Source organism: Excalfactoria chinensis, chromosome 3 (genome assembly GCF_039878825.1).
Source record: "Excalfactoria chinensis isolate bCotChi1 chromosome 3, bCotChi1.hap2, whole genome shotgun sequence".
Taxonomy (NCBI): Eukaryota; Metazoa; Chordata; class Aves; order Galliformes; family Phasianidae; genus Excalfactoria; species Excalfactoria chinensis.
The window spans coordinates 32,610,320-32,898,677 of record NC_092827.1 but is presented as its reverse complement, the minus strand read 5'-3'; the positions used below and the strand labels follow the sequence as shown (position 1 = coordinate 32,898,677).

Sequence of the window (288,358 nt, the reverse complement as noted above, 5' to 3'; positions counted from 1 at the left end):
GTCAGGCCCATTGGCAGCCTCCTTTGTTTAGGAAGTTTACACATGAGCAGCCTTTTATTGGTATGAAATTGAGAAGTGCTGCAATTAAATAAACACATTGTCGGTGGGCTCACCTGCCAGGTGCCATCCCACAGCCAGCACTGTGCACAGAGAATTTGGTGATTCTCTTTGGGTTTGGGACTCTGATTTTCTCCTGAATAAGCAAAAATGTGTTTATTCCTAGACAAAATCCTGCAGGTAACCACTAAAACCACTTGTAATCCAAAAGGAGAAGAGAGAAGGCCAACCGTGAGCCACATCTGTGTCCAGCAAAGTGGGTATGAGAGGAATGGAGGGAGCTGCTGTGGACCAGTGAAGTGATGGTTGTGCATTACAGAACATCACAGCCTGGTTTTCCTGCAGCCTGGGAGGGATGTCTGCGCTGTCACACAGATCTGGGGATGACAGTGAGCAGGGATATCACTTCCTGGTGCTCTAGGGCCATGAGCAATGCTCTGCAAAAGCATCTTGTGGAAATACATCAATAAAAGCCATTTTTCTCACACAGGTGCTTCCAAGCATCATAAACTTTCTCTCAGACAGAAAGGGCACAGCTGATGCTGTAATTATTGCAAAATAAAAAGATTAAAATTGACTAATGCATTCAGGCACCAGCATCCAGTCACATATCTACCCAGCTTTATCGGCACTTTCTCGGTCAGTGCTGGGGGAGGCAAAGCAGGCAGTCCTCCTCATTAAGTGAAATATTCCCTGACTTATAGTATTATTTCTTCTCATTTTTCCATTTTGTCTTTAAGGACAGAATGTCCTGGACTACCCGATCTCAGGCAAACAATGAAATTGGCAAGGGGAGGTATCCATTATCCTGGAAGGAATCAAGAAGAAAAGCCAGAAGTAATGATCTCCTTCTCTACTGCCTGCAGGGCGTGCAGCTCTGTCACCTCAGCAGCATGCTGGAGGGTTTCTCTGCTACATGCTCAGCAATATGGAGACACTGGGATGGCAGGGCTGCCCCAGTCTCTATTCTACCATGGTCTTCCTCTGCAGTGGGTGAGAACTGATTCAGTTTTGTTCCCTGCCTCAGTTTCCCAATAGCAGGATGGGGAAGACCTTTATGCCTCCAAGGGAAAAGTGCTGCAGTGCAGATGCCTTCATAACCTCCTTCCCAGGGGTGCAGGATTTCCCTGTTGTGATTGGAGTGTTGCTCTTCCACCACTGCAGGCACATTAGGCCACTGCTCTGGAAGGGCAGAGACCAGCTGGTCGTGCAGCCCCTTCCAAGACTTCAATGTGAAAAGTGACTTCAGTGTCAGCTTCCACCAAGACCCCTGAATACCAAAGCCCCATCCTCTCATGGGGCTCAAACCCACACACAGGCACTGAGGTTTTCAGCTCTTCGGAGCAACAATCATCCTTGGACAGAAGGCACACTGGAGGCAGGAGGGACTGCTCCAAGACCAGGCAGAAAACTTTTGCCATTACTTCCATGGTTTTGCTGCAGGGCAGAAGGGACCCATAAGGATCACTGAATCCAACTCCCAGCTCCACAGTGTACCACTCAAAATTCATACTCTGTGTCTGAGAGCGTTATCCAAACACTCTTTGAACTCCAGCAATTCAGGGCTGCCTGTTCCAGGACCTGACCATGCTCTGGTGCAGACTCTGTCCCTAATGTCCAGCTGCCCATTCACCATGCAGCCTCCCCTCAAGTCCTCTGCTCTGGGCTGAGCAAACCCTGGGACCTCAGCCACTTCTCATATGACTTGCCTGCAGACCCTTCACAATTGTCAACAGTTTACAAACAATCTTCACCTCCACTTTCCTTGTTTCCCCCAGGCTGTGTTAAAAACAGTTCCTTCAGCAGAATCACAGGACCCCAGCATGAGGTAGGCAGGGACCTCTGGGTCAATCTGGACCTGCTTCTACCCAAGCAGGGACACCCACAGCAGGGTGCCCAGGGCCGTGTCCAAACGGCTTCTGCACAGCACAGTGGTGCTTCCCAGTGTACAGAATGAACTTCTTGAGAAGAGTGGGTATGCTTCCAGGTGATCACCATCCTTCTCTACCTGCCCACTCCTCTCTTCCCCTGCTTTCCTGGCTCCTCCCTTGCACTGACTGCACACATGGACAGAGATTTGGTGGCCAGTGGTGAGCAGTGAATGGCTGGTGACGGAGAGCAGAGCTACCCAGTGATTACGCATCATGCAACAGAATGAAGGTAGAGGATGGAGGGCACCTGGCACATGAACAAATGGCCCCATCCCAGTTGCTGGCTCCACTTCCCACCCCTTGCTACTTGCAAGGTTCTCCTGCTGTTGCCTGCACACCATGAAGGCATGCTGGTGTCTTGTAACAGTCGTGGGAGCTCTCAGAGATGCTAAAGGGCATTCATAGCGATGATGCTGTGCTTGGAATAAATGTTTATCTGAACTAGCTGGAAACAATATCATTTATCCTAGCACTATTCTTTTGTGTCCCAACCCCCGTGTCATATAAAAGAAACATCTTCAAAGCAAGCTGCCTGTTTGTTTGTATTGACAGCTGATAAAAAGAGATGAGAACATTTATCAGGGCACTGGTCACATCAGGGCAGTCTCTCCTCATCTCTACTGCTCCAGGGCTTTTCCTTGCCAGGGGATGAGAAATTTCTCCAAGTGGCTCCTGCTGCAGGGTGGGCAAGCCCAGCTGCAGAGAGCTTTGTGAGCTGTCTATCCTTCAGGGAGAGCTGCAGGCAGCGAGCACCACTGAGATGAAGACATTACAAATATTTTCCTAATCACATTAAATAATCAGAGGGAAACGAGCCTGTGAAACACAACAGGGGTTATGCATCAGGCAGGGACAAACCAGACCAGGGAGGAAAATGTGACATGTCCAGAGCGTGTCAAGATAAAACCTTTCTGGCTCCTTTCTTGCACTGACATCTCCCTCCTGGTTTTCTGCAGTGTGGGCTAGCTGTGGGTGAGCCAGCTGTGCCCATCCCTATGGGACAGGTGATGCTATCCCTGTAGCTATGGACAGCTTTGGAAATCAGAGCAGATCTGTATCTGTGGGACCCTCAGTCCATGGCAGCCCCCAGCCCAAACTACTGTCACAGCTTGACCACTGTCCAGCAGAGCAGGGCACAGACCAAAGGGACTCCCAGTGGTTGAGGGCACACCAGGAGGGATGTGAGGTAGCTGTTAGCCCAAGGGACCTGTGGCCATCCGCTCTCTGCACCCTGCCCAGCAAAGGCGAGGCCATGCTGTGATTTGTTATTAGCTGATTGCTTTTACAGCCTCTGAACTCCGCTCCTGGATACTTGATCATTAGGACTTTTATTTGCTAAAGGAGGCATGGCACATAACCACTTCCCTAATCTGGTTTCACATGCTCTCCCCTGCTCCGAAGAAAGGCCCCGTAAATAATCTCTATCCATTTCTGCCTGTGTTTTTCCACCAGCCGGCTCGGTGCCTACCGAAGTGTCGCCACGCCACCCAGTGGCTCCCGAGGCGCGGGGTGCCGCTGCCTCCAGCCGTCCTGAGGCGCCCCAACCTGCGCACAGAGCGGCACCCCACTGAAGGGCCCACAGCCGTCCTCCGGAGCTCTTTGCAGTCCTCAGCTCTGCCACGTCGGTCCCTTGCTACCTTCTCTGCTCTTGGGCTGAGCTGTGGAGAGAGCAGAGGAGAGAGAAAGTACTGGCATACAGCTCCAGCTCCTCTCCCAGCCCACCCCCCCACCTTCCCCACCAGCACCTCCCTTCTCTCACTTGGAAGTCAGCGAAGCCCTTGGAGCTGAACACCAGACCCAAAAGGGACCTGGCAGGAATTCAGGCCCACCTGAGCTGCCATTCCTGCCTTTCTGTTGATTTCGCCTCTTTGTGGTTTTCCAATAAAACAAAGTCTTACACTAATTACTTCTCCTTTCAAAAGCCAACAACAGTCACAGAGAGCTCTCCAGCAACATTTACATAACATACAGTCCTGCACAGCAGTAAATTCCCCCGCTGACTCCCTGCTTTTTGCCTTCACCAAATGCTGCTAGCACTACCCTCCAAGAGAATGCTCTTTGATTCGACGTGTACTTATTAGACATTATACATTCATCTCATTCATTTCTCCTTTCCCCGAGGATGCATTCTTCACCATTTGTTGCCATAATGCTTGAGGACAAGAAGCCATTTTTCTTATTTAGCCTCTGCTCGCCTATTTTGCCCTGCTGCTTGCTGCCGGATGCCAGAGATTAGATGCTCCTTTGGGCAGACAAGCACAACTGGCCATGTTTGCAAAGTGAACTGTTTTCTTAATCACTCTGATTGAGGCAGCTGTGATGGCTGAATTCATAGAATCCCAGGATGGCTGGGCCTGAAAGGGCCCTCTCGGTCCACCTGGCCCAACTCATGCCCAAAAAGAGACACTCTGAGCAGGGTAATCAGATGGCTTCTGAAGATCTCCAAGGAGGAGACTCCACAACCTCTGAACAGCCAGTGCTCAGCCATCTGCATAGCACAGCAGTGTCTTGAGGTGTTCAGAGGGAAGCTCTTGTGCTCCAGTTTGTGCCCATCACCTCTGTGCTCCAGTTTGTGCCCATCGCCTCTGCTCCTAGCACTGGGCACCACTGGAACGAGCCTGGCTTCATAGCATTTGATCCCAAGCAGATCAGACATGAGTGAGTACCCATACTCCAGCTGAGACTGTACAGGCTGTGAACATCTTTGCACTTTCAGGGTCTCACCACAGTTCCAAAGCACCCGTTCATGGATTTTCAGTCTTCAAGTGCTGGCTTCTGTAACCCTGTGGGCTCCAACTGAAGTGCAAAGCACTTTAAATGATGTCTCCCATCTACAGAGGAGCTCATGGCAAAGCTTCATGTCAAACCCCAACCAATTTCAGCTAACGTTTGCTCTTTTGTGTAGGTATCACATTCCCTTCCCAAGCATTTCTGCATTGCCATGTCAATCTGCAAAAGCTAAACATAATAAAAGGTCACTGCAGGCTCCACGCAGCCTTGGCTGTAATTAAATATATAGACTGATGAATTGAGTATAGTTATACCTCTCCATCTGGTCTTAGCAGAGAACCACTGACATTTTGTTCAAATGCTCTCGTCCTTTCTTCTCTTTTAGAACAAGATTTGCATCATAGCTTTTTAATGAGCTAATAGTTAAAATAGCCCCCTATAATTACGCTAGAATAATCCAGTATTATTTCGGCTTAATTATAGGGGGATATCTTAACTATACATCATTTGCAGTTCTCAGTCACTCTAATGCACAGATGTCTGAAGAAATGACATAAAACATGAGTAAGTTATAAAATATCTAGAGTGTTACTTTCTGCGGCTGTGGAAAATGATCACATCTATTTTCCGTACCTCTGCTATGCAGCCTCCCTGCTCAGATTATTTCCCAACAACCAAGTGGGAATACTGACTGCAATGGAAATAAAATGCTTCACTATCTTGTGTCATGCTTTCATATTGTTGGCTCTTTCGTTTTCATACCTCCTCGTTTCTCTCATAAATCTTTTCATCAACGTATTACAGTAAATTTCTCCAAATCTTCAGCAGCTCTGGAAGGAAAACACTTCATAAGCCTATCATCTTCAGAGCTGTGACCAGACAGAGCAGCATGTAACTTTGCCATGGGGGTTGTTATTTTCATCCAGTAACCTGTGAGGCTTGCTCTGGGAGCACACCGCAGTGCTGTTCCTGGTTTGTTGATCTCCTCTCTCCCCCTGTGACTGCTGCATGATGATATGACAGCATCATTGGGAGCGTCAGATATGGGGAACCCACATCCCTGCTGCACCATCTGCTGGAGTCCCTCCTGCTGTGAGATTCAAACCCCTGGCCTTGCAGCCATCACTTCTCTTCCCTAGCCTGGTCAGCCCTACTCATGCTGCAGTGAGAAGGGAAATTTCAAGCCTAAGACCATCACAGTGCAGGCAGCCCTTCCTTCACTCCTTCTGAGCAACCAGCTTACCCTCTGATTTTCCCACTGTATGGGCCTCAAATTAGTTGCTTACTTGGAAGTCAACACATTTTCCATCACCCCCTCATTAGGGGTAGAGTAAAACTGGGGTGTTCAGATGCAGATAGGGATTTTAGGTACTGCACAAGAGTCTTAGGACATTTCCAAACAATATAGCATCTTTAATGCAGTTTTAATTAATTAATTTATTTATTTTAAATCAAGATTTTGGAATACTTAACGTTTTTCTAGAGGAAAACATAGCAAACTAGCAAATGGATCAATCAAAAGCCTATGCAAAGAATGCAGGAAGAAACAATGTCTATCTCTGGATATAGACTTCTATGTTCACAGTTTTGTGCAGTCCAGAGAAGAAAAATTCACTTCAAAGTTTCTTTCCAAAGGGGAAGTTTCCTCTGGACACCCTGAAGCACTTATGTGCTGTGTGGGTAAGTGAACGCTGGCACCAGCTGCCCAGAGGCTGTGGAGCCTTCTCCTTGGAGATCTTCAGAAGCTGCCTGGAGGTGGCCCAGAGATCCCTGCTGTGGGTGTCCCTGCTTGGGCTATACTGGAATTCTGGGATTCTGTTTCTGGAAGGACATGGAAAAAAACATTTGAGACAGGCTGCAAGTATATAGTAACTACTGCAAGGCTACTTAGGAGAATGAAATAGGTTGCAAGGTAGTGAGGGATAGTTCATTTTTGAATAGACTGGGGAGATGAGTAACACTGCTACTTCCAGGGGGAGTGTTGAGTGCTACAAGACAGCACCAGGAGAGGGTTTCTGGCTCCAAGGCAGCTGTAAGCAGAGCTGTATTTCTGTGCAATTCGTGACCCAAGTACTATTCCTAGCTTTACTTCTCTTTTCTAACACCTGTGCATCAGCTTCATAGGCAGAGAGATAGCACATAATAAATGTCACAGCCTCTCTGGAAAAGATCTCGCTGCTTTCAAACTAATCCCTTGATACTTTGAAGAGAACTGCTGCATGATACTGATTATGCCTAAGAGGCTGGTCACGTTGACGTAATGCTTAGAGCTTGTAGGACGCTGTTCCCTTGCCAGGTTGCCTCTGCTCCTCCATGCAATGAGGTCTCCAGAGCTCCTCAAACAGTGATCCTGATGTTTAGGAAGAAGCTTCTCTGAGTTGGCATCAGAGTTGTGCCTCCTTTGAATACTAACACAGCTTCCTCTCCAAGTGGTAACACAAGCTGCAGTATCCTTGTTTTTATCCAACCAGTTTTGTAACTCTATCAGCATCCTCTTCTTCTACAGAAGCCATGGATTTGGCTTTGGGTAGGTATCATGTCTCTGAAATTTATTCTCCCTGTTAATTTGCTGGTAGATCTGCTCATGACTGTGACTCCTTTCCAAATGTGCTTGGACACTTTCTTCTGCTTGGTGACTCACAAAATCAATGACCTTCAATTGCAACTGTGCATAAATATGAGACAAGTTTGCTTCATATTTGATTGGTTCGTTTTAATGTTCTGGATTGTACTTCTGGTTTTGATTAAAAAAGAAAAAATAAATCTTAAAAATTACTTTTGGATCTCACTAGGTAGAGAACTGCCCTTGAGCATAGGCAGAAAAATGACACTAAGCCAAGATAACACCAAAACAATAGGGGCTGTACAGACAAACAGAGTGACCTATATAATAGACAAAATACTGTGAGGTACCACCAAGACCACTAACCATCGATGAGTAGTTTTAGGATAGGGAATGCATACAAGTCATCCCATATCTTAGCAGATCTCTTTCCAAAGTATGGCAACAGCCTGAAACAAAACTGCAGAGGATTAAAAGCTAGAATTTTTATGTGTGGAGGGTAGCCAGTAAAAAATCTCAGCTCATACTGCATGGCCTTCGGGCTTAAACAAGCCCTGCGTTCTGCTGGCTGCAAGGCATGAGCCCACAGAGCATGACACAGTTTTGGCTGAAGAGGGAAGACTATTCCTTGAGCATTTCCTACTCATGGAGCACATGCTCACCCAGGGGGTCTAAGAGAAAGATGCTGATTGCAGACATGGCTGCAGCCATTTATCCTGTTCTTGCACCATCCCTGAAGAAGCCCAAGACCCAATGCCAACACACAGCACCCAGTCTGAGTTCGTGCTCTTCTTGCTTGCCAGCTAAGAAAGGCTCTTTGCACAAATGTGTAAAGAAAGCATGGGTTAGGACTAGCCTGAGAGGTCAGTAGAGGTCCTCTTGGAGATTAAGTCTTCTTTAGATGTACATATGGAATAAAGTTATTTTCTGGAAACTCCAGACCTTCCCATGATCTTCTCTATCTGTAATGCTGTATACCACTACTTGTGTATATTAGAGAAAAGTAGAGGAAATTGGAATGTTTACTCAGCATCATCTTGCAAGAACAGTAGAGAGAAGCCTCATTATAGTCCTGAGTATTAGGAACCACTTCAATATGCATTTTTTTAAACTTATCTACAGTTTAAGAAATATTACCAGAGAGTACAGGATGAAAGCCTAAAGAAAACCACCTTTTGTGACCTAAGAAACCCATTAGAATCAATTATATTGAGCAATGTCAATCTGAAAGCTGACCCCATCAGCAACTTTCCATGACCCACTTGTGAATATGGTAAGGATGAAATTCTCATTACACAAGCCTCTGATACCTGGAGGTCTGTTTGCTCTTCTCGCTTATTCATGTATGTATGCTTTCCTGTTACAGCTCTTCATTAGCCTCCTTCATCTTGCGCATGACCCAAAATATTCTCCTCATTGCTCTTACTGATGCTGAAAAGGCCTTCATATAGGTGAACTAGAAATTTGTGTTTTTCACTCAAGTAGTTCTCACTTCCTGGAGTCGTCTACAGAACAAGTAATTGCATTAAGAAAGGGAATCTAAATCCTTCTCCCTGACATTTGCTTAGACCTCAGCCAGTCTCCTCAAAATTCCTCCAAGGATTCTCCTGCACCATGTCTGTAAAGTCTCCTACATCACAGCAGACATCTTGGCCCCTGAGTGACCAAGATTTTCACACGAGTGAAGGCCCCATTCCTTCACCCTACCTATAAGTGGCACTTCAAATAGTGTCTATGCAACACAGAAAGCTCATTTTTTTTGCATAGAATCTTCTCAGCTAATTGCAGCCACAGAACAGAGGCCCCTGGGTGAGGAGACAGCTTCTCAGAGTCCTTTCAAGCAACATAAAGGAGAAAAAAGAGGGCATCACTTGCAACAGGGAAAAGTGAGCAGTGGGCCGCCCAGTGGGCAGCAAGGCCATGATCTCAGCTGAGGTCCTTTAGCTGAAGTCCTTCAGTCTGGTCCCTCAAACTGCTTCTGATGGGGCTTTAAGTCTATGCTGCATTGCCAAGGTTCACCGAACTGTTAAACAGCAATAAAAAAAAATCACCATCATTTCCTCCACATCTAATGGCAGTTCTGGAAGGATTAACAAGTTTGAGTGCTAGAGATGCGCTGCCAGGATGTTCCTTACATAGTCACTCACAGATTTTAATGAATTTGGCCAGCAACCTCCCTTTGTGATTGCTTTCTCGCATATTCATATGAAGGGATTTTATCTGCACAGACTTGTGAACAGAGTGTTTCCAGGCTGCACGCATGAGTACACTCTGGAAACAGAGTTTGAAGCTGGACCACTCTCTCCTTCTCCAGAGCTCTTTGTGAGGAAGCCATCAATTTGGGGAAGGCTGGGGGGATGGGGAGGGAGCAGGAATTCAAACCAAAACAAACCAAACCAAAACAAAAACCTGGAAATGGGCCTGATGAACCATCCTGGGTTAGCAAGGAATTGCTGTTGACAGCACTGACTGTGGATGAGTTTTCTCCAGTATTGCTGACCTACCTCAATGTGCGAGGCTCAGGGCATGTCCAACTCATAGGCTCAGCACAAGGCAGTGAAAGTCTGAGTTATTTGATCCATTGGAACTTGTGAAGAAAGAGCTGAAGATCAGGTTTTGGCACATGGCATGTTACACTGAGCAAACAATGGCCTAATTAAGGCTCCCTGATGGACTTTCCCTGAATCTTGTGTTTGTTCATTATTACCACCCCTCTTCATAGAACTAGTCCAAATACTAACCCAACAATGCTAATTGCCTCAGCCCTGTGACTTTCCTGGTAATGCATAACCATGGCAATCAGATTTCCTCTCAATTTAAAGTCTTATCAAATCCTTAATTTTGGGTGAGCCTATGAAGTTGCTCTGAATCAACAAGTACTGAGTCCATTGCAGAAAAGAGGCAAGCTTCCCATCTTTCCCCTGTTTACCCTACCAGCTGGTGGCATCAAGAGGCCAGCAGAGAGCCCTGGGTTCCAGCAAGCTTTACAAAACTTTGTGCACCCTCTGCAAGTTCTGGCACCCCCAGCCCAGGTGGGATGCACGGAATGCTTTTATCAAGGGAAGGAGGACCTTCTGTTGGAGGGGATATGGGATGTGTTAATCTCCTCAGTGCTGACTGAGAAGTCAGATGTGGTTAAAATGCATTGGGTGCACAGCCCAGCAAGGCCAGATGCTCGCTAAGTGGATGCACTTCAGCGAGTGCCTGCACATTAAAACACTAACGGGAAGGGAAGAAGCCAACACAACCGAAGCATTAAACAAACGCTGACAGGACATGCGTGAGCACACACAAATCGTTGTGTTTACAGCACAGGATGCACAGAGCTCCCATTTGCAGCCGGAGTCATCTAATTGTTCAGATACAGATACGCTCTCAGATGTTCAGATAAAAAATACAGTTTCACCTACCCAGCCTCAGCCTGATACTTACCTTGCCTCTCTGGGCAAGCAGCTGCATAAATAAGAGGCAGGCAGCTACACAAAAAGCCAGTTCACCTGGCATCATCCTCTTGCACCCCAGCAGCTCTCAGCCCCACATCTGCTGCAGCTACAGGAGGTCACCTCTCCAGGAGCATCCATTGGGATGTTCAAACACCTGTCCATGCATTGAGGCCCACAGCATCCCATGTAGCCCTGAAACCCCAGTGCTGTTCCTGCTTTTCCAGTGCATCTGGATACATTTTTCACCTGACACCTCTTGAAAATGGGAGGAAAAACCCAATAATCTTGGTGAGGGCTCTAGCCACACTATTCAAGCTGCAGAAAGCAGAGGTAAAAACTGGGAGAAGGGAGATCTGCCTGCTGTAAGTGAAGATCTGTTCTGAGGCCATCTAAAGAACCTGAAGGTGCACAAGTCCATAGGACTCGATGAGATCCATCCATGGGTTCTGAGGGAACCAGAGGATGAAGTTGTCAGACTGCTAACCAGCATATTTGGAAGGTCATGGGAGTCAAGTGAAATTCTCATGGAGTGGAAAAGGGGAAAAATAACCTCCATTTTCAAGAAGGGAAGAAAAGAAGATCCAGGGAACTACAGTTCAGCCAGTTTGAGAGCAGCTCTAAGGAGAAAAAATTGGCAGTCTTAGTTGATGAAAGACTCGATATGATCCAGCAGTGTGTGTCTGCACCTTGCAGTCCAGAAGACCAACCATGGGTAGCATCAAGAAAAGCATGACCAGAAGGTCAACAGAGGTGATACCGCCCCTCTACTCTGCACTTGAGAGACCCCACCTGAAGTACTGCATCCAGTTTTGGGGCCCCCAAAACAAGAAGAACACTGAGCTGTTCTGTGGATCCTGAAGAGGATGACAAAGATAATCAGAGGGCTGGAGTACCTCCCCTGTGAGGACAGGCTGAAAGCGCTGAGGCTCTTCAGCCTAGAGAAGAGAAGGCTCCAGAAGGACCCTATAGCAACCTTCCAGTACCTGAAGGGGGCCTGCAGGAAAGCTGGGGTGGAACTTTTTCTAAGGATGTGTAATGACAAGAGAAGGGGAAATAATGGTTTTAAACTGGAAGAGGGTAGATTTAAACTAGATGCTAGGAAGAAATTCTTTACTTTGAGGGTGGTGAGACACTGGAACAGGTTGCCCAGCAAGGCTGTGGATGCCTCTTCCCTGGAAGCATTCAAGGCCAGGCTGTATGGGGCTTTGAGCAATCTGGTCTAGAGGAAAGGTGTCCCTGCCTATAGCAGGGGATTTGGAACTAGATGATCTTAAAGGTCCCTTCCAACCCAAACTATTCTATGATTCTATGATGGTCTTCTTTTAAAGACAATAATTCAGTTTTTATGCCACAGCTGACAGGACACAAGGCTACAACAGATGCTGCAGCAGTGCTCCTAGTCCAGCGGCCAAAAAGGGATGCAGTGTCTGCTCTGTTTGCACTCTGACCATGCAAAAGCTGACAACTGATGTGTGTGCATCCTGCTGGTCTATGAGGCAGAAACTCCATCATGATTCTGAATAAGTCAGCAGGACGGTCCACATGGCCCCAGAGCAGTTAATGTTCCTGTACCACAGAGGGGTTTTTAGTAGACTCAGTTCATACAACGTGCCATTACCCCCTTGCTTTTGCTCATCGATCTGAAGAGCATATCGCCTCCGAGATTTACAGAGAAATTCTGTCTGCAAAGCTGCTGAAAAGGCCACTTTGGTTGATTTTTTCTTTCTTTTCTCATATTGCTTTGTGTTTCTGCCTTGCAGAACAGAAGGACAATAAAAATTAATTTCATGATGTAATAAAATGTTTGCCTCAGAGGTTTCTGGAATCCAAAGCACCAGTATTTTATTTGCGTGCAAAAATTCATTATGGATATAAAAATGTGAAGAAATGGCACAATTGTTAAACCTTAGAATACTGCCGACTTAGAACGACGTAATCAACCCAATGAAACAACGCTTTGAAACCAACAAGGTTATGAACATCATCATTAAAAATGCTGGCAAATAAATACACTGCTACTGATCCATATTTGTATTAATCTTCGTGGATTGGGCATATAACAAAGCATTGTTACCAGCCCCAAATAACTCAGGATATGGTTCCTAATTTGGAAGGTTTGCCTTTCCTGAGGTGACCAGATGCTCAGAGATAGTTTCCTGTCATTGCAGGTTATCTTTGCTTCCCAAAGTTTTATTTCCTCTTCTCCCAGATTACTAATGCTCAGTCTACAAACTAGTCCTTTCACCTCTGCTAGTGCCTGGGTTTGTAGCAGGATGGAGCAGCAATTGCAGAGATAAGAAACGCAATGCAGTCAGATGACCCTCCTCTGAGGGTCAGAGCACTTTGCTGGAGGATGGGAAGGGAAAATAGACAGAGTGATTATTTAGTGTTACTCATTTTTTCTCCATTTCCCCTGACACCACTCCGCTGTGCTCAGGTCAGGTTTGGGGCATGCAGGAGGAGGCTGTGACACAAGGCGCTCAGTGCTGTCGGGGAGTTAGGGAGGCTCTAACAAAGAGGTTTTCCTTAAAGATTGCTTTCGCTGGCAATGGATGATGCTGCAGAACAAAACATTAAATGGCTGGAAGACGCTGTTCTGTGTTTACTGAAGACACAACAGAAGACGAACAACCCACTATAAGCACTCTGAAGTACGGGGAGCTATTGTCCAGTGCCTCACTTGGGGTTTAAACACATACTCACAGCTAAGGCCTACATTTGCTTTCAAGGAGGCCAGTAAAAACAAACTGCAAAGCAAATACATGGCTTTGCCATGGGTTAGGTAAAGCTCTGCTCTGCTGGTGGAGTTGAGATCTCAAAACACCTGGCGCAGTGGGATTGGGAATACAAACACCTGGGAATAATGTCTGTGTTGGAGAGGGCAAAGCCCAAGGGCCTGTTCTGCACCAAGGTGGGGAAAGCAGGTGGAGGAGGCTGCAGAAATCTGAGCAGATGCGGGGGATGGCTTGCAGCAGGACCCCAGGTACCTAATGTGGGTGCCTTACCACTCTGTTCATTGTCTCCAAGCAAACCCTGTCCTAACAGCCCCAGATAGGACAGGAATACACATTAAGTATGGGAACATCACCAAAGCAAGGACCCAACAGGAAGTGGCTTACAAAATCACCAAAGCCTCTACCCTTTTGGGCAGATGGAGGATGAAGTCCAGGAGCTATCAGCAAAGAGATGCTCTTCCCAACTTCACCCCTACTGGCAACATTCAGAGGAATGGGGCTTTGTGTATGGCTTGTAATTAATCAGCCCAGGTCCATTCAGAGCAGCGACTGCCAAGCTGAAAATTTAGGGAAGCTCTCAGTCCAAGGACAAGGTCTAATTTTACCTGTGTTAGCTTCATTCCTGAATCCTGTGGCCATCTACACTGGGAAGGCTCACCAAGTTCTGAAACGCATTTGGATTTTGTAGTAAATACGCCTTTCATACCATAGCTAGTCAAAAGATTTTTTTTAAACATCACTGTCTTTATCTACACCATGAGCAATAGTGGTTTTATAGCATTACCATTTATTTTCCTGGGGTTAGATTTCCTTATTTACTGAAGTCAGTGGCAAGGCCACAGCACAGGTACCAGATAAATAATTTGTGAGCTGCAGTGAGTCTGCAGTATGTTGATACCAACAGTCCCTATGTCCCATAGGACCTCCAGTGACCTACTGTTGATGCAGAGTGTTTTGTTAAGGATTAATACATAGGTTGCTGTTTGGTACATCTTTTTTCCCTTCACCCTGAAGGAGAGTGTTTTGGGATCAGCATGGCTGTTCCACACTATTTTTGCCGTAGTGTCTGACACTGCCTTTTTAATAGCTACACTGACAGCCTTGTGAGTTTGAGATTAAAAATTCCTTTTCCAAGGAACTGGAGGGGGTTTGGAAGACAAGCATGGGAATCACAAGCTCCTGTTCTGGGCCCCTTTGGTACTCTAATTCTAGGGCGCAATTGCCTGGAACTGCAAAGGATTGCATTCGGTGACCTACACGGTCCTTTCCAGTCCATGTTCCTCACTAATCAAGAAGAGCAGAGGCACAGGCAGAATGCAATTATGCAGGGAGGTTCTGCTATGCATAACAAAAGTGCCCTATCAGAAGCAGCAGTTTGTGAAGCAGCAGCAATACCAAGAGACCAAGCAGTGGTAATGCTCAGGGGATGTTAACCTACGGTGAGCTTTAGAGACAAATAAAGATTAATGCCAGGGATGTTACACTGGAAGCCACGATATTTTCTCTCTTTCACAGTAATGGGCTCATTCACTCTCATACCTCCTCACACAGAAAATTACCATGTATAATTGCACTAGCAGAATTACGTTCTTAATGCAATCATTCTTTAGGTAAGATCATTCCCTATCTGAAAAATATGTTGATGGGTAGTCAGAATGTTCAAAGAAAACCTATGATACCAGTGCAAAATCCAGCAAAACCAGGCCAATTTTTTTACTTCCTGGCTTAGGTGTGGTTACACCAAAGTATATGAGGCACATCCTGACTCCTGTTAAGGAGTCAAGGTTAGTGATGTTAGATGGGCAATTGCTAAATTACAAAGACTGAAGAGGGATGAAGTATGCAATAGATATTACCTAAGAAGGAGACATCATATCTGTCAACTGCTCTATGTAAAGAGCAGACCACCACAGTCTATGGAACAATTTCCCACCCAGAGGAATTCACTGGAAACATCATTATAAAAAAAATATTGTACTGACCCTGGAAAAAATGTTAATAAATAGATAACCCTGTAGAGGCAGAAAGACAAACAATATTACATAAAAGGTCTTTCTTTTTTATAAACCTGAAGAGCTGGAGTGACTCAAGGTATTTCTGCTTTCAGTTAAAAGGTTTGCTTAAGTAAGACTTTTTTCTTTTTCCAAAGGAATTTCTTCTGACAATATACTGCAAATGAAGACTTTTCTTCAATAGCAGCAAGCCACATCAATAATTCACTGGAGAGAAAAAAATATTAAAGTCAAGGTGATGGAGACACTAAGTGAATGTCAGGGGGAAGAGGCACTGCAGAGAGTGGGTAAACAAGCTTCCATCTCTGGTACATGGCAGCTTGTGGATTAGCACCTGCAAGTCCGACTTTCAAATGTGTTTAATCAGGTCTCCACCACTGCAAGTGCTGATAAGAAACTGTGCCTTCATTATTGTACCACAAATAAATTTTGAGTGGAAATGTCAATGACAAGATAACTTAAAGCCCAGTCTGTGGGTAGAATCAGAGAGATAATTAAGTGAAGGTTCAAAATGATCCTTTTAATGGTGGTGTAGACTAACTATAGAGTTTCTCTTCTATTTAAACTGGTTCCAGATTCTAAACAGTTGGCAAAGAAACCTGTCTGATCTCAAGGTGGAGTTTGGCATATTAAGGGATGTGATTGATTGATTGATTGATTGATTGATTGATTGTTGATAGTAAATGAAGATACTTTCTGTATTGTATGGCTTAAATCCTCTGAAAATAGATATATGCAGTTCACTGATTTCCATGAGGACAGCGTGACATAAAGACAGAAAGTCTCTAAGAAAGATGCAGCATGTGCTTCCATGGTCCATTTATGGCACAAAGACAGCACTCGGGAAACTCTAGCATTGACAGATTGGATAAAATTCAGTGTGTTTACTGTTGAGCTCTTCCCACAAGCATGAAGCAGTGAGAGTTGGTGGTGGGACAGGCACTCAGCTCAGTGCCAGGAGGTCACCACTCACAAGGGTAGATGCTCCTTTTACCTTCCCTAGAAGAATGGCACCAGGAGGTTTCCCACTGTGCATATTGCAGCTACATCAATTTCCTGTTTTCTGGGCTCTTCAAGGTTCTCCACCAAAATTTATTCCTGGCTTTTTTTTCTGCATTCGCAGATGTTTCAGGGGTGCACATGGAGAAGGATCCAAGTGGCACACAAAAGTTGAATCTTAGAATGGCTGGTGTTGGACTTCAAAGACCATCTACCTCCAATCCCCAGCCAGGCATGGGCAACATTGCCATCCACTTGATCAATCTGCCCAGGGCCCCATCTAACCTGGCCTTGAACCCCTCCAGGGATGGGGCATTCACAGCTTCTCTGGGCAGCCTGTGACAGTGTCTCAACAGTCTCTCAGCTTTCTTGAATGACTGGCCTGGACACAGTAGACAGGAAAGAGATGGCAGTCATTTGTGCACTTGTGATTGTAAACACTTTAGCCTTTCATTACTGCTTTCAGGCTTGCATGCATCGCTATCTGTTCCCATTTATGTTTTGGCTATGATCAGGTTCCAAGTTGGTTGCAATCCCTGAATCTAATAAGCTTTTAATGTCCATAATGGCTGGAAGTGAAGGCCTGGATCCTATCATTGTACCCTCCCATCTAGCCCTCTATTACACTACAAAATGAAGTAAAAGTGCTATCAGATCAGAGTAACAGAATGGCTTAGGTTGGAAGCAACCTTAAAGATCATCCAGTTACATCCCCTCCCTGCCATGGGCAGGGCTGCCCCCCACCAGCTCAGCTGCTCAGGGCCCCACCCAACCTGGTCTTAAGCACCTCCATAAATAGGGCACCCACAGCTCTCTGGGCAGCTGTGCCAGTGCCTCACTGGCCTGAGTAAAGAATCTAACATCACATCTAACCAAAATCTCCCCTCTTTTAGTTTAAAACCTTTCCCCCTTGTCCTATCACTATCTGCCCACATTAAAAATAATAATAATTTAAAAAAAATAAATTAAAAATTAAAAAATCTGTCTTCTTCCTTTTACAAACTCCCTTCAGGTAATGGAAGGCTACAGTGAAGTCTCCCTGGAGACTTCCCTCCTCTAGGCTGAAAAAGCCCAGCTCCCTCAGCCTTACTTCATAGAAGAGGTGCTCCAGACCTCTGATCATCTTCATGGCCCTCCTCTGGGCAGTTCCACATCCTTCTTGTGTTGTGAGCTTTAGATGCAGTACTACAAATGAGTCCTCACAAGGTCAGAACAGAGGGAGCGAATCCCCTCCCTTGCCCTGCTGGCCATCCCTCTTTTGATGCAGCCCAGTATAGTTGCCTTTCTGGGTTGCAAAAGCACACTGCTGACTCATGTCCAGCTTTTTGTCCACCAGAACCCCCAAGTCTTTCTACACAGGGCTGTTTTCAATGAGTTCTTCTACCAGTCTGTATATCTGGGATTGCCTTGACCCAAGTGCAGCACTTTGCACTTAGCTTTGTTGAATCTCATTGGATTCTCATGGGCCCACATTTCAAACTTGTCCAGACCCATTTGGATGGACAGCTGTCAGCTCTAAAGGGTTCTGTGCAACCAGGCATTGGTCTTTGGGTGTAGCTGCAACAACTCTTAAGCATTTCAAGCTTAGATATCCACCCTATACTAGCTTGGTTGTGACTTCTTGTATCCTCTGGCCCAGTTATTTGCAAGCCCACTGTTGTCGTGTGCAAAAAACCCCCCTTGCGTCCATATCTCCCCCCCTCCAAATACTACAAGGTTCAGCCTCGTTAGCATCTACAACAGCCCACAGAAAATGGAGATAGTCCTCTACTCTTTTGTTTTGTCTCTTCTTTTAGCCAGGTCTGTATTTGTGCCTGTTTCACCGGTGTTTCTGCTGATAGATGAAGCAACAGAAGGGGCAAGGAGCTCTCAGAAATCCCTGGCTCAGTGGAGACAGTAGCTGCTAACATCAGTCCAACCACTGAAAGATACACATCTCTATTTTGAGCAGTTTCCTATTACATTCATACCAAAAGGCATTTCCTTTACCTTTTTAACATTCAGAGAGGAGAAGAGAAACTAATTGTCTTTTCATGGTCAAGATGAAACTGGCTGGTTTTGGAGGCAATGAATGAAGATGATTAATTGTCACTCAATTTTTCTCTCCATCAGAATAACAAGGGACATATCTGTCATGCCAACAGTCTTCCTATTCAAGTCCATGTACACCCAGCTAGAGTTGTATGATTCAGTCTCACACATCGTCTCCTAAGGGGAAGAGACAGAGTGGTGAGTCACTAGGACATGGCTCCAGTGTCCTTAATGTAGTAATGTCAGCCTTATCTATCAAGCAGTGCTGAAATATTTATCAAATACAAACACAGAAGTGATTGTTCTTTCCTAATTTGGCAGTGTTATCCGAAGAGTTAGAAGCACAGTGTAGATCAGCTTAATTAAAATTTTTCATTTCAGAAGCTAATGATCCTCGTCTGGCTGCAAGAAAATCAATGAAGAAAACAACAAAAAAATATGAACAAACTACAACATTATAATGAACTGTGAAATATAACAATAAGCATGAATTCCCTTTTGAGATGACCCATTTTTGTGCATACTAGCAAGGAACCATGCTTTAGATCAAAGAGATGACAGGTATGCCAAGGAATTCTGGGATCTTCAGTTGGGCTACTGGCCCAGCAAGCGTTAAAGCCCCGTTAGGAGCTACCATGGAAATGAATAATAACTACAATAAATAACAAAAACTTGGCCCTCGGATAAGATGCATTATATTTCCCATTGTGTATGCCAGTAGTTGAGTGTATTTATAAGCTAACAGTCACGAATGACTGGCTTGTGCTAAATGTAGCTTGGAGTAGGCAGACACAATTTTCTTGGAAGTCTCTGGGCCAAATTCAGCAGGGGCGACAGCAATACTTTCAGTGGTAGCATTTGCTCCCATCTGCAGGAGCAATTCCATGCTCAGTGCATTTGAAGGAAACAGCTACAAGTTTTGCACAGTATCCCCGCTCTGAAGGCATCTTCCTGTCCCCAGGCAATGCTCCTCCTGCCTGTGCTCCCCAGAGAATGTGTGACCACTGCTGGTACTTGGGACTGCTGTAGGCAGTGTAGGCAGGAGTCACTGGAGTTTGCTCCCTGAAGTTGACATAAGTCAACTGCTGGTGGTAGTTTTCTTGGCTGTTTTCTTTATACCTTTTCTTTATACCTCTGGAAGTCCACTGTCCCCCAGCACTACATGACCATAGGCTAAAAGTCACTGTGACAGCAGCACGAATATGAAGGGAGATGACAAACCTCACTAGAGTGGCTCTCACAGCACTGAAGCTATAGGGAGCTGTTTCAGAAGCACAGAGAATGCAGCAGTGATCTGGTTTTCAATGCTTATGGATACTGAGGCTGTCTACTACCCTAGTGCCCCATTACTAAAGGGTTGGATGCTTGGCTAGCACAAATCACTGCATTTTGTCCTGTCATGGTTTTGTGCTGTTGCTGTCAATATTTTACATCATGACATCATGTGCAGTATGAATCATTAACTGAGGGTACAAATAGTGGCAAACTGTTTCGGTGGTATAAGAAAGTGTAGTTGTTAATGGCATACAGAAGTATAACAGAGGGTATGTGGAAGTGTAACAGAGGGTATGCGGAAGTGTAACAGAGGGTATGTGGAAGTGTGGAAGGTTCATGCTCCAGTTCTGTGGAATGGCAGCATCCCAAGTACTCAGCTCTTGGAGGAGAACTACATATCCCAGGGGACAACGCGGCCAGAGACGAATCACTGGAGAAGGACACATATATAATCTCGCTCCCAGGCTGGAACGTTCCTTCTTTCGCTCTATCTCTCAGAGCGCTCCAGCCCTGTCGTCTCTCTCTTACAACGTTCCAGCCCATCGCCTAGAGATCACAGTAGGCCTCCCGGTTCTCGGGGACTCTTTTTCTCTCTTTCTATCTCTCTCTCTCTGTCTTGTTCGATTTAGTAGTCACAATTATATTGTATCATATTGTGTCATCTTGTATTCCAATATCGTATTTAGTAAAATAAGTTTTCTCCTTAGACTGCTGCCACTGTTTTTGTCCATTACCCTCCTTCCAGGGGCAGCAGCCTCTATCACAGGCAAATCTAGATAACCCAATTACATGTCCAGAGACTCTGGACCTTGCAGCGCATCTAGTTAGCTATTAAAGGCACTGCTGATGCTATCAATAAGCAAAACATTTTCACAGAAATATGGAGGCTTTCAGCAAGCAGTGCTGCAGCTTCTAAAAACTACACCTGTGAAGAAACCTCTTAGGAAACAGGAAAAAGCAGGTCTCTTTGACTAATAGCTGCAACAACATCCATTTCTAGCAACGCCTAGAGGGGGAGTTACTCCACCCCAGGCAACATTTGCTCTATTGGCACAACTTGCTTTAAATCTGTTATGGTGAACAAAATGTGAACATAGACCAATTCAAATGGTAGCAGAAAGACCCACAGGCAGTCAAGAGTGCAGTTACCAAGAGAAGAAGAGCAAGGTTTTCTTGAAAGCCAATTTCTTTTCTTTATACCTCTGTTCTCCTCAGAGTTAAGCATTTTGGTCACAACAACCCCAGGCAATCTTAGTCACAGAAACCCCAGGCAACCCTACAGGCCTGGGCAATGGTGGCTGTAAAGCTGCCTGATGGAAAGGGGCCTTTGTGTACTGATGGACAGTCAGCTGAATATGAGCCAGCAGTGTGCCCAGGTGGCCAAGAAGACCAATGGCATCCTGGCTTGTATCAGGAATGGTGTGGTGAGCAGGACTAGGGAAGAAATCCTGCCCCTGGACTTGGCATTGGTGAGGCCTCACCTCAAGTACTGTGTTCAGTTTTGGGCAACTCATTACTGAAAAGATTCTGAGGTGCTGGAACAGGTCCAAAGAAGGCTTGTGAAGGGCTTGGAGAATGTGCCCTATGAGGAGAGACTGAAGGAACTGGGTCTCTTTAGTTTGGGGAAAAGGAGGCTGAGGGGAGACCTGATTGCTCTCTTCCAGTATCTGAAAGGTGCTTACAGTGAGAGCAGAGTTGGCCTCTTCTCACTGGTGACAGGTGACAGAATGAGGGGAAATGGCCTGAAGCTGCGCCCAGGTAAGTGTAGGCTGGATATCAGGAAACACTTCTTTACAGAAAGGGTTGTTAAGCACTGGAATAGGCTCCCGGGGTGGTGGTTGAGTCACCATCCCTGGATGTGCTTAAAAACCATTTGGATGTGGTATTCAGGGACATGATTTAGCAGAGGGCTGTTAGAAATAGGATAGTATGGATAGGTCATGGTTGGAGTTGATGATCTTTAAGATCTTTTCCAATCTGAGCTATTCTGTGATTCTGCAGTTCTCTCTGTGTCAAATACACGTGGTCATCGTACTCAGCAGGACAGACATGGAAGTGAATAAGCATGAGTAATAAACATAGTTGGACAGAACATGAACATAAACTCAAGCGAGACCTTCTTAGACATCTTATTTTTAATGCCCACAAAGTACAAAGGCATTTCTCTTATGAGCAACTGTTACAGAGAGATGAGGCAGCTGGGATGGGCTATGAAAGAGTCTGAAGATGACAACTCCTAAAGGAAACGACACTATGACATTTCTTAAGGCTGCTGAAGTCATTCAAAATGTTAAACTGAATTTCTATCATCAGGCATTATACTAAGTGGAATCTCTGCAAGTAAAATCACATCATTGCGTGACTGACCTTTCTGCTGATAAGGATTTAAAATATGTAACTTTAATCAGTCAAAAGTCATTAGGTTTACGATAGAAAAATCTGCTTTTGAGACAAAATGATTTACATGAGCAATATGGTTTCTGGCAGGCCAGAGTCATCAGCAAGTGTACTTTCCAAGGCTGAAATCCAGCAAAATCCACAAGCACTGCTTTTGTTTTTCAGAACAATGACTATTTTCTAAAGGAAAAGAAAAATAATTAAAATGTAATCCATGTATCTCTGTATTCTCATTAATTTCTATAGTTCTTTCTTTAATAAAAGGAAGATATACATCAACTATCCATTTCTTCTGAAGAGCTCATTTTCCAAGACAAAAGAGTTTATTAATGTATCCCACAAGAAATCCAAACAACCTGCCAAGCTTTGTTTTATTTTGTATGTCTCAAAGTCAGAAATGTCTGCAGTGAATTTTTATTGAATTCATTCTCTGCAAGAAATCCTCTGAGCGAGACTTCAGCTCTGAAGAAATTGTTTTTCCTGAGGAGAATGAGGAAACCAGTGAAAACAGAGGATGATGGTGGCCTGCTCTACTGAAGACTGGGTTTACCTGTGGTGGGCACTACTCTCGTACACTTTATTGAAGGATTCAAAGGACGCTTCAGTAACCATGAGAACAAAGCTCGGGGGTTTTGTGTGGAAACTTGAGGTGTAACAACTCTAACATGAAATATACATTAGCCATGAAATCAGGTCATTATGCTGTATATCTCTGTGAGGCTCTTCATGAAAATTCATGTCTGTTTTGAGGCAAGCCTGGATTTTAGAAAGACAGAGTTGCTGTACATGAGCAATCCCAGCTAGGCAATCAATGACAGAGAGACAGTGTGCTAGTTGCCACATTTCCTCACTAACTGGTCCAGTCCCAGTGGCGATGGGATGCCAGCAACCCTTCCTGCTGGCATTGGGGAAGAGGCGCAGAGCAGACATGTGGCTGGGATCCTACCCCAGCACTCACCAATAGTGTATGTAACCTGTGGTCTGGTTTCTGAGCAGGTACAGATGGGTCTTCTTGTGACTGGGGGTACTTTTGGTGACCCCTGTTAATAACAAAAGTAGGTCACTGTGGAGGCCATCAGACACATGAACATGGCAATGGCTAATATCCTGGAAGAATTAAACATGGCCTGTGACTCCATTTGGAAGAAGTGGATTAATGAAAGGGAACGACCATGACTTCAGCTCTAGTTAAGCAAGGTTTGAACAGCATGGAGGTAGTAGGATCACACTTAGCCCATGCTCAGGGAACAGTGCAGAAGAATTGGGAAGACAGGAGGCAAAGGGGGGACCACGGGGAGCACACCGAGGATTCTGTCCAGTGCAGACTGCAGGGAGAACCCTGAAAAAGTGATGGGCTGCAGTCCCAGGGTCCCCAGCAGGGGAGAACAGGTGGATACTGTTTCCCCAGCCTTCAGCCACTGCTTGGCTACCCCATCCTGTGGGACAAGCGTAGGACAGGCTGGAGATGACAAAAGCAAAATATTTTGGAAATATTGGCTTCTGAGTCCTAGAGGCTGAGCAAAGCCCTCCATTACACCAATAAGCATTTTATATCAATGTGAGATGCATGGAGTCTTAACTCTAAAAAACGAAACTGCTATAGATATCACACACCCTCTTGTTCTCTATTTCTTGACAGCAGGATTTCTCCCCTAAACTAAACTGGTTTTGCTCACGGTAAAGCATGGCTTAGGCCCAGTTTCAATAAAGTAGAAGATTTTTCTGTGTGTTCTAAACAAATTACTCTGTCAAGAAAATGCTCCATTTCAAGATTGCATCTCTCAAAGTCCAATAATGGCAAAACCACTGATGATGCACCAGCACCCACTGAAGTTGTAACCACTTTTAAGAGCAATGAGGAAATCTAAGTTAACATTGCTTAATAATGATTTTATGTTTATTGGAGCCTTTCCACTAGAAAAGGACTATACCCCAGTGCAATGCAACTGTCCCACAGGCCCAGAAGCCACAAGGGTCCTTAAGGAGAATAAAACAGGTTCAAAAGCCAGACCAGTTGAGGTCTGATTTATGTCACCTGACATCACTCATCTACTAATTCAGCTCCTCCTTAAGATAAGCACTTTCAATTATTCCCTCCTAAAACAGATGAGAACAGCAGCTCTCTGCTTGCCTGGAAAGATGAGAACAGATCTGCTCATCTCTGCTTGCCTGGAAAGGAGACTTAGGTATTTACTTCAGATGAAGTGCTCAGTGTTTCACAAGTAACACTTAGATGAGAGGAAACCAGGAGCTGATGCCATTGGAGAACTGGCAAGGCTGTGATTTTTAAATGCCTCATGCAAAACACTCCAGTGAGGAGTAAGAGAAAAGAGAAAAGAGGCTGAACAAGCACAGCTGGATTCAGTTCTGTATCATGAAGTAATGGGAATGGAAAGTCGTCATGCAAGGAACTCTGTCCTCCAACAGCACACAGCAGAATGAGGAACCAGGGAGACGTGAGCAATTAGTGAATGCATTCCCTCACTCATTTAAGATACCAAGATTTGCTCTGGGCTGAAATAAAATCAATTCTCTGATGAAAAAAATAAGAAAACATTTGAGTTAAATTTCTATTAAAACTGGTGTCTGATTTCCACGGAGATTTTAACTTAGTGTTGCAAAAATTCACGAGCAGGTACAACTAAAGTATTTAGGTTCTACAATGCTGTTATAGTGCTGTACAAAGCCTGGTTTCCTCACGCTCCCACACTCCAGCATCAGCAAAGCCTCTGGCTTGAGCATCCTTTTCATGAGATGTCCCAGGCTTGATGACACCCTCATGGGAACATGATGATCCATCTAAGCAGAGATCTGGAGTGCTTCAAGATTTTGTCAAAAACAGGCATTGTCTGCTGAACAGTTTTGCCCACCTTCCATTCACTTACTTTGAAAAATGTCATAAGAAAACACCCATTTGTTAGCTAGGTCTAATTTGTGCATAGGACAGATCTCCCTCTGATTATAAATGTGCATATGGAAATCTGGCAGAGCCTTTCACTAGATCCAGCCACCAAAGCACTTTGTTCCTCCAGTTCCAATTAATGTTGGCAGGAACTGCCAATGTGTGGCACTAACAGGGCTCAGTGCTTTCCAGGCCAGCAAAGGCCCAGTTAATTGCAAGATTTACTGGGAAATGGTGGAGATGAGGAGAGGTGGATGTTCATCCATTGCACTGCCAGAGCAGACTCTGTGCTGGGTGTTTATAGGCCTATCCATTTCATATATATGTATGTGCAATAGATACAATGGAGTTTCCATTATGCAGTTCTTTGGGGTTGATGTGGAAGTCATATGGCCTGATTCTAGGTAAGGTGCTAAAAATACCATCCCTCAACCTCTTGGTAGCAGCTTTAACACTGTGCTTTGCAAAAGCCTATAGAATCCCATGAAGAGCCAGTGTTAAAAATCTCTTCCACAGACAACCACAGCTCAAGGGGAAAAACAATCATGAGTTTTATGTCTTTTTCAGTTTTCTTTCTTCCAAAAATGTAATGTTTTTTGCTAGATTGAGAAAGCTTTTTTGCATCAAAAACTAATTTTGGAGGAAAAACATTTTTTTTTTTTTTTAAAGGACAATAAGTCCACTTGAGGTTTAAGAGCCATTTGAAGACAGAGATAAAGACACACACAAAAAAAATTAGATGTTCTCAGAAATACTTCTGTTCCTGGCTCTGGAGTGGCACCATTCACTTGGAAATTAAGTGGAAGAGAATTCTTGAAAAGCAAAAAGCAAAAAAGAAGAAGAAAGAAAAAGAAAAGAGAAGGAAGAATGTGGAGTGTGAAAACTGTCCATAGCCTGAAGGTAAGACTCAAGCAAAAATCCTCTCTATGGATCCATTTTAAGATCTGCTACAGGACTGGTCCTTTTCCTTCCTGGATGAAAGGATTTTGGCATAGAAGCAAGCCCTAAATGTTCAGCAGGGTCAGGGCAGCTGTGACAGACCTCTCTAATTAATGGGTGGTTTTGCAGGTCAGGCTGCCCCCTAGTATTGTTTTCCTATGCCAAGGAGGAGCCCCATCACTTCACTGTGGCATCTAAAAAGCTATTTGGTCCCCAAAGCCTCCTAACAGCTACAACTCACATGAATTTTTTGATCCCCAGCATCTCCATAGTCCAAAGAGACTTGGATGCCTTGGCACTTACCAAGATACCAAAAGCACGTGGTTGTTAACAGCTGTTAACAGTCAATTGGTTTAAGCACACAACTACTAGTTGTAGTGAATTGCCTGACATCTGAAAAATTGGGCCCTATTTCTGAGTTGAGCTTCCTCAGCAGCAAAAGGAGTGAAGGGTCTGCCCATTCCAGGGCTGCTAGTGAAGCTATTTGGATTCAAAGAAAATGTGGGAGCACTGAAGAGCAATTGTCCTTGAGAGGACAAACGGCTAAAATCCACAATCCATGGGGGTGACCAAACCATACCTTACTTGTCAGTTCTTGGGGTTGCCTCAGGAGGGTGCAGATCTCAGGGATGCTGCCTGGACACAAGAGAAACTTAATCCAGACAGTAACAGGAGGGGAAATAGCATAAGGAAGGGTGTAAACCTAAGGCTGTGAATGGGCAGAGAAGGAAAATGTAGGCCATGCTGAGACCACAGCCCAGTAAGAAGAAGCAGTGGGCTTAGAGATAAGCCAAGAGCTATGGAGGCAGTGGCGGGTATTTAGGCTCCTGTTTGGTGGGTATATTGTCCATGCATGGACATGGGACATGTTGGGATGAGATCAGATTTATCAGGGCTGCTGGAGGTGGAGGTATGACTGTGAGCTTGGTCAAGGCTGTGAAACGAGGTTGGTGGGGTCAGGGTGCATGCCTGCACACAGCAAGCTCAGAAACAGTTGGATGAGTAGATGCATGAGTCTGCATGTATTTCCCATGTGAACAGACATTATACAGTCATTGCTCAGCCCATGGCATGACTAGCAGAGCCTTTAAAAAGAAGCTACACACGCAAAAATATTTTATGTGCACGCCTTATACATAAGGTATGGGCCAAACAACTTGCCCACACAGTTCTGAAATGTACCCTTTTAATCCCTTTGGTGCCAAGGAAACATGGTTGACTACAAATGGTGACAAGGAGAACTGCGCAATCCAGTCCATTGGTACAAAAAACATCAGGCTGAGTGTAAATGCCTATTCGAAGGCATACAGATGAATCAGTAATGATATTAGAGTGATTAGCCAACTGCCCTAATTGATATGTACAAAACCATATGTGCTTATAAGATTACAAATGCTAACTCACACTTATCACCATCTGTACAGAAATCCTCAATAAATATCCTTTTCCTAAATACAGGTTTGTCATTTTAAGAATTGGGCTTAGGGGAAGCGAAAGGCTGTGCCATGAAATGTCCATCATGACTGGCACATCTCTCTGAGACCAGATTCGTTTTAGTGACTATAATAGAGGTTGGTTGTTGTCCAGGCCAGAACAAAGACGTGAGAGAAATATTATCACCAGCTTTTCAAGCAGAAAAATGAGAACAAGTTCTTGTGACAAATAAGGAGGAAGGCCAGTTCTACATTCACTTCCCTTCCTCTGCAGCTTTCTCCCTGTTCTTTCCTGGTGTCTTAAATGAAACTGCATAGAAGGCAAAGGAAGACCAATCCAGAAGTACCAAAATGACTTACAACTCCACTGGCAGGTCACAGGTCAACAAAACTTCTGCTGGAAAAGCAGCGATGGTGGGAAATGGTCAAACCTTTTTTTTCCCAAATTTATCATTGTGAGAGAAAAAGTCTTTGCTGCCCTCACCAGCACAACTAACTAGAGTTTGAAGCCCCACCATATTGCTGCAGAATGGTTCATATCTATGGTTCCTCATCAGCTTCAAGCCAAATCAGTGCCTTTGTTCAAAATCAGGTGGGTGGCAGTTAAGCAGTCTGCAAGAACTAACATGGAAGAACAGCCCCATTGCCAGTGCAAGGATTTGGTCTGACTGGAGCACTTTTATGTCCATAAACCATCTCTGCTGTAGAACTATTGTGCAGGAAAAGACCAGTTTAAGAAAGGACCAATTACATTGCCAACATTATTTGCTGGGTGAGTCCAGAGGCAAGGAGAATGAAAGGTGCTTCTCACCTAATTTCAACAGCAGAAATATGTATGTTCCCACTCGAGTCTGGTTTCCTCCTGATTGCTGCAGAGCAAGCTTTTCCAAGCTCTAAGTTCTATGGCCTGCTCCAGTTTTTGCATTACAGTGAATGGAAATTTAATCAGTTCTCATCCCACTACAGAGGGCCTCCAAAGGGCCGGGCTCTGGTGCATTTAGTGTGTCCCAGGTGGAATGTATTCTCTACTAGAATTTGTTCTGCTCTCTGAGGCAGTTCAAGAAACAGTAGTGAAATAAAGTATTTTTGCTGGCTTATCTTCACTGGCCATACAATCAACTTGTACATATGGTTATAAACGCAATTTTTTTGTGTTTGCAAGGTCGGTCATATTGCAAAAGTGGTTGGAACTGAAGGTTGAAGTGCCATACTCATTCATGCTCTGTGTTTTTCCATCCCTTGGCAGCATAAATAGGCTCCAGATCATTCCTGGTCAAGGACAATCAGACATATTTCTGCTAATATAACCAAAGCACACAATTGCAGTGCTGATGCCAACTACATGACTGGCCCTGGGGAGATATCTGACATCCAACACAGCGTAGGTCTCTCAATATCATTTGCTCCTTTTGATTCAGCAGAGTGAGTTTGGCATTGTTTTTGTCAAATACCAGGTGTCCTGTGATGTTATGGGACAAGTCCAGGAAGATATTTAGAAGCTTAAATTCTGCTTAAAATTGGGAGATAAAAGGGAAAAAAAAAAGTGCTTCATTGTGACCTGAAGGCTAATTTACTTTCTTAAGCTGCACAGCAAAAAGTTTTATCCTGACTGTCTTCACAGAAAGATCCATCAAGTTTTCCTACACTGGAGTCTGCCATTTTTGACTCAGGTTTCATGGCAGAAGACTATTAAGAGAGAAAAAATGATAAGGATTCTCCTGACACTTCTGAAACACAGAGGACACGCTTGTGTGACAGGGACAGGTGAGTTACTCTCCTTTTAAAAATCCTGACAGCGCTGTGCATTAATAGTGCCATAAATATTGTATCTGTGCTGCAAAGGAAGCTGAGAAATTGTTATAATTTAGTTGTCACCATTGTGCTGGCACTGTGTTGTGGCTGGGTGACCTGCAGGCACAGAATAATAACGAGGGCGATTCATCAGACCCCACAAGCAACAGAGTGAAGAGCGAGTATGTGAGGGGTAAACGCTTTGATCATATTAGACAATACCAGCTGAAAGGAGGGTTGGATAGGAAGGTGTGTGTGAAAAATATGATTTTTAGACAGGTCCCAGTGGCTCTCAAATGACAGGAAATCCCTGAGTGCCAGCAATAAATGTCAGTCACTGCCAATTTAACAGGCACACCTGAAACAACTCACTCATGGCGAGCTGGCAAACACAACAGGGGAGCAAATAAGTAAAACGGATCCAGGGGCCCCAGAATGCTCTTATCATTCTGGGTGTTTCTGGTTGGTGCACCTCAGGACCAACAACATCTGTTCAAGCAAAGCTGGTACATGAATCAGCTTCTCTGTGGGCAAGCTGTGCTATGGGAGTAGAGGAACCAGGTCACAATTGGTGGTCATCAACACCTTGTGCACAGAGCCAGACCAACACAGTTTTGTGTCTCCTGAGTCAGAGCCAAGAAACCATCTCAGGTCTGAGCCTGCACGTGTGCTTTGTCTAGCTGGGGTATCCTGCTTTTCTCATCTCCCTTTCCTCTACTGTCTCCAAATACAGAAATGTGAACTAAGGATTTCATAAGACCCAGACTAAGGTAATAGGAACAAGTTAGGAGTGATGACTACTGTGAGAAGGAAGCAAATGCACAGGTGCCAAAAAGAAGTGAACTTGGCCTCTGTCCCATAAGTCAAGGGCGTTTGCCCTGATACAAAGGTGTTCATTTTGCAGAAGGTGTTTAGCGTTGCAGGCATACAACAACACCATGTGAAGGAGTGAGGCGAAAACATGGCTTCTTCCCTCCTCTCCAGCCTAGGACCATGCCTACCCAACCTGGTAGCTGGTGACACATGAGAGGGAGAGAAGATATGCAAGGAGAGAGATAAGAAAAGATTCCATGAGAAAAAATAAGACTGCAGCGCTCGGGTGCAGAGCTAAGCCAGACAAGCTTACCAACCACTTTACATTCCTTTGCCCACTTCCTTTTATACCCTTTTTGACCTGTTTTCCCCTTTGTTCCTCCTGCTTCTCACTCCCCTGTACACCCCTTGGGCCTGCAGAGCTCTGCAGTTCCTATACCCTCCCACTTGGACCCAGCTGGTTCCCAGTGCTGCCAGATGCAAAATCCAGGTTGATCTTTCTGGCAGTGACACTCGTAGCTTGATAGCCCATCAACTGTTGTGAATAGGAGGTTTGTTTCTTATCATCTTCTCCATTTTTTGCTTTGCCAGGTCTGCATCACAGCATTTTGTTTATTTCTCCTCCTCCTTTTTCTTCTTGTTATTCTGATTTATCAGTCCCTATTCAGATAACCTCGCTGGAATAAACATTCCCACATTTCATCTCTTATTGATCCGCACAACCGTATCTGGCACTGTCTTTGTTTCCAGCAATTGATCAGCTTCTGTCTGTAAATGTTTGTTCCCCCCCCCCCACACACACACTTTGTTTTCCTGATTTTTATTTCTTTTTTTGTTTGTTTGTTTGTTTTGTGAATCCTTTAGTCAGACAATTTTTCTTCAAGGAATAAATAGACTCTCACTCCATTTATCTTTCCACCAGAATCTGATGGCAGTTCTTAAAGGCATTTAGCAAAGCTTGTTTGTGATCCTAAAGCTCAGTACAAGCAGTAAATACAGCAAATAAATCAACAGCAGGAATATAAGCCGATAGTCGTGCCGTAGAAAAGGACAACCATAAGGAACATGAGAGGTCATCCAAATCACCCTCATCCCAAGGATGGATCGATGACACTTTTATCAACCCAACAAATATTTTTTTAACCTGATTTTTAAACCCTCCAGTAGCTCCAATTTAAGCTCTGTACTTTTTATCCTAAGGACAGGACAAGAGGTTATTCTCTTTCTCCTTAGGGAAACCTTTTTCATATTTGAAGACTGTTATTAGTCCTTCGTTCTTTAGGCTCTGCTGACTGAGTTAGTCTCATCTTTCTGTGGAGCCCAAACTGGTGAGATCTATGAAGATTGTTCTTCTCTTCACTCCCTCCAGCTGATCCTCATCTATTTTTGAAGTGTAGCATCTGAAACTGAATGTAGAGTTGCAGCAGAAGCCAGGCCAGCACCGACCAGAGCAAGGGGAATTTTCTTTTAAGCTACAAGCTGAACAACTCTCTGTATTCCCCTCTGTAAAATTTAGCTCTTGGTATAGATAATGTTGACTCGTACTGAACCTGCAGTCTATTGAAAACAGAATCTTTTCTGCAGATTTGCTGAAAATCAAACATTCACTACTAGATATTTCTACAGATGTTTATCCCTATCCATGAATGCCACCTTACACTTTCCTTTGTTGAAACCTCTCCCTTTATTTACAGATCATGCCTCTCACTTGGGAGGACTGTTTTGAATTTCCAGTCCTATCAATATGTTAGCGGTTCCTCCCAGGTTCATATCACATACAAATTTAGCAAGCATACATATTCTAGTCCATCACTCAAGTCATCAAGTAAATACAGAACAGAGCCATGGCACCATCATAGCATCTCTTCAAATAGCTAACATTTTAATCTAAAAGAAAATTTGAAGTCATGACTGCTGATGTTTACAGGAGGTACAAATAGTTCCATACTAAATAATAACAAAGCAACTATACAAAGGGATCTGGATCATTTTGTAAATTGGATTCTGAGAAGCATGAATTTTAATTGCCAAAATGCAAATCACAAACGTCCTTAGAAACAAAGAATGAGGGTCACACCTGTGGGATGAGGAACTGTCTTTTGGAAATTGTGACAAACTGATTAACTCACTGAAAGGGGATCTTGAAGCAATAGAGCAGCAGGGTATGACAACCCTTGCCTAAGCAAGCGGTGAATCATGGAGAAGAAAAATCCTCCAAGGAAGAATCAGTCAGAATCTCTCCTACATATAAATTTCCCAAGTTAAACTTACACTGGCAATTTGTCTTTTGAAAGTCCAGCAAATGCACATTTCACACGCTTTCCTACCTGAAAAATATTATGTGATATCTAATGTATATCAGTGCATAGGATCTGGTTGATTGTTTACTCAACGAACAGAGAGAGGAGATACTTGTGCTGTCGTTAGGGCTGAACTCAGATTTGTGTATTCAAGGCACCAGATGGATGTGTGGGACAATGAATAAAAAGCTGTTGTCCCCAGAGAAGTGTGCAATGGTCTACTTCAAATGATCAGTGATCCAAGGGATAGAACACCTCTCCTACGAAGACAGGCTGTGAGCTGGGGCTGTTCAGCCTGGAGAAGAGAAGGCTCTGGGGAGACCTGGCAGCAGTTTATTGGTATCTGGAGGAGAGCTGCAAGAAAGAAGGGGACAGACGTCTTAGCAGGGCATGTTGCGATAGGACATGCGGAAATGGTTTCAAGCATTAAGAGAGTAGATTTATGTTGGATAGGAAGAAGCCTTTTACAGTGAAGGTGGTGAGGCACTGGAACAGGTTTTCCAGAGATGTGGTGGATGCCCCACTCATGAAGACTTTCAAGGTGAGGCTGGATCAGGACTAGATGAACTTTAAAGGTCACTTCCAACTCTAAGGATTCCATGATTCTATGAAATGTCCAAACCACTGGTCTCCATTTCTGAAAGAGACCTTCTTCTGTAGACCAGCCTACACACATATCACAAATATCACTCACCTAATACAGTTTCCCAGCTGCAGAGCTGTGGGTGAGAACTGTTCTGCTGTCATTAATATTGCAGAGTTGAACAGAGTGACTCAGTGACTTGCCTAGAGAAAAAAACAAAAGAACTGGATGAAGTTTTTCAGGGCCTGAACGAAGAAGATTCAGGATGATATTCTGATATTGCCGAAGGTTTAACATTGTTCTACTGATGGAGCAGTCAAATAATAATAAAAAAAAGAACACTAGCAAAACAAGTCTTCTGAGGGTTTGTGAAAGCAGAACTCTTCTCAATTCCTTGCTAACAACTTTTCACAAACAGGAAGGAAGGTTGCAGGGAATAGATGCAGTAGACCTCCATAGCATCATTCCCCACAAAAAGAAAGAGCAGCAGGATGCTTCCACTGGTGCTGGCTTCCACCATAGCTGAGCAGAAAGGCAATGTCAATCCCAGGAGTAGCCTCACTAGATCAGAAGTGCCACCCAGCCCATGAGCTCCAAGGAAGGCTGCCTTGGAATACTTAAGAGACTGGTATAAGACTCTTCCTACGCCAATGTGTGTGATTTTGCAGGGTTATGCAAAGTTGTACTCAGAAACACGGTATATTTTGGAGAGAGTGTTGCAGAGGAGCTCATCTTTTGAAAGCCCACAAGCAGTTTTATTTATAAAGGCTTTAGGACTCAGGACCCTTGGGGAACTCTGGAGAATTTCAAAAAGCCAGGAGATTTCTCTTCACTGTTCAGTGACACTGAGATCTACAGAGCCATTCTTGCTTAGCTGAGGGAAGCTCTTTGTTTCCACATTTTTAATGCCTAATTGCCCGAACTGGCCCTATACAGTACAGTACAGCTCTAACTACTTTCTAATGTATTTAAATGTATGCAATAAAAGTGTGGCTACATTGCAATTAAAGTGCCATTTCTGTTCATTTTAAATGTCAGTGTAATTTAAGTTCACGGATAATAATATTCATAAATCTGTAAAATTTCCTACAGATTTGCTTAGGCTCCCCATTTAATATTTTTGGAGATTTCCATATGTGAAAATTTCAACTTCTGTTATCACTAGTGCTCGATTAGATAGAAGTACTATCTTTGACCCAAGGCCTGCCTATGCTGAATATCTGTTGCAAGCTGATATGTGCTCTATCTTGTTAGACTTCTTGTTAATAATTTTTTTGGTAAAAAGTCACGTAACACTTTACAGTACTTTAACCTGAAAGCAACTTTACTGAGATGTGGAGATAATGCATCTTCTCTGTATGCTGGAAATGGATGAGTATCCTTGAAAAACAGCTGCCAGAAGTGGAAATGGAAAGGCAGCATCTGTATCTTCCAGAGAAAGATGCTGAAGATGTAAAGTGTTCTGGTTGGGTTGTAAGGAGTTTCTGATTATGTCTGTGAACAATAATAGGACTTGGGGAGTTTCCTCAAGATCTGAAGCTGAAAGGTGTGTAAGAACCTCAGGCCATCAGACAGTCCTGGTTCTGTCACTTCCCTTTTTGAACAGCTCTTTGCTCTGTTTCTTAGGGGCAAAGCTCAGAAAAATGCCTTCAGGGCAAGTTCAGCCTGGAGAGAAGCTTGTACAACAACTAACCTACAGAATAAAAAATAACATTTTGCTGTGCCTCTCCCCATCCTGCTTCCTCATCCTGAAGTCACAGCTTTACTGGCATTTTCCAAGATACACCAGCACTTAGTAATTTGCCTCTGCTATGTTATTTGTAGAGTTCCCTCACATGCCCAAATTCTATGTGGCATGCATTGATTCCTCCTTTAAGTTTGCATACCCATCATGAGTTACGAAGCCCTTCTTGAAAGGAAAAACTAAAGAAAAGGTATTTTTTTTACTGCTGCTGAGATGATGATGAGGACGTCTGGCTTAGGTAGTGGTCCTTTACTGTTTATCAAGTAGATTTCTTTAGTAGCCTGAGGAAAGAGCAACCTGTCTAATCTCCATCTCAGAAACAAGTGGAGGATCTCTGCAGAGAAATCCTTCCCCAGGAAGAACAGGAAAGTTTCTCAGAACATACTAAAGGGCACGGTCAAAAAAAAGGAAAGGGGAAAATGAGAAACACTTCTTGGAAGGAGGAACAGACAATTTCTTGTGGAGGAAGTGGCAGTTCCCTCATGGTCATCCCACAGCCTACAAGTGAACCTCTTTGCTTCTGGTACTGTTACAATTCTGGATATATTCACCATAAAGAAAGCCAAGTTCAAGGGCTATTATGAACAATAAATGCTATGCAAGAACAAAATGAACAAGCAAACAAGCAAACAAACAAAATCACAAGAGGAAACTGCATTAACTCAGCCAACAGCATGGAACATGCAGGTCTAGATTTACTCTCATTCTGCTGGGACACTACTGACAAGCATGACAGAAAAGCAGCAGTTTTGGCTTCATATTTGAGAATCCAAACTCAGTCCCTACACGGGCTGCTGCAGAAACAAGCCTGGGAGAAGTGTCTGCTTGGTTTAGTCACATCCCACTCAGGAGCTTGACTCTGAAGTCTCTGTGTGAATATAAATGTGGTTGCAGCGCCAGTATACTTCCTCAGTGCTGCTGAACTCACTTGGGAAATGGCTGTCACTTACTTGAAAAAAAGAAAGAAAAAAAAAAAAAAGAAAAGAAAAAAAAACTGAAGAAAATGGGATAAAACAAGGTAAATAATTCGGATTATTTCACTGGCCCATGAACTCTTTAATCCTGTTGCTTCCATGTGCATAAACACCCCAGAATTCCAAAGGTTTTATTTTAAAACACCAGTGTGATTCACATCAAAAGGGTTTAATCACCAGGGCAGGATTCATTTCTCCTATGCCTGGCTGTTCAGAATTTGGGCATATAGTTGTCTCTATCTTCCTCGCAAACAGTAGACAGGTGGGTACTTCAAGACATCTGTGACAGTAATTAGAGCCTAGACACCCAGGCAATGCTACAGGCTTGAGGCAGAGTGTTTAGAAGACTGTGTAGAAGAAACAGACCCGGGGCTATTGGTCAGTGCTTGACTGAACATGAGCCAGCAGTGTGCCCAGGTGGCTAAGAAGTCTAATGGCACCCTGGCCTGCATAAGAAATAGTTTGTCCAGCAGGAGTAGGGAAGTGATCATTCCTCTGTATTCAGCACTGGTGAGGCTGTAACTCGAGTACTGTATTCAGTTTTGGACCCCTCACTGCAAGACAGATATCGAGGGTCGGGAGAAAGTCCAGAGAAGAACAGTGAAGCTGTGAGGGCTTTGGAGTGCAAGTCTTATGGGGAGTGACTGAAGAAACTGAGATTGTTCAGAGAAGAGGAGGCTCAGGGGTGACCTTATCACTCTCTACAACTGCCTGAAGGGTGGGAATTGGCCACTTCTCCCATGCAACTAGCAATAGGACTAGAGGGAATGGCCTCAAGATGTGCTAGGGGAGATTCAGGCTGGATGTTAGGAAATACTTCTCCTCCAAGAGAGTGGTCAGGCATTGGAATGGACTGCCCAGGGAGATGGTGGAGTCACTGTCCCTGGAGGTGTTCAAGAAACATGTAGATGTCGTACTGAGGGACATGGTTTAGTGGGAAATACTGGTGATAGGTGGATGGTTGGACTGGATGATCTTAGAGAACCTTTTAAACCTTGGTGATTCTATGATGCTATGGATTTAGGAAACTGGGTCAATATCATGGGAAAGTAAATGTAGGGTTTTATGGACTAAAGACAAATCCTTTGGGTAGACAGTTCTATGGATCATAAATAATGAATAAACAACCTGCTACCAAAGCAGACAACCATGGAACAGTTTACACAGCCTTATAAAACAAGACATTTTTTCTCAGCCTGTTTTGCCTTATAGTAATGCCAATGGGAAAGAAAACCTGTAGACAAACAAAAATGACTCAGACATATTTTCCCTGAAGACTTCTGGATCCCAAGGGAATTTTTCTTTTCAATTTAATAAAGAAGGTCTGAATTCATACAGAGCTCCTGAACTGAAATTTCTACTTTGCTGAACCTGCATTCAGTCTTACTACCTGCGCCTCTGATCTTGGTTTAGGATGGCGGTTAATTCAGATAAGTCCAAAAAGAGATAGCTTGGTAATTACTTATGCAAAGAAAACCTTATCTGTTTCAAACATAAAGTCTGACAGAAGAGAAAACTTACAGCTACAGAGGGCAAAATACATGTTGTCCTTATTTATACTAGTTAAAGCTGGGGCAGGGGGAGATGTAATGCAGGATGTTTGTTTTGCTCTGGGAATGCAGCTCTTAAAAGAATTAGTCATCTCAGAGAAACAGAGAAAATAAATATGACTCTGAAAAGGGAATTATTTGTGCCCACGTAAAACAAAACATTCCTCAATTAAGAAAAGAAAAGAGAAGAAAAATGAGGAGCTATTATTTGATTCTAAAGCTTACTGGGGCTAAGTAATGCAAACAGCTCAAGGATTTCCAGAGCTAACATGTCCTTCATGAGTAGAGAAAGACAGGGTACAAACCCAGGCAGGGGAACTGCCCACTTCACATGTAAGCAATGCCACCAGAAAATGTAGTATTTGCAGTGGGAAATGGCTCTGCTATGGCACTGGAGTGGCACTGTTTCAGTGTGTTCATCATGAACTGCAGCACCTACGCAGCTGGCAATACTAACATTCTGACCTTAATTCTTACATTCAATATTCTGAACTGACCCAACTGAATGAGTTTAGGATAATCATCCTCTAGGAGCTCCACAGCAGGACTGGGAGAAACGTGACTGGGAGAAACGAGGACTCTAGACACTGCTGACAGTCTCCATACATTGATGGATACCATAAGGAAAATCACTTTTTTATTAGCTATTTGCATTTGCAGGGATCGTTTAAGGGTTGCACTGAAAAAGCACCAGTCAGAAACAAGTGAAAATAGACACAGAATGAAACAAGACCCTATTGTACTAGAGGATGTACAAGAATGAAAAAGACAGCCATTATCCTAAAAGCATAGATAATAAAATATTTATGGCCTATCTTTGGATTCTTTGTCAGTGATCTTTTGGTCCATGGTGGCCCGTGAATCCTCATTAAATGCTCTGTCTATCACTGGAGCTTGTATTCAAAAGGATGGTACTTAAAATACAGATAGGCTCTAACCACTGCTGCAGAAAACACCAACTGTTCTCTTCAAATCACCTGATACTCAGGGCACACTTGGGGAACACTGGGCCCTTCTGACAGACAGAAGTTTCTGTACTTTATGAGTTACAGAACTTTCCCTTAAAATGAAATGTCTTGCTACTTTTGATCAGCTTTAACTTCAGCAATTGAGTTCCATCTTTTTTCTTAAATTTCTTACTTTGATAAGGAAAGAATGTCTGTATTTGAGAGAAATGCAACAAGCTCGACCTTTTCCTCCTGCATTTGAAGTTTAGAGAGGAAGAAAGGAAAATGCTTACCCCATGTCGAGGGGCTCTTCAGGAGATGGCAATTTGCCTCATCTGTCTTTTTGGTGCTGTAAGCAAACTTTTGGCAAGACTACTTACATTTGAGATGCAACAGCACTGAAATAGCAAAGCAGCCATGAACACAGTACAGTGCAATTTGTTTCCATAAAACACTGTTCACATGAAGCAATCCTAGTCCAAAAGCAGGACATCATACAGTGATTTGAGGTTATTGTTCATACACCTAGCTTGAAGTTATAGGATGACATTTTGGTGTAAGCACACAACAGGGAATGCTGCCTCCTTTCCCAGCTCCATGGCTGCTAGGGGTAAGCAGCAGAGCACAAGTTTGCACCTTGGATGACAAGGGCAGATTCACGCCAGCCTCAGTCTGCCATTACCTAGAGATATATTCAGCGATGGCATCAGCAGACTCCCAGCTAGTCTTTGCACCAAGGGCCATCTCCCACCTGGCAAGGTCACTGGGCAGCCTAATTCTGCACCATGCCCCAGATGTGGGTATGGCCAAGGCCAAATGAACATAAAGCATACTGTAGGTAACTTGCTCCTACAAAATGTCTAAATTAACTTGTCAGCTTTGAGCAGCAAAGCAGTGAAGCAGCTGCTGCTGGGTGCAGCAAGGCAGGCACATACTGCATCAAAAATAGTTGGATGAAATTCTCTCTCCATCAAAATCCCCTCTTGGAGACATTTTCCTCTACTGCAAATGCAACTTTGTACTCAGCCTGCTGCCCCCTGGGGAGACTACACCTGAGGATAGCTAGGATATGCTGTTACTCTCACCCTTTCTTTGAGCAGATGGCATGGCTCAGGTAGTAGCATATTGACCCCTCAACACATGGGTAGGCCCCATGGTAGTCCACGTGTTTATGGCTTGATGCCATCAGAATGAGTAGTGTTCTGTAAGAAATAGCTGATAACTTCAAAATCTGGTCCATGTTTGTGAGCAGAATAAAGGGCAAAATATGTCATTCAGAAAGCGAGCATAACTAACTTATTCCTGTGGCTACCTGAATGGGTTGTTAGTATTAAAAGTGTTACAAATTGATATGCCAAGCAGAGGCTAGGTCAGTGTCTGGAGATCCCAGGCAACAGCAGTGGCTGGAAACACAGCAAGAGGATGGCTGGGCTGTTGATGAAAAATAGTTTGTTTCTCCAGTAGCTTAATATACAGTATGTGTCACCTGCAGCTGCTTATAGTCAAGTGCCAAGTTAAAAGAAGTGGTTCAGGGAGCTGGCTCTGGGCTTCTCCTGGCCACCAAGAGGGAAGCCCAGTGTTGAGGAGGTCCCAGCCTAAGCTGGGTAGGCTCTGAAGCCCCAGCTCTGTCCTGACAAAGCTGCCCATATTTCTTCTAGTATACAGGACAGGGAGTATGAGATGACCCATTTCAATGGCTTGGCACCAACCTGTGCCTCTGTGGCCCTGAGATCTGTCACTCGCATCAGCGAGGGATTAGGGACAGGCCTGTACTGGTCACCAGTACTGGAGGGATAATTACCATCCTTTATCAAGGTTGCAGAAGAGTGGTTGTGTGGCAGCAGCATCTGGGGTCTAAAGGCACTTGAATTGCAAATGGCATTTGTTCCGCTCTCTTTCAGCAGCCCTCTGGTGTGTGTGCAGCCACTGCAACAGCTACCTTTGTTAGCAAAAACGAGTGAATTCAGCATTCATTTTAGAGCATCAAAACTTCAGATGGCTTCCCCAGGGTGGCCGTTATGTGACGCAATTACACTGTTACCCAATCTTCACTTTTTTTATTCTCGCATGGTTTTCCTTGGGGAAAGCCAGGCTGAAAGCAACAGCTATTTACAAACATTACAGCCCTGGCTCTGGCTCTTTGCCAGGGATTTCCATTAAGCGAAGGCTATGTTGAATAAAAAGACTGTGTCAAGGCCAATATAAACCAGGTGGGGTTTCATTACGCATCTTGGCTTTTATTGCCCTCATTTGACTGAAAACAAATAACATTAGCGCTCCTTAACAGAAGATTTAACTCACATACAAGCCTGCTTTGATTTTTATTGCTTTTCCTTTTAGAATAAAGTGTTTAAGTTATGCAGAGGTGTAAGCACCAGCAGACGCACCTGGGAGGTGTGCAGGTCTGATGGAAGCAGCTTGACTGCACTTCAGCCAGGATGCTCATACACGGATAGAAAGCTGTACTGGCTTTGGGAGGGTTGCAGTGTTCACTTTCTTTTTCTTGTTATCTTCCCTCCCAGTTCTCTTTATTTTGGTTCTAATTCTTGCTTTCCTGTGAAATCTTCAAAATGGTCCCCTGCCCTTCTTAGAACTATTCTTTAACCAGCTGTGCTTGAGTTTTCTGCTTTAAACACCAGCCACACAACACTGATGCCACCAAATGCACCCTTCCTGAGCACCACAAGTATGGCATGACCCTACGGAGATAGAAGCGCCTCCTGTATGTCCTACTGGTAACGCACAGGGTCCAGGCTGCATAGCAATTTTAAGGTTTCCTTCTTGCGCGTGGCAGTACGTATTTAATGGTCACCTTTGAATATGGTAGATAGAACCAGGGCATGCTCCCAAACTGCAGAGAGGGATTTCTCCCATGCAGCTGAACGATAAATGCAAGGCTACTGTGAGGGTGAGGAAAGAAGACGGGAGGAAAGTTTGGCCCAAGATGTCCTTGTGCCTGATCTCCTCCTTCCAAAACATCACGATCTCCTGAGTGATGCTCTAGCTCACCTTATACAACTCAACTTATACACCTCAGGGACCAGCACTGTTTTTAATTTTTAGGAAATTCATGTTAGTAGTGAGCATGTACCACTTCTGCACGTCAGTCGGTGGGACTCTTCTGTAGCCTGTTTTGGGCAGCCACAAGAGGGCAATAGGACCAAACTTACCTTCTCCGGAATGAGGTGTCCCGCTCAGCCGACGGCTGGTGCATGCAAGGATCTTCCTGCAAGCCGCTGCACTCAGCAAAGGGCAAGTGCAGAAAGCTGCCTGGAGCACAGGAGAGGCACCGGCAGGAGGGAGGCACTGAAAGTTTTGATGGATAAGGTTAGTAGGAGCTGCTTGCTTCTCTCCGAGTTTCACCAAGGTTTTCAGGAGGTATCTTCCAGCTCTGCCAGCTAGAACTAGCAACACATGGATTGATAAATGCCATCAACATGCTAAAATAATTGTGTCCTTTCCCTTACTGATAGCTGAAGTAGTGTGTTCTCACCATAACAAACCCCAGTGGGAGCCAGATGAACATTCACTTTGTGTAAGTACCCATCATAGCAGGGTTCAGCAATTTGCTGGATGGGAATAACAAAGAAACCTGCTATTTGCATAGAACATTGCTGTATTTTACTTCTGAACCTTCTATTTAGCAACCTCTAAACAATTTCTAAAGAGAGAAGTAAAGGTAAGGAAAAGAGGGAATGCTGTACTTCTGTACACGTTACGCACAGCATGCTGTGAATATAGCAAAAAGCATGGCTGTTGAGTCCACGTCAGCTCTGTGTGAACAGTCATTCTAATAGTCCTCATTACCAAAGGGAAAATTAGTTCATGCTGTTGGAATTGTTATAAACGAGGATTGTTAAAAGCTGAGTTTATTATTCTGAAGCTGGGCTGCGTTTAAAAACGTTACTGAAGATTTTCCAGTCGCCTAATAATTTTATTAGGAACCACTTAAAAGATCAGCTGAAAATGTGGTAATTCCTGCACAACACAAACAAGGCTTGCCCTTCAGCAAGCAAAGCTATTGTGGTTTTATACTAAAGATTTATGTAAAGCAGTCATGGAGGTTAGTGATGCTGCTGACCTCCATGTGAAAGCAGTGCTACTAACAGAGGTCAGCCCCACCAGTTCGCTGCTGATTTCTGTAAAGATAAAAAGCCCATAGGGTGAATATTCAGCAGATTAAAGGAGACTGGAGTGCACCAAGGGCTGTCTATCCAGCACCAGACAGTTGCCTCAACCCAGAGCAGCAGTACAGGAGGTGTTACCACCAAGTGGTCTGTTTGCAGAAACACGATGTTCTGAGTTTCTGCCCTCATGGATGTGAGCTGGAGGTCCCAGCAGAAGATGGAGGTTGAGGTTTCTTCACAGTAAGGGCGATGGAACACTGGAACAGGCTGTCCAGAGAGACTGTGGAGTCACCTTCCCTGGAGACACTACCTGGATGCCCACATGTGCGGCCTGCTGTAGAGAGCCTGCTTTGGCAGGGGGGTTGGACTCGATGATGTCTAGAGGTCCCTTTCAACCTCTGTATTTCTGTGACACTGTGATTCTGTTAAGCATTCACCTTGGCTGACTTGGATAAGAGCTCCCCACTGCTTTGGTTTGAGGTGTTGCATCAATGAGGAAGAGTGCCAAGCTTCCCAGCTCCTTGCAGAACTCTTTCTTTGGAGGTGGATTGCAAAGCAATACAGAGGAGCTCACACCAGCACGGTATTTTGGCTGCAACATGGTAACTTATGCAAAGAAATAGAACATGACACAACAGCTGCTCATTCTCCACAGAAAGCCCCTCCAGAGCCAAGAGGGGTGCAACACCAGTTTTCCTCTTTTCCTGATGATGGAATTAAGGATAATCCACTTACTGAAGAAAATAATTATTGTTATAATAATAAATAGGAGCCCCAGAATGTGCTTGGAATTGCCAAGAGCCACACTGGCATGGGCACCAGCAGTACCAGAGTCCCTGCATGGAGTGGCACCAGCTCTGAGCATAGACACCAGCCCCATGTGGGGACACCAGCTTGGCACCCATCAGCTCAGGTGACTGCAGCAAAGGCATTGCCTGATGTAAGGGATACGGCAGGGACAGCTGAGGAGGATTTCATTCCTTCAGCTGGGTGATGGGAGGTCAAGACAGGCCACTGACCTCGTCAGCTGATCTCAGCAGGGAGAGCCTCGCATTGCTGACCGACAGACACCGAGCTGCCCCCTCACATCGGTGTCTAGGATTTCCTTGAGCACCGAATTATGCAAAAGGTTTTGCTCCATTTCCCTCTGTGGCTATCGCATCAGCTCATGGGTAAATTGCTGTGACAATTAGGGAGAATAATGTGAAGACGTGACACATTTCTTCTACTCCAGTGCTGTCTACTGAAAACTGGAACTAAAAGATACTAGGCAGCCTCTTTCCTGCTTTTGGAATCTCATACAGGGTGACACTAGAGCATTAAACAGGCAGAAATAATTATACTTGCACAGACTAAATTAAAAACAATGGGAGAAAGTGTACTATTTTCTTTGTAGCAGCCCCTGCCTGCAGCAGTTCTGTATGTTTCAGATAAATAGAGTAGACACTGCGAAACCTTTTGGAAGCTAATCAAAACCTCTAACACGACAATAAAATCTTCTCACAGCTGGAGCCAGAGAGCAGCATTAATATTTACTAACCACTGAGCATATTTACATGAAAGAGAGGATTCTCAGAGTATCTTTGATATGCAATTAAGGTATACACACGGACTGGCAAGAAGATAAATATTTTTTTTATCATGTCTGTTTTAATGTTTCTGGTAACAAACTAATAATTATAAATGTACTTGCAAGATTCTTGCTTTAGAGAGTTTTGTTGCAAACTTTATTCTCATCTGAGTACATCTTGGACTCAGCTGTGGCTTCTAAATCGTAGGAGTTAGAGGACTGAAACCCAATGGTTTAATTTTGTATCAACAATGTCAATACACAGCTTGTCAGCTAAGATACAGTGTGTGAACTATGAATGTATTTCACACTCAAGTAGCAGTAGCACTCAGCTGATGTGCAAGGACAGAGAAAAACAGTTTTGTGAGCAAAATACGTACATTCCAACTGGGAAATATGAAGTTATATTCCCTTTGGTTCACACTTGCCTTTGTTGTCAGAATCCAGTCTAAGATCTGCAGTGACAATGATCAAGAGCTGTGTGATCTTGTAGCCCACCAGAACAACATGGGCTGGTGAAGCCCCATGACTTTGCATCATCGCGCACCAGAGTACATCAGTGCCACTCCTGCCTTTCAAAGGCAGTGTGTTCTACTACACTGTCTTTTACTGGTAGGAAAGGACAAGTCTGGGTCAACCCAGAAGAATCAGAGGTTTTTGATACATTAACCACATAATTAAACAGTAGATGTAAGCATTAATGAAGGAGGAGAGAGGTACATTTTGTCATCACAACTCTATCCACACCATCTACATAGCTGTAAGGGTTTTGCCAAAGAGAACTACATGCTAGGAATGTTACATGCTAGGAATGCTGGAGAGACAGTTGCGTTTGTATTGTGTTTTTATCATCTGGTCTAACATATGTTAGTGGGCTTGTTTATACACACAGATTCTATTGATTTACCTGAAGGTATGAGGTTGGCCTAAACTAGTGATGTTTTGCATAGAGAAACCTCCCTATGGAGATGAAAACTTAGCTTGCAACCAGTGGCATCAGTTCATAAACGTTTCCATATGAAGTGACACGTTTGATTAAAACAGCACGGTACTGCATGTAGCTTAGGTTCAGTGTATCACAGTGAAATGCTCTGGATACTCATTCCTACTTCTGCCAAGAAGCATCCAACTTTAGGGCTGTTCTGATAATAACCAAGAAAGGCTTTGGTGCTTTACAATCTCAGGTTAATCCTATCATTCTATGCGTGCTGGTTTTCAATATTACGTATTTGTTATTCATTTGAAGTTGTGCTACAAATAGGATTATCAATACAATATTCTGCATATCCCAGACCCCAGAAATGCTGAAAGATGGGAGAATAAAATCACAGCATCACAAAACATTGCTGACATTCAAAGAATAAAGGATTATCTATGTCATCGTGCCTTGTAATGGTATGGATCTTTAAAGAGCACTGGTAATGGCTCTGCTGGTCATGAGTGGTTCCTTCAGCATTATTCAAGGCTTTGTTAGCAAAATGCTGTCAAACATACTGCTAGCAAAGTCTTGGGCTTTATCACTAGGAAAGGAATTACTACAAGGGAAAATGAAAGAAATTCAAACAACCAATTTACTTATCTTTTTTGATTCTTTCTCTCAGCTAAGCTAATGCAAAGCCACTAGTATCAGAATCATGTTACTGGAATGAGTTTCACTTTCAAGTTGTCAGAGCTGCCATATTACAGCTGCCAGCACTGCAGGAAGATATTTATTGCATGAAAAACAACAGTTCCCACTGGATTTGGAAAACAATATAATTGCAGTATATAAAAGAGCATAAGTTTCATAAATGCTGGAGGTGACTGGCCTCTCTCCCACTCTGACTCCATTTCCTTCTCCCCCTTCCACTCCCCCAGGCTAGGTCTGGGACCACTCCAAGTCAGCAATGTTCTCTGCATGACAAACATGCTGACGGATTGGAAAGATAACAGCATTAATTGCCAGCTTAAGCCTAAAACTGCAGAAGGGAATTGCTAGGCAGAGCTTGGAGTCGGGTGCAGCCAGCTTTACCCCTTGGAAGCTAGGAATGACACATCATCAGGCTACCAGTGTGCAGGACAGGGCACCTGGTGCAGACCCCAGACTGATGTGACCACCCCAGAAGACAGCATCACGTTTTTTCATCTCCCCACATCAAAGATACCAATTTTTATTCAGGGGTAAGAAATGAAGGTAAGGCCTTGGAAGAGATTCACGGGTTTGGCTGAAGGACAAATAAATGACCATCCCCGAAAAGAAAGCAAGTCTGAGTCCAGTTTGTACTTCGTCTTATCTTCTTTTCCGGCATTAGCCAGCAGTCACTGCAAGCCATGTTTTCCAGAAATAAATCACAGAGAAATAGAGAAAAAATAATAATAATAATAATAATGGGGAAAAAAAAATGGTAAAGTATAGCACCACTGAGCTGGTCAGAGATAAGGAAAGCGACAGTCTAATTTTAGGCAAAGAGAAATGTTAAGGAAATTAGTACATTCCTTGGGGGAAAAGAAGGAAAGTAACAAGGATTGTTTAGACTGAAGGCAAGCCAAGAATGAAATCCTGGCCCCTAGGAACAGCCCAAGGCTTGGCAGAATGTTTTCCAAAGGTTTTGGAAGCACAGAGAGAATTCCCAAGCCTGAAAAGTCAAGAGAAATACAAAGAAGTGTTTTAGCTCTGAGGCTAAATCCAGAGGGTCCACAGGAGGGTGCAGTCCCGGCCACAGCTCAGCAGTGCAGTCCTTCCCCTGAAGTGCCAGCCAAGTATCTCCTTCCCATTCCTGCACACAGGGACTTACATGTGACGGGCACAGAAATGGAGGTGCTGGGATGGTTCAGCACCAACATATAGGGACCTCAGCAACTACAGTGTGGTGATAGCAATGAAGTCTGTCCCAAAGAGAAGAAAGAAACCAGATACAACAAAACAGAGGACATTTCTGGGGAAAAGTGTTCATGGGAACAGGGAGGTTTAGAAAAGTTGGCTGTGAAAAATGTGTAAGAGCCTTCCTATTCAGGCCTCACTCACTCTAATTTCAGAGGCATGAATTTTTGCATAAGAAGATAGGTTTTACAGACACAAAAGTCATCAAGACTCTAATTATATTTTTTTAGAAGAGAGAACTTTGTTCTTACAGAGAAGCAGCAGAAAGCACTCTCAAATGTGCTCAAAAGAAGTAGGTGATTATTGCCTGAAGACTGAGCAGTCTCTATCTGCCAGCCTCTTCTAGACAAAGCTCTAAGTGCCAGTTTTGTTCCTTCTTGTGGCTAGCATTTACAGCCAAAGAGAAGAGGCAGCCATACTTAAGCTGCTAATCAGCTTTTGCTACTGACACACTTCTAAAAGCTGTATGGGCAGGTAGGAGTGCACAAGAGGTCTGAGTGTGCCTAGGGATGAATTTATGCTGACACTAGACTGTGCTGTCATGCACGCAGCAAAGACAAGCTCTGCAGCTGCTGACAATGAGCCCTGTGAGCTGTTTGCTTTGTCCAATGGCTGTTTTGTTTCATCTATGCACCAGCTAAGAGCTTCTCTGGTAAAGGGAGTATGCCCAAAGCCACACTTCACAGTTATCAGTTCTGTTCTGTGGAGGCATTAGTAAGAGGGTCAGAGGAGCTGTCATGCAAGCTCTGACCAATACTCAAACCTTTGTAGCGTTAGGGGTGTCTAGTGGTGTGGAACAGCCCAAAGTCTGATACGTGTATCAATATCCTCACCCTTCAGAGTTTGTATCTCTGTGACTCTAGAGTAAGGTCATTCATATCCAAGCCCCAGGAGGCATGGCTCTTTGACATCACATCTCTAGCTACATTGCATCAAAAATAGGAAGGGTGGTCCCCCACCATCTCCCCAGCACCCTGATATTCCCAGAGCAGAACAGAAACCATTTTATTATTTGCTGCCTGCATCTGAATACAATTTCCCTATGCTGCATTTGGCCTCAAAATCATTGGCCTCATAGCAAAATAATTTTAAAAATTACATTGCAACATATTGACCTGGTGAGATTTGCCAGTCATGACTTTCATAGCTGATCTGACTGGGCCCAAAATCCTAAGGTCCCTCTTTGCTCACAAAACATCTGGTTTGGAGAGCTTGTCACAGCATGCTGCAAGGATGCAGCTAATTCATTTCTTAGCTACATGATCGTGCCTAATGCAGCACAGAGATAATAAAGCAGTTTCGCTCTGAAGCACTAGTTCCCAGGTTGGTACAATGGATAAAACTGATTAAATCTGGGCCACATCACTCCATGGGGCAATTCATGCTGTCAATGGGACATTAAGCAGGAGGACTTGTCAAAGCTCATACCACCCACAGCCCATTGGAATGTCTTTCTGTAAAGGTCTGTGTCAGGCCATAGGCCTTGCAAGTCAACATAAAGAGCCACCTCATAGAAAACTGGGCAACATATGTGTTATCTAGAGCTGTACCCTTGCCCAGTACATAGAGAAAGGCAAGAAGATAATCCACTGTGTACACAATGCTGATACCACCATGTGTTTCACAAAATCCTCTATCATCTTCCCAGAATGACTACTGATAGGAGTTTCTAAATCTTGACTGAACCAGCATTTGCTTCACTTGTTCACTGGGACATTTGGGCATGGTTTCCAGGAAGACCAGCTCCTTGCTGCTGCTGCTGCTACTCAGGCTGGTCTCATTAAAAAATGGATGTTCCAGCCTGCCCCCACCAGCTCTGAGCTGTGCCACCGTCATGTTAGAAAGCTTCTTTGTGCACCTCAGCACCTCTCTAGAGTTCACTGCTTTCAGAACCGGCTTCAAGGAGGTTTGCAGGCAGTCTTGATATGAACTATTGCCTCATTGAGGACATATAACTGTAGTGCAGCAATTAGAGAATACAACACAGCCTGGCCACACTACCCTTGCAGCCCAAAAGCACCTTGTGTGTTTCTTCTGAAGCAATGAAGCAAGGTAATGAAATAGCATCACCCCTTCTATTATTGCGTTTAGAATTTTCACCATTATTCCTACCTACGCATACAACCTTTGCTCACCGAAAGAATAGGCAAGATTTCTCTCCTTCTCTTCTCCCCTGATCCTGAGCCTACAGCTCAGCCATGTAGGAACTGTCAGAGCAGGGCATTTCCAAGTGTGAGAGACCAAGGGGATATGGAAAGCCCATGGCTGGAGGCGATTAGGAAGATGTGATTTCTCTAACCTGTTTGCATTAAAGTCTCATAGGCGTTCAAGCCATGTGGTCTAAGTAGCACAGCTGCTGCTGTGCTACTCCAAGTAGAGGCAGACTCCAATATTAATGGGTATAATCCTGCCAATTTGCAGATTTCTTCATTTCTAAGTGTTGCTTGATTGCATGCACAGTGCTGTAGCTCCTATTACCAGCCCAAGGCCTCCTTTTGAGATGCTCCTCACACAGCATGCCATGCATTGGGATGGACTATTGCCTCTGATGACTGACTTGAAGGAAGAGAGCTTAGATAGTCATTAGCAAAGGCCTTCACTTCAACAAAACACACTTGTCTATTCTTCCTTCCTAAGATACAGCTTGTGAAGAGTGAGAGAAACTGAGAGAGAAGGAAAGCAGAGGAGGAGGAGGAAGAAGAAAGCAAGCTTCTTTTCCCCTCTGTAAACTGAAAACTGTTTTCAATTTTTATGGTTTTTTGGCCTGAAGTACAGTTCTTTCTGAAATAAATGTATAGTCTGCTGTTTGATAAAAAGAAGAAGCTTGCTCTCTAGTGGCTGAATTTAAATAGCTCAGAAAACACAGCCCGCAAAAGAAAGGGGGTTTATCCAAAATGTTTCTAGACTTTGTGCCCCTAAACATTTGCTCTTTGCCAATATTCACTACAAAATAACCAAAATAACTACCTATAATCAATGTGATTGTACTAAGGGAAAACAAGGTGCGTGGTATTAAGACCTAATCCCATGAGGTTCCTCATTGGAAAAGGAAATTACTTCAGCCTGTAAATGCTTCCTGACCCTTCCTGGTCTGAAGGATAAGCTGGTATGGGCTCCATGCTAATGACACAAGGGCTTTGGTCATATCAGAAGCCAACCCTGCACTATGGCTGTTTCATCCACTACACTGTTTTCAAGCTGGGACTGGCTTACACCATCAGGTATCACAGAATGGGAGGGCAAAGGCCTGGAGGCCACTGATATCTGAAAAGGGCTTTGACTTTCCCCAGGCTCCTGCATCCATCCCCAGCTGGATGTCACCTTGCAAAGCAAAGTCAGGATGCAGACAAAAAAGCACAGTCTGCATTTCTATCTCTATCCCCAGTCTTTCACATCACAAAGATCCAGCCTGCTCCCCAGCTCTCCTATTTCCTATTGCAGAGATCTTCAGACTGCACATAAACCTCAGCATCTGGGGCAAGGTCAGTTTCTGAGAAGTGCTTCTCCCAGCAGTCCCACTGCCTTGCAGGGGTCAGCAGCAGGTTGTCTGTTTGCCATCGCTTTGTCACATCTCTGCTTGCAGCTCGTCTGGCAGAAGGAGTGGAGTGGTGCTGTCTGAGTGATGGGATTAAGCAAGCAACAGTAATGAATCAGAGGTTTCCTATTAGCAACGAGGGGGGAAAGGGAAAAACAAAGAAACAAGCTGAAACCATAGCCTGAGTCCTATCCCATTCATTTCTTAATGTTTTAGAGTGCATGGAGGGGAGGCTTTATTTTCAGCTGCCAGATGGAGAAGAGGTTGAGGCAGATGAAAACGACAGCCGGGTCTCGAAGGCCTACCCACTTGCGAGGCCCATTCCCAGGCAGAGTAATTGCCAATCAGAAGCAAACTGCTTTATAATTAAAGCATTGTATGAGCAAGGGGATGTCTGGGGCTTGTGTTTAATTGCTGTACATTGCAAGGAAGCACAGAAGCACGGAGAGAGGGGCTGAAGTCAGTTAGGGTTTTGCACTGAGGTAATCCACAGCAGGGGAAGAGCAACCTACCTGACAAACCTTGCTCTACCCTACCTCAAGAAAGCATCTACATCATCTCCTCTCTGCAGTCCTTCCCCTTCCACAAACCTGGGGCAGGTTGGGGCACAACCAGGCCCTTAGGGGTCTCATTCCCAAAAGAAGAGCCCTGCTTGTTTTGTCACTATGGACTGTGCAAGTTTGGGCCATGCCCCATCACTTCTTGCAGCTCCTGCTCTTGGGCTGCTGCCCAGTTCTCATGCCATGCTGAGCAGCTCTCAGCAGCGCACAAGCCCCGTGAGGTTCTCATGTGGGTATCCTTCCCCTTTCTTCCCAACATTGTTCTCAGAAGGTGGGCCTAGGAGTTTGGCCAATATGCTGAAAATCCAGAGCCACATGATATGGAAAACCTTTTTTGCACCTTAAACCCAGTAAGAAGCCACCATTATTTGATCTGGTCTCTAATACCTCTCTCATCAAGCAATCCAGGACTGATCTCTTCTTGACTTAGAGCTGTGCTTGGGAGTATTCCACCTCAAAGAGAAGAAGCTCTATTATTGGATACGACAGTTGGATTTTCATATTGAAAGAAACCATGCATATTTCCCACAGAATAAAAGCATTCATGCAACAGTCATATTTCACCATTATGGCATTGCAGCATTTGGGATTTTTTTTTTTTTTTAAGTCTGAGGTAAACGGTTCTGTAAATGAGGAATAGAGAACCAGCTTTAGAAATCATTTCTGAGTTTAACCAGAGATGAGGAAGTGACTAAGTTTGTTACTAGGGCTGTCTTTAGCTGCAGCACTGTTTCCTATTATGAGCTAGTTCAGGAAGGCAGAGTATCAGTGGGAACCAGACCCAGGTTTTGGAGCTCTTGGAAAATACATAGCCTCCCCAATGACCACCATCCTCTTCCAGTTTCCTCCAACACCAGCTGCCATGCCATACTCTGCACATACTATCATCTGGACCACACAGAGCAACATTGAGGATAGAAAGTATAAATCCATCCTGGGGAGAACACTAATCCATCCCTCAGATGCAAAGTAGCAGTAATATTGCTGAACACAGTGTCAATCTGATGTTGAGACTCAGCAAACCAGAGTTACACTTTTGGGACTGGTAAAACAAGACATTCTTCTTGGAAGCCTTTACTTCAAACAGGCCTGAAGGACAAAAATATGTATCAGTGCCTTCATGCAGATATCAGAGTCCTTCCAAGGTGTGACAGCACCATATATCCCCCTACTCCCCATCGTGCTTTACCAGTGGCTAATCATACTGCTTGTCTGTGACTTTGGACTGCATTCTCCAGCTGCTCTACTCACCTTGCATGGAACAGGATAGAGTGCAAAGACAGAAATTTATCACTATGACTCTTCTGATCTTATGCACAGTCTCAGGCTCAGTAGGTCTCCTGAAAGTGATAAAAGTTCCACCTTTAAGAAAAACACCACAAAACATAAAGTTACCTGTGAAAAAGAAACCACCTCAGCCTTGGATGATTGTTCCAGGGGCTATTGAACTCACTGTAAGAAAACAGAGCCATGAGCCAGACAGAGGAAGGCCTTGGAGCCTTCCCATTGCACTGCTACCACTGTTTGTCAGACACATGTTGGAGCACATGTTTGCACCCAACTGAACAATCAATCTCCCTACAACCTGACCTCTTTGTTATCTGCCCCTTAGCCATTCTCCGATACTGGCTGTAGATGTCATCAGCAATGTGCCTTTGTTCCACAACGTCAATAATGTTCAATAGAAGTACTGTTTCTGGACAATTATTTGGTTCTGGTTTGATTTCAGGCAGTCACTGGAGACAAATTTATTGCTGTTTAGGAAACAAAGAAAGTAAGTCTTTCATGCAGGAAGGAAGACAGCACCTTGGAAGCAGCGATACTAGAAGGGACATGAGACAAAGAAGCAGCTTCTTGGGATACTGTGACCATTGCTAACCAATCTGATCCCTTTTAGAAGATGAGAAAGAGTACATATTATCTACTCTGGAGGTAGAAATCTGGCAGGGTTAGCCTGAAACTGGGCTCACATACTGGCTTCTCAGGGCCAACCCCTCCTGCCTACGAGCTGTAGAGAAAATTGGATGAGGAGGATGTGCCCAGTGAAGTTTCCCCTAGGCTCTGAGGCTGGACACACTGTTCCAGGTGAAAACTAAAGCCCTGTCAGCTGCTGAAATGCCTCTCATGCACCTCATAGTGCATTCAGAATCTGGCCGGCACAGCAAGTGGATCAGGAGCGAGGGGGCTGTGTTAGTGCAACGTGACAGGAGTAGGAATTACGCAGCACCACGCTTTGATGTCTCCCCCAATAAACTCTCAGAAACAAGTTTTCTGATTTCCTTTCTCTCACTGTTACACAACTAGATTAGATTTTACCCATAGACAGCTCAACCCAGACTTTACCAAACCCCGAGGCTCTTCAAACAGTGCATGCTGGAAGTTTGTTAATGTAAGTTACATTTCAGCAAAGCTGAATGTTGCATAAAGCAGCTTTCTTTCGAGCAGTGCTGAATCTGAATGAACTCCTCTTTTGACTCGGCTTTCTTTCCTTGGAATCTAAGACCTTATGTCTCCCCCCCCCCCCCCCCCTTTTTTTTTTTAAAGGGACTTAGTTCCCTTCTCACTGAAAGTGAAATCAGGGCTGATTAATTCTGTTGACTTGGGTGTTGTACTGTGAACAGGAGATGTCTTTTAGGGTAGCTCAAACTTCTTTTAAAAGTGTATCTAAGGAAGAAAAGTGAATGATGAGGTTGTTCTTATGTATTCTTAGTGTTGCTAAGGAAACCATTTCCTGCCTGTATTTATCCCAATTCATCTCTGTTTTTTCAAGGAGGGGAGGAAAACCTTCCAAAATAAACAGACAATACTCTGGAATGAAGGTGCTTATTAATGAGACAGGGTACCCTCGAGATACACAGCATGGGATCTGGTACTTTTCCAGTCGAGGCCACTAAGTGAAATGCATCCCAAATTAATAGCTACTGAAAAAAGAAAAAGAAAAAAGATATAATGAATGGTCTGTATTGCTGGAGGTCTGTGTCTAGCTCCTCTTGGACTGGGGTGTATCTGGGGGAAAAAAAAGGCATTAATCAGTATTGATGTGTGCAGCTGCTCCTTGAAATCTCTTTCTACCTCAAGTTGGTTCTTCCAGACCAGACTTGGCCCACATCTGGAAATCACTGCCAGGGTTAGTCAGTGCTTCAAGAAGAGAGGCGCTTCGCAGGGAGGGCCTTTGCCATTGCACCTTGTGGGGGACCTAAATCCCAGGCAGGACGCACAATGCAACTGCCTACCACAAGCTGACTTAACATGTCCAGGATCCTTGCTCCTTGGAGGTAAACTCAATATATCCTTAGAAAAACAGTAGAGATGGAAAGAAATCTGTGTCGCTGTCATTGGATCAGTGGGAATGGCCATATTAGAGAAAGGACTCTTTCCCTCTTCCCAAGGAAGAGTTAGTTCAGTGCTGAAGGGGGTGGTCAGCCTCATGTTTATGATATTAACCTAGGGCTCAGTTTCTCACTTTTCACATGCTCTATGATCTCAGTCAGTCCATGCATGAAAAGTGGGTAATAGCACTTCTTTTTCTCAAAGAGTGGTAAATATAGACAAGACTGAGGCACAGAAATATCTTCTTGACAACTAAAACCATACTTAGAGAGACATCTTACCCCGTGCTGTCAAAAATGACAGCACTGTAATTATCCTCCTGCATTCTGTCCTCAACAGACAATACACCACTCTGTGCTCTGTTAGTCTATGGCAGAAAGAAGCTCATTCAAACAGGGTCCCACTTTCTGGAAATATGGAGGTCCACCTTGTCCCAGAGAAAAAGTAGCTCTGGGGCCCTTCACTGGAGATGCGCATGCAAGCCCCATGCAAACCTGATTTACTTTGCAAAATAAACAGACAAGCACTAGTGTGAGGACCAGGCTACCACCACAAGCTTATCACCAGCATTTCCTTTGGAGCTACCATGGAGTAACTCTGAAGGCAAAAGTCATTGCTGACAGGGCCAGAAGGAGGGAAAGCAGAGCGGAGAAAAAGCTAAAGAGGTTTGCCTTTTTTCATCTTTGTTTGGGTGTTCATCTCCCTCTTCTGTGTTTTCCATTTTGCCGCCTTAAACATTCCTTGTCATGTCAGAGCAGGAGTTCAGTGGGAAAACTCTCATCAAGAAGATTATATGCAAATACATTAAAATCAAGACAGATTGCTGGAGATGTATGTTTTGGATCCTGTGGGTGTGTTTGGCCTGTAGCTTTTCAACTACAGCACACTTGTTAGGATGAAACACCAGCCCTGTGTAAGCCAGGGGCATTTTTCCAGTGGCTGTGGTGGATTCAGGAGGCAGCTATCTATGTTCAGTACCCAGAGAGGTGGTGGATGCTCCATCCTTGAAGACATCAAAGGTCAGGCTGAACACGGCTCTGAGCAACCTGATCTAGCTGTTGGTGTCCCTGTTCATAGCAGAGGAGTTGGACTTTAAGGGTCCAACCTTTAAGGGCTCCTTCCAACCTGAATGAAGCTATGATTCTATTATTCAACCCGAGTGTTGCTGCTGATCTGGGAAGTAGGTGGCTTGCCTTGCAGGCAGTCAGGGTTTGCAGAACCTCGAGATGGGAAATGGTGATGGGATGATGAAAGTTTGGAGAAGAACACCCAGAACATGATGCAATTTCTTCTTATTTCCTAGAAGTGTGATCTAGTGCGCAACCAAATCCCTCTGAGACCTATGCCCAACCTGTGAAAGACATGTTATCAAAACAGTGCAGACTTCTGCAAAGACCTTTTCTTTTTCTGGGGAGGTCTTACTTGATTTGTCTTGATTGCCAGCAAACACAGACTCAGTCTCATTAAACCAGAAGAAGAGTGGCGACAGTCTTTAAACGATCAACTTGTAAACAAATTTAAATTAATAAGATAAAGTGGTTTTATGGAGATGGGGCATTCATTTGAAGATGTCCCAGGTTGGGTTAAATTGGCAGTTTCACCACACCCGTTCATGTGAGATAGCTCTGAGAGATAGCTGAGCACTTATTTAAACCCAAAACAAAAGCAAACACAGAGCTGCTCTGAATTCTGGGCAGATCAGATCGGTCAAGGGTGGAGTTGCTACATATTTTCTTGGAGGATGAGATTACCTGCCCATGCCCTGGGCTGGTGGTTGTTGCCCTGGAGGCAGTGACCCAATGCTCAGCAGGGAGAATGAGCAGCCAGGGGCAGGGGCGGCAGGGAGTTTCTCCATCTGGCTTGGTAAAAGGGAAGACATGAGGAGCTGCGTCCCAAGCATCATGTTGAGGTTGGGCTGGGTGAGGGGAAGGAGCAGTGAGGCCATGAGCAGGAGATGACCTGTTGGACTTGGATCAGAAAACATAACTGCCTTGTTGCTCTGCTGGCTCTGGGTGAGAAAAAACTCCTGCTTGCTAACCCAGGCAAATCTGGGTATGCACACAGCAATTACAGCTTCAGAGGCCTTTTGTCAGTGTATTTCTCAGTAGAATGTAGCTGATCACTGTGCCCCAGAAACCACTTTTGGAGACCTTGTCTGCAGTGCCAACATGCCAACCTGGCTCAACGTCAGGTGCTCAAGAGCATACCCAGCGTATCTGGCTCTTGGGACCTACAAAGGAAGCCTGGCATGTCCTGATGCCTGGCTGTGTCTTAGGAAAAAAACATGTATGCTCTTGTAAGTAAATGCTATTGACCTATCCATATTGTACTTTGCACCTCCTGCTTACAATAGCCTGCACAATGTCCAGGTCTCAAAGATATCTGGATCAAAAAAACATTTGATCCTGTTATGGCACAGATTTTGGTCCCAACTATTTATTCTAATGCAATATTACAAATACTTGAGCATATAGTATGTAGCTATTTAAAGGTTTCTGTTCTGTAGTATTTAGAGTCTGTCTCTTGACAGCATTATCACTGCAACTTTCTGCTGATTGATCAGAGGAAGAATAAAGTGCCATTACAGTTTCTTGCCAACATGCAGAATGATGTGGTTAATTAAAGAAATATAAAACTAATGTGTGATGCTAAAGATCACCTCTGCGACTCTTAAAGCACACCAGCCTTAAATCAGCTACGTAATGATGGGATAATTTTGTTGGCCTCTTGAAACTGAGGCTTATACAGTCCATTATAAGAAGGAAATGTCATCTTATGATTTAGCTGAAGGCGATGTCAGACAGTATGGTCTGTAATTTAGGTCAGATTTCCAATAATATTTTGATGTGATGTCTCCAACTGTATGGAATTGAATGGTCTTTATCTCCTGAGCACCCTTAAGCACAGGGGCTAAAATAGCTGAAGATGCCATAGGAGCAGCTCACAGTCTCTCTGCCCCATGCATCAACTCTGGCTGTCAAAACAACAGGTGGCATTCCCCGTATTTGCATGGTTAACAGCTGTGCACACAGCACCCTGACCAGATCTGAGCAACAGAGAATAGGAAGCGTGCCCTGCTCACACCCACATCTCCGAGGGGAAAACATCAGGAAAACTGAGACTTCTGAACATGCAAAAGCAGTAGGGTAGAGTTACCCAGGGTAAACACACACCTGCAGAGAGACAGGCTGCTATATCCAGAGCATCAGAGGTTTAATGCAAAATATTGCAGGAAACAAAAAAAATTTTGCATCGCTTAAGTAGTGGAAATTTAAAGCTTCCTTTGAATGAAAGTAGAGGCAATAAAACTTTAAATTTCACGTTCCGCTTTTGCTGGCTGTGCATAATATTAGCACATAATAGAGGCATAATTTGTTTTTGAAAGAAGTAAAGATACACAAACCGTGTGCCAGCCACAAGATCTCAGAGGACATTTCACTTGCCCTCTGCCTCCGTGACCTCTGCTGGGAAGCCCATTTCACCAGTGCCGTAAATGCAACTGGCCCATGCTGCGTGCCTGGGAAGTCACTGATAGGACCATACTCCAGCCCCTGTGTCATAAGCAGGGACACCACCCACCTTCTCAGACTGCCCAGGGCCCCATCTGACCTGGCCTTGAATGCCTCCAGGGATGGGGCACCCACAGCTTCTCAGGGCAGCCTGTTGCTGTGCTTCACCACCCTCAAAGTAGATATTTTCTTCCTAATATCTAATCTAAATCTCCCTTCTCTTAGCTTAAAGTCATCACCCCATTCTTGTCACTATACTTCCTGATAGAGAATCTCCCCACCTTTCCTGTAGGCCTCCTCTAGGTACTGGAAGGCTGTTATAAGGCCTCCCTGAGTCCAGAGTGTAAGTGAATCTCTGTGGCGAGGAGATGCTTGCACAAGATCTGGGGAGGAGGAAAGGCAAAAGCCCACAGAGAGGCACACCAGGCCACTGCTGGATGCAATGTCAGAGCAAAGATCACAGAAAATGGGAGCATTTCCAGAAAGGGCACGGGCTGCGTCATTCGTCTCTGATACGGTCATGGAGCTGCTGCTGAAGCCAGTCCTTGTCATGCCATGGTTCCCTGATAGTATCAGGAACTACATGCACATTTGTCAAAACAGGATGACATCTAAAGATAGCATTCAACCTAAGGGGAAGGAATTTAAAAGAAAACAAGTCACCATGGTTACAGGGTAGGGTAAAAAATGTGTTCCCTGTGTGTGGAAATCTAACTTTGGCCACCTTTGCCAACATGGACTCCCAAAACAGCATTCATCTGTGCCCAGACAGTGAAAGGAATGTGAAGGAGTCCCAGCAACAAAAGTGGATACTTTAATAGTCAAGGCTGCATAAGGCAGCTGCTGAAGATCCAGTACTGCTGCAGAGGCCCAGGACTTGGCCCCAGGGTCAGGGGCTTTCGGTTACAGCGTCACGAATGCAGGTGAGCACAGCAAAACCTCCACCCCAAGGCCAGGCAGCTCTAGCAACCCTCCAGGCAGCCTGGCCTAGCCTTTGCCACAGCTCAGTGATGTGCCAAGTTAAATGCCACACAGTGCAAAGCTGGGATAAACCTGCTCTGGCTATTCACGTGAGCTTAGAATAACTGCTGGGTTACCCTGGCATGAGCATAGGCATGCTCTGGATGAGGCTCCACTTGACTCACCACCACTCAAGGCATGGAGAAAAAGTGGCAGAGATGTTCCACCTCTCCCACTGCTCTGGTGTGTGGCCTCCATGGCACATGAGTGTGCCCAGGTCTGACCTGGAGAAGGGTGTCTCCTGCACCATGCAGTCTGAGAAGTTACCTAGTGTCCCTCCACAGCACTTTGACATCACTGGTACTACTGTGGCTCTCATGCATAGAGCTTCTGATGCTGATGCAAACTGGCTCTGCTACAAAAGGAAAAACACCATAGGAAAATCTGTCTGCTCAGGCAAATTTAAAGCAAGTCCTTGAGAACTTTTTTTCCTGTGATGATGGCTGAGCATTGGCATAGACTGCCCAGGGACTGCGAAGTCTCCTTGAAGCTCTTTGGAAGCTGCCTGAATGTGGTCTCAGGCAACCTGCAGTGGGTGTCCCTGCTTGGACAGGCGTTGGGTCAGGTGGAGACAGAGGTCAGCCATTCTGGGATTCTATCTTCTTTTCATTTGGTGTTTTGGGTGGTGTGATGGTCTCTCCCACAGCAGCTCGTGTCAGGCTATGACTGGATGGGGTTTCCTACACTGCTTGCAACACTCTGGAGGTGGCAAATTGATATAAGAGCATCATTTCCACACTGAGCTCAAAATAGTGTCATACAGCCAAACTGTGATGAACTGATGAAAGTTTGTTCTGATGATGTAATCCTGATTGTGTTAGGTAACACCGAAGGGTGGCATTGCCATGGAAACAGATTTTGCAATCCTCCCTTTCCTAGCTTACTCATGCATTTAAAGTTAAATTTGGCTGTGTAGATCCTTTTATTTTCAGTAAAGCCCATCTTTGTGTTTCTGACTGTTCTCTGTCCCCTTACTGCTAAGGAATGGTATATCCTGCAAGTTTTATTCTTACTGCACACAGGGAACAGACAAAAGCAACTGGGTTGATAAACAGCAGTAGTGATAGAATTGCTACACAGAGTGGAGGGTTATGACTCACTCTCCAACCAGTGGTGGGTTTCTCCGTGTATACGTGGAAGGACACTAATGGTGCTTTAGAACTCTAAAATGTATGTCTATTAATTCCAGTCAGTTCCGGGACTGCTCTGCTGTCCCACATCCTTTCTCCCAAACAATAAATCATCATTTCTGCTATCTAGACATTAACCAATCATTTTTCAAAGTTCAACTTCAGCTTCTACTTCAGAAACCCCTTCAGCTTTCACTTTCCACTCTTCAGACATCATCCCTTCATTATCTTTCCATCCATCGCAGAGCTCAGCCAGAGGAAGTCCTAACAAATGAAAAAACAGACAATGAACTTTCCCAGGATATCTTTATCTGTTGCAAATAAGTCAGCCTGCAAAATGCAATGGAAAAGGATGACATTTGTGCTATGTTTTTAATTTGCTAAACACCTTCAAAACATGAGTTAAAACTACAAGTGGTTGTACTGTGTATAATAGAAGTGAAGGGATAATTGAGGGTATAAACAGCTTTTATTGCTTACATGTGGTCACTGTGTAATGTGAAACGCCCAGCCATTTATTTCCTCAAACCAGTTATATCAATACATCAGAAAGCAATGGGTATTTTGCATTTTTTTCAGAACTATGTTGCAGCACACTTTTTAGCCAGGAAATTTATCAGAACTATTTACAGTTGGTTGAAAGTTCAAAGGGGCAAGATAGGAATTCAGATTAACTGGAAATCTAAACAAATGTAAAGGAAAATAAGGATCAGATTCCAAAAACCTTCCAGTCTACACTGCAAGCGTAACAAATGTTCCTGATTTGTGCTGGTTGTTAAAGAAGTGTAAATTCCATGATAAATTGATGTAGCTCCTGGGATGAATAAAATCAATAATGTAATAACATTGAGTTAATACCAAGCTGACATTGATTGAGAATGAGTGCATAGAATTTGAGGTCTCCTTCCATGCACAAGGAGATACCAGTAAATCAGAGCCAGATCGCCAATTAAACTTTGTTATTTCAGGGCAGAGTAGAATAGAATAATGCATGATGAAGAGAGTATGTTGAGAATAAAATTATTCAGGTGGAAGCTGAGTACTTAGTGAGTCTGTGACTCCTGCACAGGAGCATGTGAAGAAGTCAATAACACTCTCAGAAGGCTTGAGGAATATTATATTTATGATATCTTTTCCCGTAACTATTTGTATACAAAAGCAGCGGGGCTGGACTAGAAGCAAAAGAACTTTACCTCAAAGAATGGGGCTCCTGTTCACTAATGAGACTTTGCAGTTTATCTCTGATTTAGATATATATTATTGCATTCACTTAGCATGCACACAAATGGGAAATAAACTGTAAACTGGGTTTAAAGAATATTTCTTTTATTATGATAAATGAAAAGCATTTGCTTTGAGGTGGAGGATCATAGAATGGCTTAGATTGGAAGGTACCCTAAAAATAACTGAGCTCCAACTCTCTGTCATGGGCAGGGCTGCCACCAACCAGATCAGGGTGCCCACCAAACATGACCTTGAATGCCTCCAGAGAAGGGAGAATGTCTGAGAGCTCAGGGTGCTGTGTCTCTGCACCCAACTTTCGGAGTAATCATGAGGAGGCTGCTGGAGCAGTGCAAAGACAGGAGTGACTTGCCTAGAACCAAACCTTGGCTTTCTCACTTCTAGCCTTCTGCTTCAAGAAAACACAAACAAAACTCTTTTCCTACAGCTGTAAGACTCACACATCAGCTGGATGACTTCTCTGATAAAATATTTAGACATCTGTTTGGAGAGATCACAACCTCACCTTCCAAAGAAAATGTCTCCCAGGCAAAGAAATGCTCACTGCCTGTGACTGTGAGGGGATACTTCATGCCCAGTGTTTGTGGCAGCCCCAGCCTCTCTGTGATGGCTGTGTTGGGATCTGCACTTCATGGACCACTGTGATAAATCATTATGTGACCAAACTTGTCAAATTGGCTTCTGCACTTACACCTAGATGTACCGGAGTGGAGGTTTTCACAGGATGACCATCTAACCTTGCTTCTATCTGATCCCCAACAAACTTGGTCACCAGCTTCAGTATCAATAGGAGATGAGCCCTACATGCTCCTCCAGGTTTCATGTCAGATATCAACGTCCTCTTATTGCAGTTCATTGCTGTGTGTACTTCAGAGGCTGACAAGTAATGGGGGAGAGGAGATGTCTGACACGAATGCCCTTGAAATAAGCTATTCTAACAATATCATGTTGGGATCAAGAAAAGCACATTATCCTCAAGTCTATGTGAATGAACTGGAGTTATTTGGCAGCTCTGTAACTCATTCAGCTTTTTTATCCTCAGAGTGAAACACCAAACCCATTCATTATAGTTGGCTCCAGGGCTCCTGGGAGCCACCCTGAAAGCTCTCCATCTTCAGCACAGACAGCTAATCTGGACAAATCATTTCAAACAGTTTAAGAAACCATCTGACCACCCCTCCCCCCAAGGAAAATAACTGAAGGTCAGAGGGACATCTTGGTGTGTATCTGTGGAGAATATAAATTGAGTTGTTTATTCCTTCTCTCTGGAGCCTGTGCAAGGTTCAAATTCAGTTTATAAGCTTATCACCAACATTCATTTTATACAGTACCTTAAACATAAACTCCCACTCAGTCCGATCAAAGCTTTTCCAGTGTGAAGCAGTTGAGCCACAATCGGTTCCCTTGTTCAGTTAGCCAAGTCAATGTTCTTAATCAGTATGAAAACATGAGGAGTCAAATGGTGGTTTTTAATAAAATGGGTTTGATCTGCTTCCAAGGAGGTGGCAGAGGTCTGTGGAAAGAAACATTCCTGCCAGTTCCTACAAAATGTATGCGAGCCAGGCTGAGAGGGACCCTGTGGCTCAGTGATGCCTATGCTGATATGAAGGGCGCACCCCCAAACCCTTTGTCCTAATGCACCTCCAGCTTGAACTCTTTGAGTTTCCTACTCCCCGAAACTCAATTATCTCAGCTCCTTCCATTGGAAAATAATCAAGCCCCCGGGCTTTGCCAGAAATCAAAGAACGATTGCTCCAGTTGTCTTAGTTTCAAAGCCTATTGATTCTTTACATTCTGTTGCTACTTATTCAGACAAAGCAACTCTATGCTGAAAGGAAGGTCCACAGCAGCTGTGGATTAGAGACAAGGCGATGTATAGGAAATGATGCACGCAGGACATCCTGGACATTCACTCAGCTGGTTTAGTGACTGCCAAGGTAACCAAGGAGCATTGCCCCACTGATAGCACACCTGGTCGCAAGCTAATTCCCTCTTTTGAACTCAGTGACACAGAGTTGATTCTTTCAGAGTGTGAGATATGCCTACAGCCTCACAAAGCACAGACAAAGGAAAGAACATGTCCTGGACTGTTTGAGCCAGACTGCTGGTCATTCTGAGCGTACTGGGAAATAACTCCCACCAGGGGTCAAGACTTCAGTGTAATTTGGAGTTGTCACACAGCTGGATCTCTCAGCATCACACAATAGAAGAATGCTGTCCTGTAATTAGGGCCCTGATAGTCTCCCAATCGTTTTAAATTTTCTGTGCTACAAATTACATTGTTCCCCAAAATTTCAAACACTGACTGCCAGAAACCATTTTACTGCCATGAGACTAGCTCAGATGTCTGTATCTAAATGGCTAACATAAAGATCATCCAGAAATATTCATGGCACAGAGAGTGAGATCCAGTGGGGAAAACGAGGCTGTAATGAAATAAAATGATTCTTTGATTTTGCTCTGGACTTAAACACCTAGGGCCCAAAAACTAATGTGAATTAAATTCCAATCCATGCAATTAAGTTACAGTAAGAGGGCAGCAGGGCCATTTTAGATTCATGTGCTGGGAAAAAGAAAAAGAAATAATTAACGGAGATGCACTTTTGCATTCATGACATCTTCTTCTCAATCCTAAAGGCTATCAGCAGAAATCAGCATTAAAACCAATGCAACTGTGATGGTTTGAGCAAGATAGCATACTGACATAACCTATTCACACAGAAAAGTCATCAGCAAACATTTCAGCTTTGAGAACCACTCAGATTTGACAGGTGGAGCTTTTCCCCTGGAACTCTGCTTAAAACTAAGCATCCCTTGCAGGCATCAGTTCTGTTGGATACATCACTGTCCCAAGGAGTTTAATTGCTAAAGCCGTAATCTCTTCTTATGGAGGTTCAGGTTGGGTAACAGGAAAAATTTCTCCTCAGAAGGAGTGGTGAAGCAGTGGCACAGGCTGCCCAGGGAGATGGCGGAGTCACCGTCCCTGGAGGTGTTCAAGAACCATATGGATGTGGCACTGAGGGAGGTGGTTAGTTGGCACGGTGGGGATAGGCTAACAGCTAGACTTGGTGATCTTAGAGGTCTTTTCCAACCTTAATGATTCTGTCATAACTTGAGCAGATTCTTCTCTTGCTGAGAAGCCAATGGAAGGCAGGAGGGAGATGCCCACACACAGGTTAGTGCAGGGAGCGGACTGATAGGAAGGAACTTCCAACCAGATAGTTGGAGTGGGGAGAAAGACAGCTTGTAACAGAAAATCTACGTTTCCATTTACTTATATTTTATAACATATGCGGTTTATGCATGTGAAAAGATGTGATCATTTTAAAGAACTTATAATAAAAGACAGGGGAAGTAGCTGAGCCATCCTAACCATTTACTGTGCATTCTAACAATAATTCAGGCAAGCAGGATGACTCCCAAAAAGCCACTATGCCGAGCGCTACCCCATTCACAAAATGAAAGCAGGAAGGAGAAAGCAGCTGAAACTGTCAGATATTCCACCCTTTTGAAAATAGGAACAGTTTCTTTGGTTCCTAGAGACAGACTTTTGATCAAATTTTTACGCCCACTTGTCAGAGCCTTAATTTATTAGCCTAGCAATATCCTGTGAGAAATCTCTAGTTCCAGTAACTACATGGATCATCTCCATTTTTGAGATCATCTCTGTATTCTATTTCTGTCTTTATATCACTATCGCTTTCATAAATAGAGCTCAGTACCGGTTTCTGGTTGATTTTCTTTTTTTTTTTCCCCTCCAAATCTCCAGCAGAGAAAGTGGGATTGGGTAGATACACATGGAAGCAGACAAATCTCAAACATCTCCCCAGGATGCTGGCTGTCTGCTGGCAATTTGTTCTGTTTTCAACCATGCCATGCCATATGTGTATGTCTACAGAAGTTTACATGAAATGTCTACAGAAGTTTACATGCAATGTCTACAGTGTTTTAAGGAAAAGGTAAGCACATCACAAGTGCAAGAAATAGAAATGAAGCAACATTACCTCTCTTTTCTGCCTTGCTAACTGACTGTCAAACATGCTGGTTTACACCCTCCTCTCTTATCGCCACACAGTGACAGACAACTCAGATTTTCACTCCACAAGCCTGACAGCCTTCCCCATACCACTGGACTCCCATCTTGGCACAGTCCATTTCCGTCTTGTTGATCCCAACCAGATTCTTCCTGTTTGCTAACAGATGTATTTTTTGTGTTCAATTATAACAGCCATGCTATGGATTCACTGACAGATATAGGAAAAGAATTGAATCAGGAGGTAGTACAATCTAGGAATAGTACATTTTTCTTGTGCTGCTGAACTGTCTCCCACTGGAATGCTTATGAACAAGGATCTGAAGAACCCATTTGCTATCGCATTTACCAAGCAAGGTGCATCCTGATTCTGGGTAATGAAATCTCCTCATTTACATTACAAAAAATAAAAAAACAAATGCTTTGTTTGCTCTGTTCCTTGTAATATAAGCAGTTTCATATCCATGTATATGAAGTATTGCTCATCTGCAAAGATGTTTTTACGAAGTAGTTGTCTCACTGTTATTGAAGAAGACAGCTGACAACAAGGTTCCAGCCTTGCCAACAAGACTTTAAAACAATCAATTTTGACTCACTGCTAAATCTTAGTCACGATATTAGTTGTGCTCCAACTAATGTGATCCAGCATCTTTGAGAACAATGAGGGGTTTGTCATCAGCTTCTGAAGGAATAGGATGGAGGATTCATTTTGTTTCATCCAAGTGAAAAGAACCATGTAGGACAGCGACTGAAATATTTCAGCGCAAAGCCCTGTTTCTTCCCAAACCTTACTGGTCAGTAGTTGGTGACACAGTTAACTAGTGACTTAGTTATCAGTAGGATGATGAGAAAAGTACACAGTGAATGATTTCACTTCTGTTTTACTTCAGCATTTCTTGCATGTCCTTTAGCAGCCACTGCCCATTGCTGTCTGAAGCAGGATACCAGACTACATCACTCTGGACTAGCACAGCAGCCTCTGGCTTTTTGTTTCTGTGTCTCCCAGGCTGGATGCAGTATCCATGAGAATACTCACTAGACTGCTCCTTGTTGGCAGCCTCCACAGAACTAAGCCCATGCTTCACCCACACTGGTCAAACATGGGAGCGGGCTGCTCAGGGAGATGGTGGAGTCCCCATCCCTGTAGGTATCCAAGAGATGTGTGAAGGTGTCACTAGGGAAAATGATAAAGTAGCAGGATTTTGTAGATCAGGTTGATGGTTGGACTTGATGATCTTGAAGGTCTTTTTCAACCTAGATAACTCCACGATCCATATATTTGCAGCACTGTACCCTAGCCTGCCTTCAGCTGTGCAACTCCAGGCAGTCTTGGGTTTGCCAAGCAACTGAATCTCGGAGAATGCAGCAATGGGATGACACAAAGAAGACAGGGAGGTATAGGAAGTGTCACAACCACCACAGGATCAGCTGTGGAGTTAGTGCCTACCCAGGCTCTGTCTGTGGGGCTGATTGTTGTTTTCCTCACATTCTGCATGAAGAACAATCTGACTCATGTGTCACAGCCAGAGAAACTTGTGCGCCTGCATTTAAATGTGAACAGAGTGACTTCTCAGTACCAGCTAGAGAATTTGAACACAGCCACATTCCATCATGCACAAATAATTATGCAAGAAGCGAGGGTCACAGGACCTCTGGTGAAAGAAGGCAAAGGAGGCATAGTCTGAGAGAACATAAGGTTCACATCCTAAGAAGAGGATTAGGCTGTGTTTATGTAGTTAGGTGGGTAGTGTGAAATGTGATTCAGATGTTTCCATGAGCATGATCCATATAACTACAAACTGAATAAAGCTGCCAGATTTCTATGCAGCTCAGTTGTGCTTTAGGGAACTGTCCCAAGCCTGATGCTGTGCTGGAGAGGAAGAAGGTGCTGTTCACCCCCCAAGGGAAACTTAGATTGTCATGCAACAGCACCCATATTTTCCCAACCAAAGGCTGCACCAGCCACTTTGCTAGGAATGGGAGAACCACACCCCATCTACAGAAAATAGGGAGGATTGCAACAAACATCCCTTAAAAAATGCACAGCTCGTAATGGCTGCAGGCCACAGCAGGCCATTTTCTATCCTTCAATTAGCGATCATCCACATGACTCACCAGTGAGCACTGCAGCAAAGGGACCTGCAATCTGCAAGGGCCATATCTAAGTATTCATTGACAGGACTGGTAGCTCCACTTTTTGGAAGATTACTCAACTTCTCTTTATAAGATCCCATTTTAAGTTTGCTTACAGCTCTGCCAACCTTTTATCAGTTCCAGCTCACGTTTCAAGCCTCATGACTGCATACTGTGCGTAGCTTGTTTGTTGGGTTTGGTGGTTTATTTAGGTTGAGTTTGAGGAAGATATCTTCCTTCCTTTCTTTCTTTCTTCCTTTCTTTTTTTTTTCAACTGGTTCAGCTGTTTCTAAGAGTGAGCTTTGTTTAAAAAAAAAAAATTGTAAAAAAATATGGATTTTTTCCTGTGTTTTCTTTGTAAGGTGGAGAACTGAAATTTGTCAGGTTAATGGTCCTAGAGCAGTAAATTTGACATGAAGTCCGCACCAAAGGGACTCCTGGTGGCATCCATATTGCAAGTGAGACCCATTCCAGCCTGCAGTAGGTGAGCAGGTGAGGCTGGTCCTTCCTTACAGTATCTACTCCCAGTGTGCACTAGCAGCATGGAAGCATCATCTTCTTGCCACTAAGAAAGCCCGGGAGTAAAGCTCTTTCAAAAGAGCCAAATGAGAGAAGGCTGAGGAATCTGAGGTGAGCACTGAAGCAGAAGAGCAGGGCTTGATGATCTGGGGCTTCATGAAGAAGCTGGGGGCACAAGAATGTCAACTCAGAAAGCACACCATGAAAGAGTGACAGAGACCAGACAGCCTCAACCTTTTACAGTGATCCCCATTCACACGTGGCACCTGTAAACTCTTGGTGTGGTATTACAACAACATCATCATGAACAGGGTCTGGCCATCTCAGAGAGTGAGCATTAACTGAAGAGAGCATAGGCATCAGACTGGGAAGGCAATCTACTGTGGTCACAGAGTGGTCCTGGCAAGGACGAGAGAATGACCCATGAGCCTATCATTGCTATTTGCCTCTGTCATCAGCTTTCTTATATTTCAGAGAAGCGAGTCCTGACAGTTCATACAAACTAATCTAGAAAAGGCTCTAACTAATTATGTAAGGTTAATATTTTCCACATGCTCTGGGCAGATACATGAGAATGAGAGGCATGTGGTTGCTCCTCAGACCTGGGAGATTGCTATGCCAGAAAGCCACCATCAATCAATCAATTAGGATTGATTAATTAGAGGAGAGATGAAGGACAGCATAGATACTATAATCTTGTTTTCTGAACAATGGGTCTGAGTATGCATAAAGTCCAGGCATTCCTGAGCCATGGTCCTGCAATAGGATGAGGTGCTCGGAGCACGATCAGAGACTGCGTGCAGTGGGAATAGCAAAGAATCATAGCATGCTTTGGGTTGGAAGAGACCTTTAAGATAACCTAGTTCCACCCCCCTACTGTAGACCAGGACGCTCAAAGCCCCATCCAGCCTGGCCTTGAATGCCTCCAGGGAGGGGGCATCCACTACCTCACTGGGCAACCTGTTTCAGCATCTTGCCATCCTCACAGTAAAGAATTTCTTCATGATATCTAGCCTAAACCTACTCTCTTCCAGTTTAAAGTCATTTCTTTTTGTCCTGTCACTACATGCCCTTATAAAAGAGCATCCCACTGCACAGACCATTATCCATATATGGTTGGACTAGATGATCTTGGAGGTCTTTTCCAACCTTGATGATTCGATGATTCTAGAGGAAGAGAAGGAAAAAAGGATGAGGGTTTCTTCAGTGAAACCAGGCAACTATAAAGAAGGAGTAGTAATAAAAGGGAAGATGTAGTAGAAAAGAGGGAGAGAACTAGAGGGCTAAAACTCGAGGAGAGGAGAGAATGAAGCAAAAAAAAAAGAGATATTTAGATGGTGGTGTTATGTTAAGCAGAGTGAGGATGAGCGAGAACCCGTCATGTTCTCACCCGCCATCACAACTGACTAAAGCAGGCTACAGATGCACAAACCAGCTTGTCCTGCCTCCCAGACCCAGTCTCACCTGCGCTGTGTCACAGCGGAGGATTATCCTAAAGTCAGGCTGCAACTGGAAAAAAGCAGATAAATGTTCTCAAGTCCCTCATTGGGATACACGCCGGTCCCCAAACCTGTACAGGGATCAGCCTGGGCAGGTGTTTACAGCACCAGAGGGCACCAGATAGCAAGGAGCAAGTGGTAACTAAGTCCTTGGGGCTACAGAGCTGTTGGGGTAAGAGAAGGAGGGCAGAAAGCAAGACGGGCTGGGTGTCATTGGATGGACACATCAAGAAGCAAACAGATTTTTTCATTTGCTCTTTCTAACCAATTGGAATAAATCTCAGGATATATGGCTCCTGGGATTTCTCCCTCTGCCCTGTCATATCAAAGAAATGAGGCTACAATGTAAGTAAATTTATCTCTACCTCTTCTGAACTGGGTGTGCCCATAGAGCCCTTACCCCAAATGTAGCCTTGCACAAAGTGTAAAGTACTTTGAAGAAAAGGAAACCACCAGAACTACTTCACTTTGCAAGCAGGGTGTAGAAGCCATAGGAGCCATCAGATGTCAAAGAAAAACTTTCTGCATTGTGCTGCCTCTTGCAGACCCCTCAGCCTTTGCAAAAGACACTTTCTGTATACCAGGGATGTTTGCCCCTGAAGCCACTGGCCTCTGTTGTCCTCCTGCCCTCTGTTAGCAATTGCGGTGGCCAGAAGGCCCAGAGGCACTGCTGGTGACATACATCTCTGCACCAGTGCCATCACTTCAACCCTGGAAAAATCAGGCTTCCTTTTTCCCCTCCGTGTCCTTGTGCTTCTGAAATTAGATTTCTTTAGATGTAGGGCAATTAACATGAGTCCTCTCCTCAAAAAAGGCACTTTAGTCAGGCTATAGACCTAATTCTTCAGCTGCGTGACAGAGACAAGCATTACATCTTTCATACACAGCTCAAAAACAAGTCTTGTGGCTGTAATGGGCTTTTGAAGAGAAGCAGCTGTAGCTCAAGCAGACTCCCAGCCTGCAAAGCACTTGGGGGAAGAGAAAATACCCTACCTGGCATAATGATTTATGTATGTGTTCAGAGCGAGACTTTCAACTCTTCCCCAACTACACAGCTATCTTCTCTATCTCCTCCACAAAATGTATCATCTAAATCCCCATTTAGCCTCTCTTGCATGAAGCTTTTTGGTGAGGTCACTTCATTTTTAGCCTTGCGTTTTGTCACAGTAACTGTTCAGAGCAGGGGAAGCCTGCTTTGCAGAGGTCACCTCAGCGTCTGCCAAATTATCTGCTGTAGCTCTGACAGCTCCTTGTTTAAACTCACTTTCTTTTTGCTCTGCTTCACGGTAAGCTGGGCCACCAAGGGGGAGAGGATGTGGTTTACCAATCACACCAGAGATTAGAAACACCTTGTTTTGGAACGAAAACTAAGAAACACATGAGGATGCTGCTGAATAGCAATAAGCATTCAGGAAACCTTGATGTGTCATCTTAATCATTTTCCTATTCATGAACACACTTGAAAGATCTCACAAGGTTATGATAAGGAGTCACTCACCAGCGTTACAAAAAGACAAAGAGTTCTGTTTTGTCAAAGCAGCAAGCCACAACACGCAAACAAGCGCAGTGTGCAGAACACTTTTCACCTCCATGTTCCCATCCAGAACTGTATTTACCCTTGATAAATGATGAACTATGTCCTACAGCTGCACTGCAGATTTCAGTCTAACAAGGGCAGGAGGAAGGTCACTGTGATTCTAGAGCTCTGTCTATGGGGACAGCAGGACTTTAAGCTGGATCGTGAGCCCTGTGCTTCATGCAGCTCAGCCTTGGGCTGTTTCCCTAGGCCCTTGTTTTCCTGAGGACATAGCAGCAGCTTATGTATGCTGCCCTGCAGTTAGACTTGGCTAGGTCATGTGTTTCTCCCTTCTTTTACCAAACACTGTTCCTTTACACCCTGCTTAACCTTACTTCAGTTCCTGTTTCTGTGCAGGGTCCATACACCAACACAGAAGTGAAAGCAGCTATTTCTGTTTCTTTCCACTGCTCTGAGCACTGTCTGAGTGCCTGAAAAATGAATAAAGGCCATAGACTGGGCCTTTGGTTCCAGTACAGATCAAAATAGGCCCTTACTGACCCCCTGGTGCAAAAGTTGGAAGGCTCCTCAATCATGGGTGCTTGCTCTGCTGCCAGCAACGTGTGGCCAGGTCCCAGAGGAGCTGTAGGCTCAGCTGGGGATTAACCTCATCAAGCATGGGCTGTCTAGTGAGTTCAGACCATCATCAAGGCCTCCTCAGCACATAACTTGAAAAGAAGAAAAAGAAGTCCTCTTCACAGCCACTTTATTCCTATTCTGGGCTGGAACAAATTGCTCCTGGAAGGTGCCTATTTGTCTCCATGGGGAGTGGAGTCCAGCTCTGGCTCACTGGTGAGCGATCAGATGGCTGGGGTTGGGTGAAAGGAATCCAAACCATCTTGAACAGCTATGTTTGTCTGGGTCTTCTGCCAGTCTGTGTGTTGTATCTAGGATTTCCTGGTGCTGTTACTTCCAAGGCATCCAGAGGGGTGTTAGGTGGTGTCTCCCCTACAATTAAAGGGTATCTAAAGAATTAAGCCCCAAAAGTTCCTTAAACAAGTAGCTCTGTGTGCACTGCATCTGGCAACTCCTAACCATTTCCTATGGATTTGTTTACAGCTAAATTCTCTGATGCCTAGTAACGTACAAATGCCAATTACAACTTCTCCCACACTCGGGGATCTCATAATGATCCACTCCCATGTAAACTGCCTGATGTCAACCAAGAGTTTTGCTGGGGCCTTTCTGCCAGTGGAGGCATATGCAGTGTTTCTCTTCCAGAGAGCCAGCTCTTTGCCTGATGGGAATTGATCCTAAGAGTTCAGAGATCTGGGTGGGATGGCAGAAATATCCAGTTAGACTTCCAGCAAATGCAGCAACCCTCTTAAAAGCACAGGAAGCGCCCATTCGCCCATTTATACTGTGAAAAATTAAACTAAGAATGCAAATGTTTCTTCTTCGTCACAGCTTCCAAAGAAAAATGTTTCTCACCTCTACCTTTTTTTGCCGTTACATTATGCCTTTGGTGGCATGGGCTTGGCGTACGGTAGGAAGAAGCAGTTGTTTTTGTTATTTAGATACAGAGCACCTTACAGCATGCAGGTAACTGCAGAGTTGGGTGGAGGTTTCCTAGTGGAAAATTGTGCCTCCCTTCCCAAAGGAAAAAAAGGAGGTACTTGGAAAGATAAAGGGTAATTCAATCCTTTGTATATTCATATCATAAAACTGAATAAGAAGTAATTACCATATGTGAGGCAACTAGTTCCTACACCCTCTGCAACCTGGATGACATCCTTCTGTGTCATCAAAATGAGAGTTACTTGCATGAAACACCTTATCTCAGTCACCTGAGCTCATACATACAAAAGGAGAAGACTAAAGTCTTCTAAATCACGTATATCTGCAAAGAAATGAATTACAAGGGCTGGAGCTCCATTTCTTTCTCCAGAACTATTGGCACAAGGACAGGCATGTGATTTTATCCCTAAACAGGGTGTTCCTTAGGCTCTTTGCCAATTTAATGGGCTTATTCATATCCTTCCCTTCCAGATTACCTCAGGGTGATTTACATGTTGGAGGCCTATAAACACTGATGATTCAGTGCATGAAAACCAAAAACATTGTTCAGTGTCTGACAGGGTCCTCACCAGCTTTTGCCCCCAAATTAATTGCTCTTACTGGAACAACCTAACCTATAATCAAACTCTGACATCATCCTAATGCTATATAGATAGAATACAATGAGACTAATGTCATTTCTTTATGTTTTGGAGTTTTCTGTTTTGTTTTTGGTGGTGTTTGCTTGTTTTGCTGATGTTTCCATGTATTCTGTAGAAGCAACCAACAAGAAAAAGTACCAAATGGGGAGATATAGATGCTCCCAATCACCTTCTTCAATCTACTGGACGTTTGGAAGAAAGTCTTCTTTCGGTTTGCCACGAATAAGCCTGTTATGCTAAGCTTGAAAGAGATGCAAACACGAAGGTAAGTTCATTTCCTCTCCTTACAAAACATAATTTTTCTTACAGCAGTTCAATAGCTACTTCAAATAGCATTATTTTGAATGAGCGCAGGGGCTCCCATTGAATGGAGAACCAGTTTCCTTCAGGTGTTGAGCCTGAACTCTGTGTCTAGAAAATGTTCTGCAGGACAATTCAGGCCAACTTTACTTCCAGCAAAAATAAATAAATAAAAATAAAAAAGCAAAACATGCAAAGGTTGTATTCAGAAACAAAGAAGAAGAGGCTGAGAAATGTTTGTTTTGTCATTCTGTTGACTAAAGCCCTGAACTTCCATGTATTTTTTCTTCATGTAACATGAACAACTTCGATAAAATGCACCAGAAAACTTTACAGAGCTTACTTCTCTACATTTTTAATATATGCTATGCTTGTTTTAGTGCTCTCCCAAGAAATAGACACTTGGTCTCCCTTCCAGGGAAGATTATTTCACATAATCCATATAGAGCCCATGAGCAAACAGCCCCCATTTCCTCCTTACTCTGTGTATTCCTGCAGTGTCTTTTTGTAAGAAAACTCCTTACTTCTGAACCAACCTTACTACCAGCTACACTGCCACAAAAGCAAATCCACCACCCTTCCTGTACATTTCCATTTCTACTTCTAAAAGTTCTCCGCACTTAATGCTCATCTCCCAAAGACCATCAAAGACCATCAATGAGCACTTTTAAATCCATTTCTCATGAAGATCTACATAATATTTTTAAAAGACACCTCTTGCCTCACAAGGGATTCTCATTATTTGGGTACCTGTTTTCCCAACATCTTTGGAATATCAACTGCTAATAAAGTTTGTATACTTTAATAACAGTATATGCACTTAAATACCTGCCGGAGGATGAACACATCTGCACCACGCCAGCTGAAGTATTTCAAAGTCCAGCACTTTTAAATCAGCACAAATGCCTTAAAACAAGTTTCCCTGTTTGCACTGACAGTTGTGGTTGCAGGTGTTACGCATTTACAAGCTCTGCCTAGATATTAAAGCTTGCACACAAACTCATTCATATTTGCATTCACTGACTGTGTTTATCTATGAAAAATCTGCAATACATTTGTCATGCCCACACTGACTTTATATAACATGTTCATGCAGAAGTTCCAAAGCAACATCACAGAATTATTACCATCCACATATGTAAATGCAAGCAAACCACTCCATGAAGCTTTTAATATACAGCATAGGAAGAGCAGGCAGGTAATGAAATGGTGGGAAGAATGAGGGGTGAACACCCTCGAATTAAAGCATATATGTATATAATTTTTCTAAATGGCAGGAATGCTTCACTCCTACTGAATACCTTTAAAACAATTATACCATATGCAAGCTAGTAAATAAGATTCAGATCTCATAAGAGGTCCATTACAAGACTAGAGTATTTGAGAAGTTGCTTAACAGAGAAATAAGCCCTGCACTCCAGATTCACTGCAGGAAACTGGCAACCCTGAGAACGCCGCCTCTTTGATCCACCACGAGAAAAGATAATAAGGGTGCATGTACTCACCCTCCTCTGGTTTTCACTTTCTTCAAGGAAAAGAGTTCTGCTGATTCAGGGCTCCGGCCATGGCCTGAGAGAATTTTGTTCTTACACTCCCTACACATCAAATATCTATTTTTTAAAAAGTTCTCAAGATTTTCTGGCTCTTTATTTAAAGCGGGCAATTATAGTAGCAGGAGTTTCTTTGTTGCTTGTCACTGAAGTAATTTAAGCACTTTGAGTCCTGCATTTTATATATCTGTCTGAAGGAGTCAGCTCTGGCCTTCAGCTCTTTGTTTTCTTTCGAAGCCTTATTGAACACGGTGTGCTACTCTAAGATCCCCTCAAGGACAGAATGTTTTCTTTTGCCACGATAACTCCTCTTCTGAAGGTCTGCAACATTCAACCAAATGCAAAAACAAAGTTCTCTCTTTCATTTATTCTCACTAGGATTATCCTCGTGGCCCTTCAGATGGCCATGGACACATTTTCCTTGGGAATGCCCAGGTGGCAGCTACTTACTCACAGCTTATATTGCAACAGGAGATGACTGCTGCAATAGGTCTGTTCCCTTCCAATGCCTTCCCTAAAACCCTACAGGTGAGCATGAGCCACGCAAGCACAGGTATTGCGTAGAGAACCTGCTCCTGCTTCCACTGGAGTCAACAGCAAAACAAAACAGCCTAGGAGTCAGAGCTTCCCTTTCTTTACTCTTATTTAAATGTCAAGCAGCGTTTTATGTGGTTGTTTATTAAATAATAATAACACAATCATGCCCAAAGGCTCCAATTAGGACTGGAAGTAAGTCACTGCAGCCAGGTTGTGCCAAAGCCAGGGAAGGGGCGGCAGGCTGGGAACAAGCTACTCCTAGCATGGTGAGCAGCTCTCCTTGGCTGCGTGTGGGAGTTCAGTGAGACCTGGGCTTCCAGAGTCATTTTTTTAATGTCAAGATACAGGGTAACCGAGAAGGCATGCAAAGAGGTTTTCTTCAAAGTAGTTGAGCCCACAAAGGGAAAAAAGAGAGTATGGAGATGCATATGCTAATTCTGACTAATTAAAGAAAAGTGCTGTACTGGAGCTGTGTAGTCTTTATGAGCTAGTATTAAAACAAAGGGTGATTTGCCTTCCTTTCACAGCAGCGTAGCCTTGACAAAACTCTGCTTGCCACAGTGATGTCCTTACAACAGTGAGAGCACAGGATCAGGCCCAGACCGCTCAGGAAGGACTGGGAAGCTGATAATAAAACAAAAGGACAAACGGAGGCATGTGGGGGAGGCAACTGAAGGGGGGCATGTTGCTCTTGGCAGAAAGCAACTGGCAAAAATTGTGTACTCGGTCTTGCTCAGCTTTACTTTGTTATGAAATGGGATTTGTTTTTATTATAGAGGAATATATTTCAGCAGATGAATCTGAGCTTGATATTCTTTGTGGCAGGAGCATGTTTTATAGGAAGATCTGCATGTAGACAGTGGGTTTGTTTCACCAGAACAGACTTAAAATAGAGTGGTGTGAGCTACAGCCATCAGAAGAAAATAGGAAGAGGTAAGGCAGGAAGTGATCAGAGGAAAGTTGGGATCAGCCACAGTGTATGGGAGCACACATCCCAAATGAAAGCCATGGCAGAATGATGCAGGACCTCCAAATGGGGGCTGAAATCAAAGGGAAAATCAGCAGGCACCTGAGGGGCATAGTGGTGATGAAATGCTGCTGCTTAGTGAGGAGATACTACAGGAGAAGTTCATTACAGAACCATGGAATGGCTTGGGTTGGAAGGGACCTTAAGCCCAACCCCTTACTTTGGACCGGGCTGCCGTCCATCAGATCAGGATGCCCAGGGTTCCAGCCAACCTGGCCTTGATTGAACACCTCCAGGGACGGGGTATCCAGAGCTTTTCTGGGCAACCAAAGATTAAAGATTCCTTGGGAGAAACAGGTCCTAGAAGTACATGGAAAAAGAAATAACAGCCCAAAAGCAACTTGCACATGAGGGGGAAAGAGGAACAAAGAGTTTGGAAGATGTCACCTTCTCCAGGGTGGTAGAGAAACAATAAGGGATTTCCAGCACAAGAAGTCCTCCACTTGCATTTTGTGAATGGAAAAGATGCACTTAGTTGAGGGGTATTGCATGCAATTGGAAGAGGAGGAAAGAGGTAGAAGTGCAAGAGTGGATTGATGAGAAGCAGAGATGTGGATGAAGAAGCAGATGTGGAGAGATGACATGGTGCACATCATCTGCCAAACCATCTGATGCAGAAGGGAAGCTGCAGAGGGAGAGGAGTTTGTTTGTTTGTTTGTTTTTTAAATAAAATGAAGCCAAATAATAACTACAAAAAAAAAAAAAAAAAAAAAAAAAAAAAAAAAAGGAAAAAAAAAAAGAAGAGATGAGACCGAGAGAGAGAAGAATGGAAAATACAGTTAAGATACTGAAAGAGAAATGTATCTTAGTAAATGATCTGAGGAAATCAGAGTTTAAAGCAAAGTCATCAGTTCTTCATTGTTCTCTGTAGAAAAATCAGTTTTTAAATGTAAAATTTTCAGCCAGCTTCCATGTAAAATTCCCAGAGAAGTGACAAGTTTGCAAGTACAAGGCAGGCATCCATTTCTTTAATGTGCAATCCAAACTAGAGCAGTAGGTCTTGAAAGTGGACAGAAATCTGAAGAAACACCTGCACAGAAGCCTTAAGTTTGAACACATTTCTGAGTGATATCAAAGAGATATTGCTCCTGTACCTGGCCTGAGTTGTTAATAGGAAATTGTTAGTAAGCCTCAGTTGTCACTTTGTCTAGTTTGCTCACTAGCACACTGGCGTGGGAGAAAAGCCTGGTTGTCACATCTCAGCCCTGAAAAGTTGCATAAGGTCATGGAAGATCTGGGCTCCAGTCCACCCAACAGTTGAGAAGTTGACAACTCTAACCGAGCTTAACTTCAATGGCGCTTAATTCATGGGTTCAGTATTACTCATGTGATTAACATTTGGCCTGTAATTTCTTTCACCATTCCAGTTCAACATATTTTTAGTAGACTTGGCTCTGCTCTCCAGCTAATATGCAGTACCTTGCTACTCCTTTACCAGCATAATCACTGAGGAATGGTCGTGTCACACAGATGTAATAAAAACTTTAGGAAAAAGTCTTTGTAGAAGAAAAGCACTGTTTTCCTTTCTGCTAAAACACCATGGCAGTTTTCTAAGGTCAAGAGCAAAGCAGAGCTCAGTTTGATGCAGTGTGTCTGTAAAAACCATCAGGGAACCTATTATAAGACGTTCAATACTCTTTACAAAGGAAAAAGGAAGGAAAATAACAAAAAGACACAGTGCAGGTGTTGCTTGGTTTTTAAATGTTTGACAGTGAAGTGTAAGGGTGTGCAGCACACAAGGATGTCGCATTGGTTCTTCAGGTTGCAGTAACATTTCTAGCACCTCATGGAAGTGCCTCCTCAAACCCAAGCATCCCAGTGAACTATAATGTAATGGTGTAATTCACAAGAGATGGAAAAGCGCATTGTTCCACCCTTTGACGGCGTTGACACCTTCCTGAAATTGCAGAGGCAATTGCAGTAGTCAGAGCTGTAAAGTTTCACTCGCTGTTTCCTAATTATTCTATATCCAGGTCCACACCGTTCGTGCTTATACACCAGTGAGTTATTTTCCTTTTATAGCCTCAATGCATTGTCCCAAATATAGGTGAACTAACTCAAATGGGTTATTATTACTTCTCCTCCTTGCAAGTAAAAAGTTGAGTTTCACTGTGACTTTACTGTTGCCAGTTTTTATCACAAATCAACGGCAAGGACTGGCTGGGTCATTCAAAGTAACCATACCCTACATCCCTCTTCCTTTAAATGTTAAGCCTTAGGTAAAGAACATCTGAAGATTTGGGGTTTATTTTATTTTCACCCACACTGTTGTTAGAATGGAAGAATGCACTGGAATCTCACGGTTTGGACAGTTGCAAGCCAGTTTAGGTGAGATAACTGCTAGCTCCTAGATCATCCTTGTCCCTACTGCTAACAAAGACCTTAAAATGCTCCTAAATTTACCTCCTCCTTGTGCTTCAGAGAGAAATCAGAAACTTCAACAGTGATTTGGTGGGGCCAGCCATTCACAGTCCTTTAGCTTCTTGCAATAAATAAGTTTTCCATTTTCCCAGGCAGTTCAGTCACCTTTTCTGGACAAGTTCTGGTTTTAATTAATCTTTCCTGAATGCGTACGAGCAGCATGTACAGTATTTCAGATGAAATATGTGTTTTTAATGCCTCAAATATTGGCAAAGATCATTTTACACTTATGCTAGAAAAACCCTAAATCTAAGAAACATCTCTGCCCTATTGAGGTTACTCCAAGCTGCAGGTTCAGTTCATAATTTTTGATACACTTCAGCCATGATAAGTCAGTAACTAAATAAGCACAGGTGACCTTCACCGACTCCAGCTTTCGCTTCAGATCCTTTTTATCCTACTCTTTGTCTTGCCATGCGCTTGTACAGCAAAGCAGATTGAGAAACTGGTTCAATTTTTCTCTCGGCTGTTTTCCCCATCTTACAACACCCACTCTAATCCCCATTTTCTCATCCTAACCAACCATTTTTTCCACTTGGCACCACAGAAACACTCCACTCAAGTCCTGACAGAACAACTTTTCTGCATTCTGTTTACACAATCAGCAAACACAGTGACTGTCTGATACATCAGCAAGAGATCTTTGATACATACGGCCAAACTGGATTGGAATGGCAGACTACATACACTTTAGGTGGCTTTTCCTCACTCAGGGCAAGATAGAACAAGGCCTAGAGAAGAGCTCAGCTAACTGGAGTTCACGTGCTTGTGAACAAAACCTGTTAATGAGAAATGAGAGACTGTTAAATGGGAGAAATATGATTAACACAAAAGAAAATAAAAGGACTGCGATGCGAACCCTGCATCACATGAATAGGATGTCTCAAGGAAAAGGAAGGGGAAGCAGAGTCAAGGTGGAATTAAAGAGAATGAGAGGAAGACAGGGAAAAAGCAGTAGAGGAACGAAGCAATAGCAGAAGGAAGGGGAAGAAAAGATAAAGACTAACATTCACGCAACTATATTTTCCCCGCAGTCCCAAAGCAGTACACAAAAGGGTTGCTTCTCTCCCCCAGTTCAGAAATGCAGAGGTCAAAACGTTGTCCTACATCTGGACCTGTTCTTTTAGCAGGTGTCATGCTTGAAGTGCAGATCCAATAAAATCTAGCACAGCACTAGCTATAAACATGCTCTCTCATTCCCAGCATTAATAAAAATTGTGGATGGTATTTATTTTTAAAACATGCCTATAACATATAGTTTAATTTTAAAAGCACCCTATGCAGCACATAATGGGACACTGCAAATTGGTTATATAATAAGTAAGTAGAAGAAAGAACAATATAAACAGTGGTTTGCAGCCTTGACCCTATGGTGTTTCCTGCCACAATGAAAGTAAAAACACATGTTCTCTGACAACCATCAAACACTCTGTCACTGCTGTTGGACATTTTGCTGCCTTAGGGCTTGTCTACATGCAAAGCTACATTGGTTTAGCTGGGTTTAATTTACTGCAAAGGGCTGTGTGAATTCTTATTTTGACTTAAATCAGACTTATTTCAGTTTAGTTGAACAAATTAAAGGTCAGATAAAGCCTGAGCAACTGCTGATTAGGACAATCATGGTTCTAATCAATTGCTTACAATTATAGTTGCTGCCTGTGCTGGCAAAAGCTTGCTTTCTAGTAGCTTATCTTGATGAAGTTTTGCCTGATTCCCCAGACTGTCTTAATTGACTGCAATTGCACCTAAGTGGTTCTCAGGATCTGGTGTCACGTGAATTAATGTAAATGAATCTTTCCTCCTGCAGAAGGCAGGAATCATATGTGTATGTACACATGAAGTACGTACACAAAAGAGCCCAAATATTAACTGGTAAAACGCTGGTTATTCTAAAAATTAATGGAACTTTTTCAGTACAGGTCAACCAGGCTGGTGGTGGATGCCTCACCCCCAGAGACACTTGGGGTCAGGTCAGAGGGATGTTGAGTGACCTGATCTAGCTGGAGGTGTCCCTGATCACAGAATGTCAGGGATTGAAAGATCATCTAGTCCAGTCCCCCTAGCAGAGCAGGAACACCAAGATTAGGTCACACAAGAATGCACCCATCCAGGTTTTGAATGTTTCCAGAGGAGACCCGGAAAGCTCTGGGCAGCACATTCCAGTGTTCTGTTACCTTTACCATGAAGTTTTTCTCCTATTTATGTGGAATCTCCTATGTTCCAGCTTGCCCCTTGTCCTATCATTAGATGTCACTGAGAAGAGTCTGGCTCCATCCTCCTGACATTCGCCCTTTTCATATTTATAAACATTAATAAGGTCACTCTTCAGTCTCCTACAAGCTAAAGAGCCCCAGCTCCCTCAGCCTTTCCTCATAGGGGAGATCCTTCACTCCCATATCACTGCTTATGGCTCTGTGCTGGATTTTCTCAAGCAGTTTCCTCTCCTTCTTGAACTGAGGGGGCCAGAACTAGACACATTATTCCAGATGCAGCCTCACCAGGGCAGAGCAGAGGGGGAGGTCAGCCTCTCTGGACCTACTAACCACAGCCCTTCTGATACACCCCAGGATGCCATTGGCCTTCTTGGCCACCAGGGCACAATGCTCGTTCATGATCATTGCAGGGGGTTGGACCTGAGAACCCTAAAGGGACCATTCCAACTCAGATGATTCTATGAGCACTGTGCCCAACACAGACGTTTCTCAGTACACGATGATGACAGTAGTGGCAGTCTCAGCCCTGTATGGGCTCAGAGCACTCCAGACTAAGGAACTGCCTCATGCACACGCTGAGTGACGTACAAGTTCCTCAATTTGGCCTCAGCCTTGCTTGGTGAGGCACTCAATAAGTATACTTGAAACTGCTGCATGAATACAGGGAAACTTATCTGCTTAGGGAAATGTAATGGAAATTACAAATTAAATGAATGGAAAACCAGCCAACATTATTCCTAAGAAGAACATGCACAGAAGGAGTTATACCGGTAGAGTAATAGTTGGTCAATTACAACACTAACAACATCAGTATACTTCCTCAGCCTCGTTCTGTTTTAGGAAGGCTTGTCAGCATTTTCCTTACTAAGGAAACATTCTGAGTATCTCTGCACAGAGGAAAAGATAACAGCAGAGGAATCACTTTGCTATTTTCTGGCTTTTAGGCCAAGGCAATCTAGGTAGACCTAAGGAGATCATCACGAGCTACCTGTCACAAAGAACACACATCATTATTAATTACTGTTTCTCTCTTTGCAGGGCAGAAGGGCTCTGCCAGGCCAACCCACCACCTAAAGCCTCAGTGATGCTAAGAGCCATGCTGCCACACTGCCGGCAGATCGGTGTTTAGGCTTTGGGTGCTGTTGGGCTTCATGATATACCTACCACAAATGGAACACACAAAGCAAGTTCTTGCTTCCAAGCAATACTTTTATTTTTCAAACACTACTTCTTTTTAGAATAAAAAGGTCCCTTTTTTTTTTTTAAGGTCCCTTCCAACTCGCACAATACTATGATACTATGATGATACTATGATAATAATAATCACCCCAAAGCATTAAAATGCTCCCTGTTTAGTCCTCTAAGGACAGCACCTTGATGTTAATCCTTAGATCAAGGCACATAAAAGCTGAGGTTATACGCATTTTAAGGCCTAGCAACTCCTGTTCGCATTTCCCCTGTGCTGAACTGTGACACAGTTTACTTCAATTAGAAACAGGAAGGAGCTCGGCTGTTGCCACATAAGGCTGGAGCTACAAGCGCTCCGTCGGTAAGGGATCCTGAAGCTGGGAGGCTGCACAGCACGGCCGCGTCTAACCGAGCCCTCAGCTGCCATCCCAGCCGCTCTGCCCCCGCTCTCCCCTCAAACGGCGGCCGCAGAGCGCACTTTGCCCTTACTTCAGCCACAGACGCGCCCTGCGGCCACACCGGCGCTGCCGGACCTGAACAGCCGACACGAGTAACAGCAGCCCCACAGCCGGCCCGCAGGGCCTGGCACACACGGCGGGTCTTCCTCTCCCTCGCCATGCCCCTGAGCCACCCCCCCGCCCCTCCCCCAGGGGCCCCGAACCCCGCAGGCGCCACCATCTCGCTACCACCCACAACCGCCCTCCAACACACCCTACCGCCGCCGAGGGGGGATTTAAACCAGAACCCGGAAGCCGGACATGGCGGCGCGGGGCACGCCGGGATTTGTAGTTCCGCCTCCCGCAGCCGTCAGCCCGCCGCCCATCGACGAGGAAGGGGCGGAGAAACCACAATTCCCCTGAGCCTCCGCGGCCGCCTCCGCAGCTGGTGCGCAGGCGCAGTGCGGGGGGCTGGTTTTTGAATCCGCGGCGTTGTTATTGACGCCATATTGCTGGTGTGGGAGTCACAGAGGGGAGCGCCGCCACCGCCGCCGCTCGGGCCCCGCCGCCATCGCTCGTCATCGACGGCCGCGGGCCGGATAACCGGGCCCGGCTCCTCACCCCTCGGCCCAGCGCCCGCTCCGCGACCCTCCGCGGGCGGAATCGGCGCCGCCGGAGCGCGGGGTACGGCAGGACGGGCGGCGAGAGGGGATCCGGCCGGCCGAGCCGCCGGGGGCAGGGGCCGCTCCCCTGAGAGAGGCCGATAGGGAGGCGACGGAGGCCCTGACGCAGCGGCCCCCTCCTTCCCCCGTCTCCCTCGCTCCCCTCCCTCCCGCCCCAGACAGCGAGGAAGGCGCCTCCGGGTAGGGCCGCTCTCCTCCGTCTGCCCGTCCCCTCTCTCTCTCTCCGAGCCCCGCTCCCCGGCCCGGCCGCCGCCCGGCGCCATGGCGTGCGGCGCCACTTTGAAAAGGACTCTGGATTTCGACCCGCTGCTCAGCCCGGCGTCCCCGAAGCGGAGGCGATGTGCGCCATTGTCAGCCCCGGCCTCGGCCGCCGCCTCCTCCTCCTCCTTCGCCTCCCCGCAGAAATACCTGCGCATGGAGCCCTCGCCCTTCGGAGAGGTGTCCTCCCGGCTCACCACAGGTGAGGGGGGAAACCCGGGGGGGCTGCGGGCAGGGCGTGGGGGAAAGAAGAAGGGGGGGGTCCCGCGGCCCCCCCCGGCCGTTTTACGTCGGATCGGCGGTTGGCGGGGGCCGGGGCCGGCCCCGCTCGGCTTTGGCAGCATCGCGGCGGAGACACAATGGAAATGGCCGTTTGCGGCAGGAGAGGGGGAGGAGGGACGGGGAGGAAGGGGGGCGGGTAGCGCCGCTGCGGGCGGCCGGCCCCGGGGAGAGAGAGGGGTCGGGGCGGGGGGGCTGCGGAGAAGGTCCGAGCGAGGGGAGGGGGAGCGGGGGGAGTGCGGGGCGGTGGGGTCGGGCGGCGGGCACGGAGGAGGTTCGTTCTTTTTTTATTTTATTTTATTTTTTCTCCTTCTTTTTTCTTTTTTTTTTTTTTTTTTTTTTTTTGGGTTTTTTTTGTTTTTTTTTGTTTGTTTTTTTTTTCTCCTTCCCACCCCCTTCCCTCCCCCCGGTGCTGGGAGAGCCGCAGGGCCGAGCCCGGTTGCGGAAATGCCCGGCGGGGCGGGGACCCGCTCGGAGCCCCCCCTGCCCTCCGGGGTGGGAGCGTCGGTCCCGGGGGGCCGCCGCCCCTCGCCCAGACGTTGTGGGGGGGCGGCCGGGGAGGAGGAGGGGAGGGGGGCGGGGAGCGCGGCTGGTCATCAATCACCCGCAAAACGCCGCCGGGAAAGGCCCGAGCGGATAAAACAAAGGGGCGATCCCGTATGCAGGCCTTCAATGCGCGTCGCCGCTCCGAATGTGACCCATTCTGCGGCATCCTTCAAGTTTCGGGTGGAAAAAAGCGTGCGATGAAAGCGGTTATGTGCGAGTGTGCGCTGCCCCTAGGGCAGATAAAATGAGAACGAGCCGTCTCGCCTCGGAGACGTTGGGCGAGAAGGGTGCCCGTGCTCTTCAAGTGCGAGGAGGGGGTGGTTCAGCCGGTGGCCCTGAGCGCCGCGGCTCTGCCTGTGTCACGGTGCAGGGGAGGGATCGGCTGAGCTCGTGGTGCCGTTGGGCACGAGGAGAAGAAAGGAGCAAATGTTGGCTGGGCCTGTGGGATTGCAGGGGAGTTGGACTGGATGGCCTTCAGAAGTCCATTCCAACTGTAAGGATTCTATGATTTGATGACCGATTGTCCCTTTCTATGGTTACTCCTTGGGCAGCTTCCAGTAATGCACTCACTTTGTGCTTGCAGCCAGCAGTCGTGGCGGCGATGAGGTATTAGATCTTTGTCCTTTGTGTGCAGAAAGGAGCCCTCTGTAATTGTCGCAGCTCAGCTCTTTGCACCGCTGCTTTCTGTGCGGAAGTTTGCCTCAGAATACTGCCGGTGTTGACCAGGCGGATGGCCATTTTACTTTCAGATTGCCATCCACGTAGGGGACATTCTTTTTTCCAGTATTCCCGCTTCATGAAACTACAGTATATGCAGTAGGACACTTCTGGGTGGGTTTTATTTTTGCAGATTTTATTCAGATATTAAAAAAAGGGAAAAACTCTGAGGGAGGGAAGTGTATGGAGGGCATACAAAGTACTTGCACTTGGCATGGATGCCTTGCTGTTTTTTTGAACCTCTAGGAAAAGATCTCGAATGAGTCAGCGGTCTGCGATGAGCGCTGTGCACTCCCCAGTACAGTAAGGCTTTATGTACATGCTGAGATAGGGCTTCAGAACTGGAATTGATTTGATTCTTTCTAGAAGATGCGTGGCTTCGTGGCAATGATTTATTCTGGTTTGTTTCTCTGGGATTTGGAGAGCTGAGATTATGAATATTGAAGTGTCATCTGGCCAGTGTGTGTGTATTGCTGGAAGGAGTTGAATCAGGAAAATGACCTGCAGAGATGATTCCTATGGCAATATTTGAGGTTATACCTGAATTCCTGTCATACTGTTAGTGATTGTGGACCTCAAGAACTGAGACGTCACTGAAGTTGAGCAGATCCAAGCCTCATCTCTTGATAAAATCAGATGCGGGCTGTAATCCTTGTGGGAACCTGGTTCTGTACCAGTGAGGGTGTTTTGTGTGAGCCGTGGTACAAGAAAAAGAAGAGTGGTTCCAAATGTCTGTGAGCCATTGAGTGCTTCTGAGCAAAGCTCAGTGTGTCTGTAAGTTGTGTTCATTTACATGGCCGTTGTGTAAAAGCTCCCTCTGTTTTCTGTTCCAAGCAAAAGAAATCACACAGGAGAGTGCAAATGTCAGTGTGAAGGAGCTTGCTTACTTTTTCCTTTCAGTTGAATTTAGGGGTATCGTGGCATGCTGAAATAAAATGAAATGAAATATACCCAGTGGACAAAACAGGGCTTTTAAAGGGGTCATTTGAAACATTCTGTGGGATTTACTTCATCTAATTCTGTAAATGCACATCTGACCTAATAATTTGTGGGATTCTCGATAGTCGTGCAGAAGAAATGGACGGCTTATTCTACAGCTCTGCCTGGGGATGAGGCAAAGGGTGCTTGGAGAGTATTCGCTGCTCTCCATTGGCCGTAAGATTAATTGAGGTAACCATTCCTGATGCCGACGTGTACATCTGGGTCGGATAAATCTTGCCCTCTCTCTAAGGAGAATTCCAGTCAGATTTTACAAGTCTTCCCAGCTGAGTCACTGTTTGGTTCTTCTTTTTTTTCCTGTATTGAGAAATTCATAACAATAGCCAGAGTTCACTCCAGTTAGGGCTTTTTCTCAGGCTCTTCCTGTAATGCTCACATTTCCAACACTTATAAAGTATCTGAATTTGATTTAATGAAATAACTTTGATATAAAACCTAATGCCTCTACTTCATTTTAACTCCACGCAAAAGGTTTTTTTCCTACCTGGTGCTGTTATAACTTTACCCAGCGGGGAATATATCAGCAGCAGAACTTAGCACATGGTTAATCATTTCAAGCGAGAATTATCTGGAAGCGGAATCTGAACTGCTGGAGGGAGGTGCAGGGAGCGAAGAACACAGTGTGGCAGTCAGATGAGAAAACAGCTGTCTCTACAGAGCGGTCATAGACAAATAAACGACGAGTCTGTTTGAGAGGCAAGGCTTATTCAAGATGAAACGTATATCTCACAAGAGTGCTTTAATATTCTGTGGTTATTTGAACAGCTGTTAGGTCACTTCCAGTTTCTCAATGAATTTGGCAGCCAAACTGTAATTGTGGCTTCGCCGTCTATATTTTCTGTGGAGTTGACCTTCCAATTACTTGAGCGTACTCTGGGAGTGCGTTTGGTAATTCTGGATCCCATTGTTTGCATCTGGAATGATCTGCTTCAAAGCACACTCACGTAGGACACAGCCGCCTGATGTAAGATGGCTCTGGCTCTGAGAAGTTTCCTACTGCCAGGATGGTACCTAAGAGTTCTACTTGGATATCAGTTCTTGCTTGCGGTGAGGCCATTGTGTGTGTTCCAAATAGCTCTGTTGGTAAGAGCCCTTCAACTGATGCTGGCTGGAATGGTGAAGATGGGAAGGTAGATCTGCAAGTCACCTGGCACACACTGTGCTATGCCTGAGTTATGGCCCGGCGGGTGGACTGCGTGAGAAGGGACTGGAGAGCTGCATGGCTGGGTCATGTGCTATGTGTGTTCCCTTTCCACAGCGGTCCTGAGGGTGCTGTCTTGTTTTTAAGCTGTTACATACATTTTTGAGTCTGGAAGGAGGAAGCGGCAATATTTCTTGTATTCTCTGCTGGATGAATTTTGCATTCTCTGCCAGAGAACCATTGCTCACGGTTTTACTTTGATGAAAGGTCATGTTTTGGGCAAGAGAATGTGGAATGTATTGCACTCAAGTAGTTTGCTGAATTCAAGGGCGCGTCAGTGCAAGAAAGCCCACATGTCTGAATGCTTGGGGCTGAGGTCCCAGCGGGAGGTGCAGTCCGACAAACCAACTGGCGGAGGGCGAAGAGGGCTGGTGTTGGCAGGGTCCTTGGCTGTGGCATAGTAACTGAGAAAACAAACCCGGATGGGTAGCTTTCTTCCACACTGCTATTTCAGAATCAGAGGGTAAGCTGCAGCTAGAACTTAGCAGAATTCTAAAGAAAGTTGTATTTAAAAATAGCTTGTGAAATCCCTTAAAAATCCCCAAGCAAGCAGTGCAGTTGTTCACTCTATCAGAAGCATTCGTGCGCTCAGACATTCCCCAGTAACACAGTGGTGTCGCAAACCAGAAATTGGAGGGGGCGGGGTTATGGAGAACGGCTTCACCTCGGGTCACTGGTTGGGATCCAAGCAGGGATAATGTCAGAAATCGGACGGCGTATGGAAACTATTGGATTGATGTGCTCTTTAGTAATGGGTGTGCACAATTGGTATTTGCTGCTTCAGTGGCAGTCTGATGGCAAATGGCTGTAGACAGAGATGGCAAACGGAGTTGTGAGATGCTATCTTCTGAGAGATGAATAAATAGAAATCAGTTTCTTTAATATACGCGCTTTCCTTTCACAGTCATCTGAAAAATTGGGTCCGATTACCAAAAATGTTGAAAGTTACGCAAGAAAATGACTTTGACCTTTCCGAGTAGGAAGAGCCACGAGCCTTCCCCATAGGCTGTCCTCCTGTGACCTTTCGGTTGTCCTCTTGAGCAAACGGAGAGCCGCGTCTCTCCGCAAGCTTTGCTCAGGCTGCAGCCAAGGCCAGCTCTGCATTTCCAGTGCACAAATGCAGTGGGTTTGGAATGCGTTGGTACCATCACATCTCCTGCCTAATTTCGGTTTTGTTAACTCTTATTGGTGTGTGTGTTTATTGCTGAATTACTCCGGCACGATGCCAGGCTTCTTCTTGTGCTCCAGTATGGCAGAAATCATTAGGATTTTAAAAACAAAACATTCCCGCCCCTTAAAAAAATAGAACAAAAAATAGAAAAAGCGCGTAATGACGGCATCTGGATGCAATAATTTAATCGGTGTGAGAAGTTTCTCTATAGATTCCTGTGGTGACTGTAAATGTTAAACGCCTTTGGTCTTAGATGTCATAAAATGTCAAAGCAAATTCTTTGTTTCGGTGGCAAGTCTGATAGATGCGCTGTGACTTTTTTGTGTGTGTGTGAAGAGAAAGATCTAATTGCTGTATCTAATACATTTTGCATTGCTTGATTTATTTTTCATTACTCAACCCCTTGATGGGGAGCGCTGGGATTTCCTGAAATAACACATTTGCAGAATGAGCTGCTGCATGTGTGAGCATTGGGCATGTCGCGGGAGAAGCAGAACCTTCATCGGGCTGAGGCGTCAAGTAATTGGATCTCCTGAGGTAGCCAGTTCTGGGCTGCACGATCTGTGACGAGCTGCTTCTGGAGCTGCAGGCACTGCTGCCAAGTGTCAGTGCCGTACCCATCCTGCTTTCTGTCCTGAGAGTGGTTTCCAAAAGTATACATTCTGTTATTGAAGTCTAATGCAGCATGCCTAATTAAGAAACTTAACTGGAGCGATTGATGGCTTTGACCAAAGCAAGAAGAGGAATATCTGGACCGTTTTAATTTGTCTTGTGTCTATGGAGTCCCTGTTTATGTAGATTAAAAAAAAAAAAAAGCCAAATGGGGAATAATGTTAATCCATTGCTTTGCTGCAGTGCTGTCCTGTCCGGAGGAGATGCTGGCATCCTAACATTGATTTTGTGTCTGTAGTTTGCTGGAGAGATCCAAATTGGGACTGTGGTAACATCAACCAAATGTCGAGTAAGGGTGAAAGGCCTGAACTAGGACAGTGGAACAGATTGGCCTCAGAAGGAGCTGGGAGCTGCTGGGCTGTGTGCTGCTGGCATCAGAATTGCTCTCCATTGATTCACTGAGACAAAATCTCAGGCGTGGCTGAGGTTTGAATGCATATATTGGATGGTGACATTGCAAATTGAAACCTGAGCTGTGGCTTCCATTTCAGGCCAGGAAAAGTGCTACTCTGATTTCAGCCTATTGAGTCACCTTCCTACTTGTTTTGCCAGAGTTTCCTTCAGCTAAGTGGGGGAAGTCGGCAACTGGGATGTCAAATTGCTGGTTTGAAAATCAAGCCAAAAAGAAAAATCCTTCAGGGGAAACAATCGGCATCTTTGTGGTTGATAAGAGGTTATTAAAATGGAGAAAATAATTGCTTGCCTTGTTACCTTTTCAGATGGAACGACTGTTGCCCTTGTACATAATTTCTAGGCAATTACAGGTCAGGATGGAGTAATTAGATGACAGAATGATGAAAAAGAAAGAATAATTTTGTGTCTCTTATCGTGAGTTGAAGGAAGTAGACATCGCTCCTTGGAAGTAAATATTTGGCTTTGTAACGCATTAGTGTGACATAACATATTTCAGATGCCAAGCCTGAATTCTGGTTTGCCCCTTTGCGTTTCGCTCTCTTCGTTGGTTGTGAAAGCAACATGAAGTGTGTAATTCTGCTTCCCTCGTCATCTTGAATTCGGAAGGAGAACTGGGGTGAATGCTGTCCTTGCTTGATTGCAGTGTTAAGCCAACAAATATATTTAACATTATGATCTTAATATACAGCACTCTAGATGAAAAACCATCTCTGCATGTCGTTCTATTCGGGTCTGTTCATCTGACTCAGCCCCCTTTTTTATTATTTATGCTGGCCTGGAACCTGGCCCTTATAAAGAAGGATGGAGATAGGGACACGTGGCATGTAGTCTGCCCAGCACCCACAGTCATTCCAAATCAGAAATGTCACCTGAGAAGTCCTTCATTGCAGTGTGGTGGCAGTGTGGGTTTTTCTTGCTACTGCCCCCAGATGGAGCAGGCCCGGTTCTCATGTTCAGCACCTCAGCCCGGTGTTTCCTGCTAGCCAGCTGGGAGCCTCTAGATGTATCTACAGCCAATGGGGAAGTGAAGTTAAAATGGAATGGAAGGTAGGCAGCACAGAGGGGTGTTTGATTGGATGGAACACGCACCTTTTACCATCATACATAAGATTGCTGCCTGAAGTACAGTGTCTGGCTTGAACTTAGCAGCACTGAAGATGGCAGCGAGTCCTATTTAAAATAGCTAGCAAATTCTGATGTACGTGATTCATGTTCTCACTTCAGCTTTATGGTCTTAGCGAGGCTTAGTTAATTGGGGTTTTCTTTAATGAGTACACCTCCAGATTCTAGATTTTAATATATGAAGTTATTCATTAAATGAATAATTGTCACTATTGAAAACGACAGTTTGGGCCTCCTTATTTAAGGAACACAAAAGGAACGTGTCCTGTGTTTGACACCAGATAAGCACCCGTTTTAATTCAGTCCTCAGCTGCAGAGAGAACAGAGTTAATTGGAAGTGAAGGAAATGAAGAAACAACTGGAAAAGCCAAGAAGGCTTTCTGGAAGCAGAGGCATTAGTTAAAATAAGGAATGTGAATAATTGTGCGTTGCCTGTATTCTTTCAGTGAGTTTGGATGCATTCCAGCCGTTCTGTGCTTTCCTGAAAATAATGCACTAAGTGCGTCCCTTAATGGTTGGCTGAAATGTTCTTACAAAGAGGTGCAGTTCAAATCAGATCCAGATCGCTGTTAATCCAGCGTTGGTTCAGTGACTTCATATTATCATTCAGGCTTGCATTTAAAACCAATCAGAAGCAAAACGACTTCCCTTTAAAGTGGTACATTTTATGTCTCTGTGTGTCAGCTAAAATGGACCTACTCAGTCTTGGCTGCTGCCTGCTTAATTCCAAATATTCCAAGTCCAGTTACTCACATGCAAAGTCATGGAACAGTTTGGTGCTGTGTTAAATGAGTGGGTTTCACTTCCTAACCTTCATTTTACAAGTGGAGGGCACTAGGAAGTGAATCATTGGCACTGGCACAGCCAGTTTGCGGCTGCTGGTAGCGCAGTGCCGAGCACCCACCTGTGGGCCAGTTGTGTGCGCTCACCAGTGATGCTGCTCCACATCTCCTGAATCAGTCCGAATGCAGGAGTTCTGTTAGCCAGCACAGGCTAACTGCATGCCCAAGTCTTCTGGCACCACTTCAGGTTCCAGGCTTTTTTCTGTCTTTTTTTTTCCTTACCTGGTGGCTGTTTGAAATGTAGACAGTGTATTAGTGTTGGTTCTGCTCCCTGCTGTATTTGTTCAGTTGCAGAGCTTTCCCTGAAGGTAGTGTTGCTGTGCAAGCTGTCAAAGCAGCCTTTGCTGGGAGGTGTTATTGCAGTTGATCTGTCCATGGCTTTTTTTCTTTCAGAGCACTACTAGAAGATAGCAAATTAGATGAAGTTACTGTAATACAGGATTTTTTTTGTCCACAGTTCATGTAATTTAGAATAGATTTGTGTATTCCTTAGTGCACAGATCTTTACTTTCTGTTCCAGTTGTACTGTTTGTCCCCAGAGTCGGTACGTGTTTATTTTTTCCCCTTCTATCTCCCTTCTGTTCTAGTTGGGTTTTATACATTCTCTCTTAAGTATTCTCAGTGTAATTAGCAGATGTTGTTAGGGCTGGAAGAAAGTCCGTTCAGATCTTTTATTAACATTTTTGGTGGTTAATCTGGTTTGAAACTATTTCTACGTATAGGTAATATTAAAGAGAAGACTTAGCAAAGTTGTTACACCCCAAATTTGGCTGATGTTTTTGCAGTTCATACAGAATTGTAAAGCAAAACATGACTAAGACCACATAGTTACAGCAGAGGATCCACACGCATGGTTGTGTTCACTAGTTAACATAAAAACAGCATGTATCCTTGCAGTCAGGTTTCTTGGAGCATAGGTGGTGTTTCTTGGAGCTTTAGGAGAGGTGTGATTTGATCAGCTGACTGGGTTCCCACTCAGCAGTGAGCAGTGTCCTTGGAGCTTGAACAGCACTTGATTCTGAGGAAGAGGATTGTTTTGCCACCCTAATGCCGTTGAGTTTAAATGTTGCAACTTCACCTCCCAATGTCTGATGCCCCACCTATGTGACAAGTTCTACCTGGGATTCATTTTGGAAGCCTTGAGTCTGTGTGTAATCTGATTGGTGTATTTCAGTACCTCAGTGGAGTATAGTATATAGTTTGTCCTACAACAATAAGGAATCCTCCAGCTGGCCTTGAATACGGCTCTCTCACTGTCCTCAGTTTCCTTCATTTCCCTGTTGTGCTGCTTATATTTTCTGCAGTTGCAGCTTTGAACCAAGTTACCATAAGGGTCAGAACTGCACAAGCACTGTGGGCGTAGGATTGAAAAGGTAGAAATTGCAGGGCGCTCTTTGTTCAAGAGCAACATCCAAACAAGCTCCTTGGAGAAGGTGCTGATACTTGTGTTGGCTGGAAGTGATTTCCTTGCCCACCAGTGGGAGCCCCCTAGATTGACTTGTGCTATTAAAGAGCAGCCACCACTGAGCCTCTGAACTAGGAACTGACAAATGTTTGCTTCTGCTTGATCTGGCACGGGCTTCAGCCATTTACTGAAACAGCTTTTTGCTGAAGTTAACTTGCTTCATATGGGTGTGTATTAGGAAATGTTCAAATGTAGTACCTTGTTGGTTCACAAGCACTGAAAACTGGTGGAAGAAGGTTTCGTGGTGTTGCACTGAACTGAAACAGGAAGGAACTGAGTTAGAGCTTTTTGCAACCCTGAATAATCACGGTGATGAATGTGTATGTGAGCCTTGAAAGGCCATCTCTGCCTCAAGTCTAGAAGCTTAGTCTGGGGGAAGCAGACTGTTTAGGGAAATGCGGTTTTGTTTGTTTTATAAATAGGTTTGAGCATTTAAAAGGACTGTGGTATGAAGGGAGTCTTTGGAGTTCTCTTTGTTTGAAGGTCTCCTGGAGGAGTAGGGGGGAAGGCATTATTTCCCAATGGGTGTCCATTTGGGGGCTCTGATGTTCCTGAGAGCTTTTTGTGACGAGACATTTCAGAGAGGAAGCACCACAGGGTTGATAATTTTGTTGCATGGCTTGCTGTTTTCCTTGGAATTTCTTATCTCAGCAGAGATGAGATTATTAGAAGCACCTGCTGTATTTACCCAGTGCGGGTCAAATGCTGACTTACATATTGCTGTACTCTCTTAAAAGAGGCTATCGATCCATCCACAGGGTTTATTTGGATAGATCTGGGGCTGTGAAGTGTTGTGGAAGGCATTTGGTATTGTCTGTTGGTTTCCACTTCTTGGAGGGTTTAAGCAGTAGCTGCTTTATGAATATTTGGTCAGAATTGTTTCCTTCTCTGCTTTGCTGCTTGTCTGTCAAATACCGAATAAAGAGGAGCGGCACATCACGGACACTTAATTTTCATCTGTGTGTATCATCCAGTTTTTGGTTCCTACATTTCAAAATCAGACAGTTCTTGTTAGCTGTACCCCAGCACTGGCACTTGACCTTAATAAATAATCTATTCTGCTCATGTGTTTTCATGTGAAAATGCTCTGGACTTAACACTTCTCTGTTAGTTTCCTTATTTGCTTTTTGTCCTGGCTAAAATGTCACCATTTTTGGAGGCTTAAGAGTTTAGTTGTTAGCATCTGTTGGTCATCTACATTAGACATTCTAGTGGAAATAAAGTGAGATGCTGAAATGTAATTACTTTAGGTTTAATTCTTTGACTGTTTTTCTTCTAGAACAAATTCTGTACAACATAAAACAGGAGTACAAACGCATGCAGAAGAGGAGACACTTAGAAAATAGCTTCCAGCAGACAGATCCTTGTTGTTCTACTGATGCACAGCCACCCGCGTTTCTTCTTACTGGACCAGCTTTGCCAGGTAGCCGGAGCATTCTGTGTCGTTTTGATCTGTGTTCTCTGATTCCGAGGAAATAATCTGCCTTTGTTGCTTCCTGTATTGTTGCACTTTCTCATCAGTTACAGTTTCTTTTTGGGGGGGAGGCAATAATAGCATTAATCTGGAAGCTTACCAGGTTTTCTTCTTTCCCTGCCACTGATCCTGCAATAAGCTGATGCAAAGCATCAAAGTTTGTTCAGCCTGGAGAAGAGAAGGTTGCAGGGTGACCTCATTGCAGCCTTTCAATACCTGAAGGGAACTTACTCCCAGGAGGGGAGTAAACTCTTCGAAAGGGCTGATAATAGCAGGACTAGGGGAAATGGTTTTAAGTTAAAAGAGGGAAGATTTAGGTTGGATGTTAGGGGGATGTTCTTTACTAGGAGAGTGGTTAGGTCCTGGAACAGGCTGCCCAGGGAGGTTGTGGATGCCCCGTCCTTGGAGGTGTTCAAGACCAGGTTGGACAGGGCTCTGGGCAACCTGATCTAGTAAGGGTGTATGTTTGGTGGCCCTGCTAGGCAGGGGGGTTGGAACTACATGATCCTTGAGGTCCCTTCCAACCCGGGTCATTCTGTGATTCTGTCTTTGCAAAAATACATTGTAGTTTTAATGTAGAATAGAAGCTTGAGTTTGTCAATGGCAACTGCCATTTGTGCCTCACTGTGTGATGCTCCTGGCTTTTTCATACATATCCATTAACAGTTAAGATTCACCTTAATTTGAAGTATTCAGTGGTCTAGGAACTCATCTCCAAATAATTTGTAAAATTCCTTTAATATAAAAGGCGTGAGGAGAACTGATCATAATACTGGTTCTGAACTCCTTGCAAGCGGGACATGGGTTATAGCCCAATATTTTTGTCTTAGGTACTTCATCTGCAGCATCATCACCATTGAAAAAAGAACAGCCCCTGTTTACTCTCAGACAAGTTGGAATGATCTGTGAACGTTTGCTGAAAGAACGTGAAGAGAAAATCCGTGAAGAGTATGAAGAAATTTTGACCACAAAACTTGCAGGTATATTAATGGTTCAAAATAATGTGCTGCTATGAATTCAAAAGCTTTTATTTTTTTTAACTTCTTTGTATTATGCTGTTTGTTTTCTTTTCTGAGCTGATTAAGAATGAGATTGCATACAGTGCAGATAAAACTGTAGACTCTTTGATAGGATTTTCTGTTCTGCGCTGTCTTGGATAGAAACTGTGACTCCTGGGTATTACTAATCAATGGAAACAGAGGTTTTATTTCACATAGAACTTTCTCTCGCTGCCGTGTTGGAATTGATCATTTCCTCTTCGTTTTTTTTTTTTGCCAGAAAGACTTTCTATTTTACTTCTTTAAGAGCTCTTTGTGAAGGATTTTTTTTCCCTGCTTGGAAACTGACTTCCTTTTTCTGGAATTTGGCAAGAAGACACACAGTACCTAAGACTTCCCTTTCTCTTCCCAGTAATTACATTACTCTGCTGCCAGCGGTGTTGGGTAGCTGCTTCAGTGTCAGTAATTTAGCTGCGTTTCTGTTCCTCTTGTGTTGAATCCTTGCATTTCCTACCAGTCAGCTGGTGTTTTTGGCGCCTCGTGTCAGCTTACCTTTTGATAAGGATCGTGTTAATGCCAGCAGTGTGAAAAGGACTTTCCTTCAGTTGTCAGTGTCCTCTACTTCTAAGTGCTTCACTAAGGTCCGAGGATCTAATTTTGGTGCGTTCAGAGGTAGATGCCTTCACAATATGATGTGGTGTTTATAATGAGCATTTCAGGACACGCTTTGGCAGTGAGCTTACTTTTTGAATACCTGTTGCCATTGTGTCCCACCTGAAAACACATCAAATTAAAGTCAGCAAATCTCTGGATTCAGGAGCCAGCCCTCCTGTGGGCACTGCCCATGCAGAAGGTCACCAGGCTTGTCAGACTGCTGGGTTGCCCATGACAGTGTTTGTTGTCTCTGCACCTGAGTCTGTGTTCACGTTCTGTGCTCTCTGGTCTGCCACCCTGAAGTCTGTGTTTTTTTAATACATAACTAGCCCTGCATACTTAGTTTTCTTTGGATCTAATGTTTCATTTCTAGATTCTTCTTTCTTAACTCAAATCAGACTGATTAACTGAAACAAGAGTCTTTTTTTTCCTTCTAATTTATGTATGTTAGGAATGGAGTCCTTTCTTACATTCTTAAACGCATTTCAGTTAGCAGTGATGATAACAACCAATTGAAGGCCAGATTTGCTCATGGATTTGTCTCAGTCTTTGAGTCCAACTTGCAGTTCTTTACAGCAGGAACCTCTGGCACAATGTGCTCTTGTGTCACTCTGAAAGGGAACCTCAGGGAAGGGGAACAGTGCCTTCTCCTAGGGCCTGAGGGCAGCGCACAGAGAGATAAGGTTTATTTCCCAGTAGGGTGATGCCAGTAGTGAATTCTTAGTATTACACAGGAGTTTAGAAATAGACTGCTGGAAGAATTGGGCATAATTCCCTTCACAGAAGACCACTTGCATCTTTCTGCTGGCAGAGCGACTATATCCTTTCCTTTGCTTTGTACAGTGAAGTGATAACTCATTTTTACAGACCAATGAAATGAATGGAAATGCAACTGGAAATTGTGTAACAAATATTGATTAGCTTCTTTCAAGTGACTGAACGGAATGTTTGGAACTTGGATCCATTTTCTTCATTCCTTTCCTGAATCATGCTTTTCTTGGAGGTAGTTAGCCAGATGCTGCCTCTTTTGTTTTCCTCTGCCATGTTCTTTGTGAGCAGAATTGCCTTTCATGTAGAGTGAGTGATGGAGTGACGAATGGAAAACTGAGGTTGCTGTAATGCCCCGGATTTCCCCTCCTGTTGTTATTTGAAACCACCGTGTTAGCATAAACTTAGCCTTCCAGATTTGAAACCCAGAAGGGAAGACTGCAAGGGGCTAAGTGAAACTTCAGCTTGAAAGCAGTTGTAGAACCTGCTTGTGAAAAACAGCTCTATTACTGCAGTTCAAGTTATGAATTCATCCTAACAGTGCTTGTGTTCATGGCATTTAGCCATCTTTTGACTTGAAATAGCTAAAACCTGCCCTAGGGGATTCCAGTTGTCCAGGTATCTTTACATGTTCTCATTGGTTCATGGTAGATGATTTTACCTTTGGATTGCTTAAATGTCTTACACTGAATGCCACAAGAAGGGGTTTTTCACTAAAAGTGGATTCTTAAAATTACCAAAACCAGATTTTTAACAGAGACGGTGCTCCAAAGTGGCTGCATATGTTGACATAAACCTTAAAAGAAGGAAGCTGGTAGGTTTCTTTCTGGCCTTTGGTACGTTCTTTCAGGAAAAGTTCTAGTTGCTGTTTTTGGAAATGGTTTCTGGGCAACAAATCCTTCAATCTGCTCTTTGTGTTATTTAGTTGTTTGGCTAAGATCCTCACGTGGCTGCTGAAAAGCCATCAATCAGAACTGCAGTGAGACAGAGGTTCTGCTTGTGGGCAGAGGGGAAGTGGCCGCCACGGTGCTGGGCCCGCTCGCTTAAGGATGAATGTCCTTAGATGGCTGGGCCAGGTCCATGCTTTGGCTGCCGCTGCACTGCTCGCTGATTACTGATACGCTGTTTACTTCAAAGGTGAAGCTCCTCCCTGCAAGATGACGGGGACTTTAATGGGGCAAACCTGTGGGCCTAGGAACTACTACAAATCTAACTGCATTTTGGGTTGAAGATTGCCTTCTTTGACCTTGCCCTTTTCTCAGAACACTCCACATTGCTGCACATGTATTTTCCCACAAGGGAGGAAGGGGAATGGAGAGGAGCGGCATCTGGTAGATATTACTCTCCTTGTTCAATTTCCTAGTTCTGAAAGGTGATATCCTGCTGATGAGTGCACTACTAATACTGAGCAAAATATGGCGAATGTATGGGTGTGTGCATAGAAATGATAGTATTTCTGGGAAGTAATGCTTAGTTCAAAGCCAAATAAATACGTTTGATATCTAAATTCCATTTCACATCACTCAGTGGCTCTTTTCATGAAGTTCAGAGCCAGCTGCACCTCGCCTGTTGTGGCTGCTTCTGTGACTAGAATGAGTCAAGCGTTAGCCACTTCACATCTCATGCCTTTAGTTTGTTCTTGCTTTTGATTTCCTGGCAGAAAGTGTTTCTAACTCTGCAGCACATCCTTTTTCCCGTGCTTCTTTGTTTCCATTTCATTCAATTAATTTTCTTACATCTGGTAGCGATAGGAGCAGTGAGAAGTTACACTTCCAATGCTAGCACTGACCGTAATGCCATGTTTGCTTAACTGCTTCGCCCCTGATAGGCATCTGTGCAATGGGCACGTTACTTCAAAACGTTCTGATGCTTAGCAGGTACTGGGTATATTGAGATCTTTGTGTATACGTGATGCAGTTCTCTGGGAGCATGTTACTGCTTTCTGTCCCCTTTTAATTAAGGGGGTGTGCTGCAGTGTTGTTCTTTGGGCATGGAAAAGAATGGCAGCTGTGAGCTGTGTGAAGGCACTTGAAAATACTCTTAGAGGATGTGTGTTTAATTGCTGTGATCTGTATGGTATGAAAAGTAGCCTTAAATATTTTTCAGCTTGAGTTAATCTTAATAGACTCACACTTGTAATGCTTCGTGCTTGCAGAACAATACGACGCGTTTGTGAAGTTCACGCATGATCAGATCATGCGACGATATGGAGAACAGCCTGCCAGTTGTGAGTATCTCTTTCTTCCGGTTCCTGCAGCAGCATTAGGATACTGACCTTGCAGTAAGCTTAAATGGCCGTTGTTTAGTGCTAGGCTTCAGCTGGGCCCCGAGGTAAAAAATAATGGACGTTGACAGCATGGAGAACCGAGGTGGAGAGGAAGACATGCAATAAAACGCAGCTCTCGCTTAAAACACAGAGCTGTCTCCCGTTACGTGCTGATTTTTGAAACAAGCTTGGGTGTTGCCGTAGCAGATTTGCGTAGACCTGGCTTTTGTGAACATCGTTATTAATTGCTGTTCTCTTTCTCTCCGCAGACGTTTCATGAATCACATTTTCTGCATATGTGGGCTGCCCTATCCACCCCGTTTTATTGTTGCAAGCTGTCCCAGTAATGACTTGCAGCAATGCCATATTTTCTCCCCCCTGTGAACAAAGGTTATTTCAAGCTTTTGTCAGTGGCAACCACTCTTATGCAGCAACTGGTTTTGGAGTGCTCCCTGATGTCAGTACCACCTGGATGTGGACCTTTGCTACCTGTAATAATACCAGTGGCCTCATTTGCTGTATCATTACAATTTGGCTTCTTATGTTAATAAGTTTGACAAAGTAAAGGATTAAAGCTGATGTTCTAGAAGTTGCCCTTCACTGGTTGTGTAAATAAAAACGTAGAATGACACTTCTGACTGAAGTTAGTGTGGTTTTCATAACTGTGCACTACAACAAAGCTGTAATCACAGTTAAATTAGAATGTAATCCCAGGACAATTTTAAGCAAATAGCCCACAGTACTGCCTGTGAAATAGTGAAGGAGGGCATTTCTGTATTCCATGACTTTTTTGGGGGTTAAGAATGGGTTTATATGATTTCTCATTTTTGTAGTTTTTATTTATTCTCTCAGTCTTTAACAAATGTTTATTGCTGCAATTTTTCAGTGTATCATTGTTTTACTGCCCTTGTAGTACTGGAATTTAGTTGGAAGAATAAAACATTTACTTCTAATCTGTTTGTTTTTAATATGCAGGTGGAACTTTTGCCGTGTATGAATAAACTTCAATCTGAGTGTTTAAATGGAAACTTGATTTACTAGCAGCAGCGGGTGGGCCCGAATACTTAGATGAGGAAAAAGGTGGCTAGAAATGTTATGTAACTCTTCGGAGGCTGCAAAATGTGTTAGGTTGGATGCGGTCTGTAGTTACGGAGGCATGTTTGTTATACAACTGACCGTGCTGCTTTAACTGACTGCCGCTGACTCAACAGCCGCGCTCATCTTCCTTCAGTGTAGAATGACACATCAAAGGAGATGTGCTCACGAGATAGAGCAGCTGCTTGCACCACAAGCTGCAACTGCCCGGGTGCTGGAGGAGCTGGAGGTGTGCAATCTCCAAGTGCTGGTCCAGGAGTTTGTTCTTAGATACGCTCAGCTGTTTCCAAACTGCTGTATCAGGGGTGGCTGCTGTTGTCTGTGCAGGTCTGAGTCACTTGTAAATGACTGAAATGCTGTTGCTACACGGTGGTGATTCCAGATCTCAGTGCTGTGGGTACGAGTATTGCTCATCACATTACTTGGATTATCTGTTGCTGGGACTCGGAAGCTTTTTTGAAGCAATCCCTTGGTTAAACTGCTCTCTGCGTTAATTTGCTGTCAGTCTCTGCTGAAGTGGAAGTCTGTATGTCTCCGCTTCAAATTAATGGGGATAAGTTGTAGTTGAATTGTACTTGCGACTTCAGCTGGTAGACATACATGGTCATGGGGTTCTAAAAAGGCCGTGTGGGTTCTGGCTCTTCATGAATTTTATTTCCTTTAGTAGCAACATCGGTGCAGAACTGTGCGCAAAGCTGCAGTGTCTATTTTCTGCATGCTTTCCCAAAGCCTGTTTGACTTTACCTGGCCTCTAAAAAGAGTATCTTCTTTTTAACTGCATTTCAGAACAGTAGAGGTAAGAACTCTGTTACTTTTGGCTCTTGCATTGCTGAATGTAATGACAAAACTACCAGGGGCTGTCGCTTCTGTTTTCTGCCTTGGGGTTCTCAGCCTCCTCCTTGATCCTTCTCAGCTCCCCACGTGTTCACCTTATCCAGGTGAGGAAAGCGCTGGCTCCCAGATGGACCACTGCGCAATTGCATCATCCTCATGCACCTCCTTTATCCCCCGTGTCCCAAAGGTCCTTGTTCAGGCTTGACAGAAAACATTATGTGCCTGAGAACTGGCGGTAGAGTTAAAATAACAGCTGTTGTGATTGTGTCTCAGCTTATCTGAACCTTCAGGATATTAAGAGCCTTTAGCAACAAGAAGTGATGTCATGCTGGCACCCAGTTACTCCTGTGCTGCCCCACACTCTTGCATAGTGAACAGCCTGCTGGCAGATGAACGCCACACGGGTGCCTGTGCATCACAGGTGCGGTACGCTGTACCTGCGCCTGTTTGGAAAGAAGGGTGCATTCTTTGAAGTCTTTCTTTTCCACCTGCTGTTTGGATGGGCTCCTTTCTCTAAGCCCAGTGACTGATAGGACAGGCTTGCAACAGGCATGCTCCTCAGTGGGGAAATGGTCGGCTGCTTTGTTACTGCTGTTGTGTGATGGAGATGGGTGGCGCTTAAAGGACACGTCTGCTTTGGAGGCTTTTCAGAGCTGTTCTGGGGGCTTAGAGATACTCTAGAAAGGGGTAACTTTTTTCTTCCCTACTTGTATGTATCTGCAGTCCAAAAGCAAAGCAAACAGCAGACAGTTCATTGCAGCTTTGCAGTGTTAAAGATCTTGGTTAACCTGTTTTTAAGATAGCGATGCTTAAACTCTTTCCAAGCAGACCTTGGTTACTGTAAAGCGAGAAAGCAGCACGTTCGTTCTGTGTGTTGATTTCTGTCTAGATAAGGAAGCGCTTAACCATAAAGATTCTTCAGTGTTTTTCAAGGCTGGAAAGGAAGGATATGCGTGCGGTGGGTACCACAGTGTGGGTAGGAGCTGTGTTGTGAAGGCTCGCTCATGCTGGTGAGCTGGTCAGTGGGAAGGATTTATGGTTGATTCCACAGCTGGTCATGTCTTAAGAGATTGTGCTCTCATTGTGAAGCAGTGCTTGGGACTTTGCAGACAAGTAATTCTCAGATGAAAGACGTGAGAATGAATGTTTGGCTTTAGCAATGGCTTGTTCTTCTGTTTTACACTTAGAACCATAGAATAACCCAGGTTGGAAAAGACCTTGAAGATCAAGCCCAACCACAGCCTAACCATAGTACCCTAACTCTAACAACCATATATATGTAGTTTTTGTTGAGACGTTTCCCACGTTGCAGGATTAGGCATTACAAAGGCTGATAACTCTTCTTGCTCAGCCTCTTAGTTGGCTTGACACCACTCAGAACTGTGTACCGCAGGAAGCATTACTTGTGTCGCTGCAGTTAGACAAACTGGAAAATACACAGCTCCTGTTCTCTCTGGATACTTTAATGTGACTTCTATCTGCTCCTGGGAAATAGCTTGTTAAATGAGTTCCAAGTTTTTGTGATAGGGCTTACCCTGTTCTTGCACAGCTGTTTTACTCACGTGATTCAAACTAAAGAGCTCTATGCTATCGTTCCCAGCTGCTGCGAGGATGAAGGCTGGAGGACAGTGCAGCCAATGGGGTGTGGAGCATCAGGATTCCAGTGCCAGCTGAATGTCTGCTCCCAGTGCAGCACTTGCTTACATGCCTCAAACCTAAGGAAAGCAGAGGCACTCAGCTGGGAGCCGGGAAGGTGTTCTTTGGTGAAACAGGCTTTTGCAATAAACTGGGTAATTACCATTCAGTTCTAAACGTTCTAACAGTGCAGCCCTTCGCTAGGTGATAAGGCTGAGCTGAAGGCTCCTCCCATACAGCTGAACTGCTGCAGCCTGGGGACCAGTTTATCATACATAGCAGGCGTTCACTCTGCTCTGGAGGGAAAAGCAACTTTTCCTTGCTGGTCTGGAATGGCTTTTCCATGATTGGAAGATGGGACAATGACATCAGCATGAACACATTTGCTGCCCAAATCTGAGTGAGTAAAGTTAAAGCTTGACATGTAAGGTGTGCAGCATAGCTTGTGCGTGGCAAAGAAAACAGGGGTCACTTGAGCAGTCAGTGCTCCAGCTCATGGTCACGGCTTTCTCACTGCAGGGCCCTCACAGGGTCTGTCCCCAAGGCAGTTACTGGCTGAAGCTGCCCGAGGAGCAGAGCTTTAGTGCTGTCAGCCAGTAGCTGACACAGATTCCCAACAGCAAATCAGCTGGTGCTGGGCAGCATCACTGGAACAACGTGCAGCCTGCTTCTGCTTGCAGAGTCCCTTTCACTTCCTCCTGATGAAGATTTTCAAGGTACTACGACTCCTACTTCTGTTTTAATGGATGAGGAGCAGCTGCTGAGGGTGGGAACTTGGTGTCTTTTTTACTGCACTGAGTTTAAGTTTGTAGTTCAAGGATCTGGAATGCACTTTATAACGATGATTCAGTTACTATCAGATCATGAGCAAGTTAGGGATGCTGCTTCATCACTGCTGCAGCTGACACATCCAGTGTTCTCATTTTGGCTTGGTGGCCTGAATTATATCAGTATAGCGTTAACTATCATACATCAAAGAAGATTAAAATGGGTGCAGCACTGTAGTATTTGGAACATGAGCAGTACATTACAGTATGGAGGCAGACGATTAAGAACAACGTTGTTACTGAAGTCCCTCTGAGCGCTCAGAACACAGCATTCAGTCATCCCCAACACTGACTCAGTTACGCAAAGACTGGTTGAGTGGGAGCACAGCCGTTGCACCAGGTTACAAAGAACAGCTTTATTAAGGTTGTGGTGGCACATTAACAGCCTCCCCAGGTCAGCCGTGCCACATGATCAGTTTTCTGCTTGCTGGGCTTTATGAAGCCCAGGAGTTCCAGTTCAGAAACAGCTCGAATAAAACGAGCGCTGGAAGCGTCTGTAAAGGAAATTCTTCATGGCAGTAATTGACAGAGAAAGCATTATGTGACAGAGGGTTCTTAAGGTACGGCATGAGTACACGACACAAAATATTGTATTGCTCACTAGAAGTGTTAGAAATGAGGGCAGAGTATGGCCAGCCTATGGAAACACAAATACCCATCCAGTATTTGTTCCTGCCACCTGAATACAATGTGGTAACAAAGGAAGAGTTCCTTTTCACGCTGCTATGAAAAGCACAAAACCTACAAGGATGGTAACTCCGTGTTTCTCAGAAGAACGTCCCGTGACAAGAAAATGGGAGGATAAGTAATTATTGATTTTGTGTGTGTGGTTTCATAAAAGAGCATCGGCTTTTCATTGTATCCTCACTGCATCGTTCCTGACTGCTACGTGAGACGAACAGAACTTAGCTTGGTGTTAACTACCTAACGAAGGACGAGTGTAGCACTACAGCCTACGTAATGTTGTCCCTGTCCCCTCCTTTTATACAGCTGTTCATCCCTGTGGCAGCACTACTTGCAGCCCTTCCCTGCAGGCCACAGATCTCCTACCCTCTTGTCCCCAGTAGTGCTCTCTCCGCACACATGCAGATGTACCGACTGATTTAACTCAACAGCAGCTTCGTCTTGTAAGGTCTGTTGCTTCCCTTTCAGATCCTAAATGCTGCTTTGGTCAAAAGCTGCCCTTACGCCTCCAGCCCGAGCACTTCACGTGTTCCATTCCTGTGACATTTTCATTACATTCAGACTGCTGGAATTAGTTGCCTTATTCTTTTCCTGAAGTTGTTTATCAGTGCACGGGAAGCTGCGGTTCAAAAATCTTACACTGATCCTGTAAGCGGTCGAATGCCAAACATGAGACAGAAATGAGAAAGGATACTGTATAACATCATCCACCTGGTCTAAAGAAGCTGCGTCTGCAGTCGGTCCCTCAGCTGCCGTCACCACAGTGGAGAAAGCCTAGAAAGGGAAAAGCAGCACAGAGCTAACCGTCTCATAAACAGACAGAGCTCCATTGAAAAGAACGAGCTTTGAGCCAATCGCTGCCACTTGGGAGGAATGAGATCTCGGAATGGCAGCTCCGTGAGGATGTCATTTGCACAGCGCTCTGAAGAGCAAGCGAGGTTACGTGCCACCATCACAGAAATACAGAAGGATGTCACCCCGTGAACTCACATGCTTACATTTTAAATCCTAGTTCCCAACCAGCCCTGAGAAGGAAAAAATATAGAAGGCAGTTTAAACTAGCTGGAAAAATGATCTTGGCTGTAGAGAGATCTATCAAAGTCAGTGACATGAGGAGGTTTGATAGGGAGCTGATGTCCGCATTCTCTTCCAATACGCAAGCAAGGCAGCAGTAAATGAAGCTCAGAACAAGGAGAGCTCTCTGCACTGCAGGTGCCCACAAGATGCGGTTGCTAAAATGGAATCCAGCTGGACTTCCAGAATACAGAGAAACATTGGAAATAAGGTTGTAAGGGAGTAATAGAGAATATATCATTTATGCACGTTCTCTTTTTATATTCTCTGGTTTTGGTATGAAACACGAGTTTCAAGCTGGAAGCTTTGGTCTTCCCTCGCATAAACATTCTGCCCTCAGAGCACACACCTCAATGGCAGCACTTGCTCATTTCCTGCACAGGGGAAAACTGAGGCATTCAATGAGCTCAGCTGTCAAAACAGGCACTAAACGAGAGCAGATAAGCAGCAGAAAGGTAAATCAGCAGAATCCTGCGAGCCGGCACAGGCACGGTTTGCACTGTTACATACCTCTAACCAATCAGCGAGGTTAATCAATCTGCCACACTCCAAATGAAGCTTATAGGCAATGCATATGTCAGGGGCTTTGTTAGAAATGCTTCCTCCATCACTTTTCAGTGCTTCACTCTGATGAAAACCAACAACAGCGATTCTGGTCAGTCTTTAAGCTTCAACAATCTCTGGTGCTAAATAGAACATTATTCAGGAAATGCACGTGGGGGGTATTTTAACCAAATGTTTGTTTGCTGCTTATGCGTTCAGTGGGAAGTTGACGGTGCGAAGAAGAAAACAAAACAGAAAGAAAACACACTATTAAAACACAAGCCCCCTCCCCGCTACTCCTTCATGCTCTATTTGAACGCTTATCTGATCTGGCTTTTTTCCTTTCTAGTTGTTCATGAATCCCAGAGACGCGGCCTGCTCTGTGCATTCAGGGAGAGAAACGTGTCGCTTTCATCTCAGACTGTTACCATGCAGTAATTAAAAAGGTGCCACATCTCCCCCCACGCCCACTCCAGAAAGGACAGAGAAAGCCGGAACTCAGATCACACGGCCTAAAAAGCAAAATTGCTCCCCTCACCGCAGAGCTTTACCTTTGAAATGTCACAGTCATTTCTCTCCGGCTTTAAACCCAAGACCTATAAAAGCAGAAGTCTGATGCCCCACAAACTGTTCTGTATGTCAGGAAATCCAGGTCATCAGCTCCGAACCATTTAGGAGTAAAAAAGCCACTTGAGCGAGAAGAAAATGTCTGTGCACGGCTGCAGGATATTTCATTTCAGATGGAAGCTTCTGTTCAGTTTTCAGTTTCACACGCACTAAGAAGCCAACTCCTTCAGTCAAACAACTACTGATTATTCCTTCTGGCTCCCAGAAGTTGTTGTTAAAATGCCTTTATGTGCTTATTAAATATGGCAGCAAATATGGCAGAGTTGGGAAGTCTGCAAAGCCCCAGCCAGGATACCTTCATAAATTAAAGCTTTTCAAGACAGGAAATGCAGCTGGGCAAGAACCATCAGCTTTGCTCCAGTTTACATTTCACACATCACAGTTCTGCAGTTTTTGAGACTCAGACTGCATATGGATTGCAATGCTTCGGAGCCATTTCACAATGACCACAATATGCAACGATTTCCAAGTCTATTTTGTGCAGAGAACACAAAAGCTGCGGACATTAGCTTAGATGGCCTCCAAATAAATCCAACACCGCAGCTAAAACCTCTAAATGTGATGGTGCAGCTGCAGTTCAGAAGCATGCTGTCCTACAACAGTGCTGTGTTACCAGCTGGCACAGCCAAGCTCCACTTTGGGTTGACCTTTAGGTTCAGCAGCGCCCAGAGGGGCAGCCCTGCGCCTCCTCCTTTCCCCTCTGCTACCTCTCAAGGTCAGGAACAAAACTTCCAAGATCATCTAAACCCCAGAAATATCCAAAAAAATGACATTTTCTTGTGCTGATGCAATTTTAAGCAGCGAGCTGCTGATACTCCCAAGTTATGACTTGCTGGATTTTCAAGGGGTCAATGAACACAGAATGACGCTCGGTTTTATGCACATTTCTTTTCAGGATAAGCATGACCCCTGCTTCACATTTAGCTAAATAAATCACTGGGCAGGTCTCTGTAAGAAATGCATCACGTCATTAATCATTTGCTGGTACTCCAGCAAAGCAGATCCTTTCACGCTCTGGCCTTCTGGTAGGAACAGCTCTCAAGAACTTTGCTCTGGTCACATCCCAGGAAAGTACGAGCCATGTGGAAGTTGTGGATACCATTCAGAAAGACAGTTCCCGTGACTCACATGGATTGAAATGCTAAAGGAGGCACTTGGTGAACACTGCTGCTACTAGAAACTGCACCAAAACCTTCACAGCTTCCTCCAACGTCCAAAACATGTTAAAGTATGTCATAAAGGGAAGTGCAGGATGATAGAGGACTTTACGTCCTATCAGTTCATCAAAGAGAATACTTATTAAATGTATGAGTAGCCAGATTTTGCCAGCTCTCCTAATCATCACGTGTACTCTAAGAGCATTACTGATGTTCATATTCAAGGCTTCCTTAATGGCAGCCCCACCAGACCCAAAGCAAATTGTGCTGTAAAAATATATACATATATAATAAAGACCAATCTTTATCAAGTATGATTTCTGATAATTAAGCATTGACTTCGACTCAAGTAACAAATAAGCACCCACATGCAGATATAACCAGTGCCTTCAAGCGTTAGGACGTGAGGATAACTGTGTATCGCCTCTAATCAAGGATAGAACAGATAAATAAACATTTACTCCTTCTCCAAATCCTGTGCTATTCCTTTCCTTCCTTTATGTGAATTTCCTTCCATCACGTGAATTTGATGTAAGAAAGAAGAGGGGAAAAGGGCTTTTTTTTCTTCTCTAGATAAAGGTCAGCTTAACTAGCAAAATCTGTAACAATCCCTTTCTTGGGCTCAGAGTAGACAGGATATCAATTCACAACAGATATTAAAGTGAATGTAAAACAAAACAGACTCAAATCTGCTTTGTAACCTTCACCACATCTATTGTAAATCTCCTTACTGCACCGAGCAGAGCCTGTACCTTACAGCATGTCTGCAAGTCTATGCGGTGAGGACTAAGACCAGCCCTGCAAAAGATGTCTCTGGAAAAAGCCATACACTATTATTCCCCCCATGGACACAGTCCTCCCATTCAAAACAATTATAGAAGAGAAAATCTTGACTAGAACAAGCTCTGGAAAACAGCTTTCCCATATAAAACTCTTGCCATGATCAGCTTCTTTATTTCAGTCGGACAGATTCCCTAGCTCGTAGCACAGTTCCCAGCTGCTTATCACTGCTGACATGTTGGCTCTCTACAACACAGCTGGCCGTGTGCCAAACTACATGAAACAGCAAAACTAAGTCTTTAACATCATCCTCATGTACAGCCTTGAGAAACAACTCCAGCACTGCAAACAACCCCCTTGTTTCTTACCTTCAGGTAGGAGTATGGGTTATTCAAAGCTGTGTGCAGTGCAATCCTTGGGGCAGCATTCAAGTGCTCGCGGAGAACGCTGGCTGTGTTGAAATACACAATCTCATGCAGAGTCTTGTGGTCTGCTGGAACAAGGTAACGTCTGAAAAAATAACACGAGGTTTGGGATGAGGGGGTGAGAAATAAGCTTTACCTTAAGGGAAAACATGAATTCTACTGCAGTCAGAGACTACAATGATGTATTCAGACCAATACTGACAGATCTCAAAAAGCAAGATGAACGGGGCCTAAATCAATTTTGAAGCAAAGAAGTTAATAATTAACACCTCTACACCATATAATCAAAGAATCACCAAGGTTGGAACAGACCTCTAAGATCCTCCAAGTCCAGCCATCCCCCTACCACCAATACTTCCTTGCTACACCATGTCCCTCAGTACAACACCTAGAGGTTTCTTGACCTAATGGATTTAGTCTAACGGATTTAATTTATCTCTGGCCCAGCTAGAATTCTAAAGTCAAAAATGAGGGCATAAATGCCAACACCAGTCATGTAGCTCTACTTCACAGATCTTACTCATCCATCTTGAGGTGCCCTGATGAGTCTTTGCTCAACTCCGTCTTCAGATATGAAGCTTTTTTGTTCTTTTTTGGCTCAGCCATACTTCTATCAGCTTCTCTACTCCCACCCATGCTGCCACCACACACTTTCAGCCCGCGACTTCCCTTTACTAAAGCTGTACAGTAATAAGTGCCTTCGTCTCTTAGCCCACACACCCCAGGTCTTTCAAATTTTGTTACATTACTGCCTCCAAGCCTCTATTTGCTACGCCTTCCTTACTTCCACTAATCTACTGAAAATAAATGGTTGGAAGAGTGCTCATGAAAGAAAGAAGGTGGGGGGGAGAAGCATGCTTTGTACCATGGGGACCAAGAGACAATTTTGACAAGACTTATTCCCATGCCAACTTGTTAGCACAATCTCTGTTTTAGTGTATAGTGCAAACTGATGCAGAAGTATCAAACGGGAAAGCTCACCTTACAAGGCTGTCTATATAGTCAACAACTTCAAAACGAAGCATTTCAAACTTTGTCAGCTTCTTAGACCGCCTTGATTCCTTCAACTCCAACAAAGTCTGTAAAAAAAAAAACAGTGCCTAAAACTACATGGGAGGTAGTTACTCTCTGGAGAACACAATCGACATGTTGAACATGTATAAGTAATTTTTGCTGGCTTGTCTTCATCGATGATGTTAAGAAATGTGTTACGTTTATTTAGGCCAGTGTATCCAGTTCTCAAACTGGTAGGAGTTACGAAAATTCTTCAGGCCTGAAGCTTGAAGAAACGTGGGTTAGGCAGAAGCATAATTTACAAGTCAAATACAAAGAAATCTCCTAATTTGCATGTTAAAATCCTAGTTAATGACAGATATTTTCTATCATTTTCTACACATCAGGTAGGTCTGACATACAGAGTCGGTATTACTTCATTTTTCAGAAGAATTGCTTATACAGAACTTTTACCCAGTGCTCCAGGAAGCAGGAAAGACCTAACCATGGACTGATATATCTGAAGAAACATTCAGTTAAAGAACTAGTGAGTAAAGCCAACACATGCCTAACCTTCTGAAGATGATAAAGATTTGTCTTCTTCTGGAGCTCTTTTTGCGGCGATATGGACTCATCTCGTTCTTCGTACACTTCTGCTATGGGAACAAAACTAGTGCTTATTATGTGGGGGTAAACTCGTCCCCCATACCTATAAACCTCCTAACCCAAGCAATTTGAGAAGCATTCAGAGTTACCTGTTCACAGACAATAATACAGGCAGCTTTTGAGTCTTGCCCTTGTAAATGACTGTTAAGTCAGCAGTGCAGCTTATCCAGCAGTTATTAAGTAAGTGAAGCAATGCACCCCTGAGAAAAGATCCAGCACTAGCCTTGCACATCACTTGAAATCCACTTAGGTCATTCTGGGTCATAAACTCAGCATTTGTAAACTGGACAGATTAGTGCAAGACGGTATCGATGCTTAATGAACGTTCAAGAAGCCATACACACCGCATTTCTTTTCCTTTACATTGGCAACAATTACTAAAATGGAAATAAGCCCACACACTAAATGTAAAAACTGCAACCAGAGTAGCAAATTGAAAGCCTGCTCATGTATTCTGTAGTCCGTATTTATTTTCATCTTAATTTATAATCAAATTTCATTTTCATAGCCATGTAGTTTGTTAATTTGGGGGGAGGGTTAGCTTGAAAACAAACAAGCAAAACCGCTGACAGAACAATCAAGGCCACACTGAACAATAAAGGTTACGTCCTATTCATAATGTAACTAGGTTTCTTGCCTTACTAATGGACAAAGATGTTACCAAGATGGAGATTTCACCTGCAGATCATAAATAAAGCTCCCATCAGCAGTACCAATCATTGTATACAAAGCTTGTTAATGATCTACATAGAATGCATGGACTCATTAGACCTTGCTTTAAAAACTTCTTCAAATCATCATTTGAAATAAATACTGACTTTTTGTCTTATTGTTCTGTATGTTGCCGTATTCTCATTTGTTTTTCTTTCTCCCCTCTCCCCCCCAAGGTAAAAATCCAACGATTTGATCCAATACTTCTGGAAAGTTTACATTTTAAAGTGCTTTAATTTTAATTTTCCAAACTAGATCAACCATTAGGTTTTCCAATGTAGTTCAAGATCTTCAGTGCCAGCACCTTCAGTGAAATACACGTTTCTTTTTAAAGCAGCCCCCTAGTTCCTGTACCACAGCCCTGACACTGCTGTATCTTTTCACAATTACATGCTACAGTCAAAAAACCAACAATTTTTCTTCTAAAGACGCCAAGCTTAACCTACTTGTCCAAACAGAGTGTTGCAGCTCCAACTGACAATGACCTCCATTTAATACGCATACAAAAGATGAGATGGTAGCCACTTCATATTCAAAAGAGAAACAGGAGGGAGCCCTTCTTTACAGTTCAAAGGAAAGAACCAAATTCCCATTCCAGACAAATGCTGGAATACATCAGTTCCTGTTTCTGATGGAATATGGCACTTTTTGTTAACTTGTCTCTGAAAGATGGAAAACTGCTGTTCATTTGCATTCCTCAAGTTTCCACAATGAGCCCCTACCATGAATAACCAGATAGAGGGGCAAGATTAGTCACAGTGTGTCAATAGCGCTGTGACAACCAACACTGGTCCAGCTTTCGTGTGAATCTAACTGAAGGTTACTGCAATGACTTTATATACATTTGGACTGAACACCACGTCAGAAGGAAATCTGCTTCTGTTTATCTTTCAAAAAGTGTTTTGTTAAATATTTTTAGTAATTGCAACATCTGGTGAAATGCTCAGAATACACATGACAGATCCAGTGAGTAATGTTTGCTGATCTGTCCAATTTCTTATCTTACATCACTCTTCTGCCTTAGAAAAGCACGAACTGCAAACCAGTAAAGCATATAAACATGTCCTAATTGTGTCTTGTAATTCAAAACAATCTGGAAATATCTGACAGCTTGTTGCAATGAGGGAATATGACCAGGAAAAAAAAATACCATTTGTCCGATTACAGAATAGTTTCAGTTTAATCTGCAAGGGAACGTATGACGATGCACACCCACCTTCTAGTTTCTGAAACCGGGTCAAGAACTCCTTCAGCTTCTCTACTATCTCATCAAACTCCCTTCCAGGAGATGACACAAGAATTTCCACACACTTTTGAAGCATGGTTACCAAATCAGACTTATTCAACATCCTAAAAGACACAATTATGGACACAGAATGACGAAAACATCTTTTGATGTTCTTATAAAAAAAAAAGGTAAAAATAACTAGAAAAAAATCCTTTTCAAGGAGACAACCTCCATAAAGACAAGTTTTTTCACCTTTTGACAGTAAGAGATATCAAACAAATGCAAACAAACAGACAAAATTTAGAGAATTTGTAGCTTTTGAAACTGTGAACCCCATTACAAAAAACATAGTAGGGTTTAAAACTGATTCCAAAGAAGATGGTATATTATGAAATCAGAATGTCTGAGTTTCAGCTGGGACAGAGCAATATACATTCACCCATGCAAGAAGTACATTACTCTCTGTGATTCAAAACGAGTTCTCAACCTGAACTGGAATGACTGCTTTCTGTATTTATTTGGTACCACCCAACCACTCCTAGAATCACAGCATCGTTTAGGTTGAAAAGGACCTCTCTCAGTCACCCAGTCCAAGTTCCAGCCTAGTGTTTACTTACTTTTATTTATGTATTAGGGCATTTTGTAAACGTCACCAAGCACTTCCCTGTTTCACAATCTTCATTCAAAAGATAACCAAGCAAGTCCTTGCTCATATCCACAAATGAGCTCCAGAATTAAGGCACCAGATCCAGCCAGTACCTCTACACATGCATGGCAAGAGATTCCAATTGCCAAACACCACACAGTTTTGAACAATCACATATTTGTAATAGCTACTGTTTCTAATAGCCCTACTCAAATTATCCGTGTGGTTTTGCTTTCTCTTTATAAAGTACAAAACAAAGACGCCAACAGTTAAAGGATTCCATAAGACAGAAAAGATGTGGATGATAACAAACCAATGATGATAACAAACCAATGAAATGGCAGCCATGACTGTGTCAGGCAGTGGGTCTCCATGTCAGCGAGCTAAACATCGTCCAAGACAGATTTAAGGAGGCATTTAGAAGAGGCTGGGGCACCTTTGTTGATGACTGGAAGGGCAAGTGCAATTCAAGCTCCAGTTTCTGATTAGCAGTTGATGTTTACCTGATTTGCGGTTATGGATTTTTGCGAGGCAGCAGTTGCTTTTACATACCTTCATTTTGTACAGAAAAACAGCAGGAGCTAACAAAAGGAAGGCGACCTTGACCACACAAAGGGTAGAAAACATTTACTGTTATAGAGAATAACAGATGAACAAGACGGCCTTGTTCCAAGCATGAGAAAACACTGCAACAGTTAAATAAATAAAATGACAAGAGGATGATGAGATGTATAGATACATAAATGGAAAATACGTTCTTTTCCATTCATTTATATTAGTGTTTTTTTTCCAATGTGCAAGTTCTAGAAGTATCCCAGACAGAAGAACCTAGGGAAGAACTTGTTTACAAAGATGATAAGACTAGGAGGTCCAAACAACAGGCAAAAGTATTGTTACTGCACACTGGGAAACAGTAAAAAGTCTTTTCCAGCCTTCTGGATCCAAGACTACTGCAAGGTATTCCAGGTATCAGAAACTGTCTCACATCCTCCAGATACATCTAATAAGTATCTCTTATTACTCAGATGTGAGTTACGGAAGAGAAGAAAGGAAGCCAGGATGAAACCCACAGAAACTCTTTCATAATGCTGAAGGGAGAATTGCCTGAAGAACTGATAAGACAAGTGGACAACACAATGATATAGAATGGCTGGACTGTGATAAGCAGCATGTGACCAATGACATCAGCAATCAGCAGCCAAAAACACAGTACCATATTCAGACAGATAGAAGACTGTCCTTAAAACGTTTTGCCACATAAATCTTGACCAGATGCCCAAGCCAGTTAGCTCTCCATAATCATTGAAGAGAGACATTCTCCTACATCTCTTTATTCTCTCTCTTCGAACTGGATTGATTACCTGCTAAACCTCACATTCACTCCCTCTCTTCTCTAATTTTCACTTCTTTAATACAACAAAGAAAAGAAAGATGACTCCAGAAAACACTGAAAAATAACAGAAGGGTGAACACAAGGAATATCAATAGGCGATACAGCCCCTAGGAAAGCAGAGATATTAAAGAACAGTCAATAAATTCCATGGTAAAACAAAGGAGGAAAAGCAAAGAGGACTCAGTGGAAGGGCAAAGATCATACTTTGCCACTTCCTTCTGAAACACACCAGCAAGATCCCCATACAGAAAAATCAGAGATGGCAAATATTTGTTAAAGGGGAGAAGGGAGTTGAAGAAAAAGCTCAAAATATATATATATATGAAGAAGTTAGAAAAAAAAAGATGGAATTTCTGGATTTAAAACAAAAACCAAATCAAACTAAAACAACAACAACAAAAAAAACCCCTACACCTTATATATGAAAGCAATAACCCTGATTACTGATATTTCTATTCCACTCTGATCAGTGTTATCTCTACCAGAAATCCCATGTAGTGGTTGCCAGGGTAGGAGAAAAAAACAAGAGAGATGAACAGAAAAAGAATGAAGAGGGAATAAGCCAGAATCTGATGGCAGCATCAACCAGAAAGCAAATGAATTCAGAGTGGAGGAAAGCAAATTAAACACGGGAGGAGAAAAAAGGAGAGGTAAAAACGGCCAAGAGTCACTATATGTTACAGAACAAACAGAACAGAAAATCATAGTGACACATTTGTGACAAAGGGCAGATAAGTGATTGAGTGCTGTCAAGATTCAATAGAGTCAGAACTAAGAAATGACTGCAGACATGACAACTCATGCAAGCAATCCTTCCAATGGGATGAGGGTAAAAATATAGTAGAGCTGTAAAGTAGAGCTGTTGGAGAATGCAGTGTGGTAAAGGTACAGTATGGAGAGAATGTCTCTTACGTACATGAGCCCAGTGATCCTCCACCCACCACAGACATGGTTTTTCTATTCAATTTAAGTTGTCAAAACATCAAACCTCACAACCTCAGACTCTTGACATGGAAGTTATGGTAACAGTGTTGTATTAACTCTTTGAGCAACATAAATAATGCACTGTTACAGCAAATGCAGTTATCAAGAAACAGTTACTTGCCACGAGAGAAAGTTTAAAAGTCTGTGTTGCAACACGGTAACTTAAAGGTTTTCCGTTATCAAAACTGTCTTAGATGATTTTTCGATTTTAAACACTGATAGATAATACATCTCTCCTAAACTTCAATAACAATTAGCACAATCCCTGTACAAACTCAAAGACAAGTTCTATGTGGGAAAAAAAAAAAAAGGGAAAAAAGAAAAAAGGCAGAAAAATAAGAAATAAAGGCCACAGTTACCATTTGGAACAGATTCTGCTATTTTCAGAATGGATCACAGCTTAGGCCAACTAAAACTAACAACTTGTTTGACCAACTGTTAATAAAAAGGCTTTGAAAAATATAGCGTAATGATGTTGAAAGAATACTGAAAGAATACCTAACAATTATACAGCTCATGTTCTCATTTACATAAATACACCTCAGCGTCTCCAGCATACTTACACTGGGCATAAGAAATATTAGATTCCAGCTGAGTTTCGTAGGAAACAGCAGGAATACAAAATGAAGAAAGCAGGCAAATGTACTTGACAACAATCCAACAAGCTGCAGATCTTCAGTGCAGGTTGCATGCTCAGCTTTAAGTTCCACAGTAATAGACGAGTGATATTCTACATGTGTACAGTGGTATTAAATAGAATAAAAAAGGGATAAAAAAAAAAGGATTAAAAAGTCACCTTGCTAACTGAAGAGATGACTCATATTCCTCTGTCTCCCACACTCGGTTTTCCAAACACGCACAGTGCAGTTCCCTGATCTGTTATGCAGAAAGTAAGGAAAGAATAAAATGTTTTTACAAGCTAAGCACTGAAGAACTCTTACAACAAGCTTTTTAAAGTAACGTGAAATTCCTTTAGAGCTTCTTTCCCAAATAGACAGAATGACTGCAACATAAATCAAGAGCGTTCAGTATCTTGTACAACTAACCCCTGCATTGCTGGAGTCTGTGTTGCTCTGCACCAGGTTTAAAACAGCCAGCTGAAGGTAACTGCACAGATCAGTGAGGGACTAACTAAACAACTCTTAAATCCCAAATACTGGGAACACTTCAATTCTGTACTTAGGGATGGACTCTAAAAACACTGTAAGAGATTGAGAACAGATAAGCACACACACAGAATATACTGCTCTTTTAGAGGAATAAGAAATTGCTTACTATGAGGATGACTGATATTAGAACAATATGGCTGTTAGAAGCAATTATCACTGTTCCCTTACTATCATTTTATTTTGCACAGAAAATTGTTAAAACTCAGCTACTCAGATTCTCATAATGAGACTGTTTGACTCTCCCAGGTATTAGAAGAATATACACTGTTTGCACTTCAAAGAATTGGAAGTGTGGGAAAAATCAACTTGCCAATTCACTTTCTGATCTGTACATTTGCCTCCTTCTACAAACACATTCCTGCTGACTGACCAGCTATCATCCCTGCCAGCAGAGAAACCACACGCTGTTCATCTCCTCCCATGGCAAGAAAGCATCTGTCTCCATTGGAGAAGTAGGGGGCAAAACAGCAGAGCAGTAAATAAAAAGCATAAATACTAATTCAGACGTCATACTGGGAAACGATGAAAGATGTTTCATTGAAACAGAGTAAGAGTACTTCACCTGCTTGCCCAAAGGATACTTTGGAAGAGAAGATGTGAAAACATGAAGACATCTCAGAATGGGAAAATAATTTTCATGGTAGACATTCAAGTCCTCTAATAGCTTCTGCACTGCTTCCTACAACAACAGGATAACAAAACAATCAGAAGTCATTCTGACATGAATTTGTTTAAAACCTTCACAAACTTCTTAAAACGACTCCGAGGTTCTGATGCTTCGGTGTGCTGTGATTTAAACCCCCCATTTTCACTTAAGACCACCAAGTACAAATGCTTCAGTTCGATAGCTCACTGCAATCACACTGCGTATTTTAAACCTTTTTCTTCCATCTCACTGGAGAGCTGTTATTGATTAGCATAAGTATCATTTGCAACAATATTTAGCTGCTGGGATATCTCCTGAAACCAAGACAATACATGTAATAGGTACTGAGAAATTACACAGCTACATTTATTCAAGTCTTTATTAGTTGCTTTATTTTTTATCACAAGCACTTTTAAAAATCTCCCTCTTGTATTATGGGTGGCTCCTGCTTTTATTAATGAGATATACATACAAGGATCAGATGGCAGATACAGTACATAGAGTTGCTGCTTCTATGTGCTTTTAGTTCAACTTGTTTATTTATGGATTCAGATTTTCAGAAACAGGAAAAAACAAGCAAACAAAAAAGCCATGTATCAGGAAAAAGAAATACGGGACTGCTGCCACTGAATTGACCAGTTTGCACCTCATCATCGCTGGCTTCCCATGGAAGAATCTGTAACGCTTCTGGAAAATCCCACTAGAAATTCCTGCTGGCTGTGTTTAAGTACTTTAGGCTCACTACAATTAAGTTTATGAATGAGAAGATCTTGTGCCCCTTGATTGTAGTCAAGGATCGTAAGAGAATATCAGAATTTTCTACATTTTCACTACCCCTTTGTCATGGTTTTGTACTGTTGCTGTCAATATTCTACATCATGACATCATGTGCAGTATGAATCATTAACTGAGGGTACAAATAGTGGTAAACTGTTTTGGTGGTATAAGAAAGTGTAGCTGTTAATGGCATACAGAAGTGTAACAGAGGGTATGTGGAAGTGTAACAGAGGGTATGTGGAAGTGTAACAGAGGGTATGTGGAAGTGTAACAGAGGGTATGTGGAAGTGTAACAGAGGGTATGCGGAAGTGTGGAAGGTTCATGCTCCAGATCTGTGGAATGGCAGCATCCCGAGTACTCAGCTCTTGGAGGAGAACTACATATCCCAGGGGACGACGCGGCCAGAGACGAATCACCGGAGGAGGAGGACACATATATAATCTCACTCCCAGGCTGGAACGTCCTTCTTTTCGCTCTATCGCTTTGGAGCGCTCCATCCCTGCCGTCTCCCTCTATCAGCAACATTCCAGCCTGTTGCCTAGAGATCACAGTAGGCCCCCCGGTTCTCAGGGACTCTTTTTCTCTCTCTTTCTCTGTCTTGATTGATTTAGTAGTTGCAATTATATTTTATCATATTGTGTCATCTTGTATTCCAATATTATTCGTATTTAGTAAAATAAGTTTTCTCCTTAGATTGCTGCCACTGTTTTTGTTCATTACCCTCCTTCCAGGGGCAGCAGCCTCTATCACAGGTAAATCTAGATAACCCGATTACACCCTTCACTAAGCTCTGAGTGAACCACTCCGAGCAGTAAAAATAATGAATAAATGAAACAAAACAAACCACCAAAGCTCTCTAAAGTCAAGCTAAAAATAAAGGGTATCGAAGATTTAAAATGAATCGAAACAAAATAAAATCCTTCTCTGCAGGCAATATAAGGAAAACTAATATGTGGAAGACGCAAGTATCAAACTGCAGGCTGAAATCAACAACGAGCTGGTGTTGCAGAGAGTTTTATGAAATTAAGAAAAGGTTTGAGATGATAAAAATCATTAAGACATTTCTCCTTTGTGGACTTACCAATTAAAATGTAAATGTCACTAGCTTAATAATTACTAAAATGACTTCCAAGACCCTAAGATGGGCGCTTCTAGGTTTCGATTTGAATGCTAAGAATAATCATTAAAGAAGAGTTATCAACACCACAAGAAAAACAAACTGAGAGAAGAAAGCAAGTTCTGTTTAATGTTGCTAAATCTGTTTTACTCCACAAAACTGAGAACACTCTTGCATCTGTATTTCCCCTATCAGGTCTCTCAGATCAAGACTGATGCAGTTACATAAGTGGAAATGCAGTATGTATTTTGCCAAATAACAGAGTGGGAAGGCTTATTCTGTTTCTCTCATTTCTCTTTTAGTAGAGATTGAAGACATGATTAGAAGATGATGCAACATTATTTCAACAAAAACAGATCAACCCACTTACATAATTTCAAATGAAATTTGCCAGAAAACCTTTCAGACAAAGCAGTAATCAATTAGGATGTAAAACTGAGGAGAAAATGCACTTGAATCCTGATTATTCTAAACAGGTGGGACTCTTCCCGCAGTTTAAAATAAAAGAGAGGGAAAAAAAGGACCAACACAGACAACAAACAGCAGCTGAAAAAGAACACTGCAAATGTAGTTGGTAAGTTTGAACAGCAAGTTTACCTGGTCCTTAAAGTGAACAGTAAATTTTTAAGTACCATCGCCATCACATCCTTAAAAGTACTTCCCAAGTTAGGAACGGTACTGCAGGTCAGGAAGGTATACAGAAGAAACAGCAGCTCATTAATGCTAATGTGGGTTTTTTTCCCCCCAAGTAAATAATGCTGCCAGCTTGGCAATGCAATCATAGTCCTACTGCTATTGCAGAGATCAGAACTAGTGCCTTATGGTAAGGTTTATCAGAAGCATTATGTGCACACAGACACAAGAGTTCTGGCTGTTTCTTTCCCAGACTTCCAGGGTAGCGATGAGCTTATGAAATAAGGAGTGTATTGTACTTATTAAACATACTGATGAATATTCAACTTATAAAGCAGCAGCCCATTAAGCGGTGTTTAAACAAAGAAGCAGTCACTGCCGCTCATTCCCACTCCTTCCTCCCTTCCTGCTGTTTTAGCAGACACATTTATGCACCTGCAGAGAGAACAGGTTGGGGAAATTATTCTGCAGAAATAAGCCAGCAGAAAAACTCCACAGCTTTTTGTTTTTGGTCAGGTTATTTAAGTTGGATTGTTTCTCTGATCACATTTATACTGCAGCCATGCAAGCTGCTGTGCTGGCACATCTGCTGAGGTGTGAATAAACAGCAAGGAAGCAGCAGTTGCTGAAGCTATTTTCAATGCTGAAAACCATAGATCAGAAAATCACACATAAATCATCTCTAGCTTTGACTACTAGAATTGCATTGCACTCGCAAATTTGTCCGCTCTCTTTCAAACATTAGCAACAACAGTCTTCTTTTCTGGAGAAGAGGCTCAGGAGAGACCTCATCACATTCTACAACTTCCTGAAGGGAGGCTGGGATGAGGAGGAGTTTGGCCTCTTCTCCCAGGCAACAAATAGGACCCGAGGAAATGGCCGCAAGTTGTACTAGAGGAGGTTTAGATTAGACATAAGGAAAGACTTTTTTCTCTCAGAGAGTGGTCAGGCACTGGAATGGCTGCCCAGGGAGGCGGTGGAGTCGCCATCCCTGGCAGTGTTCAAGAGGCGTCCGGATGAGGAGCTACAAGATCTGGTTTAGTGGCTTGTGGTAGCAACAGTAATGAGAGGATGGTTGGACTAGATGATCTTGTAGGTCCTTTCCAACCTTGCGATTCCATGAATGTTCTTCATATTTGAGAAGTACCAGGAAGACCTGCTAGGATACATGAGTAGCTTTGTCTTTGGTTGTACCATTTGCCCAACAGGTTGCTACACTTCAGGTGAAGTTGAGAGAAATGTTTTATCCTGAACGATGCCTGCACTGGGAGGGATTCAGCTAATGATAATTACCAACAGATCTTTTAGAGGACGATGAACACTTAAAATGCTCACAATAGCAGCTTGGCTTCAATCACCTGACAAACTTCTAGATAAACACGCAGCATAAATTAAGATTTTCAACCTGCACAACATCTGGTGTGAACGTGCGCCTTAGGACTTGGTCTGCCCTACTGCGTGCAATCAGAGACTGCTCGGAGGGTACGGAGGATTAAAAGCTTAAGAAATAACCTTCAAGATTAGTTACTCATTCTTTAAACACTTCACTGACTTTCCAAGAAACTCAGTCTGAGTAAGCACTATAAGACAAGACCATAAATAAGCCTCATAACCTTCTCTCTAGGCAGTTTTATTTCTACACGTAGCTAAAAGCTGATGCAAGAAAAACTGTGCAGCCTTGTATAAAAGTACCGGGCAAACCCAGAGATTTGGAACTTTGACCTGATCCTAATTCTCCACCACCAGACGTGAAGCAGAGTACGTAGTGTATAAAAGAAGTCATGGGAACCATACAGCTTAGTCATGTGATTTATTATCTTCCACATAAGTTAATATATTTGGAAAATAATTTGTGCTACCCAAAGATGGTCTTAAAATTTTACCTTTAAGGAAGTGTCTGCTGTCAGCAGTGCAATCTGTTTCTCTGAGACTTGACTTTCCACAAACCTGACGGCAAGGAAAAACAGGAACACAAAAATTACAATGTAGATTGAGCTTAAAAAGTTTTACGGGTAAAAAAAATCAAAAGCATTTACGCTGCTGTAAGGATTTACTTGAAAAGATTCAAAAAGGGGCAGTCAGATCCAGCAAGTTGAAAGGCCACAAGAAAACCCTAGAGATTATGTTCCATGTCAGCTTAACAAGTCCAACAGTGATTTATGGTTGCTTGTTTTAATAGCTTGCGTCTCTATTAAGGACAAGAGGGAAAAACAGAGTATAAACCACAGAAGCTATACTCCCTATACCAGAAAACTTAGGGTTTCTGAAAATACTGAGCACCATCTTCCTTTAGATAATTTCTCTCTTTACACAAACATATGCACCAATAGCCCATAGTTTTCGCACTTTACAGATTCCTTTCATCATTCTCAAAGCTGACTAAACATAAGACTGTCCAAAAATTCATTTCACCTCCTACCTTCTAAAAGAGGGCAGTCTTCGAACGTTTTCACACTGATTATGTGATAAAGAATTCACCCTCCTCTTTGCTTCTTCCAGCTGGCAACACAGTATACTAAGAGGATTGGAATGAAAGTGCTCCACAATACAGAGCTGAAAAAGAAAGCAAGAGCCAGTGATGATAACAAAATTCACCCTTCCTGCTATGTCTACCCTTCAAGGCTTTCTTATCACTACAGTACATACAGTACAATGGCAGTAATTGCACTCCTTTAAATAAATGCACTACCATTCGTAAACATTCCACAAGTCACATCACTACACTACACTGATTACAGAGCTTTAAATGCAGTCATATAACTACCTTTTTTTGCTCTATGTGCTACTCAAATTCAGTATCTCATCATTTCCCCTCTTACATAACTATGGTCTGTCAAATATTTTCTATTCATTTATGCAAATTACTGCAATCTTTAGGTTACATATACAGCTCCAATGTTCATGAATGTGTATATATTAAGATATGTAAATCAACTACAGTATACAAGTAAACTTACCATGTCCTCATTTCAATTTCTGTTTCATGTACACAAAAATACACTGCTAAGTTCTTACTGTGCACAAATACAAATTCCCTGTCACTGATTTTAGCTGTCTTAAATATTCTTAGTACCAGGGCCTTACAAAATAAGCACGTGTTGATCACATCTAGTCTTAAAAACAGATGGAAAACCTCACTAAAAATATTTAAAGCAAAAACCATCAAAGTCAAGAGACACTTCCTGTCAGAAACGTTAGGGTTACTCCTAGACATAACTGGGACCATGGTGATCCCTTGTAATCATCACTTAGGAAATCTGATCTGAAATTGCTTCCTTGATACTTCCTTGAGTACTTTGATGCACAAGGACACAGACATATCCTGAGGACTAGGGTTTGTATTTCCAAATCAGGCCAATGGGGAATCCTTAAGTCCTGGCAACTCTTTCACATAAGAGAAGCTGAATCTTAAACATCAAAGAACCCTGGATACTCTAAATGCATATGACTTGAAAATATCAAGTTTTACTGGCAAGTTCCTCTGTGGCACCAAGCAAATAGAAACAAAATACAGAGAAGTTCACAAGGAATAAAAGCTACATTGAGACTCAGAGGCAGAAATACATCTAGATACAAAGACAAGCAAAAAAACAATCAAAAAAACAAAAAAACATATCCTGTGTAATTTTAAACTATTATTATTATTTTTATAACTTCACCAAGTCTTCCACATTGTCTCCTGAGAGGGTAAATGTAACTCCTGAATTGCTGCACAGCTGATTATAAGCATCACCTACTTAGCGGCAAAAAGGAAGTGACCCTACAGCTCCTGTTTCTCTGAAAACTCAAGTGTGAATGCAGAAATTGCTCCAGAAGGACTTCGAGCATGGAGTGGGGAAGAGACGTTGCTGTAGCTGACTCACACCATGACAAATCCAGCCCAAGAGGATCAAAGCAGCAACTTGATACCCAGACGGAGGGTAGTGCCAAGGGTGTTTGAAGCTACAACTACAGCAAAAGAGAGGTGTTTCTGCCCACTGTCACAGGTCACACTAAGTGCATCTTTTAAATACAACTTTTTGTGGCAGAATGGGCTGTCCTTTAAATGCTTGCTTACACCCACTCCTGGAAGCTTTTCTTTAGAACTTTGGCAGAGAAACACCCACCTGTTCACAGAACCAAGCTGTTTTCAAAGGGCATTTTTTCATCCACATCAATGACAGCAAGAATAGGAACCAGAGATGTCTTTCAGTGTCTAGTAATCATGAATGAATCACACTTCATTTTCACCACCCATAATGTGAGTTCCTGTTACCACTGCCTACCTGAAATCCTTTGATAAAATTCTGGACAGAAAAATCATGGTAGAGGAATATGTTGATGAGAACCTGTAGAACTTTCTCACTCAGTTTAAGTGGAAACTGGGTTGTTAAAAGTACCTAAAGGGGACAAGAAGGAAAACGCAGGCATAAAAATTCTTTCCTGAATTTAACTCAGTAGAATTTATATTCACAATTTGACTCTTAGCACACATTAACATTTGAGTAAATGAAATGCTGAATATGCTGCCAACTTCTAAAAACATATCTGGAAGGACAAACACCCGTGTAAAGACTGTCTTCCAGTTTATTATTTCACCACATTTTTCTAAGTTCCTTTTAGTAATTAACGTGCAATCTTTCAGTTAGTTTTAGCTTAACATTATTCCTGTATTATTTTTTAAACTACAAACAGTGGAAAGAAGATCACTGTAACAACTGGGGATACTGCTACTTTCAGCATGTAAAACAGCAAGTTTAGAAATCCTGCACAGAGGAGTACATGCAAAATTACATAAGCAGAGTGCTTATTTGAACCGACCACTTGGATAACTGCTAAGTTTTTTACAGACCGCAGAATTCAGGCTGAACTGATTTTTTTCCTGTTCTTAGGGCTATCCTTTTCTCAGCAAGTGAAACTCGGATCAAAGCACTACTCTTCTTGAAAGAGGTGGGAAGGTCAAAGTAATAGCCCAAGCAAGTACGCACAGATGTCAGTTTAAATCAAAGATGAAAGCAGGTGTGTCTCAATGTAGAAAGGAAGCTCTCAGAACTAAGAAGCTACCCTGCAGTTATGGATACAAATATCCAAAATTCAAATCACTCAGGAACAGATTCCATTTCTAAAGCTTCAGACAAACTTGTATTTAAAAGCTGTATGTGTACAGTGTGCTTGAATACATATACTCATCCTATTCAGAAATGGAATTACCTTGTCAATTATAGTAGACAGGTGGTCCTTACAGGAAAGGGACTGGAAAAGCTCAATGCACAGCAGAGAGGAAACAGAGTGAGGAAGTAAGCTGTGGATAATCATTGGAGATGTAGCAATTCCAAAAATCAGTACGAGAGGAAATTCACCAATATGCTGACTATGGGAAGAAGAGAAGAAAGAACAACAACTTAACAGACACATTGCAGAAACTCATGAAATAAAACACATTACGTTCCTATCACAGTATTGACCCCATATGACTTAGTTGTAATAAAGAAATAAACCAAACAAACAGAAGTGTTGAGGTGTGGTGGAGGTGGTGGAGTTGCCATCCCTGGCCGTGTTCAAGAAGCGTCTGGATAGGGAGCTAGGAGATATGGCTTAGTGGTTTTCTGTAGGTATGGTAAAGAGAGGATGATTGGAGTAGATGATCTTGTAGGTCCTTTCCAACCTTGTGATTCTATGATTCTATGCAGTACAAGGAGAAAAAAAAACAAAACACAAAAGGAAGCTACTTAAAACCCTAAAACAGAAAACAAAATTAAATGATATTTTTGGATTCTAATTTCAGGAAGCAGCATAAAAAGCATCTTTCCAGTTACAGTGCTGTACCAACCCATCCAGAGAACTGAATATTAGCACTTGCTTCTTTTTCTTTCCAAAGAAATAAAGAAAAACAAGAAGAGACTTTGCACAGCTAACAGCCTCAAGAGCATTTAAATGCTGCTCTGCTACACAGAAAGGCTCGAATCCTGGGAGCTGGACTCGATGATCTCTAAGGTCCCTTCCAACTCGCACGATACTATGATACTATGATACTATGAGTTTCAAAGGAACCCAAATGTTGCTACCTTAAATCACCTCCATTCATTTTTTTATCATCCTTTACCACAGCCGCTTATTGACCTCAGTGTTTCAACTGACACTCCTACAATTACCTCCTTGTATAAACTTAAACACAAAAACAAAACTACTTATCACTGCCCACTTGTGATCAACTAATCAGAAGAACCTCTTCTTAACCCACTACATCTTAAACAGACACGTTTAAGGCAAAGGGTGAGAATAAATCTGAGTTCTACAATTAACCCAAAGAACTCTTTAATATCATGCGACTCTTCCTAGCTTTCATTGCATTCCTCTTCTCTTCTGCTTTAATCAAGCCAACTCCTAGTCATAAAAACAGCTGAATCCTCTGAAATTTTTTGAAACAAGGTCTATTTTAAAAGTGTACATGCAGCTAGTAGGCTGTGACAGACATAAACTTCACTTTGTCTGCACTCCAAATGCTCATAATGAGGTATTTATCCTTGCCACAAAAAGCAAAATAGAGCACGACACTTAAGAAACAATTAAAACCTCATTTCCCCCTGCCTTACAGTCAATTATTCCAAGATAATTGTGATTTTTGATTTTACTTCTTGAAACATCCCTCCAGAGAACCCATCTGCCAGATTTGAAGTAGAAAGCAATTTTATTGTGGGTCTCACAGCAAGTGAAATTGCCTAGCCTTATTTAGAGGTGACATCAGATGTGCATGCTGTAACTGCATTAACTCTACAACTGTGGCTCTGACCCTGCTGTAACCGCACTTTCAGCCAGGGTGCTCCTTTTGGAGAACTGTGGGGCTAATTATTGCAATGCTGGAGATGATTTTAAGGAAGACAGCACTAAGGAAGGACAGAAACGCAGAAGCATCTGAAGTAGTCTGTCACTGCTCAATCACCACTGCTAATAAGCAGCATCAACATCTGCTCCAACTCCCCTCTGGTAACATTCCCTCATTTTTACACTTCTTATCAGCTGCAAATAGAAAACCAGTAATGGAGCGGAAGAACAAAACTCCAAGTGACATTACCTGCTGATAACTACAAAGTCCTGAAGTACTTTTGTGGTGAAACTTTCCATGTCTTTGAAGATAACAACAACTGGAGGAGACTGCCAGTGTCTGGAAGATGTTCTTTTTTTGCCCGGAGTCTCAGAATCTGTTCTCTTTAAAGCCATTGGTTGTACATTAATAAACAGAAGGCAATCAAATAAAAAAAGACTGAATCCCATGTCTACAGTAATATAATGTACCAAGCTGACTCAACTGACTTTTTTGCTACAACTGTACTTATCAGAAGCATCAAGAACTCCAATTTTTCTTCGTACTGTTTGGCACAGCAGGAAAGGCAAAGAATATACAAACTGAAAAGAAACAAAGGAACTAGAGCTGTTTAGTCTGGGGAAGAGGAGGCTGAGAGGAGACCCTCTTGCTCTCTTCTAGTATCTGAAAGGCGCTTACAGCGAGAGTGGAGTTGGTCTCACTGGTGACAGGACGAGGGGAAATGTCCTCAAGTTGCAGCAGGGCAACTTTAGGTTGGATATCAGGAAACAATTCTTTACAGAAAGGGTTGTTAAGCACTGGAATAGGCTCCCCAGGGTGGTGGTAGGGGCACCATGCCTGGATGTGTTTAAAAACTGTTTGGATGTGGTGCTCAGGGACATGATTTAGTGGAGGGTTGTTAGTTAGGGTAGTATGGTTAGGTTGTGGTTGGACTCTGATCTTTAAGGTCTTTTCCAACCTGAGCCATTCTATGATTCTTTATGCCATCAAAGACAAAGACAACTCTGTGAGACAGTAATGCTCTGCTGAGACTGTGGAACATTTGAGCTGGGGACACGGAAACTGCCCATTCTCTACATATTCATACAGTAACTAAAAGTATACACTCATTAAAATTTTACTTAACATGCTGCTCATAAAAATCACTTCTAGCTTTCATTCGAGACAGAAAAAAAAGCCTGAATGAAACATAAATAGCATTATTAAATATGAGGATAAAAAACATTTAGAAAGTTATTTTGTCACTGCTTTTCATTGTAGTATGGGCTGCGGATGACACAGTGCCACACCAGGCAGTGTGGTGTCTTTCCCCTAGAGGGATGTTCTCTCCTCAAGTTTTATTTTAATAAACATCCCAGCACTCCTGGGAGTAAAGCACCTACCCAGCATGAAGTTGTTATTGCATTTTAAGCTTCTGGCTCCCAAGAATTCTGACATTCATAACATTCCAGAATCCTGACATTCATGCCTCATCACTTATGAACTCCATATCTGTTATATATGTTATAGGTTTATACTTGAATCTCCTCAGTCTCTGCTGCTTCTTCGCATTAGATGAACAATTTACCTTCTGCATTTTTTCACTACTGCATATAAATTTGAGGTATTCAGTTTCCTTCTCTTAAAGAACACGAAAGTCAGACGTTTTTGTAAACTAGTGATACAAAACAAATCTTACCTTTGTTGCATTCTCATACCAGTTGATAAGAGAAGTCATCGAACAACGTACTCTCTTATGGGAAACATGTTCATAGTCCTCCTCTTCCGATGAGTCCACATCTACACAGCAGTTCATCAGCTGTCCCAACAGCTTCTGCATCAGATTTTTTATGCCTTCACAACGCATTTTTAGAAATACGATAAAGACATTTGTTTAGTGCCCTTCACGCTTAGCGCTTCCCCAACTCATACTCTAACAAACTCTCTACTTTTTTTCCACTTTTCTACTTAGATGGCAATAATTCACACTAAGATGTGGCCCCACATCTTTCCTAAACTCCACATTTGCTGTCAGAATGACCTAAAAATAAACTGGAAGGTCACCAATAGATCTGAAGGTGCTGCCATGTGTTCTTTTAATCTTTTCATTTAAATAATATTTATGGGACAGATTTTTTTCTACTCATTTCTTTGCTGCAATAATGTGAGTAAGCATTTAAAAGTGGAATGCAGCCATACATCAAACTCTCAAACAAGAGGAAAGCCAACCTACAATATTACCATGCAGTACACTAACTAGCATGCTCCCAACATTCGTGCTGCAACTAAACGGCCTTTCAATCTTTACTGCCATCTTAAACACAGTAGGAATTCCTGCTGTATTATCCTGGGATTGGACAAATCTTTTGAAGGTATTCAAGATCTCTTCCATCTCAGTATTCTTACTCTTGGGGACAAAAACTGGAATTACTAGTTAATTGACAGATTATTCAAATGAAGAAGCAAAGCTATTGCAGTATTACCTGGGCAATCTTTGGCTTCTAGCAACGCTATGTAAGGAGTAACACGATTCTGAAGGACTTCTGAGAGACTTCTAAAGGTGAAGTTGTGATCTGTAACATTCACACCTAAAAGAAAGATGATTTAAGTGCATATTTCCTTGTGACCATGGTGACTGAATGATAACCTGAGCTGCAGACAAAGAAAGACCAGGAGATAACACAGATATCCAAGGAAGCATCGCTTCATCTATGAGGACAGATGAAAAAACAGCATAAGACTGAACATACATATTAATACCAGTCAGCTGAAAGGAACAGAGAATCACTGTATAGACACCTAATGGAGAATTTTTCCTTACTTCTTATGAAAGATTTCTCAAGGGTGCAAACCTGCAGGGAATAGGATTGGTTTTCTAATTTCCCTGCCACTCATAACCTCAAAGACATCTACAGGCAACTAATCCCACAGATAAAAAGATGAAATTCACTTTCTCTAGGAGAACAGCAGTGCAGACCCCCGAGACCTGAATTTGCATGGGACTTCTGCAAGCAGGGAAATTACTGTGAGTTTTTATGAACTACAGTCTGAATTAATTATGACCTACTCAACATTTACCGCCTTTGTTAACATCCTTAGTCAAAAATAAAAGGAAAGTGGGAAGGGGGAAAAGTGTGGGGAAAGGGGAGTCTTCAGAGGGCAAATCATAGCTTCTTTTCCACAGAAATATTCAGAGCAGGAACTTCTCACTTTCTGCTACATCCAAAAGCAGACTAACCTTCCACTCTTTGTTACTGTTGACATGACACATCTGCAGCATAGGTTTATGAACCAGTGAAAACATAATCAGGTTGCCCTGAACTAGGTTCAAGTTTTCAGTTATGACTATTTGAAAGGGGAAAAAGAAAAAAGAACTTCAGAACATCACTAACTTTATTAGCAAGGCCTTCAGCTATTTTTCTCACCCTCTGCTCCTTTTCCAAGATAAAGATGCCGCTTTCCTACACATAAAGATGCTCTGCAAGAGTCAACTCATTAACATATATCAGAAATACAGAAGCTGTATAATTCTGTGCCACAGGGATTAGTCATAGAAACCACCAAGGAAATTAGTGCCAGATATGGGGATAGAATCAAAGCATCTCCTCTGCATCATGAAAAGAAAACCCAAATCACTACTGGTTGCCTAAGATGAACCTCTAAGGAAGGAGCAAATTGATTGCACTAAGTTACTAAGCATACAGACAAAATGGAAACAGGTCAATTCTTGCTTCCTTCTCCCAGCACAAACTCTTTTTGTTAACATTTCTGAAGCCAACTTGGCCTTCACTGATTGCTGTAAGTAAAACAATTCTCTTTGATCTCTGTATCAATTTCAAGCCTCTGTAAGAGTGCAGATGGACAGAACAGAACATATCTTTAAGAAGTTACCTAAGACAAGAGCTGCAGTAGGGATTTCTCTGGACTTCACTCGATACATCCATTCTGTTTTCTTCTCTTGGAATGCAGAATGAGACCGCTTCAAAAAACTCACTAAGTTATCAAATAACTGTTCATTCAATTCTTCCTCTATTTGCTGTGAGGAGACAAAAAGAATTTTATCTGTACAAATGTAGAAACACCAGAGTATCCTCATTTTCCTACCCTTTTCCTGTATCAGTTTGCTCCTGAAGACTCCAGTGTTGTATCTGGAGTAGCACTAGGGGCTTTTTCTTAGGAACAAGAAGTGACACATGTAGCTGTGAAGTTGATTTTAAATGAAGTCACAAAGGTTGGCTAAAGCAGTATTGCTGAGGAAGCTACCAAGAGAAGCAAGACCACATCTCCAGGATGCTGCACATGATGCCTGCTCAAAACCCTGAGCTCCATTTCAACTACAGACAAGAGTTCCTGGTGCACTCCTTGTAAAGGGCTGATAAACTGGTAAGAGAGTACACAAAAACATCTTCATCCTCTATTTATTCAAGAATACTCTGACCTTTTTGATAATGACTGTCTGCCACAGCTCATACCAGGTAAATTATATGGTAACTGAAGGGAAATTGCTGCATGACATTTCAAAAAGATGAGTTTATGTCATCAGTTTTATAATAGCATCACACTAGTTCCTATGTTACTATAGTTCCCACAACAATCCTCAGAGCATCATCTTCATATCCAACACACCATGAACTTCTGATTGCTACTGCACAGGTTTTCACTGAGCTAATCTAACAAGATTCCGAGTCCTCACGTTGCATGGTTACAGTTTCTATTATTTCTTCCACTGCACACTGTGAAGACGGAATTCAGACTGCCATAGCACCTATGTACTTACATAGCTGTCTTAAATCCATTGGGTTATTTTTTTGTGTGCCAAAATAACTTTGTTATTTGCACTATGCTGGTAATTTCCACAAGGTATATTAGTCTGCTCTGCACCTCAGGCGACCAGCTCATTTACTTGCATGACACTGCTTACTCTGGAAAATTCAAAAACAGTACGAAAAATTGAACTGGAAGTTCAATCACTATTACAGTACTAACAAATGCAGTCTGAAACCATCATTTGCACCTTACAGCTCTAAAATTACCATGTTACAGCCCTGCACTTGGGATATGTGTGTCTAACATGGACCCTTGAGGTAGGCCTGACATTTGTCACCTTTGAAGAAGTGAATGTTTCTGAAAGCCCTTGATATCTAACAACATTTGCAAGACACTGTTGAAAGCAGTGGTTAAAACCAAGACACTCTGCAACACTGGAGCAAAAGAGGTCAAAAATACATGTTCCACAAATCCAAAAAGGAGTGCAGTGCTTTCACCAGCTTTTCGTGATATGAGAAGCCTGAAAGGATGTCAGCACCAAATGCCACCCCTGCAGCCCAGGTTATGATAGACACACAAAGGTTGAGTGCTCCTCAACAAAGTACTTGGAAATCAAATCCTCTTCAGTGTTCAATACCTCCATTAGAAACCAGAGAACCGGAACAAAACAGCACGAGCACAGAGCCTGCCAGCAAATCATCAGGAAGCAATACCCTGGAAAAAACTTTGGTGAATTCCCTGCTAGCCTCCCATAGCACACTATCAGAATTCCCAGCAGTCCGAAATTGTACCACAGATCAGGTTTACTACACTAGAGTTACTGAAGAAATAAAACCTTGACTGGGTAAAGCTCTCAGCTACCTGGTCTGACTTCACAAGCGATGCTACATGGAGCAGCAGCTCACACTAAACATCATCCGAACTGAATTATCACAATTATCTATGCAGAAACAATTATCACCTCCAAGTTTTCCAAGAGTGGGATAAAAGGACAATAATTCAGGACTCAGTAGGAAACATTACAGAGACCCCAGAAGCTTGGTGAATAAAATACTATGTAGCAGCAAAAATAACTGCAAGCAATTTGCCCTTTGATTAATCAAACTAAGGCAAGGCCCACATCATTTCGTCAGCAAACTAAGGCAAGGCCCACATCATTTCGTCAGCATAGGATGAAGTATCTTCCATCAAGAGGAGAAAGAACAGAAGAGAGTTTTTGTGACATCCCTTCATAGAGAAAAATGGTAGGACATTTAGGATAGGAAATAATTATGATTTTCCAGATGGCAACGGCTCTGAGCTTCTAGGTAGTTAAGGAAGGCGTTTTATCATGATGGCCATTCTGAGGCACATCCTTGCAGAGCACTAAAAAAAAAAGCCCTCATTGACCTGAAAAGGCTGCAGCCACTGTTTACTATCTAGAAGCATTGTTTCAAACACCTTGACAACACTGTGCCAAACAAAGAAGACTTAATAGGTCTTCCAGAAGGGACTACAGCATGTTGTCTTCCCTGTAATCCCACTGTGCAACTAACAAGGCAGTTTCTTTCTGCTAGGCTGGTGTCTACCCTGTCACGCCAAAGCAGATGGCCACTAAACACCTCCAAAAGCCTCTGTGTGTGCTCTGTAATCGGCCTTGTGACTTTGAAAAGGGTGTTGACTAGTCAAAGCAAGGTGGATTGCAGGGAGAGAACTAGAGGAATTTATGAATTTAGCCTAAGGGTCTAAACTGTAAGCTTCATCCAGCTGGCTACTACTGTATATCCCAAAACAAACTTTGAGGAAAAAAAAAAACACAGAATACCTCAATGTTCAGAATGTTCAGTGCCTAAGAGTAGGCAGAGGAATATGGAATACTTGCCCAGAATCCTTGACATCAAACAGAGGAGGAAATCCCTGCTGTACGGAAGCAATTATTAGTACTATAATACAAGCCAGCTGGCTATTCAGACACAACAGCATGCCATCTAACACACAATTAGGAGGCCATAGTTCAGTATGAAATTAACTCCCATCCCCACCAGACAAACCCACTGACATGGTCCATACTATATCGACAGACTAAGTGTACAGCTGTGTCATTCAACATTTGACATCCATGCAGTTACATTCACATAAATCCATTGTGAATCTTGAGCTGCTGGGCTCTGTAACGATTAGGACACAAGCAGCTTAAAATCCTTAGGGAGCTGGCAAGCACACAACTGTACTGGAGGTAGGAAAAAGAACAACAAAATTATGCCAGGAGTTAATAAGTTCAATTAGTAAAAGCAGATACTTAGAAGAAGCAGCTTGAAGCCTCAAAAGCGCGTAGTGCTATGATCAGAGGTAATGCGTAATTGATGGATTTTCTATATTTATTACATCCTGGGTCAATATTTCTGGCTCTTTTATTGCTTTAATAAATTGCTTATTTAAGCATGTATATATATGTATATATATAAAAGAACCAAACAAAGAAGTAGGCAGAACTGTTATAAATGCAAAATGTTGCTTTCATATTAGGTGCAAGACTCACCTCTGTATCTGATTTGACCTGTTTCTGTAATGACTGGCAAGTAGCAAACCGTAGATCACTGTCCTCCAAATCACCGTGTCCTTCTCTGAAATAGTCAGCTAGAAAGTAAGCACAAGCACAGACAAGATTATTAAGGCAAAGGATTCTTTGTTGAGACGAAAGCAAAGCACTCAACTGAAGCGAGAACATCTTTTTATATATAAATACATAAAAATACATAAGCACGTAAGGGAGCTCAGCTGATTATCTTAGCCAATTAACTAACTGCCGGCATCTTGCTGAATGAGGGGAGAAATAAGCAGAATGTACTGCCCAATTATAGAGACAAAAGTAGAAGAGCTGGCTTCCACCTCAAGTCCCACATAGCTAAAGGCTGAAGTAGGGCAAAAAGCTGTTACTGTTATTATTATTTAATAAATAAATAAATAAAACAAGTCTTTCCCTTGTTTCAGGAAATTTTGTGGGTCAGCTTCCCCCTTTCAACCTTCCATCACTATTACAGTCAGATATGAAGCACAAAGGCCTGCAAGAATACATACATCAAAGATCCTTTCTGTTCTCCCAGGATAACACAGTTAATAACTGATTTCCAGAAGACAACAAAGCATACTGGGAAAGAACTGTTAGGTTACATGAAATACAGATTTTTATCATTATTTTTCATACGTAACCTCAACTGACATAACTATGTCAACAAAACCTTTAAGCTCAAACTCAAGCCTCATCTCCAAATCACCTCATACTTCTATACATGCTGCTTATGGAAAGGAGAAGCAAAATATCTGTGATTGATCTAGAATGCCTTCAAGCCTTCAGAAATCAGATCCTTTTTGGTAGCAGTGTCTTGGCACATTTCTGGAATGCGTCTGGCTTCCCAGGTGCTCCCCTGCTTCACAAATCTGAGTGCAAAAACTCTCCACCAGCTGCCAACAAAAAAGGCAGAGCCAAAAATAGAACCTGAGATTGAATAGAAACTAGTAAAACTGAGTGACATCCCTCCTGGTGATTTTTTTTCCTACCACCCTCACACAGTCTAAGTTTCCCTTAAAAATGAAAGAAATAAAGTAATGCTGTAAATGATGAATGAGATTGATCCCTAATCCTCCATTTTCCTTGTCTCCCCTAAACTAATGTCTCATTTACATCCCTAAGAACAATCGCTTCAACACATAGCACACTTTGATCACTGAAGCTTTATTCTTTTGCAGAGAATCTAGCCACCGTGTTTTTGTTATTATACCAAAGCACAATATTCTTTCTGTACTACCAAAACTCAAATTATAGGCACAAACACGTACAGAAGGCCTTTGCAGTGTCAAAGATTATTATCAACCACAAATGAAACTTCACATTTTACAAGTTTGGGTTTCCAAATTCATCACATGCGCAGCTAAGTTACGTGTTTTCATCAACAGCTGGTAAGTGAGCAGAGCAGCTCACTTCCACTTCTCTTTTAGGGGTAGTTCAGTCAAAGTCATTTTTTGGTGACAAAGTATGTGCTGACTGGAACGTGTGTAGGAGGATTTACCTAAGTATTACAGATCTTGCAAAAACAGAAACATCATATTCAGTAAATGATAAGATTCCAATGTGGTTTAAGTGCATGGGTCTGGGTTGTTAAGTGTATTTACCTTGCAATGACTTGGAATGAGACTGGATGATATTCCCCTATCTCTCATTCCGTGAGGTACAGATGTGCCAACCCTCACAGAAAAAAAAATAACTTGGGATTAATTCTGAAGTAGGTGTTGTTTTAAGTCCCTCTGGTAATTAATGAACCTGTAGTGATCTCCAGAAGTCTGGCCATAGTACTTTCCCTTCCATTTCTTTCTTTCTTTAAATACACAAATTGTCACACTTCTTGACAGCTCTGGTGCTGCCAGGAAAGATCAAAAACCTTTGAATCTGGGCATAAGAACAGTAATTTCCCTGAGCCACTCTCCAATTGCAACTTATTTACGGTTGCAATAAGACTCAATCCCATTCAGTCTTCCTCAAGCGACATAAACACATTCTGGATCGGAGAAAAATATCTACTAGAAAGTACACAGGATGTTCACACGTGGCTTTTGCCTAAGGTTGTTGAGGAAAAGAAATAAACCACTGACAATATGGAACAGATTTCTGAATCCCATAGCTTCAAGCAGCCCATTCGTAGTCATTTGGCAGTCGGGAAATAATTCGAGGTAGCATAGAAATAAGTTCTCTTGTACATAATAAATAAACAAACAAATAAATAATATAGATATATATATGCAAAGATAAAGCCACCTATACAATCTTGGTGGCTGAAGATGAAAAAAAAAATTACATTGATCAATTACTTTCTTGAGTACCGCTGAAGAAATGAATTTCTACCAACACCAAGGAGCAACTCACACAGCTATGACACAATTCAATCAGGACTGAAGCTTCCAGGATTAACTCCCTCAAAGCACAGCACCATATACCAAAGTGTACTAACCTGTTGTTCGAGACACCTTTCTCTTCTTGGGACTTGGTTTAAAAACAAAGCAGCCCTGGAGAACAGCAAGAAAAATAAAAACTTCAAAATCAGCATCAATCCGACTGTGATCCCTGAGGAGAATTTGCTCCCTGTTAACCTTAGTGATCCACTAAACAAACAACTAGAAATGAACTGCCAGCATCTTATGGATACTAATTTGTTTATTGTGCTTTATTTTCCCATTTCAAGCTGGAAAAGCAGTGGAAGCAGTATCCCGGCACTGGAAGCAGTATCCCAGCATCTCTGTGAGGAACTTGTTCACCTTCCAATTACGTTCTTCAGCTCATTCATTGGGTAGATCAACAAGAGAGGAATCCTTGAACTTCTTACGTGCCTTCATTCAATAGGCTTAAAAATAAGATGAAATGACTTCCCAGGGACATATCAATGGAGTTTTCCCATTAAAGGTTCAGTTAGAAATAAAATAAAGAAAGAAGTTGGGATGAATAGAGGTGATCCAGAATGACGCAGTTACTTACAGAAAGCCAACGATACCCTTTATCTACAGAGGCCAAGTTTATCCCAACTCAGAAAAGATCACAGGATCATAAAATCACAGAATTAGAAGGGACCTTAAAGCCCACCCAGTTTGAACACCCTGCCGAGTCATCACCCACCAGCTCATGCTGCTCAGGGCCCCATCCAACCTGGTCTTGGCCACCTCCAGGGATGGGGCACCCCCAGATTCTATGGGCAGTCTCTGCCAGTATCTCACTACCCTCTGAGCAAAGAATTTCTTAAAATCATAGAATCCTTAGAGTTGGACAAAGCCTTTAGAGTTGGACAAGGCCTTTAAAGGCCATCTAGTCCAACTCCCCTGCAATGAGCAGGGAGGGACACCACAGCTAGATCAGGTCACCTGGGTCCTGATCCAGCCTCGCACTGACTTTTGTGTCTAGGGATGGGGCACCCACCACATCTCTAGGCAACCTCTTCCAGTGCCTCACTGTAAGACTTTTTCCTTACATCCAACCAAAATCCACCCAACTTCCTAAAATCTAACCTAAATCTCCCCTCTTTTAGTTTAAAACAATTCCCTCTTGTATTATCAGTATCAAACTGTGCAAAAAGTTGGTGTCTACTGATTATCATGAAATCATTGAATGGTCTGGGTTGGAAGGGACCTTTAAGATATCCAGTTCCAACTCCACTGCTATAGGCAGACGCCTCCCATTATAAGCTCCCAAGTACTAGAAGGCCACAATGAGGTCTCCTCTCATTCCCCAGCTCTCACTGTGAGGTTATTGTGCTAGAGCAATAGTGAAGAAAAACCACAAATGTTCAAGATCTACAAGCAAACCGTTCCAATCATTCATTTCCCAACAGAGATACCTGTATAAACAAAGACTAGTGAACTCAACTCAGCCAATGGTAAAAGAGTGATCAAGTAAAAATAAAGCTCCAGAGTGGAATTCAATATTGCTCACAGATACTTGTCTGTTGGGTGACTTTGGATATGCTGGTTCTGTTCTGATCCAAATATGAACTCTAACACTAATATCTATATTGGCCTCTGAAAAACAGCCTTAGGAATCATAGAATTGCTTGAGTTGGAAGGGATCCTTAAAGGCCATCGAATCCAACTGCCCCATAAGGAATAGGGACATCCACTGTGAGACCTGGTTGCTCTCAATCTGACTTGGCCTTGAGCGTCTCCAGGGATGGGGCATCCACCACACCTCTGGGCAAGCTGTTCCAGTGCCTCATCACTCTTACTATAAAAAACATCTTCCTTATATCCAATCTCAACCTTCCCTCTTTTACTTTGAAACTACTTCCCCTTGTTCTACCACCACAGACTCCGCTAAAGAGTCTGTCCCCTTCTTTCTCACAGCCTCCCATCAGATATGGAAGGCCGCCCTCTGATCTCCCTGGAGCCTTCACTTCTCCAGGCTGAACACCTCAGCTCCCTCAGCCTGTCCTCATGGAGAGATGTTCCAGCCCCTGATCATTTCTGTTGTCCTCCTCTGTGCTTATGTCAAATGAAACATAAATGCTGTCCACTGAATTCTTTACAAGTCTTGTATTCCCAAACACCACTCAGTGTTGCAGAGGCCAGTATGTAAGATGGCCAAGTACTACACGGAAGACATAGGACACAACGCAAGGACCCTTCACTACTCATATACATAAAAGCAACAGCGGGTTTGAAAGGGAAATCCACTTGCTCCGGGTTAAATACGAGCTTGGTTTGGAAGCAGCTCCCGACAGCGGTAACTGCACAGTGACTCTGGCGGGAAACACGAGAGAAAGGCGCTGCGCGATCACCGCCCCGCCACCACAGGAAGCAGCAGCCCCGAGGCTGCAGCCCGGCTCCCCTCAGCCGCCCTCCGCCCGTACGTTCCCCTCCGTCATCGGAGCGCGGCCGGCGGGCAAACAACGTCATTCCTCCCGCCTCACCTTGGAGAGGGACCGCGTGCTCATCTCGCCGGCCCCGCATTAACGGACACACGGCGCCACGAGGAGGGGCGGCAGCGCCAGGCGATGAGCCCTCGGCGCACGCGCAGTGGGGGAGCGGCCGAGCCGCCGCCTGTCGCGGAGAGGCGGACGCCACAGTCCCCCCACAGCCGCGCGGAATGGAGCGGCCCTCAGCAGGCGGAGCGGAGGGGTCAAGGGGCGGTGCTGACCTCCTTCCAACAACACCGCCATGGCGGCATGCGCCTTCCGAAGGAGCATCGCCGGGCAGGTAGGCTGCCCTAGTAGCTGGAGGGCAGAGAGACTGCGCGCAGGGAGAGGGGATTTTCTGCTGTCTGTTCTGCTTAACGCTCTTTGTGCTTTTGTTTCAAACGTAGCTCTCTAAAGTTTTGGATTTGCCACCGGAGAACTTAATAAAGTCCATCTCGGCGGTTCCCGTCTCCAGAAAACGGTAGTGTTTGCGTTTAGTTCTGCTGTGCTCATCTATTTGCATTTGGCGGTGTAAGGTTTTAACGGGTCTTTAGGGGGAAAAAAGAGAAACACAAAGCTCTAAGCTAACTTACCAGCCCAATTATGGGATGCCCAAATCCGATTAAACCACTGTCTTTTCTTTCAAGCAAGTTCCAAACAGATGTTTGCTTTAAAATAGGCAGCGCTTGAGTGGCAAATGTTTCAGTATGAATGACCTCAGGGTGAAGTTATCGTGGGTTTTTTGCTTTATGTCATGCTTGAGAGGTGTAATGGTAACAGCAGGTAAATGACATTTATTCATGAGCGTGGCCTTAGTTATTCTGAATTGGTAATCTTACTGTATCTATTTTAGTGCTGTATTAGAGTGAAGGTGATACTGAGCATTCAGATGTACTTCTCTGACCACAGCATATTCTCACATCTCTGTGACTGGGTTATGCTTTCCAGTTGGGTTTGCCATACTCAGAGTCAGCTTGGATTTATCAGATCTCCCTATCATTTCAATGTACTTCTCCCCTGATTTTCATCTGTTCTTTTATTCAGGCATGATGCTGATTTCCAGCTTTCCATTGCTTCCATAGAGGAAGGCAGGTCTAGTGATTGCTTAGCACAAGATCTTCAACTCCGAGCTCAGAAGCTAGCTGAGAAGGTATGCTGCCTTTATCAGGCCAGTCTTCCAATCCCTTGCTGCTTGAGATTGAGGATTCTTAAAAGAAGTGTTTTTGTGGTCACTCCAGGCCATGGGAGTTGGCAGTAGCTGAGGCACTGAGTGTAACTATAGTATAAAAAGCTGCAGGTATGTGAAACAAGATATCCAGAAATGACTCAAGCCTTGAAGAAACAAAAGGGACAAGGAAGAAAATAAAAAAATCTTCAAGGAGTTGGTGTGCCTCAAGTCGAAAATGGGATCAGAAAGGTGATTCTAGGGTTTGAAAACAATCCTTCATCATCTATGAATCTTTACAGGGACCATCAATATAAGCCTCCAGATTAAATAAGCTGCGCTGGTTAACTGTAGGAAAAAAATATATATCATTGAAATCTTAGAATCTTTTTTGTTGTGTAGTGGATAAAGGCAATGCATTTATTTTCATTTCTTTGGACTGATCACATCATCACAAAGAAGATGAACAGTGTAGAAGTAAGCAAGATAGAACTGTTATATGCAAAACTAGCACTGGGATAGAGAAGTGTACACAGTGATAAGCTTTTGCTGTGATAAACAGTTGATAGTGCCTCAAGGTTCAATGGCACGGTCTTAGTGTCTTAAGAGAAAATTGGTCACAGTATTTGGAATGCAGATGTTTAGGTTAGGCAGATGAGACTGAAACTGTTTTTGTTGACTAAAGTAGCCTAATTAATGCAATGCTAAATGGGACATAATATATTCTGATATGCTGAGCGTTGCCTGTCAGAAAGGTCTTTTATTCATTGGCTTTTAGTTTTTATTTGGGGGGCTGATTTTGCTTCATCTTTGAACTGTTAGTTCTTTGCTGAGGGGGAACTCCTTTCATTATTATTATTACTTCTAATTTGTATGTCTCTACATAGCATAAAGACACTCTGATCCAAGTCTTAGGCGTGAGGAGGTCTGGTTACTGTAGTGCTATATCATACTTGGAGGAAAGGTTCTTAAAGCTATGGAGAGGCCAAGTGAGCTCTCATACTGAAGAGAGATGAACGTCACATGAATGCTAACGACAACTTATATAGAAAACATTTAGCGGAACAAACAGTATGGAGCAAGTGCAGTGGGAATTTTTCTGTCTGCTTCTTAATGTTGGTAGGAAGGACCTTCAGTAAAATGGAAGGGTGGGAAGTTCTGAATCAATCCAAGTAATATTTATTCACGTAGCTCATGCATAAACAGTAGAATTTGTTGTTGGAGCTTGTAAAGGTTACAGAACTTAGAGCCTGACTGATTGCATCTCCTGTTTAAGTCTGGTTTTAAACACAAAGGCTATAAAAGGGGTATAATTTCTTCCTTGTGCTGATGTGCTTCAGTCAGAATGAACAGCTTGCCCCTCTCTCTCATTGACATTAACCAAGTTGTATGTGGTTGGTTATTTTATTGTTTGTTTTCGTAGGAAATTTATTGGCTCTCAAACATGGCTAGTTTAGTAAGGAAGAGGCCCAAACTCTCAACCTGTAAAGAAGCAAAACTTGTTTAAAGGGGAGGTTGCTTGCAGTCAAAATAAAACACAAACTGGACGCGTGCAAGGACTGAAAATAAATGTGTGATGTTTTGCACTGAGTTGCATTTAATCAGATAATTTACGTGTTGATTTAATCTGCTGTGAATATTACATTTTGAATGGATTGAATTAAAAATTTCCCTATTTACCTATTTTCATGGGGAGTGACAGTTTTATCTTGTTCTTACAGCTAAAGTGTGATGCTGTAGTGAGTGAAATCAGCACTGGTCCAGGAACAGTGAACTTCACAATTAACAGGGAATTGCTAGCAAAGGTGAGTACAGTATTTCAGGTTTGTTAAGGTAAAAATAAATTCCTGAATATAAAATACTTAGTCTTAGATATTTTCTATGTGGAGCTGCTTATTTTTCATAGATTTTCTGCATGGATCCCTGATGCTGTTCCATTATGTAGGCCTACAATTTGGAAAGAGGGTTACAGGGGTGTATCTTTTTGAGAAAAGGTTTAACCTTTATATCTTTACCCTTTGTGGTAACCATGTTCTCCTCCCCAGTCTCTGCTCCAAAGGGCTGACTTGACATGTGCTTTGAGTTTCTGAATTCAAGATTTTGATCTTGCATGCGAAGAGTCTTGATTAAGATAGGAAGGATGGTAAAAAGATATCTGAAATAACAGTATTTGACCACAGATCTACTGTTAGAACAGCAACAAAAAGGAAAATGTGTTTCTCAAAGCCCGGAGTCTGAGTGAAACTGAAAGGTTAATTTGTTAAACTGGTAATTTAGCATACTCAGTTTATAGGAGCAGCGTTTCAGTTGCACTCAGTCTGGATTATTGGCAAGAGCTTCATAAGGGCAGGTGTCTGGCTGGCACTGTTAGACTGGGAAGCAAATGAAAGTTTTGCTAGGCCAGTTGAACTAACTTGGGAAGCAAGCTCCATGGTTATTCTTCAAGGCCTTAATCTAAGCAGTTCTTATGGAACAAACACTATGGATTTAGGAAATAAGCTTTCTGACTAAGAAATCAGGTCTCCTAATCCATCACAATCAGAACATAACAGCTGACTATTTGCTGAAAGAAAGATGTTGGTGTTGAATCTTATTCCTGGGCATGGTTTGACAAAATTCTGTAGGTGGATTCTTGTCAGTATAACAGTTCAAGCAAAACTGTGTGTCTGGACAAGTTGAGTTTTATTGGAAGAAATGAAAGTTGAACCCAAAATTTTACATCCTAGCACTAAACTGTGGCTTTTGCTAGGGAGGAAAACATATATACTGTAAATCTGATGGGGTGTGTGTGTGTTTAGCTTACCTTACATGTCGTAATGACCACTGCATTAAAGGTTTCTCTGCAAGCACAGTTCACATATCCTACTTTGATTTCTGTTGCCAAACAATTTTAAGATGACCTCAGAGGTGGGTAAAAAGCAACTTCACACTGAATGGAATGAGATTTGTACTTGAGTTCACACTGTTAGAGGCCTGTATTATCTTCAGGAAGTTTGTGCAATACTTAGAGCTTCATATATTAGGCTTTGGAGTGTACTGGCTTTTCTGTGACAAACTTCAGTATATAGGGTGCATTCAGGTACTTAACTTGCTGCATGAATGTGTTGCTGATGGTATAGTTAGTGTAGGATTTGTCTTTCCCCAGACTGCTCTCTAGCTGTTGAAGGACTATTTTGAGGAGTTGTAGGCAGTTTCCATACATTCAAAGTAGACAAGCTTTTGTACAGATGCTTCCTAGTGTATTTACAAGCTTGCAGGTAGGGAAAGGGGTAAAGGGGTGTTTTGGCACATGTGGACTAAGTAAGTGACTTGCTTTGGCACACAAGGAATAGAAAGCAGGCTGGCTTTTGGTGCCTAGAAAAATATAGCCTTTTTAGAAGAATGTGAGTGTTTTAATTTTTTTATGTTTACTTAACCCTTGTGGACTTCAGTGATTTGTAGTTCTAAGGAAGTTTGAATTCCTGCAAGTCTCCTGTTTTTTCTCTTTCCTTGTTCTATGTGCGCACACACACACAAAGTGGAAGCGGCTTAAATTTCTGTTACCAACTTTAGAAGTAGCTGCATCTCTTCTGGTTTTGCTTCACATAAACCTCTGGCTGATGTTTCTGTATTCTGTATTAATATCCTTATTAAAAATGATCAGACTAAGGTACCCACTTGGGCTGTTGTTTCAGTCTACCTGCAGTGACTTAATGAAGAGGGTTTTGCTGTAACTGTCTTGTCTCTTAGATGGGCTTTAGTGGAGATCATGAATGCAGGGACTCCTAGACTTTTCACTTAGATTTCCTAAAGAGAGGAAAAAAAAGGTGTTCATTTGCTGTTCACTGCATAAGCTTGGTAGTGTTCGTGCAGTTACAGCACACTGAATTTTTTGCAGGCCTTCAGACACAAGCAGTCTGAGAGACCTGATGTGTCCCAGTGGGTTGGTTGGGCCTTTGTGATCAGGCCATGCTGTGCTCAGAGGGTGTTCCCTGCATCTACACGTTGGCAAAAATTTTAGGGTAAGACTTCTAGAAATTTCACACAAATGGCCAAATTCCTTAAAGTGTTCCTTGGTAAGATTGATTTATGGGAGGAGGGCACTTTGAGGGATCTCAAAGGTTTGCTATTTAGCTTCTGTTATTAATTCAAGAAGGAAAAAAAAACCAAACAAAAACCCAACCCTTCTGAGAACATTTGAGTGCATGAAGATATACATTCTCTTCTTAAGTCTACTGCTCACAAGTTCTACATGGTACCTTCATTCAAAATGCGTGATGTGAATTAAGCATGGCAGGGGTCCTGGTCAGGGTAAGTTTAGACTCCTATTTATGTGAGAACTCCTTTGTTTATATGAGGCCCCTGTTCTACCCATGCTCTTTGACTGACTTGACTTTTCTGCCTACCAGTTACTTCTGGGTGATTCTCTTGCCCTATCATGTCGTCTAACTAAACTAATGATTTTAGTTAGAGCTATGCTTTCTGCTTGTAAGTTTTTACCAAAATCAATGCAGATTTTAACCAAAATCTGCTTACAGTTTCTCCGATTTTATTTATTTAACTGATCAGATTCAACTTTATGCATTTAATGGCATTTTCATCTGCATCTGATATCTTGTTTGCTTGGCAGATCAGCCATCTTATTGCTAATGTGAAAGAAAGGCTGTGGCATTGGGCTTTCGTGTGGTTGGTAAACAGTTTTCCTAATTGCATTTTCTGTTGCTGAAACCTATTTTCTTCTTTTTTTTTTTGTCTTCCTTCTGCTTTAGACTGTTCTGCAGCAGGTGCTGAAAGACGGCACACAATATGGAACCAAAAGTGAACTTTTCTCTACCATGCCTAAGCAAAAGACAGTGGTTGAGTTCAGGTAGGTGCACATGATGAGTCCTTTAGGAAAACTGCCTTGTCTGCCGATTGATATTCATTGCTGTAATGTGTGATGCCTGTGAAATTAAACCATGTTTATGGTATTATATTAAGCTATGTTTAGTTCTCTGATACATGTGCCAAGCAGAATTTTTTATCCAGGGAATTGAGGGGTTTTTTTCCTTGAATATATTTTTGGTGCTTGAAAAGGTCATTCCTCTTTCTCATTTAGTGTACGGCAGCATTCAGTTTTGAAGTAGGTTCCTTATATCTTGTCATCAAGAAACATCATCTGAATTTTCAGCCAGCAATACCCACCGCTGGACTTCAGTTTCCAAACCTGTTACGTAGCTTTCCTTAATGTATTAATTCCCGACTGACCAGAGTAGCCAGATATTTGTCTTGATAAATCTTCTAAATTTCTGGCCCTGGAAATTTTGGCCAGTGAAATTTTGTTTGTGGCCGTCTGCTCATGGGAATAGATGTGTCTGACTCGAATATCCTTATGCATAAAAAAATTTGTGTTCACTTAAACTTGTTTTGCAGGCTTTCTTAGTCAGAAAGTCAGCACTTACCTGGAATTTGGGATGTGAATGTTAGAGCTGAGCTTCCATTTTGTTTTAGAGGACAAACTCTTGTGGACGCACTACTTCTTTTTCCTTTTGCTGATAAAGAAGCTACAGCCTATAAAACTTAACTATTTTGTAGTATTTTCCAGGTAAATGCTTAAGACAGAGTAATAATATGTTGCTATTGGAAGCTTCAACTGAACTGAAACACAAGAGATAAGCTGAACAAAACATTTGTTAACACTAAAGCAGTGTTGCAAGTTTTTTCCGCATAAAGATATGCCATTTCCCAGCGTCAAAGAAGACACAGGGTAGAATAAGTTGTGGTTTAAGATATTGATTCCTGTATACAAATTCACCTGTTCCAGTATCAGATTTGTCTCTAATAACAGTGTGAAGAGAATTATTTGTATGCCCAAAACATGTAAAAAGAGGGGCGATAGGGCAAGTCCTTTGTCACTTGCACAGTTGGAGTTTAAGGGGTTTGTTGTGTTGGTTTTTACTGTAAATGGCCGCTAATGTTTGATAGAGAGATGTGCTGCCTGGAACAGAAGCTGATCAGAGAACTGTAAGGGAAAACTGGGTTGAGTTCTTTTGGCAATGTGGCAGACCTGTACACTGAACAAACGTTATTTGTGAAAATTTGTTACAGCTCCCCGAATATTGCCAAAAAGTTTCACATAGGACATTTGCGTTCCACAATCATAGGTGAGTATGCATCTCACTGTGTCCAAAAAGGGCTGCTTTGTCTTTGTAATTCACTTGACAGGGGAGTGCTGTGAACCTTTCGCTCCCCTCATGGAGTGGCTGTGTCAGGCTCTGCTTGCTAATTAAAAGCCTTTTACTCATTATGCGGTGAGGAAGGAGCATGGTGTGTTGCTGGCAGATTTATTAAGTCACACATAATATAGTTTTATGTCTGCAAACATTAAATGAAGTAGTTCAAAATTGTTCCACAAAGACACCCAGCGCAGTTTCCACTGAGGTGTTATGAATATCATTTGAATTTTAAATGTCTGATTTGCACTGGACTGCAGTGCAGTCACATAGTTATGGCTCGGTGGCTGCCTTGAAAAACATTTGCTTTTGTGTGTTAATTACTTGATGCCACTATTGCTAACGCAATTGCTGCCATTTGTAATGGAATAATTAATTTGTTTATTGTGCAGTACTTGAATGGCATGCAGTAAACATTACTCCTCTCTTTTTATTTTTTCCTCTCAATGAAATCTCTAGATTAGCACAAGACCCTACAGCATCTGTAGAGCTAATGTGTTATTTTTAATAATGTAGCATGTATAATAATTAGCTACATAAAAGTCGTAATTCTGCCTCTCCATTGCCTGGTGGTTGTGTTGTATTCTGGGCTCGTTGTTTCACTTCTGGACCCTTCCATATAGAAAAACATATTTGGAAAAAAAATGGTCTGTATCTGTGGATGGTGATTGTCTCAGAAAGAGAATGAAGTGCCTACAGGAAATGGAATGGAAAGAGATTGAGCAGTACAGCATGGTGTTACTGTAACAGAAGACATCAATACTTTCTGCATCCCTTTTATATCAGTGTAATGATTAAAAGGTACCCTTGAAGCACAGAAGAATAGAGGAAGGAATGCATATATTTCTTTGTAATTTGGTCATATGGCAAAGCTTGGGAGAGAGATGAAGCTTTTCTGTTGCAGTAGCAATTAGAACAAAGATGTGCTTATGTGATATTGAGTTTAAACCATATTAGGTTCATAGTGTGTTAGGAGAAGGGCTCAGCGTTGTGCAGTGGCTTAGTGTTCCCTGCGTAACTTCACAATAAACAGCAGTTTGTGAATTTCAGTACTTGCTTAACCTCGTACTATAAGGTTACCTGGCTGTGAAGTGGAGTTGTGCATGCTGCCATGTATTTGTGAGTACGCAAGGAGCCCTTAAAAAGTGTTCTTCACGTCCATGCACGTTGTAGTACATGTGTGTGCAGACAACACTGGTACAAACATACATGTCTGTATGAGACGCTTCACAGCATCTTTCAAATGCAATGTCTTTCATTTTTAATTTTTCTAGCTCAAAAGATTATTGCTTTAAGTTCTGAAGGATTTTAGTCACTATGGTGGAGCAGTCCATCTGATTGTACTTGAAAGGGAAAGGGAACACAAGTCATTTGGAAACAGGAAATTGATCATGAAAAACATAGAATATGTACAGTTCTGAATAACACCAATTTTGATTCCTTACCAGGAAATTTTATAGCAAATCTCAAAGTTGCACTGGGACATGAGGTAACAAGAATAAATTACCTTGGTGACTGGGGCATGCAGTTCGGTATGTTTTCATATTTATTTCTCTTATTACCTTGTATAACACGGTCAAGGTTTTTGACTTCAGTTTTTGCAGGCACGTTGGATTCATCCTCAGCTCATAAAGGCTGATAAAGAGCATTATTGTGTTCACATGCATATAATGTCTCAAAGTATTAACAAAGCCCAGTCTGATTCATCAGCAGTATGAACTATACCACTGCTCAAGAAATGCGGGAGCATATTCACCCCACAGTTCCTCCTTACCTCAGCAGTTCCTCTCACACAACTTATGTGTTATTTGGGATTTATTTTTAAAGCACAGGGTAAATATTGTGTGTGCTGATTATGTTTCTGGAGCCCCAGCAGCTGAATGGGCTGCTGTTGCAGCCTCCAGACAGAATATATACACATTGCCACATCTGTTACATGTCTATGATACTGCCTTCCTTACTCGTATTTTGCATGCGGAAGAGCAAGCTTGTTAACTTGCATGTGAACTTATGCTGCATGTGTATACATAACAATAGTGGTGTGTTTGCTTTTAAGTATTCTTAGATGTAGTTGTCTTTGTGTATGTGGTAGCATTGTCGTTATCTTTTGTTGTTGCTCCCTCTGGAAAGAAGTTTGTTATTCCTAGAGAATAACTGGTTTGCACAGCAGCTGCATTTTGACAAGTTAAAATCTGAACTGTTTTTATTATTAAAGACATCCTAGTACTTCCCCCCCCCAAAATATTCAGTTTCCTTTAAAAATGTAGCAAAAGAGAAGTGTGTAGGTGGAGAATGTGGAAGAGAATAGGCCCTAGAAAGCCATTGATCTTGTGAGTGTGTGAGTCTGCATGCACACACATACATGCTTCTGTCTTCTCTGAAATGTCCATCAGATATAAACACTGAGAAATTCTCTCGTGTGCAGCCCTGCATGGATTGATAGGTATTCTCTGACTGGAATTCATTTCTGTCTGAATGCTAGGTCTGTTAGTATTGCTCTCATGTGGCAGTTGATCCACAGGAATCACTTGAAGGGGCATATATACTTGAAGGGAGAATATAAACAGGAGGGGGAATGGATGTTTACAGGGGGTGGTTAGTGATAGGACAAGGGGGGAATGGTCTTAAACTGAGACAGGGGAGGTCTAGGTTGGATATTAGGAAGAAGGTTTTTGCACAGATGGTGGTGACGCACTGGAACAGGTTGCCCAAGGAGGTTGTGGATGCCCCATCCCTGGAGTCATCCAAGGCCAGGCTGGATGTGGCTCTGAGCAGCCTGGTCTGGTGGTTGGTGACCCTGCACATAGCAGGGGGGTTGAAACTGGATGGTCATTGTGGTCCTTTTCTTCCCAGGCCATTCTATGAAAGACAGTGTTGTTGCTTTTTGTTGTTAAACTTACACTTTACATGTATCCGTATTCTCTTCTTTTCTAAGGAGGCACATGTGCACATCAAAGCTGATTTTATCAGACTTTTAAGCATATAAAAAAAGGCAGCCACATTCGCTTTCTTGTTCTTGAAAACTGGTTTGGCCATGGAAACCCTAGAACTGACACACAGCTTTTGCAGTGGGGTTTGAAAACAGTGTCAATATATATGTTGTTTGTTTTTGTTTTTTTTTTTGAATAGCAAACAAAAAGTGAGGCTCATTCAGCCCTTCTGCTGCCCCCTTTGGTTGAGCTGATACAATTGCTGGTAGACATTTCAGTGAATCAACTTTGTGAATAAAACTGGGTTAAAAATTCAGCAGAAATACCCCACTTGGACTCCATGTATGCATTCAGGTTCAGCAGTATGGGTAACGTTCCTGAAAGGTATTTAGTTCTACTTATTCCCCCTCTAGAGTAAATTGCTGAGACTGAGAAAGCTAGAATGTCCTTATGGCTGTGAGAGCAGTAATGGAACACTTTTTCCTTTGTGAAATTTATTTTCTTCACAGCTTCTCTGTCATGATCTGACTTCTGCTCAAGCACTGTTTTATAGTAGAGTTTCACTTTACTCAGGTTGTATTTCATAGGAATTGAATGCAGAAGGAGTTAACCTAAAATTAAATAAATTTCATCATTCATATTTCTTTCACTTTTGCCCCTTAGATATATTTTTTTATCACCAGCTCTTCTATAAGGAATGTGGCAATGGCAGTTATGCAATGAAATGCATTGTAGTTACCTCAGTTGAGGGCTTCTCAACTAACCTCATTCATTCTGTCTTTTGTGAGTACAATATAGTATCTTCAGTCTGAATATCAGTAATGTCATGTATTTTTTAATATGAACCTTCTAGAAGTATCAATCTGACCATGAACATTACCTACATTGCATACCTGTTGTCCAGAGAACAACTGTGAAAACTGTACTTTAACAAAGTGATTTCAACCGTAGTTTTCCAAGGGGCTGCTCCCTTCTTTATTTGGGCTGGCTCAGCTCAAATACATGACAGGTTTTATATCAAACAATGTAGTCATGCTTCACAAAACTATAGCATAGGAATATTAGTATAATGGTCCTTCCCCAGAAGCAGTGCTATAATTAACAATTTGTCAGCGTTTCTATTACAGTTTCTATCGTCAAAAGCTTTAAAAAAAAATAATAATTGAAAATGAATTTTTCTGAAACATGGCAAGGCAGTCTTCAACCTTCGGGCAGTTTTGGGGCAGGTTTCTTAAGGTAACCAATCTTAGGCAATCTGTCTATCCATCTTCCTGACACCCTGCTGCTAATAAATTCTGCACATGCTGGCCAGCCTGAGCCAGGTCTGAAGAAAATGTCTCAGAGAACAAAATTCTTCTAGTTTTGTGACAGTTGGCAGCCAAGTAAGGATAGAATACAATGTAGTGCCCTGAGGGAGAGAGAGTTAACTTCTGTGCTTAGCCTGTCAGCTAACCAGTCAGCACATCAAAGTCAAAATCAGACCCAACACATGCTGTCTCTTGCCAATAATTGGCACATGTAACAGGGGCTGGATGACAGAAACCTACAGAAGGTTGTATTTGGGCTGAACGGAAAATGTAAGTCTTGCTAGGGGGTTGGAGTATGAATCCAGCATGGAAGAGTGAAGTGTGTAGGTACTCTAATATCCAAGAGCACAGTAGGAAATCAACATGTAATTGCTCGTAAAACAAGCTGTCCTTAAAGAAACTCCCTTTCAGTAGGATCTGACTCATTTTGTTTCCTGGACTCTGGCTTTTTTCCTTATCTAAATCTACCACAGCTCGTTGTTTCCAAGAGGGAAGTTCTTGAGATAGTGCTGTTTGTTTAGCTGCAGAGTTTTTCAAAGGAGTGCCTGTGTGCCCGTTCCTCAGCTGCTGGCTTTACATCAGTCCAGGTCTTTGTTAGCTCATGGGGGAGAAACAACATGAAAAGCACCCTCAGATAATCTAAGAGGCTACGGGGTTCTTGTTGCTGTATTACTGAATGAGTGAATGAACCCTTTTGACTTAGACAATAAGATTGGGATTTGAATTTCTTGCCCTTTCAGATGGCTTTCGGAAAGTGCTGAAGCCAAATCAGATACGTGAAAGCAAGCTGCACATTCTCAGCATTCAGAAAAAATGTTCCCTTAAAAGTATTGCATGAGTGGTATGTGAAATACCAAGTTGTGTCTCAGTTTCTATTGTCCTTGAAATGATAATACCGGTAAGGGAGGAAGCCAGACAAGGAGTTCTGAGCGTGTTGTGTCCCTGGACAGTTTCCTGCATGCAGCTTCTTATTTTCAGCTAGTTGTTGCATAGCATCTAATTTTGTCTACAGATCCAGAAACAAATTCCATTTTTGAGGAATTGAAAAAAATCAACATGGTGTTTCATACTAGTTTCCAGCTGTTAAGAGATTATTTTTTTTTCATGCTGTGTCATAACAAGCTATGCTTTCGTTTTGCTTTTAGAGCATACACTGTTACATTGCTCATATATGTAAGGAGATTTGTTTTGTTACGTACAGTGTTAAGACTTGCCTGTGGAAAACAACAAAACCATACACTCTGGGTTCTTGTCTAACTCTGTATTTAATTGTCATTCAAGGCTTACTAGGTGTGGGTTTCCAACAGTTTGGCGACAAGGAAAAGCTGAAATCCAGTCCTTTGCAGCACCTTTTTGAGGTAAGTTCAGAGAAGACTATCTAGGGACTTCAGGGAGCAGTCCGTTTAACTTAGCTATCAATTTTGCATGGAGTGGTGTGTCTGCAGGGTCATCATGGATTCATGTAACTCGCATTGGGTTTGAAGTACTTTGTTGAGAGATGAGTGGCCGTGTCAGCAGAGATGTGTTTCATCAGCTGGAAAAACACGCCACCTAAGGGGAATAATTGAACGGATGGTTGGCTTGCATTGGCTGCTGCTGCTGCCACAGACAGCTTGACTGCTATCACCATCCACCTACCTAACTGGGACAATGACCAGAAGAGCCAGTGGTAGGTGCAGTTTCTGTTGACAAGCATTCATTAAATGCCTTTCAACAGCAGGGAAACTTTCATTGCAGGAAGGTGCCCTTTTGGTTGCCCACTGTAGCACAGTGCAAGTGTTGCAGACGACATTTCTGTGCATCAGTGGCAAAACTCAGTGGACTCTCCACAACTCTGTGATAGTTCAACAAGTCTTGTTTCCTCAGAACAAATGCAGTATTGGATGTTGGTTTGCACTGTCCAAATACGTGTAAAATCTTACAAGTCAATATTTATTTTTTCCTCTATACCAGTTCCTATGGCTCTTCTTGTTTCATATAGTACAGTAAGTGGGAAAGAAGTTCCTTGACTCTTTCAATACTGAGAGTTATCTTCCAGTGACAACATGTGCTGGGTATAATGTATATAATATGTGAGAGAACATGAGTTATATACCTACCTGTTCAAATTAAACTCATTTGAGGAATGGCTGACGTTCCACGCTCCATTCTTTAAAGGAAAGATCTCAGATGCTGTTGGGGCTTTCTCTTGGTTCTTGTATGGCAGCATCAAAGCGTTCTCATGCTGCAAAGCTGAGCTCTGCTTTGCTCTCTGAACTGGATGTGAAAACTGTTGCCAATGCTGGTGTTTGGACAGTGTGTCACAAGATAACTCTTTTACACCTACCTGTTTGCTGGTTGAATAAATACATAGTTGAATACAGCCTGGATACAGTACAATAGAATACACATTAGGCAGGTTGTTTATATAGTTGAATAGCTGCTTCTGACATTGCTGGCTTTCTTGACATACGTGCTGCTCACTTGTTTCCTCATAGAGCTGTAGTATATCCCAAGTTGGAAGAGACCCACAAGAATCATTGAGTCCGGTGCTGGTATCCACTCAGGACTGTCCAAAATTCAAACCTCTGAAGCAGGACAACTTCAGAAATGCAGAAAAACTTAATTTTGGAAACCTAGGGAACTTTTGAAGTGTCAGTTTAACCTAGGTGCTTCTGAAATTAATAGGTTCTTAGCACAAGTGTGCTTTAGAGCTTTAGGACTGATTTCAAGACACAGAAGCAGTCGTATTCTTTTGATAACGCATTGCTGTCTATTATTTAATTTTCATTTATAATTTCAGTCCTTTCTTAGGATTTAAAATGTGCCTACTTGAGTTTCATAGTCAAGCTTTAAAAAACAATCTATTGCAGCAGCATGTAGGCTTTGTGACCTTAAAATTGCTTTTAAATTTAGTGAACAGTTTTCAGTTGAGCTATAAAAGAGCCTAAAGCAGTAGTTGTTTGAGACTGAGTTGCACTTTCTCAAATATTCCCTTCTTTTAACTTCCTTAGCTGGGTTTCCTTTTTATATTAAGTTCAGGGATGTTTCAAAGTAGTAATGCTCTGCTGTTGTGTGAAACTAGCCTTTCCTGTAGTTAATTAAAAAGAAAAATCCATGACGTAGTGTCTGTATAAATGGATGTGTGGATAAACATGTATTTCCAAAGAACATACCTTCCATTTTGGCTAAGTCAGGTGCAAATATGCCTTTCACATTATTTTTGTTTTATAGCATCACAGATGGGGAAGGGGTTAGAGTGTGTGCAGCTACTGTTTGGGGCAGAGGGAGCATTGTTCTTGGAAAGGCTTGAATTTTCCTTCTACTTTGTTCCCATTTTTGTGCCAGAACTAAGCAAACATTAATCTTTCAGGCTTGTCAGCAGAACTCTAAAAATCTTGGGACATAAAAGGAAGGGGAAAAGTTCAAGAGTTTTGCTGTGGAAGCTTATTTTTATAGGCTGAAGCCATCTGAGCAAGATATTCTTGCAGGAGTGAAGTGTGTATTATCAGGATTGCCATGATTTGGGGTCTAAACTCTCTTCTGCTACTTAAAAGTTAATCAGCATTGAACTGTTTGGATCTAAATAGTGTAGCCACTAATTAATTTTTTTCACATAATACTTTTAAAAGTCTTTTATGTGGTATTTCAGAATGTTACATGCAGAAAGAATCACTGGTTAACTATTTAGCCTTTAGATGTAAAAGGAATTTGCTTATGAGCAAGAGAGCTGGTTTTGGTGTACCTAGGTAAGATCAGCTAACAGAAGAGCTGGTAGTACTTGTGGCAAACTGGCTGCATATATGTCTAGTCAGGTGTGGACATTCATATGCTTGATTCCAGCCACAGACAGGACATATATTAGTATGGATATGGAGTATTGAAAACAATCTGAGTGCAGTGAGACACTGGCACAGGCTGCCCAAAGAGGTTGTGCATGCCCTGTCCATGGGGGGATAGTTGGATGAGGCCCTGGGCCACCTGATTTTATGGTTGGCAGCCCTACCTGTGGTAGGGGGACTGGAACTAGGTGATTTCTAAGATCCCCTCCAACCTAAACCATTCTATGGATTCTGTGTGTGTGGGATTAGGATTACGACTGGGTTTTATTTGTTTTGGGAGATTTTTTGTTTGCTCATTTGGTTTTAGTGTTTGTGGGTTTTTGTTTGGCTAGTCTGGTTTTGTTGTTGGGTTTGGGGTTTTTTCTTTGTTTATTTTATAATGTAGGCTGTACAAAATCCATCTAGGGTGCTGCTTTGACTGCCGTCTCGTTTTTAGGCAGTGCAGTTGTTTTAAGTATCAACTCTGTGCTTCTCTGAAGGAGAGTCTCTAATTAAAAGTCTGTGATGGTTTCCCTTTCATGCAAATGATTTTCTTCTGTGTTTCACTGTTGCAGTTCTTTCAAGGTTAGGAAGACCAGTGGTAGCAACAACAGTAGAGAATTATGAGATTAGTCTTGTTTCAAGATAAGCTGTATACTTTCCTGCTGAAGTTTAGACTACTCATTCATCCTTTAAATAGGAAATCTTCTCCTTTAATGCAACTTTAAAATTTCTGAGATTAAAAATGTCACCTTTAAATCTGTTTTGTATTATTCTTGTAGAACTTTGGCTATTTTTATTTGAGGAGAGGCTTATATTTCTTCAACATTTTTATGCCATTTTATTTTAGGTGTATGTACAGATTAACAAAGCAGCAGCAGATGAAAACACAAAAAAGCTGGCCCAGGATTTCTTTAGAAAGTTGGAAGAACACGATGAGCAGGCATTGTCACTTTGGAAAGAATTTAGAGACTTCAGTATTAAAGAATACACTCGAATTTATAAGGTACAAACAATCCACTGCTTTTTCTGTGTTGTTGGTAAAACGGTTTCCTTCCATCTATTGGTCCATCTATCTAATTGTCAGCTTACACAGCACCTTTTCATCCAAGAGACTATGACTTAAGAAAGGAGGCTGCTATAATGTTGAGAATTCATTGCCCTTCTGGTAAACTTTACGGTGTTGTGGGGAAGGTGTTTCTAAATATGCCAGGTTATGCTCCCTTCTGTTTGGAACAAACACAGTGCTAACATCCATGTAGAATGTCATTTTAGTTGCTGGCAAATGATACAGGTTTCATTTAATGGAGTCCATATAATTGGCCTTTTGACTAATTCTCCCTATTTAAAAGCCCTAAATCTGAGATTATGGTGCTGAGCAACAATGCAAATCAGCGTTAGCTAAATGCTGCTCAGTTTTGTTTTGTTTGTAGTCAGCAACAACCTACTCAGTTTAAGTTTCCATGTTATAAATATATTGGGTGATAATACTGTTCTCACTTTTCCAATCTGATATTATAATGCATGCAGTAGTTGTGTATGTGACAAGTTAAATTGACTGCAATAAACTAAAGCAGCAGAGATTACAATAGTAATCAGCACGTAAGTTACCTGCAGGTAGAGCTCAACTAACATACAGCCATCTGTTGTATAATGTAACCTCAAGAATGGAGCCAGTTGCCCACTCTGATGGGAGAAGTTTGTGCTGTTGACGACGAAATCACGACTGTGAATTTGTTTTACAAGAGTGGAAGTACACCTCCTGTCACCGAACCCAATCTCTTGGTATTAATGGCATATATTCTTGGCCCAGAACCAACTGGATCCATCTGAAAATTAGCTACTAGATTCATGCCAAGTATTCTAAATTAAGATGTCCTAAGTAAGGCACAGTGTTGATAATTCCGGTGGAAACCTGATGTGTTAGGGTAGGTGGAGTATTGGGCTGTGTGTTCCACTTCATCATGATGGTATGGTTGTGCATTGCTGATGACGTTTACAGCCAGGTCTCACACTCGCCATCCCTTTTTAAACAATTAAGTACTTAGAAGATGAACTGTCAGCTTTTATTGTCCCCAGTTTAAAACCTTGTCTCTTTTATACTAGCACTTTATGCTCCATTTTGGCAGTTATTCAGCTAATCTTTACCAGGTGTACTTTCAGCCTTCCTCGTAAAAACGGTATCTGTGTGCATAGCAAAGTCTATGAGCAGCTTCTGCTTTTTTTTTATTTCCATCTTTTAGTGTCCTTCTGAAATAGGGTTGGTCTCAAGGCCATGTAATTTCTCTTCAGTCCACTAGTTTCACCCCCAGCACAGTAAACAGTGGCATACCTCAGAACTTCCATACTCATCACTCTTTCCAGTTTACTCCTAACATCTTGTGAACAGTATATCCAACAATGTATTCAGCTCAGGGACATTCATTCTAATGCAGAAATCAAATCAAAATCTAAGTGTCTTTTAACACCAAAGTGACATTTTTGGGGAATAAAATATATCTTAGTTCTCTGTCTGACCTGTGGCGCAGACCTATCATTGGACTTAATTGGAAGAAATTATCTCAGTCTAACTGCGTTTCTCTTCTTTCATGTTCTTGGAACCCTTCAGCGTCTAGGAGTGCACTTTGATGAGTATTCTGGAGAATCATTTTATCAAGAGAAGTCCCGGGAGGTTCTAAAGATGTTGGAAGATAAAGGGCTCCTTCAGAAAACAACGTATGACCTGGTTATTCAGCCTATTGATGTGCTTCTTTTAACATTTCAGTTATATTTCATATAAGATGACTGACATGTTTGTAACCTAAAGAAAATTGTTTTCTTTGCATGTTTTCGATAGCTATTCTAGTAGAAAACCAACAGAATTTGAGGATTCATAGCAAAAATTGCTTGCCTTTTCTCATGACGCAGAAGCCTGGCCATAACAAATGGGGTACAGTGACAGTAGTCAACTCTTAATGGCCTTTTCAGCTGTTGATTAGTTTGGTAACCACATATGCCAATTAATATGCAGAGTTAGCTAAGATCCTTGCCTTACTGCACTGCCTGGCTGAAATAGAAGGGAAATTATATTCACAGCGTGCACCAGAACATGGTGAGGTGTTTTTGTTTTTTTTACTTCAGCAGTAATAACATCAAACTTAGAGGAATGGTCTTTGATAAGACTTCAAGGAAACAATTATTCAAGTAACGGTGTCTCATGACAAGAGGTCTCTCTTTGTCTTACCTGAGGTTACTTGTATTTTGGATTGGGATTGCAGTTCTTCAGCCTTCTCTCTCAAATTGCAGAAAAGGGACTGGAGTTGTGGATCTTTCGGAAAAGAAAGACCTCTCATCACTTTCCACAGTCATTCGTAGTGATGGGACATCTCTTTATATAACAAGGCAAGTAATCTGTCTGTGTTTATAAGGGTTAGTTTGGCCAGCAAAACTTTGTATATATACATTTATCACTGATGGTGCAGATTTTGCAGCTTTCAATTTCTGGGTCGGAACACTTTGACTAATAGGTAACTATAACTGGAATTAGCAATATAACTATGATGGGATGAAAATGGCTTGGAAAAACAACTGGTTTTAAATGCTTTTCCTTCCCTTAACAGTCTGTTAATAAATCTCCTCCTTCTCTTAAGTAGTAACACTTTCTCCAGCTGCTGACTTCACAAACAAAGCTGAGAACTCTTTATCTAACAAACAGCCGGCAAATAATGAAGGTTTCAGAAAAAACCTTTTCTGTTTACTTAAAGTGTGATGCAGAAGAAAATGTTTCAGTGGTGGTTTATTGACTCAGTGAACCACCAGCACTGTACCATCAATTTCACCACTGTTTTTCTCCCTTCTTTCTCCAAATTCCTTGTGGGTATTTTGATATGCAAGACTCGATAACTCCTAATAGCTTTGGAAGCTAACTCCTTTGGGTGCCTCACCCTTGGAGACATGCACATACCTGACTCCAAGAGCACTTCACCTGCATGATAAGTAATTCAACCTGATATTCACTATCAATCACAAGCGGGCATACAGGCATTTATTCCAGTCTCTTCAGTTGCTGGCACCGTAGTGACCAGTATGACCTGAAGTCCTCAATTTCAGTGAGTGACGCTTAGGTTTCCAAACACATACATATACACAGGAGAGAGCCCCCTCTCCCAGGTAAGTTAGAAATGGAGTTTATTGAGAAGGGGACAGACAGTACAAACTAGGTAAAGGCTGTGGCTAAGTCTACTGGCCAGCAGTGTTTCTGAGCAGCCTGCCTCTTCTGTCTCTTTTTCTGCCTTTGATTCCTCCCCTGAACATCTCATAAATCTTGTTTACGTGCAAAATGCTGTTCTTTCTGTCTCGTGTGTCTCATGTCCCCTCAGCATTAGAACTCAGAACCTAACACTGAACACTGGCTTAGTTTTCCAGAAGAGGGTTGTTCCTTTCATGTGTCCCAGCAGACTGGTTTTCCTCTAGGCAGAAACCAGTTTTATTCTGCCCATAAAACTGTATTCTCTGTGATTTTCTTAGCTAGTGGTTTAAAAAATAATCTGAAGCGCCTCTATTTTGTGTAAGGGATGCATACACTCTAATACAGCCCTCCTTCTCCCCCTGACAAGAGTAGGTGATTTTCTTAAGCGGCAAAAAATGAGGTGTGTTTAACTTTAGTGGAATTCCCAATAGTTTCTCACTCTCTTTCAGAGACCTTGCTGCTGCCATAGACCGAATGAATAAGTATAACTGGGATACTATGATTTATGTGGTAAGTAATTCCAGATTCACTGAACTCCTGCTCCCAGATCCGACTGGCACTGATTGTTTTTGGCAATGACAGGGACAGGCTTCACTGCCCAGAGGCTGTGCCACAATGTGGCGGTAGTTCTTGATTCTGTTTCAATTCATGACTCACAGAATGGCTGAAAAACCAGTTTGGGGGCTGTTCTCTGTTTGAAAAATTAATTGCAATTTGTTTTAAAGCATTTTTTTCCTCAGTTGACATTGTATTTTCGATGTGAATGTTGACATTAATGTTTTTAAAGCTGTTATAAGGGGTGGTAGTATTATAAATGAGTGTTCTGAAATCTAAGTTTACTCAGAGTCCTTGTATATTATCTGTGATGTACATTTCTATAGCTTTGAACAGTGTAACTTTCAGTTGAGTCACATTCTTCCTTTTATTTTCAGCCTTCCAGAAGTTTCTACTGAATTGTCTTCCCAATGTGTGATTATAGTTCTCTACTTTATGTTGGTTGGTTGGAGGTGGTGGTGGGTTTACTACCTCTGTCTGCTCAGTACATTCTAGATCACTGACATCAGAGAGCAGCATGGCCATGGAAGTGCAATGCATTAGGAGTCAGGGAAGCTTCCAGCTAGTTCATGTGGCTGGGTAATTATCTCTATATGTACTCGATAGCATAGGTGCCAAGGGAGAAGGAACAATGAGAAAGAAAACGAGTGGGTATTTTGCACAAATCAGGATGTGGGCTGAATGTTAAGCTAATGGAGTGAGCTAATGTGCACGCTCCATTAGATTAACGTGTATGGAAACGGCAGTCTTAAACTTTATGGTTCCTCATATAGCTCAATCCTAGTAACTGAATTTTTATATCCCTAAGATCAGCCTGTTTTTAAGATGTAATGCTGTAAATTGGTGCATTCACTGATTTATATTAAAAGAATCCTACTTAGTTCGTATAAATGCAGTAATATGAGCATAATGTCCAAAACCTTCTAAAAAGCGTGTCACTTGTTAAGAAGATGTGATGATTTCAGCTGAAAGTTGCACTCAAATCAAGAGATGAAAACCCTTTTACATGTGAAAAATTAAATACAATCCCCAATGTCTGCAAACTTTGCCCATAAGGGACCTACTGCTGTACATTGAAACAAGTTTTGTTTTCCTAGAATGTAAAGTTTCTCATAAAACAGGAGAATAATCAAATTGAGATTTGATTGAGGCTGGAGCAGAGGAAACAGCAGGGCTGCATTGACCAGTGCAATGAGCTGCCCTGAATCTAAACTGTCCATTTATTAGCCTTGCCTATGAATCTGCAGAGGAGAGGAGGGATGCACAGGAGTCCAACAGGTTATGAGGAACTGAAAGAGGAGGCTTTACGCAGTGGTAGAGTTAAGAAAAAGCACATATAAGCACTTTGCTGCTCACTCCCCGTCTCGGAATACCAGACAAATAAAGAAGCTATTTGTTGCTAGTTATTTGATTAACACAGCAGCATATTCAGCCTTATTTTTGAGGGAGGGAGACTCCTAGCAATGTAATCAAATCCAGCTGAGTGGGAAAATGAATGTTGTAGCAACAGTTGTAGTTGAAGTACCTGTGAAGGTAGCTGTTAGGCAGAAGAAAAACTTCAGCAGAGACAACCTTGAATCATAGGAGAGAAGAACTGGAAGAGAGCATAAATGCATCATTAACATTGAAAATAGAACAATTCATGCTTTTCTTATGTATTTCTTAAATATATACCCAGTTTACATTGTGAAACTCCACAAGGTGCTCTGGAAGCAGTAGAAACTGGTGTGGTCTTTTGGCTTTTGGCTTCCACGAAGAGCCATGTTAGTCTATGTAGATATAGCATTGACATGCATGCGATTGTGTTGGCCGTATCACTGACAGACTCAAAGAAGTGTTCTTTCTTAGCCAAAGGAGCCTCGAAGTCTGGTGATGTAAAACGTGAGAACATCTCAAGAGCAGCAGGGCTCTCAGCTGCATTCTGAATGCATTTCACGTAATGGGCAGCTAATGTGAAATGGAGGAGCATCAAGGTTTTGTTTCAGTTCACAGTTTTCCAAGACATAGGAATAATCATTTTTTTCCCCCCCTTCTCTTTGTTGTAGGTAACAGTGCCGAATCTTGTTGCCACGTATTTCAGCTGTTGCATTTTTCACTTCTAATGTGTCTTCCCAGGTCTTCATTCTGCTTGCAGTGACTAACTGGCACAGCATCTGTGGTGCTATTTGTTTGCATTAGAAGCTTATCCCATCTGAAGCATTTTCTAATGTGCGCTAATTCTATTCCTTAGACAGACAGAAACCAAAGCAGTCACTTTCAACATTTGTTCCGAATACTGAAGCTCATGGGTTATGACTGGGTAGACAGGTATGTATCCATGAATTTTAGTTATGTATTATTTTTTTAAGGGTGGGAGGGATGGAAGAATGAGGTTATGTATCATGTGATGTAAAACCCAGGAGCCTTGGCAGCCATTGAGTGGGTTTTCATAACTGCTTGATATAAAAACGAGAGAAAGGGAAACAGTCTTTCAGAGACGTTACGGCAAAGCTTCTGGGATGTTGTGTGATCACGTATTAAATGATTATTTCTCAAACTGTGATATTTTTAGGAGACATCTGAATCATGCTTCAGGCTTGCAATATCTGTTGCAGGGAAATAGATCCCCACCATTATTCATTTTCATTACCAGCCTTGTTAGCAATCTGAGCAAAGGTCAATAACGGATCTGCAGACTAAATCATATTCCTCTCTGACAGACTGCATGTCTTTTGTAGTTAAATATAGGATTTTAGCTTTCGGAAATATTAGTCTGCCTTCTTCCATAGCCCTTAGAGTTGTACTAAAATTACCTCAGGATATGGATCCAGAATAACGCTTGGGATTATTCTGAGCAGAGGCAGTGAATGTTTTATTATTAGCAATGATTAATTATGCTTTTAGTTTAACGTGACCACAACAGAATTATGACTCCCCCCTTTCTAATCTTATTAGCAGGTTTGTGTTGCCACAGTAATATGTTCTGTTCACATCCTGCCTCTCCTCAATGTATTGCACTGAGTCCTCTGTACTAAAGCTAGTAGCAAGAGAGGTTTCCAGGAGCACACAAACAAGCAGGTTATCGCTGTTCTCCTCATAGTTTTCTCATTAAATAAGGCATACAGAGTTTTAATTGCTGAAATGAGAGTTACTGATGATGTCACCAAGCTTCCCACATTGGAGCACTGTTTATTCAGCTGTTACTGCTGCTTCCCAGTCAGAATCTAGCTCTAAACAAACACTGCAAACATATCTGTTGATTATAATGTAATCTGAGGTCCTGGTGCTTTTCAATGCAGGTGCCAGCACGTGTCTTTTGGGCTAGTCCAAGGGATGAAGACTCGGAAAGGAGAAGTTATTTTCCTGGAGGATGTTCTAGATGAAGTTCGATCGAGGATGTTAGAAAACATGGCTTCTGCAAAAAGTTAGCGATTTCAGGTCCTATTCATTTCTGTTGATGTTCTGTGTTGATCTAAAACCTGTCATCTCTTCTGCCTTTTGCTTTCCCCTTAATCAGAATAATCATGGAATGGCCTGGGTAAAAAAGGACCATAATGATTATCCAGTTTCAACCCCCCGCTATGTGCAGAGTCGCCAACCACCAGACCAGGATGCCCAGAGCCACATCCAGCCTGGCCTTGAATGCCTCCAGGGATGGGGCATCCACAACCTCCTTGGGCAACCTGTTATAGTGCGGCATCACCATCTGTGTGGATAGGCTCTGATCTCTGTGTTTTTCCTACCTACCGTAATACAAAGAGTGTTAAAATAATTCTTTGCAACTTTTTGAATCCCTATCAATTACAGATTTGCAAATTTTAATGCTCAGTGAAATTATTTCATCACACTCTTGCACTGGGAATGAAGTACTTGCCACTGGGGAACAACTGTTGTGGTTTGTTTTTTTTCTGGGCTGACAGACAAGTCAATAGTGGAGTTGGAACTGGAGTTCAGGGGACAATACAGATTTCACCCAAAGGATTTGTAGCTCTGACAGACAGTCTTCTCAGGCACAGTTGACTCCATCATGTCCACAGTTGCTGCTTGCCTTGTCTGTTTCCAGAGTCCATCCCCAGGAGGTTGCTGGTCTGCAGCAGTCTGCCGAAGGGGACATTCACCTGCACTGGCTGTAGCTCCAGAGCTCTTTCATTTTGAAGCAATAGCATTTAAGTTGTTCTTGGGGAAATGCTGCCCTCCTCTTGTGCCTTCTGGAGTTGCATGCTAAATTAAATCTATCAGCTTGAGCATGCATCATCCTTGCTCTGCCTTTGCAGCTTTTGTACTCCAGATAATTTTGCCTGAAAGGCAGACAAGGAAAATGGAGGCATGCAGAATGATAGGTATTCACCCTCCTGTTGTTCAAAGCAGTTTTCCCGCAGAGAGCAATGGAGGTTAGAGCTTCAGTTTAAAGGGTCAGTATTATAGTGGATTGTAAAGCCAGCTTATTTTTGTGTGGGGCTGAACTGAAATGATGGAGGACCAGGCCTGTGTTCCACTGCACAAGCAATAAGATGAGCAGCCAAAGGCAGTGATGTGTTCAGGTAGCACTGCAACATTTCCTGGAGTTTATCTGTTAGATCCTAAATCCTATTTGTGCTTGTACAGATTTTCTCCCTTGCATCTGAATTTCCTGCCTTGAAATTAGATACCATAGATCCCTGACTCTTAGGGATGTTTTTGGTGCTTGAAAATTGTCTGGATACACACTGGACAGCACTACAGATTAGTTTGTGTACCAAGGTGCCTGACTGTCACTGAACGATTGCAGGAGCTGGGCATCTAACGGCCAGTGCTAGCTTTAAAAAACAAAAAGGAGTTCCTGTATGGAATTAGAGCTGGTTAAGTACCTTCGTGGAGACACTCTTTGCAATTAGCTGTACATAGGTCTTCTGCTATTTAAGTTTCCGTTATCAGCATCATCCTTCTTTCTACTCATCTCAAAAAGGAAATAAACCTTTGTGAAGGAAGTTTGGGATAAGAAGCGTTTAAACAGGCTTTACCACGTGGTCTTCTCTAACTGACCCTGCTCGAGCAGGGAGGCTGGACTAGACAGTCTCAGGAGGTCCCTCCTAATCTAAGTGATTCTGTGGTTGCATCTGCGGTCAATGCTGTGGCTTAAAAGGGAAATCTGAGCACTCAGCTCAGCTTCTCTGAGTACAGTTAGTTTAGATTTCTACGGTGGATGGCACGAATCTCCCTAAATGTGCATCTGAGCGCTCTGTTAGCCATTGGAGCCATTCCTTTGATAGTTTAAGCTTCCCTCAGAGTCTTTAAACAAAACCTGAACTCCTGTGTCATTTTCTTTGTGAGCTTAGAGACTGTCTGAATTACAAAGAGGAATTTGGTGTAGCCTAGGCTTGCGTAATGAACCCTTTTGACCTTAAAATCTATATTAAACGTATTAGGAGAAGTGGGGGAAAATGCATGTCTGGGACATGCAAGAAGAAAGATTTCTATCTTGGCCTTCTTGCTGTACACATCCTGACAATTTCCATTTTGCTAGTCCACAGTTTTGTAAGAACTCACCTTTTATTGGCATTTACAAACATGAGCAAGGGAGTCCTTTTACTATTATGGACTTAAATCTTCTTTTTCTCTGTTCCTTTTCAGCAACCAAAGAGGTAGAAGACCCTGTGGAGACAGCAGAGAAGGTTGGTCTTGCAGCACTAATAATTCAGGTGAGTTTGATGTACTTCCATACATGTTTGCATCTTCTGTGCAAAATGCCAAGTTGTGATGGAGGGCAGCATCCAGGTAACATTAAGTTCCTGTTCCAGGACTTCCGAGGTCTCCTCTCGTCTGATTATCAGTTTAACTGGGATCGAGCTCTTCAAAGTCGTGGAGATACAGGCGTGTTCTTGCAGTACACCCATGCCAGACTCCACAGGTAAAAGGAACCTGTGTGCAGAAGTACAATCTGACACTAATTTTAACCTCACTATGTTCATAGTAGCATTAGGTGATAGTGTTGAGTCCTTCCCTAAACAAGGCACGAGTTCACTCTTTTAGCAGGGGTGTGGATTCACAATAGGAATTGCCAAGCTTTCCCAGTAAAGCAAGCCAGTTAAAGTTACACTTCCATCTCACTTCTACAGAGCCAAGCTAAACTCTCTGTTATAAGAGCATGTAAGATATCTGCCTGGATTAGACCAAAGGTCCATATAAACTGGTATTCCTTCTGAGGTGATGGTAGCCACAAATGGTATTTAGGGAGCCTAATCCCTTTCTCTAGTCTCTTCCTCCTTTACCCCCTTATCACCCATACCTTGTAGTAGAGAATCATAGAATTACCCAGGTTGGAAAAGACCTTGAAGATCATCAAGTCTAACCACAGCCTAACCAGTACCCTAACTCTTAACAACCTCTGCTAAATCATATCCCTGAGCACCACATCCAAACGGCTCTTAAACACATCCAGGGATGGCGATTCAACCACCTCCCTGGGGAGCCCATTCCAGTAAAGAGGTGGTGGAGGTGGAAGAGGTGGTAACTGCCTCCCTAGTACTTTTAGCATCAGCTTCTCGACCTGCTCTCCACCCGCATCCCTAATCCCTTTTTCAACTGGTTGATACCAAACATCTAGCACAAACTTTACATTATTTTTTTATCTTGGACTGAAGTTACCTGGGCTTTCTTAATGTTTCATTCAGCTTGAGCAAAATATACCTACCTTTCTTCTCCAAAATATAAATGACTGTTTGTCTGGTTTGTTTTTTGCTAGCCGGGAATTTTTATCTAGCATTTGGTTTTGATTCTTGTGTTTTAGTTTAGAACAGACGCATGGGAATGAGCCAGTAACTGACGTTAACGTGGCATGCTTGCAAGAGCCAGGTGCAATCTCTGTTCTTCAGCATCTTCTCAGGTTTGTCCAGATTTCTTTCTAAATACCATTTCCTTTAAAATAAACTTCAGGATTTGCCTTTGGTTTGCTGAGCGCACTCAGCCACTTTTCCCTTATGATTGTGCAGTTTTAGGGAATGGCTTCTCTGTGAAATCATGATTGCAACAGCAGCCCTCCAGGTGAGAGCAGGGGTGTCTTATTTATCCTCTGCAATTGTATGTTTCAGAAAACTCAGGGGTGTTCCTTGGGTTTTATCAGATTCATGCATGGCTGTCCATCTCACGTGTAACAGCTGACACGGTGCTCTTGTTGACACGAGCAACCAGCCCTCATTAGAGCTTGTTCTGAAGTTCCCCCTCAACGTAAAGGAAGAAGATGTCAGGGAAGTGCCGTGGGCATGATGGGGAGTGGGCTTGGTAGCTAAACGCAGAGCAGGAAGGCTGCTGTCTGCTTTGAAATCTGCTCAGCTTCAGAGGCGTGGGTAACTTCATACAGGTTGTGAGAAGGAGGATGTACACAAGTAGACTTGGGATAAAACGGTGGATCCCCATCAGCCTGCCTGTATTTTCCAGTTAATACCATCTTACATAAGTTTATTTTCTTCCAGGATTATGTAAACCCGATTTGTTTTTGTCTTTTCTAATGCTACAAAATTCCCTTTAGCTACTTAAAATTCTAAGTTGCATTTATTAAAGGCAGTATCTGAGGGACTATTTTGACTGCCTTGGTTATTTAATACATGTTGTTTGCTGCTAGGAACTTGCAATTACCGTTGAAATGTAAAACCAGACATAATGTTCCAGGGGCAAATATAGCTTTTGTGTCCTCTTCACTATTAGCGTTCCTCTCTGAGCTCTGCAATCTGCAGTGTTTGTTTGCATGATGAGCAGAAGCAATCTCTCTCCAGCAAGAAGTAAGTGAGGGAGAAATAAACAATTGTGTGCTAATTACATGGCTTACGTCTGGTTCAGACTATTCCTGTTAATTGTGTGTTTGTTCTGATTTAAGCACATCTGATAAGCCTTTTAGCCCAGTGAACTTTCCTATCACTTTAATGCCAAGCACTTATTTTCTTTCTTTGCAGGTACGATGAGGTCCTGTACAGATCTTCTCAGGATCTGCAACCCAAGCACATAGTCAGCTACCTCCTCACACTTAGGTAAGGCCATTGCTGATACCAGCATCCTTCTCCAGTAAGGACTGGTGGTGCCTGTTTCCCCTGCCTGGCTTTGCAGCTCTCATATACTGCATTGAAGAGAAAAATAGAGGAAAGATGTAAATTTGTGGGACAGTCTCTCTGGAGCTGAAAAGACATAAAGAAGGATAACAAATGATATCATAAGTAGTGGAGATGAAGGATGGAGGCAGCTAAAAAGGAATCGGGAGTCTCCTGAAAAACTGCTTCCAATGAGAAAGAATCATTTGACTTGTAACCCAGTGCCAGGAGCCAGAATCATGTCAGACTGACTGTATCTTTAAGACATCTGAGCTGATAATACACTCACAAAACTCCAAACTTGAGCTATTTTTGTCCAAAAAAATCTTTAAACCACTGATCTCAGGTGATGCACTGAGTTGGACAAAGCACGTGGAATGGCTGTAAGTCACACTGGGGATGCAGTCTCTATGGGGGGTTCCCCATGGGGGGGTTCCCCATGGGGACATGTGTGACTGAGCAGGGCAGTAGAACATTGACATAGAATAGCTGGAGAAGGTTGAAGAGCCTGTGCATGGGGGAGAGCTATGTGAGGTAGGAAAGAAAACATATAAAGAGATGCATAATGTTTTTTTTTTTTACTGTTATCTCCTTGGTACTGTATGACGTACGTGCTGACTGTGTTAAGGTTATTTGGGTGTTGCATTGTGTTGGTTTTTTTTCACTTGGTAGACATGTTGCTATCTGAATAAGTTTGGAATTGTTGTCCTCACTTTTACAGAATGGCTTAAGTTAAACTAGGAAAATGTTTGCTATATCTTGTTCAGATACAACACCGTAAATTAACCATTCAGTGTGCTTAAACCTGCAAACTAATGAGACTCAGACAATAGACTTGCATTGGCAAAAGAGAACAGTAAGGTGGAAGGACAGAATAAAACTTACTGACATGGGATGTTCTGCCCTTGTGAGGTCCCATCAGGAATCTGCATCCAGGTCTGGGGCTCCCAGCTCAGGAAAGACATGGAGCATTTGGAACAGGACCAGAGGAGGGCCACAAAGCACCTCTTCTATGAAGACAGGCTGAGGGAAATGGGCTTGTTCAGCCTGGAGAAGGCTCTGGGGAGACCTGATAGTGGTCTTCCAATACATAAAAAGAACTTGTAAGAAGGGGTGAAACAGGCTGTTGGAAGGAGGTCTGTGGTACGCTGCACTCTTATGGCTTTTCCAGTTCTGCTGCTTTCTGTAGGCTGCAGCACCGCTCTTATAGAAAGATGTGTTCCTTCTCACCTCGCTTTCTATTTCAGCCATCTCGCAGCTGTGGCACATCGATCTCTCCCTGTGAAAGGCAGCACACCTGCTGTAGCCCAGGTATGGCTCAGCGTTGGCACGTGGTGGGAGGGCAGCCCAGGAATGATTCCTTAGGACTTTGCTCTGCTGTGTAACCAGCTGGCACAGCGTGTATCTCCAGGCTGCCCTGTGGGGCAACACCGCCCTGGGATGGCAGAAGTTGCTGTTTGTGGCTGTACCTTGCAGAAGGGGCTGCTTCGGAACAGAGCAGTCCATAAGGAACGCTGCTCCAAACCAAAATAACTCATTTTCCTTCTCATCACTTTTAATTCTAAGCTTTTAAAGTAAATAATTAAAAGTTGTTAATTTCTATCAGTTTCCATCAGCACTTACATGGGAAGAGAATGAGGAGGTAACTGAGCTTTTCTCCTCCCTCTTGCCACCTACATCTCCCAAGTTGTCCATGTTTCCATTCTAACCAAAGCAGTGAGGCTGATAACTTCTGATGTACAGTTCCAAATAGATGTACATTATTTTCTACCAATATCCCAGGCAGTGCTGACCCCTCAAGTGCTCCATAAATGCTGTAACAGCTACACTGTCTGTCTTAGTTAACTGTTTCAAAAGCAGTTACCAATCTGATTTTGGTAGGAAGTCACGTTCAGGTTCAGAGGTCTGGTGTGGGGGAGAACGCTACCGTAGCTCAGCTTTGTTGCTGTAGGTATTCCTGCCTTTGAAGATGGTGAAGTCTTTCTCAATATCCAAGCGTTCTACCTTTTGAGAGGTTTGTTTTTCCTTTAGCAAGGTTCTGGAGCAAGCCCTTCCCAAATATCCAGTGGTGGAACAGCTAAACAGACACTGACAGGGAAATGAACTGTACAGAGCAGCCTCAAGCTGACAGCCTCTAATCTATATGTAATAAGAGAAGGATATCAGCAGGGTCCTCTGCCTGTAGCAGCCTGTGCTACCATGTTGTAGCCTGAAAGTGTTGCTCTTTACAGTAATCATTAGTTCTCCTGTGGGCATCCCCTCTGGTCTCTCTGCCCTGAGCTTGTGGTGTTTCTTTCATTGTGGTCTTTATCTGTGAATGGTATAATTAGGTTGGGCTGGACACTGCTGACAAAATGTGTCCCTTTTGACACCATCAGCAGCTGGTGTGAATTCTGCCAGTGCTGGTGTTAGTGCTCAGATGATGTGTGTTCTTTCTTACCCTTAAAAGGCTGCTGCTGCTGCCTGCTGTGTCCTGTTCTGCAGCACAATAAGCTGACTAACTGTTGCTCTTGTTTTGCAGGCAAGGCTCTGTCTCTTTCAAGCCACACGCTCCGTTCTAGCCAATGGAATGAAGCTTCTCGGCATTACACCTGTAACTCGAATGTAATGAGTCTGTATGCAGGGTGAGGTCACATCTCTTAGTAAAAGGTTATTTTCCAAGAGAATACTCTCCTGTGAGTCACTGCTAATGCTCCTGAGTGTCTGTATTGCATAAGAGCACATGTGGTACCTCCATTTGAGGGAGGCAGTGCTTGTCATAATTGTTTCCCAGACAGTAGTAGTAGTGTATTTAAGACACCAGAGTGTGGTAGTTCCCGTAAAAGACAACTGTTGTCTTTACCTTTGTAAATATAATGCATCCTTTCAGTGGAGGAAGTGGCATTACACTGCACTGCCCTAAGCAATGGAAGTTCTCCCCTTCTGCAGTTGCCATTGTGTGCTTAAGCCTTGTGGCAGGAGGGGCGCAGCTGCACCAGGGATTGTAACAAACCCAATGAATCTAACCTTGTCACATTTTTCATGTTGTATTGCATTTCCCTTTGGACTGATTAGGGTAGAGATAGGTTTGCTATAAACCTATAGGCTTACAGCCTTAAGTTGCACCACGGTAAGTTTAGGTTGGATATCAAGAAAAACTTCTTTACAGAAAGGGTAGTTAAATACTGGAATAGGCTCCCCAGGGAGGTGGTTGAGTCACTGTCCCTGGGTGTGTTTAAGAGCAGTTTGGATGTGGTGCTCAGGGATGTGATTTAGTGGAGGGTTGTGAGTTAGGATACTATGGTTAGGTTGTGGATGGACTCTATGATCGTTAAGGTCTTTTCCAACTGATTCTGTGATTCTATGCAGCTGGTAGAGAGGAAACAGCAGTGCTCCCTCTTCACAGAGGGGATAAAGTGCTGCTTGGCACCGCTAGAGCACAGTGTGGCTGCAGGGAGCTGGAACATCACACCAAAATCAGTGCAGCTGGCTGCTCCAGCCTCTGAAATGCTTGGCACCACCCACTGCCACCAAAGGGTTGACATATGAGTGGCACTTTGGTGATGTGCTCTATCCCAAATGCACAGAACAGTCAGCAGAAGGCAGAGAGGAACATCCTCTCTCCCTGGAACAGAATGTAAGTACGTTGGTTATTGCTGTGTTGAATGTGTACCCCATGCTGAAGTAAAACTCAGCCACTTAGCTTAAGTCTAAAGCAATTTAAACAAGATATAAATCTGATGAGATTTTTGCCTTCACTTTGGATTTCAACAAGTGTCCCCAAATCAGTTTTCCCATTTTCTGGAAGGGGTGAAGCTGAGTGAGGCATCAGGGAGGGTTGGAATTAAATCAAAGCATAAGATGCACTACAGGAACTGTTTTCAAGCACCACTTTGTTATGAAAAGGAGTTTAGAGAAAAAGTGCACAGATAATCTTCTAGTCTGACACCTCATTCTTGACTGCATAAAAGAAAAAGGCATTACAAATCATCCTCAGAACACCGGAGAAGTACTTTGTTCATATCAGACCTATTACCTAGAAGAAAAACCTCTTCTGTGACTAATCACACTGCAGCTGCCAAATGGTTTAAGAAAAAATGCTGGCAGTAATTGCTCTTTTTAATAGGTCTTTTTTTGAAGCTCTGGGGCGTTTTTTCCCTCACAGGGTAAAGAAAGTTTATCAAATACACCGTAAGAACCAATTTTCCTCCATTATATACATTATATACAGTTGAGTGTTCAGTTCCTTCATTCTGCCTTCCTTGTAACTGGAACTCTTCTTTGTCCGACGCGAATGAAGAACGCCTTCAATAAAACACCCATCCAGCTCCCAGCAGGAATAAAGCCTCAGCACCAACTTCACACGTGAAAAAGAAAGAACTTCTGCTTTTAATCTATCCCCCTTACAGCAGTTCAAAACTACCTTAAGGCTAAGTTAAAAAATTCAGTTTTTCTGGTTTTAAAAGTCCTTTTGTGTTTTCCCTCCTCCGTCCGCTTTCAAGGCCGGATCACACGGTATCAGGTCTCTCTTTGGAACTTTTAGGCTCTGAGGGCTGGATTTTGGTGGTGTCTTGTCGAGGTAATCCATAGAGGTAAATAGAAATGCACACCAGGAGAGCACCCATGGTAAAGGTAACAGCTGCAAAGAGAGAAAAGAGTCGAACTAAACGCCTCTGTGTAAGAAGAAACTTTCAGAAGACTGAGCTCAGTAAACTACGATGTCTGAATGAGAGTCTCAAAGTTACCCAGAACTAATCAGGACCAATGCTCTTCTTTTTTTTATTCATAGGACCTAAAATTGCACTCTGTCACTGAAAACTCTCAGGTATTCACAGTACCCCACAATGTTTCCATTACTGTCAGATCAGCAAGAACGGGGAGGTGATCAGCAAAGTGAGGCTGAAGCACCTCTTGCAGTTCCAAGTTCTTAAGCTTATCTTAAGAACAGTGTGGATGTGATTATGTAGCCGGTGATAACCCTTGAGAAATACCATTACTGAGGCTTTCACAGAAAGAAAGACCAGCAGTCCAGGTTTTGCTTTGTACCAAACAGCAGAAAGGTGTTCAGCCCAGCTGAGTTCTTAAACCAGCTGCTTTTCGTCACCTGATTGAAGGTGCTCTTTTTCAGTCAGCAGTGGTTTTCATGTGCAAACCCTTCTTAAATTTCACCTCATTAACACCAAATCAGAACGGCGTTTTTTCCAACGCTGTGCCACGCTATTATGATTATTATAGGAAAACTCAGAAAACCACACAGTAAAAGACTAAGCAGGGGTCACCGGATGCATTATCAGACGCATGATACCTCTGTGGCTGTGGGACAGCCCAAAGCAATTTGCTGCTTGCTCTCACACAGATACTAAGTCACAACCCCAAGCACTGTTTGATGTGCTCTCACACACCACTGGGCACTGAGAAGGGGAAGGTAGAAGCTGATGCAGCAGCACGTGTAACTTAACAGGATATGGTAACACCTGTGCTGAAATAAATAGCTAAGGAATGGAGAATGGCTGCAATAAAACCAGCAAGAAAGGATAGCTTCTTATCAGCAGCTCCGTCAGATAAATAGATGTATCAGTGTGCAAACTAAACTGCATCAGAAAGTGATTCATGAGCAGTGCTGGCTAAAGCAGCAAGGTGTTTAAACAGGAATGAACCTTTCCCTGTGAAGTTATGGGCTGCCTCAGAAAGAGCAAACCACGAATGCAAGATCATCAGGTACCTCATGCAACACAACGCAGATAGCAATCCTGGAGAAGACCAAGGTAAAGCAGGAAAATTCAAAGGAGTTAAATGCATAAGAATGATGGCTTTCGTGTGAACTGTGCACAGTCTGCTAACAAGGCAATGGGCACAATGCAGTCAAATCAAATGGCAAAGAGACACTTACTTATCTGGAGACCAAAGAGGATGACTGAGGCCGCAGTAGAAAGAACGATGGCTGCTGCTGCAGAAAAGCCTTTCATTATGTTATCTGTGTACTTCACAACAACTGAAGTGTAGAGGCCACCCACACTGGCCAGAACTGGAAAGCAGACAACACGTTTCTATTACTAGAGGTGCTGTTGTTCACTCTTAAAGAGATCTGTTTTATTCTGGTCTGTGCTTGGACTACATCATCCTAACTGGTAAGTTAACATGGAGCAAAATGGCATACCTACAATGGCTTCTAGATCAGACGTGACTTAACTAAAGATGCTCTGCTTACCGCTCACTTAATTTAGACTGCTCTTTCAGCACTATTTTCAATTGAACAAGAAAGCACAAAATAAAGTAAGAAACAGTGGGCCGGACTGAATCTGTAGGTTCATACAATCAGATATACCATAAGTTAAAATACAACAACAAAGCAACATAACAGGCCCCCTGCAGGCACCAGGTACTTACAGATGACAAGCCAGACGAAGAAGGTATAGCCATAGAAAAAGCCCTTCTCCAGAACCTGGGCTCCATCCGACATGTACACACCAACCAAAGTCACCACGATCCCTGATAAGTACATCTGAATATTCCTCACCCACAAGGAAGTATCTGAGCTCTTCAACACCTTCTCAAAATAAACTCCTAATAAAATAAAGAAGTAAATCAATAATTCCGTAAGATCAATGAAGCATCAACCTCGGTGAGTCGCAGTTGAGTGTTTCAGAGCCACTGGAATCATCTCCTCTTGCAGACCTTTTCAATTCACATAAGTTCCCAATGCAGAAGTCCCAGCAGCACGTCCTGCTGACGCATAACTTCCATGGCAGGATCATTTAAAGGCGTATATAACATCAAAAATAGATACTGTTTCTTTTTACAGTTGCTTCAATTGTTGACGAGCTCAGTTGCATTTCAGTTTGGCACCAGGTGCCAACATATCCTTAGGACAGTATATATGGATTTGAGCATGGCATAGGATGGTTTATTCCCCCACTGGGATAGTTAGCAGTACAAAAAGAAATCCACAAACCAAAAAGACCACACATACAAACATCAAACAAACACCACCACCATCAGCAACAAAACCTGCCACCCACTAAAGGAACTCTGCTACCCTGGTATATCTCAGCACAGAGACTGAGAATTCCTTTGGAAACCCTGAGTTTAGAGCACAGATGCTCAGAAACCACAGCTGCAAAGATTACAACAGCAAAGCAAGACCTAATGCTTTCTGCTAATTGGAATTGCAGACTGGTTTTGTGAGTTCACGCTCACCTAAAGCTCTGTCACGCTGACCACCATTACCTCCCCTTCCTCTCTGCACTGCTGAAAATCCACATCTGCTTTTCCATGACTCAGGAGGTGCACATCGGACTAAGAGGCCTCCATCTGACAGCTCATCACTAGCAGCCTCTCACCACTGCTCCCATACCAGGGCTCTGCTCATCTCTGAAACTTCCTTTGCATCCCGTGGACAACCATTTGCAGGACTCAGATGTCCTCAGCCACTCAGATGACTTCCAGCTGTGGGTCCAACTGGTTAAAAGCTCACTGAGGACTAATGCTGCCCAAGATCCGTCACGTGATACAAAAAAAATACGTGGAAGCAACAAAACAAAGAGTAGAACTATAGGTGAGATGCCCTGGGCAGTCACACTCTTCCTCCTGAAATGACCGAGTTGGATTCAAAGAACGTCTTGCTGCTCTTTAACTCATGGAAAATACAATTGGGAATTTCAGACAGTGTAGTGAGACTGTATGGTTAATACATAACCTAAACCAGATACATTTCAGGTGTTTAAGAAAAGCAACCACTTAAATACCCTGTGTGATTTCCCCCCAAGTTTAAGCAACAAGATAAACAAAAAAGACTAGTCTTGTTAATGGTGGCAGCACATAAAATAACCCAGAACAGCCTGCCTTGAGTTTTCTGCCTGCTGAGAACACCTACAGAGCATAACCACATAGAATTAACTTGCCAGAAATTTGGCTCAGCATGAACCATATTTTGTACATGTTATAAACTTAAGAAAACAGAAATTAAGCCGGTGTCAGATCACTACGGTAGCTGAGACGTAGGAAAGAATGAGTGCTGCCCAGGAAAATTACTCTTCAGCAACGTTTCGTGTCATTGGGGCTGACACGTATTTCTATGCGTATGTATCTAAAACACTTTTACTAGCATTGCTGGGTCCTTGAATGCTTGGAACCTGTCGCAGGATCAATAGTTTGAAGCAACTTTTCTTCATCTCTGAGGGACAAAAGCAGAACTTTTGGGGCTTTGCTGGAATAAAACCTTCAGCACGTTAAGTCCAGAAACGGAAGGTTTGATGCCAAAATGACTTAATCATATTACGGGTGGGGGAAGGAAGAGGAGGGAAGGAATCTGAACAGGACTTGTGTTTTAAACAAGTAGAGCCCCAAGGGCATAAGGAGCTGCATCATGGATGAAATCCTCTCTCTTTCTTGCTGCCTCAAAGCTACAGCTGTCAGTGAGGAAAACACCCAACTGCAAGCCTTTTGCTGGAGAAAAAAGCCATATGTGTCTCTAAATCCCCCAGAGCAGCCCGCACCAGCCCTTCAAAAGGTCTGAATATGGAGAGGCACAGCTGTCCGCCCACCTCACTGGAGAAAGCTAGAGAGTGTTAGCAGGCTTTGAATGCTTCACTGTGAATGCTGTCTCCTGGCTTGGGAGCATCTGTGGAAATCTATACACTTTGAATCTCCCAGATAGAGTTGTTTGAGCTCTACCAAGTCTTAGTTGCTATTTCTAATTCGGAATTTCCATTTCAGTGAAAAGACACCAAACAAGAATCTTGCCCTCCCCTCTATGATCACCATAGCGGAGCCGTTCGCTATAAAACCAAGCTTATAACACTGACGAGTTGTACTGACTGAGTCATTATGGAGTTCCCCTTCATATCATTCTAAGCATTTGAAGGGATCTTCTGCTTTCAAACCAGCCTTCTAAGTTGCATCACATAAAACCAATAGCATGTGCTATTTCTGCAACTGGAGTAATCGTGACACGAGCCAGATTCGTAAGTAATGAAAGTACTGCAAGGTAACTACAGGCAGAAGGAATAAAGTTCTTTTTTCACCTTATAACCAGCAAAGAAAAAGTTCAGTAGAACAGAAGAGTCGACCACTTCAGAGCCAAGTGAAAGCTAAAGCACATTATCAAGGGCATTATCCAAAAGCTTCTAGAACGCTGACAGCCACGGGGCAGGAAGCACCTTGCTAGGAAGCCTGTTTCAGTGTCTGGTCGCCATAACAGCAAAGGAATTTTTCCTACTGCCTTTCTGACCCCCCTCCTGGTGTGGCTTTTTGCCATTCCTATGTGTTCTGTCCACACAGAACGTACGCAGTGTAAATGATGCCATTCCCGAGTGTCCCATTAATGTAGAACGTACATAACAGAGAACATTCTGGTTTAAGTATCGTGAATTATCCAGTCTTTGTTATAAGAATTGCATGTGGAAATAAAACTTTACCTGCAAATCCTGAACATAGTACAGCAATAGTTATGGCCACAAACCCCAGCCATGGATTCTGCTCCACCTGCAACATCAACCATTATGTTAAAAAGGATGGAACATTTCAGTAATCTACAATAATCCATTCCAAAGCTACTTCATTAAACACAGCAAAACTGCTTGTGCTTGATTACAAGAATCACAGAATCGTAGGGGTTGGAAGGGACCTTAGCAGTGGAATTCCATTTCCCAGATGTACTTCCTCAACCCCAGCAGTGCTCGGTTACTTGGCTGTACCCGGACTTTACAAGAGCACACACTGCCCTTCCCACTAATGCTGATGATCAACTAAGACCTACAAAACAGAAGACACTTGTTCCCTCCTTGAAGAGACTAGGTCAATGTCCCTGCAGGGTGTGTTAAATGACACACCCACACCCAAAAGGCACTGGAGTTTCACTCCTAACTCCATGAGGGCTTTGACTCCAAGCTCTCTGCTTCAACAATTACAATGCTAAGTACTGCAAACAGCATTGCTCAGATATTCCTCTGATGGAGCACTGCCATTACACAGAATATGATGATGGTTAACTTACACTAATTGTAGCAATCTCTTGCCTTTCCAACAAGCGAGACTGAAGCATTACCACAAGCCTGTCTGCACTGGTCCACAGCAAATGATCAAACTAGTGTTTATGTTCTGGAGGAGGTGGCTGGAAGGAGGAACTGGATACTGGCGGGTGGAGTGTAACAGACGCTGCTTTGATTCCAAGATGTTGTAAGGTGTCATACAAAGCATAACAAGCAGTTTATTCTTCATCATGAAGTGGCAAAGAGATCAGCTCTTACCTGTACTTTGGTAGCCTGAGCAGGCTTCCACTGAACAAGTGTAACACCGCCACACAGCATGAAGACAGAGAACCACTGCAGTTTGCTAAGGGTGCGGTTTAGCATGAGGACTGTACATAACGCCGTGCAGGGAATCTTTAACTGGTACGTCACCTACAGATGGGAAGACAGCACACAACACGTGGTTTTGTAAGCTCCTCCAAAGCAAGAGAATAGGAACCACAAAATGACATTTCGTATTTGTTGATTCCCCACAGATACGTGAACTGGAAACGACTCCAGCAATGAGAGGGTTAGCACTGCAGCGATGCGCTCCGAATGCAGCACAGCACCATTCAGCTTTTAGCTTAGCCCTTCTAAGGCTGAATGCAGCTCTGGGTGCCAGGCAGGCAGACAGACAGCTCACACACACACCTCGGGACACTGTAAAGAGAAATGGATTTGTACAGCAGCAGCTTATGACAACGTGCATTACCTGGTAGACTGCTGCATCCAAGTTGCTAAGAGCCACAAAAGCCATATTGTTTTGGACAGCATACACCAAAGATGGAACGCTTAATTTTAGCAATTCCTTGGGACTTCCGAAGACGTTTTCTTTTAAAGATGTTATTAACCTCGCCAGACTTCCCGATTCTCTGCAAAAGGAAATAAGAGTGTAACTGGGAGCCACCCTACGCAGATATCTGAAAACATGAAGCAAATCAAGCAATCTGTCAGGAAGACTGAGCAAACATTGGGAGGTTATCATAGAACAGCATGGGTTGAAAAGGACCACAACCATCATCCCGTTCCAACCCCCCTGCTATGTGCAGGGTCACCAACCACCAGACCAGGCTGCCCAGAGCCACATCCAGCCTGGCCTCGAATGCCTCCAGGGATGGGGCATCCACAGCCTCCTTGGGCAACCTGTTCCAGTGTGTCACCACCCTCTGAGTGAAAATCTTCCTCCTAATATCTAACCTAAACCTCCCCTGTCTCAGTTTAAGACCATTCCCCCTTGTCCTATCACTATCCACCCTCGTAAACAGTCTTAACGGTTATCTATAAGAAGAAAACTAGTAAAAGTGAAAACTCCATTTTGAAATCAGGCCAAATGCATTAATGTGTAACACCTTGCACAACAGCCATGGTAAGCAGTGGAACAAGTATCTAAGAATACGGGCAGTGGGACAGAAGGTTGAGACCCCTTTTGGGGAGCTCTATTAATATTTATCCGTCACACACCACGTCTGCAGTTTTCCAGATGGTCTTTAAAATGGACCTCACAGTACAGCAAACGAAAAGGATTATACCCTTCCTTGTACTCTGTAGTGAAGCACCTCTCACTCCTCAGCCAGCCTCGGTCTGCTCTCCTCACTTGTGCTGAGAGAGCAGCCAGAGCTGCACACACCCGCACATGCAACCAGATCAGGCAGAGCAGGATGTGCAGCTCCCTACTGCCCTGCAGGCAACAGGGAAGAAAGGGTCACATTTTGTGGCTGCCCCTTTCTGCAGCCTGTTCCTCAGCCTGCTGGAAGGCTGCCCTTTGCATCACTACTTCTTCCTTATTAGCTGCACAAGAGCATGACTTTTCCTGCTTCCTTGTCGCTGCAGTTCACTGCCTCCAGTTCTCAGCTCTCCCAAGCCCCACATTTTCTGTTTGCCATTCTTCTCCCATTTGCCACGGACAACCCAACATCTAAAATCACTCCTGCTCCACCCCAACTATACCACAGGCCTTTCAACTTGAATCCTTGCACTGCTCTTAAATTTAATGCTCTTTTTGCTTTCCTTACACACACATATGAACAAATGGCTCGCACTCTCCTCAGCACCCCAGAAGCCCGACTCCCCAGTTTCACTCATGTTCCAAACTCTTTCTTCCCACACACATTCATCATCTACCTGCTCCAAACTTCAGCTGTGTAAAATCTGTGTGTTCCAGGTTCATGAAATCATAGAATCATAAAATGGCTGCAGATGGAAGGGACCTTAAAGCCCACCCAGTTCCAATCCCCTGCCATGGGCAAGGCTGCCTCCATCAGCTCAGGCTGCCAAGGGCCCCCTCCAACCTGTCCTTGAGCACCTCCAGGGATGGGGCACCACAGCTTCTACAGGCAGCTTTTCCAGTGCCTCACTGCACTCTTGATCTCCCCTCTTTTAGTCTAAAGCCACTCCCCCTTATCCTGTCACCATCTGCCCATTTAAAACACTGATTTCCCTTCTGTTCATGAGCTCCCCTCAGGTACTGGAAGGCTGCAATGAGGTCTCCCCAGAGCCTTCTTTTCTCCAAGCTGAACAGGCCCAGCTCCCTCAACCTTTCTTCATAGGAGAGGTGCTCCTGCCCTCTGATCATCTTTGTGGCCCTCTGGACCTGCTCCAACAGCTCTACATCTTTCTTACACTTGTTCCTTCATCAGCCACCTTATTCCTACATATTCTCCTTTCCTGACAAACCTGACAGTTCCTGGCATTAAAGGAAAGAAAAAAAAATATGGATTTATGTAAGTGGGAAGATTTACAAACAGCACTTCAAGTCTGCAGAACCAAGATGGGAAGAGTATGTGCCAGTGCACCATGGCTAATTGCACTAGATAAGGAGCTGCATGAAACGCGATGAGTCACCAGTTAAGGGCAGAATTGTTGGTTTATTTATTCCCTAGTGAAAGTATGATATTGCTTGGCACCAGGAGATAAGAGAAAACTCCAAGCCCCAGGTAACAACCCAAGTACATCCAGACTGAAGTGCTGCTGTTCCAGATAATCTAGTTGTAAAGAACCATATTTGAAAGGTTGTGGCAGTCTGGTGAAGTTCCCACTGATTAGAAAAGGCCAAAAGCAAGTTGGGTCTGGGCAATCCCATGCAAAGATACGGGTTGGGCAGTGAAGCCCTGAGGTTGAGAGAAGCCCCGAGGTAAAGGATCTGGGTCTGTTTGTTGATGAAAGATTCAACATGACCCAGCAATGTGCGCTTGCAGCCCAGAAGTCCAACCATATCCTGGGTAGCATTAAGAGAAGTGTGACCAGCAGGTCAAGGGAAGTGATTCTGTCCCTCTACATGAGACTCCACCTGGAGTACTGCATCCAGTTCCAGGGCCCCCAAAACAAAAAGGACATGGAGTTGTTGGAGCGGGTACAGAGAATGGCCATGAAGGTGATCAGAGGGTTGGAACACCTCCTCTATGAGGACAGGCTGAGAGAGCTGGGGCTCTTCAGCCTGGAGAAGAGATAGCTCCAGGGGGACTTATAGCAGCCTTCCAGTACCTGAAGGGGGCCTACAGGAAAGCTGGGGAGGGACAGTTTGTAAGGGCGTGTAGTGACAAGAGAAGAGGAAATGATTTTAAATTGGAAGAGGGTAGATTTAGACTAGATATCAGAAGAAATTCTTTACTGTGAGGGTGATGAGACATTGGAATAGGTTGCCCAGCAAGGCTGCAGACACCCCCCCTCCTTGGAAGCATTCAAGGCCAAGCTGGATGGGGCTTTGAGCAACCTGGTCTAGAGGGAAGCGTCCCTGCCTACAGCAGGAGGTTGGAGCTACATGATCTTAAAGATTCCTCCCTACCCAAACCATTGTATGATCCTATAGTTAGCACACCTACGTATATATAGTTCTACTCTGTAAGACTAACAAGTCAAAAAATATTGTATAGTAATAACTTCTTCTATTCATCGATACTGAGACAGGTGGTTGAACAAGAGAATAACATTTAAGTGACACCTGCCTCTGTTCCCAACCACGCTCAGTGCGTTAGCTAAGCACGTGTTCAAGTCAAACCACAGCAGCAAGTGCTACTTACGTCCACTTGGACTTCTGGCGTGGAACTTCAGCGATGAAGAACTACAGATGCCCAGTAAGCTGTTCTTTTTTTCCCACTGCAGTGTTTGGGAACAAGATGATGTACTACATTACAGCTCATCTTTGGGGTGGGTTTGCTTTCTAGAGCAGGTCCTTACCAAGAATCTCTGACTCAAAGTACAAAAAGGCCGTGTGGGAAGAGATTTAATTACAACAACAACAAAAAAGAATTATAAAAAAAAGCCTTTTATATGTAAAGCTTATAACGCAAAACAACGTGCCCAAAGGTATATGTTGCAAAATAAAATAATAAACAATCTAGCTTGAATTCAGGATTCTAGAGATCTATCTATATTTGACTTTAAAAACGTATTCTGTTTTCTACATAGGTCTGAACAGTTAATGGGTTCTAAGAGAAATTAGTTCTGCATTAAGAATACTCAGTTGTTAAAAAAAAAAACCCAAAGTTAAGACTATCGTTTTTAAATGAGCTCTTCTTTGTCCATTACTACAAACTTATGTACTGCCCAAGAACATGGACAACGTAATTACCCAGTGGCCATCTGGACTTGAAATAAATACGAGGAACCTTTTCCCATAATAATACAGTTGAGTAAATAATTACACAGCTTAAACCATCATAACCCTCCCTTCTGAAAGACAATCTTACGGCATTCATTCATTCGACACGTTTCGCAGGAGAAAACCAAAAAGTAAACACGGCAAAAGTGTAGTGTAAGAACGAGTCAGAAAACAAACTCCGCAGCCAGAACAAAGCAAGAGTCACACTCCAGTATCCTGTGTACTGCGGCAGTCAGGCTGGCTGTTTCAAAAAGAAAAGGGAGTGGGGATGTATCCGACCATACGGAACATGGTGATTTAAGTGGCTATTGAACTACAAAGGCACCTTGCCTTGGGGGAGACAAATTGGGTGGAATGCTAAACCAGGAGGATGCCATCAGGCAGGCACTGCAGGAAGCTGTGCTGGGACTGTTCAACATATTCATAAGTGGTGTAAAAAGGGAGATGACCAGGATATTGCTGACTATACTACATTACACACGGTATCCAAAAGAGAACTTTCAGCAGCTGCTGAAGGGTTTCTCGCTGCACCAAACAGAATTCACCAGCTCTTCTGCTACGTGAAAACCAGCTCGGGTATCGGGACAGCAAAGGATGGTGTCCAGACCAGTCAGCAAGTAAGACTTCCCACCAGGAAGAGGTGAGCAAGACCGGATGGACACTGGTGGTGGTGCTGTTCATCATCTCCCTCTCTTAATCATGGAGGAAAAAAATAATAATAGCTGACCAGATCAAAACAGGTACCTTAACCATCAAAAAGCTTGGTCAGTAACATGAATCCCATTTGAAATGGCAAATAAAACTCGGTTATCAAAGAGCAATAATCCTAAGAGACGACATCCTCAAAACAGAGCAACCATCTTGAAAGTCGCTATTGGCACTTAGAAAACAGATGTGAGCAGCTCTCCTGCACCTCAGCCCACAGCTCAGCTGTGTTCCAAGGGCTCTTCAGAAAGGAACTGACACCAAGGCAGGGAGCACCTCCACTCCCCTGCATTGTGCCACAGCACATTCACACCTTGAGTGCTGCATGCAGCTCTGGATATTGGCCTAAGGGACGTAGTAACAATGGAAAAGCTGTTGAGAAGGGTACTAGCATGATCACACATAAACCAAACTAAGGCTCACTGGCTTAGAAAACACAAGCGGAGAGAAAGCAATACAGGCATGAGAACAAAGTGGCAAACATGAAGAGGGAAAGATCAGCCATGATGTCTTTCAACACAAGATGACAGAACACGGTGAAATTACTAGGGAAAGTGTTCATAAAGTAGCTACTTTTTCCATTTACTGCGTAATGATGTTGCAGAACTCATCTCTCTCAGGTGCAACAGGGATGAATAGCTGGTATTACAGATGGCCCACTGGTCACTGTAGTCTATTAGCTTTGACTCCCTACATTAACAGAGAGGCAAGATCATAGAATCATAGAATTACTCAGGTTGGAAAAGACCTTGAAGATCATCAAGTCCAACCGCAGCCTAACCAGTAGCCTATCTCTTAAAAAACAACCACGATGGTTGGGACAGGGACCAGGACAACCAAGATGTCCTTCTGCAACACAGCTTGGGAAAATGTATGAGTAGGAACACGACAGTTTTACATAACTCAGTATATTCCACAGCTCAGCCAGGCTACACCGAAATTCTACAAGACTCAGATCATTGCAGATAACCCACGCTGACATTTTGAACCTATTCCAAAGCACACAAACACAGAAAATATGCAGACACACCTGAATATCACGCTGCTTACAAAGTCCTTACAACTGAGGAGGACTCAAGCCCTGCCCCACACTAAGATGACTACAATGTGACCACCCATCACGCACTCAGATGCAGCTTCACCTCGGGTGTGGTGAGCAGAAGGGGTTGGTTTGCCACATGCCCACTGACATCCCCGCACTCACCTAGCCAAGATGCCCAAGCTGAGGAACAGCTTGATGACTTCAGTGATGCACACGGCAGTAGTTGAAAAGTAGAGCTCTGTCCCCACCGTCCTGGTGTACCGCAGTGCTACGGTGTATGTGGCAGCAACCAGGGTCATCACCGTGAGGCAGTACAGCTTGAACGGCAGGCTGACATTTTCTGAAAGGAAACAAAGACAACACCTCAGCGTACCCCTCGCTTTAGTTCAAGAATGGAAATGGGGCATCCTACAGCTGTAGGACTGTACCACAGTCTAACGCAGCAGTGTACAATACTATCGTGCTGTGAAGTGCTTCGTGTATGAAGTTTAAGATCAATTTTGAAGTCTCTTCTCAGGCTCCTAAATGTCGGACAAACAAAGAGAGGGAAGTGCTCAGCATCAGCAAAGCAGGAAACGCATCTCAAAAACCTTACGGCAGCATTCTCTTCTGTCTTACTTTCCACCAAAGTTAGTAGGAGGTATTTCCTCAGAATGGCCATAGGACTTCATTCAAAAGGCCTTCTTGGAAAATCACTCACTGTAGAAAGCAAGAGGTTCTGTCCACCCAGCTAAGTTCAGCCATGCCAGGAGTACTTATTACCTGTGGCCAGATGACGCCAGTTTTTACAGTGTCAGAGAACGGCAGAGAAAACAGTGCCGACCCCAAATGGGGTTTCTCCGTGTGAGAGCATCAGCTCCAACACAAGAGATCTTGTCAATGCGGTGTGACTACAGAGCCGCTTCTCAAATGAGCACATTATTCCCTGCTCTGTATGGCACCGTGGGGGCGATGGCCTTTCTGCAGCACCTGTCGGGGCACTATCCATCACGTTTTGGATATCCTACAGAAGCGTGGCTGAATTGGTGTAAGTTTATGTTCCCTTGCTGTTAAGCTGAGCCATAGGATAGGCAGCTTTGTTCTCATAGTGAAGCTATGAACTTCTGAACCCAATGTGGTTCACTTCTTCTGCATAACACTTCCGCGAGGTACAGCCGATGCCTCCCGCTCCCACAATCGCGTAAATCAGCCGCTTCCTTACAGAGACGATCCTCCCCACGTCAGTAACCATGTCGGAAAGACGCGGTAGGTTAGAGCGGGCCCAGCGGTGCCCGGAGGGCGGGCTGAGGGCTGACCCGGGCTGGAGGCGAGAAGCCCGGCCGCGGCCGCACGGCCACACGCAGCACAGCTGACAACACACGTGCGCTCCTCCGGAACAGCGCTAACACCGCCGGCGGGACTCTTTGCATTTCACGATCTTTACGTCTCTAGGATCTAAGCCTACGCAGCACTGAACTAACGTTAAATGTAGCGTTTCCCCTATAAACGCCGCTATAAGAAATACAACGGTTTGCGGACGCTCGCTGAGACCGAGCGCAGCGGGACGCCGTGAGCTGACGGCACCGGGCGGCCACACGTTTGCTCAGCAGGGCGCTCCGACGGACGCTCCCACACGGCCGGGCCGCCCCCAGCCGAACCCCGAGGCTCGATCGAGGCCGGTGACCCTCTCCCGGCCGCGGGGAAACGCCGAGCGGAGCCGTGCCGCCCTCCTCAGCACAACCGGCCCTCCGTGCCCCTCCGCGCCGAGACGCGAGGGCGGGGTTGGCCCCCTCCTCCTTCCCCCCCTCCCCAGAGCCGCGCTGCCCCGCGGAACGCGCCCCGCTCACCCTTCGGAGGCGACATGGTGCCGGCACGAACGGCAGCCGGGCAGCAGCTGCCCGCCGCGCCCCGCCGCTCCTCCCATTCACCATAGAGGGCGGCGCGGCCGCATAGAGCGCCCCGCCCTTCCGCGTTCTACCATAGAGGAGGAGGCTCCGCTCGGGCAGAACGCCCACCGGCAGGAACAGCGGCCCCCCTGGCAGTGAGCGGCAGGAGGAGTCAGCGCCGCCACGGGAACTGAAGGCGCGTGCGGAGCGTGGGCTGGCTACGGCGCTCCACAGAGCTGGCAGAGCACCGCGCACTGCTGTGTGCACACTCCTCCCGTGTGCCTGCACTCACCGGGTCTATGGCACGGACAGACATTAAGGAACAGCCTGCAGGTGTAGGGAGATCCCATCGTGCTGCTGTTACTCTACTATGATGCTCTAGGGGCAGAGCTGGATGACTCTTGTCCAACCCAGACTATTCTATGACTCTGTGGCTTTTCTGTAGCTCAACACAGATGTATGCCCAGATTCTTACATATAATTAATATATTTCCTTAGGTTTCTCGTTTTCTCTTAGGCTTTATCTATCGGTCTTGTTAAGTCCACTTTGACCATTTCAGTAGCAGCAGATGATCCTCCTCGGAGACCGGCCAAGAAAATCTGTGGTCTGGGTACATTGCTTGAGCCGTCACGCTTGGTTTGGGTGCCAACATCTTTGGGCAGGTACACCTGGGTGGAGTTCTCCCTTCTCAGATGGCTGAGCTGAGTCTGCATGGCGTGAGTCAATTTGCGACGCAAATTGGCCTGAAGACACAACAAGAATCGAATTAAGCCAAATCCGATTGGAACACTTCTTTAGCACCGCTCTGATGCACAGGCATCGCACAGCCCACCCCTGTGGGCATCATGAACCTGTACCACCGCACGCTCCACTCAGCTCACAATTGAATGGAACTAACACTTGAGACTAATAGGACGAGTGAACAGCACTGCGTGTAGCCTGGGCAATTTTCAGTCAGCCTCTTGCTGGCTTTGTGTTTTCTTTGGTAACTGTGCCTCATGTTTGGTGGTTGGTATCACAGATCATCAAACCAAAAGGAAAGAAAACCAACACAACACTTCTTTCAAGACATTACTTGCTAGAACCCTTGCCAAGAGGCAAAAGATAATGTTATTTATCTGATGCAGTGGTTGTCCATGGCAGGGGGGTTGGAACCAGATGAACTTTAAGGTCCCCTCCAAGCTAAGCCATTCTGTGATTCCATGATGTTATGATGGCAATAAGAAAGCCACGTTCAATCATAGCAACTGCTGTAGATACAGTGACAAAACCTCTTCTTATGAAGTGCTGAAATTACAAAATCAGCAGTCAACAAAATGTATGCTCCTTCTATGTCAGCAATGGTGTATAACGTTGTAAATCATATAATGGTATCACTGAAATACAGCAAATGCAGTGTCACGTTGTGCGATTCAGACCCTGACAGAAGTTAAGGGGCGAGAAAGTTCCCAGAGTCCAATCCTGTTGGTGGAGCCTGAGGTCAAAGACAGCAGAGGCTGAAGAGTGACAAAGCTGGCCTAGAATTTGCTCTTCCCATCAAGGAGCCCAAACACCCTCCAAAACTCCACTGGTTAGATCTCTCATGACTGGAGAGGAAGTTGAAGCACCTTAAATGTAGACAATCTGCAGCCAAATCTTATGTCCTCTAAGAAGGCAATATTTGAACACTTCAAGTTTTCTGTCTGGATGCTGACACTAAACCACTCTTAGTACTTTATCTCTTGACAGGTTAAATTTATGAGCTACGTATTTGCTCTTCATGCTCAACTATTAGAAAACATACACCATTACTTATGCTAAAGATAAACCTCCGAACACATCTTAACATCTACGCACTGATAGTAACAAAATACAAACCAATTTTATAGCTTCTCTTCTCAGTTCCCACTCATTCCATTCATAGGATTTCACAATAGTTGGAGGCAAGATATGAGTATCAGTTTGAGTACCACTGTCACATTTGGGGGTTGGTTTCATTGGAAGTTTGCCTGCACTTCTTAACTGAATGGAAGAAAAAAATATCAACAAGTAAGTCATTAATGAGAAGAATACAGGCGTTTAAGTAAGACAGCAGATAGAAACCTGCAAACCTGTGCATTGCAAGCAGACAATGATTTTTACATCCAACAATGCTTTTGATCCTCTGACTCCACTAAAAAGATAAGAAACCACATTCAAGAACCGTGTGGATGTGGCACTGAGGAACATGGTTAGTGGGCATGGTGGGGTGGGCTGATGGTTGGTCTAGGTGATCTTAGAGGTCTTTTCCAACATTAATGATTCTGTGATTCTCTGCCAGAGGTGGGATATAAGCCTTATGTTTCCCACCAAGGGTCAGTTCAAGATTATGTTCTTTGCATTGCTAGGGATTTCGAATTCATGACGCAACACAGAGAACGTTTAACACACCCAACCAAGCTTCTGGATTTCACACAGTAGAACTATCACGTTCATTATTAGCAAGTCCCTTTTCATTGTGTAATATATTCCACAGTTTCTGTCTCAGATATCACTACATCCTCAACCAACACAAACAAATCAACTTCTGAGCTAAAGCTCTAGTTAATACAGTATCGGGCATATCTTCAATTGCATTTACTTTCTGTTTCTTTAAGCTAATTTTGCAAAAAATGAGGAAAAGAAACATCAGACATAAGATTTTCCTTGGCTAAGGATGAACAGTTCTATTTACCACTACCACAATCCTTCAGCTCCACACATTCTCCTGGTAAGAGACAAGGTAAGAACATTAAGGGAAGACGTTTCTTATCTACACCCTGAAGATCTGGAAGAGATGAACCAACAGGCATCCTCTGTGTGACAGGCAGATTATCGTCTGGGAATCACTTTTTATGTTCTAGAGAGAACAGACCAACTCGTAACCCAACAGTTGTTCAGCAATAGGCACGGGCAATGCGTACCCGCATATGTGGAGCAAGGTATCCAAACTGATGGTGAAGGTCGAGCAGGTGAATTAGCTCTGCGTGTTCTTTTGCTTTTTCTACATTCAGTTGAATGAACTTATCTGGATCTTGAGCAAAAATGTATGCAGATTCTTTGGAACTGAAAACATAACATCTGTCCTTGTGCTTCAAAATGCCAATAGCAGGATTTCCTAAGGAAAACCAAAACCAAAACACTACGATAAACAATCCAAAAGGTGTTTTTAATCAAGGCCATACATTTCCCTCAAGTCAGCTTCATTTTTTCTTTTTCTTTTTTCTTTTTTTCCCCTGAAATCAGAATAAATCTCTGGAAGGTTTTTTAAATACAGGAATGTAAATTTCTGTAGGTCATCACAACTGCTTTTGGTCACTATTCCTTAGTCTAGACTAGACTCTGTGTCTGTGAGAAAAAACAACGCATGAAAGGAACACTTATAGTGAAGGTGTAAAAAACTCTGCCTGTACCCAGAAGAGTTTCCCCTATAATCTGCAGATCAGCAGTCCCTTTATACCAAGGGGCCTAACACTGAAATTAAGTGAAGAAGCAGAAGAAGCAGCTGAGAAGCTGGACTGTAAGGTAAAAGAGGAAATTAAATGTCAGTCACAGCCAAATAACTGAACAAAGAATATACAAATTGAACTCAGCTACAGTGGATGGCTCTGTTTTGGATGCCATTATCTAGGAAAAGCCTGGAATCACATCAGACAGTGCTCTGAAGATATTAAATGGCACTACTCAGTGGCAATCAAAAAAAGCATGAGTAACATCTGGAATTATTTGGACATGGTTTAGTGGGAGCTATTAGTAATAGGTGAACGGTTGGACTGGATGATCTTTTAGGTCTTTTCCAATCTTGGTAATTCTATGATTCTATGAATTATTTGGATACAGAAGGGGAGAAAAAACAATAATATAAGCCTACTTTTCCTATACTACACTTTGATCCAATTCATTAAAAAATACAACTTAAGAGAAGTGAGCTGGGAGTGATCCAAGGTTTGGAATACTTTCCGCTGAGGAAGAGTTAAAGAAAGAGGCCTCCTCAGCACTGAGAAAAAGCAACTGATGAGAAGTAGTGTGATATGAGATTATAATACGAGTAGAACATTAGGTATGAAATCACTACTTGCTAATTATCCTAATAGAAAAATAATTGTTGATGAAATTGCCAAGCTGGAGCTTAAAACCTTCTCTAAAAGAGGTACTTTTCATACCACACATAATTATAATTGTATGATATAACGACAATTAGAATATCTCATGGCAAACTGTAAATGGATTCAAAAAGCAATTTAGATAGATGAAAAATCTCTGTTGAGGATTATTTAACAGAAAGGTGCAGACGCAACATTTATCTGAAGAAATCCCATAACCACTGACTGCTGAAACAGGGAAAAACGTGACAGAAGGACTGTTTCTACTTAATTACTCATGATCATCAAGTGTTCATCACTGACCACATCCAGCAATCAGATACGAGGCTGGAGAGGCCTTCAGTCCAACCCAGGACAGCTGTTCTCACATGCAGCATTAAGTAAGTGTTTAAATATATTTACACCACCGTTAAATTATGTATTTGTTAATACTGCCAAGAAATTGCCATATTTTCCTCCCAATCTCCTGTAGGTTTAAAATAGCCTGCGTGGATAGGTTCTATAAAACACAGAAAATACAGACTGACGGAGTAGCTGAAACGAGACTTGTTTTCAAGACAAGTGACCCTGGACCAGAGTAAATCACATCCAAAACCATTAGCTGACCGCTAAGTGCTATTTTTCATTATTGTCAGAGAAGACTTTTGGTACTTTGTATCTACTGCTCCAATAAATATCCTCTGTTTAAGGCATGGATGTGTGTGTTCGCAACAAAGAGAAACAGTATTCTGTAATAAACAAACCTGCATTCAGTTGCAATGTAGGTTACATAGAAGCACAAATAGCAAAGAGGAAACATTAATCCATCCCATCTTGGCTTTGCTTCTGCTTGCTTGTGCCTACCATCCCTTGAAGCCTTCCTAGCTTTTATTTTGGGCATTTTATCTGGATATTTCTTCAAGAATATTACTTCAATGGGGGAAATAATCTGGGAGTGAAAATGCATACATGAAAATGCAGAACGCCAGCTTTGACAGAAGAGGACACTTCCAGAATATGTCTTTACATGTTCCCTAGTAGTTGTGTATGTACAAAGCAAGGAGAACATTTAACTACAATGCATACCTGGAATGGTGAGGCCTTTCACACCAATTGTATGAGCACAGAAGCCATGGTACTGGATTAAGGAATCATCAAAATTAGTGGCAGTCCCTGGAAAAAGCCATTCCTGGTTCTTGAAGTCAGAAACATCCACTCTTGTCCCTGTAGTTTAACAAGGGAAGGATTTCAGTAACACAACATCTGTTGTTTAAAATACCATAAAGATACAGGCTGAGCTGATTACTATTGTCTTCACAGCAGGATCTGCAGTGCCAAGATCCCAAAATCTCTAAATTTCAGACCTACCTTAGAAGAGATCCTAAGGAATCAGCCTGAAGGACTGAAAAATCAGTACTGAGGGATCCTGCTTCAATTAGCATTAGTTTTATTTGGCAACAGAACTGCAAAAGGAAGGTAATATCAAGTACTCCTATTTTGTTTTCACCCACTCACAAATGACACATTTCCATGAATAGAACTTGGTTTATTAGGGCTATCATCTTTACAAAAAATAATAATATATATATTATTAGTATATAATAATATATAATAATATATATATTATTAGTATATAATATGTATAATATATTATATATATATATATATAATTTTGGCAAAACAAACAAGCAAACAAACAACAACAACACAACACAAAGCAAAACCCCTCCACCACCACAATAATCTTGAGAAACAAAGGGAAACTAAATGGTAAGGACTTTCAGTACCTGTGGTTTCTCTTATCCTCTCCTTATCAGTTTTCACAGTCACTCCTTCCAGAAGAGATGTTAGCAGTTCCTCAGGAAAAAGCTGTGACTGGCTTTCCAAGAACTGCTGCAGACAGTTGGTCATATTTGTGAGGAAGCTTAGCAGCAGCATCTCATCCTGAAACCTGGACCATAGGTTAAAAGCTGCAACAAAAAGAGGCTAGGGAAAAAAGAAAGAAAAAGAGAGTTATCTGAAATCCAGAATCATTTTATATTTGCAGCACAACACATGTGCTGTGCACAACCATCCATGATACGAATAAAGTTGACCTGATCCGCAAGCCTTTCAGTACCCAGAAAGTCTGGGGCTTTGAAAATGGAACTGCAACTTTAGTGTCCAAGCACCTATGTGTGGCCACAGGCCACGGTGATATTTTTCTACCTTTCACTTCAAAGTCTTTTCCAAACAGGTTACTCCAAGACCATACCTGGAACTGAGAGACTCACTGACACTGCAGGTTTGTAACTACAGTGAAATAAGTTACACAGGAATAAGGAGAAGCAGATAAAACACACCAACTAAACTACCAAATGAAATAACCTCCCAGCTCCTATCTTCAAAGGACCTGTCTTTGTCATTCTGCTTCCAGAGTGACCTAGTACCACCGTGGCCCAGCTATGGTGTGTGTCAGACGAATGGTGTACAAGCCTCCTCAGATGGGTACGGTACTCCAAGCAAAACTGGAAGCTGCCATTCCCAGCAGCAACTCTGATATCCACAAGTACTCACATATAGAAGAAGTAATTCAGCTTGGAGTATAAATATTTACTTTGATTATGTGTTTGGTAACGTTTAAACATGCAATGTTTATGAGAAAAAATTCAACCAATCCTAGATGGCTGCTAACACCATTGTATTTCATGCATGTTACCAGCATTATTACATGAACAGTCAAAAGAGTTGGGTCTGAAATCTGTCAGCATCACAGCACAGTGAGAATGTTAAGGTTACAAAAACGGAAGAAAGAAAAGGAAAGGAAGCAAGGATCAAAACCATTCTTTCTATAACAAACTAGAATAAAAAGAATATTAATAATATTTACTGTCTTCTGAAATAAAGGCTTACTGCAAATATAGTCCTTATTCTATAATTTTAAGTGGCAGAACATCCTGCTTCTCCACATTCCCTCGGGATTCAGCTTTTCAGCAACCAGCCAAAGGCAACAAGATCTGTTTTGTAACAAGGAAATCCCCATCTGCAAACATCTGAAACCAAATCACATCACACATTCTGTCTTCAGCAGAGGAGAAGAAATAACTAACCAACTTTAAGAGAAGAAATCTAGGAAGCAGCCAGAGGAAAACAGCTTCTGAGAAGGGTAATGTGTATTCAGAAAGGTTAAACTCAGGTTGGTGAACTGAATCTTCACAGACTCCTTCTGTCCACAGGGAAGGGACAAGCTTTTCCAGAAGTTACAGAACCTAAACTGGGCTTCCTCCTCTCACCCACCCCTGAGGAAAGACTACCCATCCCTTCCTTCTCTCTTTACTCTTGTGTTAAAGCATGTAACAAGCACTTAAGCCTTGTGAAGATACAGGAGAAAAACTGATTTGAGCAACTCAGTGAGCAGCATAAATGTTCTCCATTCTCCAAATGAGAATGTCTGGCTTGCAAAATCACAAGCACATTCAGTGCCAGACCACATTCTTTCTACAAGTTACCCACTCAGAGCAGGCACAGGGTGCATGGTATTCCTTCTTTCCCCCTCCACATTAGACTTTATTTTGCTTTCTAACGATTTATTCTGAAGGATGAAATATTGAAACAACACAGGGAAATACTGCTCTAATTCTAAAAATGGCCCAAAGACACTTACAATAAAATAGCAGTTGATTTCTTGTCCCCATTTTGTACCCTGCTCTCTTTTTGCCTTGAGATCAAGTCCCACAGTTTAGCTGCCTGTCCAAAAATCACACAGAGTGTTGTTATAATTGAGAGTAAATAATGCAGCCTTTTTCTTAAAGCGGGCAAAACCAGTCCTGCGAAGTATTACATAATGGTCTCATCATTTTTTTAATGATTAAAGCAAAATGGGTTTTCCTTTCAAATACTTACAAAAGCTTCTTTGGTATCTACAGAGACCTTATCCTGAATGGTGCTTTGTAACTGCTTCATTGTTGCTGTAAACTCCACATTCGTCTTTAAAATTTCTTGGCCACTGGTAACTGCGTCAGACTGGAAAAAGAATGTACTTCAGGTGAGAAATATGATAATAATAACAATAAAAAAGTATTTAGTAAAAAAAAAAAATATATTAAAAGAAATATTTTCTTAAGCTTTATGACATACAGGATAGGCTGATCGAAAGAAATACAATCAGTAGTTTTTAAAAGGCAAATAAAACTACCCTAATAAGTGTAACAAGGAATTTCAATTGTGTTCTTAAGACTTTGGATGACCCCACAAGTGTCGGGGATTTCTACAGCCTAAAACTGAGATGATGTATGAACTGAACAGGCACAATTTTTCTTTCGTTTTTCTTTTGGGAGTTAGCTTTTAGTAGAAGAAAATCCTCCTGATCCACATCTTCTTCAGGTAATTTCAGGTTGTCTGGCTTTTCTTACTAGGTATCTGATGGCAGAATCCCACATTCTCCAGTCATCTACGCAGTGTCTGAGCAGACTGTGTCTCAGTATGCCAATGTGGCAAATGTCCTACATTTTCAGTCCTGTGGTGATGAAATGAAACTTCCCCCACCCCAGCAAAGGAAACCTTTGGAAATGAAATGGAATCACAGTTACACTGCAACAAACAATCATAGAATCATAGAATCACCAAGGCTGGAAAAAGACCCACAGGATCACCTAGTCCGACCACCCACCCATCACCAATAGCTCTCACTAAACCATGTCCCTCAACACAATGTCCAAATGTTCCTTGAACACCTCCAGGGTGGGTGACTCCACCACCTCCCCAGGCAGCCCATTCCAGTGCCTGACCACTCTTTCAGAGAAGTAGTATTTCCTAATGTCCAGCCTAAATCTCCCCTGGTGCAGCTTGAAGCCATTCCCTCTAGTCCTATCCGCAGTTACACAAGAGAAGAGGCAGACCCCCAGCTCACTACAACCTCCCTTCAGGTAGTTATAGAGAGCAGTAAGGTCTCCCTTATTGTTCAGTACTGAGGTCAGCATGACAGATTATGCAGGTTCTCGTATCCTGAGAAACATCTAATTTTGATTATTTCTGATTTCTTTCATTTTGATTTTTTCCAGTCCTGTACAAGAAGACAACGTGGATACCTCCTAGCTGCAATAAAACCCTGCAGGATACAAGAAGATGGTATCTCACCAGAAGGATGCAAAGGAAGGCCTCATACTGCCTCACACTGAAGAGTGCTTCTTTCAGTTTTAAAGAACTAAGCTGCTTGTATCTGTTCTCATCTTCGTGCATGGATTCCAACAGAGCAGTGTAACGGTGGGCTAGCACAAAGCAAGCATTAAGATGGTCTTCAATACATTGTGTGGCTGATGGGATGGCTTCGTTCAGAATGGCTGGCACTGTTTATACAGAACAAATACAAGATACATACATATAAAGAGTGCTTGAAAACATAAGCATATGGTTACAGTGCAATATTAGAACCAAGCAGTATTCCATTTAAATACTGAACTCTATCCTTACATTCCCCAATGTTTGCTTACTAGATTCAACCACTGTATCTTACAGTGAAGCCAGACCTACAGGTGTAAGGTGTATACGGGTGAAATACAAGGCAAGGACTGTGCGGTGTCTTGCTATACAGTAGATGCACTTCAGTAGTGCACACTGACAGGTTTCCTCATTTGCAAAGTCCCAATAACAAAGGTAACTCTTGCCCTGCTCCAAATACACCTTTTCCAAAATTCCAAGATGCCTACTGATGTTTTTTACACACGAAACAAGTAGAAAGCTTCAAAATGAGAAAGAGAACATGTAAAGAATATGTTAAGAATCTGAAGAGGTAACTCTACATCGTTGGAATACAGATAATGCCCAAGCAACTTCTTAACAATTCTCATTACACTTACTCAACAGAAAGTTTTCATTGGATCAACAGTGCCCTTTCAAAATCTTAATTAACTGCTTTTTAAGGCAAAGGTGTAACTGGAGGCACTCTGGCGAAGAAAGTCAGGAACTGACAACCCAAATGCATTGGTATACTTACAGTCATCGATGCCTTTTCCTCCTTTCCCACATTCCTTGTTGTACAACCGAATTCCTGTGACTAGCATGGTAAGATTTTTTAGCTGTTGCTCTTTATCCTTCTTACTCAGCGATAGGAGAGAAACCAGAGCTGTCTGGGGGAATATACTCTGCAAGGCAGCTGGAAGGTGAGAGAATAGGGCAAAAAGTGATTAAACATGCAAAAATGTCCTTTCCTGAACAACAGCTATAGGAAGCAGAAATTCAAGGCAAATGTAGACATCAAAACTGAGCAGTGACAGTTTGGGCAGTACGCAGTCATCACAACTTAGCACACCTGTATTTAAAGATTAACAAAATGGTTGACTTCAACAAGAGAAGTCCAATTTCACCAAAAAAAGCACTTACGGACCTATTACTTCCCTGACAACCTCAATGTCTGTAGAGGAACCCAGGCCAGAGCTCAGCAGCACGTAGCTAACAATCATTTGATACACATTCTTCATTTCCTCTTGCAGGCGCGGATAACTATCTGTGATGTTCCTGAGCAGAGGAGCCAACCTGCCCTCCAGAACACGACGATGCTCTCTGAGTAGTTCAGCTAAGAAAGAAGGACAGCTAGAAAGTAATGCCTGTACTCTTTGGAATTTGACTTATCATCATAGTATCATAGTATCATATCATAGTATCATAGTATCGTGCAAGTTGGAAGGGACCTTAGAGATCATCGAGTCCAACTCCCGGGATTCCAGCCTTTCTGTGTAGCAGAGCAGCATTTCTGCCACTTGTGCCACAGGGGGGATTTGAACCCCGGGCCTCTGGTGTTGCAAGCAGCAATTCTACCACTGCGCCACCGGAGGCACACTTATGTAGACAGGGCAATTCATAACCACAGCCAATTTAAGGTTTCTGTGATATGTGAAAGTGATATGTGATATGTGAGAGACACGTTCTGGGTACCATACCCTTCTATTTAACTACAGTGAAGTTAAATATTAGCAAAACTAGCAAGGTTAGCATCAGTAGAGGCCAGATGATTCAGGGTAACTTGAAGTAGTAACTCTGCCTTATCAGACTCCATGAGTGCAGTAGGACACCCGGCACACACACACACATTTCATACACACCTGAAGTTACGTGACCAAATCTGAACATCACACAGGATCTCACAAGTTGTTTTACTGGACTTACTGAGCTGATTGCTCAGTAATCACTAACTTGGTTAAAACCATGGTTGTTGCAGCTTGTTCATAGCTCTCAATTATGGATATTGATGGGCCATCAGTTTCTCTTTCAGGTACACAAATGAATTTCCACGTAGTGGTTCTCTAACAGATACACAGGTGCAGCCCAAGCTTTGCTTGCTGAAACACCTCACTCCTATGTAGTACATTTCTCCAGGGCTTGTTATTTTGCTTTAGCACCAGCATTCATTTAAGAAGGAATCATTATTAGCCCTACAGGGAGAAGCGAAAGCCTAAAGTCAGAATGAACTGCTTCTATTCAAATACTTATTATAGTGAAATTACCTCTGTTTGCATAGTTCAAATCAAAGTAAACTTGCATCTTAATTGTGCTCAGGGATGGGTTTGTGGTGTCAAGCAGTCTGGAAACACAGAGCTAAGGAGAGAGACAGAGAAGTGAGTTCTTTTGGATTAGTTGGGAAACTTCTTAACTGCTCACAATTGTGTGACAGGTTTCAAAACACTGCAGAGCAGTTTCCTCCATTCCCCAGACATGCAACAAACTCTATTAGTTAACCTGAATGAATGCATAATCCTCAGCTACAGAGCTATGGTAAGAAACTGTTGTTAGAGCTCTGAAAATGTCTGCATCAAAATAAAATGGCATCATAGTTACATTATAATGATAAAGTCTCAGCAAAGTAGTGACACCATCCTGTCTGAATTACCTGGATAAGATTTTGCACATCCTGTTTTGTAAGGATTTGATCCACATTGAAGTCATTCCTTGGATCCAGGACAACAGCTTTCACCTAGAAATGGCCAAAAGAAAGCTTTTAATTTACATTTCAGCATCTACTCCTTGCAAACAGCCTCTTAAGTTGTGAAAAATCTCTGCTGCAGTCCATGTTTCTTTATCTTTGAGAGGAAACGATTAAACCTGAGTCTTTTAACATTTATTTTGGTTCTCTTTGTGATTTGTCAACAGTTCATGTTCCTGTCATTGCTATTCTTTGCCACAAGCCAGATTTGGGGCCCACAGCCTTTTGAGGGCCTCATGTTCACATGCAGGAATGAAAATGGTTTTTCATGTTTCTAAGGCCCTGTTTTAAGGTTTTACCCACCAGCCCTTTAGGACTTCTGGGCAGCCCAAAACAGTTTTGATATGAAGTTGGTGGTTTGGGCTGGAAGGGACCTTTAAGATGATGTAGTTCCAACCCCCTGCTACAGGCAGGGACACCTCTCTCCATACCAGGTTGCTCACAGCCCCTGATTGTTGTCCTTGCTTCCCGTTGGTGCCTGGAAGGGAACTCTCTGCCTCGGGTAAATCTGGAGATCACGCACCACGGAAGCCCTGCCAGCAGCTGGGAATCGCTCTTACCATGAAAGCCACCACCGTTTCGGAGACGTGGTGCCCGTGGGCGGCACACTGCTGCCCCACTTGGCGGATGATGTGCTTTATTACCCCTTCGGACGGATCCCACGGCATTCTGGACCAACGCCACCCTGCTGGCCCGAGGAAGAAAAACGAAAGCCGGTTAGAAGAACGTCACCGGGCTTTTGTTCCACACGCTCCTCCTCTGGCGGCTGACCCCAACCCGCCCGCTTCCCCCGCGCTCACCTCACCTCACCCGGACCGGCCCGGTAGCGGCAACCGGCAGGAGCGCGGGCTGGAGGCGGGCACGGCCCCGCCTGTTGCCATGGCGACCGAACCGCTCGGGGTTGTCCATGCAGCGCCGCTCTTGTGAGAAGCTTTCTGAGCAGCACCTCAGAGCCTGCTGCATGCTGACGGTGGAGACGGCCTTCCCTCTAGTGGTGTGTCTGAGACATTTACATACCCGGCAAGGAGATTCTTGGGTTTACGACACAGGGAATTTAAACGTTACTTTGGAGAGTCATTAAAAGTTACATTGGAGAGTCATAATGAGAGTGTAATTATGCCACAGGCTGAAAGATGACTTCTCACTCAGCTCACTCTTTTCCTACTACCGACTTGTCACGTCATTCATCTGTCAAAACGGAAAGGAATTCACATATGAAGTTGATGGTTTGGGCCTGTGATTCTGTGATTCTGTGAGGGATGCTCAGTGAATCAGGCTTGGAGGGGAAGAGGATTGTTATCCACACCCCCCAGAAACAGAGCTCTCCCACCCACCACATGGGTGCACTTGCACTTTGTGTACAAATTTGCAAATCCTTCTTGAAAATCCTGTCCTGTGCTGCACACAAGCGGTTCTATTCCCAGTGCAGCTTCTCTTTTCTACAGCAGCTATAAAGGCTTAAGAACCTGCAGATTCATGCTGAATACTTGAATAACACTTTAAAGGGCTATGCCTGTTTGTAGCAACCTTCAAAAGGAATGCTAAGGAATGGTGGGGGAAAAAAAGTGATATTTTAACATCATGGGATGCCTGGTGGCTGTTAGAGAACCAAAGGACAGCTGAGTGAGCACTTCTTACTTTTTACAACTAAAAATGGATTCTAAGGCTTCTACAGATACACAGTACTGGCCAGTTGTGATTTTTCTTTTTCAGTCTCGTACGCCAGGTAACCCTGATAGCAGACATGAGAACAATATTTAGATAGAAAATACCCTGAGGACACAGATAGGAATCCAATCTGTGAAATTACAAGCAGAGAAAACATCTGATAAAGAAGCGATTTAGCGAAGTCATTCAGCCATAGAAACAGATTACGACAGAAAAGGACTTTGAGATGGGCATTAAGTCCATTTTGCTGAAACGAGGAAAGGAATACTTCTCCCCAGCATGCACAAATATTCCAGAAGGATGGTTGGTTTCGCTTTGAATCAGAGTCATATGTCTTACAAGGAATTCTGAATATCCTTTGCTTGGGACATTTCATGATGCTGAGTCCCTGTGATTTGGAAATACTTCCTCTGGCTCAATTTCATGTACTTTCTGTACTCTTAAGAGAATATAGTTCTTTTAGCCTCCCAATTACCAACTTAACCTGATAGCTAAAGCCTTGTTTAATGCCATTTGAAGGAATGAGTCATTTGTGTTTGTTCGAGATGTGTCAGCTGTTTGTAAGCTTGCACTCACCAGGTTGAGAAGAACTTCCTGAGATCTTACCTGTGATTCACTGGAAACCATAACCTGAAGACAGGTTAGCATTTGAATATAACTATGAAACTTCAGGTTTCACAACTTCTTTTCAAAGTTCAGTTAGGAGTAGGATTCATTAAAATTCAAGTAGCCTCCTGGATGAGGTTTGAAAGACAACACACATTGACATGAGTGTATTTTACAAAGAACTCAGCATCTGACCTCTGCCAGCATCATTGCAGGCTTACACACTTTAAGAAATGGACACCAGAGCAAAGATTTTCATGCCAGCTCCAAGGCTGGTAGCTACACTCATTGCGATTCTTTGTTCTCATTGGAATTAGAGGTAGCCAGTCCCTAGGCTTTTTGGACAACCCTGAGTGTGGAAAGCTCTCTCAGAAGAACGCTGGAATGATGTTTGCTGGAAGATCACTGTGCATTTCCTTGTCCTCTTGCTTATGCTGGATAACGGACATCTAAATGGCTATATAAATACAGAATATCAAAATAAAGTAAATATGATTACAGCCTGCTAAGATATGCGTTCTCTCTATATCAGACTCCCAGAAGTACCTGAAAACCCCCCACAATGTGAAACTTACCCAAAATCTTGAGTTAATAGCTACATCGCAATGGGTATGTTTAGCAGTAAACCTGTTCGTGTCCCAATCAAGTAAAACCTGCCCAAGACACACCTTAAAATATGAGCAGCATATCAAACATCTATGTGATATTAGTTGGAATGATAATGTACTCAGGGCATGCAGGCAAAAAATAGCCTCTTGCTTTGACCCTGCGCTGTAGCCTTAATTCTGATAAAGACAGACATTCCTAGCACCCACATCTGTGGCTACATCATCTGGGGGTGAGGCAGTCATGGGACTATGTTGACTGTAAAAAATTCCACACTCTGGTAGCTCAGAGCAGCCTTGCAATGAGCTGCAAGAAGGGCTTCAGACCAGCACGTGAAGGCTGAAGCTCTTTCCATGCGCCATGGAAGTCTGGATCTGGTTGGAGGCTTACAGATCAAGAAAACGTGCTTCCTTCTTATCTGTACTAACAGCTGCAGAGTGAACGCTTCCACCATTTGGAGCTGAGAAAAATACAACAGGTAAGATAAATAGTCTATGCATGGATGGGGGGTAAAATAGGGCTAAGAGATGACTTCACATGTGTATGGTGTTTTCTCCCCTCTTCATGCATGCTGCATGCACACACTGACATTACAAGATGGTCACTTCCAGAGGGAGGGAGAAGAAACTGCGACCAGATATTATGCAAGAAGTTCCTGCCTCCTGCACACATCACTGAAGGTGGCCTTTAAAATCTTTTCAGTCTATTTAAAAGTCTCAACCCCTTCTGCAGTATGCAGTCATCAGATTCAATAAGATAGCTTGCAAAGAAAGGGAAAAGCAAATAGTTTTGCCAGCCTTGGTAGAAAAACACATTGATTCTGGCCAACGCTCAGCTTTGCCAGCACAATATGATCATTATCACTCCTGCACAGCTTTGCATAGGAAGGATGACTCCCATTGTTATAAGGATCATTCACAAGAAGTTGCTGTGAAAGCGTAAGCACGAGGAGTTCTGGGAGGAGATTTGCAGCAGCGCTGGGAGCGCTGCTCGCAGTAACAAATTTATCTCAGACACTCCTTCACGCTATAAATTGGTTTTACCAAAACACTTGCTGTCCAAGAGCAAAGAGGCTTGCCAGGAACAATTTGAGATCCAAGGAAAAGCCAACACGTAGCACCAGCTGCCGCTCCCCTGGTGGGGTCCCAATGAGTCTTGATCTTTCTCCAGGCGTTAAAGTGCAACACATTGCTCAGATTTTGTAGCTTGCTTCCTGTGCCAGAAGTTGGGTGAGAACTGATCAGCAGAAGCAAATGTCTTTTCATCCCAACTAAGGCCACAAGGCAATTAAAATTAGATGTCTACTGATTTTATGTTCAGGATTACAGTATCCAAAAGCCTTTTTATTTAATAGATGAGGGAAAAAAAAAAAGAGAGATGCAATTTTAGTATTCTCATAGGAAAAATAATTTTAGTAAAGAAGGAAAAAGGAAGCAGCAGAGACTTTAGAAACAGCCTGTAGAGTGGAATCCATACTACTCACAGATGAGCGCAGTTCTTTCCAGCAGTCTTTCAACACTATGTATGTCCTTTTCCCCTTCCATACTTCCGAGACCCACACCAAGTCACTTGACATATTGTTGCTTAACCAGAACCAAGCACAGGAACAGCTGAAGCTCAGGCTTTCAGGCTTTCACAGTATTAGAGGGCTTTTGTTTGGGAGAATCTTCAAATAGCACACATTCCAACATCTTAATCTTCAATTTAAAGCTCCAAAGGCTGGGGGCATGTACTGAAAGATTTCTGTTGGCGTGCGTTGGAATCTCAGGTTATTTTCTGTCCAGATGGAGAAAGTTTCACTGTCTCTGTGGCAGCTGTCCAGGAACCCTCTGGAGAGACTGTAGAGGTCCCATGTCCCACTATGAAAGGACCCCAGCTCCTCATTGTCCTCAGTGAAAGCCCTACAGAGGATGGGCATGTGGCAGCTTGCACAGCACAGATACAGATTAAGGTCTTGGCCACGCGGATGCATCTCTAATTGACCAGTAATTATGTCAGTGAATTAGAGTTCATGTCCCACTGGCGGCAGACTGGGTGGCTGGTGGTTTTGGTAACATTGCAAGGTTTTCAGCAGTCAGCCAGGAGCTCTCTGGTATGCCGCCAATGCAGCCACTTTTGGCAGCAGAACTAAAGGCATGAGAACTTTTCCTTGGCAGTAAAGTTAGTTACTCTAAGCTTTCACTTGAAAAGCTCCGTTTACGGAACTGAACTAAGTATTGAAGCTTTTTCCATTGAGTCATGCTTTGAAACACATGGAAGGCACAGGAATTTTCTGCTCCTGACTGTGGCAATTGGTTTCTACTAACATGGACTGTAGCAGAAGGAACTATCAGTTCAGGTCATTATGGAGGTTAGACTCCCCTCATTAGCAGTTTTACAGACCACCTGGGAGACTCTGGCCAGGACAGGTCAGCAAGTCTTGACTACAGTACTATTTAATAACCAAGATACAACTGTAATTGAATGTATTGATATTCATGAATGTTACTCCTTTTCCATTCTCAGTTATCTATAGACAATTATCTATAGTCAAATTACTATAGACAAATTAATTCGGTCCTGTATGGAGCCAGAAGTTGGACTCAATGATCTTTATGAGTCCCTTCCAACTCAAGATATTCTGTGGTTTAAATATAACAGCCACCAAATGGAATATGCAACTAATATAAACTGCTTATAAGAATAATGGCTTAGCAGTGATCAAACACACTGAGGAAAGGGCGACAGCTATTTTTTTGTCTTTGAACAGACTCCTCTTCCCTATTACAATGATGGAGCCACTTGTCTTTATTTTCTGGTGCCATGTCATTAGCACAAGGCTGCAAAGTTTTAAGTATATTTATAGATCAAAGTCAAAAGCCAAACACATTTACAGTTTGTTATATTTTCTGTCACTGAATTTAGGAGTTGCCCTTTAAAGGAAGACATCTAGGGTTGTTAATTTAATGCTAGACTCATCCAGTTTATTGCTGACAATTGCTCATGTGACTTAGTTTCTTGTGGAGAAGCAAGTTCTGTAAAGGAATAAAAAAAACCCAAACACTGAAATGGAGTCAGTCTCAGGGATGAAAGAGTTTAGGAAAAGCTTAACACAAACATGACTGCAGTATCCAGCTCCTTTAAATTCTGCTCATGACTGACCATAATGCATAAAACATGCCAGCAAGCGTTTACCTTGTTCTCTGTTGAATCAGGAGTAAAGGTCCTGTTTCATTACAAACGATCTGCATAAATCTATTTTGCCTAAACTCTCAGCTCCCCCTTTTTAAAGAGGATCAGGACTCTGATCCAGTTCATAGCACCAGAGCAGAGAGCTGGGCCAAAATAAAAGAAGAGGATAGGGAGAACAATACAGTTTTACCACAAGACACTTCGTTCTGTGAAAATATGGCATCACATAGAATCACGGAATCACAAAAATAGCCCAGGTTGGAAGGGACATCAAGGATCATGAAGCTCCAACCCCCCACAACAGGCAGGGTCACCAAATGTCCCACAAATGGGGACATTTAATACTAGACCAGGCTGACCAGGGCTCCATCCAACCTGGCCTTGAACACCCTCAGGGATGGGGCATCCACAACCTCTCTGGGCAGCCTGTTCCAGCACCTCACCACTCTCATAGTGAAGAACTTCCCCCTGACATCCAACCTAAATCTTCCCTCCCTCAACTTAAAACCATTTCCATTTGTCCTGCTGCTATCTACCCTTTCAAAGAGTTGATTCCCCACCTATTTATAGGCTCCCTTCAGGTACTGAAAGGCTGCAACTAGGTCACCCCACAGCCTTCTTTTCTCCAGGCTGAACAAGCCCAGCACACTCAGCCTGTCTTCATAAGGGAGGTGCTCCAGCCCCCTGATCATCACTTGAAGATAATGATCATGTCTGTTTATCAGAAGAGGGTACTCTCATCACCCGATTCAGATATTACCTGATCTAGAAAGTGAAGGGGGGAAATCTCTTTTCAATATGTAGCTCCAAGTCCAAAGTAATTTTCCAGTTTTAATGAAGAAGCCTTCATTTTGTACAAATGAAGTGGGAGTATGGGATGAAGTATGGGAGTCCATACTAAGAGTTATGCCCCAGACAGTGTGGTTACCAAGTCTGCAGTCCTCACAGGTTCTATGGCACTTTCCTCTTGTGTTTGCCAGCAACTCTTCATGAAGGTACTTTTTACCATAAACTACAATTTTCTTTTTATAGGACAGCTTATATTTGGATAACGTGTATGCATTTTCAACCATGACAGCTCCCACTATAGCTTGGCACGAACATCCACGAGTTTCATATCTTGCACCTATCTGTGTTATTGTAAAGACTCTTAAGTAATTTCAGCCATAGAATGCCTTAAATACGCAGTGCCCAAAAGTAGAAGTGCTCCTTTTTTAGCAAGGTACACAACAACTGTGAGAACATTGGCTTTGAGATTGTGTTTGCTCAAAATCTTCTGCATTCTGATTTGATTCTACTGGCAGATAAACTAGTGATGAGACACAAAGAAGCATTATAATTTAATGTGCCAATGCCTTTCCAGTGTTGCACCTTCCTCTTCCTCAAACTCAAAACCTACACAGAGCTCTTTGTTTGTGTATTACATTTCATGGTTAAATTTGACTTAAAGCAAAATTGGCTTCATGTTCATGCTCACAACCACATCCTTCTAAGCAAGAAACAGGTGATATCCAGGTGGTCTGCCAAGATTCACTGTGATGACAGAGAAGAGAGTATACTGCTTATCGTGTCCTCACCTCATCTCTTAGATTAAAAGCCAGCTTAAGGAGAAAGTGAATGAGGCACAAGCAGAGCATTATTGCATTTACTTTCATGTTCAACTGCCACCATCTAAGAACATTGCTGTTTGAATGAATGTTCAATGAGCACCTGCTGAATACCATCAAGCTAAGCTCTGAAAAGATGGCTAAGGAAACATTCTAGCTAGCTGACCTGAGTTAACAAGCGCAGGAATCTTGGTTCCTCAGTGCAGCAGGTGAAAGCAGCAAGTCAGGAAAAGCAAGTCTTGGCTGTCAGAAATATTAGACGTTTGAGGAAAACCTTCAAGAAATGCTGCCCACAGATATTTAAAGCTATGTCTGTAAACAAAGACTTGTGTGATCATTTACAAAGTCAGCCTGGGAACATAAAACAATAGGTCATTTGTGGAACAATATTTTTGGAGTCCACTCCCTAGCCTTTTTCTCACAACAGTCAGCTGTAAAAGTTTAATCCAATTAGATACTCTAGACAGAGCATTTCTGACCAGAGTTCAAATGCTCTTATTACAATGACCATTACATTCAAATATATTTTCCTTCCTGTTTAGAAAGGAAGTCTTTATGATATAATAACATATAGAAGGTGATTTTCCTCAGAGTATAGGAAAATAGACATTCTAGGGGAGATCATTATTGCTGTTAGAAATATCCTTTGTAAATGAGAAATGAGATGTAACATGTAGAAAGTCATTGAATAGTACAGTTAGGAACCTCTTCATACAGTGAGACTCTTCAGGCAGAAGTATGAGAGCAGTGAACAGGTTTTATGAGTGAGGTGGAACCATTTAGTATGTTGACCCACAAACAAGCAGTCAGACCTAGTAGTTCAGAGGGAATGTTATAGCAGGGCTTTAAGTGCTCACAAAACATCTAGGTGTATCATCATCAGAGTCCTAGAGCTATAAGACAACATAAGATCCTTCAAGGTGAGGTTTAAGGGTAAAGGTCTGAGTCACTGACTTTTATATCCTCATTAGAAGTCAGAACGGTGCATAAAACAGGTTTATAAACCTCATAGTAAAGACGGGCTACCAGAAACACAAAAGTAAAGAGACGGTTAACACCTTATTTATAGAGTCAAAATAGTTCAGCTGCTAGCCTCAGAGTTAGACCACTCTTTTCCAAACCTAATATTTGCAATACTTGACAAGTAAGGAAAAAAGAAGCAAAACTAGCAAACAAAAAACAGAAAAATCAAGAACCACTGTGGGATACCCGAGGCAGCACAGGGAAAGGACTGCACCTTTATTGGACAAAAGGAGTGGTACCCAGATATGTGCAACTAATCTGGCATCAGCAGTCTGAGGTCACAAGAAAGTGTGGGAGAAGAAAGGAGCAAAGCTCAGCTTTGCTTATAGTAGTTGTCCTTTATCCAGTCACTGCCATCATATCCAAAGGTCAAACTCTCCTCTACATACCCCCACAACATCCATGTAATGTCTCTGTTAGCCAACATTAATGCCAGTTGCTCCAGCACTTGCACCTTTCATAATCACTTGATGCATGTTGTGCTTAGTCTCTGAAGTTACTTTACTCAGTCTGTATTTTGATTAGCAGCAAAGGAATACTGGACTGCTGGTAACTAAACACAGCAAAAGAAACTGCATCAGTATCCTAAATCACAATTACCCTTTCATGTATGAGTGTATGGTACGTGTATGCATGGACAAGGCATGCTCGTTCTGCAGTTTGGTGCCCAGGAAGCTCTGCAGTCAATTGCCTGACACGCACAGAGAGTATGCACTCACACTGCAGACATTGCTCACATCATTAGTTTGTTTCACACTTCATTTCTCCCTGTGAAGCATTTAGAGTTTTCACGGTCTGCACATCCGCCTTTAAAGATACTGCAGATCTCTTCTGCAGGCCTTTGAGGAGCTAATGAGCAAGATGTCTCTAGTTTATTAATTAGCTGCTTATCCGCCACACTCTACAGCTCCCTGCTAGTTCAGCTGCTCAGCTCCAGTAATTAGACAACCCACGTTTCAGTCTTTCACAGCGCTGCTACAGACAGAAAGTTTCATTGTACCGGGACACAAAAACTATGGTATTTCTGGGAATTTTAGACATATCTTGAATGACTAATAGTGATACCCTGCTTTCTGTATTACTCATTGCAGCTCCCTGTTCTAGGATACACCCAGCCATCAATACGTAACATCACCGGTACCATAGCATCCAGACGTTATCTTTATCTGCCTCATCCAGACTAGCAGTCAAAAAGCACATATTCATGTTCAGTTTGATTCAGAATGCAAGTAATGTGGGTAGTGTTATTTTTCAGACAACAGTCCGTCTCAAACAGCAGCAAAATCCAACAACAAGCATACGCTGTCTTTGCTTTGCACAGTGAAAGCCTTGCCTGTATGTTCAAACTGCCAATTTTCATTAGCTATCACCAGCTTGTGCACTCACCCGTTTCATCAGGTATCTGTAGAACATGAAAAATTGACTTTTTTTCCCTAATTAGTACTTAAGTGTGATTAATATTATGCAGTGAGTACAACTAGAAGGGGGGAAAAAAAATCTCTTAAACTTGGCTTAGGTAGATATATTCATTTCTAAAAGATTTCTATGAAATATTGAATGGTGTTCATTACAAGTGGCCCTACATGTCCAGCAGTGATCCTACTGCTAACCAGCCTGTCTGCCCGTTTATGTTGCAAAGGCATTCAGATGCTAAGCTGTGGTTCCATCCATCTCCGCACCTCCAAGCATTATTAAGGCTTGCTGCACACAGCCAGGCTTAAGAGGACAAGCTGCTCCTTAGCAGAGTCATTGCAACTGCATGTTAACATTTGAAAATAGTAAAAAAACCAAACACATGATTTTTCCTTTCCCAAAAGGCAAGGAGAAGTAACACCACTGCCCAAAAGGCTGTTATAAACTGTGCATACACTGGCAAGTAAGAAGTTGACCCCAGAGCAGGCCTGCCATGTGTATGTGTACAGACACAGCTGATCAGATTTCAGCTCCCTTTCACCTGGCTCCAAATGTGCCCCTAGGGCTGTAAGCCAAGAAGGGTATAGGATATGCCCTCACAGGGATGCTTGGCTTGGTTTAGATGCCTTAGGGATTCAGGACTAATGTGAACCACAGAGTAGTCTTACTTCAAGAGTAGACAGCCACAGTCTGTCTCTATCAGTCAGTTCAACTACCATTGCATCCCAGACAAGTGAGCTTTAAGACAGAGTGACTTCTTTTTCTGAAACAAGTGCAAGTCTACTAGCTGATTCTGAGGCTCATGACCTCACCAGCAGTCAACCTTTAGACCTCAGTCTCACCACTGGCTTTGACCTCCTGGTCCTCTGGGTAGTCAACTTTCATACCTTCCAGTCTCCCTAGTATCTGGCCCAAGCTTACAGCCACTTGGTCACTTGGCTCCTATGCTTTTATACCGTTAGTTGGCTTGTCTGTCTTGATATTTGCTAGAGATTATACACTAACATATGTACCCACACAGTGCGCGCTCCAGTCTCTCCAGTTGCTGGCACACAGCCACTGTGGTCAGTGGTCCAATCACAGCCCCAAACTTGCCAGAGTTCAAGCAGCATTTGAATTCTGGGTGGTCCTGAGTGGAGCCAGGAACTGGACTTGATGATCCTTGTATGTTCCTTCCAACTTGGGATGTTCTGTGATTATACGATTCCCAGAGGTGGCTGTGTCCCATACGGAGATGGAGGCCACCACTCCCCATTATTGCCTGTCATAATCTGTTTACTGCTGAACCTTTTTGATGATCTTTAATGTTCCTTCCAACACAAGCCATTCTATGATTCTATCATTTTCCTCTGTGGTGAAAGACTCCATGTTCATAAGCATAAATTGCTGCTAGACCAGTCGATAATGAGAAACATCTAGAGTACTCAGGAGAATTTGCAGAACCCTTCTAGAAAATCTTACGTGTTCTGGTTAAGAATCATATTTCATTAAAAATTTGAAACCAAAAGACCAACAAAAAAACAACTGGAAAAATAAGCTAATGCACAATATAGGTGTTTCAAAATTACATCTGACTTCTCTTTATTCTTAACGTAACAGAGGCCAGTTCCAGACCTGTCCTACCTCACTTCAGTCTATCTAGGTAACATATGCAAAAACCTACCAGAACAGAGTACGGAATCCAGTTTATTGAAGAAGCATGGGCTGAGTCACCTTGTATAATTTAATACGGGAAGTTATCAGATTCACCTAGTGAACTCTCATGGAAGTGAATGGATAATTTCTCAGCATGGATTATCACTTTGTTACTTAATATAGTGGTGATGATTTTTCTCTAAATATTTTTTCTCGAATAAAAATTCCAAACACACTCATGCAATTCGGTGAACTGTGATGAATTTATTTTTCAGCATCACCTACTTGAAGTGCTATTTACTCATGGCTGTGACTCTCACACGCTCAGTACCAGGTCTCTTAAATTCATTGTCGTTGTCTTCTGCTTCTTTTGGGATGCCCTTTGGTTGAAATGCTGTTCTGTGTGGCAGAATAAAATCTGCTTGTCCAGGGGACAGGTTAGGAAAGGTTGCATCAATATATTTTTGAAAAGCTAGCCTTGTTGCTTGTATTTCAGTTTCCAGGCTGTCCTTCCAAGCTTTCATCTTTTCCAGTTTTTGTTCCAGAGTCTTTACCTGGTCTTCAGCTGTTCTCAGTGTAATCATCACTTTTTCCAGTTCATCAAGATGTACAGCCTTCAGTTCTTTCATCTGTTTTTCCATTTCAATCTGATTCTCTTTTTGTTTGATACTCAGGGCAATGTTCATCTCATTACATTTGCCTCTGTTTAATTGCTCTATTGTCTTACGATACAGTTCCTCAGCTAACATGTTTTCTTCTTTGAGCTGTTCTATATGCTTTCTATTTTAAAAAGAAGAAAATTGTGGTATGGAACACCTGCTATTAAAGATTATCAAAAATAAAACAATTGATCTGTTCCAAAAATCTTTCTTACTCAACTACAAATATACATGAAATCAAGACTTACAAAGGACCTCTGTAACAAAACAGAGTAATAGAAGAAGGCTGCTGTTGACACAGAGGAGGGTAGTTAGGTATCCAATTGCAGAAGATTCTGCTTCTGCAAGGATTTCCAGTGATATTTTAATGATGAATGTTTCCAGATGAAAAAACGTAACTTAAAGGACTAATATTTCATGCTTCATCCATTTCTCTCTTTAGGCTGACATTTAAGAACACACTCATTTTTCAAATAGACTTTGAACAACTCTGCCTCCAGGTAAAAATGCAGTCTTGAAGTGAAACGTAGGAACTGATTTTAAAACTGCAGATCATCTGTAATTTTTTTAAGTTGCATCGAGAACATCATTCTATAAGCAGGTCAGTAATAAGACATAGAATTTATAACACAAAACATTATGGAGGCTGTTCACCAGAGCTGACACTGGGACATGTAAGGAATGATATATCAGGCGCCGTTAAGGCTACAGAGCCAAAGAGTTAAATGTAGAGGAGACAATTTCTGCCCCCTGTTATTTTTCCCTCCACTGCTTATCTATATGAATAAATTATCCTCCACCCTACACATCTCCTCATACACAATTTTTTTCCAGCTTTGGAGATGTCTTGCATGGCTCAACAGGCCCATGAGCCCATTTTTCCAATGACTGCACATCAGTCACAAAAAGCAAAACTTTTGGATCCCTGGTTAGATCTATGGTACTTGCATTAAGGAACAAAATAGGTTTTATTGTGGAGTTGTGTGTGAAGTCAGTGAGGGAACTCAGGACTTTTTCTGGTCACCTGGCATTTCCAACAGCTTTTTTTCCAAAAGTCTTTTCCTAGAAGATCTGCCACACTGACATAACAGGTCATTTTCTTTAGCACAGCACATCTACCAACCAAGTCAGGAAAGCATTAGGAGTACCTGTGCTGCATGGCCGCCTCACTCAGTGCCACCTCCCTCTCCTGCTTCCTGGCTTTGGCCACCGCTTGCATCTTCTCCTTGGCGCACTCCAGCAGGGCACACCGGAGCTTGTGAGCCATGCGCTGCTCTGTGGCTTCAATCTCTCTCCTCTGTTCCTCCTCCATGTACTCCTTCATCTCTGCCTTTGCCTTCCTCACCGCTTCCTAAGCATGGTTAAAATTAGATGTGAGTAGCAGTTACTATTTATTGTTTGGTCATCTTTAGGCAAAGCCCAGCAGAACAACAGCCTTCAGGAAGATATTACGGGGTAAATACAATGATTTGTTGTAAGGTCATAAGTTGAGCGGCCAGAGCTTAGTCAGCAGCTCAGGACTGTGGTGTAACAATGGGAAATCAGCTGGGAATTTTATATGGTGGTATTCACAGTAACTAACACACACACACACATCCCAAATAAAAATTCCGGAGCTGTTTTTAAAATGTAACTAAAATTCTGGTATCTTTACGACTGCCTGATGCCAATTCAGGCAGCAAAAACTGTTGTTTCAGTACCCACAGGCAGCATGTCCTCTGCTTCCATGCAGCCCTTCTCACCACATCAGGCCCTTTGGATGTCTTCCTAAGACCTTGCTTTGTATTAGAGATTCTCTGCATCTTTCATCACCAGTAAATAGGGCACTAACCTAATCTTGTCCTTAAAAGCATGATTCCACATCATCCATGTTTTATGCTTAGACAATAAACATTCCCTGATACACTTTCCTCACAAGCTCACATGGCTGGTGACATGGTTCAGAGTGAGATGAAATCTGGTCCTTTCTATGCCTGTCAGCAAGATACTGCTTGATTTGGTAAATAAATGTATGCCAACACTATTCTTAGGTGGTCTGGATGGACATACATTCATGTAGAATATTAAACAACTCAACTCATACCAATACACATCTGTTGCAATCTGTAGGCTGCATAAATCCCTGCCAAGTCCAATGACCCAGGAAAGCAGCTCAGCCCACCTAACTCTCTGCCCAATCACATATGATGCTTTGCCACCATTTACATTTTTGTGAATGATGGCTGTTTGTCTACTGCTGAGAAGCAGAGTGAAAAATACTAGGGGCTGCCTACAAGAAGCCCAGCTAACGCCACTGCTGCAGAAAGACAGCTCTGAGGCCATCAGCTGAAGGCAACTGTCCTGTGTAGTTATCCTACACATGAAAGAATTTCCACCATTCACTCAGCAAGAGGCATTATTGGTTGCCACTGTTTGCTTAGACAGATGTTGAGTAAAAGTACTGCCATCACCTCTCCAAGCTAAAGCAGCCAGCTCACATCTAAACTGAGCTGCAATAAAGACAAATGACCGAACATGAAACATGTGCCCTCACTTCAGTTATATCTGCCTTTTCTTTTGTTTCAGCTGTAGAATTCTCTCTCTGCTCCCAAGACACTGGGGCCATTTTTTTTCCCATGCAAATAATACGTGTTCAAACCCTGAGCACCGAGTTCTACAAAGATGTATAATAGGCTTATGGCATGTAATTGAATGGTTAAACACAAGGAACTGAGCTTCTGCCAACTATTGTCGGCAGATGCTGTGACAGCAAAAGACAGAGCTCCCTTGGAAAGCAGCTCCATAAAATGAAGTGAGCTCTGCCAGAAACTTAAGACCACTGTAAACTTCACTGCTCTTCCTCTTGAAATGCTAAGCACAGTGCTGTGACAGCATGCAGTACAAACAGCCAGCTATTTAGAATCTTGTACGCAACAAAATACCCAAGCAAACACTCTGGCAATTCCCTGTGGGCACCCTATCAGCTGATGGAAGGCAGTGCCAGCAGTATGCAGCCCGGTAATACAGAGCAGTGAATAAGGAACTCTGCTGCCTTCCTCTCTCCTCATACATACTGCTGGGTCTTCTTCCAGATATCCAAACAGCCATGCAAAGTATGTGCTAAATGTGTATAGAAATACAAACTGCAGTTGGTGTGCTTAATTTAGAAATATACATATGCTGGCAGTTTTCCTTCTCCTCTGCTGCATCATTTAGACTCCAGATTCAGTACATTGGATAAATGCTTTGATGTACACATCGGAAGAGACTTAAATTTAAGCCTGTGTTTAACTAACCTTAAGAAGTGCACCTAATCAGCTTAAGTGGCTGGCTCAATGAGGGCCTTACAGCCAACTTCCAACAAGGTCTACAGACTTGATTCAATTAAAAAAAAAGCGAAATATGCTGAAAGCAAACTAAAAATCCAGCTAACTGAGAGCTGGAGTTCACACCTCAAATGAACGAAGGTCCTGGTTATCTCAAACATAAGAAAAAAAAACACATATTTTTAACATAGACAGACGTGTCGAAAAGATAATTCAACCATATTTCCAATGTAAAGAAAGCAAACTGTTCCATACCCTTATTTCCTTCTCAAGCTTTAGTTTAAGGTCTTGTACAAAGGCACTGTAGTTAGCAGCTGCCTCCGTGAGAGCTTTTTCCACTGCATCTTCTTTGTATCGTTCAGCCTTTAAAACAAGTTATTATATAAATATAGCTGCTCATGCTCTATTAACATCCTATTAAGATGAAGCAGAGGTTATGTAATTGATAATTTTGTATTTTCTATTTAAAAAATCAGGGCAAATTAATTGAAGCCGTATGGTAAACATGCATTTTGTTCCCTTTGATAATTCAATCACGGTGATCCCTGTCCAGAATGCGCTCAATACAATAGCACTGAGCTGCTACTAACCACTAACTACAGACGTTTAACATGATGGGCAGATTCAGAATCTTATACAGCACTACAGGGAACAGCTTCACTAGCCAATATCTCTTGCATGCTTTAGAGGCCATTTCCTGGTCAGAGGTAAAATTTGTTGGTGGTTCAAAGTAGGCTTTGTTGAGATCAGAAACTGGAAATACGTGCACACACAAACATGTGCATCCAAAAATCTGAACAAAGAATGAGCAGAAAATAAAACCAGCTCTGTTGCCGCAACCTCCAAGTTGTTTATTAATTATTCCAAAGAACCAACGTTGTTTAAATGACTGCAGTGTAATTTAACTTACCTGAGACCAAAGCTCAGCTTTCATTTTTTCAATGCGCTCTTGTATCTCTGCTTCCTTCCTTTCACGCTCCTCTTGTTGAATGTTTGCTCCAATCTCTGTAACAACCAACAAAAGGGGATCACACACAGCAAATAACCAGAATGCTGAAAACTCTCCCTTCTCCTCTCACTGCCTTGTTTGATTCTACATCTAAGTTAAGTACTAAAAGCCTGAAACCAGTGCAGTTTAATTTCACATACATTTACATGTAGGTGATCATATGATAGCTTATGAGGTTCTAACAGATGTAATAATACAAGTTGGTCTTTAAAGAAGGGCCTTATGGAATTCGGATAGAGTCTTGGCTCAGAACTTAAGAGTAATTAAATCCTCTTTCTGAAGGTACACATTTTAACATTCCAAAGCTGAGGAAGATGCTCAGATGCCTTCATGCTGCTCTTGGAGCACAAAAGAAATAATGGCCTGGTGGTCATTCTTTAGGTACTTGGAACAGAGCACACACAGAAAAACTCATCTGCCTTTGGGGCTGCTGGACCCAAGAAAGGCCCTCTGGAATGAAGGAGTGGAGCAACAAGAATTGAACCATGCCGCTGTGTTGAGAGTAGGATGGGGGTTACTCCCTTTGGGTAACACACAGTGGGGGGTCTAAATAAGGTATTAGCACCACCATCTCCTCCTGAGGATAAAAGCAAGCAGACAGCCCTGCTTGTTCAGGTCGGCCTTCAGCACCAAAGGTTGTCCAGAAGAGGAGAAGACACTGAAGAGAGGTGGATAAAGTTGACTTCCTGCAATGCAAAACCCCATCTCAAAAAGGGAATTTCTGATCCTCCCCCTTTCCTACTCAGAGTCTTGCCTAAGCATTGCCTTGGATCCCATTCTCCGTGCTTGACAGGGCTGAAGGGTCACATATTCTTACCCTAAGTTATTAAGAATATAAAAAAGGACCAGAGGATTCAAGCTTTCAAACAGCCAGTGCAGGGCTGAATCTCCCTCTTTCACTCCAACCTTCCCTATTTACTTTATGGGTGGGCAGAGTCCTTTCATGGAGCTAACATAACATACATGGAAAAGAGTAGAAGAATGAGACAAGGAGTCAGCTGATCTAAATTAGCAAAATAAACCTAAGTCCAACAATGTAGAAATCTCAGCAAGAAGCACGTTTTGCTCTGGCTGCTTAGCTTTTCCCCAGTTCATTATACTAAGCAGTAACAAGAAAACAACTTAAAAAGACTTCCTATAGCTTTCTGGATGTGTTTTACATCGTGTATGTCAATGCGGGGAAGAGGCTTCGCCTCCTGAGAAATAACCAGCATTCACCCCATTCCTCTCAGCACACTGACCATCTCCTGCTTGTTCAAGAGAGAAACCAAACACACTCCTATTGCAACATGTGTTAATTAAAATTCACAGTGCAATTTCTACAGAACTTTATACCAGCGATCAGAAACCCCTATGATAATTAGGCACAGCTTACAAAGATGCTTCAGGCTTCTGTTAGATCCTCACACATAGGAATGCAACCATATGTTTTCCTTCATCTTTGGAGGTTACAACTCTGCTGTGCCAGAAAAATCAACCCTCAGCTTTGGAGAATGTTCATATCAGCATGCCATATCATTCTTTGGAGCAGTTTGTCAGATGCTAAGCTCAGCTCATGTAGTGATTCCGCTTCTTTTTAAACTTGTGTTCATGTTTAAGTTGTGCTACGCGTAACACAGACATAATATTGAGATTTAGGATGACAACTCTGCTAAAATAGCAGGACAAAAGACTCCTTTTGTTTATAATTCTATCAATACCAATGGAAAACTCAGTTTCGACTGAAATAAGGTTTGAACTTGGCTCAAGTGATGGTCAACAACCAGACTCAGGTATGAGAAGGTGGGATTCAGGATGCAGCAGCCCATCTGCAGAACGAGGGAATGACCTTTGCAAATGTCAGCCAAATGAGCCTTAGAAAGCATTCCCTAAGTCTTACAGCTAATTCTGCTGCACACTTCATTGTGCACAAATCCAAATGCCTTCATGCACCACAGGACAGCTGACCCTGCCTCCCTCTGAATACGCAGGATTTAAGTGCTTTCATTGCTGCAGTTTTCTCACCAAGACAGCCTTCATAAGTCCTGTACAGAGAAGCACTTTGAGTTTTACTAATTCTCAGAGTATGAGACAAGGCTTTCAGAAACAAACTCACCCAGTATATCATGATGAGTGTAATAGCGTGTCCTGAAAGGTTTATACTCCCGAATCCGATCATAAGAAGCCTTAGAAGGCGGTGGTGGTATTATTTTGGAACATACAGAACAGCAAACAAAGGAATCCAGATCTGCGCTTCTAATCATTGCGGTGTGCTAGTGCTTTTCTGCAATACAGTCACTGAACTGACAGAACTCTACTCTGGATAGATCTCTTGCTTGCAGGCCAAGTCTTTAATGTTGCTACAAAAAAAATGAAAAAAAAAAAAAAGCATGAGTGGGAAGCCACTGACTTATGTTTTACCCAGTGACTGGAAACGTCTGCCTTCAGATTGAGATTCACATGCTGTCAGCTCAGTAACGCGCAGAAGATGCAGGCAGATGAGGGAGGTTTGTGTGAAGTGACCCCTTCCAGCCCTGGTACAGCCCGCCCCCCCCCCATAGCAACTGTTACCAGGTGGGACTCTGTGCTCACAGAGCTTGCCTGGTAATAGTTCAGCAGCAGCCCAGCAGGCTTTGACTTTGTAGAGCAGCTTTTTGTTGCTGGATGTCAACAATTTCCATTCAAACCGTGTTCTCAGAGGAGATTCTAGGAGCAGAACAATAGCTGCTGCTTCAGATGTCCGAATCATAGCATTTTGTCACTGCTATTGGCAAAGATGGGAAAGTCAGCACAGAAGATACGGGACAGGCAAGGAACTGAAAAAGCCTCTGCACAGAAGACCATTCTGACTCAATTCCTGTCAAGTCAGCTATCATCCCTTGTAAATATTTATTGCTGCACTGAAAGTGAAATCGAGGGAAATAGGGCAAAAGAGGCTGTCTCAGTGCTGTTTGCTTATCCTCCAGATGCACAAAGGGAGCAGTGCTTTGCTTTCAACGTGAACAGTTTTACTGCTAATGTAGTTCTCCTTGGGTGTATTTTTTTTGCCTAAGTCCCAGTTCACTGTTGTGTGCATGAATCAGGGAACTAAAACAGCAAACGCCAGTATTAATACCATAGTGACCGTTAACTTAGTACATTCTTCTCTGCGTTTGCACTGCTTCATCTCCTATTTATGTGTCATCTTTGTAGCATCAAGGAAGTCACTTACATGCATATAAATTAATACGGAGAAGGTACTTAAATAAGAACAAGTCTCAACATTCTTTCCTCCTCCAGTCTGGGCACCACCAGCCTCACACCCTTCTTCACTTCCTTCCAACCCACAACCTCCAGATCCATACTTAGTCCACAAAATGTAGGTCAAAATTTAAGAACTCAAATCCCACATTTTTTCCCAAAATATGTGAAAATGAGACAGATTGGGCTTCCTCACTTTGAATCATCTGCATGTAGAAGGATCAAAGTGTGTATTTAAAAAGCTTACAGAAAAGCTGGTCGAAGGCCTTTTTTTTTTGTGGCATTTTGCAATCATTTAGTTAAGTTCCTGCAAGCGTACAAGACTCACACGTGTTAATGGCTACCATCCTGTGCAGCCCTTCTTGCAGGACTAATTCTAGTAACCCACCACCTCCTACTTAAAAAACACGTTCTACAGGATATGCAGAGAATCTGAAGGTTCGGAGTGTTCAACTTACCTAAAAATTCTTTCACCAACCAAAAGTCAAGCCATCTCCTACCTGCATGCTTTTGGATTTGCTCTAAGGCCCTGCTGTAGGCTGTCAAAGGGGAATTTATTTTAAAGGCTTTCCAAAGCTCTTCTATCGCTCACTTCCCTTCTCATAAGGGAGCAGCTAAACCAAAGTCCAGCTGAACTTAGCATACACTTAGAAAATGTGGATAGCAGAAAAATCACATGTTCAGAAGTAAGGATTTAGATGGAGATACAGAGAAATCCCATAGTGATTCTGCTATCCCTCAAGGTAGTCCATCACCTTTTTGCTACCTTCAATAATACATTTTTTCCCAGAAGCAGCTCCCAGAGTAGCAAAGCAGATGCCCTTCACACATCACTTTCTTCCTTGGCCCAACAGAATCCACCTTGGCCAGAAGACGGCTAGCAGGGAGGTCTCTCAACTTCTTGGGTGCCCTTGAAGACAGTGTAAATATGAGGAGATGAATGGGGAAAAAAAAATGCAACCAGATCAGTAGTAAAGGTCTGAAGTAGAAATAAACCCCAGACTGGTATGCAGCACCCACCACAAGTATCAGACTCACATATAGCAGGCCTCAGTGCTGGAACAGGGCAGTACCCACCTGCACAGCTCCCTCAAGGCAAAGCAGAGCAGGAAGGCTTGTGTGGGCCCACCTCCTGCACTAAGGAAACATCATTACTACTTCCCTCCAGCCACTACCACGGGGCACCATCAGATAAAGATCTTCATTAGATGTCACCTTAAAGTTACTTTTACCAGCAACCCCGTATTGATCAACTTTTAAAAGATCAGGAGACCAATGTTTTCTTTTCACACAGTGCATTGCGTATTCCAGTTTAAAAAACTCCCTGTTTTCACTTAGTGAAAGCAAAGAGGAAAATGAGTTGAACCACATGAATTTCTGAGGCATTTACCAGTCTAGACATACTATAGACATCACAGACAACAATCCTTAAAATCAATTTTATGTCTGCATGTATCTTAGTTACAATTTATTTGTACAACCACGGTATTTTATAATGGAACTTATACTGGATTAAAAGGCACAAGAGAGATTCAACCACAATTTTAATGGACAGAGGAAAAACGGCTGTTTTCAACCTTGAGATGTTCTGAGGCTGATGTGCTTATTTCCTTCCTTATGTCGTCAGTCCCACTTGGAAGTTTTTCTCCTCATATATTTGGACCCCTCACTGTCAACAGCTTCGTAGAGATCCTTTTTATTCTCTACTGTAGCATGCAAATAACCAAGGTAGGCCACGCAGAGGGTAATTGCTACGAGTCCAAATGCCATCACAGGTTTGTTCTGACAAAAAAAAAACACCCAATAAAACAGTACGCATTTTTAGTCAAAATACTCTTCATTCATCACAAACATCACATTCTTCAATCTTAGATTACAAAGTGAAGAGTAAACTATTGCGATATCTGAAGAACTCATCGTTGCATTCCTTTAGACCGACCCAGGTGACTTATATGATAAACTGCAAGAAGGGAGACAAGATTTTCTGGAAGCAAAAAAAATCCTCTATAAGAAATAGGTCTTTCAATTCCCAGAGGCATTGGCCTGTGTCTTTCACAGGTCACAGATGCTGCCTGAGCACAAATGAAGTGGCCACAGCCAAATAGCAAAGCTTACTACCACAAGTTTCAAATAGAAATTATCCGGATATTCTGCTGAAACAACATGCTCTGCTACTGCCAAATGGCATTCACTGCATTTCTCTAAGAGATCTCAAGTTGCACCAGGGCAAGTTTAGGTTGGATGTTAGGAAACACTTCTTTACAGAAAGGGGAGTCAAGTACTGGAATAGGCTCCCCACGGAGGTGGCTGAATCACCATCCCTGGATGTGTTTAAGAGCCGTTTGGATGTGGTGCTCAGGGATATGATTTAGCAGAAGGTTGTTAGAGTTAGGGCACTATGGTTAGGCTGTGGTTGGACTTGATGATCTTCAAGGTCTTTTCCAACCTGGGTAATTCTATGATTCTATGATCACTTATCATCACTGAAATCTACCTTTATTATGTCCACAAGGTTTCATCTTGTCTTACTGACACCACTGGATTCTGCAAGTGTAAATAAAGGCAGAGCACCGTCAACTTAATTATAGCGGCAAATGCAGTAGCAAAGAATATTGGCCAGTACACTTAAATCACGTTGCTATCCCTTATAAAAGCCTTTTTAAAGTGCTCTGCCATGTCACCATCCGTCAGTAAGTTAAAAAACCCAAAACATCCCACATGAGAAACAGATGAATATTGCCTCTTTTTATAGTACTCTTATATTAACTTTTGAGGTATTTTTACAACGCATTCTGAGTGCTAAGCTTGCATTTTATGATTTGGACCGTTTCAAATATGAAAGAGAACCTGCCATTATTGCTTTAAAGCAAACGTGCCTCCAAACATATTTAGTTTCTGTCAGCAAGAGCCTCTTACGGGTTTAATGAACAGCTCCGGGTTCACAGCTCGGAACAGAGTGGTGGTTCGGGCACCTCTCAGTCCTGGGTTTCTCTCACCGGGTGTTTCATTTTCACTCGGAGTTTTGCCGGCAGACATTTCAACTGATGGTGAATGCTCCCTAAAAACAAGATTAAACATATATATGATAAAATGAACCGAAAGAACTACATTCACAGAGCATGCGCTCAGCTCGTCTTCCTCCAACACAGCCTTCAGTCAGTGCACGCACTACCGACTGACCCGGCTGTTACTTCACGTCTCCAGCCGAAGCAAGCTGACTTTCAATCAAATCTAATTAACTTTCAGTCAGACTTTGCATCCCAAAACACTGTTTGAGGCGCTCATATTGCCGACGTGTGCCTGTATTCGTACTGACCGTACGGTAAAGCTTTTGCTACCATCGCCTGAAAAAGAAACTCACCCCGCGCTGCTGACGGGGCCTGGCCGGGGGAAGGGGAAGGAGGAGTGGCGGGACGCGCCTCAGCGATGGCGCCCCCTCGTGGCCGGAGGCCGCCAGAGCGGGGGAGGAGGGTGAGGAGGAGGAGCCCCAAGGGGGAGGGCCGGGACGCCATCTGCTCGTCGCCGGGCTATTGTTGTGGCGGCGTGTGCTGCACAGCTGGTCGTGTAGGGGGAAAAAAAGGGCTGCTTCTGAGTGTAGGTTGCTGCTCTCGGTTTGGGTGCTTGTGGAATTGAAAGAAGTCATACTGTACCTAGTTTTAGCGCAGGAGACACCCGCGCTTATCTCCCAAAGTCACTGATGCCTTCCACATGGGGACGAGAAACGTTCACACTGTCACAGTGAGGAGCGTCCTCCCTTATCAGCACTCGCGGCTCCTCCCGGCGGTCAGTAACTCCTCCTCAGTCCGTCAGTGCGAATGAAGTTGTCCGGAATCTTTTTACCAATGGGGTTTTTAAAGAAAGGGTAGAACCTTTAAAGAAAGGGTAGAACTGCAAACATCGGCCGTATCTCTGAGTCCTTTACAAGTAAGCCCTCATCTGATTATCCAGCTATCTCTCCGCAAAAGTAAACACGCACGCACAAATCTCCCTGTTTGAAGCCTAGGCCCGTCACAGAGATTTATTTTCCTTTTAAACGAATTCCTTTGGGATTCCGCATTCAGTATCGTGCTGCACTCTGTGACCATTCAGAACCTAATAGCAGCTCCTGCTTCTCGTGGGACTCACGTCGCCTCATTGTTCGAGCCGCGGAAGAGTCTCAGCGGGGAGCAGAACAAATCTGATAGCGTAACCCGCAGACGCTGTTGGCATGCAATAAGCCAACCTAATGCAGCGCCGGGAACGGCAACGTGCCGCTGCATCTTTGCTGATTCACCTCACAGCTCCTGCTTGTTTCAAGCGCCGCACAAAGGGAGAGCTTCGTGCTGTCTTCAAAATGAGGATAGGACGCCTCGAGCTACCGATAAGCTTCTCCCTATTTGAGATGCACGCGGTGACAGATCGCAGAAGGAAATCTCTTTGCGCGTGGAGCAGGATGGCTATGTTGAGGAAATAAATGCAGACGAAGAAATAAACAGGTCTCCTGCAAGACAGAGGTGCTGCTGAGAGCTGTCTGTGTGTTTGCTGCTCCACTCAGGAAGGTCTCGAGAGTCCTTCTCAGCTGCTAGCACACATTCACATCCATCTGTTTGAAAGAGAGCAGTTTTCAGGCAGCAGCCGTTGTCAGGATCCTACTGCTGGTGATCCAAAGTAGTTTTAAGGCAGTGAATATGTTACGAATGAAAATCTGGTAAAGCAAATCTTTTGTCTTTCATAGCATTATGCCTTTTTAAACGCTTGGTAACAGCTTTGTCTTGAAGAGACAGAAGAATCCCCCAGCCACGCTTTGCAGCCCAGATTCAAGCAATTGTTATTCTGCAAACACTGATCAAGCTTAATTTATTCTTCTTTTTTGGTCTGAGTGCACTGTGGAAGAGAACATGTATCTCGGTGGTACTTTCATTAATGAGTGGGCAAACCATTTCCAGTTGGGAACAGAGCGGTATAGAAACATGGAGCATCCTCTTTGGAAGGCAAAAGCCATTTTCTCCTGTAAAGGAAGAGCAGAGAAGTGTCTGCAGCACTGTGTTTTCCCTGTCGTACGCTGCTTGCTCTGATATAGGCACCCTTCGGTTTGGAGACAGGGAGCACAGCTCCTGGGAATACTCCAGAGGCAGGATCTTCAGAGGTCTGACAGAAAGAATGCATGGTGAAGGGCTCTGGTTGTGCGAGCTCTTCAGACTTCCTACACTTTACACACCACCACAAACCAAAATGCAGCGAGGAGAGCCAGTGCCTAATATTTGTGTACCAGGTTGGATATAACAGAGAGGGGGAAGGAAGGAAGGAAGGAAGGAAGGAAGGAAGGAAGGAAGGAAGGAAGGAAGGAAGGAAGGAAGGAAGGAAGGAAGGAAGGAAGGAAGGAAGGAAGGAAGGAAGGAAGGAAGGAAGGGAGGGAGGGAGGGAGGGAGGGAGGGAGGGAGGGAGGGAGGGAGGGAGGGAGGGAGGGAGGGAGGGAGGGAGGGAGGGAGGGAGGGAGGGAGGGAGGGAGGGAGGGAGGGAGGAAGGAAGGAAGGAAGGAAGGAAGGAAGGAAGGAAGGAAGGAAGGAAGGAAGGAAGGAAGGAAGGAAGGAAGGAAGGAAGGAAGGAAGGAAGGAAGGAAGGAAGGAAGGAAGGAAGGAAGGAAGGAAGGAAGGAAGGAAGGAAGGAAGGAAGGAAGGAAGGAAGGAAGGAGAAGCAGCTTTGACATTTAACCAATCTGATAATAAACATGCAGTTCTGACTAACAGGACAAATGGGTTGTTGGGGATTTTTTCAGCATTTTTTCCCATATAGGAACTGTAGAATCACGGAACCATAGAATATCCCAAGTTGGAATGGACTCATAGAGTCCAACTCCCAGCTCTGCACAGGACCGTCAGAACTCAAACCCTGTGTCTGAGAGTGCTGATCAAATGCTCCTTGAACTCCAGCAGCTTGAGGCCATGCCCACTGCCCTGGACAGCCTGTTCCATACCCACTGCCCTCTGGTACAGAACATTTCTCTAACCCCCCACCGGACCCTCCCCTGATGCAGTGAATTAAGGCTTTCTGTTCCTGTTAGTAATGTTACTGAGCGTTATAGCCGCATCCCAGATAAAAATGACCAAATAGGTCTAAACACTGACACTTGTTAAGATGCACTCGGACAGGACAAACACACCGTTCAAGGTTCTTTGGACATCCGTATGACTTCTGAAATGTTACCACAATTCTGTACAGAAATTACAAGTTTTTCACATGGACAAAATTAAATATAACTAAATGCAGAAACCAAACTAACAAGGGGACCCACTATTTCCCAAAGGCCTCTTCTGCTGTTTTGATGCTGCAGTAAAGTTAATAATTGAAGAGAGAGCATGAGTTTGATGAGACAAAAGCTGGTAATTACGGAGCATCTGAAATGGGAAACGAGCTGGATCCTTCAGTGAATTCTTGCAGGAATCACATATGAAAGGCAAGCTCTGCATGGATATGCAGTACGTGTGTGTGTTCACACAGGACTGGCACAGTCACACTACTTCTTGACTTGCAGGCACTGGGGCTGCCCCTGTCTCACAGGCATTGCTGGTCACTGCATGCAGCTCTGCCAAGGTAAAAGCACAGGGTGTGCAGCTTGTGCTTCTAGCAGTTACTGACGTATTATCAGTGGGTATGGACGAACACTCAGAGGACGCAGATAAAGCCTTGTGGCTTTAAACAAATGCATTAGTTTCCTCATATCTTTCTGATGGTACCAGGCACATTCAGGTTCTGGTATGAACGGTGTGCCAGAAGGGATGATCAGGTTTCATCATTTAGTTCATATTACCTAGGAGACGAGCAGTTTCCATTTGCAGGGCTTCAAGCAGCAACTCCCTTTCTTGGAAATGAACTGCTGATTGCTAACACTGCTATGAAATGGGGGGTCAGCTGTAATCGCTCACTGCTACACAGGTAAGTTAGAGTTTCTTGTTACAAAATACAATGAGAGGTTGTTTTTCTAGTGCCAGGCTTAATAGCAGCCTCCCATCAGACAGAACAAAACACAGGCATAATCCTGCTCTAGTTGCCTTGCTGGTAACTACCAAAGAGGTACAAACTTCAGGGCAGCCACTGATTACCGACTTTGCTTCTACTGCTTGTTCAGGTGGAAATCTTTTGATTTATCAATTCATTTTTATAAGACATGACGAAAACCTTACAATAGTAGCCTGAATGAAGCTGTGATACTTCCTATGGCTGAAGATCATTTGATGCAGAGGGAGTTTTTGTCTGCAGGGGAGAGACGAGAGATCTATTTGGCATGAAGCTGATAGAGAATGCTGCCACAGTTGTGTTGGTTGCATACAGACAACACGATTTTCTTAAGTCATTTTAGATTCTTCTGAGATTAATTTCTTTTTCCTATTATATAATCTAACAAAATAACAAAGCAAACAGTAAACTGTGTCTGCCCGCTCTCAAAAAAACCAAACCCATTCATCTGCAGTGGAGGAGAGACCACAGCAATTAGCAGCTGGCAAAGCATCACACCCAGCAGCTGCTGGGCTGTTAAGTGGTGTTTGTGGTTTTCCCAAACACAGAACGAGCTTCTACTAGCTGTGAAAAAGAGCACCAAGCACGCTGCAGGTTATGAAAACCGACTGAAGATGTAGTCTATATGTGATATTCTCAAAGAAAGGAATGTTTGGCTGCTAAGGGACTTTAGGCCAGAAAGGAAAGGGATTTGTCCCAAGCAGCTCAAAGTCAGGTTTAATCCCAAACCTGCTAGATGATCACTCTCCTGTCTAGTCTTTTCTAGTGAGAGGCTAAAATAAATAAATAAGCTGTGGAAGATGAAGGCAATGGACTGGGCTTTTCTTAGCTCTGAACCTGACGTCCTGGGTGACGTGGGATAAATATCACCTCATAGACATCTCCACAGCATGGATTTCCCTGCCCAGGTTAGTGGTGTTTTCAGGAGAAGGCTCCACGTCTCGTTACATGTTAATGAAGAATTCATGTCAATGAAATTCAATGCAAAGAATCTACAGATCACTCTTTGTTGATCTGTGGGAGAAAAGCAAGGCCTCCAGGAGCCTCCACTTCCAATGGAAGCATCTAATGATGAATTGGGTGGGAAACCTGTGCTTGCATCAGTCTGAGGAGCTTCTTCACTGATGGATCTGCTTCACTGCAACAAGCAGTGGACCAAGTGTGACCAGACTGTAGAGCAAGGGGGCTGTCTTTGTCAGGGCTTGTCAGAATTACATGCCTTATCCGGCTTGTTTCCAAAGAGCCTTAAAAAGCAAGATGTAGCAATACAACACACCCCTTTATTCATTTCATATTAAACAGTTTATGTGAACAAAGAATTTTCCTGACCTCTCTGCGTTCACTTGTTGGCTCTTACATAAGGACCTGGAAATCCACTCGCACTGGATCTCTTACTGTTGATCCAGAAGCAAAGGCACTGTAAGGTGAATGACTTCTGGTGATAGTTCAGCTGCTATTGCCAGTGCTCAAGTGTGAGCTGGTGTGTGTCCAGCTCGGTGAGGTGACTTTGAATGGAGCTAGACCATGCCTCTGTGTTCCTAGGGGGTTTATTGCTGCCTCTTCTTCCGCAGGACAGTGTTGGGATAGATGCGTTATGCTGGGGTGGCAGTGGAGCTTCCATAAGCCTAAGAACAAGCAGGACAAAGATCTGTCAGGGAGAGCTGTAAGCATGACAAAGCATTCTGGTGGTCAGAGAATGAAGTAAATCCTTGCTTCTCAGCCTGTGGACTTCAGTCTGCTATTAGGTAGGGGGGAAGCTGTGGGGATTCCATGAAACAAGCACAAAGAATCAGCACTTCCTTATATCAGCAACAAAATAGAGGGGAAATGCAATTACAAAATGAAGATCCAAAGTTGAGTTTTATTATTAGTTTATTTACAGAAACCTTTGTGCCCATGCTTTGTTCTTCCTTTTCTCAAAGCACTGAACTGATCCTTGTTTTAAAAGTGCTGAGATTGTGCTTATATTAAGTTATATATGCATATATGTATATACACACATATATTTGTATAAAAGCTAGAGAAGCTGACCTCTTAAGATTGCTACCAACTCTGATTTTTTATATCTCATGCTTTGTGATTCTCTGTTCCTGTTCTCTGCTTTATTTGACACTGCTTATGGATCTTTCCCTGTCAAGAAAAGAAAAGGTTATGTGTAACAAGAGAAGGATAACAAAACCCCTAATTAGCAGTGTTTATATCACAAAAAGAAAGTGATTTTCCATCTCAGCCTGCAAGGCTCGTTCTGTTTTCCTGTGCAGAAGCCACAGACCCACAGTTCTCAGGCACTCATTCTTCCTGCTCTTTCTCACCCTTCCAACTCTATTTCCAGTAACACAGCATCTTTCTCCTGTAATCTGCCTACTTGCTCTGAGCTGTCTAGCCCCTTTGTGCCCATAACACTCTGTACACTTTCCCTACTTCTTCTGAGTAGGGTTTGTTTTTATTTTCTTATATTTTCTTACCTTTCCCCCCCATTTTCCTCTGTGCAGAGACAAGTTTCTGCTTTTAAAGTAATTAAATTAGCAGAGCTGATTGAATTCTGGTTGGATGCATTAGTTCATGCACATTACCCAACCTTCTGTAGTCCTTGTAGAAGGATAGAAACAATTATTTTACATGTTCAACAACAATGGTGTTACTCATATTTGATATGTTCAGCAACAGCGTCATTACTCAAACACTTCACCCAATACATTTCATTCAGCAGTCTTGGCTGACTGGGGATGTCCCGGTGGATTGGAGACTGGCAAATGTGACGCCTATCTTCAAAAAGGGCCGGAAAGATGATCCTGGCAGCTACAGGCCCATCAGTCTCACCTCGGTGCCTGGGAAGGTTATGGAAAGGATAATCTCAGGTATCATCATGGACGAACTAAAGGTCAGCCATGGGATCGGGCCTAGTCAGCATGGGTTTATGAATGGTAGATCCTGCCTGACTAACCTGATTTCATTCTATGACAAGGTGACCCGCTTAGTAGATGAGGGAAAGGCTGTCGACGTGGTCTACCTGGACTTCAGTAAGGCCTTTGACACTGTCCCCCATAACATTCTGGTAGAGAAGCTGGCTGCCCGTGGTTTGGATGGGTGCACGCTCCGCTGGGTGAAGAACTGGTTGGATGGCCGGGCCCAGAGAGTTGTGGTCAATGGAGTGGAATCCAGTTGGCGGCCGGTCACAAGTGGTGTCCCCCAGGGCTCGGTGCTTGGGCCGCTTCTGTTTAACATCTTCATTGATGATTTGGATGAGGGGATTGAGTGCACCCTCAGTAAGTTCGCAGACGACACTAAGCTGGGAGGGAGTGTTGATCTGCCTGAGAGGAGAAGGGCACTACAGAGAGACCTGGATAGACTTGATCGATGGGCCAAGGTTAATGGAATGAGTTTCAACAGGGCCAAGTGTCGGGTCCTGCATTTTGGTCATAACAACCCCAGGCAATCCTACAGGCTTGGGGAGGTGTGGCTGGAAAGCTCCCAGACGGAAAGGGACCTTGGTGTGCTGATGGACAGTCGGCTGAATATGAGCCAGCAGTGTGCCCAGGTGGCCAAGAAGGCCAATGGCATCCTGGCTTGTATCAGGAATGGTGTGGTGAGCAGGACTAAGGAAGTCATCCTGCCCCTGTACTCAGCATTGGTGAGGCCTCACCTCGAGTACTGTGTTCAGTTTTGGGCACCTCAGCACAAGAAGGACATGGAGGTACTGGAGCAGGTCCAGAGAAGGGCAACGAGGCTTGTTAAGGGCTTGGAGAATCAGCCCTATGAGGAGAGACTAAGGAAGCTGGGGCTGTTTAGCCTGAGGAAGAGGAGGCTGAGGGGAGACCTTATTGCTGTCTTCCAGTACCTGAAAGGTTCTTACAGTGAGAGTGGGGCAGGTCTATTCTCACTACTGACTTGTGACAGGACGAGGGGAAATGGCCTCAAGTTGCGCCAGGGCAAGTTTAGGTTGGATATTAGAAAGAACTTCTTTACAGAAAGGGTGGTTAGGTACTGGAATGGGCTCCCCAAGGAGGTGGTTGAATCGCCATCCCTGGATGTGTTTAAGAGCCGCTTGGATGTGGTACTCAGGGATATGATTTAGCAGAGGTTTGTTGTTGAGGTATTGTTTTGTGGTTGTTTTTTAAGAGATAGGCTACTGGTTAGGCTGCGGTTGGACTTGATGATCTTCAAGGTCTTTTCCAACCTGAGTAATTCTATGATTCTATGATTCTATGATTCCATGCCCCCAGAGCTGATGGAGCATTCAGATTGCTCAGCAGTGTACGTATGTAGGGTTCAGGGAGCAATGCAAGTCACTTCTATAACAGAGAACATGGGGTGCCAAAGGTCTTCTGGTCACTTGTGTCTTACCAAGGGATGTGTGTTGGTGGCAAGGGGGTGTCCAAGTCATATCCAGGGGAAAATGTGAGAGGAAGAGGAGGCATTACCTGTGCTGGTTCCAGGGTCATGGTAGAAGCCCAGGGACTTGTTTTCATCCTCATTCCTGGTACACCAGGTAGAATGGATACAGCAGATGAAAGTTATCCCTAGTACTGAGCTTCTGTCCAAGTTGAGGTATGTGTGTTTGTGTATAGAGCAGGGGGTTGAAGTAAATCTAACCTCCAGTTCCTGCTCCTCTTGCCACAGAATCAACAAGGTTGGAAAAGACCCCTAAGATCATCCATTCCAACCATCCACCTACCACCAAGATTTCCCACTAACCGTGGCCCTCAGTACAACATCTAAACATCTCTTGAACACCAGGGATGGTGACTCCACCAGTTCCCTGGGCAGCTCATTCCAGTGCCTGACCATTCTCTCGGAGAAGTATTTCCATCCAACCTGAATCTGAAGGCTGCATAGATGTAGGTCACTCTGAAAGTAATGCCTCTTATTTATTTCCACAGAAATACCACAGTGACAATAAGCACAATAGCTCTGCTCAATAGAGCAAGTTCTCGGCTACAAAATAATACTTTCTGACAGTCACCATTATCAGCTATGTATTTTTGCCAGCAATGAATTAGTGCCTGCATGCCTTGCTCATAAACAACAGCACCAGCAGGAGTGACCTTCTGCCGCTGTCACCACTGCTGAAATGCAACACCCACCACCTCACTGTTCTCACATCTCCTGTTAGGTCTCCATAAATGTTCAGCAAGTGCCTATGGATGTCAGTGGGCGCCATTTTTTCCTGCATGAAGAAATTCAGTTCCACACCTTTTCTTCATAAGCACTTCTATGTCAGACGCCATGCTGTCAGACTACCCCTCTGCTGTCATCTGCCACACAACACCAAAATGTAAAGGAATACTGGTGGGAAGGTTCAGCCTCTACTGCCATACCACCAATATCTGCCCCCCGACATCAGCCAACATAACAAAATAGGAGGCATTACTTTTGGAGCATCCCTAAGAAAATATATATTATAGTTAATGTATGTAACTAACAAAACTTATTTTAATAGTTCATATTTCCGTTAAAACAGTGGGAAAAAAAAAAATAGAGTAAAACCCCCATAAAGCTAGTGGGATATTTAACCTTGTTTTTGTGATACTAGTGCATCGATGTCCAGTTTGGTGGCAGTGGCTGACATTCTTAGTGAGCTCTCGAGGTGCTCTTTGGAGATCTGTGATGGAATTTTACTCTTCCTGTGCTTTGTCCTTGACAACAATTGTTCACAAACATACGTACCATCAGAAAGTGATTTTGTGAGTTGGGTGTGATTGTCAAATGAGGGGTGTTTCTCTCACAGTAGTCTAGTCAAGAGACCTGGTCCGATTTTTGAGTTGAATGTCTAATTGCAGCTCTATGCATTCCATTTGAAAAATGTATTTATATTGACTGAAAGTAGAGTTGCAAATATACAAAAAAATCAATGCTTTCCCCCTGTACAAGATTCTTCACCAACTCTTTTGTTGCTGCCTTTCTTAAACCTACGACTCTTTTCGGTGTCAGCCTGAACACTGCGAATTATCTTGATACAAAGTGATGCCATCTGTATTTTCCACACTCTATTTGACTTCTTTAGCTACCATCCCTTCTTGACGCTCTTTGATTCACCTGCATGAAATGAACCTCTGAATGCTCTCAAGGTTACAAGGATTTGGCTCTTGTTTTTTCCTCTTTTGTCCTTGCTTTATTTAGAATGTAATATTGCTGGATTGCTGTCTCCTGGCACTATGCTTGTCATCCTTTTCCACATGTTGCCACTTCTAGAAGCATTCCCAGACCCTGTATTACTGCCATCTTTTTTCCTTGCTGCTCAGTTATGTGCTTGAAGACTTTTATCTTCTCTTTGTCCTTAATCCTCACCTTGCTCTGAATGTCATAGAGGCCATCAAACATCTTCTCTAGCCTCAGGTAACTTAACCTCTCCTCTCATCTGTTTGCACCTGTTCTGCTTCTTGAAGTCAATTATTTCACATTCACTCATTAATTAACTGCTTGTCTTTGAAGTCTACTTTATTATTTGGACAACTGATCCCTTCCATATGTTCCTTGCATTGTGTCAGTGAATTAATTGTATCACCAATGGAAATTAAAGCATCAGTAAACATCTACAATCTTCTATAGCAACAGTGGTGCATGTAGCAAAACACAGCCTTTTAGAAGTAGGTTTTGAACACCTATGAATAGAGTGGCCATGCTGGTTACAACCCAAACACCATGAAACAAGCTCTGTGGCCCCTGAGGCTTGTGGATGGGGATCGTTCTAGGCTTCTCAACACTGAGCCAAATATATTTAAGAACATACATCTGATAGCATACCAGCCAACTGATATTCCTGCTAGTTCTTTTTACCTGCTGCATAAAGGAATAGTTGTGTAACAGTTTCTGAGAACATCTTGTGTCAACATCCTTCCCAGTGCAAATCAGGGATACATTCATTCTTATGGCCTACCTCAGCTCCTCACGCACATCACCAGCTCTGATGGTGCTGGAGCAAATAACCTTGTTTTCCAGCACAGCCCTGGCCATAGGCAGAGATCGTTATGAGCAGTGAGCTCAAAGGACAGCAAAAGCAGGTTCCCATCTGTGCTGAGCTTGGTAATGCAGTGGCCCGATTACTGCTGGTACTCAGCCTCATTCACCAGTACTAACTGCTGCTACAACAGGCACATTTTCTCTCTTGCTAAGCAGAGCCTGCAGATCAGTAGATGGGGTGAGGACATTCAGATCAAATATACAGATCTGAAAACTCCTCACATTTCCAACCTTGAGTTTCCCACCTATTCTGTCCCCTGGGAACAGATGTGCTGCTCACTCTTACAAATAAATGAGCTTGGTGTCCTCCAGGACCCATGTCAAACTGAGAGGTGTGACTGGGTAGGAAGGTGAGAATAAGTTTGCTCTCAGTGCCATCTCAGGTCCTCATTTGCCTTTGAGGAGTCTGGCTGCTAATAGCTCCTTGAGAAAACCTTCACCAAAGAGCCCCAGGGGAAGGCTTGTGTGGAAATTATATACATATGTGTATATATATATATAAATAATGTTTGGAATAAAGTCTAGTGCATATCTTAAATGATAAGGGATAGAAGTCCAGTGAAACGCACCCCACTGACTTGCAAAGTCAGAGAACACCTTCCTGTTACATGTGCTGTTTTTGATGAATTGATTCCTCTGTCAGCTCCCCGCATCCCCCATTACTTGAGCACATAATTCACGATGTATGCTATAGTCAGCGTTATCTAGGTCTGTTCATGTTGAAACAAAAGGTGTAGAGGCATGAAAATTCCATGAAGTTTTAATTTATACACAAACGTTCATGATAAATCATACTGAAACAATTGCTCAAACAGCTGCATTTGGAAATTACACAGAATTGCTTTGGTACAAGCAAAAAGAGGCTTTTTGTATCCAGAGCTGGAAGAACCTGGAATGAAGACACAGAACAGTAAGGGGATTGACAGCATTTGCCAGTTAGGTAGATCTGTTACGTGTTGAGACAGCGACCCGAAGGGCTGGCACACAACAACCACTCCAAGTGAGCTGGAGAGCCCCAGACCCATTCCAGCAGCCTAATATGAAACATTTTGGAAGAGAAAGAACAGTAAGAGGCAACGCACATAGCCAAGCCCATGGCGAGGCAGAGCAGCTCACGTAGCTACCTGTGGAATACCTCTTGTACTAACAACATAAACATCTCCTGAACGCAATGCAGTGCCGCTCTTCATAATGGCTGCAACACAGGCTAACAGGAAAAGGACAGACATTTGTATTCTGTTGAACTTAAAGCTCTGAGATATCAGAAACCAATGCCTATAAAGACTTACTTCAGGGCAATGTTCTCCTTCCTTTGCTGTGATCAAAGACCTGGCGTCAGTGCTGAGTCTGAGCAAAACACCCTGTAGAGAAAGGGCAGCCTGCAACGAGCAGAGCTGTGTGAATGCTGAACTGATTTCATTGTTTGTGCTGGGATAAAAGAGGAGGAAAATGGTACCAAAAGCACCTCAACACTTTTCTCATCCCCCAAACTGCAGCTGTGGTCACAAAGCGTTACTATTACGGGTACTGGGGTGGCAGTTACCGAATTAACTTTGAACAAAAAGGTTGACTGTGATTTTCAAGCTTGTGTGAGTTGGCTTATATTTTTCTCCCCCCTCCTTTATTTCTACAATAATTTTGGTTGTATAAAACCCAGAAATACACATCATCTGCTGCTGCACTTAGTGACAGCAGTCTCCAATCCCAGCTTGTGGCCATTTGAAACATTACACCTTGCACGGTGCTGCACCAGCGTGCTGTGAGACAATGTGCTTTACAGAACTCCCAGTGTCTTCTATTAAAGCTTCACATGCGCAGGACTTGGGATAGAAATGCCACTAGAAACCTTCACAGCTACTACACAGACCCATCAGGAAACACTACCTAGATAAAAAAGAAGTGTTTCCACGAGGACTATTTTGTAAGTGTTGAATTCAGATGTGAGGACAGCACATCGGTGAAAAAGTGCTTTTGCAATATTTACTCCAGGTTTTATTTCTCACTAACTTCTACCCTGAAATGTCCTGAATTCCTATCCCGAACAGCCCTGAAATGATAATTTCCCATATCAAATGATATTCTGGTTCTGATTCAGCCAGTGCTCCACATGGAAAATATCCCGGACAAGTATTCTGGACCACCTCCATGAGCCCTGACTCACCGGCAGCAAACAGCTGAGTGGTTTTAGCTGCGCTATCAGAGGAGGGTTTAGCAGAGCTAACAAAAAGGAAATCAGCATCACGGATGGCAGCTGTGCCAGATTCTGCTTAATGAGGAAACAGAAACCTGCCTTCTTTTGGCTCCCTCGCTCTTTGTCCAGCACTTGGTCTCAGCCTGGTTTCTCCCAGCCTTTTCCCACCTGTGTTCTCCTTCCTGCTCCAGCCCACACCTTTCAGCCCCCCGTCTCCATTTCTGGTTCAAGTGAGTTTGCAGACCCAAGTCCTAAACCAAAAGTCTATGGGCTTCTTAAAAATGTATTCAACTTGCGCATCACCCAAACAGACAAAATGCCAACATTTTCAATTCAAATGCTCTATTCTTTTTTTTTCGTTATTGAAGGCTAAAAGTACTGCTTCCTTAAACACACAGCAACTGCTACAAAGCTGACCTGAGCCCGCACTGTAATGGAAAAATACCATAATCGCACAGGGCGCTTTCATATAAAAATATTTACCTCATTCGTATTTTAAAACATCTCTGCTAACATTAAAAAGATCCACAGCTTATGGAAATCCCGGCGTCCTTTAAAACCCAGCTAATCTCACCTTCTGAGAGATGAAGTTGGAAAAAAACGTCATGGAAGATAAATACTTCCCGTCCTGCAGATGGTTTTCCCCTCACCCCTCACCTCCCGTACCCCGTACCCTATCCCCCCTCCATGCTGAGGCTCCAGCCAGAGCCAAACTGGGCCCAGCAGAGGGGAAGGAGGAGCTGTGTGGTCCCAGGTACTGGGGAGAGACAGGGGAGCAGGAGGAATTCAGGAAGAGAGACGGGCTGGAAGTTGCTGGGCTGCCCCATAGGTGCCCATGGGCAGGAGTGGGGTGTGGGCCTGCAGTTGTCAGCACAGCGTGTAGGAAGGTACCATACATTGCTCATGGTGAAATACCCAAATGCAAGTGCCAACGAAATGCATCTCATCAAGAACTTCTGCAGGTGGCTTTACCGCACCACAACACCTTCTGCACTCTGTGAGATCTTAAAGTGAACCCTCACTTCAGCCCCTTGTTTGAAGCTTATTTGTTTTAAAGGAAAAATACCACATCGGTTTACCTGCTGAGCAGGCCATCAGTATCCATCTAACAGGGAACGTGCCACGAGGGGCAATGACTATAATGGTTCTAAAAGATGCAGATTGATTAGGCTGACAGTAATAGAACATTAAACATTTCATTCTCGGTAATTCAGATCCTACACTCAGATCAGAATTAGGTATTATGCCCTGGATGTGTATGGCACTGACTTTTTATTTCATGTTATTTTATTCTAAATGGCATCCTACTGTAACATTATGTGCCTCAAGAGTTTTATGTATTCTCGGTCTAAAAAGGGCAAATCCTGCAGCAACTGTAACTGGGAATGTTTCTGTTGGACACATTTATGGTTTATGTAACAGAAAACGAGATGAACAGGTCTTCCAAAAATGAACCATCAAGGGGTCTGTGGACATGCCCTTGCACTAAGGTACATCTGAGGGCAGCAGATCTCCAGCACAACTCCCAAGGAGGTCCCCTCCCCATAGCGTGGCACCCTGCAGTTATGATCTCTCCGAGAGAATAAACATCCAGACACCTATTTGTGCAACCTATTGTAGGAACAGGGTTCTTTAGCAGGGGGGTTGGATTCAGTGATCTCCTGGGGTCCTTTCCAGTCCCTGCAATTCTGTGAAAATATGGCATCTGTTCTGCTTTTACCATTTTCAGATTGCACTTTTCATTGCTAACCTGGCAGTGTTTGGTCACTCAAGAGGGATGGAGTTTACACAAGCAAATGGACCCTGTTCATACGGAAGCAAACGCTTTGTAAGAAGGCATACAACTTAGCACCAGAGAACAAAAGAAGAGCTATTCCCAAGGCTGAAATGCTGCCGTCTTCTTGCTTTTTCATACATGATCATCACTCTCAAAACGAGACCCTTTGTTCTGCTGTAAGAGCCTGCCCTCTGAATTGATCTTCAAGTCAACCGTCAACGATTCCAGGTGAATGGTTTAAAAGCAATCAGGTGAAGCATTTAATGCAAAGCTTTACATGGCAAGACAAGTTTATAGGGAAAAAAAAAAAAAGCAAGCCAGTCTCTCTGAAGATAAAGACTATTTTATATTACTGAAGGTAGGTCACATCCAGTATGAGAATAATCCAAGAGAAATTTTTGGTACCGCACAATCCAGCTGGCTTGTCCCATCTGAGCCGCGCACAATCACATACCAACAACAATACCACAGATTCCTAGATACCGACAGCTCCCACTATCACATTTGCTCTTTTGGTTACTCAACAAACCGGACACCTGCCGTGTCAGTTAGCAGCATACAGAGGAAGCGCCCCGAACCCAAGTGCTACACGCGGCACTGCTCCGGGGGCTCCTTCCAGTGTGGAAAACACAGAGGTGGCACAAACGGTGCCAAACACAGTCAGCGAGGGGCAAAGGAGTGCAGGGAGAGCCCGTGCCATCGACAGAGCACAACCACTGAGCATATCCGTAAGATCACAATCTCACTTCCCTTTCAGAAAGTGCCTTTGTTTATTCAGTTTTTGACGGTATGGCATAAGGACTCACGCGTTTTATAGATAGATACCAAACTGGTATTATCAAAATAAACCATCTGTTTTATAAACCCACTATTTACAGAAACGGTTTCTGAAGGTTTGTTTTTGGATTTTTCCATTTTTTAACAAAAATTAAACTATACACCAATCTAAGTTACAGAAACAAAAATAACCTTTATAAGATCACATGTATAAAACAAGAAATGAAATGTGATTTTATTTAAGGCAATACTGGGCTACTTCACAAATCACCACCTCAAATATATACACTGCTCCACACTACTAATTTTCTATCACATTCACAATGGATTCTTTAATACCAAATATTGTTTTAAATCTCCGATGTAGCAAACTATTTTATTCACATTTCCTTTTTTTTTTTTTTTTTTTTTTTTTAAATTATGGAATCATAAATGCTTTGTATCCGATTAAAAGCCATGAAAAAATGTAGCTATAAGAAAACTATTGTTATTTATGAGTTAACTCCATGTGAGTATCATCCGTAGATACTGCATGTTCAAATGTACAAAAATGAGTGTGCCAGTATGTTGGGCCTATGAAGTGTGTGATCTTATCCAGCTTCTCTCCTGTAAATAAATGCTTTACGCAAAATAAACTGGATATGGGAGACTTAGCTAGTTTTAGTTCAAAAGGTCTTAATTTAAAATGATTAAACGACAGTTTTAAAAACTTGATCACTTAGTTACAATTAAAATTCTGAATATAAATGTGTCATTTAATAGTTTAGACTTACAGACTGCTGGTGGCAGCAAATGATTTACAATAATAAATATATACAAAAACAAAAATGTATCTACAAATAAAAGAGTACTGTTGTACATGAGCAGTGACCTGGTGAAAGATACCAATCACAGACAATTCACAAAGATTTAGTTCATGGAAAGGACAATTCGATAGAAAGTTGAGGTTTCGATCAAGTATTTACAAAGCTGAAGCAATTATTCTGTTCTTCAAGTCCCATAGGGATAAAAACAAATGAAAATTTACATGACAAATGTCATGTTTTTCTCTAGATTAAACCACCTCAAAATAAATGAGCTCGACAGTTACTAGCATGCGTGATGGCTTCCTATTCAAAATAAACTTTATTACAGGTAATGCTTACACACATTTAGGGTTTCAGTTTTGATTGCCCTTTTCATTACCCTTCCTTTCTTTTGCAGCTGTAACTTCTGGGTCGTTTTCCCAGCGTTCATCAAGTCTTCTCAAACTGACGGTAGGTCTCATTTCCTGAAGCTGCTTCAATGCACGCTCAGTGCAGTCTTTAAAAGTCTTGTCTAAAACTATCTTTACGTTATCACAACACTGAAGCTGTGATGGATTGGCAAACTGTACAAAGGTTTCAGTTGCAGAAGATGACCAAGTGACATTATTACTTGTTGCTACGGGGGTCTTCTCATTAGCTTTTCGTGTGTTTGAATGAGATCCTTTTTTGGTTCCGCTGCTATGGTGCTCTCTTTCAGTGTTTTTCTTTTGCTTCACAGCAGACTCTTCAAGGAACTTGAGGAACGAAACTTCAAAACCCATGGGCTTGAATGAACTCCAGTCAAAAGCTGCAGGCTGCTCTTCAGCTGTCTGAATAGCGACAGCAGTCTCTTCCTCCCTGTGCAGGTTACTCACTTCAGCAGGCTGCACCTCCTCTGTTTTTTCAGTTCTTCTTCTCTTATTCTGAGATACATTTTTTTCTTTGTTTGCTCTTTTTAAGTTGTTTGATTTTTGCTTCTCTGAGGGGCAGGAGTTGGTCTCCTGCGAGTCACTATTTACACTGGAGGATATTTTTGCTTGATTTTCAGCACTTGAACAATCCTCGTTAATCAGTTTAGTAATGAAGAGTTCTGTCAGTTCATCCACTTCATCCTTCTCACCTTTCTCAGTTTCCTTCTGCGGTAACGTTGATGTGCTTGAGTCATTATTGCTTGCTAACGAACTTGGTTCTGTCCCCTCCACATCAGTTTTTTTGTCAGTTTCCTCCTGCTCACAAGGTGTTTCCTTTACTTCTGGCACACAGTCCTTTTTGGATACAATGAGAAGATTTCTGTGTTGTGAAGTAAAGGCCTTGGACAATTTGTGGCATTTGTAATGTCTTATGATGTTACTTTCACTTGTCACTACAGAGGAGCATCCTTTTATCATACACGGATACTGAGTTACAAATCTGCTTGTACATTCAGATAATGCCTCATTTCTAGCTTTTATGGAAAACACGTGCTTCCCACGCTTCAGTGAATAAGCCTTATTTTCCTGAATTTGCATTGCTTTTGCATTTTTGTCTTCCAAGCTATCGTTTTTCTTCCGCTTTGTTTTCTCCGACAGCCTGCTACTTTCCTTTTCAGATTTGGTTTTCAGGCCTCTCTGTTTGGACTTCACTGGTTTCTCCTGGTTTGCTTTGCTTGAAATGTTTTCCTGACCTGGTGTCAGCCTTCTGGGTCTTATTAGATGGTCTTTATGCCTGTCATTATGTTTATTAAAAATATGCCTTAGGAGGTTAGATCTAGTAGCATAAATACGGTCACAGCCCTCACAGTCACACTTGAATACACCGTCATCTTCTACCTTGTTTGGCCTTATCTTTACACCGTGATCTGTCTCAAGATGCGTAACGTAGTTGAAATACACTGTAAACGAAGATTTACATTGAGACTGATCACAAGAAAATCTTCCTGCCTCTGGAGCTGGTTTCATGTTTCTGATTTGCTCAGGGGTCATGTTATGAAGCTTCATGTAATGCTGTATCAAGCTAGGAACCTCCTGGAATATTCGGGAGCAGTCACTCATCTCACACCTGAATTCTCTGATGGTTGGCTTAGTTTCAGTCTCATCACGTTCCTCTTTATTTGGCTCACTCTCCTCCTCCACTTCAGCAGAGAAGGCGGGAAGGTCTGATTTGTGCACAGCTTGATAATGAAGAATTAGATTTTGTTGAATAGTAAATGCCGCGAAGCAGCCCTGATGGACGCATCGATATGGTCTGTAAGGACTGTACCGAGTTGGAAACTCCAGAGGTTTTGCTACGGGCTTCCGACGCTTTCTTTCCTCTTTTTCTTTCCTATGCCTCCTAACTTTGCGTACGTTTGCCTCTGTGTTACCCAAAGTGTCTGCGTTATGCTGCTCCAATGGAGGAGGTGTTTCCAGTCTTTCCGGAATATTCTTCTCCGGTAGTAACTTTTCCAAGACATTTACAGGCTCCAGGGCCTCTTTTATCTGACCTTCTTTGTCCAACGGAGCTGCAGTTTTGTTTTCTGTTATTAGTGTCTGCAAATTTATTTCAACAGGTTGCGAAGTTGTGTTTACAATTTCATTTTGAGACCTTCTGCCGTAAGGCCTTTTAATTTTTAATTTTACCATCTCTTCTGTTGTGAAATGATGTACAAGCTGGCAGTGTGCTCGGAGATTAGAGTTTCGTGTAAACGTCTTTGGACAGCTAGCAACAACACACTTGAATGGGGCGTACTTCAGCTGATGTTTCTTGATTTCCAGTATCATTTCTGCAGTGTACTGATGAACCTTGCCATAGTGTTTAAACAATGCATCTTTTGTCATCGCACTATAGTTGCAACCTTGATTCTGACACACAAAAGGCTTATTAACTTTGTCACTAAAGTGAATAATTGTGTCTGAAGATATCTGGACGAGGGGCTTGTTTTCAATTGGTACAACAGGAACTGCTGGTGCAAGAGTATCTGCAGGGGGACACTGGTAAACACTCTCAGAGACCTGAATGGATGAATCATTTTCGAGTTTCAGTTTTTGCAAGCCCTCCAAAATTTCTAGTATTTGATTATCAACTTTTTGAGATGTTTCAGACTGAGTAGCGTTAATCTTTGCAGCAGTGACATTCCCTGCATGCACAGCAAACTGTGTGTGAGCGGGTAACAGCACACTATTTGAAGAATTTCCTGGAGACGTTTGTGTGTTATTTACTTGCAAGTTCTGTCCTGAAGCAGTGCCGGTATCCTGGATCTCACTTTTCACCTCAAGAATCTGTGAATTCATGGCACTTTTAATTATTTCAAGGGTTTTCTCAAAGTTCTGAATAACATTGTCTTCTGAAATCTGCTCCTCCGAATTGGTCCGCACACAAGAATTTGTAGCCATCATTTGGGAATCCCCATTTTCAGCTTTCACTGTTAATTCTGTACGAGTCTCAAGGTTTGTTTTGAAGTTGTCTTTGATACTGGCCATGAATAACTGATTGTCAGCATTATTGAGTTTCTGCGTGAGATTTTCTGCCACTGCTTGAGAATCACAATTTGCTAGTAAGTTGGGCTGAAAATTATCTCCCTGTGTTTGCACGTTTCCTTCAATGCTTTTGGCTGGAAGTCCCGTTGTTGTTATATTATTTACTGCTACTTTCTGTGCTATGTCTGGTGCAACTAAGGGCGTAGTTGCTTTTCTCTTTCTCTTTGAAGAGCTGGTTCCTTTCTTATTAGAGTTATTTGATACTGAATTATTGGGAGTACTTATAACTGAAACTCGTGAAGTGTTCCCTGCAAAGGTTTGTGCTGCTGCAGCAGCATTAGAAAATGAGCTAGAGCACAGGCCGTTTTCAATTGTCTTCAGCATTAAATCATCTGTTGCAAAAACAGGCAAACTCTTGCACTCATTTACTGAAGGAATTTTGGTACTGAGGGTCCTGTTTTGGTCTGTTAGCAGAGTACTTGGGTTGCAGACTGTCTGCAACAGAGGTGACATGGTTGAATTGGGAAGAACAGCTGCATTTATTTGAGTTGTACCAGTGACGCAACTTGTTGTAACTATATGCGGAAGTACCTCTGTGCTATCAAAGGTATTTGAAATGCCTGCAGTTTCCAAAGCTTGTTTTATAATTTGATTTCCTTCCTCATTTCCACTGGTATTAAAGTTAGGCATATTGGCCCGTGGGAACATGGTCTGCAGTAAGGCCGCAGAACGATTTTCAGATGCAAGCAATTGCAGGAATGCTGGATCTTTAAAACACAATTCTGGATTGAAAGTAGACTCCTGGGGTTGCTGCAAGCTTAATGAATTTGAGGAAAGAATCATACTAGCAAGCAAAGACTGTCCATTAGCCTGAAGAGCTTCTGCAGAAATTTCTGATCCTTCAAGAGGCTTACAATACGACCTCTTAGACAAGTGACCACCAAGTGATCGAGGATTAGTGAAAGCTCTGAAACACCTGCTACAGATAAATTTACCATCTCTAATTATTGCTGGCCATTTTGCCCGCTTGTTATGTTTTGGCTTTCTTTCTTTTCCATTTGGACCCCGGCCACGGTCCTTTTTCACCTTTTCTAAAGTTGGATGTTGAGAACCAGTTTCATTGAAGTTGTTTTCATTATTCACTCGTGAAGGAAATAGTTGATCAATAGTTTCCTCTTTTGGGAAAGCAGAATTGCTGTTTCCTTCTAGTTGTGATGAAAAGTTGTTTGTGTTGTTTTCCAGTTGTGAGAAGACTGAGCTTGGGGCGTTCTCCGACGGTGAAGGAAAAAGAGACATTGGACCATTCTCTGCAGGTAAAGGAAGAAAAGGATCTGAACTGCCATCAATATTCAGAGGCATAACTCTTTTTGCCAGATCTTCCAACTGGGAAGGCAAGGTTACACCAGACAGATTTTCCATTTGTGAACATAAAACACTTTCAGGCTCACTTTTAATACGAGTAGACAAATTTGGATTTGCGACACTTTCCACGACAGGCAACACAGGATTGGTCAAATTTTCTAAGTGGGTTGGGAAAAGCGAACTTGAGAGGTGTTGCACTTGACTAGAGCAGGTGGGATTCGAATTTGTCTTGGTCTGTGCAGTAAAAGCAGCACCACTGGGACTGCCCACTTGTGACGGCATCAGACAGACAATCTTTTCATCGTTTTCAACGTTTTGTAGATTGCTGGATTTTCGTGGTTTCTTATTTTTACGCTGCATTTTAAAAGTAGCATATTGATCAGGGTGTGCTGCCTTCATATGTTTGCCAATGCTCTGCGATGAGTTGTATGTTCGAGTACACCCCTCAACCTGACAACTAAATTTCTGAACTGGTGCTGCCGGTGACACAGCTGGAGCTAAAGAATTATTTATGCTAGGCTGTGATGGAATAAATGTAATACTTTCTAAAGTTTTTAAAGGTAGGTTATATAGATTAGCTGCAGCTTTAATACTGTCTTCGATTTCAAGTTTGGAAATGGGAACACTGTTTCGGTATCCTGCCTGATTCTGCACACTAAGTGCATTTACCATGTTTACTTGCCCTTCTAAGCTTTTTGATTCAAGGGCTTCTGGTTTTAGTGTGTTTGAACTCACAGGTATATTTTGAACATTCAGAGACTGACTGAGACAATTCTCTTCCTTTCTTTCTTGGAAAACTGGAAGACAAGAATCAACTGTTGAGCACAACTGCTGCGCTCCAGATTTAGTGGTATCTCCTTTACTGGTAGTAGCAGCCAATTTACCTCTTCTTACAAAGTTATCTCGGATCTTCTGGTTAATTGCAAGCGCCTTAACACTGCTCACCGGAATTGCTACTTCTGTCTTCACTGACCCTGCAGCAGCCTCTTCTGGAGCAGCATTAGGCAAGGAATCACTTTGCTGCAGGATACTTGGGGACGAATTTACACTTTCACTCCCTACTGGTTCTGCTTTGATTTCATTCCAGACATAGTTTTCTCCTTCAGTAGAACTACTTTGGTTGTCAGCTGGAGCAGATGCTGATTCCTCTTTAACAGCAACTCCGTCAGTACTTTCATTAGCTTCAGATGGTTGACTAAGATCAGACTGATTAGTCTGGCCTTCAGGCTGTTGCACTTTTTCAGGCTGCTTGTCGTGTTCTTCAGTATGCTTTTCCAGTTCGCCCTGAGAACGGTATACTTTTCCGCAGCCTGTTAATCTGCAGGTATAGGTATTATAGTGTTGTGCTTCGTGATCATACAGCAAATAGGCCTCAGAAAACACTCTCCCACATTTAGGAAACATACACTTCGCTCTGAAGACTTGATGCTCCTTCCTGTGAGTTAGCAGCTCAGCGTAACTGTTAAAACCAGCCTTACATTTCATCTGTATGCAGATATAAGGCTTGCTGCCACAGTGCATTTGTAAATGATCATTCAGGTGAGTAACACTTACAAAATGTCGTCTACAGTACTGACAAATCACTTTTTTGCTTTGCATTTCTAGAAAACGTTTAGCTTCTTCATTATCCTTATGCCCCTTTGCATGTGCTATTAGATTTTTAAAATACTTAAAGCCTTTTTTACAAAAAGTTACAGGGCAAGTGAATTCATTAACAGGTAGTGGCTTTTGAACTGGCACTATCTCTGGTACATATGGTTTATCTTTATCATCATTTTCATCATCAGAGCCATCGTTATCATTAAACACAATGAAGTCTGTTGAATAGAGACTGTTCTTCTTAATGGGCCGCTGCTCCTGTTTGGATACAGAATTGGTTTTCTGATTCTCATTGGTAGTTGCTATTTTAGGAGGTCTTCCCAATCTTCTCAGCGGTTTCATAGCAGCCAGTCTCTCTTTGCTGGATTTTTTAACATGCAAAGTTACATGGGGAACAAAGTTCTCTTTAGAATTAAAATTTTGGGCACAAATAGGGCAACTGTAGATTCCATCTTTATAATGTTTTTGAGCATGCCTAACTATTCTGTGACCTAGAAATTCCTTGTCGCATAACACACAATACTGCATATAAGCTTGCCAGTTCCGGAATCTGGCTGATATGAATCCTCGCTCTCTGAGTTTTTTAATTTCTCTCTTTTTCTGCTTTTCATCTCTGATACCTTTAAGAAGGCTTGTAGCTTCATCAAAACCGCCAGCAAACCCATTCATAGAAGTTTCTTTAGTCTCTTCTTGGCAATCCTCAGCCTTCTCATAAACTTCACTGTCATTGAGTTCGTCTATCGATGACACAATGGATGCTTCCTCTCCCATCAATGCCAGACACTGACGCTTTAGAGTTTTCCAGTCCCAGAATTCTGGATCGAAAGGCCACTGAGTTTTCAGTACAAGTAAGAGCTCACAGCGCAATGAATTTGGTATTGGAAGATTCTCTTCATCGTACTTTTGATCAGGCTGATTATAGAGCATCTCAACAGCATAGTATGCATCCACAGTGGGTTCAAGAAGAAATTCACTCAACTGACAAGCACGTTTAACCTCCAAATCATCTGGAAGCAAACAGGAGATAGTCTTGCAAATAGATATCTTGACATCTGCATTTTCACTGGATTCCAAGCGCAAAGCTTTCACACACAGTTCAATGCAGGTTGCAAGTCCAGCACCATCAATCTGTAAAGCAAGATAAATCTTAGTAAATCAGCTATTTTATATTCGTAATGATAAATAAATAATTAAAAAATAACAACTAAAAAATTGTATTCATTTTTTTATAAAAACACATATGCTAAGTGTCAGGAAAATGCATTTGGATGTAATAATGTATTTTTTACCATAAGAAGCATAGTTTTTAAACACTAGGCTAAGTTGCATGATTTTTCCTCATGCTATTGGAAACTGAAAGTTTAGCTGCAATGAAAATGCATATCAGATATAAATTCTGTCATATTTGTGACTTTTGGCTTGCATGAAAGAGGAGCTTAGTTTGTATTACAGCAGCACTGGGGCTTTTCCATAAACTAAAGAACTAAAGCATGCCAGTTTTGTCACAGTTATTTAAAATAAGCTTCTACGGAGCACTAAGTTAACACTAGGTAGAACTAAATGTAAGAAGTGCTACAGCTACAGTAAGAGAAGCATATGATTATCAAAAAGCTAGAAAATCTGGAAATCACTTAAGGCATAAGGGTTTGTTTCTATTTTTGAAGACTATTCCACTTCAAAATCAACTGATTATAATTGAACACAAGGGTTCATTCCAACTGAAAGTAATAAATGGATTTAAATATTCCATCATTTCAGTGTTTCAAAGGTCATATACATAGCCCTTTCTCATTTACACCCTCCAGGAAAGTAAATTATATTTATGGCCATGTTACAGTTCCTTTTGCTGCCAAGGATGCATAGAGAGGCCACTGTATACATGAAAATAAAGTCAAGTGCATTTTTGAACGCACAGATATACTACTTGTATGGTTTTAAATTTCTGCCACCAAGGAAACAGTCCACAGTTCACTAAGGAAAAATCAGTATAGCATGGAGCAGACAGCTTTTAGTATTTTCCCCTACCACTCCAATTTAATTCAGGCCTTCAGGAAAAACTGTGATTAGCCCATGATTAGCCAGGCACGACCGATGCAAAAGGCAAAAAAGAAATTAGAATACAAAGAATTACAGAAATCTCGCCAAACTAAAGCTTTTGGAAGAGCTAAAATGGCTATAAACATTAAATAGTGCAACTGCTGATAGAAAACTAGGAAAAGTACATGAAACTGAGACAAATAAACTGAGATGTGCATCTACGTCCACAAAAGGCATTAATCAAAGACTTCATTTATAAAAACAAACTGCATTCTTTGTGGCAGATTTTTTTGTTCTTTCTTTCTTTTTCCCCCTCCTCTATTTCCATAATATTCTTATATACTAATATAGAGCCTTTACTTCCTCTAGTCATCCACAAGATGCCATCTTTTACAATATTTGAAATACAGAAAATAAAAAAGAGGAATATTAAGATCTGGCATCAGAAAATCCCTTATTTAGTAAATACAAACAATAGCAAAAGGCTGTAACTTCACCTTTACATTTTCGTTATCAGCTGCGGCATTCCAATCTGTGACAATGATTTATAATGAATCAAACTTGCAGTTCATCCATACAAAGAGGTTGTCATCATTTCCTAAAACCAATTATGATTGTCCCCAAAAGACTGGATGTCTAAGCAGCTTTCATACATTTTCCTACATACAGTTACATTCAAATTGCATAAAAATATGCTTTCAGGAATATCCTTACCTCTGAGTTAATTACTTTGATCAGGAAGAAAATGTGATAAACAGTCTTAGTTAACACGGAAAGTTGACGACATCTCTCTAGATACACTTGAATAGAAGGCTCCACCCTTTGCTGCAGTTTACTCCAGAAAAGAGTCAATTCCCTAGAACAAGAGAACAACGTTTCAAGGCCAGCAATGCAACCTCTCATTTGATCACAAGAAATGCAAAGATGAGGAGAGTTCCTATTTTGTCTTTGGGAAAATGAAAATATGAATTTACTCACATCTTATCTTACAGCTTTTATTAGTATACCCACATTATTAATATCCAATTTTAAAAGCCACCACGATGACTCAATTCCAAAAGAATCCGAGTAAAAGCAGTAATGCCACAAATTACATAATTTGTGGGCTCATTATGTGGTTTTGAAACATTTTACACTTCTGTGTTCTCAGTAATTATTAATTGCTATAGGAGAATCACTTCTCTCTGTGATACATGAATTTTTCTTGAGCTGCTTTATGAATATGAATTTAACCTGCTTTAATGAGAAATTAGGCCCCAAACCCAAACAGCAAAAGTACATTAACTCAGTACTTCATCACTGATACTAAAAGTTTTCTAAATAAGAGGTTCTCCTTACATGCAAGCAGCCAAGGGTACTGAGTATCCTACTGAATGGCGTAACCTGAAAAACTTCAGCAAAGCCCGTTAACACAAAACCCACCACTAACAGATGTTCTAATGCTACTGTATAAGAAATGGGGTGCAGAAGCACAACAAATCCAACCCTTTGGAAGCACAACTATGCTGTTAGTGGTTGGAAGCTCAGAGTCTTAACAGCCCAAAAATCTGCCAAAAAAAAGATCAGTTTGCTATCGTAACAGTGACAGCAAACCCTAAACAATAAGTATTTTCATCTATCTAGTTACTTTGGTCACAATAGTAAAGAGCACCCCCAGCTTCTAGAAATTTATCACGACAAAAAAATTTGTTATGAAACAAAGAAACAAGGGAAAAGTACTTACGCACTAATTTCATCATAAGGCTGACTACCTGCCTGCAGATATTAAATTCCTTCCTTCTACAGCATAAGATTACTGTCAGGAAAAATTACTAACCAGCTACTACTATTTGTTAATACCTCCTCATACAATGCAGCCTTCAAACTCCCCCAACAGAAGCTAATCTTACAAATACCGTTTTTTCTTTTTAAAAAAAGCTTTCAGGAAGCCTTATCTCTTTCCTGTTTAGCTCACGGATATTATCAGACAAAAAAGTCAATTTACAGCTTATGTACCAGCTCTATAGTCCCTAAACATATTTACATTGCACCAGACAAGAAACAATATTCAAACTCACCAGGCACAGTACATCTCTCCTTGCTGAAGCTGGCGAGACAAAAACGCTGCACATAAAATTAGAGCACTTTTCTCATCTCCATCAGATTCTAGGTTACAGATCATTTCTAGAGCATCTTTGCAATCTACTTCTGCAATCTGTGAGGAAAGAAAACAAGACCAAGACTAATCATGTGGTTTCACTTTCAGATAATCATTAATCTAAACCTTTGCAAAAAGAATTTATAACTTAGTGAACAGTCTACCAGACTGTGATGCAACTGAAAGAAAAACCAGTGTTTCCAAACAGTCAAAACTGATTGTGCTAACAAAAAAATCTTTCACTGAAGCTTGTTTCTTAAAGACATCAGACTCGTATCTAATGTCCCAGTCACAAACTTACAGGAGTACATCATTAATTATCCATATGCACTGCACACTTACGGTAACTAATAATAAGATAACCTGGAGCTCTAATCCAGTTCACTAGTCCCTGATGTTACTACTGGATTAATACAATAGCTGGTCATTTAATGAGTATGAAAGTTTAGCATGAACATTCCTGTATTTTTTCAAAAATTAATAAGGAAGCTGCACAGCTGAAGCAGATAACTGAATGCCTACAAGAATATTACAGTTTATACAATGTAATTTAATATAAACATTTGAGCCACAATGCAAGCAGTTAGCTTCATAGTAAAACAAAGCAAAAAAGTCACCCAGCAGTACTAGACAATTATATCAGTAATGAATCAGCACAGTTGTTGAAACTACTACAGTCTATTTTGATTCTCAGCAGACTGGTTTGATTACATCAATTAGCACATCTGGCAGGACATTCTTCAGTGTTGGCAGCTGAAGAACAACTTGGCCATTCCAACTGCACTGCTGAAAATCTCTCGAGTAATCACAAGAAATCCCAAAGCTAGAAAAAAAAGCCTCAATCCAAATAACTAGATAGTTTGGTATTTTGGATACAGTGGTAGCACAGTTTGGTTTGGCATGATTGTATCCAGATATTGCCCCATCAATTAAGCTACAATTTTGAAAAACACAACTCATTTTTTCCTCTACATTGTGGTTCTGTAAATATACAAATCACCCTCCACTGCCAGTCGTTTGAGGTTTAACAATCTCAAGGTCATCTTCTAAGGAAAACTGTTTCTCTCAGGACCTTGGAGAGGATAGATAAACATAACGGTCATACCAACTCAGACAAAGCCTGCTTCGCTCAGCACCTTCTCTCAGAGGGAGCCCATCAGTGAAAAGCTTGCTGAAGAATATGTGATGCTGATCTTAAAATAAAAGCATGCGTTTTTTCTGAACTGTTTTTCCAGTCATCAGTCTACATGGGCTTCTAGCAACGGTCTGTATAAATTGTGCCACCAAGCCTGTATGCCTCGGCATTTCACATCCTACAGATTAGAACTCTTCACATTTTTGAAGCAAACTATCAGACTAATTCAAGCTGAAAATGAGCACAAATGCTACTTTGCTGCCTGCTTTAAATGGATATAACACTATACCCTGAGTGATCTGCTTTTCCCATACTTGCATTATATTTCCATTTTCTTATACCATTCTCAAACTATGAAAGGGCTATCCCATTCAGTTCAGAAGTCCAGCCTGACACATTAATATTATATCTGCCTTCTGGCTTGTAATATGCAAACTTTCCAAAACAATTAGTACTACTACAAACTGCTGCTGTTGAAAATGCAAATATAGGCAGCCAAGGTTTGGAAATACATATATTAAGTTATCTGGGATAACTCTTGTGTGTGCCATTACAAAATCACAAAACCATGACAACACCCTAAGAAACAACGCTATCCCTTCCTTTCATCCACTGGTGTCACCATTCATTGATGGAGCCCATTCTGCTTTGGAGCAAGAGATGACTGAGTAATGAAGGAAGCATGTTTACAGGGTCACAAATTCCAAGTTTAGTAAACAAACCCAAGACCAGACAGTCCTGCCACAGCTTCCCTTATTGAGTTCCTTTGGGGATTTCCGAGTCTGTTCTGAAAAGGCCTAGAGCAGCCAGAGGCAGGAGTGTAAGATGAATCCTACCTCCCTCAGACCAAACTGCCCAGGGAAATGCTGTCATCTTAGAATTCAAAGTCTACATCTCAGGTAGGAGGCTCTTCCAACTCTAACTGCATAATTTTCATCTCTTTTCAGACCAATTTCAATATTCTTACTCCTTACTATTAGCACAAAAAGATGAAAGAGACAAAAAAAATCAGCCAAGAGATACTGTCAAAATATGGTTGGAATTAGCTTTCCCTTAAGAAGGAAAAAAGAAAAAAAAAAAAAAAAGCTCTGGGGGTGGGGTGAGAAATGAAGATGCCACCTGAAAGAATGCACAGTTACAAAGCTGTCATCTCACTTCTGACTTTTGCATTTAAAAATGATTAGAACATTTCAAACCATATGAAGTATCTGATTCCATCTTCAATTTCACCTCCTTTAAGTAAACTGTTATTTCCTGACACGGACACTTGAAAACACTGCATTTGTTGTCTGAACTGAAAGTAGCACCTAAGGACTCCATCCTACGTGCTAGGCACTTGGCAGAAAATTACAGTTAAGAATGGCAAAACCATTATCTCCATTTCACTAACAGGAACTAAGGCAGAAATCTAAATATTTTAAGTAAAATTAAATGTAGCATTGTGGTAGAGCCAGAAAATATCTACTAGGGCCTAATATTCCACTTCCACAGGTGTTTTAGCTAAGAATTATTGCAGTCTGAAAGTGCCTTAAATGAAAAGAAAATAATCAAAGTACATCAATCGTATTTAAAAACAAAGTATCTTTTACGTGAAAGTAGCCTAATTATAACTGGTGATTTCACTGTTATTAAAGAAATAAGTCTTTATTTTTTTACTTACTTCCTCCATTAGCTTTTCATTTGGTGATCCTGAACAAAGACAGACCAGGTAGGTTTGCTTGAAATTGCCTTGTGCGCTGATTTCTGGATGGTCAGAGCAGAGTTTTGCCAGGGCAGTAGCTTGTGTTAATTGCTTTGTTTTCATGAGGTGTTTGATACGCATATCCAGCAGGACAGGGCCTTCAGACACTAAAAATTCATTCACTTCAAAGAAAAACAAGTCAAAATATTACATACCAGTTTCACAGCAAATTATAGCATTAAAAGATGGCATTTACTCATTTATGGTTAGCCTACAAAACCCATACAAATAAAACAGGGTACAAAATGTATGAAGCACAGACAAAAAGCATCTTTGAAAGCTGTACTTATTTACTACAAGGATTCTCTGCTACAGTAAACCCTTCATTCTACTGTCAAGTTTTAATTCGTCCTTATTTCTTGGCAAAATAGCTGAACGCAAAACAGTTTTAAAAAGGCATATCAATGTTAAAATGTTTAGGTGCCACTTAATTATAATTCTAGAGAAAGAGGACACAAAGCTACTACTATGCTCACATCCTTCCTTATGCTTTCGTGCTCCACCACTGCTAATGCTGCTTTTTAAAGACGCTGTTACTACAGGATAAAGGTGATGAAGTACCTGAAGTTCTTTGAAATGCTGTTAAATTTTTCATATTATGCATTCATACCATGCAGTTAAACTGCTGTTTCCACTTCTACAAATATACCTCAGGTCCCATTCAGATCTTTAAGTTGTGATGAAAATTATTTCACCTTTGAAGTGTGAAGCATAACATTACACCTAAAATATTTATTTAATCTGGATAGACCCAGACAATCAGTTTTGTTCAATTCTTTTGGCATCAATCACTCCCTGTGACAAACGCTTCTACAAGCTATAGTTATATACTGCATGAAAAGAATCTTTTTAACACATTCATACACAGTACAAGCTTTGACTGCTTTCCCCACAAACCTTCTTTACCACTCTACTATGGAAAAATCAGATTTATGACATTAGGATAAACTGCTGCTCTTCACTAAATGTGATTATTTCCAGCCCTTGAGTATTTGCATCACCCCTGAAAGCACCTGGGCATATGCAATGCTCACTTCTTGATAAATACTGATAGAAACATTTGTTACATTTCTCTGAACACACTTGCATTGATTTTCACTTCCAGCATGTTGCCCATACACCCAGTTTATTATATTCCCTTCATTTCCAGTGTCCTGTTAGATCCCAATGAAACAATCAATCAATTGCAGAATCCATACAACTGATTACCTCAGACTGTTATTTAGGATATTAGTATATTGAACACAAGGCTTGTTGAAAGAAAACAACAAAACTTTAATTCTTTACTTCCTAACTTTAGTTAGCTTTTGATTCATGGCTGTCTTCCATTTTATCTCACGATTTTTCCTTTTTCTAGCTACTTACATAGGATATTACTAAAAGATTGTCTTGCAATTGAAATTAGGTCAACCATTCTCTTTAATCAGAAGCACACAAATTTAGGGCAGAGAATACAGCCTTTTGCAGACGCAGTACCAGCTAGACCTCATCATTATCTTTCACACATTTTAAGGTTTCTGGTTGAATCATATCAACCAGCTTGTTAGTTATTTGTTCAGAAATCTTCCATGCTATTACAAATGATCATCCATGGCTCACTGATGTGTAAGAGTATTCAACCAAGTAAGACTTTCTTCCTCTCTCCATGTTGATGAAGATATAAACAGTTTTCATTCAAGCTACAAGAAAGGAGGACTACAGCACACTAACAGAAAATTGGTAGGATGGTAGTCATTTCTGCATTTCTGATAAGATGATTAGACAGACACTTTCCTTTCAAATAAGCAGTGTTCTTCTGGTGTAATTTCCAGTCCTTTATTAAAAAAATATATTAAAAAAACATACTCTTGTCAACCCACAAATGACCCAGTGATTAATTACATTCAATAGTTTTAGCCTTGCTCTTCCTCCTACCAGGTAGGTACCAATAATCCCTTCGCCCACAGAGTTTACTCTGTCAGCTTCTCTGCTTCAAATAACATTTGAACATTTTACTTTATTTCTGTAACAAGATATGGGAAGACTTTAGAGACTTTAAGCTATACTGGTAATCCAGGACGTTTCACTCTGATTTAATTACGATATTAAATATTTTAGAGACTTTGCTTTAGCTACCAGGCCTCAGTATAATCCTTTCTCTTAGTGTTTTACTGCTTCTGTTAGTTTACCTTACATAATCATCAGAACATTTTCTGTTATCAGCTCAACAAGAAGCAGGAAGACCTCAGGGTTAAAGCTTCATATTACCTCTTAAGTCATTATTCTAATCCAAGTGATTATAATCATTACGGTTAACATTTGAAAGCTCACTCAAAATACAAGTTTTAATTATATTTATTTCATAGATAAACCATGCAGTGTATTTTAAGACAAAAGATAGTGCCAGGGTTCAGGGAGTAAGTCCATGGTGGTAAGCAGTCCTAAGCGTAAGACTTTGCCTGTTGATTTTTATTATTACTATTTATGTTTTATAAATGTATTTTACAGTGTGATGTCTCACTTAAGAGTTACTGCAGACCAACTGTTAGTTTAGTGTATATAACTTCATAAAAATGCTTTCCTATACTTCTTTTCAGGTCAAATCAATTAACGTTTATGAGTATAAAACCTACATCATTTGTAGTAAATACTTCAGTTTAACAGTAGCACAATTCTTTCAAGAACTACTAAGTGCTGATTTTGTGCCCTATTCACTGACATTTACAAACTCAGGTTGGTGCAAACGCATGCAAAATGCACTTAAAAATACACGATTAAAATGAGAAGAAAAAAAGATGAGCAGATGACATCTGACAGATGGTACTTTGATCTATTAACTCTGACAAACGCGGATACACTGGACTCTAACTCAATGTTTTCCCTCACATTCCCCCACGTCCCATGGACAGAGTGTCACTACCAAGTGATTTCTATGTCAAGTCTACAAGAAGTACTATGAACCTGTAATACAGGTAATGCTTACAGCATACATGAATTAAAAAAGAGAAAGGATAATCTTTGGATTAGTATCACACAAGAGCATGAATAAGCTGTGAACACGGTCTTGTAGTAACAAGTTCTCTCTGGTGGACAGTCCACATGTATATCACATTTTGGATGACTAGAAGACTTGTAGAACACAAAGCAATGATTTTTTGCCTTACTCAAAGCACTCATAATCCTACTACTCTACTCTTTGCCAATTCTTGAGTAGATATTAAATTAATCTACCAGAGACCTTTATTTCTTCACAACCTCACTCTAGCCAAGGATGAATGAAGGCAAGAGGTGAATGTACATGTGGACTATCCATCTCAAAGAACTTCAGTTACTAGTAAGTAACCTCTTAGTCATCTTCAAGCGTTAGTCCACATGTGCGTTCACACTGTGGGTGACTCTGAACTGTACTGAATACTTTCATATTTACCTGGAGCTGGGTCTCAGAATCCTTCATGCAAACAACATCTCAGCACAAGTCTGCTGAATGCAGCACCAATCCTGGATGCTTGTACGATGGCATAATGTCTGGTGAAAGGGTAAAAGAAGTTCCAGGTGGCTGCTCTGCATATACCCAGGATGAAAACACTTTTTAAAAAAATACTTTTCAATTTTTAAGTGATGTTGCTGGTATCAATTGAATTCTGGCGGTGGGTGCTCTGACTATTCAAAATAGTTCCATGCTGGCTGCTCAAATTCTAGCCTTCCCTATGATCTAATATCTTTCCCTTGACGATCTCCGAATAGGGATGGTTGTATCCTTGAACATCTCTTCAGTGGGACATTCTTCAGAAATCTGCCTACTACACTTAAACCTATGAAAAATTCAAGAACTTAATTCTTGACATCAAGGTTTAAATCTCCTAAGGATAATCAGAATCATACAAAGGGAAGAAACAAACATAACCCTCTCTTTTTATACAGTTAGATAGAACTGGATAGATCCTCCATCTGTCCTCAGTACCAGCTGAGGTGATACCAATGACAGCAGAGACAGTTCTGGAGGATTTCACAATAAATACAAGGAAATGACAATGTCTAGGATGGAAAAAAAAGGTGGCTTAAGCTGAAGAGTGCAAGTCATACTAACAGAAAGTGATAGTGGATGTGCAGCGTGTTGTTACCACTGTACAGATTCTCACACAACTCAAAATACTTAGCCATACTTCAGTTTTCAATCTTTAGGATCCTAAGCAATAAGGCTGATCAGATTAGATATCCAGTTTCAAGAAAGGTAAATTCTGATTGTTGTGCATTCAGATCAGCCATGAATTGAATCAAGATTAAAAATAAGAATGACCTAAAATTAAACATCTGATAGTTCAGAAGGCTAGTAAGACAAAAGACCCGCTCTTAAGTGAAGAATTAAGACCATCTTACTAAGGTTTCCTTCCCTAACCAATCAATGAAGCAGAGAAATAAGGAAAATGCCTCTCTCCAGATACAAGCACTAGTTGCTCATTAGTGTTCTGATGCAATCTCAAGAAAAATGACAGCCCTGCAGATGAAACTGGAACGATGGCAGATCCAGTCAACATAAAAATGCAATACAACATCTGATAGTGGTATGAAAATGGTTTTGAGTACTAAGGCAGATGAATCACTTTCAAACTTGTCAGTGATCACAGTTAGTACTGTCATCTTGAATCTAATGATGTGGATGAGATTTCATTTGCATATGTCTAAGAGGTACTTTCAGATTTCTTTCTCCTTTGGTATTGGGATTAGTTAGCTTCACTATTTGAGGTCAGGAGAAACTGGTTGAGCTGTGGTCCGCAGTGATGAATGTTACCAATATATTCATAAGGGATCTCTGTAATGATGTATGGTAATGTTGGTACTTTGCCATCTTCATGACCCACTGGGACCATGTAACTTTGGTTGATCTCTCAAGTCTCAACTGTCCATGATGCTACATAAGCCAAACTCAAAATCTGACAAATATTATTAAAAGACACAGGAGACAGGCTTAGGAATTAAAAAAGGACAAGAAAATATGCATGAACAAACAACCAGTTTATAGCACCTGAGCACACTTTTAAGAAATAATACTGTTGAGGAACCAGGATTTGAATCAAGAAGTTGCAGGTGTGGACACATAATTGCTGTGGGTGCTATTGTATAAAGACACCGATAAGGATGAGAAGCAAAAAAGAGAAACACTTTGTGGAACTGAAATGCTGAGGGGGGAAATCTGTTTTTCTTGGAACTGTGTGGACATTCTTCAAATGAGAGTATGATTCACAACATACCAAGCAGATTCAAGAAACTCAAAAGGAGATTCCTTTGGGGGCCCACAGATGATCTTTAAAGACCCTACCAACAATTCAGTTTCAGAAAATAAATTATCTTCAGAGTCACAAGTCAAGAATAACAAAAAAGTATCTAAGTATATAAAACTGTATATATAAATACACATCACACAAAAACACAATACCTATGTTCCACTTGCAGAGGTAGAGGTTTTATTTTCTTCAGAAACAACTTAAATTGATTGTCATCGTTGTAGAAGTTGTCAAAGAGGTTTATTTGGTGACATTTATCACACAATCTGGTAACTTAAGTCAGACTTCCTAACATTTATATTCACAGATGGGTTAATAAACCAGCCAATTCCAATGTTTGTCACTCAAGCAGGTGACAAAGCAAGCACTTGGGAGCGTATTTCCAATCTGAAAACATTTTATTTACATGCATACATGCAAATATGTATCTATAACATCTATAATTATTGCAATGCAGTTCATAGCAGATTTTACTATTTCATATGCTGCAGGTTCATAGTGCTGTATTAACATCTAGTAGAGAAGCAGGAATATCTATCAGCATCAAATAAATCAGTGATAGGTACACTGTTTTTGTCAGCAACAACTGAGCACCCGCTCTCTTTTTTTTTGACCTCTTTAGCGTGTGGATCCTTACAGATACAGTCATCAGAAAATTGAGCTGTGCAGTCAGGAAAAGTCAGTACTTAATGACAGGGCACTCAGAGAACAATCTTCCCAGCATTTTACAAAATTGGCACTTCTGGCTCGTATTTAAGTGGAATCTATTCAACAATCCATTCCTAAAAGTGGAAGAGTGAAAGTCCAGTAAACCAGAGTTTATACTTGCTTGACTACAATCAGAACAAATCAGATGTGTTATCCAGTCAGTTATAATCGTCTCTCACCCTATGTACGATATTTGATCAATTTGAAAGCAAAGAATTGAAAAAGCATCAGATTCTGTGATGAAACAGACAACTGATTGTGTTTCCTGCAACAGATGCAAAGAGGGAAAATGACCTTCAGGAATCAACGGCAGAGATATTCAAGATGCTAACTGACCCAAATTCCAGCAGCTGTTCATTTGCCATTTTGGCTCATTTGGTTCAGAATCTGAATGGGCTGAAATTTCTTTGGTTCCATCATAACTGAGGCTAACAAGATTGAAAATTAGATAAAATTAAGATGATGAAATAAAGAAAAAAAAACAACAGGAAAAGAGGATAGTGAATTTCAGTTTCAACTGTTACACAGTTGCTTGAGTGCATGCAAAGAAAAACAACAAAACTGGTGAAGGGACTGAAAAACAAGAGTTCTAAGGAGTGGCTGGGGGAACAAGGCCTGTTGCATTTGCAGGAGGTCTGAGGGGAAAGGTCTTTGCTCTCTAGAACTATCCCAGGCTGCAGCAAAGAGGGTATCTCTTTTCTCAGGCAACAAGGGATAGGATGTGAGGAAACAGCCTCAAGTTGCACCAGAGAAGGTTTAGACTGGATAATTTTCTCATGGAGGGGATGGTCAAGCATCGGAACAGGCTGCTCAGGACAGTGGTGGATTCCCCATTCCTGGATGGATTGGAACTAGAGATCAGGGTTCAGTAATGGGACTCAGCACATCATGGTGGTTGGATTTGATGATCTTGGAAGTTCTTTTCCAAGCTATATTATTCTAGGATCTCCAACAGACATGTACTTGTACTAATTGTTATGTAAAGTCTGCACTGATCAAATTTGGCAGATTATAGCATTCCAGTGTGACAAGCTGACTATTTTAACAGCTGAGATCTCCTGTAACAGCAAAGAACAAATCCTGGAAGCAAAGTCTGCAAATACTCTGGAGACTGTAATACTGAAATTAATGTAGAATGTCTTGTACATTGTCCTCATTATCTGAATAGGGGGGTAAACACTGCTTTTGAATATAGGGAAGCCACACAAACTCATAAGCACCAAGCACACAGGGTTTTTTTATGCTTACTTTTTAAAATTTAAATCTGTTTTTTATTGAACAGAGCTCTAAGTCAAGAAACTCATCAGTACCTTCAAAATTCTCCTCCTCCCAAAGCTGTGTACAGTGGTGATGCTTTGCAGAAGGGGTAACGCTCGCTTTTGATGACATTTTATCATGACATGTAATCTTGTGCAATTTAGGGAAGCAGAACTTTGCACCATCAAGAGAAGTAATAATTCTAACAGGAGTCACTCAAAAGGGCAGTCAGTCCTTGGAAGAAGCATTCTTGAATATAAAACATTCAGAGCTAAAAGGAACCCTGTAGTGTCAGTAGATTTGTTAGGAAAACACTGATAAGATGAATTCTCATCACAACAAGATTCACAAGTGAGTTCTGAAAGAACTCAAATACAAGGCAACCAAACACTAATTCCACTTGTCTCTTAGCAGTATCTTACTGCTGCTAAAAGATGGTTGATATGGAGACTCTAAAACCACATTCCAATCTAACATCTATACAATATAAATAATATATTATCAGAAGTGACAAAATGCAAATCTTGAGTAAGGATGGATCTGTAAAAAACATCGTATTATATATTCCTTGCACTTATCAGAGGGAGTTATGAGAATGTGGGTAAGAGAGATCCAGTTAATTTTCTAAATGTATTAAAGGAAGTCTTTAAAAGCCTGTAAAGACAATAAGCAATCTCGGTATTAGAAACCAGATACTTACATGGATAAATTAGAAGTTGAATGAAGAGAAAGAAGAAAGACTCTGTGAATTCACTGAGGACCCTTACTAGCACTTATATAAATATTTGGAAAATGGAGTCACAAAGTGACAAAATATGCCGATAATACATTAAAATAAGTCAACTGTAGAAGACCGAAGAGGACTGCATTCTAGTAGGTGACATAACAACCAAAACGCAAATGCTGATTTAAAAAACCCACATGATTTCTGACGGAAAAAATCCCACAATCATAACTTTATATGCAGGAAGGTAGATTGTGCCCTAACGAAATACCCTAAATCTGTGAAACACAAACTACTACTCAGTAAACAAAGTGGAACTGAAACAGCTTTAAGAAAATGCTGCTTCAGTGCTCAGTCAAAAAGAAAGTCTAATATTAGGAAACCATATGATAGGGACACTGAATGAAGTGAGAATTCAGTACATGTACATCTTGACTACTGAATAAACCTCGGCCTTTTCTATCAGAAATGGCCAGTGAAGTTGGAAGACGGCATGGAAGACTAAGAACACCACAGTAGAGAGACAAGCAGCGTAACAAATCACATCTTACTGAAAAGATGCATTCCTTAGAAGATGCAAGTAATAGTTAACTTTTTCATAAGTAGAGAATATCACACAATGAGCAGGTGTTATGCTAAATGTAGGAGAAGCTACTTGAGAACTGTGCAATTCTGCCACAGATGCTTAGATGTGATGGTTCATACAGATTCTAAAACCAATTAGGCAGCCTCAAAGAATAAAAAAAATCAGTCAAGACTTATTAACACAGATACAGCAATGCTGAATTGCAAATCATTGGCACCTGCAACAAGAAAGCAGGAAAATAACACTGCACACCTATGTTGTTTGTGCTTTGCTCCTTACGCAACTGCTGTTCACCAATCTCCAAACTCTGGTCTAAATTAATATTCAGTAACGTGTCACTTTGCATTTCATAGCTGCATAAATGCCATACTCATTTTAAACTTAATTCTGTTTTTTATGTCAAATGGTTGTTGTATAGCAAAACTGAACTTACCTAATTTGAAAATACATCATCTCCCCTCACACAGCTTACAGAGATCTCCAGCTATGATCATACTTTATGCAAGTTACTAACACTACATTACTGATACATTCTTATGAACATACTGTTTTATTAACTCCAATAATGCTGCAAATATTTTACTTATACAGCTTATACATGAATCACAACCTATACTGAACAAAAAGCTTATTTATGAAAATAATATTTCAATGCATTAAAATACATTTTTTCCCCAATGATTGTTTTAAATGTTACCTTTCTCGGGATCCAACTGCTCCTGGGAAAGAATACCACACAATACTGGGTTCTTCCACACTCCCTTCTCTTGAGTAAGTGTAGTTAAAATATGCAGTTCCCGGCTGCCATTTTCCATCAAGTTTTTATGAGCCACCTGAAGAATATATTTTATGACAAAACGTGTTATTAAAAAGAAAAACATTTTATATCTTACGTAAAAACAAAAATGTGCTTCCCTCTTGAAAACTGAGGATGAAAAAGTCTCTTGTACATGTATTGGTGTGGCACCAACTGTAAGACCTGATGGTTCTACTCAAATATGATGAAGGTAGACTGAATTACTAAAATTAACTGTAATATTTCCTCCTACACTTCAGTAACAGGATTAGATCTGGAAGCAGGGTTCTATTTGGGAGCAAATAAATTGACTGAAAACTCTGAGAATTACATAGCAGTGCACAATTAATGCTAGTCCTGAAGGAGGAAATTGCTCATTTCAATCTCTTCACATTTCTTTTACTTTCCCACCTGCTCTGAAGGTGATGGAGCCTCCCAGCATAAACATGTCACTTAGGAGTTAATCTGCATTAGACAGATGCTAGTAAAAAATCACTCCGAAAATCACCTTTGGATTTTCCTTTACTATTTAGGCTGAAAATTATCAAGTAATTGTATCTCGTCTTTTTCTCTGTTATTATTTCTACCCCACTACAAATTTTGATAAATTACAGAATATCCCACGTTGGAAGGGACCAGTGAGAATCACTGATAAAAATACTGAAGAGAACTGGCCATAAAATTGAGAACACCACTAGTGACTGGCTGCAAGCCTGATATTACCCCATTTCTACAACCCTTTGAGCCCTATCCTTACACCAATTGTTCACTCATCATATTTGTACACACCTAGCTGCGTGTTGGACATTCTGTCCAGAAGGATACCATGAGGGAAAGTATCAGAAGTTTTTTAGAATCCACAAAACTCCCATTCTCTTTTTTCACTAAATATGTAACCTAATCATAAAAGGATGTTAAGCTGGTAATGCATGACTTCATAAATCCATATTGGCTTTGACCAAACTAATTGTCATGTAAGTATTTTTCAATAACTCACGAAGTAATATTCTTCATACTAATGCCAGGCATGAAAGTGAGACTGAGGCCTATAACTGCCAGACTCTTCCTTTTTGCCTGCTTTGAAAACTGGAATAACATTTGCTAGCTCCCAGTCCACTGAGAAGCACAATTTGTTTCAACTCCCTTGGCTGAAAGCAGAGCTCTAATTCTTAACCAAGTGCCCTGTAGAATATCTAACCACCTGGAAGCCTTGATAGATGTTGTTAAGATACATCATTCAAAAACTAAACCTCAAGTGCACAACAGTAAACAGTAAAAAATAACTTACACAATATAATTCCACATATAACAGGTTTTTTTTTTTGTCTTTTTTCTTAAAAGAAGTATACTTTAAAGCATGAACTTTCTTTCACATATTTATAAGGAGTTTTTCTCCAAAGCTGCTACATGAACTATGACACAGACAAGCGATACAACTGATAGCCATTGTTTCAAAGTATTTGGAACTTAAGCTGAAGGGCTCGATCTTTATCATTCAACAGGAAACAAGTCTTCAGGCATACTACATAATGTCCTTACATTTCCAACACATTTTTAAAAGCTAACAAGTCTTCATCGCTCAAACTCACCTGTACAAAAGCCTGAAATTCTTCCCATTTACTTTCAGGTAAATCAAGGGGCAGACATAGCAGAAGTTCAATACAGCTTCTGGAAGGCAAATATGAATATTATTTGAATTTATTTATTTATTTATTTATTTATTTGCTTTTAAAATGCATAATAAATAGTTTTTAATTCTAGTATCCAAATACCCATTTGCTTAAAATGCCAAAGTTGCAATACACTTTATTTTGTTTGAGCAGATAAAGGGAAGGTGGTCTTGGATGCTTTTGCATAATTTAGAAAAGCAGTCTCTCTAAAAAAAAGTAATTCCAACAAAAAACAAGAACAAATAAAAGGGTTTTTTCACTGAAGTCCAACTACTTGTTAACAACTGTATAAATTGATGTATTTTCACACTGCATGTGGATCAACACTAACATTGTACTTCAAGTTAGGGACAATGGCTTGTCCTAGATCGGAGGAGTCCTAAAGACTGCTACATCTCCAATAAAGACATTCTTTCTCATACACAGCATTCACCATGAGGAAGGAAAATGATTCCCAGTTGCACTGGGGCTGGCTAGGATGGAGTTATTATTCTTCACGTCAGCTTGTACAGTATTTTGACCAAAACAATGATTTTAACAGCCATTTTAGCTTCTGTTCCATGCTGCTCGTACAGCATCAAGGCCCTTGCTTTCTCACTCTGCCCCTCAGTGAATAGACTGTGGGATGTGCAAGAGACTGGGAGAGGGCACATGCAGGAAGATGACTTCAACCAACCAAAGAAATGTTCCATGCCATGCAACATCCAGCTCAGCAATAAAAAGGGGTAAAAGGGAATTTACAAAGGTTACCTGTCTCATACAGAGGAACTGGCTGAGCATCAGTCTACCTGTGAGAAGCGTTATGTGACTGCCTTTGAATCGCTTGTTTTGTTCAGTTTTCTTCTTCCACTTCTTGCTTACTTACTAAATTATTATTATCTTGACACCACGAGTTTGCTACTTTTATTATTCTTTTCTTGTCCTCCTCAGCAAACAGTTTCCTGGTGCTTAGCTGCCTACCAGGATTAACCCACACCACCAACCTATTCAGAACTTTTATAATAGTAAACTGAACTAAGAAAGCATTTAGACAGTGAAAAGTTAATACTATACAGTTTGGGTTTAGTAAACAAAAAACATACTCACAGTGCTAAACGTTCGAGCACAAAGGCTACATTTTCACACTCAGAGGTAAGATAAGGTCGTGCTTTAACATAACTTCGGATAGCCACTGTATACACCTCCAGCAAGGGCAGAGGATCTTCTGATGTTTTCCACTTCTCAGCATACTCCAGCAAGGTCTGTTTAGAGAGAGGAAGAAACACATACAACATTTAGGAACAAATACAAGCTTTTAATTTTGCACTCCTCACTAACAAAACTTTCCTTATCATTATATTTATTACTTTATGTAGGCTGCTCCATAAGTAGTGCCTCCTACTTATTTCCATGGAAACAACAGCTACAAATGGCACAATAACACCAATTGATAAAACACATTTTCAGCTGCAAAACGCTATTTTGCAATGTAGTCATCACCATTAGCTATGCATTTATTTAGATGCACATCTCTACAGTTTAACTTCTAAAGCAAGTAAATCAAAGCATTAGCTTAATTTTAAATTCGATGCTTTCAGGAACAGTTTTACTTTTCCTCTCTTCTGCCATCTTGTCAAATTAAGCATTCTGAAGACTACAAATATACACCCAAAGCTCATTAGTTAAAAATCCATTCTCCTACTTGCCACATGAATAGAAAAAAAAATGATTTAGAAATAAAACTAAGTAGAATGAACTAATTAGAATAAGACTAATTAGAACATGCAACTCTGCAGGGATGGGAAAACCACCACAAGTACAGAAGGCTTCCATTCCTGTTAGGGAGATCAGGGGGACTCAGACACACAATTAAGTTGGAAGAAATGAATATGGCTCTCACATCTGCATACAAAACTTCCCCCTTGGATCTCTGCTCCCAGGCTTAGGGCAGCATAACTGGTTGGCAGACAATTTCAGCACTACTGTGGGCTGCAGCCTGATGCATTGAGATGATGGGCACTGCTGTTTACTTTCTGGGGGATGTAACAGGTAGAAATCTCACAGTAACAAACAGCGATTTAGAATCACAGAATGATCCGTGTTGGAAGGGACCTCAAGGATCACGAAGTTCCAACCCCAATGCCTGGCAGGGCCACCAAACTTCCACATTTACTAGATCAGGTTGCCCAGGGCCCCATCCAACCTGGCCTTGAACATCTTTCAGGGATGGGGCATCCACAACCTCCTTGGGCAGCCTGTTCCAGCATCTCACCACTCTCCTAGTAAAGAACTTCCCCCTAACATCCAACCTAAATCTTACCTCTTTCAACTTAAAACCATTTCCCCTTGTCCTGCTATTATCAGCCCTTTCGAAGAGTTTACACCCCTCCTGATTATAGGTTCCCTTCAGGTACTGAAATGCTGCAATGAGGTCACCCTGCAGATTTCTTTTCTCCAGGCTGAACAAGCCCAGCTCCCTCAGCCTGTCTTCTTAGGGGAAAGTCATCCTTCCCCTATGGTCATTCAACATCCCACTCAAAGAAGGAGCATCAGAATGAGCTGTTCAGAGTAACACCCTCTGAAGGACAGAGATCCTACAACCTCTAAGAGTAACCTACTCCTGCATTTGACTAACATTTACTGTGGCTCTTTCTCACCAGTATCATAATGCAGTCCCACAAGTGCTGAGTGAAAGGACTGATTTCCCGCATGGCTGCACTCACATTACCACAGAGTGAACACAAGGTGGGATGCTCAGCTCTCCCTCCAGCAGGACACTCACTGCAGAGCTGCTACCCAGCAGTTGGCTCCAGGGCACAAACCACAGGGCATTCCCTGCTACACACAGGGCCTCAGCTGAACTCACTCAGCCCATCCCTCCAGGCTGTGGAGTAACCCTGACTTTCATCATGCAGACAGCTCCCATCAATTCAGCACCATCTGCAAACTGGCTCAAGGTGCACTGCCCTCTCTACTCATTCACCAGTAATAGTCACTGAGCTTGTGCTCCAGCATCAAGGCCAGACAGGATGCCAAAAGCACCCTGCTGCCACCTGGACTCTGTACTGCGTATCACAGGTCCTTGAGACCCACAGTTCTGCTACCTTATTATATTGCCTGGATAAACAGCCTCTTTCATGGTTTATAAGGATACTATGGGAGACTCAATCCAGAGCATTGCTGATATCAGATAAAAAAAAAAAAAAGCAAAACAGCTACACAGCATTAGCTGCTGTCCTGTCATCTTCAGAACCAGCTGTTTCTGCATGGAAGGAAACCAAGTTTGTCAACATTAAAGTATTTCACATAGCTCCTATGGTCAAGGCCATCTGCAAAAGTCATGCTTTCTCTTTTTATGTCAGATGTAATTAAAACAATTTTGACAATATTGGTTCAAGTCCGTTGAAGTTTTTTTCCTAGAGAAGACAATCAGAAATAGTCCTCTGGACATTGAAGCTCTTCTGCTACAGAAATGTCTCATAGACCTAAATAAAAACCAATGAAGTGCATCCCAGCTAATATGAACACACAAATATTAAAATGTAATGTTGAATATGCAAATCTAACAATATTAGTGAACTCTTTATTCCCGCTTTGAGCAAGCCATCTCTGCCTTTCCGTATTGAGAACAGAACATTCATTATTTGGGAAATACAAATCTGTCATATTAAAAGGCAAACCAAAACTAAATTTCTTCCTGTCTTCAACTCTTCACTCTAATGCAACTCAAATTCAATACTGCCTTGCCTATGTCACACATCTGCCCTGAATTAGCTAATGGTAGTATTAAGGACATGCTTAAAATTCTCCTCTTTGGCAGTGTCCAAAACAAATGCTCAGTAAAAAAAAAATACATCTGTGTTAAACTGACTCAGAAAATGTTTCAATGTGCTTGTTTGCAGTCACAATACCACAGCCAAGTTGCAGCACAGACAAAACAAAATACCAAGGGTATTCCAAGTCAAGGACATAACAGGCAAAGAAAAATACTCGTGTTTCTGGCAAATAAGTTGCATTAAAACTGATTTTAGTTTAAAAGGAAAACCTCAAAACAAAGCCAGCTTTAAAAGAAGTTATGCATTCCACCTTTTGCTGCAGCAGGAGACAGTTTCTGTAGCACCCAGTGCTGCCTTCTGGAATCCTGGATCTCAAAGGAATATCGTCTGTTTTGCTCTCACAGCCAACATGATCCCCTTGTAAGAGCAGCTAAAAAAGCATCGCAGATCACGGCAGAGCAACCAAGGGACAGCAAAACATTGCAGAAGCATGAAAGAAGACACAGTGAAAGAGGACTGGATAAACAAGCTGGCAACATTAGCAAATGTGTATTTCTGCATCATTTGGCAATTTGGACCAATGAGCTAGAATAATCAGATCAGAACAAGATGTCAGCTTCATAGGATCTTCAGAGAAACTCCCGCCAGAAGTCTCCCTCTTCCCAAATGCTCACACAGACAGATGTACTCTGATTTCAGTTACTGATTTGTCCTGGGTGACATGCTTAAGGATGCTAGCAGTAGAACACCAAAGTTGAACAAAACAGCCCACCTTACGTTAGTGACAAACAATAGAGCTTATCTAATTTTATGCTTTTTTAAAAGAAGCAATTCCTCCTCCCAGGTGAAAATGTGAAAACCAGCTGCTGGTGATGCTGTGTGTAAATGAGAGACAAGCACAGTAATAAAACATTCAGCATAGCTCTCCATTCATTTAGATTCTTAAATAAGCCCTGAAAATTCATCATAATAGCATGGAACGCTGCCTTGCATACACTGCCATTTAGTTTTATTCAGCTGATCACTTAAATCTGGTACAGTGAACCAGACTATCATCAATCTGCCAAAGAGTTTCTGCCAGTAAGATAAGTTTGCATTCAGAAAGTTGGTACAGCCAATGGTATTCCTGACTTGACATCAGAAACGCTAGGTTTACCTGTTACTTGATGTAAATATGATTTAAGGTATGGCATATTTACATCCTCAGAAGAATGCAGCAGGCAAACAGATTAATGCAATCTTTGATGTAGCAAAGGACATTTCAAAGCTAGCCGGTAAATCAGGACAGCATATCCTGAAAACCTTCAAGTGTGAAGCTGAGCAGGAGAAGAAAGAAAGGGTGCAAGGAAGGAGATGGAAACCCACATCTCCCCACAGATGTAACTTAAGCAATTGGTTATCTGATAAGCAGGGCCAAAGAGGATTCTCACCTGGCGCTGCAAAGACAGACAGCAACACTGAAAAGAAGAAATTAACTGCTCTCCTGCAGAGATACTGAAACAAGTCATGGTAAGTGACTATGGAGACAGACGGGCATCTACCAGATCCGAGGATCTCAAGTTTCACAGGGCAGGAAAGAGAACTCACAGGTAGCCAGCATGCTGAAAAAGCTCCAGTGAGGCACTACTGGAGTCTGATCTACTCTACAGTGAGGCACCACTGGAGTCTGATAGCAGAGCCCTGAGTCTGGGAGACTATTTAAGACCATAGGCCCATTATGATAGAAGAGTCAGAGCTGCCCCAGGTAACTACGAACTTTAGAGAAGCATCACGTAGTCATTAATATCAGAAAATTGGACTGAGGAGGAATTACAGGAGCACCTGCAGAACCTACAGAAGCCCAACCAACACCATCCCAATCCAGGTCTAGCATAGTAAGTTGAAGCAAACAACATCTTACTTTGAAAACACGTTTAGAAGTAGTTAACTAAAATAAATTGAACCAACAAGTTCATGTTGGCAAGTTCTTAGAATCCACCATCTAATGACAATTATTTGGCGTGCTGGTGGACACTGTTCTTTCTAAGCAACGTGTACAGATTCAGACAAACTGTACAAAGCAGACAGGCTTTCACCGTTAATAGTGGCAGTAATTTCAGCATTAAGTAGTGCTACTTGTATCTCATATATATATATACATATATATATATATATATATCAGCCACTTCCAAGCCATTATATGAACTATATTAAGCTCTTACGCCCACCACGCCCTTCACAAGTATTCTTCAAGTATGACAGATTTCCTTGTCTGGATGTCCTCAGACTACACAGCACTGTCACTGTACGAAGAAAATCAAATTCATTCTGTTTTGCTTAATGAGCCATTGTTGTGCTCCGTTTACAACCATAAAAAGAAAGAATTTTACCCCAGCCCTGGGCCTCATTAAGTTATTTATCTCCCCAGTCAGGACATGCTTGTTAATCAAGCCAAGTACTGTGTTCAGGGCACAGCAGTAAAGTTTTGTTCCTCTGTGAGACCAGAAGTACGTTTTATTTCAGCTGCAGCTTACATGGTCAGGAATGCTCTGAGAATGGAAGCATTTCAATTTGTGCAACAAAAATCTACGTGCATTATAGATGTGATTTAAACTGTGGAAAATATGGGTAACGTTCAGACACCTTTCATCCTTCTCAACCTCTATCAGCGTGCTCACATAAATATTTCACAGTAGCAGTGCACCCACCAGATGATGTGTTTCTACTTTCAAGTATCGCATCCAGTAGCCTCCTTTGCTAAAATTAGCCCTGCAATACCAAAGTAGTATTTCATGTTAAAAGGACCGTTTACTATTAACTGGAGTTTCACATGTATGGTCCACACCTACGTGCTTCTTCAGAATCTGATTTTAAGATCTGATTCTTTACCTCTTAGACACCTGGATACAGACAAGCTTGCTTAAGTATGTTAAAACGTGCCTCAAACTGTCACTTCCATTTCTGTCTAAGCCCAAGGGACTAATAGAGAAAGTGACGGGCAGCAGAGATAAAGGTCAACTGTGCCTCTAAAAGCACTCCTGTAACTAGCAAAATGTCCATTTCAGCGGCTACCCTCAAGCACGTTTACACGAGTCCAAGCACCGAGCACGACAAAATCATGTGAAGATGAGCCCATAAGAGCTGCACACAGTGGCAGCAAGACTGCTCTGTGAAGGTAACTTGGAGGCAATGGGAGCAGCTGCTGCATTACGAGCAGTAAGGCTCAGCAGTGCAAGCGCTGCTTAGTCAGATCACCCTGATACCTCCTGTTCATGTGGTGCACGTGCTCATGAAGGCAGGGCTCACCTTCAGCTGGCACAACCCTACAGTCTTCTCCAGTATCTGTCAGTAACTGACCTAAAAACACAGATACTTTCACAGGAAACAGCAAAATGGGCTGATCTCAGAAAACAGGGCAAGCTTTACTCAAAGAACCATTCACAGCTTGTATCATCAGGTAGATCACAAGCAAATTAAAGTGAATCGAAGATCCCGAGTTTGCTATCATCATGCATGATCTCACCAAACAGCAAAGTGCAGCTGCAGGCACGTGGTGAAGGGCTGCCAGATTCCCTCTCTGGGCAGAAAGCTGATACACGTGGGGCTTGTTACTGGAAGATGCCAGGAGCTGAAAGCCAACAAAGATTGCCAGCAATGATGCCAAAAGACGTAGCAGCTTGAGTAACGAAACTAAAGCACTGCAACGATGACTCTTGGAACACTTTCCTTGACAAATGTCTTAGGAATGACAAGACTAAATGGATTCATTTCCACATACCCAAATACTTGACTGGACAGGACAAGTGCACAATATCTAGCAACACTTCAAGGGAAAAGAAGCTTTTGTCTTCAATAAATGTATGTATAATTCACATGCACACAAATACACAGGCTATCATATTAAGACAAGCATCCTTTCAGTTAATTTTTTCTTCCTTTGGAGCTACAGTAATTCTGCTGTTCTTGAACCAGGCTTTTCTTCTGTTACCTGAAAAACAAATAGGCTAACTAAGGTAAGTAACTAAAGAGAGTGCAAGTAAATTAAAAGAATATATATGATAGTCTCACAGATGGAAGTCTAAAGGAACACTGTGAAGTACTTCTCTAACAACACAAAAAGACCCACTTGAGTTCTTCTATAAGCAAACTATACTCCTTTTCTAAATCTCACATTAGCTATTACTTTGAAAGACCAAGACAACCACGTCTGAACGATTTTGGCTGGCATTCCATGTGATTAAAACACAAAACTATACTTCACATCTGAAAATTTTATACAGCAAAATACATACCCTGTAGTGTTCCATTTCAGTCCAACAGTAGTGGAATAAGCCAAAGAAAATAGGGAATCGTTTGCATCATTTGAAAAAGAGTGCACTTTTTGGTGGATGACGAGGATGTGTGATATTTATTGGTGATGGGTAAAACAGAAACAAAGTTTTTACAAGACAAGCATAGGAGAATTTACAAGTTACAATCCCTCTCACACACTGCTATCAAATCTGTACATTCTGGAGGCATGCTACTTAGCATGCAAGGGAGTTCTTGCCAAAGCCTTATATGAATGTAAACAAAAGACCATGCTTCATGCTGCAACACCCACTGCTCCTCCTTCCTCGGATATGACTGCTGCTGTTTCCCCTCAGGGTGGCAGAAAGAACAAAACAAAGAGGTAAGGAGCTTCACATTTATTCTCTATGTGGCCAAACCTATAGACACCTCCAGGAAACATGGTGGTTAACACCTACATGCAATAAACAACAAATCTCCCCACATCCACGTAGCATCCAAATAGCTAAGGTAAATATTACATAATATTAAAACTATATATATTTTGGTAACAAAAGCACAGCACAAGTAAGGACCTCACAGATCAGTGATGCACGTAAGATAGGCTCACAATCTTTCACTTCAAACTGCCTTTAGATACTCATCCTTAATTTTTAAAAGCAGACCAAAAATCATGACACTTTTTGACCCACAGACGCAAAAAGCAAGTAGCTCAGTACAGGAACAGATCTTTTAGATATATTAAATTCTAGCACCACAGAAGTATGAGTACTGCTAATTTACACTGTACTGCTGGCAACTACATAGAATGGGGTACATCATTTAAAAATGTTACTATTCTGTATTTAATTTCTGATGTTGTAGCACATCACACATGACAAAAATTTTGGCTGACTAAATCAAAAGCCACCCAGACTTCCAGTATCCTGATAAATTTCCAGCTTCACATGATATCCACCACCACAGCACTTATAGTTTATTATAAAGCACGTCCTGATTTAAAATTAGTAGGTTGTGAAAATATTTTGTCACTATTGTATTTTCTTGAAGCTCTAGGCTTGATATAGAGTCTTATGGACTGTGACTGCAGAAACAACCTTCCAGTCAGCCGCAAACTTATGCAGGACCCGCTGCTGAAGCTGGAAGCATGCAGGTTTATGGGTCCAATGAGATTCACCCCATGGTACTCAAAGAGCCTGCTGATGTCACTAGTGAGGTTTTGCAGGGCTCTACTTTAGTGCCTCTACTGTTCTCATAAAAGACTAAGACAAAGGACTTGAACTACTAAGTTTGCACATTAAACTTGCACATGAAAATGGGAGGAGCTGTTGACTTCCCTGAGTTTTTATTCTCTTGAGGGTACAGGGGCCTTGCAAAGAGACCCTGACAAATTGGACGGTAGGTAATTACCAACTGCATCAAGTTTAATGAGAGTAAGTTCCATATTCTGTACTTGGGATGGAGCAAATCTAGCTATACATACTGGGGGACAAAGGACTGAAATGCAACTCTGCAGAAAGGGATGTGAGGGCTCAGGTCAGCCACAAGCAGAATCTGAGACAGCAGCATGCCCAGGTAGTCAAAAGGGCCACTAGCAGCCCTAGGACGCATCAGGCCCAGTACTGCCAGCCAGGTGAAGGAAGGGGTTGTCCTGCTCTGTACTGGTGCAGCTTCACCTGGAGTAGCGTGTACAGTTTTGGTACCACAGTATGAAGATTATATAAAAATATTAGTGTCCAAAGGAGGGCTATAAAGATAGTAAAGGGCTTGAGGGGAAGGTGTAAGAGGAGCAGCTGAGGTCCCTGGGTTTGCTCAGCCCAGAGCGGAAGAGCTGATGGAAGCCTCATGATGGCTGCAGCTCCTCACTGGGAGTGGATGGGCAGCACTGAGCTCTGCTCTCTGTGACAGCAACAAGGCCCAAGGGAATGGCATGGAGCTGTCAGAGCTGTCAGGGAAGGGGCAGCTGGGGATGAAAGACAGGTTCTGCACCTGAGGGCAGTGGGCATGGAACGGACTGCCCAGGGCAGCAGGCACAGCCCCAAGCTGCTGGAGTTCAAGGAGAGTCTGAACATGCTCTCAGACAATGGGTTTGAATTTCAGGTAGTCCTTTCTTGAATCAGGAGTTAGACTCAATTACCCTTACAAGTCTTCTCCAACTTCAGAATCATTGAATCAGAGGCTGTCCAATATACTGAATATGACTAGTAATTAAATTCCATTAGGCATAAAGTTTAAATTCTTCCCTTTGCATTCTTTTAGGAGTCTAATCTGTTTTCTGTATTCTCCTTTTGACACCTTGGTATATTACTACAGATGGGAAGAGCACTGCACTTGAACCTCTGAAGTCTGTCATTTTAAAGCTGCAACTCTCCAATACCACCAGAGGAAAAATATCAAGGAATTATTTTTGCCAGTGTTAAAAAATACCAAAGGCCAAACTCTTTACTTTTCATTTTCTCAGAAGTACATGAAAAGATGAATTTCCTGTCAATATTCTATGTAAGTTTCCTGGCACTTGGGAAAAAAAGAGACCCCTCTTAACAGAGTTTGGAATGCCAGAGATACACATATCACACAGGAGCAAGTAAATGACCAGACATAATGCTGAAAAACATTTTTATTTGAAGTAATAAATCACCTCACTGTGCTGCTGTTATTATCTGACCGTAAGATCAAGAGAGATAAAGATGCAAATTGACACCATTTAACTATATATATTTTTGAAACAGCTGATTTGTATAATAGGTCTTGTTACAAACTCCTAAGTATTGGCAGACAGTGCCTTTTTAAAGCGTATAATAAGAGGGAGCAGAAATTGAAGTACTGTGAACTGTTCGCTCCATCTTCTTCTGCCTAAGTGATTCTCGTCATTTGAGTCACTTTCATTTCCTACACAAACTTGGCAAATACAAGGCCACGTGTACTTACTTCCTTCAGGTCATGAAATGTATATTGCCTGTGGTCAGCTACCAAACCACACAAAAAGAGAGTATTACCCTGACCATTAAAAACTCCACATTATTTACTACGTTTGCATATTTTTCAGTTTTCATTTCCTCAAATTTCACATGTACTGCTCCAGATGAAGAAATGTCTCCTGAATAGTCACCACTGCATTTTAAGAATTCAATGTACAACACTAAGCTTCTTCCCTCCCCCCCACACTTATCTATGTCCAAGTTCCTAAAGTGTGCAATGACGTGCCAGGTGAACTAGGCAATGCCAGATGACACAGCAGCATAAGGACATGAAAACGCTCATCGTGTCCATTTAAGAGCCTTCCTAGTCTAACTGCTATGCTAAATGACTGCTGTGGAATGTGAGGAACACTGACAATGCAGCCATACTTCCCTCTGAAGAAAACAGAAACAAATGATGACATCCCATCCTTTATTACCAGCACAATACTTCAATTTGGATGACAAAATACAGCCCTGAAAGCAAGCTCTAGCATGATTAGCATATTCCTTCTCTAGCAAAGGAAACATCTGCTATTCAGGAACAAAAAATAGTCCGGATAGTAAATTAAAGACCCCCGATATCAACCCACGAGGTCTCTAACCTTAAATCAGTTTTCAATCCCCAACCCCAAGTCTGTTTCTCTTTGAAAATATTTCAGTTTCACATTGTTGACTTCTCTTAAGGTACAGCAGTTATGAGTTACAACTAACTGCCTCTGTTTAACTGTTAATCAGAATCACAGACTGTAGCAGTAGGGATAATCTGGTCCAGTCTCCCTCTTTAGTACATTCCCTAGAATAGGCAATCAGACGAAAACAACAGCATTTGAAAAAGCATGTAAACTTTCCTCTCCAAAGGAGGGCAAGGAAACTGGCAATGGCACAAAGCAGCACTACTGCTCTAGAGGTATTTGCATAATGCCCTCAGCAAAGTGTTTTAACTTTTGATTAGAGCTTAAGAGATCAGCCAGTTGGACTAGATGACCTCTTGTAGGTTTCTCCTCATGGAACTATTCTATTCTGACAGTTTAATTTATAGCACTATTTCTAAAATAAGGACATTTCTGCATAGGAAGTAAAAGCACCAGGAAACATTTGTTAAAGCAACAAAGCTCTTGCAGTATCTATGGTTCTGCATGAAAGATTGTTCACCAGTGACACAGATACCCCTCTCTGCTCAGACTTCAAAGACTCTGCCAGTTACCTCCCCCACAGTACACATGCTCATCAAATGCACTTGCATTCCAAACTGGTATCTCAAAGGAGTGAGATCAATGCACCTCAGATGTGCAGCTGTCCAGAAGGAAGCAAAGAAGGCAACTGTGCACAAACAATGGAGAACACTGTAGTTCACGATCTTCTAGATATATTCTCACTAAAGATGCTCATCCAGATTCTACGGACACCAAAGTACTTTGTAATCTTAGGAAGCTGAAACAAGTACAATTTGGACAGTTAGGCCATCAGACATAGAAGCTTCAAAAACTGTCCCCTGAATATCCAGGCTGATACGGTCATTGCCCCATTGTGAGAGTTAACACATTTCTTTAAAAATAAATACAATAGGACTTTTTAATATTAGCACAGTACCTACAGGAGTTCCATATAAACCCAAAGTATTTCATAGAGCAGTGTTAGAAAATTGCCAATGATTACAGTGTGTGAACAGCAATATGAAAATTAAGCTATTATACATAACAAAACAACTGCTTAGATCAGGGACAGAACAGCAAGGTGAGAAATAAGAAGCTTCCATCAAAGGAGTGAAAAATCACTGGATTTTCTCATCTCTATGGGAACAAATATGCAATGATAAAATACTCTTTATTCTTTTTAGGATATTTTTTCTTCAAGGAAAGAAGGAATTTCTCCTTTTGCAGGCAGAGATGACAGGTTCAGAGACTTGTAACAGTGCATGGCTACTGGAGAGTAAACAAGTGCTACAAAATGCAAGACAGCTTAGTTCAAGACGGGTGTTGAACCTTAGGGACAAAGCACAAGCAACATAAAACTCCATCTGAATTGATAACGTATTCTGATTAAGTAGGTAGGCATACAGTCTTGATGTTGTCAACAGCAGTAGTATAAAAGCTTCTCCAGGGTAACACAGCTCGTGTTGTTTCGCTGGTCCTCGGGCTTCCCATTCAAATGAAGGGAACTTCTGAGGGCTGAGTTTTTTGGAATAAGACTGTCAAGTCTGAAGCAAAACCTCACAGTTTACTGTAACCAGTAATGAACCAAGCGCATAACGAAGGCTGCATCCTTCGAATTCCTGGAAAGCTGTTAACAGCCTACTTTCAAGGTGCAATTTATGACAGCTTATAAATCAAGCTGGGCTTCCAGCCTCAGCTATTCACCACAACTCCAGTTGTGACCTCAGAGCTCCACAGCCTCTAAAGAGAAAGTGGCCTAAGAACCTGATCAAGAGTAGTCCTAAACTTTATTTATTTTCTGGGGGGATCCTAAGTATACATTAGATAAGCTAGCTCAGATATGCCTGGAGTCAAGAGGCTTTGGTACTGACACACCAGGACCACATGATATCTTTGTGAAGTCTCCCAGAAAAACTTCACCTCAAGAACCCCCTGAACAATCCCTATGGGTGTTTAAATGCCATTGTTCTCAGCCTCAATCATCTACAGTTCTTAAAGCCAAAGACCACTTTCTGTGAACTGTTTTCTTTCCTTGTTGTTCAGTGTTCTACCAGAAGATGGAGAACAAACCTTTCATCACATAAGAAGCAGGAGCCTTAAAACTTGCCTGTAACTTGCAACTTTGAATAAGCACAAATTAATGCTTTTAAAAGCAATCTCTGGGTATGTTTCCCAGGAAAAGCTATGAGAAGGAAGTTAGAGGCCACTAAGGAATAGCTGGGATGAAACGAGGTTTACATCCACACTGCATGAGGACAAGGCTACTGAACTGAGACTGTCAGTCAAATGGAATTTTCAAAGAAAAAAACCCCACAGGAATAGCTCCTGAACCAGCTCTACGTGCTAAAGAAAGCTCAGTCTAACTTAAACAAGGCTACCTCACTTTCCATGTGACTTCAGGTTTTCAGATATTTTAAACAACCACTAGGATCGACATGATTTGCAAAGAGTTTTAAAGAGCAAGCCAAACAACTACATCATCTTGTCTACCTATCACATCTCTGAGATGTCAGCCCTCTTGGATGAGACATTTCTCTCCATCACCATACCAGTAACCCATCTTTTCCTCTCATGTTTGCCTCCAACACAGAAGCACAAACATAAGCAGCCTGTTTTCTATCGCTTTTTTAGCTGGGCTGCACTATATGCAAAATGGTTCTTAGAAAGGAATGGATATTCACTACAAACATCAGACAGAACAGCACTATCTGACATGCCACCGCTCTCATAGAACGCCAAAATAAAGAACCAAACCATATCAATATAAGGCAATAAAATTAATTTTTATTCTAATTACTTAGTTCTGTGCATGGAAGGGCCATGCAATGGCTTGGGTTAGAAGAAACTTAAAGATTATGTAGTTCCAGCTGCTGGCATTTTACAACAGATTGACTCAGAACTGTACCTCTAATTCACTTCCGAAACAGTTTAATTAGATAAAATCGATACAAGTTAATTGAATCAGCATTTGTCTACCAATGATTAGCATCATTATCTTAATTTGTAGTTACGCAAGCACTGAAAGCATTAGCTCTTACATGGTTGGTATTATCATGCAGCACAACCCAGAACAGAACAACAAAACTGTAGCAAGTATAGAACATAAGACTGCATTTATAAAACAAAGGATTACATAATCATGTACAATTAAGGTTTTTTTCTAATATGCAAGTACTATGTAAGTTACGGTTATGATTGACAAATGATCAAAGAACATCAATGTCCGTTTTTACTCCATTTTGGTTCTCAAAGGATCTGAGGATTAAGTGGCTACTGTACTACTTTCACTTTAAATGCACCTTCCAAGTTGCTTCACAATGATGTTGTTAAGCATTAGCTCCACAAAGTCAAGCTGAAGATGCAGCTGAAGATATTGATTTGAGCCTAGGAGGACTGCTTACAAGTAGATCATATTTAAGCAATTGTTTCCACTCAGTTTCAGCAGGTCCAGTACAGAACTATCCAATTCTTCCCCCCAATTACTATACTATACCTATGCTTCACTAACAAGGCAGCAATTCCAGTCTTTCTCAGTGTATTTTCCTTTTCTGTCAAGCAGAAAATTCCAACTTTTCTACAGCTGCAAAAGGAAGGGACCTCAGGAGATCAGTGAGACCAACCCCCCTGCTAAAGCAGGTTCCCAACAGGAGGAAAAACACTGGCTGCTCTATCCTGAAGTTAAAAGCAAAGCAAAGGTAAGTCAGAATTAGTGAGAACTGAATTTGTTGAGTTTAAGAACAACTCGAAGTGAAGAGAGTCATTCAAAGATGCTGATGAATAGTAAAAACTTAAGAACTACATAACACATGAGTTTGCAGGTAATGGCTGGTCCCCCTAAAATATCACATGATCATATAGCACTTCAGTGCAATGCAATGCAGAAAGAGTGGATCCAAACAGCAAAAGGACTGGTGCTGAACAACCATGTAAAGCTGAAATGTTCCCCATCGAACCGGAACAAAGAATAAACTGCATTACAGTGACACAACTTTCTTGCAGCAAAATTGCAAAAAATGTAAAGACAGAGACTTAAGTTTTGTGCTTAATCCTTCCTGTGAAAAGGAGATGCACAGAAACAGGAGGAAATCAGGTCCCATACAGTTATCTTACAGTAACTCGTTTGTAAACCAATAGTGAAGGAAAGCAATTCTGCTGGAGATTTTTGAAGACAACAGTAAGTTCACAGAAATATTTTTTATTTTCCCCCAGGAAGAAGTAATTGTTAAAGAACTGATACCAACTTTTAATCAATTTTGATGTGATAACAAGAATTAGAGTACATCTGAAATCCAGTACAGTGATCAACTACCCTGCAATGAATGATTAATTTCCTCATTCTGTCCAACCCCTACACATTCATACATCAATGTAACAGTCTTTTATTATCTAAAATAAGTTTACTGAATATCATCCCCTGAAAATCACATAACATGAAAGTTGAGGGAACAGACAGAAAGTCATGAAATTCTTTTTTGTCTCTTGCCTAAAAGCATTCCCACAACTAAATGAACATCTATGTCTGCTTAATGGAAATCTTAGAAATCTCATTGTGGTTCTCCTTACCATAAATATGCACTAACTAAACAGATGTCAGTGCTTCTGAAGATGTATGAGTGCATGGATTATTTGAACTGCCACCTCCTTTCTCTACGTTTATTCGTTATATAAGGTTTTCATAATCTTGATGGTTCTTCACAACAACTTCACCGTAACTCACACCTACCCCATGGTTGCACATCTCTGAAGAGACTTAGGACCGACTGCAAGAAGAATCCGTGTAATGATGATGGACAACAAAAGAGCTCACCCTTAAGATTAGCTTCTATTTGTAACTCCTGCTACAAGTCAGTTTGTAAGGACATCAGGCCTCCAGCACAGGAAGCGTAACAGACCCCTTATCCAACTACTGCTGCTTCACTTGGTAGATAAAGTAACAACAGTAACAGAAGAAAACAACTAATTCAGACCTGCTTTCTAACGCATGCAACTTTCAAGGACAGTGAAGTGCCACTGCCCTCAAATTACAGATATTTAACTAAGCCAGATACAGGCATGTAGTCCAGATACACATCGCTAAGTCTACGGTGGAACAGAATTTGAACGAAGCACCTCTGTAGATACAGAAGCAGAAACAGCAGAAAGGCTGTTTCTGGGGCTCAAGGCTGCTACAACTCACAGAACATTAACTGTGTCATCTACCATTCCCAATAAAATACCAAAAAAAAAAAAAAAAAAAAAAAAAAAAAAAAGAATAAAAGTTGACTCTCTGGAAAATTAATTAGCAACCATGGAGCTGTTCGTTAACAGACAGACGTTTCTCTCCCCATATTTCTCAAAGGAATAAGCAACTGGTATGTTTTTCATCTGGGCACACTGAACATACTGCATGAGCTCAGACTGCTAATAACGAACTAGACATGCAAAATAAAAGGTACAAATCCTCCCATTATTCTTCAGTCACTACTCCGATTGAGATTCAGAATCCAGATAGTTTTTAAATCAAAACTAGTATTGCTTAGAAAATGAATGGGCAGCCTTTGCTTGTATCTACAAACTGTTTTGAAAAGTAATTATTTTGAATTCCATGAAATGTCTTCATTAAGCCTCACGCTTTGTCACACACACCAGTAGAAATTATCCTTTCTTCTGCTTGTACGTAGGCTTTTAGCATTCTGTATCCAATATGTTCTTTCCAATGCTGTCAGCAGCTATGATTTCTCACTTGCCTCCTCACATGCAAGTGAGGATGGAACAGACCTAAGCTACATGTCTCTCCCAAGTTCTCATTCAGGTCTCAATTCCATTGCCTTCCCAACCTTCATGTTTTAGTGTGTTCAGTTAATATCAATATTCAGCAGTTGGCTATTAACCAGGCATTTCTGGAATGCGGTGGGATGCTCATTACAGTCGACTTTCATCCACTGCCAGGAAATCTAATTTACCTATTCCTTAATTAACAGACTGGCATATGGACAGATTAAAAATAGGAAGACATCCAGAAATAACTATATTTGTTTTGAAAATACACAAATTTCCTGGAATATAGATGACTTGAACCTGCTCTCTTGGTCGAGTAAAGAGAAACGTTACAAATATTTCCCGCAGTTTAATATGTGTTAGATATTTGTCTTAGCTGCTTTTATCAGTTGGATGCAACTTCTTCCAAGCTTCTTAATTCTGATGAGAACCTAGTCAAGAATCTTCTTCTTTAATAGAAAAGTTACTTGTCATTTTGAGTGGTCCTGCTCAGCAATGTCAAGCTGATATCCTGAAAGGTGCTTCCATCTGATCTACATTTCCTGTGAAAGAACAAGGTGTGTGCCCCGGTGGCGCAGCGGTAGAACTGCCACTTGCAACACCAGAGGGCCCGGGTTCGAATCCCCCCTGTGGCGCAAGGGGTAGAAGTGCCACTCTGCTACACAGAGGGCTCGAATCCCGGGAGTTGGACTCGATGATCTCTAAGGTCCCTTCCAACTCGCATGATACTATGATGATGATGATGATGATGAAGGCAAAGCCTACCTGATTCACAGAGAGCCCAACAGCCCAACATGTCCTTACAGCAGTGCCAATGTACAGGCACTGCATCCACGCACAAGAAAAGAGAGGAGCCAAGACTGTGCTCTCAGCTGGACATGTGAACAGTCCACAGCAGAAATGGGAGCTCCTGTCATCCCACCAGTACAGCTAGTGGGGTCTGCCTGGCTACCCAGGATCAAGACTTAATTGCCATGCCAGTTTCAACTAGATCAGTATGCAAGTTGCAGGTCTGTAGGATTTGCAGACTGAAATTTTCCTCATCTTCGCTATTACTGATTCATATGTAATTTTATGCTGGCTGTTCTCTTCATACCAACTTACGCCTCTTGTGGTTCTAAGTATTTAACTCTTGTCCTCTTTGTTGTGTTTGTTCTGTTACAAAACAGTGTGCCATCAAGAGCTCTAAGCAGCAATCACAGGGCTGAGAAACTTCCATACAGGTAATTTGATTTGATGCCTGATCACTGAATACACCTCTCTGATTCATCAACATGGTATTCAGTGCATAGATGCATAAATATCGAACACAATTTCACCCATTCATCAGAATCAATTCTTTCCATCATTTTGACTAACAGAAGACAATAGCAGTCCTACCTAGTAATGTCCTTTATAACATACAGAAGTCTGAGAAAGGAATACTAAAATAACTCAATTGAAAACTCATAAAATAACCCTTATATTATATATATTATATATTAGCTTTACTTAAGGGAGTTACACTCCTCAAAGCAGCTGCCCAGCAGGTAGATCATTCTGAACGCTAGCCAGCAATACCTGGAACTGGATGGACTTGTGGCCAAAGTTACATGAGTCAGGGCAAGGACAAAGAAGTGTTACTAGTTCAGAATAATTAAATGAAATAATCAGATAAGAACTACATTAGTTAGCACAGGATTTTCCTTATTCTCTGATGTAAAGCTGAATTTGGTTTAGCTCCACACCAGGAATAGCAAAGTCAGAGATATTACCTACTGGAAAACTACATACCTTACAGAAGAGGAAATGGTGAAGAAAAGCTTATTAGAGTAAAACTTGCAAAAAGATAGACATGGTCATTTGTTTTTTTTTTTTTAGGTTTAATTTCCTACTGAATCAGGCTTGTCATAGCATGACTTTATAAAGCTCCATTTTGATGTCACGTATGCCCTTCTTTTTGAAAGCCTTTGTTCTGACAAGTGCTAGGTATTATTAGATTAACTCTTCCCAAATAAAAGCACTGCTGTTCATCCTCAGTGATGAAAGATCCCTGAATACTACCGAGTTGTCTTTAATGCATATTTGGAAAGACAAATAGGGGAATAGTTTCACACCTCAGAAAAGCTCCTGCATGCTTATTAAACGTATGACATTACATTTAGCATCTGCAAAGCTACAAACTAAATAAAACAGGGAATCATGTCACATTGTAAATTTAAGGTAATAAATACCTAAATAATAGGCAAACAGTTGTTGTAAATCTCTACTTAAGAGAAGCTGATGACATAATGTCTTGCCAGCTTCCCTCACAAAAACAGACGCATAATCCACACTGCACTATAAGTGCTCAAGGATTTATACAGAGGCCTTTATAAACAGTACTATAATTACAACAACCATAACGATATAAGTAAATGCCTAGGGCGCTATTTTCTGAAGACATGCTTCATACATACACAAACTTGAAACAGTACCTATAGCCTGGGCATCAGTTCTAGTAGTATATCGGTGTGAAGAAACAGTACCTTGCTGTCTCCTAATAATGATTACAATTTAATTCCTAATGCAGAGAAGTCTTAGAAAGAACTACAACATGCAGGATATGCATCTATAAAGCCTAGAGAAGAAAAGAACTCACGCTCACATGGCTGATTAAAATGAAAACGCCACATGAAATTATCCAATTTTCACTCACAATGGAAATAAACATTCTGCAAAAGAGCACAACATAAAAGCAAGACATCTCTCCATCTCTAAACAGGCAATTAAAATCAAAGATGCTACAGAGCAAAGCTAACTGTAATCCACACTTCCTATCAAGCAAGTACTAATTTTTGGTTGAAAGTATTTCTTGGAGAAATGGTGGTTTGCTAATAGGAGTTACCTTAACAACTTCTGTAAAACAACAGGTCTCTAACTCAGCACACATTCTGCATCAGAGTAACTACGACACCACATTTGCTGAACTGAAATATTTCCCTTACTGTGGTAACTAAGTGGAATGCTTTGCTGCAGTATCACATGCAGCACCTTACACACACAGGTGAGCTTCTCTAAAACTTAGGAAATGTTACTAGTTTTTCATTTCTCCATCTTCTGAACTACCTCTATTTATCACACCTTTATAAGCCATCCCTTTTTTCCAAGACTGTAGCAGCAATGATAAATAGTATGTTACACCAAAAAAACCCACCCGCCTTAAATCTTAACTCTTACATGGATCATCACCTTCTCACTCAACTGTCTGCTCAGAAAAGTGAAAATTGGAGAAAGACAAAAATAGCTTTGAAAGCATAAATGGTACCTCTATTAGGAAAGGAATACATCGTTTTTCACACCTAGTAGGACACGATAAATCCTAAGTCTTAAACTCTAATGAGTGACTAGAGATGAAGCTAGACAGTAAGAAAACCTTTACATGCAAGGATAACAGAGCTAAAATGAATCATCTATGGAGTTCTCAAAATCTTTTTTACCAGAAGTTTTCGAGAATAGGCTAATCAAGCATTTGTAGTTCTAGTTTACCAAGAGCAACTCCTGCTTCAGTATCACAGTCTACAGTTTGACCTCTTTATAAGGAGTTTTTAGTGCAAGAAAATTTACAATCAAGAATAAAAAATGAGGTTTTTTTACATTGATAGCAATATATAAAAATGAAAAGGCAATTTTTGTAACAGCAGCTCTTTAACTCAACTTTTTGCCAACAAAAATAGTTTAAGATTCCCCCCACTTGCCCAACAGTAATATTAAAAGGCTGTTATTCAAGGTTTGCTTCTTTTTTCATAGATTGCCATCTAAAAAACTAAGTGCACCAGGTCTGCCTGTTTGAGTGAGCTAATAAATAATGGTAGCAATTCAAATAAGCCACAAAGAACTACATTTTGGAAGATTATTGCACTTGAGCCATAATTAATACCACTTATAAGTTGATGTGACACCAGCAAAACATGTCAAACTAAGTGCACCATGTGAACATCTTAGATATCCCAGCAAAGTCCATGTATTACATCTCTAAAGCTTTTATGTTCAAGCATACTACAATTATCTACACCGAAGAGGATGTTTATACACTGACATAACCCAATAAGAAAATGAATGAGATTCTGATTTTCAGAGAGAAACACAGGTAGAAAAAAAAACTATTTCAATCATTTCCACTTTTATACAGGAAATTTGCATTAGCAAGAACTTAATGCACAAAACACAGAACTTTTACAGAAAATTAGCTCCAATCAAGCATGACGTTAAGTAGTTCTGCTACTACTGAGGATGAGATTAATTATTGTCATTGGTTAGACTTCCCCTAATCAGTAGTTTTTTCTAAACACACATGCATTCTATGCAGATCTGTACCCATACTGTATTTATTTGAAAAGGCAGCAATTCCCCAACTCTCATAGTTTAACTTAAAGATCAGGAGGTGCCTTTTTGCAGACCAGTAAGGCAGTGAGCGGTTCAGTGAGTCCAGTCCTATAGTGACAAGGAAGCAAAGACATGCCTGAAGCAGCTCAAAATCTAAATGAGATGCATCAGAGATTACAATTGTTTTTCTTTACACACTTAGAAATCAGTGTGGGATACCAGAGCTGAGAGGATTGTGATTTCTGGTAGTTGTGTGTGCCTCTTGAATGACAGATCAACTGGAGGTCACAGGTACAGATGTAAAACAAAAGAGGACTAGAAGTTACTACACAAATCTTACCCTCAAAGTGGTATTATATGAAAATAAAAATATCAGCTGTGACATCAGGAAGAAATATAGCACAGCAGAAGCGCAAGGTGGAAACATCAAAGCAGATGCTCAATGCAGAAATCACTCCCTGGACTCAAAAGAAAACACTTCTCAGAAGAAACAAGGAAGGGAGCTATGGCATTAGTACATACTCAAAAGAAGAGACAGAAACCTGGTTACACAGGAAAGCACTGAAGTGAAATCTCAGTAGAATGACCACAAAGCCTTACACAGAACAGACCCCAGGACAGCGATGGTCAATGCACAGCAATGCACCTGTGTGGTTTTTGCCTACCACTGAAGAGCTCCACCTGAGCAGCATCCACCCACTTGTACCATCAAAAAGCTCGCCGCATTCCAGGAGTACAGGACTGCATCACGTAAAGATCATGACCAGTTGTTGAGCTACAAATAAATAAATAAATCAAGGGTGTATATCAACCCACAGACTTAATGAAGAGTTTGGTGAATGCTGTCAACAATAAGTGACCAGCCGTTCTATTAAGAGGAAATGCCTTTTACTAAAAGAGCACCTGAAATTTTGCTGACAGTGTTTTTTTGCTGCCAGCAAATGCTGATCTTATGGTCACATCAGGAGGAAGGGCATCACAACTGCAGGTGATTGATGAAACAGCAAACGAGCCCTTCAAAGTCTGTTGAGGTCTTTATATGTACAGTGACTCCTGGCAAGGGATCATGCTCTAGTTCCTACAGGAAAAAATAAAGAAGCCTTAGTGAAAAACTCCTTTGTCATTGAATTAAGACACACTGGGTTGAGATAAATCCAGTATTTGTAGCTGAAAGGTTTAAAATAGGCTTTATTTCAGCTTCTACAGACAGAACTGAAGACTATTTCTGTCATCTTGAATCTGAAGAAGCAGCTGAGAATACAGAGGCTAAAAGTGAGGACGAAATCAACAATAAAGAAGGTGATAGCATCCTAACTTTGTGAAGGATGTTTGGTGTATGAAAACCAAAAGCCAATAGCAAAAGTTCTCCATCAGCACTTTGCTTTTGCTATTATTAAGATGACCCCAGGCTGATGGCCAGTAAGGAATAAGCAGGCTATCGTAAAAGAATACTAACATGTCATACCAAAGGCTAAACTCACTTGTTAGCATATTTTAACACATGATTTTCACATAATAAGCCGACAATAGCAGTAAGATAACCAACGGATGAAACAAAATGTACCAGCAGAGTTATTATGGAAGTACAGTACAAAGGCTCCAATTCTTTTCATGTTTTTAACCCAACTCGCTATTTGTTGACAACTTGTGTGTTAGTACAACAAACCTGATGACCTTACAGTTTTGGAAGGTTTGTACCCTCCAAAGAAAGAACAGGAAGGAAAAAGAAACACTCAGAAGCAGATTCAGAAAATAGAAGACGGAAATAGCCATGCAGATAAGACTTGTAAGGTCCAAGATGAAACATACCAACTATATAAAGATACTCCAGGTAAGCAGAAGTACTTCAATGATTTAACACCAGGCTAGCTAGAAAAGAAATTCTGTTAGCTGTTTGGTAAGAAAGAAAATAAATATCACAGTGGGCAATGAAAAATGGGCAAGGAACAGTGCCCACATACTGGCTATCCCCATTGGTACTGTGTTTTCTCTAGCTCTCAGAGGAATAAAAACTCATTTTGCTCTTTTGTAACCGAATACAGATGGGAATCAACAGATACCCTTAAAGAACAAAGTCAGAAAAGAATGTAACCAGCTCCCACATGGTGATGAAAACACCGCTTTCTTTGGACCATTCTGATCTCTTGCAAATTTACGCTTTCGCTTTACAGTCACTACATCTGAAGATACTTGCTTTATACTAGATACTCAGTTCTAGTCTGCAGCATTGTTTGTGATATAGCTGCTGCGGACTTGCTAACTTCCAAACTGCAACAGAAGAGTACGGATCACAACTAAAAATGCATTTTACACATATCTATAACAGTGTGAACTTTGCTTGATAACAACTGAAAATAACGCGCTCCATTGGTCAACTAAAACCAGAACACACAGTTTTCCAAGTTCTGCATAGTTATTTCACGCCTAGAAATACTAAGCATGAAGAAAACCACGCAGGTGAAACCACGCTCAGGCAAACACTAGAATACTTCCTCTGTGCTGCACTTCCAGGCTTAAGATTCAAACAAGGCTCTCTGTTTTGTATGTATGAGCAGCCAAATTATTCTTTTAAGCACATACATCCAAAGACTTGATCCTAGAAATCACGGCAGATGCCCTTAAACTGTTATTTAAAACACAGATTTCTGAGATGGCTTTTACCAAGACATGAATTTTTCATATCTGTCACTAAGTGCAAGCTAAGTAGCTCAGCCTACTCTCTGAACCGTAAGTGCTGTTCGGTGTTAGCCCCAATATAGGACTGAAACTGCAGAAGAAGCTGAGCAAGTATTTTGGCACCATCAGCATAGGTGAACTAATGTAAAATCACCCAGCCAACATGCCTGCTTCTCACATGAAGCATCCTACAGATGTGGCACTGAGGGACACGGTTAGCAGGTGTGGTGTGACAGGTCAATGGCTGGACTAGGCCAACTTAGTGGTCACTTCCAACCTTCATTATTCTATTATGTCTGTTTAGATCTCATCTTAAACAGAAGTCATTCAACATGGAACAGCGTGTCTCAGCTTTCAGTGTTACACATCATGATGCTTGCACACAACAGGAACAGGTCCAGCCTTCCTGCTCTCTTGGTACAGAGGTGACAGTGACATTTCCAAAGAGTGCAGACTCTTACCTAAGTCAATTTCCACACAACTTGTTTTTTGCTACAGCAAAACTCATTTTTCGAAGGTGTACATTTCAGAAAGAATCACGCCTCAGAATGGGCTTTTGTTAATAGCCATTAAGCTAACAATCATATCAATTTTTGCTCTGTGCTAAAAATCAACCAAATCTCATGAAGCTGCTCACTATGTCCATGCAATCATAATTTGATATATCTGCTTCTAACACCAGGAATCTACTTGATGCCAGAAAGGTGTCTGCATTCCCACTTGCCAACCACGTCCACCCACAAACAGCTCATTCAGTTGTCAGCCCAGGCCAGAGCCAGGTTTCCACCTCACCACTATGAATCTAAGCAAGCTGCCACAAAGATCGGACAGGCTGAGAACGCAGCAATGCGAGCCAACATAAACCACTCTTGTTTCTGTGCATCCACGCAGACATTCTACTCAAGTACAGTGTGGTAAATTTTGATGAAAGAGAACCTAAAATACAAGTCCGGTATGAATGAAATCAAACATGAGATGGGAACACGCACAAAGTGCTTGGCAGTGGATCTCCCTGGTTACCAAAAAGTGGTGCTCAGCTAGATCCGAAGTGACAGACATGCAAATGGGCACCCCGTAATGGCTTCCACCAGGAATAAACTCCTTCAGAGAAGACCCGAAGCCACAAACCCACCTCTGAAAGATCAAAACCCATCTCTGAATTCACAACCATCCATTCCACCTCTTACAAAGTTGTCCATGCTCCACGAATGGCTGACAGCAACGTGCAAGCAGATGTTACGGCTGTTATCTGATACGCCGCTTGTTAAAACCAAGACCAAAGCTACGGGAGGAGTTTGAGAGAAATTCAGCGCCTCAAGGGTTGTTTCACACACTGTGTCATGCCCAACGTCAGCCGAAAAAGGACACATAGAAGAAACGAGGGCAACACACAGGCACGCACACGGCTAAGATGGAGCGGCGTGCCTTACAGCAGCCGACACCGAAGTTTGTAGGGCGAGGGATGCTGCGGGGTCAGCAGTTCAGTAGCAGCACCTGCAGCAGCGGGCCCCGGGGAGCGGGCGGCTATCCGGCACACCGCACCTCCACTCAGCAATGCTCCAGGCACCCCTCGCCCTCGTCGCGAAGGCAGGGAGCGACAGGGAGGGCGGCACCGTCGACCTTCAGACCTTCTACCATCACCGAAGCCTTAAGTTTAGTCCTCCACAGCTTCCCCTCATCCCGGATACCAGCGACTCCGAACCGCCGCTGGCTACGATAGAGCACCGAGCGGCGGAGGGCCCCGAGCACCCGGGCCGCGCTCCCGCTTCCCCACAGCGGAGGAGCCGGGCCCCCGAGCCGCCGCCCCCCTGGGAGGAGGGGTGCGGGAGCGCAGGGTACGAGGAGGGGAGGGGGGGAAAGGGGGGGGTCCGTCCGCCGCCGCCGGGAACAAAGGGCCCTGGGCTGAGCCGAGCCGTAGAGCGCAACAAAGGGGCCTGGAGACCGCGAGACGCGGGGCGGCCGCCGGGGAGGAGAGAAGGCGGGGGCAGGGAGCGCGGGCCGGCCGAGCGGCTCCGGGCGCAGGGGGCGGACCGCCCGCTCTCAGCCCGCAGAGCGAGGGGCCACCCGGCCCAACCGCCCGCGGCCAACCGCCGCCCCGGGCCGACGGCCGCCCGCTCCTCCGGGGAGAGCGACGCCGCCGCCGGGCAGCGCCCCGCAGTTGCCCCCCGGCGCCGGCAGCCTCCCGCAGCCCGCTCGGAGCGGGGGAAGGGAAGGGAGAGGAGGGCGGCCTGACCTGGCAGAGCTGCTTGCAGTACTCGGTGGCCGCTTGCACGGCGGGCTCGGCGCTCTCCCGCAGCCCCGTCTCCAGCTCCAGCAGCCTCTCCCGCAGGCGCCGCAGCTCCAGCAGGTCGCCGCCGGGGCTGCCGCTCTCCTGCTCGGCCTCCTCGTCCGCCATCTTCGCACCCCGCTCCGTCGCGTACGCAGCCCCCCCTCTCTCTCTCTCGGCCTCCCGCTCCCCCCCCTCCTCGCTCGACTCCGCGTCACGTGATTACACAATGCCACGTTCCGGGGAGGGGTCACGTGCCGGAGAGAACGGGAGGGGGGGGGGAGCGCGCGCGCACTCCCCCTCCCCCGCGGCGCGGGGTTCGTTCGGGGAGGGGCGAGAGCGGGAAGGGGGAGCGCGCGCCTCCGCGCGTCACGTGACTGTACGCCACGCCCCCTCCAACGGCCGCGCGGCCACGTGACGGCCCTCCCCGCCCTCCTTCCGAGCGGTTTTGGCGGCAAATGGCGGTGAGGCGGCCTCGCTGCTTCCTTCGAGCCTCGGAGCCGGCGATGGTGGGCGTACGGCATGGCTGTGTGAGGGCGCCTTCCGCCTGGCCAGCTGCTGGTGCCCCGTGGCTTTAAGTGGGGTCCTCCCTTTCTTTTTGCTATGTTGAGCACTCTTAATAGACTGG

General features: G+C 42.5%; 8 protein-coding genes across 17 annotated transcripts; 2 read left to right on the top strand and 6 right to left on the bottom strand.

The window, feature by feature from the left end:
- The first annotated feature begins 83,325 nt into the window (after positions 1–83,325).
- On the top strand, positions 83,326–100,172 carry AKIRIN2 (akirin 2). Its single transcript, XM_072331893.1, has 5 exons — positions 83,326–83,767; positions 94,273–94,416; positions 95,298–95,447; positions 99,043–99,114; positions 99,423–100,172. Exons 1-5 carry the CDS (start codon positions 83,569–83,571, stop codon positions 99,431–99,433), a joined length of 576 nt encoding a protein of 191 aa, XP_072187994.1. The 5' UTR covers positions 83,326–83,568; the 3' UTR covers positions 99,434–100,172.
- Positions 100,173–103,879: 3,707 nt separating this feature from the next.
- On the bottom strand, positions 103,880–138,934 carry ORC3 (origin recognition complex subunit 3). Of its 2 annotated transcripts, none has more exons than XM_072332323.1 (20): positions 138,771–138,934; positions 136,329–136,383; positions 133,865–133,962; positions 130,471–130,615; positions 129,063–129,167; positions 128,279–128,433; positions 126,850–126,983; positions 124,989–125,148; positions 124,064–124,177; positions 122,218–122,351; positions 121,682–121,745; positions 117,187–117,303; positions 116,252–116,331; positions 112,421–112,554; positions 110,401–110,483; positions 109,816–109,913; positions 108,778–108,919; positions 105,813–105,929; positions 104,923–105,002; positions 103,880–104,028 (listed from the first exon to the last, which is right to left on the bottom strand). In XM_072332323.1, the coding sequence occupies exons 1-20, from the start codon at positions 138,792–138,794 to the stop codon at positions 103,923–103,925; spliced, it is 2,145 nt and encodes a 714-aa protein (XP_072188424.1). In that variant the 5' UTR covers positions 138,795–138,934; the 3' UTR covers positions 103,880–103,922. The 2 variants fall into 2 exon arrangements, with proteins under 2 accessions (XP_072188424.1, XP_072188425.1); XM_072332324.1 differs by having other exon boundaries at positions 110,401–110,480.
- RARS2 (arginyl-tRNA synthetase 2, mitochondrial) lies at positions 138,883–169,690 on the top strand. Of its 2 annotated transcripts, XM_072332325.1 has the most exons (20): positions 138,883–139,056; positions 139,163–139,236; positions 139,800–139,905; positions 141,642–141,725; positions 144,669–144,766; positions 145,987–146,042; positions 147,560–147,643; positions 151,630–151,706; positions 154,999–155,154; positions 156,757–156,863; positions 157,434–157,529; positions 158,826–158,886; positions 161,162–161,238; positions 162,210–162,334; positions 164,521–164,588; positions 164,688–164,797; positions 165,677–165,772; positions 166,836–166,910; positions 168,215–168,278; positions 169,489–169,690. In XM_072332325.1, the coding sequence occupies exons 1-20, from the start codon at positions 139,018–139,020 to the stop codon at positions 169,573–169,575; spliced, it is 1,740 nt and encodes a 579-aa protein (XP_072188426.1). In that variant the 5' UTR covers positions 138,883–139,017; the 3' UTR covers positions 169,576–169,690. The 2 variants fall into 2 exon arrangements, with proteins under 2 accessions (XP_072188426.1, XP_072188427.1); XM_072332326.1 differs by lacking the exon at positions 147,560–147,643 and having other exon boundaries at positions 138,918–139,056.
- Positions 169,691–170,653: 963 nt separating this feature from the next.
- On the bottom strand, positions 170,654–185,214 carry SLC35A1 (solute carrier family 35 member A1). The gene is made up of 8 exons (XM_072333364.1): positions 185,127–185,214; positions 183,463–183,640; positions 177,669–177,828; positions 177,194–177,346; positions 176,363–176,429; positions 173,334–173,510; positions 172,837–172,971; positions 170,654–171,585 (listed from the first exon to the last, which is right to left on the bottom strand). Exons 1-8 carry the CDS (start codon positions 185,140–185,142, stop codon positions 171,455–171,457), a joined length of 1,017 nt encoding a protein of 338 aa, XP_072189465.1. The 5' UTR covers positions 185,143–185,214; the 3' UTR covers positions 170,654–171,454.
- A 355-nt stretch (positions 185,215–185,569) lies between these two features.
- Positions 185,570–201,694, bottom strand: CFAP206 (cilia and flagella associated protein 206). Of its 5 annotated transcripts, none has more exons than XM_072333359.1 (13): positions 201,563–201,694; positions 197,760–197,884; positions 197,107–197,190; positions 196,724–196,814; positions 195,607–195,795; positions 195,217–195,375; positions 194,361–194,569; positions 193,128–193,247; positions 191,033–191,231; positions 190,332–190,469; positions 188,088–188,281; positions 187,024–187,167; positions 185,570–185,909 (listed from the first exon to the last, which is right to left on the bottom strand). In XM_072333359.1, exons 1-13 carry the CDS (start codon positions 201,621–201,623, stop codon positions 185,679–185,681), a joined length of 1,944 nt encoding a protein of 647 aa, XP_072189460.1. In that variant the 5' UTR covers positions 201,624–201,694; the 3' UTR covers positions 185,570–185,678. The 5 variants fall into 5 exon arrangements, with proteins under 5 accessions (XP_072189460.1, XP_072189461.1, XP_072189462.1 ...); XM_072333360.1 differs by lacking the exon at positions 201,563–201,694 and adding an exon at positions 198,000–198,124; XM_072333361.1 differs by lacking the exon at positions 201,563–201,694 and adding an exon at positions 198,005–198,113.
- A 7,527-nt stretch (positions 201,695–209,221) lies between these two features.
- On the bottom strand, positions 209,222–216,388 carry C3H6orf163 (chromosome 3 C6orf163 homolog). Its single transcript, XM_072333410.1, has 5 exons — positions 215,997–216,388; positions 213,803–213,897; positions 213,148–213,255; positions 210,736–210,938; positions 209,222–209,708 (listed from the first exon to the last, which is right to left on the bottom strand). The coding sequence occupies exons 1-5, from the start codon at positions 216,142–216,144 to the stop codon at positions 209,222–209,224; spliced, it is 1,041 nt and encodes a 346-aa protein (XP_072189511.1). The 5' UTR covers positions 216,145–216,388.
- Positions 216,389–218,544: 2,156 nt separating this feature from the next.
- On the bottom strand, positions 218,545–220,612 carry SMIM8 (small integral membrane protein 8). Of its 3 annotated transcripts, none has more exons than XM_072332977.1 (3): positions 220,482–220,612; positions 220,037–220,178; positions 218,545–218,902 (listed from the first exon to the last, which is right to left on the bottom strand). In XM_072332977.1, exons 2-3 carry the CDS (start codon positions 220,154–220,156, stop codon positions 218,744–218,746), a joined length of 279 nt encoding a protein of 92 aa, XP_072189078.1. In that variant the 5' UTR covers positions 220,157–220,178; positions 220,482–220,612; the 3' UTR covers positions 218,545–218,743. The 3 variants fall into 3 exon arrangements, with proteins under 3 accessions (XP_072189078.1, XP_072189080.1, XP_072189079.1); XM_072332979.1 differs by having other exon boundaries at positions 218,566–218,902; positions 220,437–220,524; XM_072332978.1 differs by lacking the exon at positions 220,482–220,612 and adding an exon at positions 220,301–220,475 and having other exon boundaries at positions 218,566–218,902.
- A 13,920-nt stretch (positions 220,613–234,532) lies between these two features.
- On the bottom strand, positions 234,533–288,021 carry ZNF292 (zinc finger protein 292). 2 transcript variants are annotated; one of them, XM_072332109.1, is made up of 8 exons: positions 287,698–288,021; positions 262,137–262,291; positions 260,970–261,048; positions 259,282–259,417; positions 249,968–250,170; positions 247,093–247,229; positions 245,750–245,891; positions 234,533–244,126 (listed from the first exon to the last, which is right to left on the bottom strand). In XM_072332109.1, exons 1-8 carry the CDS (start codon positions 287,857–287,859, stop codon positions 236,978–236,980), a joined length of 8,163 nt encoding a protein of 2,720 aa, XP_072188210.1. In that variant the 5' UTR covers positions 287,860–288,021; the 3' UTR covers positions 234,533–236,977. The 2 variants fall into 2 exon arrangements, with proteins under 2 accessions (XP_072188210.1, XP_072188211.1); XM_072332110.1 differs by lacking the exons at positions 259,282–259,417; positions 260,970–261,048; positions 262,137–262,291; positions 287,698–288,021 and adding an exon at positions 253,455–253,554.
- Between the last annotated feature and the right edge of the window lie 337 nt (positions 288,022–288,358).

Bases quoted from the DNA above. Each gene is read 5' to 3' on its own strand.
- AKIRIN2 (XM_072331893.1), top strand. From the start codon at position 83,569: ATGGCGTGCGGCGCCACTTTGAAAAGGACTCTGGATTTCGACCCGCTG. The intron at 83,768-94,272 runs GTGAGGGGGGAA...TTTTTCTTCTAG, and splicing joins GTCCTCCCGGCTCACCACAG to AACAAATTCTGTACAACATA. The intron at 94,417-95,297 runs GTAGCCGGAGCA...TTTTTGTCTTAG, and splicing joins TACTGGACCAGCTTTGCCAG to GTACTTCATCTGCAGCATCA.
- ORC3 (XM_072332323.1), bottom strand. From the start codon at position 138,794: ATGAGCACGCGGTCCCTCTCCAAG. The intron at 128,434-129,062 runs GTAATACTGCAA...TGCGTTGTGAAG, and splicing joins AGAAGCCAAAGATTGCCCAG to GCATAAAAAATCTGATGCAG. The intron at 108,920-109,815 runs GTGAGCTTTCCC...TTATTTTTTCAG, and splicing joins TATATAGACAGCCTTGTAAG to ACGTTACCTTGTTCCAGCAG.
- RARS2 (XM_072332325.1), top strand. From the start codon at position 139,018: ATGGCGGCATGCGCCTTCCGAAGGAGCATCGCCGGGCAG. The intron at 147,644-151,629 runs GTATGTTTTCAT...TTGTCATTCAAG, and splicing joins TGACTGGGGCATGCAGTTCG to GCTTACTAGGTGTGGGTTTC. The intron at 164,798-165,676 runs GTAAAAGGAACC...CTTGTGTTTTAG, and splicing joins ACCCATGCCAGACTCCACAG to TTTAGAACAGACGCATGGGA.
- SLC35A1 (XM_072333364.1), bottom strand. The intron at 177,829-183,462 runs GTGAGTGCGGGG...TTCCTTTTGCAG, and splicing joins AGCTTGGGCATCTTGGCTAG to AGAATCGGGAAGTCTGGCGA. The intron at 172,972-173,333 runs GTAAGTACCTGG...TCTGCTTTCCAG, and splicing joins CTTCGTCTGGCTTGTCATCT to TTCTGGCCAGTGTGGGTGGC.
- CFAP206 (XM_072333359.1), bottom strand. From the start codon at position 201,623: ATGGAAGGGGAAAAGGACATACATAGTGTTGAAAGACTGCTGGAAAGA. The intron at 195,376-195,606 runs GTCCGTAAGTGC...CTCACCTTCCAG, and splicing joins GGTTGTCAGGGAAGTAATAG to CTGCCTTGCAGAGTATATTC. The intron at 191,232-193,127 runs GTAAGTATTTGA...TTTTTTCCCTAG, and splicing joins TAGATACCAAAGAAGCTTTT to CCTCTTTTTGTTGCAGCTTT.
- C3H6orf163 (XM_072333410.1), bottom strand. From the start codon at position 216,144: ATGATTAGAAGCGCAGATCTGGATTCCTTTGTTTGCTGTTCTGTATGT. The intron at 213,898-215,996 runs GTGAGTTTGTTT...TGGTTGTTACAG, and splicing joins CACTCATCATGATATACTGG to AGATTGGAGCAAACATTCAA. The intron at 213,256-213,802 runs GTAAGTTAAATT...CTTGTTTTAAAG, and splicing joins AAGCTGAGCTTTGGTCTCAG to GCTGAACGATACAAAGAAGA.
- SMIM8 (XM_072332977.1), bottom strand. From the start codon at position 220,156: ATGTCTGCCGGCAAAACTCCGAGTGAAAATGAAACACCCGGTGAGAGA. The intron at 218,903-220,036 runs GTAAGAGGCTCT...TTTTTTTGTCAG, and splicing joins CGGAGCTGTTCATTAAACCC to AACAAACCTGTGATGGCATT.
- ZNF292 (XM_072332109.1), bottom strand. From the start codon at position 287,859: ATGGCGGACGAGGAGGCCGAGCAGGAGAGCGGCAGCCCCGGCGGCGAC. The intron at 250,171-259,281 runs GTAACATTTAAA...TTTTCTTTGAAG, and splicing joins GCAGTTGGATCCCGAGAAAG to TGAATGAATTTTTAGTGTCT. The intron at 244,127-245,749 runs GTAAGGATATTC...CTTGCTTTACAG, and splicing joins TCAAAGTAATTAACTCAGAG to ATTGATGGTGCTGGACTTGC.